This window comes from Anomaloglossus baeobatrachus, chromosome 1 (assembly GCF_048569485.1).
Source record: "Anomaloglossus baeobatrachus isolate aAnoBae1 chromosome 1, aAnoBae1.hap1, whole genome shotgun sequence".
In the NCBI taxonomy this organism is placed as follows: Eukaryota; Metazoa; Chordata; class Amphibia; order Anura; family Aromobatidae; genus Anomaloglossus; species Anomaloglossus baeobatrachus.
In genome coordinates this window covers 127,099,528-127,387,885 of record NC_134353.1, presented here as the reverse complement: position 1 = coordinate 127,387,885, position 288,358 = coordinate 127,099,528, and the positions used below count along the sequence as shown (strand labels likewise).

Sequence of the window (288,358 nt, the reverse complement as noted above, 5' to 3'; positions counted from 1 at the left end):
AAAAGAAACATAAAAAAGCGAGATTAATGTTTGCAAATACACACCGGAGCAAAGACCTTAACTTTTGGAGACATGTCCTGTGGTCTGACAAAACTAATATTGAAATGTTTGGCCATAATGACCATCATTACATTTGGAGGAAAAGGGAGACGCTTTGAAGCCTAAGAACAGCATCCTAACTGTGAAACACAAAGATGGCAGTATCACATTGTGCAGTTGTTTTGCTGCAGGAGGGACTGGTGCACTTCACAAAATAAATGGCATCATGAGGAAAGAAGATTATGTGGCAATACTGAAGTAACATTTCAAGACATCAGCCAGGAACTTAAAGCTTGGGTGAAAATGGGTCTTCCAAATTGACAATGACCAAAAGCATACTGTCATTACACTGATTACAAAGTGGCTTAAGGATAACAAAGTCAATGTTTTGGAGTGGCCATCTGTCAGGAGGAATGGGCCAAAATTCCTACCAACTATTGTGAGAAGTTTGTGGAAGGAGATCCAAAACGTTTGACCCAAGTCATACAGTGTAAGAGCAATGGTACCAAATACTAATGAATGTATGTAAATTTTTGACTTTGCAGAAAGTAATAAAAATGCTTTAAAACATTCTCTTTCGTTATTCTGGTATTTGGCAAATATAAATAATTTTGGTTCCTAATTGACCTAAAACGCGAAAGGATTATTCTGATTTCATGTCAGATAGTGAGAAAAACATACATATGTATGTTTTTAGATAGTGTATGTAAATGTCTTATTTCAACTGTAAGTGCCCAGGCCAATCTGTATAACATGGAAAATAGCTTTTATTATACTCACCTGAGGACAGGTCCAATCTGATGGATGTCACTGGTCTTGGTCAGGTGCCTCCCATTGCCGACCTCCTTCCCAGCTCCGTGTGGATGACTTGTCTTACGTCATCCACACAGAGGTCTCCATTACACTTCTTGGCACGCACATTTCTCCCTATACTGTTTCGAGTAGATCAAAGTACTGTAATGTGCAGGCACGGTAAAAGGTCAAAGAATGCCCTCGCATGTGCACTACAATACTTTGATCTGCCCTCAGCAGGGCAGAGAGAAGTGCGAATGCGCAGGAGCTTAATGGAGGACTCTGTGTGGATGACAAAAACACACCATCCACATGGAGCAGGAAAAGAGGACGGTCATCGTAAGAAGATAAGAGGCGATGTACTGAGACTAGCAACATCCAACTGCACCGCAGGTGAGTATAATAAAAGTTATTATTTATATTACACAGATCGTTTGGGCACATATATACAGAATGATGTATATAACAGCGTCCTGGTGGTGGCTGCAGCTTATAGGAGATAAATTTGGTGACCGGTTCCCTTTAAAGGCTTTGTCCACTACGCGTTCAACACGTGTTCAATCACTATTTTTCCCCCAAGTAAAATAATAATAGCTATACTCATGTCCAGCTGTGTCATCACTGGCTCTCCCTGGCCTCGCGGGACTTTGTTATAACCCATAAGCCCTCCAGCCAATTAGCATCAACTTCAAGCTTCAAACATATCTAACATTCAGAGGTAGTGAGAGTTGCGGCTGATCTCCGACTTCCTCTGGATGTCAGATTTGTCAGGATAATGTGATGCTTTATCCCTGAGATTCAGTGACACTGCTATAATGGCAATAGAGGCAAGAATAGGTGTTATTATTTTACTGGGAGGAAACATAGTGCTTGAGAAGGGATTGTCTAAGTAGTGGACACCACCTTTAATTTTCTTATATACATCAGGTGAAATAAATATTGAACATGTCCCCAACTTTCTAAGTAAATATATTTCTAAAGGTGATATTGACATGAACTTCTTATCTGTTGTCGGTAAAGGCCGCTTTACATGCTACGACATCGCTAGCAATTGCTAGCGATGTCGAGCGCGATAGCACCGGCCCCCGTCGTTGTAACGATATGTGGTGATCGATGCCGTAGCGAACATTATCGCTACGGCAGCATCACATGCACATACCTGTGCAGCGACGTCGCTGTGACCAGCGAACCGCCTCCTTTCTAAGGGGGCGGTTCGTTCAGCGTCACAGCGACATCACAACAGCGTCACTGAACCGCCGCCCAAAAGAAAAGGAGGGGAGGAGATGAGCGGCCGGAACATGCCGCCCACCTCCTTCCTTCCTCCTTTTCCGGTGGACGCAGGTAAGGAGATGTTTGTCGTTCCAGCAGCGTCACACATAGCGATGTGTGCTGCCGCAGGAACGACAAACAACATCATTACTGCAGCAGCAACGATAATTGGGAAGAGGGGGGCATGTCACCGATGAGCGATTTTGAGTGTGTTTGCGACGATTCAAAATCGATCATAGGTGTCCCACGCAACGACATCGCTAAAGCGGCCGGATGTGCGTTACAAAATCCGTGACCCCAACGAGATCTCTTTAGCGATCTCGTATCATGTAAAGCCACCTTAAAAGCCCATCCAATCCACATAGGCAAAGAAATAAAATTATAGATGACCATGAATTAAGTTATGCGTAATAATGAGAAATGAGACAGGGAAAAAGTATTGAACACAGTTACTGAAATGTATTTAACACAAAAACCTTTGTTGGTGATGACAGCTTCAAGACGCTTCCTGTATGGAGAAAGTTTAATCCTTTGCTGAGGTGTGATTTTGGCCCATTCTTACACACAATCATTCTTCATATCCTGAAGGTTCTGTGGGCTCCTCTGAATTTAGAGCTTTAGTTCCTTCCATAAATTTTTATTGGATTCAGTTCAAGTGATAGGCTGGTCCATTCTAGCACCTTTATTTTCTTTCTCTGAGAACCAATTGAGAGTAAGTATAAAGTGAGATGTATAATATCCTATGATCTTCATTCTATATATGCTATGTATGTACAAACCCTGCCTTTAGACGACCACTCTAAGCAATATCTGTGAACGGCATTCTGGAATCTACTATGGTATGTATTGTGATACATACACTGGAGATCAAAATTAGAAAACAATACACAATTTCCTAAATGTTAAGGTCATTGTGCAGTCCTATATGATTATATCCTAATATGAGTAAGCTAGCATTATTTTATACTTATTTCATAATTTTTATTTTTTGAAAAACATATAATAAAAATGTAAATGAGATAAATGTAAAAGAGCACTGATCAAAATTAGAGAATACTTTCAGATACCTGCAGCTTATTGGTGTTAATCTGGCACCTTGTGCTAATTGCCTTAATTATCTGACAAACCCTATTTAACTGTCAGTGTAACTTTCCAGTTTGCACTCACCATACAAAAATGCCGTTCCAAAGTGACTGAAACTCTCCGCAACAGGTTGTCCAGAGTAAGGCCAAAGGAGTGACCAAATCATCCATAGCAAGAGAAGTTTGTCTTACCAAGTCTGTGATTTTGAGAATATTGCTTCTTTACATCAGAAACTCTTTCAAGTCCCCCAAGAAGGCTGGTCACCCTTGAAAGACAAATCCAAGAGGGAACAGGATAATGCGGATAGTCTCAATGGATAATCGTTCAAAGCCCCCTCTGCAATGACCAAACCTCTCATTAGCAGAAAATAATCAAAAGGAGCATGTTGTGTGATCAGAGGAGAAGTGGTCCACAGTTCATTTTAGTGATTAAAGCAAGTTTAATTTATTTGGGTCTGATGGGAAACAATATGTTCGTCACAAACTGGGGAAAGACTGAACCCAAAGTGTGTTAAGAAGTCAGTGAGATTTGGTGGAGGAACTGTCATGGTTTGGGGAATGTTTTCTGCTGCAGGAGTTGGACCTCTGATACAGCTACATGGCAGAGTGAATGCAAGTGTGTACCAGAACCTTCTTCAACAACACATTGTTCCTTACTTGCGTTCATTACTTAATCAGCCAGCAATTTTCATGCAGGAGAATGCTCTCTGTCACACAGCAAAACGGGTAAAGCAGTTCCTTGAAACAGAAAACATTGAAACAATGAAATGGCCAGCCCAGATTCCTGATCTAAACCCAATAGAAAACCTTTGGAAAATCCTTGGTGACAAAGTTATGGCCAAGAAACCCACAACAGTCAAAGAACTGTGGAAGAGACTGGAAGAAGAGTGGACCAAAATCACACCAGAGAAGTGTGAGAGACTAGTAATATCCTCTGGCCGCAGATGTGCTGACGTCATTGAAAGCAAAGGCCTGTACACTTCCTACTGATTGGTGACTGTTGTTACCTTCAGAAAATGTAGTTGTAATCTTTCTCTGTGCTACAGTTTTATGTTGATAAACTTTGGCTCTTTTGTAAAATACTGTTCTAGTGGCATGGTGTACCCCTTAGAAATCCTTCAAATGTTTATCAATGTAGATTACATTATTTCTGGAGAAAAAAAAACAAGTGATCATACATTGTTAAGGAAACTAGAGTATGATCTCCAGCACTTCAAAGAAGGTTAAAAATATTTATTGAGGTTCTATTAAAAAAAAAACATCGATCATGAAAACAGTGAGGGTGGACACATTAAGAGAAATCCAACATGTTTCAGCTAGTAGAGCCTTATTCAAGGCAATCCTTGAATAAGGCTCTACTAGCTGAAACATGTTGGATTTCTCTTAATGTGTCCCCCCTCACTGTTTTCATGATTGATGGATCTTTTTTAATAGAACCTCAATAAATATTTTTAACCTTCTTTGAAGTGCTGGAGATCATACTCTAGTTTCCTTGTCTGTGTTCTGCCTGAGGCCAGGGCAGCTCCGTGCACCAACACCGATCCTGACCTGGACTTTAGGAAGGGTGAGCTGAACTACTTTTTCTATTTTCTATCATACATTGTTCTCCAATTTTGATCTCCAGTGTACTGTAGAAGCTGCAGAAGCTAAATAAAAACAAAATTGTATCAAATATAGCAAAATATGCATTTTAGGCAAAAATACAGTTGGATAATGCAGTTAGGAAACAATAATGACCCCAAGCAGGTCTATATTTATAAAGTTATGGCAATCTTTGCCTAATTCATAATGTAGAATACAAGGATTATTGCTCAAAGGGGGAAGTAGATTTTGTTAAAGTAATAAAACACTGAAAATTAGTAGAATAATCTCTTTTGAGTTTGTGGAAGCAAAAAACATTTGATCAAATTTACTTCTATGTTTGTGTTTTGCAGGATATGAGAAAACATTTTGGTGGACACCACAAGGTATTATCTCAGGGGAACCCTCGATAACAAATCAATACATTGACAAAAGGAATAACTTCATGATAACAGAGCCTGACCGGTCTTGTGAAGGGCTTTATATCTGCACTGCTGGCATGGAAAGAATTGTTTACCAAGTACATTTCCAGACAGAAGCAGAAACACCTGTAATAAGGCGGCCACGGGATGTGCAACAACTGAATACCAGAATACGAACAGAACAAGATTTCACATTGGCAGTTGTCCTCTCTGTAGTCATCACATTTCTATGTGCTTTTCTACTGGGTGTGTTCCTGAGACCTTACTTGGAAAGGTTATGGAGGAAACTTTGTAAATCCAAAGACTCAAAAAAGAAAACCTCAGATGAAGCATATGACAATGAAGGTTTTTCAGAGGAAAATTTATCAACCAGGCACTCTTCAAATGGTCCAGGTAGTAGGTTGCCCATGTATGTGTCCAAAGAAAAGTCTTCTGGAAGTGATTCAGATTTTGAAGAACCGGATGGAAAATATGAAGATGTCACATATAACGAAAGAGAAATCTACTATAAAGATGAACCATGTGTTCTTGACACTCATATACCCACACGTAGTGAAGTTCAGGAGAGGAGACATGATGGACCTGAAGTTGTGGAGGTGAAACATAAAAATGTCCATACTACTAGTAATTCGCATTCAAAGAGAGTAACATGGGCAAGTGATGAAGAGAGTAGCCCTAAAATCAACCTTAAAAATCTTATGTTATTGCTAAAGCCTATTAATATCATAGTGCCAACAGACGAAATTGAGACTACAGATAACCATTATCAAAACATCATCCCCTCTGGAAGAAAACCTGAACATGTTTATTCAGATATTATCATTGCCCAGAAAGCTAAAGGCAGTTTTTCAGACAGCATTTCTTCCAATGGTTCAGAGTTTTGGGATGCAGAAGATCAGCTTCCAAATGAAGATGTTATAGTAAAGTATGTTTCCCCACAGCAAGTAGGATCCGCAAGTAAAGGGCATGTTATCCCTACAGTAAACCTCCGACACGTCATGTCTTTATTGAAACCTATCAACTTTATTGTTCCAGAATCCACAAAACCTGAAATAGCTAAAAACCATTATGAAGATTTATCCAATAGTTCTAGTCAGTTCAAAGATGAAGATTTGTATGACATTAGTTTGTCTGATGATGGATCCCATAGTTCTATTGAAGATCACAGCTCCAAAAGGGAATCTATAGACATTCCGAAAGCAAACAAAGGAAATGAGAGCCCTAAAGCCAATCTAAAACAAGTAATGTCTTTGCTAAAGCCTATTAATATAATAGTACCAGAATTTACAGCATACAACATAATAAAAAGTCCAACACAGAAGCAAATTTTTCCTGTTGTTCCACCAAGATATCGCAAATACAGTAAGGACAATTATTCTACTCAAGCTCCTGAAAGTCAACCTACAAAGGATACTAGAGGTAAAAAGGCATTGTGTGACAACAGTTTGTCAGATGATGGGTCGATTGATTACGACGACAGTTCAGATGAGACGGTTACATTGAAGCCTGTTTTGCTCCCAACAATGCAAACATCACGGGAAACCAAAATTGATACTAGCCCTACAGTAAACCTTAAACAAGTAATTTCTCTAATAAAACCTATTAACTTCATAGTTCCATCTACAGTAAGTGAGATAGGAAGAAATCCTTCCCTGGATATGTTTTACCCATCTGGTACATCAAGACTGCCAAATTATAGAGTGGATGAAAGTAGTTCATCAGATGAGGGGTCAGCTTTTGATTATGATGACAGTTCAGATGAGGAGGTAAAATTGAATTCTGGCTTGCCTCCAACACAGCAAGTATCATGGACAAACACTATTGATCCTAGACCTACAGTGAAACTTCAGCAAGTAATTTCTCTTCTAAAACCAATTAGCATCATAGCTCCAGAGATTGAAAACAAAATGGATGAAAGAGAGATTTTTCTTAAACAATATCAAGAACCTGGAAATCAGTCACAGATTCCAAAATATGAAAGCAGTTTTCCATCTTCCACTAGACCACCAATATATTTAGAGGACAGTCAAACATCTTCAGACAGCAGTTCTTCAGAAGATGAATCAAAGGAGGTCCACAGATCAGATGAAAGAAGTTTATCTCCTTCTGTTTTGCTTACAACAGAAGAAACATGGCAAAAAATGGAAAACACTACTCCTAAAGTGAACCTTAAACATGTAATATCTCTTTTAAAACCTATTAATATCATAATTCCTGATTCCACTGCTATTGATCCAATGAAAAGACCATCACAAATACCATTCTCCCCAACCAGCCTATCTAGATATCCAGACCACAGAATGGAAGATATCAAAGTAGAGCCAGAAATAAAACCAAATGATAAAACTCCACCTCTTTTCTTATATGATAGAGAGGAAAAGAAGTTTACTGACAGTAGTTCATCAGATGATGGGTCTGATTTTGACTACGATGACCGTTCTAATGTAGGGGTTAAATTGACTCCTGTTTTTCCTTCATCAATGGAAGATTCTTGGACTCACAACATTAATACTACTGTGAACCTCCAACAAATCATGTCTCTTCTTAAGCCTATTAGCATCATATCTCCAGAGTTTGAAAAGAAAATGGAAGATAAAGAATCTCAAAAACCAGAGTATCAGTTACCCAATCTAAAATATGAAAACAATTTTACATCTACAAGACCAATCAATGACTTCAAAGATAAGGAAACATCTTCAGACAGCAGTTCATCAGACGATGAATCAAAAGAGGATCACAATGTAGAAGATGAATTTATAATTCCTTCTGTTTCACTTCCAAAAGAAGAAACTTGGGCAAAGCAACAAAATGTTAGCCCAACTGTGAATCTTGCATATTTAATGTCTCTTTTAAAACCTATTAATATCACAATTCCAGAATCTCCAAAATTTGATCTAGTAAGCAGACCTTCACAAATGCAGTTTTTCCCAGGGAGCATTTCTAAATATCCAGAACACACAAGCGAAGATCTAGAAAATGAAACCAGTTTTGTATCACACACAAAACCACCAAATCGCTTGGAAAATAAGGAAACATCTTCTGAAAGCAGTTCGTCAGATGAGGAATCAAATGAGGATCATAGTTTAGATGATAAATTTATAATTCCTTCTGTTTCACTTACAAATCAAGAAACTTGGGCAAAGCAACAAAATGTTAGCCCAACAGTGAACCTCAAGTATGTAATGTCTCTTTTAAAACCTATTAATGTCACAATTCCAGAAACTCCAAAATTTGATCTAGTAAGCAGACCTTCACAAATACAGTTTTTCCCAGAAAGCATTTCTAAATATCCAGAACACAAAAGCGAACATTTAGAAGATGATAACCATTTTAAGTCACTGACAAGGCCAACAAGCTACATGGAAAGTAAGGAAACAAGTTCTGACAGCAGTTCGTCAGATGAGGAATCAAAAGAGCATCACAATATAGATGATGGATTTGTAATTCCATCTGTTTCTCTTGCAAAAGAAGAGATTTGGGCAAAACAACAAGATGTTAACTCAACAGTGAACCTCAAGCATGTAATGTCTCTTTTAAAACCTATTAATGTTATATTCCCAGAATCTCCGAAAAGTGATCAAGTTAAAGTTCATGGAGAAGCAGAAAATATGCCGTACAATGAAAAACAGACTTACAATAAAAATCCTATTGGTCCCATAATTGATGGGGATGGAATAAAGACATTTTATGATAGCAGTTCATCAGATGATGGGTCAGATTTTGATTATGATGATAGCTCAGATGAGGAGGTTAAACTGAATTCTAATTTACCTTTAACAAAACAAGCATCATGGACAAACACTATTGATACTAGACCTACAGTGAATCTTCAACAAGTCATTTCTCTTCTAAAACCAATTAGCATCATAGCTCCTGAGTTTGAAAAAAAAATGGACAGTTATCTTGAAGAGTATCCAGATCCTGGAAATCAGTCACCAAGTCCAACATATGAAAACAGTTTTGTATCTTCTAGAAGTCCTAATATATATTCGGAAGGTAAGCAATCATCTTCTGATAGCAGTTCTTCAGAAGATGAATCAAAGGAGGATCACAGTTCAGATGATGGAAGTATAATTCCTTCTATTTCATTAACGACACAACCAACTTCGACAAGACAACAAGTTAACCCAACAGTAAACCTTAAGCATGTAATGTCTCTTGTAAAACCTATTTATATCACAATTCCAGAATCTCCAAAATCTGGTCTAGCAAACAAACCTTTACAGACACACTTTTCCCCTGGAAGTATTTCTAGATATCCAGAGCACAGAAGGGAAGATCTGGAACATGAAAACAGTTTAGTACCATCCACAAGGCCAACCAACCATATGGAAGATAAGCAAATATCTTCTGACAGCAGTTCATCAGATGATGAATCAAAACAGGATCAAACTACAGATTATGTAGGTATAATTCCTCCTGTTTCTGTAATAAAACAAACTTGGGAAAAACAACAAAAGTTTGACCCCACAGTGAACCTTAAACATGTAATGTCTCTTTTAAAACCAATTAATATCACAATTCCAGACTCTTCAAAGAGTCCTTCACAAACAGAGTTTTTCCCAGGCATTATATCTAGATATCCAGACCATAGAATGGAAGATAAAGAAAATCTGTATTATCAAGAGACATTATCTAGAGAACCAGAAAATGAGCCATACAATCAAAAACAGACCTACGATAAAAGTCCTACTCTCTCAGTTAGTGATGCAGAAGGAAAGAAGACATTTTATGACAGCAGTTCATCGGACGATGACTCAAAGGAGAATCATGGTTCACATGATGTTATTAAAATTCCTCCTGTTTCTCTTACAAAACAAGAATCTTGGTCAAAACAGCAAAATGTTTGCCCTATTGTAAACCTTAAGCATGTAATGTCTCTTTTAAAACCAATTAATCTCATCATTTCAGAATCGCAAAAGACTGATCCTTTACAAACTCAGCTTTACCCAGGAAGTATTTCTAGATATCCAGAACATGGAAGGGAAGATATAGAAAATGAAAAACGTTTTGTACCATCCACAAGGCCAACCAACTATATGGAAGATAAGCAAATGTCTTCTGAAAGCAGTTCATCAGATGATGAATCAAAGGAGGATCACAGTTCAGATGATGAAAGTAGAATTCCTCCTGTTTCTGTGATAAAACAAGCAACTTGGGGAAAACAGCAAAATGTTAGCCCCACAGTGAACCTTAAGCATCTAATGTCTCTTTTAAAACCTATTAATATCACAATTCCAGAATCTCCAAAGAGCGATCTAGTTAGGAATCCTTTACAAACACAGGTTTTTCCAGGCAATATATCTAGATATCCAGAGCACAGAATGGAAGACCTCTACTCTGATGATTCAGAAAATAAGTCACACAATATAAAACAAGACAACAATAGTTCTACTCTCCCCAAGAGTAATGAAGTAGGAAAGACGACATTTTATGACAGTAGCTCATCAGATGATTCTAAAGAGGACAATTCGGATGAGGAAGTTACAGTGAATCCTAGTTTGCTTATAACAAAACAACCATCATGGACAAAAAAAGATGAAAACCCCAAGGTGAACCTTAAACAAGTCATTTCTCTTCTAAAACCTATTAGTATCATAGTTCCACACTCCGTTATTGAACCAGTTGGAAATCCTTCACAGAAACAATTCTTCTCAACTAATAGTACAAACCATGAAGACAAACACTCTCTATCGCCCACAATTATCATAAATGATAGTAAATGTGAGAAGACATTTTATGACACCAGCTCATCAGAAGAATCAACGGATGATGAGGCTAACGGTTCTGATGAGGAAAAGATCAAGAATTCTGATTTATTTATAACAAAGCAAGAACCTTGGACACCAAAAGTAAATGTAAGTCCAACTGTGAACCTCAAACATGCAATGTCTCTAGTGAGACCTATTAGTATTATTGCTCCAAACTATGTAGCTAGTGAGAATTTACAAAGTCCTTCACAAAAGCAGGTTTTACCAAGTAGTATACCAAGAAAACCAAAAGATAAAATTGAAGATATCCAAGTATCCAGAGGATCAGAACAGCAATCACACAGTGAAAACATCTCACCCACAAGACATAAAGAAAGTAGATATGACAGCAGTTCATCAGATGATGAATCAAAGAAAGATCACAGATCAGATGATGGGGGTCTAATATCTTACTTGCCTACTGGAAAATCGACAACATGGACACATAAAGAAGTCATTAGTCCTTCATTTAACCTTAAACAGGTAATGTCTTTACTAAAACCTATTAATATTCTATCTGCAGAGTCAATGACAGATCTTAAGATATACTATCCGAATGATCATGAGTATATAAAAAATTATGGAGAAGCTGAAATTCAACCTCAAGATCCAAACTATGAAAAACATTATTCAGAAACTTCCAGACAACCTACAAAAGAAGGATATAAAGAAATATTTTATGACAGCACCTCATCTGAAGACGATTCAGATAAGGGAGAAAATAACCATTCAGATGGAGGTGTTGGAATGAATTCTGAATTACTTCTAACAATTACTGACACATGGGAAAACACAGGAAATGTTAGCCCAAATGTGAACCTCAAATATGTAATGTCTCTGGTGAAACCCATTAACATTAAAGTTCCAGACAGCACTGTGACTGAAGCACTAAGACGTTTTCAGGAAAAGTATAATGTCGAAGTACGTAGGTATAAAACAGTAAACCAGTTGCAGAATGAAACACATAACAATCCTCCTACAGCTGAACTCAACAGTCCTAACTCAACGAGATATGATCAATCAAAGCATATTGCTTACGAGATGGACCGGGATTTTGATAGCAGTAAAATTAATCCCAAGCTGTTAAGATGGGAAACTAATGAGAAACCAAATGATAAAGTAAACCTAAAACATGTAATGTCTCTTCTAAAACCCATTAATATTATAGCTCCAGATTTTATCCCTACTGTGGCTGTAATTAGCCCTGAACAGAAATATTTTTCTAACAACTATCAATCAAGAGATGGAATGGAAAATGCCTACACATACCATCATCACTACCATGATCAAGACAATGGATTTGATGGAGACAGTTCTAGAAAACATCTAAACAATACAAGTTATAAGGGCCTCGATAGTCCTAATTCAGAAGCAGTCTTAAATGTGTTCAACAGATCCAATGTGGATGAGTCAAGTCAGATTTCATACACGGGAGAACTAAAAAATTCAGCCCCTTTTACACCAAAGTGGACAACTCCAACCAAGAGGGACAACAGAAGCTACAAACTAAACCTCAAACAAGTAATGTCTTTGTTAAAACCAATTAGCATTGCAGTTCCAGACTCTTTATCAACTGATGAAGTGATGAGTCCAACAAAAGTACCAGTATCAGAACGACTATCGCATAATACTATTTCTGAATATTACACAGACAACATGAATGATAGTTCATCAGATGATGGTTCCTTCTTCAGCTTTAGTCAATCCAACTCAATATCAAATGAACCTGAGAAGCTAGATATCGAGGCAGTCAAACGCAATAGCAAAAAAGAAAGTGGGAAACACGGTGCAACATACCCCAAAGCCAATGTGTCCTACAGGGACAAAGAGCTTAAATACTTTGCTGGTGGTGAATATGAACCAAATAAAGCTAAGGATGTTCTTCATTGGTTAAATACTAATACAAATGACAATCCAAATGCTGCTATCAGTAAAACCTCTACCGAGCAAACACCGGAGCAAGAACTTGTGCTTGATCTGGACAACCAAGAATGGACAACAAGGACTATTGTTAGAAAAGAGAACCAATCCATGCCAACGTATTTCTTACCAGATGTGGGTGAAACAAGCACTGATGGAAATTTGATTGATTTTTCCAGCTAAGACTCATTACAACAGTTGGATAAAACAGTACAAAAGGAGGTTTCACCCACAATGGACAATTCCATGTCAACGCATCTAGGAAAGTACTTTTCAAATAGGAGAAAGGTTTTTTTTATTCACTTTCGGAATCCTTGATTGATGAACAAATCTAACATGAACTAGATTCCAACCCCTTAATATTGGACACTATTTTATATGTACATATATTGTAAAATATATCATAAATTTATATATTAATCTATTCGACATTAAAATATTAATCTTTGGTACTTATGCTCATCCATCAAATACTGAAATGCTAAGTTTATAAAGACCCAAAAACCTTAAGTAGCATTAGTGTTCCATGTGAGATGTTATCCTTTCACCTCAGATGGATAGGAATAACAGCAATATATCAAAAAACACCCCTGTTAATGATGTATAAAGCCAGTGATAAAATATATATACTCTGTGCTTACCCTCCTAGAGTCATAACAAATGGTGTAGACTCAAATAGACCAATAATTTCAGTCTGGGAGCTTATGTTTACCCCTGTACTACAAATATGTAGGCTGTCTTACACCATAAATGTATATAGAAAGAAAGAGATAATGGTCCCAAGTAGTCACAAATAATGATGCCAAAAGATAGGGTATAATGTACAACTGTTAGATAATAATAAGCAGTGTAGGAACAATATACCCCCAGCGCTGACAATATGCCCAGAGTCAAGGTAAAACCAAATATAATAGCAAAATGTATTAATGCATAAGTATTCCATAGAGCAGTACACCTTGCACACTCAATCTGGGAACTGTGAGCAAATTGCGTTTACCCCTTGCTGAAGGCAGGACATGAAGCTCATAGCCTGAGTGGACAGCAAGGAAAATCAGCGTGGACTAAAGATTCGTGTCCACGTGTTGGAGGCACAGGCGTTCATAGCTTCCACGATGCTGCGACTCGGATGTCTTGGCCGTTGGCATTCCCAGCTAGGCTGGCAAAGTGAGGAGTTGGTGCTGGGGCGACGCCACCACTGAGAACCGTGGCCGTAGAGGGCTTAACAAAATCCTATATGTTTCAAAGCAACGCAGGCTTCTTCATCAGGAATTTTTTCAGTTAAGACTCATCACAACAGTTCGATATAATGGTATACAAGGAGGTTTCACACACAATGGACTATTCCATACCAACGCATCAAAAACAGTGTGTTTTAAATAGGAGAAAGATTTTTGATCCACTTTCTGAATCCTTGAAAGATGAACAAATCTCACATGAAGTAGATTCAAACCCCATGATATTGGACACTATTTTATATGTACATATATTGTAAAATATATCATAAACCTGTATATTAATCTATTCGACACCGAAATATTAATCTTTGGTACTTATGCTCACCCATCAAATACCGAAATGCTAAGTTTATAAAGATCTACTAATACTCACATTGCGTGCCAATATTTCTGGAGATTCTCGGGACTGAAATTATGTAGAAAAAAGTAGTTCAAAAAGAAGGAGCCAGCACGATTTCTATACTGTATTTGTTAATAAATTAGATTTTTGGCAAAACATTACAATATTTTGAGCCACCCCGCCAACGTCACGGCAAATCCCATGGGGCAGTCCTACACTAAATATTATATTTTGTTTGGGGTGCCATATGGCCTCACACATCAAATGCAGAACTGCTTGAGGCAGCACTTACCTGGTGCTTTTCATTCCCGTACCTGTGACTGAGTCACAGCTGTGGGCGGGACAGGCCCAGGCACCCCAAACAAAATATAATATTTAGTGTAGGACTGCCCCATGGGATTTGCCGTGACGTTGGTGGGGTGGCTCAAAATATTGCAATGTTTTGCCAAAAATCTCTAATTTATCAACAAATACGGTATAGAAATCGTGCTGGCTCCTTCTCTTAGAAAAAAGTAGATTTAAAAAAAAAAGGTGGTTAGTCGTGTACTTTACATTTTATGCCATACATTGCATTGGTGACTACCAACAGGGCCGGCTTTATTTGGGGCAGTTTATTACAGGGCACAGTGGTCCTGGACCAGAGAGCACAGTGACATGATCACTCCTGGTGCAAGTGTCGCGGGCGGAGGAGGGGACGCTGCGCTCTCCCACTGCTCGGGTCCGGCCGCTGCTGCGGCTGCCGCTGCTCGGTGGTGGCTCGAGCGGTGGGCCGGATCCCGGGGACTCAAGCGGCGCTCCTCACCCGTGAGTGAAAAGGGTGGGGATTTGATTGTGGGGGATTTGAGTATTGACCGTGACGCCATCCACGGTTGTGGTGATATTGGTGACACCACCGCTGCTCTGGACGGGGATCCCGGGAGCGGTGACAGGGAGCAGCTTTGTTGTTAGTTCTCCCCTCCGTGGGTAGGGGGTTGGTTGTCCCGGGGCCCGGTGATGGGGTAGGAGTAGATGGCAGGCGGGTTACGGGGCCTGGTGAGGTGCAGGGTCGCGGGGGCAGCGCTGTGCCGCACGACACGGTGGTACTCACTCAGCCAATGATGAGGACACAGTTCTCGGTAAAACACACGGCTGGATGGACGGGTCCCACAGACAGCTGCGGTGTTGTTTCTCCCGGCAGGTTGATGGTGACTGCCTTTCCCTGCACCTATGTACGGTAAACGGTTCCAATGGGTTCCCACCGGTAACCCGCTCCCCAGCTTGGATGTGGGCTGGAGGAGCCCCTTTTGCCCGCAGGCTCTGGCCCTGGGAACGGTAGCCTTGGCGGTGGCTGTGTTTCCCTCTCACGGTTGGACTGTCGCCTTCTGTCGGGACTTGGCTGCTGGAAAACCCAGGAGGTTCCCTTCGCTGACGGATTTGGCAAATTCACGGCGACTCCTAGCCTTGCCGGGGTCCGTAAGCCCCTGCCAGATGGTGCTGACTTCTCTTTGTGTACCGGTCCGGTACCGCCGGGCCACGGTCCTTACGGTAGACTCCGATAGGCCACTCCTGCAGATGGTCACCACCGTCTGCCAACCTTACTGTACCGCCCGGGCCACACACCCGGACGCTGTCAGTTAGTTGCTCCACTACCACTTTCCTTCCTTCCACTTTCACCTCCAAAACTAATCTGCCTGCTTTTCCCGCCTCCAGGACTGTGAACTCCTCGGTGGGCGGGGCCAACCGACTGGCCCACCCCCCTGGTGTGAACATCAGCCCCTGGAGGAAGGCAACAAGGGTTTGTGTCTGACTTCGGTGTGCCTGACCGGGAGTATGGGGTGTGTGGGTGTTGTGCTCTGTGGCCCCTGGCTTGTCCAGGGCGCCACACCAGCTCACACCACATAGGGGCCTGTGCATGATCTTGGTGGATGACAGTATGTATACAAATTGCTATTTTTAGTGAATCTCAGCCGCCGTTCAATATTACATTTAGCCCAGACAGCACTGTTAAAAGGGTATTCTAAAATTGAAAAGATATTCCTTATCCAAGCGATAGCTTTTTGATCACTGGGGATTAGTGATGAGCGAGTACTAAAAAGCTCGGGTGCTCGAAGCTCGGGCCGAGCCTCCCAAGATACTCGTGTACTCGGGCCGAGCAACGAGCCCAATGTTATCCTATGGGAGACCCGAGTATTTTTGTGAAATGACCCCCCGGCAGCATGGAGAAACCCTAAAAATGTCACAAAAGTCTCAGAAGAGTGCTCAAATGACATGGCAACAGCATGGGGAAGACCCCTTGAAGCATTTATCACTGAAAAGTCACAGCTGTGAACAATTTTGTCCGCGTTTTACGCCATTTTTACGGACTCACCAGAAAACCTTCCAAAATGACCCCAAAATGATTTTTCATGGCGGAAATGTTAAGGGCACATACCCAATAGTGAGATAGAGCTGGTGTATGTTACTTTTTGAGATTAATACATGAAAGATTTTACATGAAAACATTGTGTGGCACTCCGATGTCCCTGAGAAGAGACGTACATGAAGGCCTCTTGAGTCTAATGTGCCCATTTTGAGGAAGTGAGTCTTTGTAGTATTTTCCTTTGCCAGGGCAGTCCAAAATTGTGAGGTTCACCAATGCCCCTGCATACAGACGTGCATGAGGGCCTGTAAACCTGAAGTGCCCATTGTAAGGAAGTGGGTCTATTGTAGTATAGCCCTTAGGCAGGGCAGCCAAAAATTGGGAGGCTCCACGTTGTCCCTGGGTAGAGACGTGCATGAGGGCCTCAAAACATTAAGTGTCCATTGTCAGGAAGTGGGTGTATTATAGTATAGCCCTTAGGCAGGGCAGCCAAAAATTGGGAGGCTCCACATTGTCCCTGGATAGAGACGTGCATGATGGCCTGTAAACCTGAAGTGCCCATTGTAAGGAAGTGGGTCTATTGTAGTATAGCCCTTAGGCAGGGCAGCCAAAAATTGGGAGGCTCCACATTGTCCCTGGATAGAGACGTGCATGATGGCCTGTAAACCTGAAGTGCCCATTGTAAGGAAGTGGGTCTATTGTAGTATAGCCCTTAGGCAGGGCAGCCAAAAATTGGGAGGCTCCACATTGTCCCTGGATAGAGACGTGCATGATGGCCCGTAAACCTGAAGTGCCCATTGTAAGGAAGTGGGTCTATTTTAGTATAGCCCTTTGCCAGGGTAGCCAAAAATTGGGAGGCTCCACATTGTCCCTGGATAGAGACGTGCATGATGGCCTGTAAACCTGAAGTGCCCATTGTAAGGAAGTGGGTCTATTGTAGTATAGCCCTTAGGCAGGGCAGCCAAAAATTGGGAGGCTCCACATTGTCCCTGGATAGAGACGTGCATGATGGCCTGTAAACCTGAAGTGCCCATTGTAAGGAAGTGGGTCTATTGTAGTATAGCCCTTAGGCAGGGCAGCCAAAAATTGGGAGGCTCCACATTGTCCCTGGATAGAGACGTGCATGATGGCCTGTAAACCTGAAGTGCCCATTGTCAGGAAGTGGGTGTATTATAGTATAGCCCTTAGGCAGGGCAGCCAAAAATTGGGAGGCTCCACATTGTCCCTGGATAGAGACGTGCATGATGGCCTGTAAACCTGAAGTGCCCATTGTAAGGAAGTGGGTCTATTGTAGTATAGCCCTTAGGCAGGGCAGCCAAAAATTGGGAGGCTCCACATTGTCCCTGGATAGAGACGTGCATGATGGCCTGTAAACCTGAAGTGCCCATTGTAAGGAAGTGGGTCTATTGTAGTATAGCCCTTAGGCAGGGCAGCCAAAAATTGGGAGGCTCCACATTGTCCCTGGATAGAGACGTGCATGATGGCCTGTAAACCTGAAGTGCCCATTGTAAGGAAGTGGGTCTATTGTAGTATAGCCCTTAGGCAGGGCAGCCAAAAATTGTGAGGCTCCACATTGTCCCTGGATAGAGACGTGCATGATGGCCTGTAAACCTGAAGTGCCCATTGTAAGGAAGTGGGTCTATTTTAGTATAGCCCTTTGCCAGGGCAGCCAAAAATTGGGAGGCTCCACGTTGTCCCTGGATAGAGACGTGCATGATGGCCTGTAAACCTGAAGTGCCCATTGTAAGGAAGTGGGTCTATTGTAGTATAGCCCTTAGGCAGGGCAGCCAAAAATTGGGAGGCTCCACGTTGTCCCTGGGTAGAGGCGTGCATGAGGGCCTCAAAACATTAAGTGTCCATTGTCAGGAAGTGGGTGTATTATAGTATAGCCCTTAGGCAGGGCAGCCAAAAATTGGGAGGCTCCACATTGTCCCTGGATAGAGACGTGCATGATGGCCTGTAAACCTGAAGTGCCCATTGTAAGGAAGTGGGTCTATTGTAGTATAGCCCTTAGGCAGGGCAGCCAAAAATTGGGAGGCTCCACGTTGTCCCTGGGTAGAGACGTGCATGAGGGCCTCAAAACATTAAGTGTCCATTGTCAGGAAGTGGGTGTATTATAGTATAGCCCTTAGGCAGGGCAGCCAAAAATTGGGAGGCTCCACGTTGTCCCTGGGTAGAGACGTGCATGAGGGCCTCAAAACATTGTTCCCATTGCAAAGGAGCGGGTCTCCTGTCGTTGTAATGTCCATTCTGCAAAGAATGGGCGAAAAAATTTACCACTGGGGGTATACCTCAAACAAAGGCCTAAGTATTGCAATTTGTAACGGTCATCATCATGATGGCGCATGAGGAGAAGGAGGAGCAGTCCAGCGATTATCCAAAGTCCAGAAGTGTGTACCCATGGGTGAGTGGAGGTACATGGCAAACTTTAAATTCCGCTCTCATTTGCTGGTGGTGTGGTGAAGTCTGGCCCAATCCAACCCTTGTTCATCTTGATCAGAGTCAGCCTGTCAGCATTTTCAGTTGACAGGCGGGTGCGTTTATCTGTAATGATTCCACCTGCGGCACTAAAAACACGCTCTGACAAAACGCTAGCAGCAGGGCAGGCCAGGACTTCCAAGGCGTAGAGAGCCAATTCATGCCACGTGTCCAGCTTGGATACCCAATAATTGTAAGGCACAGAGGAATGTCGGAGTACAGTTGTTCGATCTGCAAGGTACTCCTTCAGCATCTGGGCAAACTTAGGATTTCTTGTGGCACTACCCCGCACCTCAGGGGCTGTGGTACGTGAGGGGCTGAGAAAACTGTCCCACATCTTAAAGACTGTTCCCCTACCTCTGGCGGATTGGACTTGTGCCTCTCTCGGCTGTACGCCTCGGTTGTCCACTGATTCCTGACCTATGCCGCTAGCGTTTTGTGAGGGGAATGCTTTGCCTACTTCCGTGACTATGGCCTTCCGGAACTGCTGCATTTTGGTTGACCTCTCCTCCACGGGAATAAGAGACAAAAAGTTCTCCTTGTAGCGTGGGTCTAACAGTGTTACCAACCAGTAATGATTGTCGGCCAAGATGTTCTTAACGCGAGGGTCACGAGACAGGCAGCTTACCATAAAGTCAGCCATGTGCGCCAGACTCTTAACAGCCAGGACTTCAGTAGCCTGACCAACAAGATGACTGAACATGCTGTCCTCCTCCTCCTCCTCCTCATCTACCCTGTCCTCTGGCCAGCCACGCTGAACCGAGGATATGACTGGTGTGCATGTCATATCCTCAATTTGGCCGGAGAGTTGCTCCATGTCTTCATCCTCCTCCTCGTCATAGTCCTCCACTGCACGTTGTGATGAGACGAGGCTGGGCTGTGTGTTATCACCCACACCCACTACTGTTTCTTGCTGCAACTCATCGCGCTCCGCCTGCAATGCATCATGTTTGTTTTTCAGCAGAGACCGTTTTAGAAGGCAGAGTAGCGGTATGGTGACGCTAATAATGGCGTCATCACCACTCACCATCTTGGTGGAGTCCTCAAAGTTTTGGAGGATGGTACATAGGTCTGACATCCATCTCCACTCCTCAGGTGTTATGTGTGGAGTTTGACCCATTTCCCGACGGCTTAGGTGATGCAGGTACTCAACAACTGCCCTCTTCTGCTCACATATCCTGACCAACATGTGCAGAGTTGAATTCCAACGCGTGGGGACATCACACACCAGTCTGTGAGCCGGAAGATGCAAACTGCGCTGAAAGCCGGCAAGGCCGGCTGAAGCAGTAGGTGACTTTCGAAAATGTGCAGACAGGCGGCGAACTTTTACCAGCAGATCAGACAGCTCTGGGTATGACTTTAGAAACCGCTGAACCACGAGGTTGAGCACATGGGCCACGCATGGAACATGTGTCAGCTGGCCTCGCCTCAAAGCCGCCACCAGGTTCCGGCCATTGTCACACACGACCTTTCCTGGCTTTAGGTTCAGAGGTGTGGGCCAGTGATCTGCCTGCTGTTTCAGAGCTGTCCACAGCTCTTCTGCATTGTGGGGTTTGTCACCTATGCAGATTAGCTTCAGCACAGCCTGTTGCCGCTTCGCCGAGGCAGTGCTGCAGTGCTTCCAGCTTGTGACTGGTGTGGAGGGTACAGTGGATGAGGATGCGCAGGAGGAGGAGGAGGCTGAAGAGCATGACATTCCGGAGCTGTAGAGTGTGGGTGAAACACTGACTGAGGTAGGGCCTGCAAACCTTGGTGTGGGAAGGACGTGTTCCGTCCCTCGCTCAGACTGGGTCTCAGCTTCCACAATATTAACCCAGTGTGCCGTCAACGAGATGTAGCGGCCTTGCCCACAAGCACTTGTCCACCTGTCTGTGGTTAGGTGGACCTTGGGTGAAACAGCGTTGTTCAGGGCACGTGTGATGTTTTGTGACACGTGGTTATGCAACGCGGGGACGGCACACCGGGAGAAATAGTGGCGGCTGGGGACCGAGTAACGTGGGACAGCTGCCGCCATCAGGTCACGGAATGCTTCTGTCTCCACCAGCCTAAAAGGCAACATTTCCAGCGCAAGCAGTCGCGAAATGTTAGCATTTAGAACTGTGGCATGTGGGGTGTTGGCAGTGTATTTGCGCCTGCGTTCAAAGGTTTGCTGAATGGATAACTGAACGCTGCGCTGGGACAAGGACGTGCTTGATGATGGTGTTCTTTCTGCGTAGGCAACTGCAGGTGCAGGAGTGGAGGAGGCTTGTTCGCAGGCAGCATGGACAGGGGATTGGCTCGCATGCACAACCAGCGAAGACGTAGCAGTGACATCAGCAAGCACTGCTCCTCGACTCTGTTGTACTTCCCACAAAGTCGGGTGCTTGGCTGACATGTGCCTGATCATGCTGGTGGTGGTCAGGCTGCTAGTTTTGGTACCCCTGCTGATGCTGGCACGGCAGGTGTTGCAAATGGCCTTTTTTAATCATCTGGATCCAACTTAAAAAACTGCCAGACTCGGGAAGACCTAACATTTGTACAGGCACCTTGTGTCGTCGTGTTGTTCCGGGGAACGGTTGCCTGACTTCTGCCTGGGGCCACCACCCTGCTTCTTACTGCCTGTTGTGATGCTACGCCTCCCTCCCCCTGTGCACTGCTGTCCTCGCTCTGCATATCCTCCTGCCAGGTTGGGTCAGTTACTGGATCATCCACCACGTCGTCTTCCTCTTCCGCACCCTGCTCCTCCTCCTGACTTCCTGACAATTGTGTCTCATCATCGTCCACCACTTGTTGAGACACGTTGCCAACTTCGTGAGAACGTGGCTGCTCAAATATTTGGCCATCTGTACAGACGATCTCCTCATGACCCACTTCAATATGAGCTGGCGAGAGGCCAGAATGTGTGAATGGAAACGTGAACAGCTCTTCCGAGTGTCCAAGTGTGGGATCATTAATGTCCGAGGAGGACGTGTACTTAGCCTGGTGGTAGGAAGGAGGATCAGGTTCAGAAATGTGCGGTGCAGTATCACGGCTACTGACACTTGACCGTGTGGAAGACAGAGTGTTTGTGGTGGTGCCAATCTGACTGGAAGCATTATCTGCTATCCAACTAACAACCTGTTGACACTGGTCTTGGTTCAAGAGCGGTGTACTGCTGCGGTCCCCAAGAATTTGGGACAGGACGTGCGAGCGACTAGATGTGGCCCTTTGTTGTGGCGAAATTAGAGCTTGCCCACGACCTCGGCCTCTGCCTGCACCACCATCACGTCCACTTCCTTGTTCCTTGCCAATGCCCTTGCGCATTTTGCAATGCTGTGCACTGCTGACGTGTATATTCACTACTTGTGCGTTATATCAAAGTTTGTGGAAATTGCACACAAGTGCACCTGTACGCTGCCACCAACAGGCACACACGTGCGGTTTTAAAAACCAAGCACGGACGCAATAAGAACCTAACAGGTTTTTTTGGGGAGCGACAATTACAGACAAGTCAGACACTATCTGGACTGTTTTACACTGTGTACACCAGCCCCAGATATGATGAAGGCTGGTATACGGTCACCACTACCCTGCCTGCCTGCCTGCCTGTATACTGGTACAATAGTCCTGACAAGGACTCTTCTGGTCACTAGCCTGTATTCAGACCTGGCTATACCCTGCCTGTATATAGCAACAATAGTACTGAGAAGGACTCTGCTACTGTACTCCGACCTGGCTATACCCTGCCTGCCTGTATACAACTAGAATAGTCCTGAGAAGGACTTTTGGTCACACTGTTTGCAGCCCTGCAACTGAAAAAGCTATAAAGGGCCGCAAAGCTTTCCCTGAATCAGCGACACTCTCCCTGCACTGACTGTCTGGATAGCTGTGAGCAGAGCACAGCGCGCCGGCCGGTATAAAGGCTCGGTCACGCTGTGCAGGCCGGCCAATCACTGCAATTCCACAACTAACAGGGCTGTGGCATTGCAGTGGTCTGCCAGCCAATCCCTGCATGAGGGCTGGCTCTCAAAAGAGCGCCAACATGCAGAAATGAAGACCACGAGTACAGCACGAGTATCGCGAGATTACTCGGTCCCCGCCGAGCAGCCCGAGTACAGCGATACTCGTGCGAGTACCAAGTAGTTACAAGCATGCTCGCTCATCACTACTGGGGATCTGACCCCGGCTCACATTTGGAGTCCTGCTAAAAGGATTGAACTCATATACATTGCAATGTGAAAAGGACTTGCTGATCATATATACAATCTTTTGAGCATTTTTTTTTGAGCGCTTCAGGTTTCCTAAGACTTGCAGCAGCTAAAATTGACTGATCCATTAACTATGCGGATTCTGCTTGGATACTGCTTACTAAAAAAAAATAAATATAAATTGGTAGAGATGTTGTAAAAGACAACCAAAAAGAAGCAAAAAAAAAAAGTTGATTCAGGACAAAATAATGACTGTGTTCTGAAGTGTCTCCCATCTGAATAACTCAGGGGGTTCACAAGATGTTGTGTGCACATGACCTGAGAGTGTCTATAGCCATCAGGTAGTAGTTAGGAGCTCCATACACATTAACATAAAGTTGTCTAATTCCGACAATATCGACAGGTTCTGCTGACAGTCCAATGTGTATGGGGGCTCTAAAAGAGAATTTTTGGGGGAGATAATGATCCAGTATTTCCGATTACAGAGTGTAGATCCTTTTATCCTCTAAGTCAGGGGTGGGGAACCTTTTTTCAGCCGGGGGCCATTTGGAAATTTCTACCAACCTTCGGGGGCCGCACAAAATTATCAATGTGAAAATTACCCGGCTATATTTGGTCAAACAATTAACTCACCCCTACTGTGGCGGCCGGAGCGGCTTCTCTTTGGTGCGGCTGTGATGTTGGATGATACTAATCATGTTTCTTCTCACAACTGCTTTTCTGTCTCGGTCTGAAGCACAGTCAACTCTTTGTGATAATAATATTTGCTAAATCATATACATCACATAGGAGACGCTGGAGGCACACACAACACATAGGAGACGCTGGAGGCACACACAACACATAGGAGACGCTGGAGGCACACACAACACATAGGAGACGCTGGAGGCACACACAACACATAGGAGACACTGGAGGCACACACAACACATAGGAGACACTGGAGGCACGCACAACACATAGGAGACACTGGAGGCACGCACAACACATAGGAGACACTGGAGGCACGCACAACACATAGGAGACACTGGAGGCACACACAACACATAGGAGACACTGGAGGCACACACAACACATAGGAGACACTGGAGGCACACACAGCAGATAGGAGACACTGGGACTGCTCTATATACATTACAGGAGTCACTGAAGGCACATACATCACTGGAGGGGCTGGGGGCATATACATCACATTGAAAACGCTGGGACTGACGTATACACAACAGAAAGGAAACGCTGGGACTGACGTATACACCACAGACAGGAAACGCTGGGACTGCTGTATATACACAACACAGGAGACACTGGAGGCACATACATCACAAGAGGAGCTATATATGCTCCCAGCCCCTCCTGTGATGTAAATGCCCACAGCCCCTCCTGTGTTGTGTATGTCCCCAGTGTCTCCTGTGATGTATACGCCCCCAGCATCTCCAATGTGATGTATAAGTCACAGGAGACGCTGAAGGCAAACAACACAAGAGGCGCTTGGGGGCATACACAACGCAAGAGGGGCTGGGGGGCATACACAACGCAAGAGGGGCTGGGGGGCATACACAATGCAAGAGATACTGGGGGGCATACACAACACAAGAGGGGCTGGGGGGCATACACAATGCAAGAGGTGCTGGGGGGCATACAGAACACAAGAGGGGCTGGGGGACATACACATCACAAGAGGAGCTGGGGCAAAGCCATCACTGAGGGGGGCACAGACATCACTGGGGGAACACAACACTGGGGGTGATGCACAGCATTGGGAGGGCACATAGCACTGCCCCCCAGTAATGTCAGGGCTCTGCACACAGCACCGGCAGAGCCCTGACATTACCGGGGAGCCACAAACCTGAGGTGATAGACAGCATGGGGTGAGGGATACAGCACTGATCGTTGCACACAACTCTGGAGGGAGGGTACACAAAGTACTGGACGGGGAGCAGAGTGCAGGCGCGCACACACAGCGCCGGAGACAGTGCAGGACGGAGGGCAGAGGGGCGGGCAGATCGCTCTGGAGTTGAAAGGTGCGGTCACACCACACGACAGGACATAGGGGCGGGCACATTGCGCCGAGGGCAGAGGGGGCAGATCGCTCCGAAGGGCAGAGGGGCGGGCACACCACACGAGGGGAAAGAGGGGCGGGCAGATCGTTCCGGAGGGCAGAGGGGCGGGCACACCGCACGAGGAGAAAGAGGGGCAGGCAGATCGCTCCGGAGGACAGAGGGGCGGGCACACACAGCACGAGGGGAAAGAGGGGCGGGCACATCGCTCCGGAGGGCAGAGGGGCGGGCACACACACAGCACGAGGGGACAGAGGGGCAGGCACACACCGCTGATTATGCTACTGGACAGCGGGAGAGCCCATTGGCTCTCCCAAACAGTGCATGTGGTCATTTAAAGGGCTGGCGGCCCCAGCACTACAGCCCCCGGGAATGTACCCGGGGGCCGCATAAAAGGTCATGGCGGGCCGCTTGCGGCCCACGGGCCGGAGGTTCCTCACCCCTGCTCTAAGTGATAAGCTGCTGGCAGAGATGTCTAGCAGCGGTTCTAACAGGGAACACAGGAACACTTGGCAGAATGAGTGCCCCTGTATGTGGGAGAGCTGAGCAAGATAGCTGCAGGACGAACGATCAGACAGCTGTCTATACTGTATGAGGACTTCAGTCAATTACTTATTTGGCTAACAGACATATAGATAGTTGTATTTTTAGCCCAGCAAACTGACCCTATATAGTGTTTTAGGATCAAGTCTGAACCACCATCAGTACAGTAATTAATCACCAGAACCACCATCAGTACAGTAATTCATCACCAGAACCACTGTCAGTACAGTAATTTATCACCAGAACCACAGTCTGTATATGAATACATTGCCAAGCTTAGTACAGCAATCAAGTGCAGAGTTAAGTTAGCCCTATATACAATTGTATTGCATTAACCTACAACTTCCAGTATGTCCTTAACAATGGTAAGGAGATGCTTGTATTTGTTACCATAGTATCAACGAAATCCGGCACTCAGACAGGGGAAGGGGATACGTGATAATAAGAGCTTTAATTCAACACAGTGTGTAAATAATTGGTGACGTTTCGGTCAAAGATTAGACCATCAGAATCACACAGCTGTTTGTGGTGTCAGTGGGTATGTAGTATTCAGCGCAATGTAGATGTGTGATCATGTCGCTAGAGGAGGGCGCTGTTACCAGCCATCATCAGACTGTAGACTATATAGGAACCACAATACGGATTAGTCATAGACAATAACTTTGTTAAACATATAATGAGTAAGTTGTCTTTTGGAAGATATCTTATATGTTTTAGGTCCATTAATTCTGAGGAGATTAGTAGGGGTGAAGGTTGGCTCAGTAAGGAGAAGAGGCATCATGGGGTGGGACCTGAGATCCCCACTGATTGCTGAAAAGACCATCCATTCTGTCTGCATGCTCTTCTGTCTCCTGAACTGTGGTCTTTGGAGCAGTCTACTCAAAAGAGGTCTAAAACATAAAACATATCCCAAAAGTTTAGATATTCTTTATACCAGATTTCTCAAACTTTAAAAGCTATCCTCCTATCTATGTGTTCGGGAATAACTTTCCAGAATAACTCTGGGGGTCCAACTGCTGTGGCCCCCACCAATCCAGCAAATCAGGGCTCTTCTGAATATAGTGGAGATCGATTATCCGCACCACTGGTCCATTCATGCTAAATGAAAATGCCAAAGCTCAGCACAGCGCTGAGCTCGGCATTCCCATTAAGAATGAATGAAGCACTAATGTGGATGATCAACCTTCTTTCTGGTTCTCGGAAAGGCTGGTGGCCACAGTGGTCGGACATCCGGCGATTGGAACGTTTTTCTCCATTCCGAGGATAAGGGATAACTTTCCAATATGAAAAAAACCCTTTAAGGCCTAAAACACACTTCCGCGGTCCGTTTTTCGTGTTCGTGTTCCGTTTTTTATGGGTGTTTCTCCGGTACGTTTGTCATCCATGTGATGGCGTATGCTATCCGTGTGTAATGTCTGTGTGTGTGATGTAAAATGTCGTTGATACATGTCGGCTGACAGCAGACAGAGTTGCGCGATGAGAATGAACTCGGGTGAACTTCACCCGACTTCATTGTCATACCGCGGCTCTGTCTGTGTCGCGTACTGATTAGCGGTCACCCGTGAAGGACTCACCGGTGACCGCTAATCCCCTGAGTGACTGAATTGAGCAGCGTGATTAGTGCTGCTATCACTCAGGTTACCCGCGGCTAGCTGGATCCTCCCCCCAAGACCGCAACTCACCTGTGACGTCATCGCTGTCACTCGGGCGACTTGCTGTCACAGTTGGAGGATCCAGCAGTGGCCGCGAGTAACCTGAGTGACAGCTCAGTTGATCGCGCTACTCACCTGAGTTGCTGCGTGGAGGTGACAGGAGCGGCGGTATTCTTCTGCAGCTCCTGTCACCTTCATGTAGCAGAGCTGGAAGCGACGCGGGACCTCCGTGGATTACGCCGGACATGGATGGGTATTTGGGGCATAATAAATTGGTGAACGAGGGTATTTGTTATTGTTTATTATTTCAAATAAAGGATTTTTTTACTGTGTGTGTTTATTAACTTTAACTTGCCGGTTAATCATTGGGGGTGTCTCATAGACGCCTGCAATGATTAATCTTGGACTTATTGGCAGCTATGGGCTGCCATTAACTCCTTATCCGATTGCCAACGCATATGGGCAAATCGGGAAGAGCCGGGTAGAGTCCCAGAACTGTCGCATCTATTGTAAGCGGCAATTCTGGGCGGCTGCTGGCTGATATTGTTAGGCTGGGGGGCTCCCCATAACGTGGGGCTCCCCATCCTGAGAATACCAGCCTTCAGCTGTATGGCTTTATCTTGGCTGGAATAAAAATTGGGGGGGACCGCACGCCGTTTTTTTTAATTATTTATTTATTTCACTGCACAGTATAGACCCGCCCACCGGCTGCTGTGATTGGTTGCAGTGAGACAGCTATCACTCAGCGTGTGGGCGTGTCTCACTGCAACCAATCAAAGGTGCCGGTGGGCGGGGGAAGCAGAGAATAGTAGATTGATTAATGAGCGGCCGACATTTTCAAATGAATTGAAGCCGCGTATTTTCGGCACAGCTGTTCCTCGCCGCGCTGGTGATCGGGGATTGAGAAGTATGAGCCGGGGGAAGCAAAAGACCGTGCGCCAATGTAAGTATGACTGAGAACAGCAGAAAAAAGGTAAGTAGACTGACTTTATTAAAAAAGAAAAAAAAAATAGATAGCTGGTTTAAAAACGCACACGGACGAAACGTGCTGAACACGGACATACTCCATGTGCGGTCCGTGCAGGCACGGACCCATAGACTATAGCGGGTCCGTGCCTGCGTGCTGCCGGCCAAAAACGGATATGTCGTCCGAATAGAAAACCGCACACACGTACTTACGACACAGACACACGTTCCGTGTGATTTTACGTGTGTGCGCCATCACCCATTGAATAACATGGGTCTCCGTGTCTCCGGTACGTGCAAAAACGTACCAAACACGTACCGGAGGCACGGATGTGTGTTGCAGGCCTAAAAGAGAATTATCACTAAAGCCAAAAATGGGAAACTGATTTCTTTAAACAGTCTGTCAATCACAACTTTCATTTGTTGCGCGAGATGATTTTTTTAAGTTGACTGGAAGGGAATCTGTCACCCCAAAATGACAATTAGACTGCAGAAATATTTATATAGGGGACATGGTCCGTGCAGAAATAATACCAGGCATATAGAGTTCCGCGTATTTATCTTAAAGAGAAAAAAAACCCAACTTTTTAGGCCCTGTGCGTACTGGGAAGTAACTTTTTCTTAAGAAAAATCTGCACCCTCTGGCAGAATACCGCACCCGCGGCAAAAACAGTGGTAATAGCGCATCCGCGATTTAGCTGCAGTTTTGCCGTGATTTTTCCGCGGGTTGGTACCTGCAGTTTTTTACCATTTCTATGGCAAAAACCACAGTTACCTGCAGAAAAGAAGTGACATGCTCATTGTTTTTGCTGCAGAAATTGTGCAGCAAAACCTAGAGGTAAAAAACAACGTAGTGTGCGCACAGTATTTTTTTTCCCATAGGTTTTGCTGGGGAAGGACTGCAGCAAAGTTAGGAACAAAAACCGCACCTTTTTTGCAGCAAAAACCGTGGCAAATACACACAAAAACCACAGTGTGCGCACAGGGCCTTATGCTGATATAAATGCATTACAGAACTTTTCTTTCAATCATAGCGACGGCACATTTCTTCAATTCAGTCATGCTCCTCTTCATGTTTTGCACGCCCGGCATTGGGATTGTTGTGATGTCAGACCACTCTCAGCAATCAATCTCCTATTAAATCCTTTGCTTGCGCAATGCCCCTCGGCTTCCCGGGCATGCACTCTGCGCTTCTCTTTTTCTTCTCTTACTGACACCACTGCAGCAGAGTGGCGGGTACACAGCAGTGTGAGCAGAGTGGCGGGTACACAGCAGTGTGAGCAGAGTGGCGGGTACACAGCAGTGTGAGCAGAGCGGCGGGTGCACAGCAGTGTGAGCAGAGCGGCGGGTACACAGCAGTGTGAGCAGGGTAGCGGGCACACAGCAGTGTGAACAGAGCGGCGGGTACACAGCAGTGTGAGCAGAGTGGCGGGTACACAGCAGTGTGAGCAGGGTAGCGGGTACACAGCAGTGTGAGCAGAGCGGCGGGTACACAGCAGTGTGAGCAGAGCGGCGGGTGCACAGCAGTGTGAGCAGAGTGGCGGGTACACAGCAGTGTGAGCAGAGCGGCGGGTGCACAGCAGTGTGAGCAGAGTGGCGGGTACACAGCAGTGTGAGCAGAGCGGCGGGTACACAGCAGTGTGAGCAGAGTGGCGGGTACACAGCAGTGTGAGCAGAGCGGCGGGTGCACAGCAGTGTGAGCAGAGTGGCGGGTACACAGCAGTGTGAGCAGAGCGGCGAGTGCACAGCAGTGTGAGCAGAGCGGCGGGTACACAGCAGTGTGAGCAGGGTAGCGGGTACACAGCAGTGTGAGCAGAGTAGCGCAAGAAAATGAATACACTTTATCACGCTCCCAAGGAGATGTGATAAAGCCTGGAGCATGCGCAAATATCAAATGGATGTGGGTTCGTACATCCAGATTCAGTGCACATGCCCGGGCAACTGCTGAACACTGCACAGGATTTAATAGACTGGGGCAGTCACGGCAATCGATCACATGCAGGAGCGTCCATAACTGGAAGAGGACTGTGACTGAAATGAAGAAATATGTCATCTGTATAACTGAAAGAAGAGATCTATAATGCATTCGCCTGACCATAAAAAATGTTTCTTTAGGTTTTTTTAAGACAAATACGGGGAACTTTTGTTTGACAAAATCATTTTAGTGATGCACATTGTCTCATTAATAAGAGATTGGGGCTGTTTAATGTTGAAAAGGATGTAACCGATTCCCTTTAATATTTACTGAAAAAAAAGATATTTAACATAAAAATGAGGACACTTCTGTGCATCCTCGGCGTGGCCTAAGCTTCGGAGCACCGTTACCACCTAACATTTCAAAATTAAATCCAGTCTTTTGTCTTGATTGATAGTGATCCGTTAGTAAGAGTGAGCACTGTAACATCAGATCACCTGTCTGCACTTGTATACCCAACACTGGAGGAGCACAGCCACACACACCAAGTGTCATTGCAGGTGTGCACACAATCTAGCTGCGTGCTGATGCATGGATCCTGTGTCTGTAGCTGCCACTTGATGCACCTAGAAGTATAGCAAGCCAGCGGCTTCCCCCTTCAGAGGAGGGGGACAAGACATTGTGATCTGCCGTCTGCTCACTTCAATACCCTTCCTTCTCCTTGAATCTGCAGTCAAATACATGCAGCAACCACGCATCAGAAGGTGCCTGCAGTCACATTGTGTGTGCCAACACACCTAACCAGTCAGACAGATAGCTAGCTAGTAAGCCAGTCAGACAGCTAGCTAGTCAGTCAGCCAGACAGACAGCCAGCTACCCAACTTACATAGCTACTGCCAGGAAGCCAGATTTATAGGCAGAGACCACATTATGAGGTCAGGGGGCATTATGACACAACAGCGTCCCTAACAAGGTGTGGCCACATTGATGACACGCTAGTGTTCCGTAATACCAGTTGGATCCGCATTGTGACATGCCAGTGTTATGTGCAAGGCATGGCTGCATTGGTGACATGCTAGTGTTCCGTGATATTGTAACGGGGTGCCAGGGGCGCCTCTGGGCTTGTAGTCGTGGCCCCTTCTGTCAGGCTTACCCCTGGCTCCGCCGTCACTATCGGGACGGGAGATGTCTTGGTGGGGCAGAGTGTGGTGGTGCAGATGTCGTCCGACGTATAAACACTCTCCAGGCATGGTTCGATGCAAATAAAAGACATTCTTTATTTCACAACTCTTTCAAAAAAACCGGCAGTTACAGATGACTTCACGTTCTTTTCTTAGCTGGGGAAAGCCTGCCCTGACGTCTCCTCCAGTGGGGATGTGCCCGGCTACTCTACTTCACCTGGCTCCCACTTATGGCTACCCACAGCCCGGACCCACACCGGGACTGCTTCGCACTATGAGGTTCCGCCCGCTCCTTTTCTCTCCGGCTTCCCTGTTCTTCCAGCTCCCTTCTTTCTTTCTTTCTGCCCACTCAGCTCCACACTCTGCCCCTGGCTGTTTCTTCTCTCTCGTCCCGGACACAACTGACTTCAACACACACACACTTCTCTCTCTAAGCTGCCGGCTCCTCCTCTCTCCTGCCCTGTTTCTATGGGGACAGCCGTCCCACCCGGGCTCTAGGGGAAAACCCACTGCACAGTAAAAACATGTTTATTAATAACATCAACAGTAACTACCCCAGAGTGAGGTATCTTCAGGGGGAAACTGCACCTCCTTGTAAGGGGTCTGCCCACCCCTTACATTCCTCCCCTCTTTAAGCCTAAGCCTCCCGGCAAGGCATAAATCTAAAACCACATGTAAAAACAAACAAAGTCATTTTAATAAAACTTCAAACATGTTCACCTTAGGGCACCCGCAAGGGGCACACCTGTCCAGCGCCCGGAGTCCCTCCTGGGAGCTCCCGGTCTTTGTAGACAATGTGCCCGGAGGCCGTCAGCAGGCACTCCCGGTCTTTGCTGATCTTCTGCCCGGAGACTATAACAAGCGCTCCCGGTCTTTGAAGGCAGGCACACGGACACTAAAGTCTTCCTTAACAACACGGAGGGAGCCCCTGGCTCAGTCCAGCATCAGGCTCCTTCCGGGCTCCGTAGCTTGAACAAAGGTTGCAACTGTGAAACTTTGCCGGCTCCGTAACAATGCCGGTATTCAACACAAACATGTCCATAACCTCCGGTTTTGTATCTTCAACCCCCGACGGGGTGATGGGGACTTCCGCTGAGTCAGGGGTGACGGTTTCACTGGGTCCCAGAAGAATCCCCACTCGTCTTCTTCTAGCTCCCGGGTAGGTTGCTCTTCCGGGGCCGGAACTGCTGTGTGAGTTGGAGGTCCCACCTCGACTGGCGGGGACACCTCCGGACACTGATATGTAGTTCCCAGGACTTTGCTTCCCGGCCGCAGCTGTGCCCTATAGGTGGCGCGGACTTCAGTCGAGGTCTCGCCGGTCGCGGCATCCCAGGTAGTGACCCAGGTTACTTTGGTGGGCCGCTCCGGTCCTTCTGGCACAGCCGGTAAAATAAGGGTAAGTCCTTCTGCGGCCGCAGTCTGCTTCGGCCGTCCTCTCCCCCGGCTGATTTCTACCAGCGCGCCCACTGCAGCATGCTGTTTTCTCGGGGTCTCCATCTTGCTCGGAGTTAGCGTTTTTGGTAAAGGCGTCGGGGTCAGTGGAGATGCTGGAGAAAGTGGAGGCGGGCCTACTTTTCCCGCTCTTGGGTATACTCCACCCCCAGTCTCACACATCAGGTCGACCCCTACGCGGCGGTTCTTCTTTTTCTCTGGAACACCGCCCACTTCACATATCTTCCTTCGTGCCCTGGGACCGGCACCTCCCCTCTTTGGGCGGAGTACTCCGAACTTCTTTTTCGGCACCGGCCAGCCCCAGGCTCTTCTTTTGGCGCCAATTCTTCGCGCGCTTTCTGTGTTCTCAAAGACGACGGCCATCTTGCCGCCATCTTGTGCCCGGTCCAACGCCTTAGGCACTGTTTCTTCTTCCCACCATGGGATCGGAACTCTTTTCCAATAATCCGGATCCAGGGCCCTAGGCACCACTTGGTCTCCTTTTTCTTGGAACGGGTCCCCTTGCATATGATCCGTATCCTGCCGACTACGCCACATGTAACGGGGTGCCATGGGCGCCTCTGGGCTTGTAGTCGTGGCCCCTTCTGTCAGGCTTACCCCTGGCTCCGCCGTCACTATCGGGACGGGAGATGTCTTGGTGGGGCAGAGTGTGGTGGTGCAGATGTCGTCCGACGTATAAACACTCTCCAGGCATGGTTCGATGCAAATAAAAGACATTCTTTATTTCACAACTCTTTCCAAAAAACCGGCAGTTACAGATGACTTCACGTTCTTTTCTTAGCTGGGGAAAGCCTGCCCTGACGTCTCCTCCAGTGGGGATGTGCCCGGCTACTCTACTTCACCTGGCTCCCACTTATGGCTACCCACAGCCCGGACCCACACCGGGACTGCTTCGCACTATGAGGTTCCGCCCGCTCCTTTTCTCTCCGGCTTCCCTGTTCTTCCAGCTCCCTTCTTTCTTTCTTTCTGCCCACTCAGCTCCACACTCTGCCCCTGGCTGTTTCTTCTCTCCCGTCCCGGACACAACTGACTTCAACACACACACACTTCTCTCTCTAAGCTGCCGGCTCCTCCTCTCTCCTGCCCTGTTTCTATGGGGACAGCCGTCCCACCCGGGCTCTAGGGGAAAACCCACTGCACAGTAAAAACATGTTTATTAATAACATCAACAGTAACTACCCCAGAGTGAGGTATCTTCAGGGGGAAACTGCACCTCCTTGTAAGGGGTCTGCCCACCCCTTACAATATGCCAGGTGGATCTGCATTGTGACACACCAGTGTTTTGTGCAAGGCATGGCCCTACTGGTGACACGCTAGTGTTCCGTGCTGCCAGGTGGATTCACACTGTGACGTGGCAGTGTTCCTTCTACAGACACTAACGCACAATGAAAAATAAAATTATCAAAAAAATGTTTTGTTGGGTTTTTTTTAAGATTTTTTTTTTCACCTGCATCTGGAAAGTCGAGGAGAGAGCATTCCACCAGGGGGAGACAACAGGTCACAAAAGACATGATCCAAAGAAAAGACAAAAGAAAATCGTAACACTGAGTGACTCACTTTAATTGGACTGGAAGCTGACAAGAGAACTAGCTGGCTGATGAATGTGCCAGCCAGCTAACCTGCCAACCACTAAGCTAGATAGCCATCCAGTCAGCTAGCTACACAACCACTTAGCCAGCCATCTAACCATCCAGCCGTCAGGCTAGCCAGCTAAATAGGTAACCAGCAAGCCAACCAGTTAGCCAGACATACAGTCAGCCATCCAGCTACAGTAGCTAGCTAGCCAGCCATCCAGCTAACTAGCCATCTATCCAAGCTAGATCACATTAGACTATAATTTGACGAGAACTTGTCAGATTGATCAGAAGGACCAATACAGCTATAATGCCAGCCATCCATCCAGGCAGCCAATCAGCAAACAAGCGAGCCAGACAGACAAGATAGCCAGCTAGTTAGCCAGCCAACCAGCTAGCAAGGTAACAAACCATCCAGCTAGCCAGCCAGACAGCTAGTCAGCCAGCTCACTTTAACTGGACTATAATCTGACAAGAGAATTTGTCAGATTGATGAGGACAAATACATTGTGCTACATTTGAATCTTATCACACTCAGCCAACTAGCAAGCAAGCAGGCATCCATCCAGCCAGTTAGCTAGTCAGCCATCTAGTCAGCTAGCTACACAGCCACTTAGCCAGCCATCTATCAAGTCTGCCAGCCAGCGAGCTAGCTAGCTAGACAGCTCGCCACTCAGCCAGAAAGACAGCTAGCTGACCAGCCAATTAGCCAAATATCTAGCGAGCCAGGAGGCTCGCCAGTCAGCTAACTAGCCAGCCATCCAGCGAGTCAGCTAGTCAGCCAACTCTCTAGTCAGCCAGCTAGATAGACAGCTAGCCTGGCATACTACTGCCAGGCAGCCAGATTTATAGACAGAGGTCACATTGTAAAGTTAGGGGTATTGTGACACAACAGTGTCCCTAGCAAGGTGTGGTCGCATTGATGACATGCTAGTGTTCAGTGATACCAGATAGATCCATATTATGACACAACAATGTTCCATGCAAGGCATGTTCGCATTGGTGACACGCTAGTGTTCCATGATGCCAAGAGGATCCACACTGACACAGCAGTGTTCTGTATACAGGCACTGACTGCCAATGAAAAACAAAATAATAATTTAATCCAGCCAGCTAGCCAGTCAGTCAACTAGCAAGACACCCAGCTAGCCATCAAGCTAGACAGCCAGCCAGCTAGACATCCAGACCACCAGCCAGCTAGCCACTCAGCCAGCCAGTTAGCAAGCCATCAAACTAGGCAGCCAGCCAGCTAGTCAGACATCAAATTAGCCAGCCAACAAGCTATCCAAATACCTATTAAAGGAGCCAGTTAGGGAGCAAGCAAATCAGTCAGCCAGCTAGCTAGCCAGCACGCTAGTCAGCCTGTCAGACAGCTAGCTGACCAGACAGACCGCTAGCCAACTGTCATAGCTACGGCCAGGCAGCCAGATTTATGGGCACAGGCCATATTGTGAGGTACAGGGGCATTGTTACACAACAGTGCCCCTAGCAAGGTGTGGCTGCACTGATGATACACTAGTGTTCCATGATGCCAGGTGGATCCACATTATGACATACTAGTTTACTGTGCAAAGCATGGCTGCATTGGTGATACGCTAATGGCAAATGTGGCCCTACTGCCATACATCCAGCCTGCCACTTAGCTCGCCACTCAGCCAGCTAGCTAGCAAGTCAGACAGCTAGCTAACCAGCCAATTAGCCAGACATAGCCAGCAAGTTAGCCAGCCAACAAACTAAGCAGTTACCTAGCCAGCCAACTAGCCAGCCATCCATCCATCCAGCCAGTCAGACAGCCAGTCAAACAGTTAAGGCCCCGTTACACGCAACGACATTGCTAACAAGATGTCGTTGGGGTCACGGAAATTGTGACGCACATCCGGCCTCGTTAGTGACGTCGTTGCTTGTGACACGTACGAGCGACCGCTAACTATGCAAAATACTTACCAAATCGTTGATTGTTGACACATCGTCCATTTCCAAAATATCGTTGCTGCTTTTGGATGCAGGTTGTTCATCGTTCCTGAGGCAGCACACATCGCTACGTGTGACACCCCAGGAACGACGAACAACACCGTACCTGCGTCCTCCAGCAACGAGGTGGGCGGCTGCTCTCCGTCCCCTCCACTTCTATTGGACGCCTGCCGTGTGACGTCGCTGTGACGGTTAAAAAAGAGGCTGTTCACCGGCCACAGTGACGCCTAGGAAGGTACGTATATGTGACGGGTACTAGCGATATTGTGCGCCACGGGCAGCGATTTGCCCATGACGCACAAACGACGGGGGCGGGTGCTTTCACGAGCAACATTGCTAGCGATGTCGCTGCGTGTAAAGCAGCCTTAAGCCAACTGGCCAAGCTACTGACAGGTAGCAAGATTTATAGGCAGAGGCCACATTATGAGATCAGGGGGCATTGTGACACAACAGTGTCCCTAGCAAGGTGTGGCTGCATTGATGACAGGTTAGTGCTCTGTGATGCCAGGTGGATGCGCATTGTGACATACCAGTGTTCTTTGCAAGGTGTGGCTGCACTTTTGACATGATAGTATTCCATCTACAGACACTGACGGGCAATGAAAAATAAAACGTAGCAAAGGACAAATACAATGTGCTACATCTGCATGTTATCACACTCAGCCAGCTAGATAGCCAGTCAGCTAGCCAGACAGCCACAATCCAGTGAGCAAGCCAACAAGCTAGCCAGCGAGCCAGTCATCTAGCCAGTCAGTCAGATAGCTAGCCACCCACCAAGCCAACCAGCTAGTCAGCCACTTAGCCAAAGTAGCCAGCCAGCTAGACAGCCAGAAAGACAAGTCAGCTAGCCAGTTAGCCACTCAGACAGGTAGCTAACCAGACAGTTTGCAAGCCACCAAACTAGCTAACCAGCCATTCAGCTAGATAGCCAGATAGACAGCCAGCTAGCAAACCATCCACCTAACTAGCCAGCCATCTAGCCACTCAGTCAGATAGCTAGCAAGCCACCAAACCAACCAGCTAGCCATCCAGTTAAGTAGCCAGCAAGCCAACCGGCAAGTCAGCCACTTAGCCAGCTAGCTAGCCAGTCAGTTTGCAAGCCACCACAAATATTTTAAAAAAAACTGACCTGCACATCCTACAAGTGTCTATAGGTGCCAGCTGAAAAAACATAACAATTACAAGATACATACAGCTGCACACAAAATGCCATCAATGTATAAGGGAACTCAGGTACTGCATTACTGCTATATGAAAAAATGAGATTTTTATTTTATGAATTGGCCAATGCATGTAAGCCCGGAAACCAACGGCAAGGTAAATCTCAATATTCCGGGTACCTAACTAATATGCCACTATCTGCATTTTGTGTGCAGCTGTATATATCTTGTAATTGTTATGTTTTTTCACAGCTGGCACCTATACACACTTGTAGGATATGCGGGTCAGTTTTTTTGAAATATTTGTAGTGAGTCTTTTTCTGACTGAGCACTCCACCCTATAAACCAGGCTGTGTTCATAATCCTTGTATCAGGAGTCCTAGCTGCCCAGACATGGAGGTTAGTCCAGATAGTGGCAATTCAAGTTAGATTTTTTTTTTAGTCTAGCTGCCCAGACACGGATGTTTTTAACCTAGATAGTGGCATTTTAGTTAGGGACCCGGAATATTGAGATTTACCTTGCCGTTGGTTTCCGGGCTTACATACATTGGCCAATTCATAAACTAAAAATCTCATTTTTTCATATAGCAGTAATGCAGTACCTGAGTTCCCTTATACATTGATGACATTTTGTGTGCAGCTGTGGGTATCTTGTAGTTTGCAAGCCACCAACTAGCCAGTTAGCCAGCTATTCAGCTAACTAGCCAAATAGACAGCTAGCAAGCAAGCCATCAAGTAGCCAGAAAACAAGCTAGCCAGTTAGCTAGCCAGTCAGGCAGCTAGCCAGTTAGTCAACAGTTAGCCAGCCATCCAGTTAGTGAGCCAGCTAGCTTAACCAGCCAGCGAGAAAGCCAGCCTGTCAGCTAGCTATCCAACTGGCATGCCTACTGCCCGGCAGCCAGACTTATATGCAGAGTCCACATTGTGAGGTACGGGGGCATTGTGACACAACAGTCTCCCTAGCAAGGTGTGGCTGCATTGATAATATGCTAGTTCTCTGTGCTGCCAGGTGGATCTGCATTGTGACATACCAGTGTTCTGTGCAAGGTATGGTGCCCTGGTGATACATTAGTGGCAAATATGGCTCTGTTGCCACACATCCAGCCAGCCAGCCAGTAAGCTTGCCATTCACCCATGTAACTAGAAAGACAGACAGCCTGCTAGATGGCCAGCCAATTAGCCAGACATCTAGCCAGCCATCCAGCAAGTTACCAAGCCAACTAGCCAGCCAGTCAGACAGACAGCTAACCAACTGGCACAGCTGCTTCCAGACAGCAAGATTTATAGGGAGATTCCAAATTGTGAGGTCAGGGAGCATTGTGACACAACAGTATTCCTAGCAAGGTGTGGCCCCATTGCTGACACGCTAGTGTCGCGGGCGGAGGAGGGGACGCCGCGCTCTCCCACTGCTCGGGTCCAGCTGCCGCTCCAGACCCGAGCAGACGGGTCACCACCCGTCCGCGGTCCTTCCAGCAACCTCCGAGCAGTCCCCCTGCAGACTTTCACCGCCGTCTGCTGACCTTGCTGTCACTGTCCGGGGCACACACCCGGACCAACTTCAGGCTTTACTACTGTCACTTTTCTGTCACTTCAGCTTTTCTCTTTAGCTCCACTGCTACTTCCTTCTACTTCACTCCCCTAACCTCTTCTGCCTGGTTCCTCCCGCCTCCAGGGCTGTGAACTCCTCGGTGGGCGGAGCCAACTGCCTGGCCCAACCCCTGGTGTGAACATCAGCCCCTGGAGGAAGGCAACAAGGATTTTGGTAGCCTTGGTGTTCCTACCTGGGGTGTAGGGTGTGGTGGTGTTATGACCTGTGACCCCTGGCTTGCCCAGGGCGTCACATTCCCCCTCAGCAAAATGCAGACCGTCCGCGGGCTGCCCGTCCAACACCGGTTTTATTTTCTGAAAAATATATAAAAAGGTAAAACGGTAACATAACAATTCATGACATCATCCCACATCGGGAGGCACATTTCTTAAACGTTGCAAACGGTTTACGGTTACGGTCTCCGCTCTCTCCCACCCAAGCAACCTGGCCCTGATGCTGCCCCTAAAACCCAGGCAGCACCCCTTGACCCAAGTCCAGCACAAGTTACCCGAGCGGGATCTGTCCTTCCCCTCCAGAGGGTAGCCACCGGTTCCTGTGGTGGCTGGGCCCCAGCCTGCTCTGCTCAGGGCCCTCCCTCCAACCTGCCTCTCCGGAGGCGGCAATGCGGAAACTATAATGGTAAAACAACTTATTTACAAGCCACTAATGTTTGTGGTTGCCCTGCAAGTTCACGGGCTTGTCCATGGAAAGTCCTCCATGCAAAACTTTTTAAACGGTCCCCACGGGGACAACGGTGCCGGCAACGGCCGGTTTTCTCAATCACGGTTAATCAGATGAAGCTTCGGTTCCATTTTTGCTTATCATTTTCATTTTCAACTTTCAAACACAACTCAGACAAACACAGTGGTGGTCCCAACGGGGACTGGACAACGGTGCTCCGCTGCCCTACTCCAAGTCGTCAGCTTCATCTGAGGGAGGAGGCGCGGCGCTCACTCGGGACTCCTGGCTGCCCCTTAGCTTAGCGTCCAGCGCAAACCACCCCCTCTCCCCACAGTGCCGGGTGTATTGCACAATGTCGCCCGGCATTAGGTTACGGCCGGGATGCTCCTCAGGCAGGTGGGCATTCACATCCCGCCGGGCTACAAACACTTCGGCCTCCAGGCCCGGTTCATATATAAACCCATAGCCCCGGCGGACATCAAACCGCCTCACCTGCCCTTCGTACAGCGGGCCCCGGACACGGAACGTTGCTTGACGGAGGCTCTCTTTCTCTCTAATTGCTCGGGCCACCAGCTCCGCCTTCTTCCTCTCTCTCTCACCGATCTCCAGGCCCAGCGGTACCGGCTCCCTGTCCCAATACGGCGCTGCTGTGAGCTCCGGCGCACGGGTCAGGCCCCGCGGGACATTCTGGATGTTGCCCACTGTCAGGGATCTGGGCGGCAAGTCCCGCGGTGTCTTGGCCTTAGGCGCCACCTTGCAGCGACAACCTGGCGCTACCTCAGCCGAGGTGTGGGGGATGGGCACAGGGGCTCTCCGCAGCTGGGCCTCCGGCTCGGAACGGTTCATCAGCTCCGGATCGGGGACTTTCTCTGGAGACGCCTCCGGTGCGGTTTTCGGAGCCTTCCAGGGCAACACCTCCGGTCGACTACGGGCTCCGGCTACAGGTCGGCATGCTGGGTATTGCGGTTCCGGTTGCGGTGGTAGCGGGCCTAGTGGCGGGGTCACGGCTTCCGAGACGAGTGGCGAGGGAGGTAGCGGGGGGAAGAGGGCTTGGACCGGGTCCCGCAGCCGCGATGACCGGCCCTTCAAGGGCATCGGGGCGTGGGTCACTCACCCTCCCTTCCTCTGCCTCCTCCTCGCGTCTCCACACGGCTGCTATAACGTCCGCCATGTCGGTCTCCCACTCCTCCATGAGGAGCTGCATCCTGACCTACAGCCGCTGGTAGAGCTGCGCGGTCCGGATCTCCACCCACGCCGCGGTTCCAGGCGCGGGGGCTACGGTGTCGCGGGACGGCATCCACATGCTGCTGGCGGCTTTTCCCAGGAACAAGATGTCTGCAGAGTCCTGGCGTCCCTGCTTTTATAGCTGCGCTCACATGCAGCCAGCCGCCATCGCGTCCCCCTTAGCTTCTTTCCGGCCCCTCCTCTATTGGGGCGGGGTTTTGGCCTTCGCGCCTCTGCTACTCGAGAAGACGCTCGAGCGGGAACTTTTCGCGCCAAAGATGGCGACTTCCGAAATTTTTCAGCCGGATACCTCCGGCGGTCACAAGGCGCACCTCTACCCAACGGCAGAGCGGTAAGATCCTGTTCGTGACGCCAAGTTGTCGCGGGCGGAGGAGGGGACGCCGCGCTCTCCCACTGCTCGGGTCCGGCTGCCGCTGCGGCTGCTGCGGCCTGCTGCTGCTGCTCGGTGGCTCGAGCGATGGGCCGGATCCCGGGGACTCGAGCGGCGCTCCTCGCCCGTGAGTGAAAGGGGGTTTTGGGTGTGGGGATTGTTTATTGTCCGTGACGCCACCCACGGTTGTGGTGATTTGTTGACACCACCGCTGCTCTGTATGGGGATCCCGGGAGGGATGGTATGGAGCAGCCAGTTGTTGTGTTGCCCCTCCATGGTAGGGGTTGGTGATCCCGGGGCCCAGTGATGAAGTGGGAGATGCAGGGCTTGGTGGGCGCAGGAACGCGGGGGCAGCGCTGTGCCTTGCGGCACTGTGGTACTCACTCAGCCTGAGACGATGACACAGTTCTTGGTAAAACACACGGCTGAAAAGACGGTTCCCACGGACGGCTGCACTTGCTTTCCCCAGTAGGTGACGGTGACGGTCCCTTTTTCCTGCACCTAAGTTGATGATGGTTGCGATGGGTTCCCACCGGTAACCCGCTCCCCGGCTTGGATATGGGCCGGAGGAGCCCTACTTTGCCCGCAGCCGCTGGCCCTGAGAAACTGGTGCCCTGGCAGTGGCGGTGTCTCTCTGTTATGGTTGGACTGTTGCCTTCAATCGGGACTTGGTTGTTAGGAGACAGACGTCCCCTTCACTGACGGATTTGGCAAATTATGGCGACTCCTAGCCTTGCCGGGATCCAAAAGGCCCCTGCCCTGGTGCTGACTGTTCTTCGTATACTGCTCCAGACCGCTGGGTCACCACCCGTCCGCGGTCCTTCCAGCAACCTCCGAGCAGTCCCCCTGCAGACTTTCACCGCCGTCTGCTGACCTTGCTGTCACTGTCCGGGGCACACACCCGGACCAACTTCAGGCTTTACTACTGTCACTTTTCTGTCACTTCAGCTTTTCTCTTTAGCTCCACTGCTACTTCCTTCTACTTCACTCCCCTAACCTCTTCTGCCTGGTTCCTCCCGCCTCCAGGGCTGTGAACTCCTCGGTGGGCGGAGCCAACCGCCTGGCCCACCCCCTGGTGTGAACATCAGCCCCTGGAGGAAGGCAACAAGGATTTTGGTAGCCTTGGTGTTCCTACCTGGGGTGTAGGGTGTGGTGGTGTTATGACCTGTGACCCCTGGCTTGCCCAGGGCGTCACACTAGTGTTCTGTGATGCCAGTTGGATTCGCATTGTGACACAGCAGTGATCCATGCAAGGCATGGCAACATTGGTGAAAAACGTTTCTTCAGGACAAAATGACAACTGTATCTTGAAGCATCTACCTGCTGAATAACTCTGGGGGTTCACAATCATCTACAAAATGTTGTGTGCACATACCCTGAGAGTGCCCATAGCCTTCAGATAGTAGTTAGGATCTCCATACACATTAACCTAAAGTTGTCTGAACTCACCAATATCGACAGGTTCTGCTGACAAACCAATGTGTATGGGGGCTCTAACTGGGAATTGTTGGGAGAGATAAGGATCCAGCATTTCCGATTACGGACTGTAGATCCTATATTCCTAAGTGATAAGCTGCTGCCAGAGATGTCTAGCATTGGTTCTAATAGAGAACACAGGAACACTTGGCAGAATGAGTGTGCCTGTATATGGGAGAGCCCAGACAACACTGTTAAAGGGGTGTTCTCAAGTGTAATAGATATCCTTTATCCAAGCGATAGCTTTCCGATCACTGCGGGTCTGACCATTCTGGCCCCCACCGATCCTAAAAATCAGGACACTGGAGAGCCCTCACTGAATGGACTGGAGGTTGATCATGAGGACTACCTCTGTATTCATTCTTAATGGGAGTGGCAGAGATTGCTGCGCACAGTGCTCGACTGATCTTGAGCACATCTATTAGAATGAATGGAGTGCGCACAATCGACCTCCACTCCAATCAGCCGGGGCTTTTCAGTGTCCTGACTTTCGGGATCTTTGGTGGTCAGTCCTTCAGCGACTGGAAAGTTATTGCTTGGATAAAGGATATCTTTTAAATCACCACATTAATGGCTATCATCCATAAAGTGGCCATATTTTGGTGGTTTTCTTATGTCCACAATTCTTATGATCCAAACTTAAAGCATCATGTATGCTTGTAATGCTGTATGTTCAGATCCACAGTCAGGTCTGAGGAATTGAAGCTGTAAATCATCTGAACTAGGCTAGAGACCTCCAGTCAGGATGAGAATTGCTATGTGAATCTAGCTTTAGACCATTTTCTGCCAAATCATTTCTGGACAGGTCCAATGACTTTTCTGTCAGTGACCTCCTTTAAATAAAACTGCAGACAACAACGGAAACTAATGGTCTGCCTACGTTGACTGACCAGCATCACTTAACGATTACTGATAAATGTTTATTTATCAATTGCCCGTCATTTAAAAGGGAACCTGTCATTTTAAAAACAAACAAAACAAAAAAACACTATAACCAGGTATAGCATTAATCTGCAGGTTAATAGCATTCTGAACCAGCCTAGCATCTGTACTGAGAGCCCTGCTGCCAGGAGAAAATTAACTTTATTCCTCCCGACAGCATTCAGCTTCTAGTTTAAGGGAGGCTGGTATGGCTTAAGCCACTGCTCCATTTATAGTGAGCGGTGTCTGTAACTGCGCCCCCGGGCAGTAACGAACAACTGACTAATGCTGAGCTCTAATGTAGAGCCGGTTGTTAGGCTGTGTCCGCACTTTGCGTTGTCGTAGTTGCAGTTCTAAACACATCCTCTGGCTTTTGCCAAAGTTGCTTTTGAGCACAGAAACGTGATAAATACACGTGCGTATTTACCGCGTTTTTAGCCGCGTTTTTAGCGCTTTTTACATGCTTTTCCATTGCGTTTAGACAGATGCATTATGAACATAAAGACACTGCTAAATAAAGTTTAAACAGTCAAACACTATGAAAAAAGGGGAAAAAAGGAACACAATTATTTAAATCATAATGAAAATAGTTATATTTAATTATAGTGGTTTTATACTATTTATCGCTAAAATAACAATAAATTAATATTTTTCATTAATTTAATTGTCAGATTATGTGTGTGTGTAAAGGGACATATCAATTCATTATTTTGATGTCAGAAACGCATGCGTTTTGTTAGTCCAAAACGCATTCTTTCTGCAGCAAATAAGCATGTAAAACACTGGAATTTTGATGTTGCTTGCTTTTTACAACTTCTCATTGACTTCAATGTTAGCAAAACGCAGCCCAAATGGCAAAAACAATTGACATGCTGCTTCTTTGAATGCAGAGTTTTTGCCCAAAATTATGGAAATTAAACGCAGCGTTTTGAACTGCAAAGTGCGCACAAGAAATCTCCATTTCCCCTAGACTTTGCTTGGAAATCAAATCGCAAGCCTTTTGGCATGAAAACGCTGTAGTTCAAAATGCTGCGGAAAGCAGCTGAAACGCAGGTGAAAACGCAAAGTGCGGACACAGCCTTAGTGCCGAGGTGTGGTATAGTGCCAGTCACTATACATTGAGCAGTGAATGAATCCATGCCAGCGCTACCCCTGTGACTAGAGCCAAATGCTGCCAGGAGGAATAAAGTTCATTTCCTCCCAGCAGCAGAGCTTCCATTGCAGGCACCGGGCAGGTCCAGAACGCTATTAACCTGCAGATTAATCCCATATCTGCAGGTTAATAGCATTTTTTTTTACATGACAGATTCCTTTTATATCACTGTCAATTGGTAAATATGTACTGATCAGCAGTCGTTTAGTGACTGCTGATCAGTACAAACACATAAATGCACCAAATTAACTGTACTGCTGTGTATGTAGGTTAGCAAATTGAAAAAGGTAATGAATGGACTGGATGGATTAGGTTTAATTTAGTATTGTTATAATTGTTTATTGGTTTTAAAATGACAAACAACAGAAGGAACAGTTTTTAATAGAAAAGTCTAATGTTTAATGATGTCCATGGCTTGTAATGAAAGAAGGCCATGAACAGTGTAAAGTTAAGTAAAAATATGCTGATGCTGTGATGTGACCCAATGCTAGTATGTGCCCCCATCGTGGTGCAGCCACCATCCTGACATGTGCCCCCCTCCTGCGGGTTAAGGGCGCTTTCACACTTGCATTCAGCGCAATCCGCCACTATGGAGAATAGCGCAGTCAGTTAACGCACTGCGCTATTCTCCATAGACTTGTATTGACGACGCACTGTAACGCAAGTGTCCTGCGCTGCATCTGCTGGACGACACTGAGTCGTTATTTTGACGCAGCGTCGGACGGAGGGAACGCTACATATACCTTTTTTTTGGGTCATAAAAATAACGCACCTTGACAGATTTGAATCCGCCAAGGTGTCTAATGATTGTCTATGGTGGCGGATTCCGCCGCTATGCGCTAAGCGGCGGAATCCACTGACAAATTCCATGACGTTCTACTAAGCATGCTCAGCATGTCCAGAAGAACGATCTAAATCATTTAAAATCACTCCTGGTCTCTCTCCCCCCTCCCCCCCCCCCCCCCCCCTCATACTCACCAATCGCGGGCGCAGCGCTGCACAGCTATCACAAAGCTCCGGCGGCTTTTCCTCAAAGCTCCGGCCGCTCATTATTCAATCTCGTATTCCCTGCTTCCCATGCCCACCGGCACCTATGATTGGTTGCAGTCAGACCCGTCCCCACGCTGAGTGACAGCTGTCTCACTGCAACCAATCACAGCCGCCGGTGGGTGGGTCTATATCGTGCATTAAAATATTGTGCGGTCCCCCCCAATTTTGATACCAGCCAAGAAAAAAGCCACACGGCTGTAGGCTGGTATTCTCAGGATGGGGGGGCCCACAGCCTAACCATATCAGCCAGCAGCCGCCCGGAATTGCCGCATCCATTAGATGCGACAGTCCCGGGACTCTACCCGGCTCATCCCGAATTGCCCTGGTGCAGTGGCAATCGAGGTAATAAGGAGTTAATTGCAGCAGCCCATAGCTGCCACTCAGTCCTAGGTTAATCATGGCAGGCGTCTCCCCGAGATACCTTCCATAATTAACCTGTAAGTTAAGTAAAATAAACATATACACCTGAAAAAATCCTTTATTTGGAATAAAATACAAACCCCCCCCCCTTCATTTACCACTTTATTAAACCCCCAAATACCCCTCCAGGTCTGGCGTAATCCACAGAGGTCCCACGACGCTTACAGCTCTGCTACATGAAGCTGAGAGAAGCGGCAGTAGAACACGACCGCTCTCTGTCTGCTCCACGCAACTGAAGTGAGCTCTCTGGTGGAGGACTGCAGCTGTGGCCGCGAGTCGCCTGAGTGATGGCACAGCTGTTTGCGTGGCTCGTTCTTTTACAGGAATCCGTTACTTGATTAACACACTTTTTGCAACATATCCGTCACATGCATCATACAGTGCACTGTGGTGGATGCCTCACAACGCAAGTGTGAAAGCAGCCTAATGTGTGCGGGGGACATAGTGCGGGGTGGGTGGAGCCAAGCAGGGCCATGGCGCTCAGGACTTCAGTGCCGGGGACTGCATGGCTGGGGACAGGTGACTATCCAGGTAGGGGTGTGTGTTAATTCAGTGTATACAGGCGGAGGCCGCAGGGGGTGGAGCAGAGTGCGGTAATGTGTGTGTAGGGCAGAGAGGGTGAAGCAGAGTGCGGTAATGTGTGTGTAGGGTGGAGCCAAGTGCGGTAATGTGCGTGTTGGGCGGAGCAGAGTGCGATAATGTGTGTGTAGGGCGGAGGGGGTGGAGCCGAGTGCGGTAATGTGCGTGTTGTGCGGAACAGAGTGCGATAATGTGTGTAGGGCGGAGGGGGTGGAGCAGAGTGCGGTAATGTGTGTGTAGGGCAGAGGGGGTGAAGCAGAGTGCGGTAATGTCTGTGTAGGGCCGAGGGGGTGGAGCCGAGTGCAGCAATGTGTGTGTAGGGCGGAGGGGGTAGAGCAGAGTGCGGTGATGTGTGTGTAGGACGGAGGGCGGAGCCGAGTGCGGTAATGTGTGTATAGGGCGGAGGCAAGCGGTGAGTATGTGTCGGCTGGGTTCCCGGTATGGGCTCCCGGGAGTGCAGTACTCACCGGAAAATCGGGCCTCCGTGTGGGTGCGGGGGAAAAAAGTGTCGGCCGTATTGTGTGCGGGAGGCGGAGGCGAGCGGTGGGTATGTGTCGGCTAGGTTCCCAGTGTGGGCTCCCGGGGGTGCAGCACTCACTGGGAAGTTGGGGCTCCGTGTGGGTGCGGGGGAAAGTGTCGGTCGTCATCCTGTCCGACTGTAGTTCAGCCTGTTCAGTTAGCCGAGCCGTTGGTCGCAGGCTCTTTAGCGCACGCAGTGTGGCGACAGTTGTCACTGTAATGACGTCATTTTGGAGCAAGACAGAATAAGGCAATTATATATTTAGATTATACATAGGGAGAAATCTGTCAGTGAATAAGCAGCTAGAGGGCAGGTGAAGCTGCGTATCATGAATACATTGAACACCTGAGTGGTAGTGTCATCAGAGCGCTGCAAGGCATAAGATGTAATTCCTCCTAAACTAGAAAAAAGAGGTTATCCTTAAAAAAGGTTATCCACTACTTTTACATTGATGACCTATCCTTAGGATAGGCCATCAATGTCTGACACACCGCACCCCTGCCAATCAGCTGTTCTCGACATCGGTAGCAGTCGGTTAGAAATGCTTAGTTCTGAAGCTGCCCTGTCCTCTGATAGCAGTCGCAGCCGGGAACTGCACATCCGCCTCCTATCGATTTGAATTTGTAGCGGATCTGCAGTACCTAGCTGTGGGTTCTATCAATCAGTTGAAGAGCATCTCCGGATCTGAGCATTTCTGGCTGCCTGTTGCCACAATGGACAGCTGAACAGCGGGGGTGAGGTGTGTCTGACCCCACCGAATCAGACATTGATAGCCTATCCTGAGGATAGGCTATCAATGTAACAAAGTAGTGGACAACCCCCTTTAACACTAAAAATCCCAGAGAGGGGTCATTTAACATCTCTACCTTTGGAACCCAGAGACGGGTCAAATGACCTGAAGGATTTTAGCTAACATCCTATAAATCACCGTCTTTTGTTCTGTAATTAAGGCCATTACTGTCGCACCACAGGAGGTTGTTGTTTTCCATTGAGTTTAGCCATTTAGTTTCTAGTTCTATTCAGTTTATTGTATGTCATTTGACCCTCTTTCGGGACTTCAGGGGGGAGCTCGAAATTTCTGGGACTTCTAGTGTTAAGTGACAGAATGTCGACATCAGTGTCCATCCCTACCTAATGCTACTCAAATAAGAAAGCCGCGGAGACACCATCACATGTTTCTCAACGCTGGCAGGAAACTAGCCAGGTCTTTCACCGGGAAGGAACAACCACGGGAAGGGCATTCTCCAGTCAAGGAGACCACCTATACCAAACATGGTATCCATCCACAGACAGCCGTTTCGGGGTATTTGCCCCTCATCAGTGTGGAGTAGGAATCTGGCTAGTGGGGGCAATGCCTAGTAAAAGACTACTTAAGCAAGCATTGTTGACCTTAGGGAGATCAACATATCCACTGCGGAGACACCATGATGGTGTCTCCGCAGTGGATATGTTGATCTCCCTAAGGTCAACAATGCTTGCTTAAGTACCTAATGCTACTGTCAGAAAGGTTCCATTTAAAATAAAATGATCTTGGTTTTTTTCTGACAAGATGAGTGCACAGTGTACATTGAGAAAAAAAAAAGATATTTTGAATTTACCATATGGCTGCAATGAAACAAAGTTAAAAATTTAAAGGGGTCTGGATACTTTCCGTACCCACTGTAAATATCTGCATGAGCTTGCGTATAACAAAGTAGGGATTCTGAAAAAAAATGTGATGTATCTGTATTCAATACCTATCATGTTCAGTACTTACAATATAGATTTAGATGAGAATAACTGGATGCCATTCAGATGCTCTAAATGAGCAAAGATCAAAACTAAGGGCTCATGCAGACATACATGCACAGGTTGCAAGTCTTCCAACTGGAAAATGACAGCACCAGGTATTTATGAAGAGGCTGTCATGCTCGGGAGACCCATGGCCAGTCAGTACATTGCGGTCCAATTTGCATGGACGACTGCATGAGCCCTAATATCAGTTCACACAACTGATATTCACAGTGCAGCTATGGACTGCAGTGGCCGGGCCCAGACTAGATGTTGGTCTCCTGAACTCAACTGTCTAATAAGCATATACGAGGCTGTTGAGATCTTACTTGGACCTTGAATGTTGGATGTGCGAAACGCAATTTAAAGAGGTTGTTTTGGACATCCGATTTTGTTAGCATGGATGAGCTGCAAATGACGCACCCTACCACTTAGACCCTCAGTGATTAGCTGTAATCTGTGGTTGAATCAAGTATCCAATCTCTCTATAGCGCCACTACAGGTAACATTAAGCATTACACAAAGTGCAGTGTGTGTAATACTTGAATGAGTTCTGTCTTTTGAAGCTTTATAGCTGATCTCCTCTCCAGGTAATAGATGATGGTTCTAAATTAGCGACTCCTAAGTAACATTAACTACAAATGTTATAATAAGGCACTTAAAAGTGTATTTTACAAATCAGACAACCTGTGTAAAGTGCTATATTTGGCTAGGACTAGAATGTGTTTCAACAGCCATGATGAAAGTATAAACTCCAGCAGGTATATGAGCTCAGGACAACGCAAATACAAACTACACGAAAACAGAATTCACAAATATAGTTTATTTGTGGGTACAATGAACAGTTTTGGAAATAGAACAAAAGCTGCCAAGATCATGATGAGGAACAGTTTTCGAGTCGCATGACGTTGGCCAACAATGTGTACTCAATACGGAAGCATGGAACTGCTTTCCACAGCAACAATGTAGCAGCTTTGGAAGAAATAGTTAGAGAATTGTAAAAATCCAGCAACATTTTGGTTCAATTTTAGACAGTTTTGCAGGTAGAAAAAAATCCTGTATTTACACCGGAAACACATTCTGTCATAAGGCTAAAGTACTTCTAAGGCGTGTGGGGGGAATAGTAGCAGCTATTATAATAACAGGAGAACAAGAACAGGGAATAGAGACTCCACAGGGGGTTACAACATCATCTTCAAATTTCTAAAGTGTTTCTTTCATACAATTACAGGGTCCGCAAAAAGCATGCAAGCGAATGGCTGTATTCAACAACTGATACATCTTATATAAAGACCTGAAAGTGAATGTAACGATCTATGATATTCACTGTCTGGAAATCTGGGTGACAATCACTGGCCATTATTATGGCTTACATTTGTAGGCTGTCACGCAATTTACCTTTTATAGAGCATAATAAGTCATAAACCGATAAGATGAAAAAACAAACATGCCGCTATACCTCTCAAGAGTTGTATGGAGAGTGCAAATGCTGAAACTGCTAAATTCAACTCATCGCCACAAGGTGACTGGGGTCCCCTGACCTCACGACTGTCTGGGGTGCCAGTAATCTAACGTTAACCACCCATTGAGTAGGAACAACCTTGTGAGATTGTAATTGTGACACAAGAAAAGCCCACTTAAAACATAGATGAAACTTTGGTCCCTTATACATGAACTGATGGTAATTTTGGAAAGAAATTGATTAAAGTGTACAACCAATATCTATATCATGTTACACATTTGGACAGTAGGTGTTGAGGTAGCTAGACCAGCACCAGTAATCAAGCTCAGATATCAAGAGAGCCATAGGATCATGTATATGTCAAGTGTACAAGCTATCAGCTATTTGCTACACGCATGAAGCAAAAGTCCTACAGCTATAGTTTAACCGAATGTTCCCCAACTCCAGCCCTCAAGAGCCACAAACAGACCAGGTTTTCAGGATTTCCTGAGTAATGCACAAATGAAGGAATTATTATTACCGTGTAATACTAAGGAAATTCTCAAAATATGATCTGCTGGTGGCTCTTAAGGACATGAGTTGGGCAACACTGGTCTAATCTATGGTATGTTTATGGCCTTGTAGTTTGAATCTATGGACCTTGCCTGGAACTGGTGACAGGAGCCCCCAAAAGTTCCACTATGTGATAGGTTCTCTTTACTATATAGATTAAATGATGACATATTTTGTGTTAGTGATTAAGTTTAGACCAGAGTAATGGCAACGCCACAGGTAATGATGCATGTTACACAGAAGTAGGTCATAATCATTTTGGAGATGTAGCAATACACATTTTAGTCCAATCTTTTACAGTCGAAGGACTCTGGTGCAAAATTTCAATGATAAGTGAAGAAGAGTTTTCTAGCAACGTTCTTTTAAAAAAAAAAAAAAAAAGGACACATGGGGGCCAATTCATTGAAGTGTTTATAACCGTTTAAGTTACAATATTTTTGTGCTACTCTGAAGTAGTGCAAAACGTTTGCGACAGTTTGCTTTATACAACACTCCAAGGTTGGCAGAACATGGATGGGATAGGGCATGGGTACGCCCGCCCATCAAATTCCTGAAAAGTTATAACACTGAGGTATAACGTACTTTAGAAATGTACTCAAGCCCCTGACTAGCATAACATTTTTGCCAGAGGCACATAGCACTTATTGGATGTGCCTAATTCTTTTTAAGGGGGGGGGGGGAGTCTTCATAAATTAGGTGCATTTTACTCCAGTGGCCACATTCAGTGTGACTGATGTGCTCAATGCTGGTCTTAAAGGGGTTTTCCCCACTAACAAAGTTCATTTTATTCAATAGATGTTGGAATAATAATAGGCTCCACAATTAGATGTGTTTAAAAAAAAAAAAATGTTCCTGTGATGAGATAATCTTATAAAGTATTTGTATCCCTGCTGTGTACTGTGTAATGGTCGTGTCTGACCGTACATAGACATGGTCTGATCATACCACATCTCCTGGGCACAGCAGCATGGGATCATAGCTGATTCTTCTTGGGAGCTAAAACATTTTTGTCTACCTGTTTTTAAAAAAATGTTTTACCTCAAAGAAAGAGTGATTTGTGATCCTCTGCTGTAATGTGTATACTCCTTTGCGTCCTACCAGGCACAGGAGATGTGAAATGATCAGACCATGACCCTGTACGGTCAGACACTGCCATTACATATCAGATTATCACAGCAAAGGGACATTTTTTTAAACACATCTAATTGTAGAACTTACTATTACGGTATTTTAAGATTTAATAATTAAAATCAACTTTGTTAATGGGGAAATCCCTTTAATGAATCGAGGCCAAGATAAAATCAGTCAAAAAAAATACTTAACTGACTTCTTTACAGACAATGATGGCTAAAATGATGAAAAAATCCAACAAAATGATCCAGCACATCTAAAACAGGAATAGTTTCCAAATTTAAAAAAAAAAAAGAAAGGAAAGTTCAGTTTATGCATAAAAAGTTGACGCATTTCGAGACAAATGCCTCTTACCTCAAACTCAGGTGTTGCCTCGAAAGCGTCAACTTTTTATGTATTAAGTAACTGAATTTTCCTCCCCACCATCATTGGTGGATTATGATCCCTGAACTCAACAAGACAGGTGAGCTGAACATCATTTTTTTTTTTTTACAGCTAAAATGATGTGATGTTTAATACAACCAACATTCTTTATAGTCGAAATCATCCATTTTAACTTTAATGCAGTAGGAAATGTTAATTTTCAGATGTGCATGGGAGCAGCTTGTTTGGTCACTGATGGAGCACAAAATAAAATCACATGTAGAATTTTATTATGTCCAATCATTTTCAACTAGAGAAGCAGGTTTGGCCAACAATTAGCTTCGGTGTATGGCCAGGATTAGTAGGCATGTGTTCGGAAAAGATGCAGTCAATGGGGGCACAAAATATCTGTTCAAACCAAAGACCGGCAATCGTTACATTCTTGACGTGGCTAAATAGTTCTACCTACTTTTTTTTTTTTTTTCCTTTCTTTTTAGGTCTCTTGTAAAGCCAGTCAATCAAGGGAGAGTCAAGTGGATACAGACGGAAAATAAGTAGATGGGAAGGTGCACTTAAGGGTACGTGCCCATGATCAGGAATAGCAGTCTTGGATGTGTGTTTTTGCTGTGATTAGAATGCTGCATTGTACAGTATAAGTACAGACAATGCGATTTGCCCACTGTGCATCTTTTTTCCGCAGCATAAACTGAGGTGCAGCGTTGTTTCCAGAGTCACAGCTTGTCAGTTTATGCTTGGAAGAAAACAGCTAAAGTCAACAGCGGCCAGAACCCAGATTGTGGACGCTGCGTTCCCTTGTGGACAACACTTGCATCTCCGCGGGAGAAGATATGCTGTGTCCAGAACGCAGCATGTCCAGATCGTGGGCACATAACCCAACGGTCTGGCAATGATAACTGTGCACAAGTGCCTTTGCTTCGTTTGAACAAAGTCATTTTGTGTTGACAGACTACCTTTAACCCTTGCATGGTGCTAGAGTACAGAGAATCAATCCTAAATTTTTAAGTAACCTTCTAGGTCTTGCCTAGATAATAATATCTACCTTATTATTGCCAACATAAGGACACGAGATTACAAACTATTTGCTCACAGAACTCAGATGACCGGTGCCTGCTGAGACAATACAATACAGCAGAGAGGCATGAAAGGCTAAAAAATTAAGTACATTCAACACCAGAATTCAGCAATTACTATTAATTTTTTATCTGAAAATTATCTCTAGACAGAGACCAGTATTTTTTTTTCCCGTTAAAAGTTACCGGTAGGTAAGTAATTTAACCATATTCCAAAAACTAGCTTTATCTATCATTTCTATACACTCTAGAAAATATAACAAACATCGCACAAGAAAATTATGAGGAGCAAATACCCCTTGTATTAAGAATGCAAAGAAATAACAGACATAAAAATAAAGTTCACTTCTGTCCTCTGAGATGGACATGTAGGCCGTCTACATGTCAACATTTTCAGATTCATAAAGTCCACATGGACAGGTGACTGGTGGGCATCAATAATATGTTGCTAACAACTATCTCAAGAATAAAAGAAGGGATCTGGGACTTACTACTACTAGACATTTTTAATAAAAACCTTAAATATGAATAGGACCACATCCAAAAATGAGCTCAAACATTTGACACTGAAACAGCACAGAGCTGCACTAATATAGCAATTACTGAAAAATGGTAGATATGATTACATACGAGTTGCACCTTTTTAATTGCTTTGCCGGGAGAGTAAGAATAATCCAAAATAGACACCATTCTTCCAAAATACATCTATTAGAATAAAGCTTCCAATCCTATCAAATATAGATTTTTCTGACCAAGATTACAGAGCCTTTACTTGGTTGATCAGGAACCACTGAAATCCCTTATTTCCGCAAAGAACTCCATTTTGTTCTGTTTTATATGAAAAAACACATTCCTCCATACAAAAATATACTGATTAAAAGAAGGAATCCAAAAAGTATCACCCCACTAATTAAAGTGTACTGGAGCATTATTACTACTGCATACCCCCATGTGAAATGAATGGCAGTGATCGCGTGATCCATTGCCATGAACACCACTGACGTTGTACACTTCTGTCTTAACGGTGTACGTAACTAGACAGGGTTTCAGTAGTAAAACAATTAAGGACTACTTTCTGCTATAGCTTGTCTAAAGGATTAGCTAGCGGTCGCCTAAATGATCATGCAGCCGACAGCCATCAACCCCATATACAGGGACACTCGTCTCAGCCAAAGGCTCCTGTATAATGTATGAGAAAGCTGTTGCCAAGCTCATCTGGTGGCAGCGCATTTCCAAAGAGAAGGAAATGATGGACTATTGGAATTCCAAAGTGTGGATCCTTTGTATCTGTAAACATGTCGGACATGGGGGAAGAGTTGAGAAGCCTGAGGAGAGTTTGGATGACTTTAGACTAATGAGGAAAGTATGCTTTAACCACTTTGTTTAATACAATCATCAATGTAAAAAGGGCTAAGGGAAAGCTACATATAACATCAAACAGCTTATTAAATACCTTACTTATGAAAACTATTTTTTTTCCTAAAAAACACCTTTCCTGATTATTGCAGTTCCAACTTCTTACAGCCAGGATCAGCTGTTATTGCCAGGGGAAGTGGGAATGTAACACTGCATGTCAGTCATTGAGAATAATGTCTGCCCAGATAATACATGGATATAATGGGTCCGCCACATCACTCCTATCATAGGAGAGTGGAGTAATAACACTGAAAAAATCTGATCTTGCTGAAAAATAAAATATTGGGCATGTTGAACTCTTAATATTTCCATTCCTTCTTTGCTAAAACATCTGACATAAGCAAAAGGTCAGAAGACCCAAAGAGTTTAGATAGCCAATCATGCCAAAATAGTTTCGTTTGAGCGTTATTTATCTGCAAGGCCTCAGATTCTCCAACCTTTGAAAACTATGCATATACTAAAGAGCTCATTAGAAGAGATTTTGATAAAAATGGGCAACAGCAATACTGTACATACTATAAGTAATCCTCTAAATAGACAAAGCACCACTGCCTTTGTAGCGTCAACTCCAGTTTTAGCAAACTGTAAATGTTTACACAAACTAAATTATGGGACTAAATGACCACCGATCAGTAACTACCGTAATTACAGATCGGCAGTCGTTTAACAGCCTTTTTACACAGGCAGACTGCGGTAAATGATGAGCACTGAGTGATCTGCAATAAATCGTTCAGTATGCATAGGCTGCCATTGTTCTCGGCAGCACAAGACCTGTTTGGCTGGCGACAACGATGATCTTTTGGGCAGCACCTGATGAACGTTTTGCTTGCTCATCGGGTGACAAGTACACAGTTTACACTGAAAGATTTTTGTAAAAACACTCGCTCATGATAATCTTTCAGTACAAATTAACCTTAAAAGGGAATACGTCAGGTGATTTTCTAGTACACTGCTAATGGTATCCTGAAATACGGCTTGAGTAGCCCGTTCAAAACATGCAACTTTTATTACTGTAGCTTCTCCATTTGTCTTGCTGTAAGTTCTGGATAATTTGGTGTCAAGTGCCTGCAAGTCAAACATGTGTAAATCCAAACTGAATATGCGCTGCTCCCCATGCCTATAATTCCACTGACCTCTCGGTGCCGGCGTCCAAGATAGTAAAAATATTCACTGTCATTTAATATCACTGCAGAGCTTACAGAAAGACAACCGGAGAAGCTACAGCAATAAAAAAAAAAAAAAAAAAGTTCCATATCCTCAAAGTGTTGTTCATGCTCTTTTTCAGGATACATTTAGTATTGTACTAGAAAGGCACCTGACAGATAACCTTTAAGAACAGATACCAATTGGAGAACAATCTAGGTTTGCCTAGAGATAAAGCCAGAAGAACTTACAGTATCTTTACATTATACAGTACATAGCAGGGGCACATTTTTAAAATCTCAGCACAGAATTTTTATTTTTTTATTTAACACATCCAGTTGTGGATCTTATTATCACAAGCTCTATTGATTAAAATGTACTTGTCTTAATGGTCTTTAAATGTCGCCAGAGTATATAGACAGGACAGCATGGGTTCACAGCTGACTCATTCCTTGAGGTTTTTAAACAGGTTTTACCTCCCAGAAAAAATAAGCTGCGATCTCATATTTTCTAGTCAGGATAGTGGTTAAATACACTCAAAAGCACAACCAGTGATAATATGAAGGAGATTTACAAGCTGGTACTTGAAGATTACATTTATTACATGGATAAAAAAATATATATATAAACAAGGGGACAGCCATTCATACGATACACCAACCACAAAGTGCACCAATCATCTACAAAACACTGGAGGTAGTCATCAAAGTAGCAATGTAGAAACAGTCTCAAGAATCCAGGGCTAAACAAACCATAGCTGGGCAGTTAGGCCCTGTGCACATGCTGAGTTTTTTTACGTTTTTTTTTTTTTTTAAATCTGCATCAATTTTCTCTCTCCCTGAAACCGCATCAAAACTGCATTTGAGTCCCCTCGGGAAGGGGGCATTCCAAAAATTCCGTTATGCTCCTTTGTTGGGCCACTGCCTTGTTTATCATTGACATGTGAATAAATTGATTTCCTGTTGATTTAATTTACAAAATTCATTCATATTGCAAAATTCTGCTTTGACGTTTTTTCCCAACTATAATAGGATTTCAATGGGCAGAACAGGAAATTTTATTGGATAGGAAAAGGTTAAAGGGTATTTACACTGCGAGATGATAATGAACAAGCATTTTGAAAACCGCTATTTCTGCGTGCGTAAACAGGCAGTTAAACAAGTGCTGATTGGTAAAGGTGTATCGCTCGGCAGTTTTATCATGCTGCCGCTTGGTTCATGTAAACGGACCCCAAGGTACGAAGCTTTCACAAGACCATAATATGAGTACAAAACCAGGATCTCTTACAATTTACTTTAGAGGTTTAAAATGTTTCGCCCATGAGGAAAACAAACATCAAGTCCCAAGATCCAAATAAAATAGATAGCTTTATTGGCGAAGTCACAAAAAATATGAACAAGACACAGAGGGTAGATATGCTACACATTTCAGGTCAATTATGATGCCATGAAGGATCAATAATGGATCTGAAACGTGTGACATAACTACACGGTCTTGTTCATATTTTTTGTGTATTATTCAATACAGCTATCTATACATATTGTGATAGGATCTTGGAGGTGGGAATAACTCTAAGTGCCTTTTGGCGGCAAATGTGCATTGGCAACGGGGACAGTACTTTTCTGGGTATTTAAATTATATATCCAAGACACGATACATTTTATATTTATGATCCTCTGATGTACAAATAAAGAATGAGAAAAAAATTCATGTGAAAAAAACTCTACAGACGCTTTAAAGAAAATTTTGCTCTGCGGTTTCTAAAGTTCCAGTAAATCACATGTGGAAGACAGATTCACCCTAGGAAACTAGCCACCTGGTACGCTATGGAAGGGAGCGGAAACCTCTTAGGCTAGGTGTACATTGCATCTATTTGCTTAGCCTGCACAGTGTATGAGAGCTATTTTTGGTGTATAATGCAAGTAGCGTTAGATCCTCATTTACCAACAAGAGGCCAAAAGTTTGTTTTCTCGACATTTGTCTGGCCTATTCAGTACATTCTTTAAGTGTATAGGGAACTGCAGCAGAATGAGCTTTCCTTTACAGAAAACCACTGTAAAGAAACGTATACCTTGGGGGTACTTAAGTGGACGGAAGCCTTGGCATCCAGCTTGATAGCTGCCACCATCAGGTGTAAACCTCCTTGGTATATGCAACCAACAATGACCACAGACTGTGTTTACCCAACTTTGTCTGGTCAGAATATATTGAGGATCTAGTTGCTTGGTACAGGACACAAATAGAATACCAATACACCTAAGATTGGGGAGGGAAGGGGGGGGGGGGTCTAGTCAGCTGACAGCTCCTTTCAATGTGTTTACATACAGCCAGTGCTGGTAACAGCTGATCACTGGCGGTGCCCGATGTCGGACCTCCACTGATCGGATATTGATTACCTCTTCCAAGGTTATGTCACAATATATTCTGACGCCACAATCCTTTTAACAACACACCCCCAATTCTTCAGAACCCAAATAGAAGGCAATTTTTGCAGACCTGTTAAATTTCGCTGAACTTTTTTTTTTTTATGCAAATACATTTTAAATACTGCATTATTCAGAACCAGTTTGGCAGTTATTCAGTATTGGGACATACACTTAATTATCGCAATGACATACGAAAAAAAAAAAAAAAAAAATCTTAAAAACGCAATGTATTTCTCTATCACCATTGAGCTTCAGCCCTAAAAGGGAGCCAGTTCATACTGCCCAAAGCTCGAAAAGCATGAAGCCCCGGTAGAGACGCTTGTTACAAAGATCCAGGTTTTACCCAGCAATGTTGCAGTGTATCTTAAAACAGAGTTTAAAAATGAGCCGGACACAAAGATGTGTCCAGTACCCGGGTCAACTAGATCGATCGGGCAACTCCTGATATTCAAAGAGATCTGTCAAAAAGGCCAGGTTGAGTGTAGGTATGCGAGAGGGGAACCACCCAATAGCCACTCCACCACAGCTGGTTTTTAAACCTGTGCTTTACAAACAGAGGAATGTATAAGGAAAATTGGAAGGGCTAAGTTACCAAAGCAATTTTTATTCCCCCCCCCTCGACTATAAATTTAAGCTAGAAAGCCAAAATGCGTCACATTTATCCCAGCGGCTCCAGTATAAGTTTACACCACTAATTATTTAGCTTAATTTGTACCAAAGATTTGCAACAATGTTTTGTCCAATGGTGGCACATCTCAACCCGCACCCCTTCTGTTGAAGTCGCGCCCTATTATCAGTGTCCAAACCACATAATAAGTGTGACCATTCTTAGCTGCAATAAACTTAGCAAGTCTCCACTATAGTTGTTTGTAATGAGGGAACCGGGCATATCATCATGCAGCCGGAGGTTGCATCAGCAAAAACTACTGACAGCTAACGTCCTTTGTTGGAGACCAGGGAAATTTCCCAGGTATCAAAGGGTTAGTGTTACTACTCAGATGGTCACAGTGGTTTCATCATAGACAATGCTGGTCGTCACAACCATTAATGAAGAATAAAAACAACTCTAATAAAAATAATAAAAGGAAAAATTGGGAGAAACCGGAACTATGGGATCCTTTGGATGACACTTTAAAGGAATTTTACTGCTGCATCCAAAGGCTGAATACAATGAGAACAAGTGAAGTGTGCCAGCCCCACCAGGAATAGGTGATCCTTCACTTGATCAGGGTGGACAACCATTTTCTGCTGATCTGGCAGTTCACCAGGTCAATTCTTAAGATTTCTAAAGGTTATTTCTAAATGAGGTTACATTTTTTGGGGTAGATCACAACATAGATGTCTCTAGTTGCTCAACCTAAAAAATATAAAAGCTTAGCCATGCACCATTTTCCTAGCCAATCCTCAATATACTTCCATCAGTAGTCTCTATTCACCAGCTAAGTGAACGCAATAGAAATCCACTTTCTTATGTCTTTGCTTGGCTATAGACATTTCATATGAACCCAAAAGCTGAATAAACGGTCCACTCATGGAATGGCTACCTTAAAACGCATGGTCCAGGACTAACCAACTGATGACGTATTCACATGACAGCTTACATCTGGAGGTTGCCGGGGAATAAGTACAGAGCAGATTACCGCAGCTCCATGTATTCTTTATTGGCTATTGCCAAGCACTGTTTATATCCAATTCAAGGGATAACTACATTGGGAGCGGCTGGATGTAAGCAATCGGCTAATCAGTGGGACTGTTGGACCCCCACACTGGTTTTATATAGAGGACTTATACAATAGACTTAGGTCCACCATACACATTATAGACCAATGTTGGTCAAGCCGATATTGACAGTTTCGGTCAATGGTCTAATGGTGTATGGAGGTCGATGGCCAACTGATTGTCAGGGGGAGAGGTCTATCGCAAACATCAGATTTCAGAGTGCAGATCACATTGCTCTACTGGAAATAAGCTGCAGACAAAGAGGTTTGCCAAAGGCTTCTTCATAGAAGACATAAGAGCACTCGGACGAACGAGAGCTCCTGTGTATCGGAGAATCGGCTGAGATGGCTGTCGGCTAAACGATCGGTCAAAGGATTGTTCGGCCAACAGCAAACTAATGTATGGCCAGTCTCGGTCTCAGAAAACTTCTTTAATTGTACGTAAAGAACAAAATGACTTTTTACAAGTCATTAGAAAAGACAAGTCACTAATCGTACAGAACAAAAACTACAGGATTTCGGATATCCAAAGGTCTACAGATTCAGTGTCATATTGTGCCACAGTGCAATAATTCATTACGTTGGGAACACAAACTTTACTGACTTAATAGATCATTTACGGTAAAAAAACAAAACATAAGTACATATAAATCCTGAATTTATTCTCAACTCAAGCCGTAAAAGATGTCTTGAATGGGGTGGTTTCACAAAACAGAAATTAGGGCACAAGAGTATTAGAACAAGGTCCTTCTCACTGAGCATGTGAAACCAGAGCTGTTGCCCTTCAATTTATTACATGGTTTATCATGTGAATGGCTGCCATATCGGACTACGTCTTCTGCAGTGGCCATTACAGGGGACATGCAAGACCAGTTGCCTCTTCAGCCTTGTTCACACTTAGTATCTCTTATGCATGTGCTGCCCATTTTAATAACAGATAGCACACAGATCCAAACAATTCATTGAAGTTAATCAGACCGTTTTTTTGTGTGTTTTTTTAACCTCATATTACAGATCAGAATTGTAGTTAATAGGGCTCTGTTCAAACAAACATTTCTGTTTTTGTAACAAAATCTTTATGGACATTTCGGCAAATCTGTCTAACAATTAGTATGGCCTCTATAAAAGGGCAAGGCCACTTGAAGCAGTCCCAGGCCACACAGATATACAGTGCCTTGCAAAAAAGTATTCGTCCCCCTTGAATTTTTCATCCTTTTCCCACATTTCAGGCTTCAAACATAAAGATACAAATTTTAATGTTATGGTGAAGAATCAACAAGCAGGCTCAAGCAGGCTGTAGCAGCGCCTGCCGTGACCACGTGAGCCCGCTCATTTCATATGCACGCCCATCTTCACGCCCATCATCTCTCAGCGCTGAAGCCGGCTCTGACAGGAGGGCGGGATGATGGGCAGGGGGTGCGCGCATAGTAAAGAGCCGGCCCGTGTGATCACCCCTGGCAACTACAGCCTGGAGTGATCATGTGCAGCTATATTCACTGCTCCCCGCACATCATCATCAGCGCGGGGGGGGCAGTGATTAAGTACGGTATACTCACCGGTCACAGTTCTCTTCAGCATTGCGATGTCCTCCTGTCTGCCGGCCGCTGATCTGTGTAGAGACGGTGAGCACAGGCATCACATCATCCCTGTGTGCCCCGCTCTCCACACACCTCAACAGCGGCAGGACATCGTGATGCTGCAGGGGATCGGCTCCACACAGGTCAGCGACGCTGCTGCTGACACAGAGAGGAAGATTATCGATGCAAGGAGTGAGGAAAGGTGAGTATAAACATTTGTTTTTTTCTGTGCCATAGGATACAGGCCATATAGCAGGATGGGGGCACATACCAGGATGGGGGTATATAGCAGGATGGGGGTATATATCAGGATGGGGGCTATACCAGGATGAGGGACATATATACAAGGCAGGAGGATCATTACCAGGATGGGGTATCTTAGTAGAGAATTTGGGGACATTACCCCCATAACAGTGTCAGCAGCATATCCTCGCTCCATAACAGTGTGTCATGACCAATTTTTTTTGCTTAAAATTTTAATTTCCGCCTCTAAAACCAGGGTGCGTCTTATGGTCCGGTGCGTCTTATAGTCCAAAAAATACGGTATTTATTTTTTAAAAAAGTTTAAAATAAGCAATAAATTTCGTTCAACTTCACAATTTTGTCCCACTTGTTGTTGATTCTTCACCATAAAATTTAAATTTTTTATCTTTATGTTTGAAGTCTGAAATGTGGGAAAAGAATGAAAAATTCAAGGGGGCCGATTACTGTATATGGCACTGTATTTGTTTTTTTCCGGGGAACAGCAATTTTACCCACACCACACATTGAATATTGATGGCCTCTCCTTAGGATAGGTCATCAATACCAGATGGGTGGGGATGTGACACAGAGCACCCCACAACCATTAGCTGTTCCCAGTGCCAGCCAGATGTGATCAGTTTCTGAGCTGCACAGCTCAGGGCCATCAAATGCATAGTGGCCGCAATGGACATTGCACATCCACCCCTATCTCTTCAAATACAGGCGGATTTGCAGTACCCAGTCACAACCACTATGCAGTTGACGGACCGATGCTGTGCAGCCCTGCAAGTGATCACATTTGGCAGAGGATTAGCTGGGATGCCCAGTGACACACCCCTACTGATCTGGTATTGATGACCTATCCTAAAGACAGGCCATAAATATGAAAGTACACAATCCCTTTAATCTTGAAATCCACCTCGATTTGAGATAAAACAATATGTCAGAGTGGTTTTCCTGCATTGCAGAAGCGTCTCAGCAGCCGCTACATGTGGCCTTAACTGTAATGTTCTTAACGTGTTTCCACAGTTTTTCCAGAAAATGTACCCAGTTCAGGTGTGAGACTATCCCTACCCCAAGCATCTGCGCAACACCCACCTAATTAATCCTATTCAGCCATTTTCCTTCAGCTATATATGTTCAGTATATGTATATTTGTAAATTGAAGACAATTTAAGGACTTTTGAGCATTAGTGGGAAGTGGTTTCTAACATATGGAAAGACTGATAACTGGTATTCTAACAACTAAATTAAGATTTCTTTTTTTTTTCCTTAACGAAAAAGGAAAGAAAATAAAAAAGGTTACAAATATGGCAGAACGCTATTTGTACAACGCGTGTGAGCAACCAAAAGTGTTTAAGATAAGCATTTATGTACAAGCATATACAAAAAAAAATGAACAGCAATATACACAGTATCACAGTGAGGACATTGGCATATTCACCAATCTGTAGTGTAAATACAAAATGCAAAGCAGCCTGTAAAGAGAACAGTGCTACACGTAAAGCCAGGCTTGTCGAACAGCTAACACACCTGGGTGGGGGGGACCCAGCGGGAGGGATATACTGTGCAAATAAGCAACATGCATTTGATACAAACAGCAATTTATGGCTAATGGTTGACACAAGTGTGTTAACAATGGACTCTTCAGCTGCAATGCATAGTGGATCGGTTATGCAATCTGCTTTTCTTTGTACCATTCCACAAATTCATCCAACAATACTGGCCCTGTGGAGAAAAACAAAACATTAAAATGCATTGTAAAATAATAAAACATTTAACTCTCTGCATATTTTTTTTTGTATCATTTCATAGAAAAAAATATTTCTAATTTGTTTTAGCTTAAATCCTGTAGCATGAAGTACGATACACTGCAAGCTGCTCAGTACTGTTCAGTCCAATCCCAACAGGGCCAGAGCTACATAAGCTGCAATGATAGGGGTTGCTAAAGGGTCTGGGACCTTGTGAGAAAAGCACACAAATCCAGTATGGCCAATAGATTAAGTGCTTAACTGTCTAGAGCAACCAGTTGAATGAACTTTTTTCACTTAATATATCATAAAATGTTGATTAGTAAAATAAACTTAGACCATGCATGCTGGACATGTGAAAACAGCATGGGTATACACCACAATAAATTGGCCTCTACGAGGCTGTCTAGTTTGGTCAGACCTGTGGCAAGTCTAGGTATTGTAGTCTATACTCAGATCATTAATGTCGGGCATGTGAAATTGTCTATAGGGAGATTCTGACAGAAAATTATATTTTGCATATTGCACCCAATTACCGTATTTTGGGGACTATAATATGCACCCAGGTTTGGACAACAAAAGGTAGGAATTAAAAATATTATTAAAACTATCCAGGTGATGTAATGAGGTGGAGGGGGTAATGTCACCAACGTTGGAGGTCTACAATTGTGTTCCTTCCTTGGTACTCTAGGGTAGAAGAGGTGGTAATGATTTATTCTAAAAGTGGTAGAAGTAGATTAGCAGGGTTGTATCCAAAAAATAAAAGGGCATTAGATACTATCCCCAACAGGGACATAAGGTCCTAATACATTTTACTTTGGTTATCTTGCACCAATGTTCAAATGAAGATATCATCACATACAGGTGCATCTCAAATTAGAATCTCATAAAAAAAAAAAGTTAAATGTCAGTAATTCAATACAAAAAGGGAACACATTATATAGGAGTCATTACAAAGAGTGATCTATTTGAAGTGTTTCTTTCTGTTAATGTTGATGATTATGGCTTACAGCCAGTGAAAACCCAAAAGTCATCTCAGAAAAAAATAATTAAAACAATACACCTGCAACGGCTTCTTAAGCGTTTCAAATGGTTCCTTAGTCTGGTTCAGTAGGCTACACAAACATGGGGAACACTGCGGACTTGACAGATGTCCAGAAGGCAATCATTGACACACTCCACAGGGAGGGTAAATCACAAAAGCTCATTGCCAAAGAAGCTGGGTGTTCAGAGTGCTGTATCCAAGCACATTAATGGAAAGTTGAGTGGAAGGAAAAAGTGTGGTAGAAAGAGGTGCACAAGCAACCGGGATAAACACAGCCTTGACAGGATTGTTAAGAAAAGGCCATTCAAAATTCAGAAGGCGTGGACTGCTGCTGAAGTCAGTGCTTCAAGAACCACCACACACAGACGTATCCAGGGCATGGGCTAAAACTGGCGCATTCCTTGTGTCAAACCACTCATGACCAATAGCCAATGCCAGAAGCGTCTTACCTGGGCCAAGGGGAAAAAGAACTGGACTGTTGCTCAGTGGTCCAAGGTGTTGTTTTCATATGAAATAAATTTTGCATTTCGTTTGGAAATCAAGGTCCCAGAGTCTGGAGGAAGAGTGGAGAGGCCACAATCCAACCTGCTTGAGGACTAGTGTGAAGTTTCCACAATCAGTGATGGTTTGGGGAGCCATGTCATCTGCTGGTGTAGGTCAACTGTGTTTTATCAAGACTTAAGTCAGAGAAGACGTCTGCCAGGAAATTTTATAGCACTTCATGCTTCCCTCTGCTGACAAGGTTTTTGGAGATGGACATTTAATTTGCCAGCAGGACTTGGCACCTGTCCACACTGCCAAAAGTACCAATACCTGCTTTGATAATCACCGCATCACTGTGCTTGATTGGCCAGCAAACTTGTCTGACCTAAACCCCATAGAGAATCTATGGGGTATTGTCGAGAGACACCAGAGCCAACAATGCAGATTACCTGAAAGCTGCTATAAAAGCAACCTGGGCTTCCATAACACCTCAGCAGTGCCACAGGCTTATCGCCTCCATGCCACGCCGCATTGATGCAGTAATTCATGCAAAAGGAGCCCCAACCAAATATTGAGTGCATTTACTGTACAGAATTTTCAGTAGGCGCCAACATTTGAGTTTAAAATCATTTTTTCAGTTAGTCTTATAAAATGAAAGAAAAACGTCCAGCGCAGTCCTCAGGTTGTAAAATAAAATGCAGAAGTTTATTTAGAATAATTCCTTTCAAATATAGCGGTCAGCAGTGTGGTAAAGTTGGTCAAATACCCCAATGGCTGGGGTATTTGCCCAAATTTACCACACTGCTGACCGCTATATTTTAATGGAATTATTCTAAATAAACTTCTGTATTTTATTTTACAACCTGAGGACTGCGCTGGACCGTTTTCTTTCATTTTTTTGAATACATAGCAGCCAAGCCTTCCGTGCGCTGGGTCCGAACAGGGAGCTGAATTTTCCTTTCTTAGTCTTATATAATATTATAATTTTCTGAGAATGACTTTTGGGTTTTCATTGGCTGTAAGCCATAATTATCAACATTAACAGGAATAAACACTTGAAATAGATCACTGTGTGTAATGACTATATAATATATGCGTTTCCCATTTTGCATTCAATTACTAAAAATAAATTAACTTTCTGATGATCTAATTTATTGAGATGCACTTAAATGTATCCTGATTGGTGCAGACAGAGCAACATGTGGAAATGCAGGAGATCAGCTATTATCTGGAGAACAGACTCTTCTCCCAAGTGTAAATTAACTTCTCTACATGTGACGAAGGGAATTTTGTTACTTACCGTAAATTCCTTTTCTTCTAGCTCTTATTGGGAGACCCAGACGATTGGGTGTATAGCACTGCCTCCGGAGGCCACACAAAGCAATTACACTAAAAAGTGTAAGGCCCCTCCCCTTCTGGCTATACACCCCCAGTGGGATCACTGGCTCACCAGTTTTAGTGCAAAAGCAAGAAGGAGGAAAGCCAATAACTGGTTTAAACAAATTCTCTCCGAGTAACATCGGAGAACTGAAAACCGTTCAACATGAACAACATGTGTACCCGCAAACAAACCAATAATCCCGAAGGACAACAGGGCGGGTGCTGGGTCTCCCAATAAGAGCTAGAAGAAAAGGAATTTACGGTAAGTAACAAAATTCCCTTCTTCTTCAGCGCTCTATTGGGAGACCCAGACGATTGGGACGTCCAAAAGCTGTCCCTGGGTGGGTAAAGAAATACCTCATGTTAGAGCTGCAAGACAGCCCTCCCCTACGGGGAGGCAACTGCCGCCTGCAGGACTCTTCTACCTAGGCTGGCGTCCGCCGAAGCATAGGTATGCACCTGATAATGTTTGGTGAAAGTGTGCAGACTCGACCAGGTAGCTGCCTGGCACACCTGTTGAGCCGTAGCCTGGTGTCGTAATGCCCAGGATGCACCCACGGCTCTGGTAGAATGGGCCTTCAGCCCTGATGGAACCGGAAGCCCAGCAGAACGGTAGGCTTCAAGAATTGGTTCTTTGATCCATCGAGCCAGGGTGGCCTTAGAAGCCTGCGACCCTTTGCGCTTACCAGCGACAAGGACAAAGAGTGCATCCGAACGGCGCAAGGGCGCCGTGCGGGAAATGTAGATTCTGAGTGCTCTCACCAGATCTAACAAATGTAAATCTTTCTCATACCGATGAACTGCATGAGGACAAAACGAAGGCAAAGAGATATCCTGATTAAGATGAAAAGAGGATACCACCTTCGGGAGAAACTCCTGAATGGGGCGCAGCACAACCTTGTCCTGGTGGAAGACCAGGAAGGGAGCCTTGGATGATAGTGCTGCCAGCTCAGACACTCTCCGAAGAGATGTGATCGCTACCAGAAAAGCCACTTTCTGTGATAGTCTAGAAAGTGAAACCTCCCTCAGAGGCTCGAAGGGCGGCTTCTGGAGGGCAACTAGTACCCTGTTCAGATCCCATGGATCTAACGGCCGCTTGTACGGGGGTACGATATGGCAAACCCCCTGTAGGAACGTGCGCACCTTAGGAAGGCGTGCCAAACGCCTCTGAAAAAAGACGGATAGCGCCGAGACCTGACCTTTAAGGGAGCCGAGCGACAAACCTTTTTCTAACCCAGATTGCAGGAAAGAAAGAAAGGTAGGCAATGCAAATGGCCAGGGAGACACTCCCTGAGCAGAAGACCAGGATAAGAATATCCTCCACGTTCTGTGGTAGATCTTAGCGGACGTGGGCTTCCTAGCCTGTCTCATGGTGGCAACGACCCCTTGGGACAATCCTGAAGACGCTAGGATCCAGGACTCAATGGCCACACAGTCAGGTTCAGGGCCGCAGAATTCCGATGGAAAAACGGCCCTTGGGACAGTAAGTCTGGTCGTGCCCACGGTTGGCCGACCGTGAGCTGCCACAGATCCGGATACCACGCCCTCCTCGGCCAGTCTGGGGCGACAAGTATGACGCGGCTGCAATCGGATCTGATCTTGCGTAGCACTCTGGGCAAGAGTGCCAGAGGTGGAAACACATAAGGGAGCCGGAACTGCGACCAATCTTGCACTAGGGCGTCTGCCGCCAGCGCTCTTTGATCGCGAGACCGTGCCATGAAGGTTGGGACCTTGTTGTTGTGCCGTGACGCCATTAGGTCGACGTCCGGCACCCCCCAGCGGCGACAGATTTCCTGAAACACGTCTGGGTGAAGGGACCATTCCCCTGCGTCCATGCCCTGGCGACTGAGGAAGTCTGCTTCCCAGTTTTCTACGCCGGGGATGTGAACTGCGGATATGGTGGAGGCTGTGGCTTCCACCCACATCAGAATCCGCCGGACTTCCTGGAAGGCTTGCCGACTGCGTGTCCCCCCTTGGTGGTTGATGTATGCCACCGCTGTGGAGTTGTCCGACTGAATTCGGATCTGCCTTCCTTCCAGCCACTGCTGGAAGGCTAGTAGGGCAAGATACACTGCTCTGATTTCCAGAACATTGATCTGAAGGGTGGACTCCTGCCGAGTCCACGTACCCTGAGCCCTGTGGTGGAGAAAGACTGCTCCCCACCCTGACAGACTCGCGTCTGTCGTGACCACCGCCCAAGACGGTGGTAGGAAGGATCTTCCCTGTGATAATGAGGTGGGAAGAAGCCACCACTGAGTCCTTGGCCGTCTGGGAAAGGGAGACTTTCCTGTCCAGGGATGTTGACTTCCCGTCCCATTGGCGGAGAATGTCCCATTGAAGTGGACGCAGATGAAACTGCGCAAACGGAACCGCCTCTATTGCCGCCACCATCTTCCCGAGGAAGTGCATGAGGCGTCTTAAGGAGTGCGACTGACTTTGAAGGAGAGCCTGCACCCCAGTCTGTAGAGACCGCTGCTTGTCCAGCGGAAGCTTCACTATCGCTGAGAGAGTATGAAACTCCATGCCAAGATACGTTAGTGATTGGGTCGGTGACAGATTTGACTTTGGGAAGTTGATGATCCACCCGAACGCCTGGAGAGTCTCCAGTGCAACATTCAGGCTGAGTTGGCATGCCTCTTGAGAGGGTGCCTTGACCAGTAGATCGTCCAAGTAAGGGATCACAGAGTGTCCGTGAGAGTGCAAGACTGCTACCACTGCCGCCATGATCTTGGTGAACACCCGAGGGGCTGTCGCCAGACCAAATGGCAGAGCTACGAACTGAAGATGGTCGTCTCCTCTCACGAAGCGTAGAAAGCGTTGGTGCTCTGTAGCAATCGGCACGTGGAGATAAGCATCTTTGATGTCTATTGATGCTAGGAAATCTCCTTGAGACATTGAGGCAATGACTGAGCGGAGGGATTCCATCCGGAACCGCCTGGCGTTCACATGCTTGTTGAGCAGTTTTAGGTCCAGAACAGGACGGAAGGAGCCGTCCTTTTTTGGAACCACAAAGAGATTGGAGTAAAATCCTCGCCCCCGTTCCTGAGGGGGGACAGGGATCACGACTCCTTCTGCTCTTAGAGAGTCCACCGCCTGCCGCATGGCATCTGCTCGGTTGGGGTGTGGGGAGGTTCTGAAGAACCGAAGTGGAGGCCGAGAACTGAACTCGATTCTGTACCCGCGAGACAAAATGTCTGTTACCCACCGGTCTTTGACCTGTGACAGCCAAATGTCGGAAAAGCGGGAGAGCCTGCCACCGACCGAGGATGCGGAGGGAGGAGGCCGAAAGTCATGAGGTAGCCGCTTTGGAAGCGGTTCCTCCATTTGCTTTCCTGGGGCGTGAGTGAGCCCGCCAGGAATCTGAGCTCCCTTGTTCTTTCTGAGTCCTTTTGGACGAGGAGAATTGGGCCTTGCCCGAGCCTCGAAAGGACCGAAACCTCGACTGCCACTTTTTCTGTTGAGGTTTACTTGCTCTGGGCTGTGGTAAGGAAGAGTCCTTACCCTTGGACTGTTTTATGATTTCAGCCAATGGCTCACCAAACAGTCTGTCTCTAGATAATGGCAAGCTGGTTAAGCATTTTTTGGAACCAGCATCTGCTTTCCAGTCCTTTAACCACAAGGCTCTGCGCAAAACCACAGAATTGGCGGACGCCATAGCGGTACGGCTCGTAGATTCTAGGACAGCATTGATAGCATAGGTCGCAAACGCAGACATTTGCGAAGTTAGGGACGCCACTTGCGGCACTGCTGGATGTATGATAGCATCCACCTGTGCTAAACCAGCTGAAATAGCTTGGAGTGCCCACACGGCCGCGAATGCTGGAGCAAACGACGCGCCGATAGCTTCATAGACAGATTTCAACCAAAGGTCCATCTGTCTGTCGGTGGCATCTTTAAGTGAAGCGCCATCCTCTACTGCGACTATCGATCTAGCCGCAAGCTTGGAAATTGGGGGATCCACCTTTGGACACTGGGTCCAGCGTTTGGCCACCTCAGAGGGAAAAGGATAACGGGTATCCTTAGAACGTTTAGAGAAACGCTTGTCTGGATGAGCGTCGTGTTTCTGGATCGATTCTCTGAAGTCAGAGTGGTCCAAAAAAGCACTTAATTTACGCTTGGGATACAGGAAATGGAACTTCTCCTGCTGTGCAGCTGCCTCCTCTGCAGAAGGGGCTGGGGGAGAAATATCCAACAGTCTATTAATTGCCGATATAAGGTCATTAACCATGGCGTCACCATCAGGGGCATCCAGATTGAGAGGGGCCTCAGGATTAGAATCCCGATCACCGTCCTCAGTCTCATCACAGAGAGACTCTTCTCGCTGAGACCCTGAGCAGTGTGATGACGTGGAGGGTCTTTCCCAGCGAGCTCGCTTAGGCTGCCTGGGACTGTCATCTGAGTCAGAGACTTCAGCCTGTGATGCTTGAGACCCCCTTGAAGTACGGATTAGTTCCAACTGAGGGGGACCGGAGAGCATAGACACAGCAGTGTCCATGGTCTGAGTAACTGGCCTGGACTGCAAGGTCTCCAGGATTTTTGACATAGTCACAGACATTTTATCAGCAAAAACTGCAAAGTCTGTCCCCGTCACCGGGGCAGGGTTCACAGGCGTCTCTGCCTGGGCCACTACCACCATAGGCTCTGGCTGACGGAGTGCCACTGGGACTGAACATTGCATACAATGTGAGTCTTTGGAGCCTGCCGGTAGATCAGCCCCACATGCAGTACAAACAGTGTACACAGCCTGTGCCTTGGCACCCTTGCGTTTTGCGGATGACATGTTGCTGCCTCCTCAGAGCAGTACAGGGTGTCCAGCCAAGAAGCGACCTTACAGTGCAACTATATATATATATATGGTACTAAGAAAAAAGTACACTAATATAACACTGAGGCACTAGTGGGGCCAGCACTAAAGTGCAGCTTACCGCCCGCTTAGGAGCGGGTGTGTGGTCGCCGAAATCCCTTTAGTCTGGGTCTCCCAGAGCCTGCTGCCCTTCCCCAGCCAGACCGCATGTGTAATGGCTGCCGGCGTCCTTGTGGAGAGGGGGGGCGGGCCCTGGGCGTATACAGACGAAGAGCGGGAAGCCTGCTTCCCACTGTGCCTAGTGAGAGGGCTGGAGCATGTAAATAGAGCTCCAGCCCTCGGCGCTGCCAATTGAGCAGCGTCTCTCCCCTACCCTGATTGACAGGGTGGGGGCGGGAACGAAGCGGCGCTAGGCCGCAGAAGCCGGGGGCTAAAGTTAGAAGCGCCGCCGCCGTAAAAGCGCGGTCGGCGCAAAGTCCCCGGCGCACCACAAGTCGCAGCTGCGCCGCCGCTCCAGTAGCGGTCGGCGCAGTAGTTCCCAACATGTAACGTCACTCAGCAAAGCTGCAGTGACCTAACCCCAGCGCACAGCGCTACTGTCCCCGGCGCACTATAACGCTCAGCAAGCCTTGAGAGTGTCCGTGCCTGCCGGGGACACAGAGTACCTGAAAGTTGCAGGGCCTTGTCCCTGAACGGCACTCCCGCTCCAAATCCAGCAGGTTCTCTGGGTCTGTGGATGGAGCCCGGCCTCAGGGCTTGGGGGCCGGCAAGATTCCACTTCCACAGAGCCCACCAGGGGATGTGGAAGGAAAACAGCATGTGGGCTCCAGCCTCTGTACCAGCAATAGGTACCTCAACCTTACAAGCACCACCGCGGGTGAGAAGGGAGCATGCTGGGGGCCCCATATGGGCCCTCTTTTCTTCCATCCGATATAGCCAGCAGCTACTGCTGACTACAAACAGTGGAGCTATGCGTGGATGTCTGACCTCCTTCGCACAAAGCAGAAAACTGGTGAGCCAGTGATCCCACTGGGGGTGTATAGCCAGAAGGGGAGGGGCCTTACACTTTTTAGTGTAATTGCTTTGTGTGGCCTCCGGAGGCAGTGCTATACACCCAATCGTCTGGGTCTCCCAATAGAGCGCTGAAGAAAGTTTTATTTTTCCTCATTCTGTGCATATGAGACTCCTATTAACCCTCATGCGCACACAAGCTTTTCCCTAACCTGATAGCAATCTCAGCTCAGTCTCTCCCATGCAGCATTAATTACACAGATGGAGAGAGAACTGTGCAACCGCTTAGTCATCTCAGGGATAGGAGCACAGACCTAATGAATGCTCTACCTATGATTTAAGGTGCAGTCCAGGAGGTCTCACACTGGTACATAGTATCTTACTAAAAAGTGCGTCTTATAGTTAGAGAATTATTATTGAATGTTCTCAGTGAGAGGAACAAAATTATAATGTTGTGATACCTTTTAATGGCCAACTAAAATAAAATAAAGTGATGTTACAAAGCAAGCTTTCGAGACATCTCAGGTCCCTTCATCAGGCATGGTATGACAAAATATCTGAAGAAACACAAATATATGCACAAACAGAGCAGAGGGATGGCATAATAAAAGACATTTAAATAAACAAACACTGAGCTTAGAAAGTGAATCCTTAATTAGCTTTAATTAGTGGTGTGAGAGTTTTATTGTCCCAATATCCATGTAGGATCAGAGGTCTGGTGAGTCTCTGGAATAGACTCCTCAGATTTTGTAATGGGCCATAAATCCCCCTGACAGGTTGAGTACTGTGTCCACAAAGTTAAACATTTTAATGAATTTGTATTCCCAGATCCTGCGATGGCTCGGTGATCTCAAGTTGCCTTTTAATATGACAACTTTCATATGGTTTATGTTGTGTCCTGAAGCACAGAAATGTTTGGCCACAGGTAAATGGATTTTTTTGTCTGTAATTGTGTGGCGGTGAGATCTCATCCTCGCTCTCAGTTTCTGTCCTGTTTCTCCAACATAGAGACCCCCAATAGGACATATAGTGCACAGGATTAAGTACACCACGTTGAAAGAGGAACATGTGAATGTCCCAGGAATTTTATAGTCCTTCTGTGTGTTAGGGATCTGTACCCGGTCTTTGGTCTCTACATGAGTACAGGTTTAGGAGCTCTTTACATTGTAAGAATAAGTTCCTCTTGGTGTGTCTGAGGGCATAGAACGTCGGATCATGATGCCCCTTAAATTAGGAGGTTGCCTGTAGCACAGCAATGGAGGATCTTTGAATATTGTTTTTAACCGGTTATCCTTGTGTAGAATGTGGTGAAGTTTCTTGGCCGTTCTTCTCAGTACCTCAAGCTGTGGATTGTATGTCACCACCAGAGATACGCGACTATTTTCCTCTTTTTGTTTGTATTGAAGCAGTTCACTTCTAGGGGTCCTTGTTGCTCTGATGATCTGATCATCTATGAAGGTGGGGTGATAACCCATCTTAAAAAGACATTTTTAAACCAAGGCTAAGTGTTCATCCCTGTCTGCAGGGCTGGAACAGATACGATTATATCTGAGGGCCTGGCTGTAGACAATGGACTTTTTAATGTGTTTGGGGTGAAAGCTGTCCCATCTGAGGTATGTGGGACGGTCAATTAGTTTCCGATACACCGATGTGTGGATTGAACCATTTTGAATTTTTATGGTTGTATCCAGGAAGTTGATTTCTGTTTTTGAGTGTTCCAATGTCAAGTTTATGGTAGGATGACATGCATTGAATTTTTCATGAAATTTTAGAAGCTCTTGTTCAGATTCGGTCCAGATTATTAAGATTTCATCGATGAAATGGAAATAGGCCAATGGTTTGAGGTTGCAGGATGCTAAAAAGTCATTTTCCAGTTTAGCCATGAAAAGGTTGGCATACTGTGGTGCCATTTTGCTTCCCATAGCAGTTCCTGTTCGTTGTAAGTATAGCTCCTTGCCAAAAGAGAAAAAGTTGTGTGTGAGGATGAATTTGGTGAGTCTTAATACAGACTCAGGGGGGGATCCCATTAGCTACAAGAAACATTTGGCAGGTGGGTAGTCCATCTTCCTGTGGGATGTTAGAGTAGAGTATTCCACATCCATGGTGGCTAAGATGGTACTCTTTGTTAGGGGACCTACTGTAGATAGCTTTTTAAAAAAAAAAAAAAAAGTCAGTGGTGTCCTGTATATAGCAGGCTGTGTTTCTCACCAGTGGCTTAAGTTAAAAGAAATATGGTAAATTCCTTTTTCCGCTTAATGACAACAAAAAAAAGTCCTCTGCAGATATAGCCACTATTATATCAATAATATTCTAAAGAGGAGAAAATTATTTCACTATTCTGAGAAGAATATTCCATGTCTAATTCAAAACTTATCTCGTAAAACAGTGACAGGTAATCGCTTAATTCAGGATCTTCCACTACAGCTACGATCACGAATAAGAACGTCATCTACTTACAAGCTCCATCCTCATCGTAGTTGCTCAGGTCCAGGTTAATTGTGCGGCTGAACTCTAGAACATTGCACCATTGGTCCTTGTTAATAACTTTGTATTTTGATTGCTGAAAACAAACATAAATCACTTAGGTCAATGACAATGTAAGGTACTAAGAAATACAAGCAGAAAAATAAACAAGACAGGCGAGTGCTGATAACATGTACAATATTAGATCTGGTTATTTTAAAACAAGTATTTTCCTCTATTACACGAGCAATTTCTGATCACCTGTTTCTAGTGATGGGCGGACTCGCAAATACCTGGGATCAGAGGGTCCAACAGGTTTTATTTAAAATAAATAAATAAAATAAAACCTGGTTTGGGATGGAATTGATCCTGGATATCTAGCTGGACGCCCGGTCCCCAGAAAAGTCTAAGGGGACCAGAATCCAACACTTTAACATGGTGGTGGAAATAATAGGGGGATTAGAGCAGGCGCGGTATACTTACTAAGTCTTCCACGCGACTAACACTACTGACGGGGCTGCTCATTAACCTCATACATATACACTGCGTACCCCGCCCACCACCAGTCCAAAATTGGCGTAGGGTACTCCCCATATTACAATACCCAATACCGCTGCGGCTCAGTCTCTCCCTGAAGCTCACAGCGGGCGATGTCATATTCTGTGCTTGCACACTGTGCCTTCAGTTATGCAGCAGAACTGGAATAGTCATGGGACCGCGTGTAGATTACGTCGGACCAGGGTGTTTTGAGGGTTAATATAAGGATGAAAGAGGGGTTTTTTGTATTTTGTTTCAAATAAAAGGATTTTATTTGGTGTTTATATTTATTTCTTTTCACTTACAGATAAGTAATAGAGGGGTCTCATAGACCCTCCCCATTACTAATCTAGGGCTTAGAGGTAGCTGTGAGCTGTTGTTAACCCCTCATTACCCCCAATTGCCCCGCACTAGGGCAATCGGATAAGCTGGGTAAAGTTCTAGGATTGGCACATCTAATGGATGAGACAATCCTGGGCAGCTGCAGCCTGCTATTTTTAGGCTAGGGGGACCCAATAGGCATGGGTCTTCCCAGCCTGAAAATACCAGCTCCCAGCTGTGTGCTTTATCATGGCTGGGTATCAAAATTGGGTGGGGGGAGGACACCACAGACAGTTTTTTAAAATTATTTATTTCAATAATTATAAGAAAAGAAAAAAAAAAGTAGCATGCGGTCCCTCTTATTTTAATACACAGCCACGATAAGCACACGGCTGGGGGCTGCAGCTTTTAGTCATATGCTTTATCTGTGCTGGGTATCACAATATAGGTGGACCCTACTATAAATTTATCTTTACACCAATAGAGACACGCACACAGCACCTGTGATTGAAAGCAGTCATACACGCTGACACACAGGGTGGGAGCGTGTCTGACTGCAACCAGAGATGCCAATAGTGCCAGTGGGCGGGGAAAGCGGTGCATATGTATGAGGTTAATAAGGGGCCACAGAATTAGTGTGAGTGGCCCGGAAGCAGTATACAGCTGCACGAGAGACTCGGTAAGTATAACAAGCCTACTTTCCTCTTTTTTTTTTTTTTTTTAATTACTTGAGTTGCCAGACTCGGATCGTTACCCGGAGTTCCCTGAGAACTCCAGGCCCAAGGTCGGTGCTCGGGTACTTTTGACCCACTGTGGATCCATACTTTTACAGTCCGGGTGTGCCCATCACTACCTGTTTCCCATCTTATGTTATACTAGCTGTAGTACCCGGGCGTTGCCCGGGATAGTAACGGTCTCTCTCTTAGTCTCTGTCTGTGTGTCGCTGTGTCTCACTGTCTGTCTCTTTTCTTGTCTGTCTGTTTCTTTCTTTCTTTCTTTCTTTCTATCTCTCTCTGTATTTGCATCAGTCTGTCTCAATCTCTGTATCGGTCTGTGTGTCTCTCGCTCTCTCTTTGTCCGGGCTGTCTCTGTCTCTCTTTATCCGTCTCACAACTGACATCTTTTTACCTCACACATAAGCTTGTTATACTAACAGTTTATTGTGTTCCTATAACAACCACTGACAGTTGCTATTCATAGCCTATAGCTCCCAGCTCCATTCACTTTAATGGCTGCAGGATTTTTGTAGAGTAACTGGAAAGCACGGGGTTAAATTTTCCCACCCAAACATAGTCTATGACGTTCCCTGAGTCACATGGGGCATCTGTGGAAAAGTTCGTGATTGTAAATGCGATGGTGCAAATTCCTTTAGCGGACATACATACATACACACACGCATACATACACACATACACTGAGTTTTATATATTAGATAATCATTTTATGGTGCGGTCTTGTAAGCATTTATATAGTGACAATCAGTATAGCTCGTTCTGTGCTCAAGAACACTGGCTTAAAAAGAAGGGAATTTTGTTTACTTACCGTAAATTCCTTTTCTTCTAGCTCCAATTGGGAGACCCAGACAATTGGGTGTATAGCTTCTGCCTCCGGAGGCCACACAAAGTATTACACTTAAAAGTGTAAAGCCCCTCCCCTTCTGCCTATACACCCCCCGTGCATCACGGGCTCCTCAGTTTTGGTGCAAAAGTAAGAAGGAGGAAAAGTTATAAATTGGTTTAAAGTAAATTCAATCCGAAGGAATTTTCGGAGAACTGAAACCATTCAACATGAACAACATGTGTACACAAAGAACAACAGCCCGAAGGGAACAGGGGCGGGTGCTGGGTCTCCCAATTGGAGCTAGAAGAAAAGGAATTTACGGTAAGTAAACAAAATTCCCTTCTTCTTTGTCGCTCCATTGGGAGACCCAGACAATTGGGACGTCCAAAAGCAGTCCTTGGGTGGGTAAAATAATAACTCGTAATAGAGCCGTAAAACGGCCCTTTCCTACAGGTGGGCAACTGCCGCCTGAAGGACTTGCCTACCTAGGCTGGCATCCGCCGAAGCATAGGTATGCACCTGATAGTGTTTCGTGAAAGTGTGCAGGCTCGACCAGGTAGCCACCTGACACCTGCTGAGCCGTAGCCTGGTGCCGCAAAGCCCAGGACGCACCCACGGCTCTGGTAGAGTGGGCTTTCAGCCCTGAGGGAACCGGAAGCCCAGAAGATCGGTAAGCTTCGAGAATAGGTTCCTTGATCCACCGAGCCAGGGTTGATTTGGAAGCCTGTGACCCTTTACGCTGGCCAGCGACAAGGACAAAGAGTGCATCCGAGCGGCGCAGGGGCGCCGTACGAGAAATGTAGAGTCTGAGTGCTCTCACCAGATCTAACGAGTGCAAATCCTTTTCACACTGATGAACTGGATGAGGACAAAAAGAGGGTAAGGAGATATCCTGATTGAGATGAAAGGGGGATACCACCTTAGGGAGAAATTCCGGTACCGGACGCAGAACCACCTTGTCCTGGTGAAACACCAGGAAAGGGGCTTTGCATGACAGCGCTGCTAGCTCAGACACTCTCCGAAGTGATGTGACTGCCACTAGGAAGGCCACTTTCTGCGAAAGGCGTGAGAGAGAAATATCCCTCATTGGCTCGAAAGGTGGCTTCTGAAGAGCCATCAGCACCCTGTTCAGATCCCAGGGTTCTAACGGCCGCTTGTAAGGAGGGACTATGTGACAAACCCCCTGCAGGAACGTGCGTACCTGTGGAAGTCTGGCTAGGCGCTTCTGAAAAAACACAGAGAGCGCTGAGACTTGTCCCTTAAGAGAGCCGAGCGACAACCCTTTTTCCAATCCGGATTGAAGGAAGGAAAGAAAAGTGGGCAAGGCAAATGGCCAGGGAGAAACACCCTGATCAGAGCACCAAGATAGGAATATCCTCCACGTCCTGTGGTAGATCTTGGCTGACGTTGGTTTCCTAGCCTGTCTCATAGTGGCAATGACCTCTTGAGATAACCCTGAAGACGCTAGGATCCAGGACTCAATGGCCACACAGTCAGGTTGAGGGCCGCAGAATTTAGATGGAAAAACGGCCCTTGAGACAGCAAGTCTGGTCGGTCTGGTAGTGCCCACGGTTGGCCCACCGTGAGATGCCACAGATCCGGGTACCACGACCTCCTCGGCCAGTCTGGCGCGACGAGGATGGCGCGGCGGCAGTCGGACCTGATCTTGCGTAACACTCTGGGCAACAGTGCCAGAGGAGGAAACACATAAGGAAGTTGAAACTGCGACCAATCCTGAACTAAGGCGTCTGCCGCCAGAGCTCTGTGATCTAGAGACCGTGCCATGAATGTTGGGACCTTGTTGTTGTGCCGGGACGCCATTAGGTCGACGTCCGGCATCCCCCAGCGGCAACAGATCTCCTGAAACACGTCCGGGTGAAGGGACCATTCCCCTGCGTCCATGCCCTGGCGACTGAGAAAGTCTGCTTCCCAGTTTTCTACGCCCGGGATGTGAACTGCGGATATGGTGGAGGCCGTGGCTTCCACCCACATCAGAATCCGCCGGACTTCCTGGAAGGCTTGCCGACTGCGTGTTCCCCCTTGGTGGTTGATGTATGCCACCGCTGTGGAGTTGTCCGACTGAATTCGGATCTGCTTGCCTTCCAGCCACGGCTGGAACGCCTTTAGGGCAAGATACACTGCCCTTATCTCCAGAACATTGATCTGAAGAGAGGACTCTGTCGGAGTCCAGGTTCCCTGAGCCCTGTGGTGGAGAAAGACCGCTCCCCACCCTGACAGGCTCGCGTCAGTCGTGACCACCGCCCAGGATGGGGGAAGGAAGGATTTCCCCTTCGACAGAGAAGTGGGGAGAAGCCACCACTGAAGGGAAGCCTTGGCTGCCCGTGAAAGGGAGACGTTCCTGTCGAGGGACGTCGACCTCCTGTCCCATTTGCGGAGAATGTCCCATTGAAGTGGACGCAGATGAAACTGCGCAAAAGGAACTGCCTCCATTGCTGCTACCATCTTCCCTAGGAAGTGCATGAGGCGCCTCAGGGGGTGTGACTGGCCTTGAAGGAGAGATTGCACCCCTGTTTGTAGTGAACGCTGCTTGTCCAGCGGAAGCTTCACTATCGCTGAGAGAGTATGAAACTCCATTCCAAGATATGTCAGAGATTGTGCCGGTGTCAGATTTGACTTTGGAAAATTGATGATCCACCCGAAACTCTGGAGAGTCTCCAGAGCGACGTCCAGGCTGCGTTGGCATGCCACTTGAGAGGGTGCCTTGACCAGCAGATCGTCTAAGTAAGGGATCACCGAGTGTCCCTGAGAGTGAAGGACTGCTACCACTGCTGCCATGACCTTGGTGAAGACCCGTGGTGCTGTCGCCAGGCCGAAAGGCAGTGCCACGAACTGAAGGTGTTCGTCCCCTATGGCGAAACGCAGGAAGCGCTGATGCTCTGGTGCAATCGGTACGTGGAGATAAGCATCTTTGATGTCGGTTGATGCCAGGAAGTCTCCTTGGGACATTGAGGCGACGACGGAGCGGAGCGATTCCATCCGGAACCGCCTGGTTTTTACGTGTTTGTTGAGCAGTTTTAGGTCCAGAACAGGCCGGAAGGATCCGTCCTTTTTCGGTACCACAAACAAGTTGGAGTAAAAACCGTGACCCTGTTGCTGAAGAGGAACAGGGATCACCACTCCTTCCGCCTTCAGAGTGCACACCGCCTGAAGAAGAGCATCGGCTCTCTCGGGGGGCGGAGATGTTCTGAAAAATCGAGTCGGAGGACGAGAGCTGAACTCTATCCTGTAACCGTGGGATAGAATGTCTCTCACCCATCGGTCTTTGACCTGTGGCAGCCAGGTGTCGCAAAAGCGGGAAAGCCTGCCACCGACCGAGGATGCGGTGTGAGGAGGCCGAAAGTCATGAGGAGGCCGCCTTGGGAGCGGTTCCTCCGGCGGTCTTTTTAGGACGTGACTTAGACCGCCATGAATCGGAGTTCCTCTGATCCTTTTGAGGCCTTTTGGACGAGGAGAACTGAGACCTTCCCGCGGGCCGAAAGGACCGAAACCTCGATTGTGCCTTCCGTGGTTGAGGTCTGTTTGGTTTGGACTGGGGTAAGGATGAGTCCTTTCCCTTGGATTGTTTAATGATTTCGTCCAATCGTTCACCAAACAGGCGGTCGCCAGAAAATGGCAAACCGGTTAAGAACTTTTTGGAAGCGGAGTCTGCCTTCCATTCACGTAACCACATGGCCCTGCGGACTGCCACCGAATTGGCGGATGCTACCGCCGTACGGCTCGTAGAGTCCAGGACAGCATTAATGGCGTAGGACGCAAACGCCGACGCCTGAGAGGTTAAGGACACCACTTGCGGAGCAGATGTACGTGTGACTGCATTAATCTGCGCATGACAAGCTGAGATAGCTTGGAGTGCCCATACGGCTGCGAATGCTGGAGCAAAAGACGCGCCGATAGCTTCATAGATGGATTTCAACCATAGTTCCATCTGTCTGTCAGTGGCATCTTTGAGTGAAGCCCCATCTTCCACTGCAACTATGGATCTAGCCGCCAGTCTGGAGACAGGAGGATCCACCTTAGGACACTGAGCCCAGCCCTTGACAACGTCAGGGGGGAAGGGATAACGTGTATCCTTAAGGCGCTTGGAAAAACGCTTATCTGGACAAGCTCGGTGTTTCTGGACTGCCTCTCTGAAGTCGGAGTGATCCAGAAACATACTCAATGGACGCTTGGGAGATCTGAAACGGAATTTCTCCTGCTGAGAAGCTGACTCCTCAATTGTAGGAGCTGGTGGAGAAATATCCAACACCTGATTGATGGTTGCTATAAGGTCATTCACTATGGCGTCACCATCAGGTGTATCCAGGTTGAGCGCGGTCTCAGGGTCAGATTCCTGATCTGCTACCTCCGCATCATCATCCAGAGAGTCCTCCTGCTGAGACCCTGAACAATGTGATGAAGTCGAGGGAATTTCCCAGCGACCCCGCTTAGGCGGCCTGGGACTGCGGTCCATGTCAGAGACCTCACCCTGGGACCCATGGTTCACCCCAGGAGCACTTTGCAGGTCCAAATGAGGGAGGCCTGGGGTCAATGATTGAACAGTGCCCTGGGCCTGAGTTACCGGTCTGGACTGTAAGGCTTCTAGTATCCTAGCAGACCATTTATCCATAGTCTCAGACAGTTTGTCAGCAAATACTGCAAACTCCGTCCCTGTCACCTGGACAGTGGTAGCAGGTGGTTCCACCTGGGCCACCCGTAGCAGAGGCTCCGGCTGAGTAAGTGCCACAGGGGCCGAGCATTGCACACAATGAGGGTCAGTGGAACCTGCCGGTAGTATAGCCGCACATGAGGTACAGGTTGCAAAGTAAGCCTGTGCTTTGGCACCCTTGCTATTTGCGAACGACATGCTGTTGTCTCCTCTGAGTACAATCCAGGAGGGTATATAGCCAAAAATCAACAGTGCGACCGTACAGTGTAGATGTATAGCATATAAGCATATATATATATGTACACTCCGGCACTCAGTGGGGCCAGCACCTCAGGTGCTGCTTACCGACCGCTCAAAGCGGTTGTGTGATCACCAGCTTCCCTGCCTGGGCCTCCCAGAGCTTTCTCTCCTCTCCAGCGTCAGAAGAGCTGACAGGAATGGCTGCCGGCGTTCTGTGGGGAGGAGGGGGCCGAGGGCGTGCCCTAGAAAGTGCGGGAATCTGGAGCCCCACTGAGCTGAATGAGGGGGGAGGAGGATACAGAGTATGCTCCAGCCCTCAGCGCTGACGTTCTGTGCAGCGTCCCGCCCTTCCCCTGACTGACAGGCCTGGGGGCGGGAATATGCGCTACTAGGCCGCAAAAGCCGGGGACTAAAGTTATAAGCGCGGCCGGCATATAAGCGCGGCCGGCGCGGTAGTCCCCGGCGCACTAACACACCCAGCCGTGCTGAAGTGTATATGGTACCAGCGCTCCATGCGCGGTCCCCACGGGGACACAGAGTACCTCACAGCGCGGCCTTGCGCGGTAGTCCCCGTCGCACTAACACACCCAGCAGTGCTGCAGTGTATATGGCACCAGCGCTCCATGCGCGGTCCCCACGGGGACACAGAGTACCTCACAGTAGCAGGGCCTTGTCCCTGACGATACTCGGCTCCTGTCCAGCAGATTCCCAGGGGCTGCGGAGGGAGCACGGCCTCAGTGCCTGGAGACCGAATAGGATCCCACTTCACCCAGAGCCCATTAAGGGATGGGGAAGGAAAACAGCATGTGGCTCCTGCCTATGTACCCGCAATGGGTACCTCAACCTTAACAGCACCGCCGACCAGAGTGGGGTGAGAAGGGAGCATGCTGGGGGCCCTATATGGGCCCTCTTTTCTTCCATTCGACATAGTCAGCAGCTGCTGCTGACTAAGATGTGGAGCTATGCGTGCATGTCAGCCTCCTTCGCACAAAGCATAAAAACTGAGGAGCCCGTGATGCACGGGGGGTGTATAGGCAGAAGGGGAGGGGCTTTACACTTTTAATTGTCTGGGTCTCCCAATGGAGCGACAAAGAAAATGTACATTCATTGGTTATTATCTACAGACGAACAACTATCTTCTTTTCTATGAACTCTCAGACGTGCAGGGACAGAGTACTTGGGCCTGAAGTCTACGCTGAATGGACATCACAATGTAGGAAAGAATTGCGGCTGACATGTCACTGGGAACAAAGTGGCCATTGATGGGCATGTTTTCGTGACATTTCAGCTCGGGATGAGCCTTTCTCAAGAGCCTTTTTCGATACAGTTAAAAACAGTCACAGCATTTATAGTTACATAGATGTCTGCCGCTCATGTTTCCGGTTGTTGATCAAGATAACTGCAGTTACTTCGACATTTTTTTGGGTTATCTCAATACATCACTCAACCGAGGAAGTGATATTTTGTGAGGTGTTTTTTTTGTTTGTTTTTGCAGCGTTCAAACATTTTGCAAATAATTTTATTAGGGAGTTTGTCAATCCCCCTAAAATAATAAAAATAAAATTGTAGGCAGCATCCTAACCCCTGCTTTTCCCCAGTCTATATTAATTTGGAGTACAGATGATGGCAGTGATGGGTCAGCACTAGTCTCCTCCTCTGAGTGTTGTGCTAAGGGTTCGGTTCCACTTGTGATATTCACAGACGAGTACAATCCGATAAAACATCAGACTGCACTTGCACCAGTGCAAAACTATGGGGCAGTGTCCATCTGTGATTGATTTCTCATGCCATAGCGGCATGAATCGCAGCATGCTGCGTTTTGCAGCGAGTCTCGTCTCACGCACCCCCATACAAGTCTTTGGGAGAGTGTGAAGCATCGCACTGCACTCATATGTAATCCGACTGCAGTGCGAAGCACGCAGAGACAAATAGCAGAGGAGATGGGGAGAAAGTGCTCCCTCCCTTTTCTCCGTACCTGTGATACAATCGCAGGATCGTATCACAGTCGCATGACCCTCTACTCACACCTGCAGCAGAGGGTCATTAGCATATCGCATCAGAAGCTATACGCTAGTGGAACCATACAATCTCCTACAGCTGAATATCCCAGAGTACAGGAACTGAGCCCTTCACTGCCATCATATGTACTCCAAATGAGTACATTCTGATATAAATGAAGGAAGGCATGAACATACACTGGGGATAAGCAATGGTTTGTAAGCTACTTAGATGCAATTTTTTTTCTGCAGGAATGAAGAAAACTATTTTAATAAGGTTTTTTCATATACTGTGCATATCAATCATGATTTATTGTAGCATGCAGTGTATCTTGCATGTCAAAGAAGACAGAATCCAATGTGATCAGTTAGCCATACACAACAATTTACACTGATTTGGGGATCATTGGACAGGACTTTAGCAGATCTGTACATATTTTTCTCCCAACTGGATTAAATTGGGTCTAAAAAATACATCACAGCCAACACGTTCGCTAACAGCAGTATCTCCCTAGCTTATGTTCTCCACATAGACAATATTGCTGAAGAGCGGCTTTGTTCCTGCATGCAGCAGGTTTACAAGTGCCCTGGGAGAGGACGTACAGGTCATGGCTGGAAACCAGAATAATAAAGAAGCACATTCAGGTTTGTCTCATCTATAACTAGAGCTGAAAGTCCACAACTGATTAGATATTGATGCACCTAACAAAACATTAATGCTGTCAGGATACACGATCATTACAGAATAACAAAGCCAAAACAAACACCCTGATTCCCTTTTCTAGGATTTATGGTCGGCACTAGACGATCAATGCAGGATATGAGTTTTATAGCTTCGTTCATATTCAATGGGAAAGGTAGTGACGCGGGCATATACATGTTGGCATTTATATTTTGCCAGATATCCCCTATGTATTTTGACAATATAACGGTATGTCTTTCAGATGGGACCGCTCAAGAGCCCACCAGAAAAAGAGCCAAGAAACAATCAAGAGAATAAACAAAACATAAAAACAACTTGCTGTGCATACAGTCTAGACACCCCTGTTAAAACGCCAGGTATTTATGTAGAATAAAAATCATAGAAAGAATAAATTTCAGACCTTTTCCACCTTTAACGTAACCTATAATCTGATCAAATACCTTGCAAACCAATCTGAAATCATTCTGGGCAGGGTGGGGGGATAAAACTAACACAATCTATGTGGTTGGATAAGTGTGAACACCCACATATAATTGGAGACGCAGTGGTGTTCAGAATTAGTCAATTACATTCAAGAACCTGACAGCTGATACATACTGGGCATCTTGTATCAGACACTGGCTTATCAATATCAGCCTTATAGATTTAACGAAAAATGCTGCAGTGCTTCAAAGAAAAACATGGTTTAATAGCCCTCGGGGACCAAGCCGCACAGGAGACTACTCGGACAGGTGCGACCCTGGCGGCTTCTTCCACCCTGCTGCTCTGGAGTGGTAGGACTGTCCCTGCGTGCATCTATAAGGAGAGACTTGTCACTCCAAAGGAGTTGATGGGGAGAAGCCATTGGAGACCGAGCCGGACAAGAGATTAGCTGGGGGCGGGTCCCCAATGGCTTCTCCCCACCCGCTCCTTTGGAGTGACAAGTCTCTCCCTATATATGCATGCAGGGACAGTCCTACCACTCCAGAGCAGCAGGGTGGAAGAAGCAGCAATTAAATAGGATTTTCTCGGAAAAGTTGCCGCGTTTCAGATATATAGTGTAAATTGTACAACCAGAGACTGACAACACATGCTGCTCGTGGATGGGCAGTATCAGGCTCCCCTTAAACTCATAGTAGTCCGTACACAGCTCCCATCATTTACACTGATTCTGTATAACTCCATATGAAGTTTCGCTGATCTAGTAACATTTTCCTGACATTTCTTAGTTACATTTTATAACAAAAGGCATTGTCTGCAAATTGCTTACAACACAGCAAAGTTGTTAGTCAAGAGAAGGGTGATGCTCTCCCCCCCCTCACCCCGACATCAGTTATACCAAGTAACACTGAAGAAAGTCATCAAGAAGTAGCTTAAAATATGGCACAACAGGGAGATTGCCCAGGGGATTAGAGCAACATAAAGGAGCTGCAAGAATTTCTAGGAAGTACAAGGTGTGTACTGCATGTGACAACAACCTGTTGAATTATTTATAGTTCTGGCCTGGGAGTAAGGGTATCAAGATGGAGGCCTTTCCTAAAAAAGAAAAAACAGCCAAGCCTGGCTATGTCTTGCCAAAACTTACAAGTCTGCCAAAAGCATATGGAAAAAGGTGTTATTGTCGGATGAAATAAAGGCTGAACTTTCTATCAATGATTTCCAAAAGGTATGTTTGGTGCAAAGCGAACACTGAGCATCAATAATAGTATATCATACCCACAGTAAGGCACTGTGGAGGCAGGATTAAGCTCTGAGGCTGTTTTTCCAGCTGCTGGAACTAAGGCACATGTTATATACAACTGGCCATGACTGTGTGAGATCTTATCTCATGGGTGTGTGTGGTGTTTTCATGAGCTGAACTCAAAATATCTTTGTCTATGTACACAAAAGGCCTTTTTCTCTCAAATATTGTTCACAAATTTGTCTGAGCCTGTGTTAGTCAGCACTTCTCCTTTGCAGAGATAATCCATCCACCTCACAGGTGTGGCATATCAAGATCCTGATTAGATAGCATGATTATTGCACAGGTGCGCCTTAGGCTGGCCATAATAAAAGGCCACTCTAAAATGTGCAGTTTTATCACACAGCATAATATGCCACAGATGTCGCAAGTTTTGAGGGTGCATGCAATTGGCATGCTGACTGTAGGAATGTCCACTAGAGCCATTACCCGACAATATAATGTTGATTTCTCTGTCATAAGCAGTTTCCAAAATGAGTTTCAGATAATTTGGCAGTACATCCAACCGGCCTCACAACCGCAGACCATGTGTAACACCACTAGCCCAGGACCCCAACATCCAGCAACTTCACCTCCAAAATCATCCGAGACCGGCCACCCGGACAGCGGCTGCAACAATCGGTTTGCATAAACAAATAATTTCTGCACAAACTGTCAGAAACCGTCTCAGGGAACCTCTTCTGCTGCTCATCGTCCTCATCGGAGTCTCCACCTGACTGCACTTTGTCATCATAACAGGCTTGAGTGGGCAAAGGCTCACATTCAATGGGGTCTGGCACATTGGAGAGGTGTTCTTTCCACGGAGGGATCCTGTTTTTCACTGTACAGGGGAGAAGGCAGATTGCGTGTATGGATCGTGTGAGTGAGCGATTTGCTGATTTAAACTGTTTGATTCGAGTGGCCCATGGTAGCGATCGGGTTATGGTATGAGCAGGTGTATTTTATAGACCATAAACACAGGTGCATTTTATTGATGCCATTTTGAATGCACAGATAAATCTATCTATATATATAATTGCCTTATTCTGTCTGTCTGTCTTGCTCCAAAATTGTGTCCTTACGGTGACACAAAGCTGATTGGCCGCTGGGCTCGGCATGGCCCCGCCCCCCCCCGCACGGATTGGCCGCTCGCCCAGGCAACTCGTCCACGCCCCGCCCCCTCACACAATGCACGCTCGCTCTGGCCCCGCCCCCCGCACGCATTCCCCGAACCGACCGACACGGAGCCACGACTCCCAGGTGAGTACTGTACCCCCGGGAGCCCACAGCAGCGTACGCCGCCAACCCAGCCGACACATACCCTCGCATTGCTGGGGTTGCCGCCGTATGCTGGTGTGGGCTCCCTTGCGAGCGGGGGACGGGATACGCTGGTAACCATGGTAGCATAGTTACCAGTGCATCAAGGTCCTGCAGAGGCGGAACATACACACACGCACGCACACACACACACACACATCAGATCACACTCACTCTCACATCACATCGCATCCACACACTCACAACATCCTGGGATATCGCTTGCTTCTCGGCGGCGATACTGTGCAGTGAACTTCCAGGACCTGCCGGAGGATCACATGGCCAGAAGCATGTGGTATCTCCGGAAGTTGTGAGTGTGAGCGCGTATGTGCAATATCGTCAATGTGTGTGTGCGTGAGTGTATGCGATCGGGTGTGTGTGAGTGTATGCGATCGGGGGTGTGTGTGTGTGTGTGTGTGTGCGCGTGCGAGCGAGCGATCGGATCTGTGTCGGCAGAGGAGCACGGCGTGCTGGAGGAGGCTGGGAGGGGGAGGCTGCGGGCAGAGAGGCTGATGCTGCGGGCAGAGAGGCTGATGCTGGGAGGAGAGAGGCTGATGCTGGGAGGAGAGAGGCTGATGCTGGGAGGAGAGAGGCTGATGCTGGGAGGAGAGAGGCTGATGCTGGGAGGAGAGAGGCTGATGCTGGGAGGAGAGAGGCTGATGCTGGGAGGAGAGAGGCTGATGCTGGGGGAGGCTGAGGCTGGGGTAGGCTGGGAGAGAGGCTGATGCTGGGAAGAGAGAGGCTGATGCTGGGAGGAGAGAGGCTGATGCTGGGAGGAGAGAGGCTGATGCTGGGAGGAGAGAGGCTGATGCTGGGAGGAGAGAGGCTGATGCTGGGAGGAGAGAGGCTGATGCTGGGAGGAGAGAGGCTGATGCTGGGAGGAGAGAGGCTGATGCTGGGAGGAGAGAGGCTGATGCTGGGAGGAGAGAGGCTGATGCTGGGAGGAGAGAGGCTGATGCTGGGAGGAGAGAGGCTGATGCTGGGAGGAGAGAGGCTGATGCTGGGAGGAGAGAGGCTGATGCTGGGAGGAGAGAGGCTGATGCTGGGAGGAGAGAGGCTGATGCTGGGAGGAGAGAGGCTGATGCTGGGAGGAGAGAGGCTGATGCTGGGAGGAGAGAGGCTGATGCTGGGAGGAGAGAGGCTGATGCTGGGAGGAGAGAGGCTGATGCTGGGAGGAGAGAGGCTGATGCTGGGAGGAGAGAGGCTGATGCTGGGAGGAGAGAGGCTGATGCTGGGAGGAGAGAGGCTGATGCTGGGAGGAGAGAGGCTGATGCTGGGAGGAGAGAGGCTGATGCTGGGATGAGAGGCGCTGATGCTGGGATGAGAGGCGCTGATGCTGGGATGAGAGAGGCTGATGCTGGGATGAGAGAGGCTGATGCTGGGATGAGAGAGGCTGATGCTGGGATGAGAGAGGCTGATGCTGGGATGAGAGAGGCTGATGCTGGGATGAGAGAGGCTGATGCTGGGATGAGAGAGGCTGATGCTGGGATGAGAGAGGCTGATGCTGGGATGAGAGAGGCTGATGCTGGGATGAGAGAGGCTGATGCTGGGATGAGAGAGGCTGATGCTGGGATGAGAGAGGCTGATGCTGGGATGAGAGAGTCTGATGCTGGGATGAGAGAGGCTGATGCTGGGATGAGAGAGGCTGATGCTGGGATGAGAGAGGCTGATGCTGGGATGAGAGAGGCTGATGCTGTGGGTAGAGAGGCTGATGCTGCGGGTAGAGAGGCTGATGCTGCGGGTAGAGAGGCTGATGCTGCGGGTAGAGAGGCTGATGCTGCGGGTAGAGAGGCTGATGCTGCGGGTAGAGAGGCTGATGCTGCGGGTAGAGAGGCTGATGCTGGGAGGAGAGAGGCTGATGCTGGGAGGAGAGAGGCTGATGCTGGGAGGAGAGAGGCTGATGCTGGGAGGAGAGAGGCTGATGCTGGGAGGAGAGAGGCTGATGCTGGGAGGAGAGAGGCTGATGCTGGGAGGAGAGAGGCTGATGCTGGGAGGAGAGAGGCTGATGCTGGGAGGAGAGAGGCTGATGCTGGGAGGAGAGAGGCTGATGCTGGGAGGAGAGAGGCTGATGCTGGGAGGAGAGAGGCTGATGCTGGGAGGAGAGAGGCTGATGCTGGGAGGAGAGAGGCTGATGCTGGGAGGAGAGAGGCTGATGCTGGGAGGAGAGAGGCTGATGCTGGGAGGAGAGAGGCTGATTGCTGGGAGGAGAGAGGCTGATGCTGGGAGGAGAGAGGCTGATGCTGGGAGGAGAGAGGCTGATGCTGGGAGGAGAGAGGCTGATGCTGGGAGGAGAGAGGCTGATGCTGGGAGGAGAGAGGCTGATGCTGGGAGGAGAGAGGCTGATGCTGCGGGCAGAGAGGCTGATGCTGCGGGCAGAGAGGCTGATGCTGCGGGCAGAGAGGCTGATGCTGCGGGCAGAGAGGCTGATGCTGCGGGTAGAGAGGCTGATGCTGCGGGTAGAGAGGCTGATGCTGGTGCAGCATGGCGGATGGAGCACGTTTGGGAGTGCACAGCATGGCGGATGGAGCACGTTTGGGAGTGCGCAGCATGGCGGATGGAGCACGTTTGGGAGTGCGCAGCATGGCGGATGGACCACGTTTGGGAGTGCGCAGCATGGCGGATGGACCACGTTTGGGAGTGCGCAGCATGGCGGATGGAGCACGTTTGGGAGCGCGCAGCATGGCGGATGGAGCACGTTTGGGAGCGCGCAGCATGGCGGATGGAGCACGTTTGGGAGTGCGCAGCATGGCGGATGGAGCACGTTTGGGAGTGCGCAGCATGGCGGATGGACCACGTTTGGGAGTGCGCAGCATGGCGGATGGAGCACGTTTGGGAGTGCGCAGCATGGCGGATGGACCACGTTTGGGAGTGCGCAGCATGGCCGATGGAGCACGTTGGGGAGTGCGCAGCATGGGGGATGCAGCATGATGGGGAGTGCGGAGTATGGCGGATGGAGCACGTTTGGGAGTGCGCAGCATAGCGGATGGAGCACGTTTGGGAGTGCGCAGCATGGTGGATGGAGCACGTTTGGGAGTGCGCTGCATGGGGGATGGAGCACGATGGGAAGTGCACACCTCCCCCCAACACACACACACACGCGCGCGCGTGCACTGCACAACACACCACACTGGGAACCACAAACAACTGCCCTACACAGACACCCACACACACAGACAACGCTGCACACACACAATACCCAACACACAAACAAAAATCATACATGAATACACAATATGTAAATTCTAGAATACCTGATGCGTAGAATCGGGCCACCTTCTAGTCTATATATATAATTGCCTTATTCTGTCTGTCTGTCTGTCATGCTTCAAAATTGTGTCCTTCCGGTGACATTGTGTCCTTACGGTGACACAAAGCTGATTGGCCGCTGGGCTCGCCATGGCCCCGCCCCCCCACACCGATTGGCCGCTCGCCCAGGCTGCGCCCCCACACGGATTGGCCAGCCGCTCGCCCAGCATCCGCCCCCCCCCCCACAGATTGGCCTCTCGCCCCGGCACCCTGCAGGCATTGGCAATTCGGCCACGCCACGCCCCGCCCCCTCACGCAACGCACGTTAGCTCTGGCCCCGCCCACCTCCCCCCGCGCATTCCCCGAACTGACAGGGCTGTCACGGAGGTGAGTACTGTACTCCCCCCCCCCCCCCCCCTCTCCCCCCCGCGCATTCCCCGAACTGACACGGCTGTTAAGGGGGGTGAGTACTGTACTCCCCCCCCATCCCCCGCTCGCACGGGAGTGCTGTGGGCTCCCGTGCGAGCGGGGGACGGGATACGTTGGCATGGTTACAAGCGCATCGAGGTCCTGTAGCGGCGGAAGATCCACACGCACACACACACACATCAGCTCACACTCACTCTCACACACACCTCACACACACCTCACATCGCATCCACACACTCACAGCATCCGGCGATATCGCTTGCTTCTCGGCCTCGATACTGTGCTGTTGTGACCTTCCAGGACCTGACGGAGGATCACATGGCCAGAAGCATGTGGTATCTCCGGATGTTGTGACTGTGAGCGCGTATGTGCGATATCGTCAGTGTCTGTGTGTGTGAGTGTATGCGATCGGGTGTGTGTGAGTGTCGGGATCGGGTGTGTGTGAGTGTATGCGATCGTGTGTGTGAGTGTCGCCAGAGGAGCACGGCGTGCTGGAGGAGGCTGGGAGCAGAGAGGCTGATCTTGGGGAAGGCTGGGAGGGGGAGGCTGATGCTGGGGGAGACTGGGAGGGGAAGGCTGATGCTGAAGGAGGCTGGAAGGAGAGAGGCTGAGGCTGGAAGGAGAGAGGCTGAGGCTGGGAGGAGAGAGGCTGATGCTGAGGGAGGCTGGGAGGGGAAAGCTGATGCTGGGGAAGGCTGGGAGGAGAGAGGCTGATGCTGGGGGAGGCTGGGAGGAGAGAGGCTGATGCTGGGGACAGAGAGGCTGATGCTGGGGACAGAGAGGCTGATGCTGGGGACAGAGAGGCTGATGCTGGGGACAGAGAGGCTGATGCTGGGGACAGAGAGGCTGATGCTGGGGACAGAGAGGCTGATGCTGGGGACAGAGAGGCTGATGCTGGGGACAGAGAGGCTGATGCTGGGGACAGAGAGGCTGATGCTGGGGACAGAGAGGCTGATGCTGGGGACAGAGAGGCTGATGCTGGGGACAGAGAGGCTGATGCTGGGGACAGAGAGGCTGATGCTGGGGACAGAGAGGCTGATGCTGGGGACAGAGAGGCTGATGCTGGGGACAGAGAGGCTGATGCTGGGGACAGAGAGGCTGATGCTGGGGACAGAGAGGCTGATGCTGGGGACAGAGAGGCTGATGCTGGGGACAGAGAGGCTGATGCTGCGGGCAGAGAGGCTGATGCTGCGGGCAGAGAGGCTGATGCTGGCGCAGCATGGCAGATGGAGCACGTTTGGGAGTGCGCAGCATGGCGGATGGAGCACGTTTGGAAGTGCGCAGCATGGCGGATGGAGCACGTTTGGGAGTGCGCAGCATGGCGGATGGAGCACGTTTGGGAGTGCGCAGCATGGCGGCTGGGAGGAGGAGGCTGGGAGGAAGGAGGCTGGGAGGAGAGAGGCTGATCCAGGGGAAGGCTGGGAAGGGGAGGCTGATGCTGAGGGAGGCTGGAAGGAGAGAGGCTGATGCTGGGGGAGGCTGGAAGGAGAGAGGCTGAGGCTGGGAGGAGAGAGGCTGATGCTGAGGGAGGCTGGGAGGGGAAAGCTGATGCTGGGGAAGGCTGGGAGGATGGAGGCTGGGAGGAGAGAGGCTGATCCTGGGGAAGGCTGGGAGAGGGAGGCTGATGCTGGGGGAGGCTGGAAGGAGAGAGGCTGATGCTGGGGGAGGCTGGAAGAAGAGAGGCTGATGCTGGGGGAGGCTGGGAGGAGAGAGGCTGATGCTGGGGACAGAGAGGCTGATGCTGGGGACAGAGAGGCTGATGCTGGGGACAGAGAGGCTGATGCTGGGGACAGAGAGGCTGATGCTGGGGACAGAGAGGCTGATGCTGGGGACAGAGAGGCTGATACTGGGGACAGAGAGGCTGATGCTGGGGACAGAGAGGCTGATGCTGGGGACAGAGAGGCTGATGCTGCGGGCAGAGAGGCTGATGCTGGCGCAGCATGGCAGATGGAGCACGTTTGGGAGTGCGCAGCATGGCGGATGGAGCACGTTTGGGAGTGCGCAGCATGGCGGATGGAGCACGTTTGGGAGTGCGCAGCATGGCGGATGGAGCACGTTTGGGAGTGCGCAGCATGGGGGATTCAGCACGATGGGGAGTGCGGAGTATGGCGGATGGAGCACGTTTGGGAGTGCGCAGCATGGCGGATGGACCACGTTTGGGAGTGCGCAGGATGGGAGATGGAGCATGATAGGGAGTGCGCTGCATGGGGGATGGAGCACGATGGGGAGTGCGCTGCATGGGGGATGGAGCACGATGGGAAGTGCACACCTCCCCCCAACACACACACACACACGCGCGCGCGCACTGCACAACACACCACACACACACACTGGGAACCACAAACAACTGCCCTACACAGACACTCACACACAGACAACGCTGCACACACAAATATACGCACATACCGCACAACACACACATTGCACAAAACATACCTCCCCCCAAAACACACCACACACACACAAACCGCGCAACACACACACACAACGCTACAGACACACAGCGCTCCACAAACAACGCAACACACAAACAACACTGCTCTCACCCCCCATCACACCCAGACAACACCCAGAACATGTACAGCCCCTACACAAACACTTGGTAACTACACACAACAACATCTATATATATATATATATATATATATATATATATATATATATTATATATATATATATATATATAACAAAAATCATACATGAACTACACAATACGTAAATTCTAGAATACCCGATGCGTAGAATCGGGCCACCTTCTAGTATATATATATATATATATAGGCTGGGAGGGGGAGGCTGATGCTGGGGGAGGCTGGGAGGAGAGAGGCTGATCCTGAGGAAGGCTGGGAACGGGAGGCTGATGCTGAGGGAGGCTGGAAGGAGAGAGGCTGATGCTGGGGGAGGCTGGAAGGAGAGAGGCTGATGCTGGTGGAGGCTGATGCTTGGGGAGGCTGATGCTGGGGGAGACTGGGAGCGGAAGGTTGATGCTGAGGGAGGCTGGGAGGGGGAGGCTGGGAGGAAGGAGGCTGGGAGGAGAGAGGCTGGGAGGAGAGAGGCTGATCCTGGGGAAGGCTGGGAAGGGGAGGCTGATGCTGAGGGAGGCTGGAAGGAGAGAGGCTGATGCTGGGGGAGGCTGGAAGGAGAGAGGCTGAGGCTGGGAGGAGAGAGGCTGATGCTGGGGAAGGCTGATGCTGGGGAAGGCTGGGAGGACGGAGGCTGGGAGGAGAGAGGCTGATCCTGGGGAAGGCTGGGAGAGGGAGGCTGATGCTGGAGGAGGCTGGAAGGAGAGAGGCTGATGCTGGCGGAGGCTGATGCTGGGGGAGGCTGGAAGGAGAGAGGCTGATGCTGGTGGAGGCTGATGCTTGGGGAGGCTGGGAGAGGGAGGCTGATGCTGAGGGAGGCTGGGAGGAGGGAGGCTGGGAGAGGTAGGCTGAGAGAAGAGAGGCTGATGCACACACACCCACACACACACACACACACGCGCGCACTGCACAACACACCACACACCACACACACACACACACACACACTGGGAACCACAAACAACTGCCCTACACAGACACCCACACACACAGACAACGCTGCACACACACAACACCCAACACACAAACACCGCGGCACACACAAATATACGCACATACCGCACAACACACACATTGCACAAAACATACCTCCCCCCAAAACACACCACACACACAAACCGCGCAACACACACACAACGCTACAGACACACAGCGCTCCACAAACAACGCAACACACGCAACACACATACAACACCGCTCTCACCCCCCCGTCACACCCAGACAACACCCAGAACATGTACAGCGCCTACACAAACACTTGGTAACTACACACAACAACATCTATATATATATATATATATATATATATATATATATAACAAAAATCATACATGAACTACACAATACGTAAATTCTAGAATACCCGATGCGTAGAATCGGGCCACCTTCTAGTATATATATATAATTGCATTATTCTGTCTGTCTGTCTTGCTCCAAAATTGTGTCACCGTGACAGTGTCGTTAGAGTGACAACTTTCGGATTGGCCGCTGGCCCCGCCCCCCACGGATTGGCCGCTCGCCTCGGCCTGGCCCCGCCCCCGCATGGATTAGCCGCTCGCCCCGGCCCTCCGCACGCATCGCCCGCTCCAGCGTACACCGGCTCCCGGTACACATGTGCAGGGAGCCGGCATACGCTGACGCCTCGCCCGCTCAGCCCCACCCCCGGCACACGTTGCCACGCTCGGACCCGCCCCCGGCGGCCCCAGCATGGGGGATGGAGCACGATGGGGGTGTGTGCAGCATGGAGGATGGAGCACGATGGGGGGGGTTTGCAGCATGGAGGATGGAGCACGATGGGGGGTGCGCAGCATGGTAGATGGCGCACGATGGGGGGTGCGCAGCATGGGGAATGCAGCACGATGGGGGGTGCGCAGCATGGGGAATGGAGCACGATGGGGGGTGCGCAGCATGGGGAATGGAGCACGATGGGGGGTGCGCAGCATGGGGAATGGCGCACGATGGGAGGTGCGCAGCATGGGGGGATGGAGCACTATGAGGGGTGCACAGCATGGGGGATGGAGCACGATGAGGGGTGCGCAGCATGGGGGATGGAGCACGATGGGGGGTGCGCACCTCCCCCAAAACACACACACACCGCCACACGCGCACCGCACAACACACCACACACACACTGGGAACCACAAACACCGCCCTACACAGACACCCACAGACAACGCCGCACACACACAACACTCAACACACAAACACCGCGGCATACATAAATATACGCACATACCGCGCAACACACACACTGCACAAAACATACCTCCCCCAAAACACACACACGCACTCTACACCCACACAAACCGCGCAACACACACAGCACCACACACACAGAACGCTGCAGACACACAGCGCTCCACAAACAACGCAACACACACAACGCAACACACATACAACACCGCTCTCACACACCCCCACACCCAGACAACACCCAGAACATGTACAGCCCCTACACAAACACTTGGTAACTACACACAACAACATCTATATATACATATATATATATATATATATATATATATATATATATATATATATATATATATATATATATATATATATATATATATATATATATATATATATATATATATATATATATATATATATAACAAAAATCATACATTAACTACACAATACGTAAATTCTAGAATACCCGATGCGTTAGAATAGGGCCACCTTCTAGTATTATATATAATTATAAGATACTGAGGCTCATTGTTGTGCCATTCATCCATGAACATCACCTCATGTTGTAGCATGATAATGCACGGCCTTGTACACTATTCCTGGAAGCTAAAAACATCCCAGTTTTTGCATAGCAGCATACACACCGGACATGTCACCCATTGAGCAAGATTGGGATGATCTGGATTGACATATGCAACAGCGTGTTCAAGCTCCTGCCAATATCCAGCAACTTCGCACAGTCATTGAGGAGGAGTGGACCAACAATCCACAGGCCATAATCACCAACCTGATGAACTCTATGGGAAGATGTGTTGCACTTGATCAAAGAAAAAGTAATCAATGTATACAAAAAGGGGTCATGCAGACAGAAATTGGAAAGATAGCATAAATAGAAAACAAAGTGTTCAGATGAAATATTTGCCTCGCCCTACTAAAAAAAAAAAAAAAAAAAAGGTGCTGCAAGATTTATAATCCAATCAATGTAACAAAACAAAGTATTTTTCACATCCAAAATCCTTTGAATGGACAAAACTCAAGGTGATGTTCCAGAATTCTTGTACAATTGGCAGAAAAACAAATTTTTCTGTTCTTGCATCAAATTCATTTTGTATTTTAGATATTTTCTGTGCCTGATTTAACAAAAGAACATGGAAAAAGGTGAAGTCGAACTATACCATGCACCCAAAAAATTGGCATCATTTTGAAGCACATTTTGGTTGCAAAGTAAGCAAAAAAATAGTTGGATCTACACGCAGTTTACAAAGGATATTTCATTAGTTTTAGTATATTAAACTGGCCACATCATGGATCTGTGGATGCAGAGTTGATAAAATGTAGATTAGGTTTTATTTTTTCATCTCCATTACAGAGATATTATCTTGTAAGTTTTAAGTTATAATTTATGTGAAGATCAACTGGGCACTACCAGAATTGTGTATTTTGGGGAGTGTATTTCTCCTACATGAGTTTGACCAAAACAGAAGACCGCAACACAGAAGGGAAAAAAAGAAAAAAGAAAGAAAGATACGCCTTCATCTCCTCACTGATATCTGCAGCTACTGTGTAGAGCAGGGGTGGGGAACCTCCGGCCCGCGGGCCACATGCGGCCCGCCATGACCTTTTATGTGGCCCCCAGGCAGATTCCCGGGGGAGGCAGTGCTGGTGCTGTCACCGCGGTTTTGCTGCCGCCGGCCCTTTAAATCCACACATTGCTGTTTGTGCTGCAATGTGTTCTCCCGTCGGCCAGTGCTTACTTTGTGGGCGGGTCCACAGCAGCCTCACAGCTTCCAGCCTTGTGTGTCCGCCCCCTGCCCTCCGGAGATCAGTGCCTGCCTTCTCCTTCTGATGCAGTGTGTCCGGCTCCTGCATTCCGGTGATGTGAATGCAATGCTGCTGTGAGTCCAGCGCCGACCCTCTGCTGCTATGTGCCCTGCCCAATGCTTTGTGCCTCCCCACACCAGTTCTGTAAACCTTCTCCCCCAGAGTTGCATGAAACTCTCAGCGCAGTGCGCCCCCCCAATGTCCTGTGTGCACCCCCCAGCCCCGCGTGTGGTGTCTGTGCCCCCAGCCCCGCGTGTGGTGTCTGTGCCCTCAGCCCCGCGTGTGGTGTCTGTGCCCCCAGCCCCGCGTGTGGTGTCTGTGCCCCCAGCCCCGCGTGTGGTGTCTGTGCCCCCAGCCCCGCGTGTGGTGTCTGTGCCCCCAGCCCCGCGTGTGGTGTCTGTGCCCCCAGCCCCGCGTGTGGTGTCTGTGCCCCCAGCCCCGCGTGTGGTGTCTGTGCCCCCAGTCCCATGCCCCCAGTTAATTAATTGCTTCACCCAATCTAGCAGGGTCATTTAAACATTGATAATTTTGTGCGGCCCCCGAAGGTTGGTAGAAATTTCCAAATGGCCCCCGACAGAAAAAAGGTTCCCCACCTCTGGTGTAGAGATACAGCTGAGCTGAGTTATGCATCATTACTAACCCTTCCAGATCTCATCTCATGGCAGTCAGTGTGGTGGAGGGGCAAGACCTGACAGTATTGTGAAATGAGATCTGGAAGTATTTGTAATGGTACACCACTCTGCAGCTACTGAGTAGAGATAAAGCGTAGCTGGGTTATGTATCAATACAAACACTTCCAGATATCCTCTCATAGCAGGGATTGTTGTGGGAGGGCGAGCACTCACAGCACAGTGAGATGACATCTATAACCTCTTCATGCCATGGCCATTTTCCATATTTGTGCTTTAGTTTTTAATTTTTTTTTTGTCAATATACTGTAGCTGTATAAGGTCTTGTTTTTTTGACTGGCGAGTTATACTTTTGAAAGATACCATTCATTCTACCATATAGTGTACTGGCAAATGTGGGGGAAAAAATCAAGTACGGTAAAATTGGAAAAAAAAAAAAAGTGAACAGTGCAATTCCACAAAAAAATGTTGGTAATACGATTCTCAAAGTCAGTACAAGTGCGTACGAACCAACCAGGTTTGTTGTTTTTTTTTTATTTAGTTGCTACAAAAAAAAATTCAGAAATTTGTAAAAAAAAAAAAAAAAAAAAAAAAAAAAAAAAAGTCCCCTTTATCACCATTTTGCAATACCCATAACATCTGGTGCTCAATGATTATTTTTTTTTTTTGGGGGGGGGGACCCCAAGCTGACATTTCCACTCATACTGTATTTTGGGGCATATACGATGTTTTCATCCCCTCTTATTGCATTTTATTGCAATGTTGCGGCAGTCAAAAAGGACTTACTCCAAAGTTTTTTAAAAGAAATTTGAAATAAAATTACATTTTATTGAACCTGGATGCCGGACTATTCTCTCCCTTTGTTTACTATGATAAACTTAACACATTTGATAAACTATCAAGTTTCAGAATTAGACAGTATTAATAAAAAATTCCCATTAAGGCTATGTTCAGACAGTGCATCTTTGCCAACCACAAAGATGCCGCGTTTTTGGCCCCCAAAAATACGCACCCATGGCAAAAACGCATGTGTTTTTGCCGCATTTTGCCCAATGTGTTTTTTAATTCAAATCTTTTGACTGGAAGGTCTCAAAAACACAGGAAAAACGCAAAAAGTGACATGCTGCATCTTCAAAAACACAGCCAAGATGCAAACAAAAATAGATGCTCAGTGTGGACAGCAAAATAGAAATCTCAAAGACTTTGCTGGGGAAAGGAAATGCATGGATTTAGGTGCATCTTTGTGACCTCAAAAACGCACCAAAAGATGCTGTGTGAACATAGCCTAACTTTGCTGCCATTTTATTTCTTCCTCTTTATAAATCGTGGTAAAATTGCATCATTCATCTTTATGAAATCAAGGCAATAAAAATGCAGTTTTCCTTTAATTGCTACGGCTTTGCCATGCATTTCATGCAGAGTAATTTTTACAAGTTACCCCGCCACCTCCACTCTCCCCCCCCCCCCCAAAAAAAAAAGCGCTACTTGTAAAGTTGCGTTCACTCATCTTTACACCATGCTAGCAAGATTGACACAGCCATTTCACCTGCAAAACCACACGGCCATTACGATGGGCTATGTGGTTTTAAACAGCTGTTTCCTTCATTGACCGTGCAGGGTACAGTGGTAGGACAACAGCGGCATATGAGGGTTCTGTATTCAACCGTGGCTTAACATCTATGTGTGAACACAGCCAAAAAGCCACTCTGCAGATACCTGCAGCACACACACATAGCAATTGGTAAAGATTTATTTATTTATTTAATCGTATGAACGTATATCTTACCATCATATAAAAATAAACACCAGACAATAGACAGTGATTGAAAAATATCAAAAGGATAAAAATCAAATTTGAATATCAAGATTTTCTATATATGCAATAGCGTTATCATTTACAATATAGAAATCCTTCTTGTCACCATGGTAGGATCTCAGGGGGCACTCCTCAACAATGTGCTGGATAGTTTGACGATCTGCTCCACAGTCACAGGTCGGAGAGTCATATTTTCCCCACTTATACATAAAATCTGCACAGACAGCAAAGTTTGTTTTGATATGATTTAGAGTAACCCATGTTTTCCTTGGGTAAAGATGTTTTTGCCCACACAGCATTACCACAATATGTGAACCCAGTCTTTCAATACTTGGAGAGCACAAGCAGAATCATACCTCTAGAAATTGATGAAACACTGGAAACAGAGGCCATGTTTTTCCTAATAAGAGTCCTAACATACATTTTGCTGTATTCATATCTAGACTCCGCTGGTCTTTTTCCTAGAAAAGAACATAACAAAAAAAAGAAAATGTAAGAAACAAGAAAAACAAAGACAACTTATAAGTATAAGTATGAGATCAGCTGCAGCTCCAGACTATGTTCTCACATATTCCACATACGGGCAACACAGTGGCTCAGTGGTTAGCACTGCAGCCTTGCAACGCTGTGGTCCTGGGTTCAAATCCCACCAAGGACACCATCTGCAAGGAGTTTGTATGTTCTCCCTGTGTTTGCGTGGGTTTCCTCCGGGTTCTCCAGTTTCCTCCCACACTCCAAAGACATACAGATAGGGACTCTAGATTGTGAGCCCCAATGGGGACAGTGTTGCCAATGTATGTAAAGCACTATGGAATTAATAGTGCTATATAAATGAATAAAATTATTATTATTATTTTTATTATTATTGTTATAAGTAATAAACTAAGACCTCTTGATCTGTACACAGAGTATCCCATAGTAAGTGATGTACAGTATTACAATTAGTGACTCTTGCAGCAGAACTAAGAAGTATCACTAATGACCACTTAAGCGGGCTTTACACGCTGTGATCTCGCTAGCGAGATCGCAAGCAATCGTACACGCCCCCGTCGGTTGTGCGACACGGGCAAATCGCTGCCCGTTGCGACAACCTCGCTTACCCCCGTCACACGCACTTACCTGTCTTGCGACATCGCTCTGGCCGGCGAACCACCTCCTTTCTAAGGGGGTGGGTCGTGCGGCGTCACAGCGACATCACACGGCAGCCGTCCAATAGAAGTGGAGGGGCGGAGATGAGCCGGACGTAAACATCCCGCCCACCTCCTTCCTTCCGCATTGGCGGTAGAGGCAGGTAAGGAGATGTTCCTCGCTCCTGCAGTGTCACACATAGCGACGTGTACTGCCGCAGGAACGAGGAACAACATCAGGAACGAGGAACAACATCGCTAATTAGAAGAAAACGATTTTTTTTTCAGGATGACCTCTCCGCGGCAAACGATTTTTGCCACTTTTGCGATAGTTTTAGGTCGCACATAAGTATCACACACTGCGATATCGTTAATGACGCCGGATGTGCGTCACAAACAACGTGACCCCGACAATAATTCATTAACGATATCGTAGCGTGTAAAGCCCGCTTTACTGTTACATGAAAATAATAGAAAAAAAAATAATCTGTGCATGGTGATAAAGAAACCTGAATCTATTTGCTACAACATAAAAATGAGCATTGCGAGCAAAAATTGGCAATGTGCTAGCCCCTGGACACATTTGGAATCTTTTGACATATGTCTACTAAAAAAAACCCCCCCACAGCATAATTGTATGCATTTTCAAGAGAAAATATCAGCTTTTTCTACCATATATAAAATACATCCATGTTAGGCCACTGTATACAAATGCAGGGCCAAGTCCTCTTTCCACCTTTCAGTTGATGCGGTCTGAAACGCCCTAAACAACGGGTCTCGTCTGATTGACTTACCGGCATCATAAGAAATCTTGCGCACGTTCTGCCCAACTCTGAGAAGACGACCAGCGTACGCAAGATTTCAGATGAAGGGGCAGGTCACAAAGACAAGCCTGACCATCAACTTTAGACAACGGCAGGCGGAGTAAGGTAAAAAGAGGACGAACAACTAAGTACAAGACCCTGCACTGGCGCCCTATGTACATACATAATGGATAAGGGACAACTTTGGAGTGGAAGCAAAGATTACTAACAAGAAGGTATACATTTATTCTGAATGACAGTGATCTAACATTGATGTGCTGTATTTGGTTTATAGTATAAAAACACTGACAGGTTCCCTTTAACTGCTTAATTGTTTTTGCACTTTTGTTTTTCCTCCCACTCTATTTCTCAATCAACATAGGACTCGTTTCGGGAAGGACAAGAGCTCGTTTTGAATGACATCATTCACTTTACCATATAATTTACTGTTCAACTCCCATAAAAATTGGGAAATGGTGGGAAAAACACTACACTCCATTGTTTTTATATGCAGTAAATTGGAGCTGAAATGACTCTCCAAGTATGATCTTGGCGATACAAAAATCAAGAACTTTGTAATACAGAAAGTATAATAGTTACACGTACCCCAGCTTTGCAGAAGTGGTGCCCGTGTTTCGATTATACCCTTCCTCTGATTGTCCCACTCCTGATTTTGGCTTATAAATACAAGCGGTAAAAAAACCCTCAAGTACTCAAGGTGTGACCGTGGCTCTAACTTTCTCCTCGTTTTTTTTGTTTTACGTGCCGAGCCGCTGTTATTATTGATACAATTTTTAGGTAATTACATCAATTTGATAGAGAAGTGTGGTGCTTGAGAAACAGTTTAGATTTTTTTTTCCATATTTAATATGTAGCTTTAAATAATTTGAATTTTTTTTTATAGATTGGACTTTTGTAAACACAACAAACACCAGACATTATTTCTTGATTTTCGATCTGAGAAAAAGGGATCGATAACCATAGTTTTCAGATAAGACACTTTTTAACAAGAAAAACTCCTATTAGAGTGAGTGTGTGTGTGTGTGTGTGTGTGTGTGTGTGTGTGTGTGTGTGTGTGTCTCTTATAGATGGAGGCAGCTTCCTCTGATGGAGGGAAAACACCGACAGTCTCATCCCCGAACACAGACGGCCGCCCTCTCTCCTCCTGCTGCACACTGATCTATGTGATCGGTGCAGAGCAGGAGAGGAAGATACCGGGACCCGAATGGAGGCTGTAGGAGCAGAGCAGCTGAAGGGCCTTTCACATGAGTAATTCCAAGACCTTTCAGGTTATTTCATTGATCACATGATCTGATAGTTCCTGCAGTTAATCAAGACGACTGTCCTTCAGCTACTCAGTTCATGCAGCCTTTCTTTAAGCCCTGATTAAGAACTTACATGAAGTGGTCCTGTATAGTGTGTGTGCACAAAAGTGAATGTAGCAGAGCTGTATGTGTGTATGAGTAAATGAGCGTGTAGCAAGGGGTGTGTGTAAGTGTAATTATGCATGCAGCATGGCTCAGTTTGTGTGTTAGTGTAAATGTGCATGCAGCAGGCTGTGTGTGTGTAAGTTTAAATATGCATGTAGCAGGGCTCCGTGTGTGTGAGCATGCATGTGTGTTAGTGTATATGTGCATGCAGCAGGCTATGCGTGTGTAAGTGCATGTGTGTGTAAGTGTAAACATGCATGCAGCATGGGGGTGTGTGTGTGTGTGTGTGTGTAAGTGTGCATGCAGCAGAGCTGTGCGTATGTAAGGCTTTGTGAACACGTTGAGCATCTGCTGAGGTTTTTGACATCAGTATTTGTAAACCAAAACCAGGAGTGGGTACACAAAAAAAAAAAAAAAAAAAAAAAAAAAAAAGATTATGCCAGTGTTTGTATTATACTTTTCCTCTGACTGTTTCACTCCTGGTTTCGCTACAAATACGGAGGTAAAGAACTCACCAAATACTCAATATGTGCACGCGCAAGTGTAAATGTGCATGTAGCAGAGCTGTCTATGTATATAATTCAAACTGCAAAGAAACATAACAGTAGATTATTACTTCCCTATGTTCTTCCTATTTTCCGCTGTTAACTCCTAGGATGTATCTTATAGTAAGGAGCTTCTTTATAGTCTGAAAAAGTTATGTATACGTTTTTATTTTTTTTTTTTAAATCTTTTAAAAAAAAAAAAAATCTGTCAGAAGGATTTAGTAATATAAAAAGGAAAGCCATGGCCATAATGGCACTGATATACTGATTAAACTTATATCTTTGGTGAAGGAACTTGATCTGTGGTTCCTGTTTAATCAGCCTCTGAAGTTCTCGTCTAATGACCGCTCTATGCAGTGGAGCGGGACTGAGGGTAGGGTCTTCTTCAGGTCCACCGCCTAGCCACTTGCCTTCTGTGTGTCTATGACAGCTCACTGATTATTCAGTGACCTGCCTACTTTTCACATGTCACGCTGCTACCGCCGCCACCAGGGAGGGCGGTACATGCTCAATGCAATTCCAGGACCGGTCTTAATAAAATGGCTCTTTAAGCGGTGTATGCACAGATCAAGATTTCAACTTAATGAAGATCTCATTGAAACAAGATCTCAAATCTGCACATGGGCTGCTTCTGGCGCCATTTTATTAAAGACCAGCCCTGGAATTACACTCCGCACGTACCGCCCACAATGATAAGGCAGCGGCAGATAACTGAATAATCAGTGATTGTCAGACACGCAGAAGGCATGTGGCAAGGCGAAGAACCTGAAGAAGACCCTACCCCCAGTCCTGCCCCACTGGACGGAGCTGTCAGAAGAGAACTGCAAAGGCAGATTAAACAGCAACCACAGATCGGATTCCTTCACCATAGGTATCAGTCTAATCAGTATAACAGCACCATTATGGCAGTGCCTTTCTTTATTCATTAAATCCTGTTGACCTTTATTTTTCAGTTTTCCTAGGGGGCTTGAACCTATAAGGCTATGTGCGCACTAGACCGTTGTACCCGCGGATTTACCCGCGGATTTTCCGCGGAAATTTCTTGAGAAAGATTAGAAATCTTTCTGCAGACATTTCCCAGCAAAACCTATGTGGAAAAAAAATAGCTGTGCGCACGCTGCGGATTTTTCTCAAGAAAATTTGAGAAAATTTTCTCGAGAAACTTTGAGAAAATGAGCATGTTCATTATCACCTGCGGAATACCCCCGGAATTTCTATACTTGCATGTGTCAGGAACAACCTGCGGAAAATCCGCGGTAAAATCGCGGCAAATCCGCGGTAAAAACGCATGCGTTTTTACCGCGGATTTGGTGCGTTTTTTTCCCGCAGGTGCGGGAATCTTCAACTCCCAGAATGTCCCTCAAGAAAGTTTCTTGAGAAAAAGGACATTTCTAGTGCGCACATAGCCTAATGGTTCTATAGACAGCAATATTGCAGTATACAGCTATTTTATTGACTTCCTATGAAGCGGAGCTGCAGATACCCCAGCAGCTTAACAGCTCCACGTGATTTTGCTGTAGGAGAAACTGATGGGCGCCACGCAATCAACCATTTAAATAGTGTGGTCAAAGAGGGACAGTAGCACTAAAATGGTTAATCCCTTCATGATATCCGTCGTACATGTACAGTGCATGTCAGAAATGGATGCATAGAGTGGGCTCACGGGGGTAGATTGCCCCACTCTGAAGGTAATGGCTGTGCATTACAGCCAGCACCTGTAACTGACAATTTCAGGTGGAGCGGAGCGGTGCTCGCTTTTGTCAACCTGTTAAAGTCCACCATCAAACTCTGACAGCGGGATTTAGCAAGCATCAGCATTGGGGCACGCCATCTTAAAGGGAACCTGTCACCAGTTTTTTCAGTATTGACCCAAAAGTCTCACCTTCTGCAGCTCATGGGCTGCATTCTATGAAGGTGCACCTTGTTCCTGACTCCCCTTGCAAACCCCAGAGATAACTTTATAAAATCTGACCACCATGTATGGAAATGACCTGTTCTGGTCAGATGGGCGTACTCTTTTTCGTCTCCTGTCCCACCTCCTGCCGGTGTTTGCAGTCCTCCTTTGATGATTGACATGTCTGACGCCTCCGTCATTATCTACGTAGTTGTGCTGAATCTTACGCCTGCGCAATCATTCCGCGCAGACACTAGACTGGGCGAGCTCATGGGCTTGTGCACCTATATTTTCGGCTCTGCCCACAATGTGGGAGAGAGAAAGTGCACCTGTGTGAACTGGGAATGACAGCGCAGGCGCGAGATTCAGCACAGCTGCGTGGATGATGACGGAGGCGTCAGACACGTCAATCATCAAAGGAGAACGGCAAACAGCGGCAGGAAGGGAAGGGCAGGAGCCGAAAAAGAGCACGCCCATCCGAGCAGAACAAATTATTTGCATACTTGGCGGTCAGATTTTACAAAGTTATTTCTGGGGTCTGCAAGGGGAGTCAGGAACAAAGTGCACCTTCATAGAATGCAGTCGAGGAGCTGCAGAAGGTGATACTTTTGGGTCAATACAGAAAAAACTGGTGACAGGTTCCCTTAAAGCACCTATCGGCGCACCCGTGACATGATTAAAGGGCGCTGATGGGTTGCTATAATAGTTGGGGTTCTACTGAAGACCTCCATGCTTGTCATAGCAGGGCTCCTTTGAAACCCAATCAGTTTCACAGTGCACTATATGGTAAAATGAATGATGTCAATCAAAAGTACAAGCCTTCGTATGTCTATTGTGGACAGAAAAATTAAAAACAAAGTTATGCCTCTGGGAAGAAGGGGAGGAAAACATGAAAATGCAAAAGTGAACGAGTTGTGAAGGGGTTAGACAACAGCGATCGGAGCTGGTACAATCAGAACTATGTGGCATATACAGCATCACATGAGGCTGATAATTAGCCATCTCCGCTCCGTCTTCTGCTCCCAGCCTTGTGAAATTCTACACTAGATTGCAGTTCTGCATGTGTAATGTCTGATGTGACCTTTCTAATAAAATGTTACTTACCCGTGCAAAATCAAAAGCATATCTATAAATAAGTTTAAAATTAGCTGGCTCATTTAACAAAGATCTCAAGTAATCCAAAGTATTCCTAAGTTTCTCAGTGGCGTCACATCTGAAAGAGAAGGCACAGTCTGAGTTTTGTCTGATGAGATGTGAGACAGTCTTATACGAGCAGTTACAGTTTAAGGATCTGGTGGTAGTAATGTGGTTGGAGATCCACCATAACTGCACCACAGAAAATACCCCAAACTGCACATGTACGAAGAGACCCACACAGAGAAGGGAGCCAAGCGGCTACTCCAGCGAGCACAGATAAGCAGTGCAAGTTGTTCCTCGTTGGTAAAAGCGATGATCCACACAACTAACAGTTCTTTGCATTAAGAAATTACACCAGTCTATAGGTTAACACATGGAACATCATGCCATTACTTAAAAATATACAGTGGAACCTCGGTTTACGAGTAACCCAGTTTGCGAGTATTTCGCTATCCAAGCAAAGCTTGCTGTAAATTTGTAACTCAATTTACGAGCAATCTTTGCTGTACGAGGAAATACCGCACACACTTCCAGTTCCGTAATTTAACTGCGCTCTGACCCGCTCTTGCAGTCCACACAAAACACACACATATTATGCTCACCTTACCTTCTGTTCCATCGCCGGCCTCATGGTTCTTGTAGTTCACCGGTACAGGATGTGTACCGGGTAACCATTGCGACGATGGAGGAACTTCCGCTGTCAGCCACTACTCAAAGGCAGCGTGCTAACCAATTAGAGGAAAGCGGCTCCTGCCTTTGACGTCAGCGCTCTGGCAGTGGAAGCTCCGGCATCGGTCGCGTTGGTTACCCTATACACATCCTGTACCGGCGAACTACAAGAACCAGGAGGCTGGCGATGGAACGGAAGGTAAGCATAGTGTGTGTGTGTGTGTGTGTGTGTGTGTGTGTGTGTGTGTGTGTGTGTGTGTGTGTGTGTGTGTGTGTGTGTGTGTGTGTGTGTGTGTGTGTGTGTGTGTGTGTGTGTGTGTGTGTGTGTGTAAGTAATGGCACAATAGGGGATCAAGATGGGACATTGAACAAGTTGTGGAACGAATTAACTGAGATTGCATTATTTCCTACGGGAAATTTTGCTTTGCTGGACGAGTAACTTGGTTTACAAGCACAGTCCCAGAACGGATTGTTCTCGTTATCCAAGGTTCCACTGTAGTCTTAAAGTCTATTAGGATAATACAGGAAATTAGGTATATTTAACATGCAATCATACAGCGTATTTTACATATGAGAAACATCACCAACATCTTACAGCACCAGCAAAGTGGATGAGTTTTGTCTTCATCTCATACACATGCAACCGTTTTTTGTTGTCAAATCGCCAAGCAAAACTTTTTTTGCATTTTTTTTTTTTTTAAACTGAAGCAGCTCAATTTTTAGACACTTACTGATATTTTAATGAGAAAATTTTATTGATATACTTATGTGTGGGCTACATGCTGTGTTTAAACGCAGATTTTCCATATCTAATGCAATTCTACAGGGAAAATCTGCACATAAAACTCAGCGCACCCGCAAAAGAGATTGACATGTTGTGGATTTGAAATATGAACCACAAAAAAAACAACAAAAACAAAAACAAACAAAAAAAAAAAAAAACAAACAATGGGCAGGAGATTTCAATAAATCCCATCCAATTTGCTGTAACTGTAAGATGCTGTTTTTTTCCACACAGTATAAATATGCAGCATCAAAAACTCATCCTGGGAACGTAGCCTTAGAGAAGTGGATGAGAAGAAAGTTGGTACATGACTATGCAGATCGCACATACCGTGTTTCCCCGAAAGTAAGACAGTGTCTTACATTCTTTTTACCCCCAAAAGTGCCACTATGTCTTACTTTCAGGGTATGTCTTATATTGGAAAAAATCCCACAGCAATCGCAGCAAGTCTCCATGCAATGTACCGTATGGGGACTTGCCGCGATTGCGCCCTAAGTGTACCGCAAGTTAAGTAAACTTAACCACCAGCGGCTGCACAAGAGGGCACTGAGGCTGCGTGATTTTGTATGTTGTCCATGGTCCTGATGGACCACGGACAACATTACTGCAACATTTCAACATTTCTCGGTAGCCGAGCGTTCAGCTGAGCGCCAGACCGCCGGCATGTGTCAGCTCTCAGCTGAGCGCTCAGCCGCCGGCATGTCAGGGCGCTCAGCTGAGCGCCAGACCGCCGGCATGTGTCAGCTCTCAGCTGAGCGCTAAGCCGCCGGCATGTCAGGGCGCTCAGCTGAGCGCCAGACCGCCGGCATGTGTCAGCTCTCAGCTGAGCGCTCAGCCGCCGGCATGTCAGGGTGCTCAGCTGAGCGCCCGACCGCCGGCATGTGTCAGCTCTCAGCTGAGCGCTAAGCCGCCGGCATGTCAGGGCGCTCAGCTGAGCGCCCGACCGCCGGCATGTGTCGGCTCTCAGCTGAGCGCTCAGCCGCCGGCATTTCAGGGCGTTCAGCTGAGCGCTCGGCCGCCGACATGTGACAGCTCTCAGCTGAGCGCTCTGCCGCCGGCATGTCAGGGCGCTCAGCTGAGCGCTCGGCCGCCGGCATGTCAGGGCGCTCAGCTGAGCGCTCGGCCGCTGTAACTGTACTGTAAAGAAGAAAAAAAAATAAATTTTTACTACGTCTTACTTTCGGGGTAGGTCTTACATTAGCCGACCCCCCCAAAACCCCCTCTACGTCTTACTATCGGGGGTGTCTTACTATCGGGGAAACACGGTATATACCCCCCCCCCGTATATTCGGCTTATAAGACGCACCCCCTACTTTCCCCCAAAATTTGGGGGAACAAAAGTGCGTCTTATAAAGCGAAAAATACGGTAATCCCTTCACCCCCAGGAAATTTGACATTTTTTAGCTTTTTCTCTTTCCCTTCTACCAATAGCAATGCCTTTTATTTTTCTGTCAATATAACCACATGAGGGCTTGTTTTTGCAGGATGAATTGTACTTTTGAATGACACCATTCATTCTGCCACATTGTGTACTGGAAAACAGGAACAAAAAAAATCCAAGTGCAGTAATAAAAATGCAATTCCACAATTTTGTAATTGTTTGTCTTCATTTACCATGTTCAATATATGAACTATAAATTAGTAAAACTAACCTGACAATATAATTCCCCATGCCAGTACGAATAAGCACATACCAAACATGTATTTTTTTTTGTTTGCTTTAGTACAAAAAAAAAAAAAAAAAAAAAGCTTTCCTCATCATTTTTTGAGACCCGGAACATTCTCGTTTTTCAGGATCTGGGGCTTCGTATGAGCATATGTTTGCGACCTGAGCTGATGTTTTTAGTGATAGTTTTTGTGTAGATACAATGTTTTGATCGACATTAACATTGCAATGTTGTGGCAACGCAAAAAAAAAATCATAAATTACTTACCGGTAATAATTTTTTCCAAAAGCCATGACAGCGCCACCAGAGAGATAGGTCCGCCCATCTTAGGACAGGAAACCACTGAAATAAAAGGGCGGCTCCTCTCTCTCGCCTCAGTTTAGTTACAGAGCACAGAGAGGAACACCAGAAAACAGGTAAACAGAAAAACAATAACAACACATCTGAATAAAAAGGAACGTCGTGCCACGGAAACCAAGAGACCAAGAGGTGCAGAAAATGAAAAGTGGAGGGAAGCAGTGGCACTGTCATGGCTTCTGGAAAAAATCATTACCGGTAAGTAATTTAAGATTTTTCCCTTCACCACGACAGCGCCACCAGAGATTCGGAAGACAACAACATTAGGGAGGGACCACAGCCTCAAGCACCCGTTTACCAAAAGGTCAAATCCATCGTGGCCGACAAATCCAAACGATAGTGACGAAAAAAGGTCGTAGGAGAGGACCAAGTTGCAGCCTTACATATAAGATCCAGAGGCACGTCTGCTCGCTCATCCCGGGTGGAATGAGCCGTAACACCCTGCGGGACAGGTCTATCCTGAGCTACATAAGCTGTCTTAATAGCCTCCTTAACCCACCTGGCAATTGTGCCCTTGGACGCTGCAAATCCCTTCCTAGGCCATTGGAAGCAGAGAAACAAGTTTTGGGACCGCCTCCAAGACTTGGTGACCCCAATGTAGTGAGAACATCCAAGGTGTGGAACCTTTCTTCCTTGGGGTTAGCAGTAGAGTTGAGCGCGGTTCGCGGTTCTCCAGTTCGCGGCTCGAGTGATTTTGGGGGCTGTTCTAGATCGAACTAGAACTCGAGCTTTTTTGCTAAAGCTCGATAGTTCCAGTTACGTTCGAGAACGGTTCTAGCAGCAAAAAAACCCGCTAATTCCTAGCTGGCTTTCCGCTGTAATAGTGTAAGTCACTCTGTGACTCACACTATTATGACATTTCAGTGTATAGTGTGCGGGAACAGCGCATTCAGATCACTGCTGTATGTATAATGGCGATCGCCATTTTTTTTTTTTTTTCCTTGTCTTCCTTCCCTAAGCGCGCGCGTGTAATGGGGCGGGCCAGCATGTCAGCCAATCCCAGACACACACACAGCTAAAGTGGACTTTTAGCCAGAGAAGCAACGGCATGTGTGATAGGATGTCCATGTCACATGTCCCTGCATTATAAAACCGGACATTTTCCTCCAGCACGCCATTATCTACCTTCTGCGTCCGTGTCAGTCAGCGCTGGCGCAGCGCCTAGCTCCGATACTGCTGTGTACGCTCTATACACAGCGCTGTACAGCATAGGGATAGCACTTTCTATCAGTCCTTTTAAAGGGCTAATACCGGCAGGGTCAGAGCCATAGGTGACAGAGTTTAAAACAGAGTTTAACAGCTACACAAGATGACAGCATCTGTGTAGCTAAGGTCAGGGATTTCCTCGCTGCATTTCCCTATTAGGAGGGATAGAAAGGCAGGCTTCCTTTCCTCTACCCAGAGACCCACAACCCTGCCACTGTACCCTCCTGTCCTTTGCACACTCTAACTCATTGTAGCTAAGCCATTATACTAGCAAACACTGAGTGAACCTAGTGGCATCCTAAACGTGGCTATTGGAATTCTGTATAGTCCCACTAGTGCAAAGATATTTGCAGCACGTCTACCTGCATTGCACACTCCAACTCATTGTAGCTAAGCCATTATACTAGCAAACACTGAGTGTACCTAGTGGCATCCTAAACGTGGCTGTTGTACTCCATTAGTGCCCCACTGGTGCCAAGCTATTTCTAGCACCTGTGCAGGACACCCTCCTGCTCTGTTTTTAATAAGCTATAATGATAGCAAAGAAGGGAATTTTGTTACTTACCGTAAATTCCTTTTCTTCTAGCTCTTATTGGGAGACCCAGACGATTGGGGTATAGCTACTGCCCTCCGGAGGCCACACAAAGCACTACACTAAAAAGTGCAAGGCCCCTCCCCTTCTGGCTATACCCCCCCGTGGTATCACGGGTTCTCCAGTTTTAGTGCCAAAGCAAGAAGGAGGAAGCCAATAACTGGTTTAAACAAATTAACTCCGAATAACGTCGGAGAACTGAAAAACCGTTCAACATGAACAACATGTGTACCCGCAAACAACAAAAAAATCCCGAAGGACAACAGGGCGGGTGCTGGGTCTCCCAATAAGAGCTAGAAGAAAAGGAATTTACGGTAAGTAACAAAATTCCCTTCTTCTTCAGCGCTCTATTGGGAGACCCAGACGATTGGGACGTCCAAAAGCTGTCCCTGGGTGGGTAAAGAGATACCTCATGTTAGAGCTGCAAAACAGCCCTCCCCTACGGGGATGTCACTGCCGCCTGCAGGACTCTTCTACCTAAGCTGGCATCCGCCGAAGCATAGGTATGCACCTGATAATGTTTGGTGAAAGTGTGCAGACTCGACCAGGTAGCTGCCTGGCACACCTGTTGAGCCGAAGCCTGGTGTCGCAAAGTCCAGGACGCACCCACAGCTCTGGTTGAGTGGGCTTTCAACCCTGAAGGAACCGGAAGCCCAGCAGAACGGTAGGCTTCCAGAATTGGTTCTTTGATCCATCGAGCCAGGGTGGCTTTAGAAGCCTGCGACCCCTTGCGCTGGCCAGCGACAAGGACAAAAAGTGCATCTGAACGGCGGATAGGCGCCGTGCGAGAAATATAGATTCTGAGTGCTCTCACCAGATCTAGCAAACGTAAGTCTTTCTCATACCGGTGAACCGGCTGAGGACAAAAGGAAGGCAAGGATATATCCTGATTAAGATGAAACGAGGATACGACCTTAGGGAGAAACTCCGGAATGGGGCGCAGCACTACCTTGTCCTGGTGGAACACCAGGAAGGGAGCCTTGGATGACAGAGCTGCCAGCTCAGACACTCGCCGAAGCGATGTGATCGCAACAAGAAACGCCACTTTCTGTGACAGGCGAGAAAAGGAAACGTCCTTTAGAGGCTCGAAGGGCGGCTTTTGCAGAGCAACTAGTACTCTGTTCAGATCCCATGGATCTAACGGCCGCTTGTACGGGGGCACAATATGACAGACCCCCTGTAGGAACGTGCGCACCTTAGGAAGACGTGCTAGACGCTTCTGAAAAAACACAGATAGTGCCGAGACTTGCCCTTTAAGGGAGCTGAGCGACAAGCCCTTTTCCAACCCCGATTGCAGGAAGGAAAGAAAGGTGGGCAATGCAAATGGCCAAGGGGATACTCTCTGTGCAGAGCACCAGGATAAGAAAATCTTCCACGTTCTGTGGTAGATCTTAGCAGACGTTGACTTCCTAGCTTGTCTCATTGTGGCTACGACTCCTTGAGATAATCCTGCGGACGCAAGGATCCAGGACTCAATGGCCACACAGTCAGGTTCAGGGCCGCAGAATTCTGATGGAAAAACGGCCCTTGGGACAGTAAGTCTGGTCGGTCTGGCAGTGACCACGGTCGACCGACCGTGAGATGCCACAGATCCGGATACCACGATCTCCTCGGCCAGTCTGGGGCGACGAGTATGACGCGGCTGCAATCGGATCTGATCTTGCGTAACACTCTGGGCAAGAGTGCCAGAGGTGGGAAGACGTATGGGAGCCGGAACTGCGACCAATCTTGAACCAATGCGTCTGCCGCCAGAGCTCTTTGATCGCGCGACCTCGCCATGAATGCCGGGACCTTGTTGTTGTGCCGGGACGCCATTAGGTCGACGTCCGGCACTCCCCATCGGCGACAGATTTCCTGAAACACGTCCGGGTGAAGGGACCATTCCCCTGCGTCCATGCCCTGGCGACTGAGGAAGTCTGCTTCCCAATTTTCTACGCCTGGGATGTGAACCGCGGATATGGTGGATGCTGTGTCCTCCACCCACATTAGAATGCGCCGGACTTCTTGGAATGCTTGCCGACTGCGCGTCCCTCCTTGGTGGTTGATGTATGCCACCGCTGTGGAGTTGTCCGACTGGATTCGGATCTGCTTTCCTTCCAGCCACTGTTGGAAGGCCAGTAGGGCAAGATACACTGCCCTGATTTCCAGAACATTGATCTGACGGGTGGACTCCTGCGGAGTCCACGTCCCCTGGGCCCTGTGGTGGAGAAACACTGCTCCCCACCCTGACAGACTCGCATCTGTCGTGACCACTGCCCAGGATGGGGGCAGGAAGGATCTTCCCTGAGACAATGAAGTGGGAAGGAGCCACCATTGTAGAGAGTCCTTGGCCGTCTGGGAAAGAGAGACTTTCCTGTCCAGGGACGTTGACTTCCCGTCCCATTGGCGGAGAATGTCCCATTGAAGTGGGCGCAGATGAAACTGCGCAAAGGGAACTGCTTCCATGGCTGCCACCATCTTCCCGAGGAAGTGCATGAGGCGCCGTAAGGGGTGCGACTGGCCTTGAAGGAGGGATTGCACCCCTGTCTGTAGGGACCGCTGCTTGTTCAGCGGAAGCTTCACTCTCGCTGCTCGAGTATGGAACTCCATGCCAAGATACGTTAGTGACTGTGACGGTGACAGATTCGACTTTGGAAAGTTGATGATCCATCCGAACGTCTGTAGAGTCTCCAGCGTAGCATGTAGACTGAGTTGGCATGCCTCTTGAGAGGGTGCCTTGACAAGTAGATCGTCTAGGTAAGGGATCACCGAGTGTCCCTGAGAGTGCAAGACTGCTACCACCGCCGCCATGACCTTGGTGAAGACCCGGGGGGCTGTCGCCAGACCGAATGGCAGAGCTACGAACTGAAGATGGTCGTTTCCTATCACAAAACGTAGAAAACGTTGATGTTCTGTAGCAATTGGCACGTGGAGATAAGCATCTTTGATGTCTATTGAGGCAAGGAAGTCTCCTTGAGACATTGAGGCAACGACAGAGCGGAGGGTTTCCATCCGGAACCGTCTGGCGTGCACATGTTTGTTGAGCAGCTTTAGATCCAGAACAGGACGGAACGAGCCGTCCTTTTTTGGAACCACAAAGAGATTGGAGTAAAACCCTCGCCCTTGTTCCTGAGGCGGTACAGGAACCACTACTCCTTCCGCTCTTAGGGAGTCCACCGCCTGCAGCAGGGCATCTGCTCGGTCTGGATGTGGGGAGGTTCTGAAGAACCGAGCTGGAGGACGAGAACTGAACTCGATTCTGTACCCGCGAGACAAAATGTTTGTCACCCACCGGTCTTTGACCTGTGACATCCAAATGTCGGAAAAGCGGGAGAGCCTGCCCCCGACCGGAGATGCGGAGGGGGGGGGCTGGAAGTCATGAGGTAGCCGCTTTGGAAGCGGTTCCTCCATTTGCTTTCTTGGGGCGTGCGTGAGCCCGCCAGGAATCTGAGACTCTTTGCGTCCTCGGAGTCCCTTTGGACGAGGAGAATTGTGTCTTGCCCGAACCTCGAAAGGACTGAAACTTCTGCTGCCATTTCTTCTGCTGAGGTTTGCTTGATCTGGGCTGGGGTAAGGAAGAGTCTTTACCCTTGGACTGTTTAATGATGTCAGCCAATGGCTCGCCAAACAGTCTATCTCTAGATAAAGGCAAGCTGGTTAAACATTTTTTGGAACCAGCATCTGCTTTCCAGTCCTTTAACCACAAGGCTCTGCGCAAAACTACCGAATTGGCGGACGCCATTGAGGTGCGGCTGGTAGATTCTAGGACCGCATTGATAGCGTAAGACGCAAACGCAGACATCTGCGAGGTAAGGGACGCCACTTGCGGCACCGCTGGATGTATGATAGCATCCACTTTTGCTAAACCAGCTGAAATAGCTTGGAGTGCCCATACGGCTGCGAATGCTGGAGCAAACGACGCGCCGATAGCTTCATAGACAGATTTTAACCAAAGGTCCATCTGTCTGTCATTGGCATCCTTAAGTGAAGCGCCATCCTCCACTGCAACTATGGATCTAGCTGCAAGTTTGGAAATCGGGGGGTCTACTTTTGGACACTGGGTCCAGCGCTTGACCACATCAGGGGGGAAAGGAAAACGTGTATCCTTAGAACGTTTAGAGAAACGCCTTTCTGGATGAGCGTCGTGTTTCTGGATTGACTCTTGATGACGTTGAGGGTCTTTCCCAGCGAGCTCGCTTAGGGTGGCTGGGGCTATCATCTGAGTCATAATACTCAGCCTGGGAAGCCGGGGACCCCCTTGCAGTCTGGATTAATTCCAACTGAGGGGGGTTAGAGGACAGAGACCTCGCCGTGTCCATAGACTGAGCCCCAGTCATGGATTGCAAAGTTTCAAGGATTTTTGCCATAGTCACAGACATTCTATCAGCAAAAACTGCAAAGTCCGTCCCTGACACCGGGGCAGGACTTACAAGCGTCTCAGCCTGGGTCACTACCTCTCCGGACTCCGGCTGGCGAAGCAGCACCGGATCTGAGCATTGCACACAATGGGGGTCATTGGAGCCTGCTGGTAGAGCAGCCCCACATGCAGCACACGCAGTGTACACAGCCCTAGCCTTGGCAGCCTTGCGTTTTGTGGATGACATGTTGCTGCCTCCTCAGAGCGATCTGGGGTATCCAGCCAGGAAGCGACCTCACAGTGCAAGAAATAAATAAATATATATATCTGGTGACACAGTACACCAATACACACTGAGGCACTAGAGGGGCCAGCTGAAATGCCGCTTACCGCCCGCTTAAGAGCGGGTGTGTGGTCTCCAAAAGCCCCCTAGTCCAGGTCTCCCAGAGCCTTGCGTCCTTCCTCTAGCCAGACTGCATGTAATGGCTGCCGGCGTCCTGGGAGAGGAGGGGGGGCGGGCCCTGGGCGTTCCTGACTAAGAGCGGGAAGCCTGCTTCCCTCTGTGCCTAGTGAGAGGGCTGGAGCATGTAAATCAGGCTCCAGCCCTCGTCGCTGCTGTGAAACAGCGTCTCTCCCCTACCCTGATTGACAGGGTGGGGGCGGGAACGAAGCGGAGCTAGGCCGCAAGAGACCGGGGACTAAATTTATAAACGCCGCCGCCGTAAAAGCGCGGTCGGCGTGTCCCCGGCGCACTACAAGTCACAGCAGCGCCGCCGGTCCAGTGGGGGTCGGCGCTGCGTTCCCACAACACAAAAGTCCCCCAGTAAACTGCAGGAACACCAACTCAATCGTTACGGTCCCCGGCGCACTACAACACCCAGCCAGCCCGGAGTGTGTCTGTGCCTGCCGGGGACACAGAGTACCTGTATGATGCAGGGCCTTGTCCCTGATTGTACTCCTGCTCCGTATCCATCAGGTTCAATGGGTCTGTGGATGGAGCCCGGCGTCAGAGCTTAGAGGCCGGCAGGATCCCACTTCCACAGAGCCCTACAAGGGGATGTGGAAGGAAAACAGCATGTGGGGCTCCAGCCCCTGTACCAGCAATAGGTACCTCAACCTTACAACACCATCCACGGGTGAGAAGGGAGCATGCTGGGGGCCCTATATGGGCCCTCTTTTCTTCCATCCGAAATAGTCAGCAGCTACTGCTGACTAAAATCTGTGGAGCTATGCGTGGATGTCTGACCTCCTTCGCACAAAGCTTGAAAACTGGAGAACCCGTGATACCACGGGGGGGTATAGCCAGAAGGGGAGGGGCCTTGCACTTTTTAGTGTAGTGCTTTGTGTGGCCTCCGGAGGGCAGTAGCTATACCCCAATCGTCTGGGTCTCCCAATAGAGCGCTGAAGAAAAATACTGCCATTTAGTGGCATCATAGAACTGGCTGTTGTATTTCATTATTGTCCCACTGGTGCCAAGCTATTTCTAGCACCTCTGCATGACACCCTCATGCACATTTTGCTACGCTAATGTTATAGCAAACTCAGGGAATTCATTGCTGCATTTGATAATTCGGAGGGATAGAAAGTGAGGCTTCCTTTAGCTTTTCCTTCTGTTCATAGACAGCATCTACAAGTCCACACCCGAAGAGCAATTTCTCCTCCACGTGTAAGTGTGGAGAGGCAGCTAGTGCGCATGCGTGTGCCGATTTACCCCAGCTGCAGCCTAACTACAGTGTTTCGCCTAGTGAGTATGCTCAGCCTGACTGTGCCATTCCTGAGGCTAAGTCTTCATTTCGGGATACAGCGCATGCTCCCACACTTAGTGCGAAAAGCCTCTTTGCACAGGTGCTTGCATTCCGTGCCGGGTCTAAGTCCTGTTTTGTGCCTAGACACCATGCTAAAGCTGATAGTCTTTTTTCAGAGACTCAATTTCATGCAACTGACCATGCTCAGGCACTTACTGCATCAGAGACTAGGTCCGGTAATGAACTCTTTGGCCCTGCCCCTGATGTGGGGGGCCCATATAGACCACATGGCATCAGGTGTCCTGACGATGTGGGCAGGCCACTCCCAAATTACTTGCAGAGGCCCGCCCCTATGACTTGTCACCTCATTATTGATGGTCAGACGATGACTGGTGAGGTGTTTGTGTCGTGGCAGCCATGAGGTCATTATTGAAGTTGCGGTTCCAAATAGGACGCTAGTTATGCCACTCATGACGTGTCACTCTGCTTTTGTCTCCAGGAGGTGCATTGTGGTCCACCCTGGTTTGGGGCGGACCCAGGTTATAAAACGGGCTGGAGCCAACAAGGAGGTGCGCAGTCTTCTATTATGCTCCGAAAGAGCACACCTCCATGTGTTGAACCCATTGCGGCTTTAGGCCAGAGGTAGGCAGGGATAGGGCGTCGATGCAGGCCGCCACCACAGTTGGTAACGCAGAACAGTTAAGATCAGCTCCTGTCCTACAAGTCCTGCTTGTGCAGCCCAGTGGCATTAACAGGCCTGCTGCTGCTGATGCGCCTGCTGTCCACAGGTGTGGCCCCAATGCACACGGTCAGCGTACTGAATGGCCCCTGTGATGTTAACAGGGAGTTCCTGGGCTGGGTGGGCGTGTGGACCCTGTGACGCTAACAGGGCTCCCACTCTCAAGATCCGAGTGGCGTCTAACTCGGTTCAGGCAACTATTAGTTTCATAGCCACACAGATCTGTATCCTCCACCTAACCTTCCAGTTGCCAACCTCTCCTTTTCCATCTGGGAGCACGGTGGACATTGACTGCTGATGGGGATATATACCTTTCTCTTTCTTTTTTTATTAATTTTCGTTATATAGCGGTAACATAGTATATACCACCTTATCCAAATCTGCCAGTCCCACTGTAACAGATGGTGTTTCTTCATCAAATGTTACTTTTGCTTAACCAACAAACCCACGGACAAAAACTTGTTTCCCCTTTCCAACACACCTGTTCCCCTTTCCACCAGCATCTGTCCTTTTTCAACTCATTTGGTATATGACCAAAAGTGCAACTCTGCAGGGACACCGTACTCAATGCCGTCTCAGCACAGCTGCCAGCCCTCGGTCCCTCAGATGTGGACAAGTAAAAGAGCATTTCATCCTATCCATGACAAAGCGTTGAGATTCACTCTGTGCAGCACTGGTGTTTACTGATAAAAGCAGATCTAAGAATCCGTACCACCTTCTGCAGATACTCCTGTATACGTGCGTCCCTTTCTATGGCAGGAATTATTTAGCCAAATTTGGTCTTGTACCGAGGATCTAACAGTGTGGCAACCCAGTAGTTAGCATTACTTCGAATTCGTACAATCCGAGGGTCATGTTGTAGGTAGTGCAGCAAGAAGGCGCTCATGTGTCTTGTGCATCCAGGAGGACCAAGTCCTTGGTTTGTTGGTGGCAGAGAGGTGAGAATCGTGCCTCCTTCCTCTGCCCTCTCCCCCCAACCTCGCACAACCTAAATGTGAGCAAGCTCTCACTCATCTGCTGAGTCTTCCATGCCCATCGCAAGTTCGTCCTCCATTTCTTCATGGGCTCCTGCACCTTCCTCAACAATTTTTGCTGATACTATGCGCCCTTGTTAATCCCTATCCCCCACCATGACTGCCGCCTAGGTGCCGCTCACCGTATGGACCTTGTACATCTTATTATCCCTTCTGCATATGACTCCTCCTGTACTTCCTCCCCTTCCTCTTGGACCAACACCTGACTCCGAATAATGCTTACAGTGTGCTCCATCTTGTAGATGACCAGAATTGTCATGCTGAGAATGGCATCGCCAGTGCTAAACATCTTCGTCGACATTTGTAAACTGTGTAGAAGGGTGCATAGGTCCTTGATCTGACACCACTCCAGCAGCGTGATCTGCACCACCTCTGGATCAAGTTAGCCCAGGGTATACGTCATACCGTATTTCAGCAGGGCTCTGCGGTGCTGCCACAGACGCTGCAACATGTGCAGATTCCAATTCCTGCGTGTCAGAACATCGCATTTCCGGCGTTTAACCGCCAGACCCTAAGACTTCAGGAGCGATGAAAGTTGTTGAGATGCTGGGTGCGAAGGATGAAAGTGAGCACATAGCAGCGTGCCCGCTGCACAAGGCCATGTAGGCCGGGATGGTATTTTAAAAAATTGCTGGAGAATCAGATTCAACACGTGAGCCATACAAGGCACGTGTGTCACATTGCCCTGACGAAGGGCCACAGACAGGTTTGCATCATTGCCGCACACGGCGGTTAAGTCACCAACGTAGTCCACTCAATCAATTTGTACTCCGGTCTCCAGGTGACAACGTGTTCCTTTCATGCATAGTGCTGATGATGGGAAAGGAGTCGATGCCTGCGGCGCAGGTGGACGCAGGTTATGGTCACCCACTGGGTTGCGTTACCTTGACAGATACAGAACCACAGGCTGAATGTAGGTGGTGGGTATCTCACAGATGAAGTACCATCATTCAGCTACAACCAATGGGAAGACACCACACCCTTTTTTAGGCCCCTCCTGTCTGCAGACCACTGCCAGACAAAGCTATGAACCTCTTGTTACTGTTACCCCCAGTTCAGTTTTATGAGTTTGTGTGCTTGTTACCTGACTACTTTTCCAGCTTGCTGTTTATGTACCTCGTTGGCCGATCCGCATTTCACCTCTGCTTGTTTTCTGATTAAGTCCTGGCCATCCCATTCTGTTCCTCTTCCTCAATTAATGTTTTTGACCCTGCATGACTACTATTCTCTGGAACTGCAGCCTTCCACAGGTATTGATCAACTTGGGCCCTGTGTAATTCCAAATCACTGTATAGGGGTTAAAGGGTTTCAGGGTTCTGGGTGTCCAGCTTGGTGAGTGGCTTGCCTCTAGCCTATCCTTTACAGCCCATCTGAGTGTGTCGATCCAGGCAGGCGTTACACCGTGCCCTCTGCAGAAGGCCATGTAGGCCGGGATAGTGTTTTAAAAATTGCTGGACAACCAGGTTCAACACGTGAGCCATACAAGGCACGTGTGCCACATTGCCCTGAAGAAGGGTCGCAGACTGGTTTGCATCATTGTCGCACCCGACCTTCCCTGGCTGCTGGTTGAGTGGAGACAACCATTGATGAAACTCGGTCTCACTCTCCAGAGCTAACCGTCCACAATTCCTCAGCGGTGTCTCACATTTCCCCTACATTTCAAAGTAAACATTTGACCGCCTGATGGCCTTGAGCTCTGCTGCCAGCATAGTAAGGAGGTGTGTGGGATTCCTTGGGCGCAGTTACAACGCGGGTGGCCTGACCACACAGGGTTTGGGCCGAGGTGGAGGACCCACACGAGGTTGAGGAGGCAGAAGCAGTGGAGGAACTTGTACATACAGATGAAGGATTGACACACAAGTCGTGTGGACGGCAAGACTTGTACAGCAAACCCTTTTCCATCTCTCACCATAGTTACCCAGTGCCCAGTCAGCAACATGTAACTCTCCTGTCCATGCTTACTGGTCCAAGTATCTGTGGTGAAATGCACCCTGTCACACACAGAGTTTCTCAAGGAATCGGTGAGGTTGTGTGCGACCTGCTGTGGTAGCGCGGGCACGCCTTTTTTGGAGAAGGAGTGACGACTGGCCATCGGCTCTTGGGGCACTGCAATGGGCATAAGGTCTCGAAAATCCTCGGTCTCAAAAGGGTGTAAAGGCAGCCTTTCTGTTGCCAACAAGTTGCAGATGATGAAACTCAACCTCTTAGGCATGTCATACCCTTCGAAAATCATGTAAAACACAGCGAGGGAACTCCAAACACAGTCTCCCTCGTTTCCACTAATTGGGCCACACACACCCCACTTGACTGGCATCAGTTGACCCCCCTTTTGAAAAAGAAAAAGATACTTTGCATGAAGCACTCTCAAAAATACGCGTGCCTTTCGCCTCCCCTGGCTGACCCAGGGGAAGAAAAGTCCTCTGAGAGCCATGACTTGTTCATCTTGGTTCTTTTAGAAACACAGCGAGGGGACTCCAACCACAGCCTCCCTCGTTTCCACTAATTGGGCCACACACACCCCACTTGACTGGCATCACTTGATCCCCCTTTTCAAAATGAAAAAGATGCTTTGCATGAAGCACTCTCAAAAATACGCGTGCCTTTCACGTCCCCTGGATGACCCAGGGGAAGAAAAGTCCTCTGAGAGCCATGTCCACATTGTCAGTGGACAGACACGTGTGCTTATCTGCCAGCAGACCCCCAGCAGCACTGAAGACAGGTTCCGAGAGAATGCTGGCTGCAGGACACGACAAGATCCCCAAGGCGTACGTGGCAAGCTCAGGCAATTTATCCAGATTGGAAGCCTAAAATGAGCAGGGCTCAAGTTGCACAGTAATGGCATCGATAATTCCTTGCATATACTCATATCTGTGTCTCCTCCTCTTTTTCCTTGTCCAGCTCTTTTGTTTTCGCATGAGTATATGTCCTTGTCACTTTCCCATGTGTTTGTGTTGTGTTGTGAGTTGTTTGTCACCTTTTGGACACCTTTGAGGGTGTTTTCTAGGTGTTTTTATGTGTTTGTGATTGCCTGCCATAGTTTCCTATGCAGTTCGAGTTCGGTTCGTCGAACGTTCGACGAACCGAACTCGAACGGGACCTCCGTTCGGCGAACCGACCTCGAGCCGAACTGCGACCGGTTCGCTCATCTCTAGTTAGCAGGTGTGGGGCAGAAGGAAGGAAGGACAATTTCCTGGGAACGATGAAAAGATCTAGCTACCTTGGGTAAATAGGCGGGGTCTGTACGAAGGAGGACCCTATCCTCAAAAAACTGCGTAGAAGGGGGTGGGGGGGGGGGGGGAGACACCGAAAGGGCCTGGAGATCACTAACCCGTCTAGCTGACGTAAGGGCCACTAGTAACGCAACTTTTAGAGTCCGGGTCCGTACAGTACATTGGGACAGGGGTTCAAAGGGGGGGTCCCGTCTATGAATCTAGAACCAAATTGAGATCCCAGGGAGGGAAACCAAGACGGGGGACCGGCCTGTCCCTCTGACAGGAGGAGATGAACCTACGAACCCATCTATTGCCTGCGAGGTCAGAACCATAAAGTGTGGCCAGCGCCGAGACCTGGACCTTCAGGGTACTAACAGATAACCCCAAGTCAACCCCCTTCTGGAGAAAATCCAGAACAACCCCCACCGGGGGCTCCCCCACTGGGCTGACACCGGAGGAGAGAAACTTGTTCCAGACCCTTGCGTACATCCTGGTAGTAGCCGGCTTGCGACTACGCAAGAGGGTGGAAATCACGCCAGAAGAGAACCCGTGACCTGCTAGCAATCGCCTCTCAAATTCCAGGCCGTCAAGTGAAGGCCCGAAACCTGAGAGTGAAGCAGAGGGCCCTGGGAGAGGAGATCCGGCCTCTCCGGGAGGACCCAAGGGTCCGAGACAGACATCCTCTGGAGCCAGAAAAACCACGCCCTCCGGGGCCAAAAGGGAGCTATGAGGATCAATCTGGCCTTGTCCTCCCTTGCCTTTTTTAGAACTGCGGGGAGCAATATCAGGGGTGGGAAGGCATACAGCAGACCCCCTCCCCACGGAACCTGAAAAGCGTTCACCCCCCAGGGTCTGTCAAGAGGGTTGAGGGAACAGAACCGAGGGACCTGGCGGTTGGACCTGGTGGCAAAGAGGTCGGCTATCGGGCACCCCCACAGATGCACAAGCATGCGAAAGACCTCCTTGTGCAGACACCACTCCCCCTGGTGTACTGGATGCCTGCTCAGGAAGTCGGCCGTGACATTGTCCGTCCCCCGAATATGTAGTGCTGTAAGGGACGAAAGGTGGCTTTGTGCAAGCGAAAATATGGTGTCCGCTATCCCCATCAGGAAAGACGACCGAGTGCCCCCCTGGCGGTTGATATAGGAGACAGCGACTTTGTTGTCCGAGAAGATCCGGACGTGTGTACCCTCTAGGTGAGGAAGAAGGGTTTGTAAAGCCCGCCCGATGGCGCGCAATTCCCTGGCGTTCGAGGAGCCCCGACTTTCCAGAGGACTCCAGGTACCCTGCACCGCCCGGCCACGGAGATGGGCCCCCCAACCCCGTGCGCTGGCGTCGGTAGTGATGACATCCGAAAACGGAAGTGACCAAGGAACCCCAGCCGACAGATTCCGAACTTGCATCCACCACCGGAGGGACCGAAGAGTGTGGGAAGAAAGGGTGAGACGTGTGTCCAAACACCCTCCTAATAACCGCTGCACTCTCAACACTTCCTGCTGCAGAACCCGGGTGTGCCACTGTGCCCAGGGAACCGCCGGGATACATGCAACCAGGGAGCCCAGCAAGGACATGGTTGTCCTGAGGGTGAGAACAGGGTGTGAGAGCACAGAGGAGACCCGAGAGCGGAGCGACAACACTTTCTCCTGAGGAAGGAGGCAGAGTTGAGAGCGAGAGTCCAAGGTGAGGCCCAGAAATTGCTGACTCATGGAAGGGTCCAGTCTGGACTTTCCTAGATTCACAATCCACCCAAAGGTCCGCAGGATGGAAAGTACAGTCTGAATCCTGGACCTGCAATCTGATTCGGAGGTCCCGACTATTAAAAAAATTGTCCAGGTACGGGATGATGAGGATCCCTTCTTCGTGCATGCGGGCCATCACCTCTGCCACCACCTTCGTAAAGACCCTCGGGGCCATTGCCAACCCGAAGGGAAGTGCCCGAAACTGGAAGTGTCGCAGTACCCCTCTGAGCTGAAGGGCCACCCGGAGGAACCGCTGATGAGAAGCATATATCGGAATATGGTAATAAGCGTCCTGGAGATCCAGAACCGCCATGAAACACCCTGGAAACAGCCGTTTTATGGCCGACTTCACCGACTCCATCTTGAAGTGAGGATACACCAAATGTCTGTTGAGACGACGGAGGTTGATAATCGTCCGAAAAGACCCATCCGGCTTTCCTACCAGGAACAGTGGAGAATAAAACCCGGAGCCTTCTTCTCCAGCCGGAACGTCGACCAGGACAGATTTTCTGAGGAGGGATTCCACCTCCTGCTGTAATGCGAGCTGCTTTTCGGATGACCTGCTGAGCGATGTAATTTAATTTAATGACCCCTGAGGGGTCGACTGGAATTGTAGATGTAAACCCTGAGTAATAATTCCAAGAATCCAAGAACTGCATGAGATGTTGCGCCATGCAGTGTAGAAGAGGGAGAGCCTACCCCCTACCGGAAGAGAGGAATTACCGGGCGGGCTTCTTACCGTCCGTAGGGGGCTGGAACATGAAGCCAGATCTCTTCGTCTTGTTGTCTCTCCACCCCTCCTTGGATGCAGGCTGTTTACCCTTACCGAATCCCTTCCTCCGGAAGGTGCAGTGCCAAAAAGATAGGTAACCTCGCAAGGTAGAGCGCACAGTTTCGACTTCGACTGTGAGTCCCCCGGCCACCCCTTCAACCAGAGTGACAGTCTAGCAGAGTTGGATAATGCCACCAATTTGGCCGACAACCGCAGGGTATCAGCGGAAGCGTCGGCCAAAAAAGCAGCAGCACCCTTGGCACGAGGGAGGTTGGCGAGGATCTGGTCCCGTGGGGCCTCCTCCGAAATCTGGTCTTCAAGCTGCTGCAACCAGACCATCAGAGAGCGGGCAACACAGGTACTGGCTACAGCAGGACGAAGTGCCCCCGCAGCTGTCTTCCAGGCAGAGCGAAGAAACGTATCAGCCTTCCTGTCCAAAGGGTCCTTCACGCACCCTGGGAAAAACGCCGTCCTTCCCTGTGGCAGCGCCACAGCCTTTCAGGGTCTCCCATCCTGGGACAGGAAACCAAAACTGAGGCGAGAGAGAGAGGAGCCGCCCTTTTATTTCAGTGGTTTCCTGTCCTAAGATGGGCGGACCTATCTCACTGGTGGCGCTGTCGTGGTGAAGGGAAAAAAAAAAACAATTCTGGTTTTGATTTTTTTCTCTCATGACATTTACCGATCAGATTAATATATTTTAATTTTTTGAAAGATCGAACATTTCTGAACAAGGTGATACTAAATATCTGTCTATTATTTTTAATGAAGCAAAAAAGAGGGATGATTTGAACTTGTGTTTTTTTTGTTTGTTTTTTTAAGCATTTCTTTTTGGTTTCTGAATGCAATAGACCCCTATGAGGACTTGAATCTGATTGGCTGATTGCCTGTGCTATACAGAGCAGTGCATTAGCACTGCTCGTTATAACAGAAATCACAATCTCCTTTGAATGCCGGCCACAGGCAGACATTCACAGGAGGAATGTGACAGTCAATTGATCCCCAGCTTCCATGACAAACCATCAACACCCTGTGATCATGTGATAGGCGTGCTGATGGGTGGGATCAATGACACATGTCCAGTTAGCGTATTAAATGCCGCTGTCAGTGACTGACCGTAGCATTTAACTAGTTAAAGTGAACTTGTCAGGTGCAATATGCACCCAGAACCACGAGCAGTTCTGGGTGCATATTCCTAATCCCTCCCTAACCATCCCTGTATCTAGTAGCATAGATAAAGAGATCTGCCCTGTGGGCGTGCTAACATGGTAATGAAAGTGCAGGGACGCCACACATACCTCACTCTGGATGGCAACTGGCGGAGGATGGATGTGCACTGCATATGACGCGGAGTCCCTGGAACGTCCGATTATGCACACTAAACTGATGCTGGATGTAAGCTTCCCAGCTTCAGTGAGGTATAGTGCGCATGACCAGAAATGCTGCGGACTCCGGATCATTCGCAGTACTTATCCATCCTCCATCAACCGCTATCAAGAGTGAGGTATTTGCAGCGTCGCTGCGCATTCATTAGCATGTTCGTATGCCCACAAAGGCATGTATGCTAACAGGATATGTGGGCCGACTAGCCAAGGGAAGTAACACCCCAGCGATTAGTCCCTGGCCTCATAGCATATGAGAAACAATCTTTAGAAATACTTTTTCTAAAGATCTCTTTATCTATGCTAGTGTATAAAGGGACTGCTAAACAGGGATTAGGAATATTCATCCAGAACTGCTCGTGGATCTGGGTGCATATTGTACCTGACAGGTTCCCTTTAACAGCCAAGAGTAGATCCAAGATCTACCGGTGGCTGTTAGAGGCACTTGATGGCTGATTAAATCAGTCATCAAGTGTAGGAAAACATGTGGGCTCAGTGTGTGAGCCCACATTAAAGGCAGGGACATGGCTGATGATTTTCCACATAGGTCATTAAAAGGACTCAAATCGACAAATTAATATAGTCAACCAATTCACAAAAGGAGGATCAGAGGAGATACATTGTAAAATCAATAATCTTTATTTTAAATACATAAAAAGAGGAAAAATGGGGTGCAGTAACAGAGAAAGTACACAAGGTGGCATACCTAAACAGCAGATATACAGTGTGTAACTGCCAAACACTAGTTATAAAGCCAACAGTACAGGTCCAATCACTGGGTTTATAGTACACAAAATTATATATATCATATAAATGAATAATATAAAAGGCACTTACACACTGCTGTAATGGCGCCAAATGCCATCCAACGCGCGTTTCAGCAACAGCCTTCGTCAGGTTAATATAGTGTTCTAAAGCTGTGCGGTCACCCCATTACAAAGCCTCGCAACTGATCGGAAATTAACTTTATTCTTCCAAGCGGCCTACAGCAGTTGCAGCTTCAGTCACGGCTCAATACACAGTGCCAGGATGTTGGTAGAGCCGATGATCACGGACTCACAGCCAGCCTTGAACTACAGCTTTAGAACGCTATTAACCCCATATTTGCTTGTTATTAGCGTTTATTTAACATGACGGGCTCTCTTTAACGGAAAGTGTGTAGCTGGCTTAGAAGCTGAGCCTGGTTTATAAAAAGCTGGTGCTGTAACTAGCTCTCATGACTAACTTCGGCATCTGCTTTTTAACCATTTAAACGCTAAAGGTCACTCTCTGACACAAGCATTTAAAGATAACCGGTGTGAGTGCCCACACCAGCTCCCATAGGCCCCCTGCAGCACTGTCCTGGAGCATTAACTCAGCCTGCTGACAGCCGCTGTAATCTTGGTCCATCTGTGAAGCCCAGTGACAAGCTGAGCTTCATATTATAAGTTGGATTCGCTATCACAGGATTACAGTATATAATATAAATGATTGAATGATTGCAGGTTTAAGTTTAGGGCAGTGTAGCCAAACTCCAGTCCTCAACACCATCAACAGATCATATTTTCAACATTTCTAGTACTGCACAAGTAATGAGATTATCACATGTGCAATACTAAGGAAATTTTGAACACATGATCTGTAGGTGGAGCTTGAAAAATATTGAAAGAGCAAAAATTTCTGACAAAAGAGATGCTAATTGGCGTTGTGGAGTCGTGATTTACAGAACAATTTTGTTTTATTATCTACAGGATTAGAATTATTCTTTGATAGACTCCGCAAATGAATAAAACTAAAAAGGCAATTATGTTGAATAATAAAGTATTACTTGCTTTTTTCTAGACTAGGCCCCCATGTATAGATAGAAGCTCATATCACCCCCCCCTTTCTCCCCCCAAAAATATAAATATATTTGGTATTGTCGGGTCTAAAAAAAAGTCTAATCAAACTATGAAATTACTCAAATCGTACATTGAATGTCAAAAAGAAAAACAAAATAAAAAAATCAGAATACTAGAATTTTTGGTCATCGGAACGTAAAAATACAACAAAAAGTAATCAAAACGTTGTATGTCAGCTCATGGTGCAGAAAACAAGCCCTCACACAGCTCCACTAATGGGAAAAAGGGAAAAAAAAAAAAAGTATAAAAAAATGGCCTTTTTTTTTACAAAATAGAACTGTTCAAGATTAATATCACCGCCATCATACCAGCCTGGCGAATTATGTCACCAGGTTATTTTATTACCATATTATAAACCTTATAAACCCTGTAAAACCTGGATAAAACAATGTTAAAACTAGTGGCCAACCTCCTTTATAATAAAAAAATTAAAAAAAAAAAAAAAAAATATTTCACATCAGAAAGTTTCTCATTTAATAAGTATTTAAATAATTATAAGTAAAAACTACAAGACTCGCACTCCTTACAGTTATTACCACCACTCGGACACTGAGCTGAGTGCGGAGTAGTGGGCAATATCTGGGCAGGGCATGAATAGACACGCACTTACTGTAGGGAAGTCATTCCTTTCAACCATTCTTGTAATGTAAAGTAGCCCATATTCTGTGCATCTAATTTCCAGGCTAGAACAAGCATCACTACCTGGGGGAGATTAAAAGACTACAGTGAATGGCTGTCCGTAGAATAGAGACCTCATAACCACACAAGGCAGCCTCTAACACGCATGCCCACCCTCCACATGCCTCTAACATAGTGTTTCTCAACTCCAGGCCTCAAGACCCACCAACAGATCATGTTTTCAGGATTTCCTTAATGTTGCACAGGTGATTGAATTATTCCCTGTCGAATATTGAGGAAAACCTGAAAACATGATCTGTTGGTGGGTCTTGAGAACTGGAGTTGAGAAACACTGCTCTAACATATGTAAAGCACAAACATGGGAAAACTAAACCAATTGCCATGGCCAACGCGGTTCCATATATACCTCATCTATTTCTATCCATCATACCCAAAAGTGACAGGAGTGGGGGGGGGGGGGGGGCACATTTTGAAAATGTACAGCAGGTGCCTACTCTCAATTTTCAATAGCACCTAGAATCACAGTTGTCTGCCTTTACCTACACTACTTTCTGTATATAATCTCCATTAGTAAGTAATGGTATGTACAGTAAAAAGCCTTACATTTTCAGGTTCTACACAGATATCTTCACAGAACTTCTCCATGCCTTCTGGACCTACTATCTCATCAGTTCCTGAAATGGAAAGCATGATATTAGAAAGGTTTAGTGCTGCAAATGTTCAAAGGGCGTCAGTCACCCCCAAAAAAATGCAAATTCAGCCACTTAAAGGGAACCTGTCACCAGGTTTTTCCCTAAAGAGCTGCAGCCACTATCAGTGAGCTCTTATATACAACATTCCAGAATACTGTGTATAAGAGCCCAGGCCGCCCTGTAGAACGTAAAAAACACTTATTATACTCACCTGGAGGGGCAGTCTGGTGCCTCCTCCCTGCATCGATCTCCATCCTCCTTCTGAGGCCTATATCATCATACATCATCCACACAGGCCGGCATTGAGGCACAGGCGCACTTTGATCTGCCTTGCTGAGGGTAGATCAAAGTATTGTAGTGCGCATGCACAGGTGATCTTTAACCTTCTTCGTGCCTGTGCATTACAGTACTTTGATCTGCATTCAGCATGGCAGATGAAAGTTCACCTGCGCAGGACCGCAGTGTCGGCCTGGGCTGGCTACAAGGAGGACTGAGATCGCAGCAGAGAGGAGGCGCCGGACCAGGTAGAGCAGTGACACCAATTGGACAAGACCACCCTCCAGAGTATTATAAGGGTGTTTTTTACGTTCTACACAGCAGACTGGGCTCTTATATACAGTATTCTAGAATGGAGTATACAAGAGCTCACTGGTGGTGGCCGCAGCTTATAGGGGCCAAATCTGGTGACAGGTTCCCTTTAAAAGTTTTTTCAGCAATTTGAGGAGGTTAAACTGACCCCATAACTGAATAGTGTCTGCATAGCTAAATAACAGGAGTTTTTATTTTTTTAATTCTTCTTTCCAGTATGGAGATGTTAGCTTGTAAAGCTTACAGGCTAATTTATGCTAAGGGGGCATTAAGGGCGGCACGGTGGCTCAGTAGTTAGCACTGCAGTCTTGCAGCGCTGTGGTCCTGGGTTCAAATCCCACCAAGGACACCATCTGCAAGGAGTTTGTATGTTCTCCCTGTGTTTGCGTGGGTTTCCTCCGGGTACTCCGGTTTCCTCCCACACTCCAAAGACATACAGATTGGGGCTCACAATCTAGAGTCCCTATGGGGACAGTGTTGCCAATGTATGTAAAGCGCTGTGGAATTAATTGCGCTATATAAATGAACAACATTATTATTATATTATTATTAATTATCATTACCAGAGATTAGTCTCTGGGGGCATGTATTTTTTCCCTTGTATGAAATTGACCAATCATATGCATGGGTCAACTTATTGTGAAAAGGAAAAAAAAAAAAAAAAAACAAGGACACAAGAAAATGCCCCAAAGAAGGAAAGAGCAGGCTTTCTACTGTGAGACAAAATATTATATATATATACATATATATACATACATATACATACATACATACACATACATACATACATACATACATACATACATACATACATACATACATACATACATATATATATATATATATATATATATATATATATATATATATATATATATATATACTAGAAGGTGGCCCGATTCTACGCATCGGGTATTCTAGAATTTACGTATTGTGTAGTTCATGTATGATTTTTGTTATATATATATATATATATATATATATATATATATATATATATATATATATATATATATATATATAGATGTTGTTGTGTGTAGTTACCAAGTGTTTGTGTAGGCGCTGTACATGTTCTGGGTGTTGTCTGGGTGTGACGGGGGGTGAGAGCGGTGTTGTATGTGTGTTGCGTGTGTTGCGTTGTTTGTGGAGCGCTGTGTGTCTGTAGCGTTGTGTGTGTGGTGTGTTTTGGGGGGAGGTATGTTTTGTGCAATGTGTGTGTTGTGCGGTATGTGCGTATATTTGTGTGTGCCGCGGTGTTTGTGTGTTGGGTGTTGTGTGTGTGCAGCGTTGTCTGTGTGTGTGGGTGTCTGTGTAGGGCAGTTGTTTGTGGTTCCCAGTGTGTGTGTGTGTGGTGTGTGGTGTGTTGTGTTGTGCAGTGCGCGCGCGCGTGTGTGTGTGTGTGTGTGTGTGTGTGTGTGTGTGTGTGTGTGTGTGTGTGTGTGTGTGTGTGTGTGTGTGCATCAGCCTCTCTTCTCTCAGCCTACCTCTCCCAGCCTCCCTCCTCCCAGCCTCCCTCAGCATCAGCCTCCCTCTCCCAGCCTCCCCAAGCATCAGCCTCCACCAGCATCAGCCTCTCTCCTTCCAGCCTCCCCCAGCATCAGCCTCCGCCAGCATCAGCCTCTCTCCTTCCAGCCTCCTCCAGCATCAGCCTCCCTCTCCCAGCCTTCCCCAGGATCAGCCTCTCTCCTCCCAGCCTCCGTCCTCCCAGCCTTCCCCAGCATCAGCCTTCCCCAGCATCAGCCTCTCTCCTCCCAGCCTCAGCCTCTCTCCTTCCAGCCTCCCCCAGCATCAGCCTCTCTCCTTCCAGCCTCCCTCAGCATCAGCCTCCCGTTCCCAGGATTCCTCAGGATCAGCCTCTCTCCTCCCAGCCTCCCCCAGCATCAGCCTCCCCCTCCCAGCCTCAGCCTCTCTCCTCCCAGCATCAGCCTCTCTCATCCCAGCATCAGCCTCTCTCCTCCCAGCATCAGCCTCTCTCCTCCCAGCATCAGCCTCTCCTCTCTGTCCCCAGCATCAGCCTCTCTCCTCCCAGCCTTCCCCAGCATCAGCCTCTCTCTTCCCAGCCTCCCCCAGCATCAGCCTCCCCCAGCATCAGCCTCTCTTCTTCCAGCCTCCCCCAGCATCAGCCTCTCTCCTTCCAGCCTCCCCCAGCATCAGCCTCTCTCCTTCCAGCCTTCCCCAGGATCAGCCTCTCTCCTCCCAGCCTCCGTCCTCCCAGCCTTCCCCAGCATCAGCTTTCCCCTCCCAGCCTCCCTCAGCATAAGCCTTCCCCAGCATCAGCCTCTCTCCTCCCAGCCTCAGCCTCTCTCCTTCCAGCCTCCCCCAGCATCAGCCTCTCTCCTTCCAGCCTCCCTCAGCATCAGCCTCCCCTTCCCAGCCTTCCCCAGGATCAGCCTCCTTCCTCCCAGCCTCCTTCCTCCCAGCCTCCCCCTCCCAGCATCAGCCTCCCCCTCCCAGCCTTCCCCATGATCAGCCTCTCTGCTCCCAGCCTCCTCCAGCACGCCGTCCTCCTCTGCCGACACTCACACACCCGATCGCATCCACTCACACACACCCGATCGCATCCACTCACACACCCCCGATCGCATCCACTCACACACCCCCGATCGCATCCACTCACACACCCCCGATCGCATCCACTCACACACACCCGATCGCATCCACTCACACACCCCCGATCGCATCCACTCACACACCCCCGATCGCATCCACTCACACACCCCCGATCGCATCCACTCACACACCCCCGATCGCATCCACTCACACACACCCGATCGCATCCACTCACACACACAGACACTGTCGATATCGCACATACGCGCTCACACTCACAACATCCGGAGATACCACATGCCTCTGGCCATGTGATCCTCCGTCAGGTCCTGGAAGGTCACAACAGCACAGTATCGAGGCCGAGAAGCAAGCGATATCGCCGGATGCTGTAAGTATGTGAATGCGATGTGAGGTGTGTGTGAGGTGTGTGTGAGGTGTGTGTGAGTGTGATCTGATGTGTGTGTATGTTTTCTTCCGCCGCAGCAGCAGGACCTTGATGCGCTTGTAACCATGCGAGCATGGTTACCAACGTATCCACACCACTCCCGTGCGAGCGGAGGCCGGGGGGGGGGGGGGAGGGAGTACAGTACTCACCTCGGTGACAGCCGTGTCAGTTCGGGGAATGCGCGGGGGGAGGGAGGGGGCGGGGCCAGAGCTAGCGTGCATTGCGTGAGGGGGGCGGGGCGTGGCGTGGCCGAATTGCCAATGCCTGCAGGGTGCCGGGGCGAGAGGCCAATCTGTGGGGGGGCGGAGCCTGGGCGAGCGGCTGGCCAATCCGTGTGGGGGCGCAGCCTGGGCGAGCGGCCAATCGGTGTGGGGGGGGCGGGACCATGGTGAGCCCAGCGGCCAATCAGCTTTGTGTCACCGTAAGGACACAATTTTGGAGCAAGACAGACAGACAGACAGACAGACAGACAGACAGACAGACAGACAGACAGACAGACAGACAGACAGACAGACAGACAGACAGACAGACAGACAGACAGAATAAGGCAATTATATATATAGATATATATATGTGTGTATGTGTATATATAATATATATATCAAACCAGTAGGTCATGAATTAGATCACATTTTATATGACGTAGGATAAAGCATTACATGATGTAAAAAAAAAAAAAATACATTGCAGAGTCTACCGGAGATGGGGGTCCATAGAGCAGATTTCTATGAGACCTCAGAAAACAATATCCCCCTTCACATGTCAGACTGCATTAAATAGTGGGACCGTACCTGCATATTCATAAAACCATTCTAGGCATCTCTTGCTTGAAAACACTTCATCCTCTGCTCTTATTCTGGAAGGGTCGTATTTTTTATACATTCTTAAAAGTAAAAAAAAAGAGATTATATTCAATAACACCTTGTACCATAGCAGGGAGGTTGGCCACGGTTGCCTTTGTTGTCCAACTGACCACTTAGGGATTGTTCACACACAGTGTTTTTCGTGCAGGGCAAAATAACAGTGTTTTACAGTAGAAACAAAATAAATGATTTCTAAAATTTCATTTACACGATGCTTTTTTTATTTTTGGCTTACCTTTTTACACTTTTACCTATATTTTTTTGGTAAATGCAGCATGGCAGTTCTTTTAGGGTTTTGCTTTCCATGTGGAAAAACGACCGTATTTTTCGTTATATAAGACACACCCCAAATAGAGATAAAAAAGGTTTAAAAAAAAGAGAATTTTGTTTACTTACCGTAAATTCTTTTTCTTATAGTTCCGACATGGGAGACCCAAACCATGGGTGTATAGCTTCTGCCTCCGGAGGACACACAAAGTACTACACTCAAACGTGTAGCTCCTCCCTCCGGGCTATATACACCCCCTGGATGACAATCTACCCAGTTCAGTGCAAAAGCTGAAGGAGGACATCCACCCATAAGTAGAGAAAGAGTAAAACTCGGAATAACCGGAACTCTGACTACTAACAACAGCCGGTGAAACACACGGAACAAAAAACTGCCAACAGGCAACAGGGAGGGTGCTGGGTCTCCCATGTCGGAACTATAAGAAAAAGAATTTACGGTAAGTAAACAAAATTCTCTTTTTCTTTATCGTTCCTATGGGAGACCCAAACCATGGGACGTTCCAAAGCAGTCCATGGGTGGGAATAAACCAAACTGAGAAGTAGGCAAAACCTAACTTCACAAATGGGCGACAGCCGCCTGAAGAATGCGTCTGCCCAAGCTCGCATCTGCCGAAGCATGAGCATGCACTTGGTAGTGCTTCGAAAAAGTGTGCAGACTGGACCACGTGGCAGCCTGACAAACCTGCTGAGCCGTAGCCTGGTGCCTGAAAGCCCAGGAGGCACCGACAGCTCTGGTCGAGTGCGCCTTAATCCCTGGCGGGGGAGGCACCTGAGAACACTGGTAGGCATCGGTGATAGCCGACCTGATCCAACGAGCTAGGGTCGGTTTAGAAGCAGCGAGACCCTTGCGCTGACCAGTGGTTAGCACAAAAGAAGGGAATTTTGTTACTTACCGTAAATTCCTTTTCTTCTAGCTCTTATTGGGAGACCCAGACGATTGGGTGTATAGCTACTGCCTCCGGAGGCCACACAAAGCATTACACTAAAAAGTGTAAGGCCCCTCCCCTTCTGGCTATACACCCCCAGTGGGATCACTGGCTCACCAGTTTTAGTGCAAAAGCAAGAAGGAGGAAAGCCAATAACTGGTTTAAACAAATTCACTCCGAGTAACATCGGAGAACTGAAAACCGTTCAACATGAACAACATGTGTACCCGCAAACAAACCAAAAATCCCGAAGGACAACAGGGCGGGTGCTGGGTCTCCCAATAAGAGCTAGAAGAAAAGGAATTTACGGTAAGTAACAAAATTCCCTTCTTCTTCGGCGCTCTATTGGGAGACCCAGACGATTGGGACGTCCAAAAGCTGTCCCTGGGTGGGTAAAGAAATACCTCATGTTAGAGCTGCAAGACAGCCCTCCCCTACGGGGAGGCAACTGCCGCCTGCAGGACTCTTCTACCTAGGCTGGCGTCCGCCGAAGCATAGGTATGCACCTGATAATGTTTGGTGAAAGTGTGCAGACTCGACCAGGTAGCTGCCTGGCACACCTGTTGAGCCGTAGCCTGGTGTCGTAATGCCCAGGAAGCACCCACGGCTCTGGTTGAATGGGCCTTCAGCCCTGATGGAACCGGAAGCCCAGCAGAACGGTAGGCTTCAAGAATTGGTTCCTTGATCCCTCTAGTCAGGGCGGCCTTAGAAGCCTGCGACCCTTTGCGCTGACCAGCGACAAGGACAAAAAGAGTGCATCCGAACTGCGCAAGGGCGCCGTGCGGGAAATGTAGATTCTGAGTGCTCTCACCAGATCTAACAAATGTAAATCCTTCTCATGAACTGCATGAGGACCAAACGAAGGCAAGGAGATATCCTGATTAAGATGAAAAGAGGATACCACCTGTGAGGCAAATCCTGGGATATGAAGAGGAATTATGACTGGGAGTCATAATCGCTCTCATCACTCCCTGGCAGTGCCCCCCCCCCCCTTCTTGTCCTCAGATGTCCAGCATCTGTGAAGGCCCCAGGGCCATGTCCTGTGATATGGAAATTAGGTGATGTGAGAACAATGGACACAGGATGACTCCCTGCCGTGACCCTGTAGTGGGGGCTGCTAGCTAGTTAGCAAGGCTATGGAAGTAGCCAGACAGAACGACTCCAGTAAAAAATGGTTCATATCTCGCAAGCCATATTTCCGATAAATATGGCAACCATAAAAATGGTGTCTCCGCATGCAGACGATGCTAGCACACCCTTTTTATGGGAGCAGGACATTGGGAAATGCCCCAGGCGTGATATCAGCCAATGGGGAACTGGCAGACAGGTCATGAGTCCCCTCGTTCTGTAGCTAAATTCATAACTGTCACAATGAGAGCGTTGACGTCCGTCTACGACGCTCCCAGGCAAAGTTATGGCCAAAATCCCCTTTTCTGGATAATTCTGATCCATGCAGGGGGAGTGGCAGTGCTTCCCCGTGAGGTCACTAAGGTAGGAGGGGACCTGGATTTGCCCAGGTTGATAACCCTACTTCGGCCATTTTCCAGGGTTCTTTTCGCTGGGGGCACGTGTAGGAAACATCTGTGGGAAGGATCCTAGAAACCTGGGTACAGCGCCCCCTGTGGCCAGACACAACAAGGTAACTGCTGGAACTGTGTATGCCGGTTTGTAACCCATGCTTTGATTGTAACTGTACTCTGACATAACTGTATATTCTGTAGATTCCCTATTGTATATATTGTAGTTTCTAGTGTGCTTTAGGCGATTAAATTATATAATTAATCTTGGGCTGTTCTGTTATCTCGATCTTGAATCCCACGTCTGTGTGTTCGGCTAATAGTTACCGTGAAGCGGTTGGTGGCAGCGAGTTGTGCCAAGGATTATTGTGGGGAGGCCAGTGAGATTCGGGAAGATATTATATATTCCGCCCGCGGAGGTCGGGGGAATATATACCCTACTCTCACCGGGGACCCTTCAATAATCGGCATAAGTAGTATAGCGGCCTCCTTGCTTATTGTCGGGCAATTCCATAATTGGCCTGACTATAAGAGGGGCGCTAGAGAGCGCGTCACGTGCTCTGTCTGTCGGTCGGGAGGTATAAAGTAGGGGTGACCCCCACTTGTTACCCCCCGATTGTGACGTACTGGTAGCCAGCGCGGGGGATTTCTGAGTGACCCCTCCGGTGGTTTGTGACATATTGGTGGCAAGCGGTGGGATCGAGATAATAGTGTGTGTGAGTGTGAGACCCATACTCCCAGACACTAAAGACTGCCTGCAGCAGCTGTGGCTGCTGGGGTCTTCAGACCAGCTCAACACTAGAGTGTCAGAGTGCAGATACTGTAAGGTGTGTGGAGGCATCAGGTGTCAGTTCTGTGTCAGTGACCAAAGTCTGCAACAATGGCTGATAGCACCAGGAGCAAAGCCAAAGGAATGGCCGATGCTCAGGCCAGAGACGATGAGGAGGTTGTCCACGAGCCCTCCAGGAGCTCGACGCCAGAAAACCGTTCTGCAGAGGACAGTGCACAAGCTGGCAATTATGGACAAGATGAGGAGCAGCTCACCCAAGGGTCCTCAACGAGCCAGATGCCAGCCCTCCGCTCTGCAATGGACAGTGAACCACCAGGCTCCGCAGCGGGCCGCAGAGCACCACGTGCCATTCCACCGAGCCTGGGAGGCTCGGATAGCCTTCTTCAAATGGCTATGGCCCTACTCCAGGCTGGAGACCGGGAGGGCTACCAGGCACTCCTGGCAGAGCGCAGGGCAGCGTGTGAGGCTGAGGCTGCGGAGCGGCAGGCAGAGCGGCAAGCAGCGCGTGAGGCTGAGGCTGCGGAGCGGCAGGCAGCGCGTGAAGAGCGCCAGGCAGAGCGTGACTACCAGCTGCAGCTAGCTCAGCTCCGGCCCTCATCAGCCACACGTGACCTTCGAGACACCAAACTTCCAAAGGTCCGTGTTGAGGACTTCCCAGTGCTGGAGAAGGATGGAGACTTGGACTCTTTCTTGACTGCTTTTGAACGGACTTGCTTGCAGCACCATCTGGACAAGGACCAGTGGGCCAAATACCTGACCCCCCGTTTAAGGGGTAAGGCCCTGGATATCCTTGGGGACTTGCCTGCTGAGGCAGATCAGGGCTACGACACCATCAAGCGGGCCCTGATCCAACAGTACAACCTCACTCCAGAGTCCTACCGCAAGAAGTTCCGGAGCCTACAGAAGGGACCAAAGGACTCCTGGGCTGACCACCGGCGGGCACTTGCCCGAGCTGCCGACCACTGGACCCAAGGCCTGCAGCTTTCCACCGGACCGGAGATCCTGGACTTGTTCATCACGGAGCAACTCTTGTGGAACTGCCCTGAGGATCTCCGCCAGTTCATCCGAGACCAGAAGCCAAAGGGGTCCACGGCTACAGCTGCCCTTGCCGATGACTACACCAACAACCGGGCCCCTGAAGCCAGGAGAGCAGCCACCAGCAGCACCTGGAGAGGGGGTAAGATGAACTCTGCGACTGCCCCACCTGCCCCTAGACTGCAGGGGGTGTCCCCCTCAACTCCCCTCTCCAGGCCCGTGGCAGAACCAAGACGGTGCCACCAGTGCAACCTACCTGGACACTTCAAGGCCATGTGCCCTCAGCGTCCCAAGGCCCCGGCTCCGTCCCCGTCCCAAGGGCCGCCCAAAGTGTATTGTGTGGGTGGGGGTGGTGGTAGGTCCCTGGACAGCTTCCAACCTGTCACCGTCGGCCGGTCTGTGACCATAGGACTGCGAGACAGCGCCTCGGAGGTGACTCTGGTGCGGCCTGAGATGGTGCCCCCCCAAGACTTGATCCCTGGAAAAACCCTCGCTGTCTCCGGGATTGGAGGCATTGACCCGGCGCTGCCTGTTGCTGACGTTTATGTGGACTGGGGCGCAGGGCGAGGGGTGAGGGAGGTGGGGGTAACTGATCGGATCCCTGCAAACGTGCTACTTGGGACAGATTTGGGGCAGATAACCTCCCAGTTTGGGCCCCCACCAAGGGCTGAACCTTCAGCCAGTACGGACATGACTCCTGACAATGTTAATGTGTTATCTATGAATGATGTAAGGGAGGAGGGAGTGAACTCTGATATTTCTGCTTGCACAGACACCATAGACACACACACAGCTGCAGCTGTGACAGGGGGGGAGGGGGTCAGAGAAAGGTGTGACAATGCCTCTACAAGTAACCAGCCTGTGAGCTGGGATCTGCTGCCCTCTGCAGGGATAAGCAGAGAGCAGGGTGCTGCAGGGGGAGGACCAGTATGTGGGGTGGGGGCTACCACAGCAAATGTGGGGTCCCCAGAGATTTCACAGCGGGGTTCTGTTGCTGCAGGAGGGGAACAGGCAGGTGAGATTGGGGCCGGTCCAGGAGCGGAAGTGCTCCCAGGTAAGATCTCGGTGCATGGTTCCCCCACAACCGGGGTGTCAGGAAGCCAGGTAGGTCTGCCTGAACCGGCGACTTGGTCAGGAACGGAGGAGGAGCAGGCACGACCCACGGTCGCAGCGGCTGTGGCCGCTGTCACCCGCAGTGGGAGTGCTGGAAGCCAAGGGGCCTCCCGGAGGTCCGATAGCTCTTCCCCTTCTGACCAAGTGGCAGCCGAGTCAGGTGGAGGCCAGGACACAGGTCCCGGGGTACTGACTGAAGATGTGACAGTCTCGTCGATTCTGGCCACATCTAGTCAGGGGTTTCAGGCAGCGTTAGAAGCTGACGACAGCCTGAAAGCTCTTAAGGAGCAGGCGGCACAGCCTCCCTCGGACTCGGGCCCGGAGCGAGTGGTCTGGGACCAAGGACGGCTGTACCGGGCCACGGTCCAGCAGGGTTCACCGGAGGCGTGGCCCAGGGACCGACAGTTGGTGGTACCCTATCCGTTCCGGACGGAGTTGTTGCGGATCGCACATGAGATTCCGATGGCCGGACACCTAGGGATCGCTAAGACCAAGGCCAGGTTAAACCAGCATTTCTACTGGCCAAAAATGGGGGCCGATGTGGCTGCCTACTGCCGTTCGTGTGAAACCTGTCAGAGAGTGGGGAAGGCGGGGCCACGCCCCAAAGCCCCACTGGTATCTCTGCCCATCATCGATGAGCCTTTCAGGAGGGTGGCTGTGGATCTGGTCGGCCCGCTGGCCATCCCCAGCAGCTCCGGGAAACGCTTCATACTGACGGTAGTGGACTATGCCACCCGGTACCCAGAAGCAGTGGCCTTGTCGTCCATTCGGGCTGACAAGGTGGCCACCGCATTGCTGGAGATTTTCTCCCGAGTGGGTTTTCCCCAGGAAATGCTCACTGACCGGGGGACCCAATTCATGTCCCAGCTGATGGAGGCCCTCTGTAAGCAAGTCCAGGTGCGACATCTGGTGGCCAGCCCGTACCATCCACAGACTAATGGCCTGTGCGAGCGGTTCAATGGCACCTTAAAGCAGATGCTTAGGATGTTGGTCGACTCCCATGGGCGTGACTGGGAGCGGTATCTCCCACACCTGTTATTTGCTTACCGGGAGGTTCCACAGGCCTCAACAGGATTCTCACCGTTTGAGCTCCTGTACGGGCGACGTGTGCGGGGCCCCCTGGCTCTGGTGAAAGAGGCTTGGGAAGGGGATTTGGCCACCCCTGGAGTGTCGGTTATCGAGTATGTCATGCGCTTCCGGGACAAAATGCAGGCCTTGACGCAACTGGTACACGACAATATGGCTCAAGCCCAGGCCGATCAGAAGCGTTGGTACGACCAGAACGCTTGTGAGAGGACCTACCAAGTGGGTCAAGAGGTGTGGGTACTGGTCCCCGTACCACAGGACAAGCTTCAGGCAGCCTGGGAAGGCCCATACCTCGTGTACCAGCAGCTCAACCCTGTGACGTACCTGGTCACCCTGGACCCTGCCCGTGGAAGGCGGAAGCCCTTCCATGTGAACATGATGAAGGCACATCATGAGCGGGAGGCATGTGCACTCCCTGTGTGCAACCTGCCCGAGGAGGGAGAAGCGGAAACCCTCTTGGATATGCTAGCCCAGGTTAGGGCAGGCGGATCCATTGAGGATGTGGAGGTTGGCCACCAGCTCTTGGAGGACCAACGGTCCCAGCTGTGGGCCACCCTACACCCCTTCCGGGGGTTGTTTACCAACCAGCCCGGAAGGACTGACTTGGCTGTCCATCACGTGGACACTGGGGATCATCCCCCGATCCGGCGTTCAGCATATCGGGTCTCCCTGGAGGTGCAGCAACACATGCGCCAGGAGATTGACGAGATGCTGAACCTGGGGGTGATCCAGGCATCCAACAGCGCTTGGGCCTCGCCTGTAGTCCTCGTCCCTAAGAAGGACCGAACCACTCGGTTCTGCGTGGACTACAGGGGGGCTCAATGCGGTCACGGTCGCCGATGCGTACCCAATGCCACGCATCGATGACCTGCTCGATCAGTTGGCCGGGGCTCAGTACCTGACCATCATGGATCTGAGCCGGGGATATTGGCAGATCCCCCTGACTCGCAAGGCCAGGGAACGCTCTGCCTTTATTACCCCATTTGGACTGTACGAGTCCACGGTGATGCCATTCGGGATGAGGAATGCCCCTGCCACTTTCCAGCGGATGGTCAACACCCTGCTCAAGGGACTTGAAGGGTACGCGGCCGCGTACCTGGATGACATTGCCGTCTTCAGTCCCACCTGGGAGGACCACCTAGAGCATCTAGCACAGGTGCTCAGGCGGATCCACCGGGCAGGTTTGACCATCAAGCCGGGAAAGTGTCAGCTGGCCATGAGCGAGGTCCAGTACCTCGGTCACCGGGTAGGCGGGAGAACACTGAAGCCCGAGCCTGAGAAGGTGGAAGCCATCGCATCCTGGCCCACCCCCAGGACCAAGAAGCAGGTGATGTCCTTCTTGGGGACCGCTGGGTACTATAGGAGGTTTGTTCCACGCTATAGTAGCCTGGCCAAGCCCTTGACGGACCTCACCAAGAAGAAGCTGCCCTCTGCAGTCGATTGGACAATGGACTGCGAGACAGCCTTCCAGGCCCTAAAGGACGCCCTGTCCAGCCCGCCCGTGCTACAGGCAGCCGACTTCACGCGGCCGTTTGTAGTACAGACCGACGCCAGTGACTTCGGCCTCGGTGCGGTGCTCAGCCAGGTGGACTCTGCGAGCCAAGAGCACCCAGTCTTGTACCTGAGCAGGAAGCTGTTACCAAGGGAAGTTGCCTATTCCACGATGGAGAAGGAGTGCCTGGCCATAGTGTGGGCCCTGCAGCGTCTGCAACCCTATCTATACGGGCGCCACTTCATCGTGGAGACGGACCACAATCCCCTCAGCTGGTTGCACACCGTCTCTGGGACGAATGGGCGATTGTTGCGATGGAGCCTTGCGCTCCAGCAATACAACTTCACCATGCGCCACAAAAGGGGCCGTGACCACGGTAACGCAGACGGGCTGTCCCGACAAGGAGAGGTCGTGGACGGGCGCACGGGGGAACACCGGAGTGTGCTGCCCCCTAGCGCCCTCAAAAGGGGGGAGGTGTGAGGCAAATCCTGGGATATGAAGAGGAATTATGACTGGGAGTCATAATCGCTCTCATCACTCCCTGGCAGTGCCCCCCCCCCCCTTCTTGTCCTCAGATGTCCAGCATCTGTGAAGGCCCCAGGGCCATGTCCTGTGATATGGAAATTAGGTGATGTGAGAACAATGGACACAGGATGACTCCCTGCCGTGACCCTGTAGTGGGGGCTGCTAGCTAGTTAGCAAGGCTATGGAAGTAGCCAGACAGAACGACTCCAGTAAAAAATGGTTCATATCTCGCAAGCCATATTTCCGATAAATATGGCAACCATAAAAATGGTGTCTCCGCATGCAGACGATGCTAGCACACCCTTTTTATGGGAGCAGGACATTGGGAAATGCCCCAGGCGTGATATCAGCCAATGGGGAACTGGCAGACAGGTCATGAGTCCCCTCGTTCTGTAGCTAAATTCATAACTGTCACAATGAGAGCGTTGACGTCCGTCTACGACGCTCCCAGGCAAAGTTATGGCCAAAATCCCCTTTTCTGGATAATTCTGATCCATGCAGGGGGAGTGGCAGTGCTTCCCCGTGAGGTCACTAAGGTAGGAGGGGACCTGGATTTGCCCAGGTTGATAACCCTACTTCGGCCATTTTCCAGGGTTCTTTTCGCTGGGGGCACGTGTAGGAAACATCTGTGGGAAGGATCCTAGAAACCTGGGTACAGCGCCCCCTGTGGCCAGACACAACAAGGTAACTGCTGGAACTGTGTATGCCTGTTTGTAACCCATGCTTTGATTGTAACTGTACTCTGACATAACTGTATATTCTGTAGATTCCCTATTGTATATATTGTAGTTTCTAGTGTGCTTTAGGCGATTAAATTATATAATTAATCTTGGGCTGTTCTGTTATCTCGATCTTGAATCCCACGTCTGTGTGTTCGGCTAATAGTTACCGTGAAGCGGTTGGTGGCAGCGAGTTGTGCCAAGGATTATTGTGGGGAGGCCAGTGAGATTCGGGAAGATATTATATATTCCGCCCGCGGAGGTCGGGGGAATATATACCCTACTCTCACCGGGGACCCTTCAATAATCGGCATAAGTAGTATAGCGGCCTCCTTGCTTATTGTCGGGCAATTCCATAATTGGCCTGACTATAAGAGGGGCGCTAGAGAGCGCGTCACGTGCTCTGTCTGTCGGTCGGGAGGTATAAAGTAGGGGTGACCCCCACTTGTTACCCCCCGATTGTGACGTACTGGTAGCCAGCGCGGGGGATTTCTGAGTGACCCCTCCGGTGGTTTGTGACACCACCTTCGGGAGAAACTCCTGAATGGGGCGCAGCACTACCTTGTCCTGGTGGAAGACCAGGAAGGGAGTCTTGGATGACAGCGCTGCCAGCTCAGACACTCTCCGAAGAGATGTGATCGCTACCAGAAAAGCCACGTTCTGGGATAGTCTAGAAAGTGAAACCTCCCTCAGAGGCTCGAAGGGCGGCTTCTGGAGGGCAACTAGTACCCTGTTCAGATCCCATGGATCTAACGGCCGCTTGTACGGGGGAACGATATGGCAAACCCCCTGTAGGAACGTGCGCACCATAGGAAGGCGTGCCAAACGCCTCTGAAAAAAGACGGATAGCGCCGATACCTGACCTTTAAGGGAGCCGAGCGCCAAACCTTTTTCTAACCCAGATAGCAGGAAAGAAAGAAAGGTAGGCAATGCAAATGGCCAGGGAGACACTCCCTGAGCAGAGCACCAGGATAAGAATATCCTCCACGTTCTGTGGTTCTTAGCGGACGTGGGCTTCCTAGCCTGTCTCATGGTGGCAACGACCCCGTGGAATAATCCTGAAGACGCTAGGATCCAGGACTCAATGGCCACACAGTCAGGTTCAGGGCCGCAGAATTCCGATGGAAAAACGGCCCTTGGGACAGTAAGTCTGGTCGGTCTGGTAGTGCCCACGGTTGGCCGACCGTGAGCTGCCACAGATCCGGATACCACGCCCTCCTCGGCCAGTCTGGGGCGACGAGTATGACGCGGCTGCAGTCGGATCTGATCTTGCGTAGCACTCTGGGCAAGAGTGCCAGAGGTGGAAACACATAAGGGAGCCGGAACTGCGACCAATCTTGCACTAGGGCGTCTGCCGCCAGCGCTCTTTGATCGCGAGACCGTGCCATGAAGGTTGGGACCTTGTTGTTGTGCCGGGACGCCATTAGGTCGACGTCCGGCCTGCCCCAGCGGCGACAGATTTCCTGAAACACGTCCGGGTGAAGGGACCATTCCCCTGCGTCCATGCCCTGGCGACTGAGGAAGTCTGCCTCCCAGTTTTCTACGCCGGGGAAGTGAACTGCGGATATGGTGGAGGCCGTGGCATCCACCCACATCAGAATCCGCCGGACTTCCTGGAAGGCTTGCCGACTGCGTGTCCCTCCTTGGTGATTGATGTATGCCACCGCTGTGGAGTTGTCCGACTGAATTCGGATCTGCTTTCTTTCCAGCCACTGCTGGAAGGCTAGTAGGGCAAGATACACTGCTCTGATTACCAGAACATTGATCTGAAGGGTGGACTCCTGCTGAGTCCACGGACCCTGAGCCCTGTGGTGGAGAAAAACCGCTCCCCACCCTGACAGACTCGCGTCTGTCGTGACCACCGCCCAAGACGGTGGTAGGAAGGATCTTCCCTGTGATAATGAGGTGGGAAGAAGCCACCATTGCAGAGAGTCCTTGCCGTCTGTGAAAGGGATACTTTCCTGTACAGGGATGTTGACTTCCCGTCTCATTGGCGGAGAATGTCCCATTGAAGTGGACGCAGATGAAACTGCGCAAACGGAACCGCCTCCATTGCCGCCACTATCTTCCCGAGGAAGTGCATGAGGCGTCTTAAGGAGTGCGACTGACCTTGAAGGAGAGTCTGCACCCCAGTCTGTAGTGACCGCTGCTTGTCCAGCGGAAGCTTCACTACCGCTGAGAGGGTATGAAACTCCATGCCAAGATACGTTAGTGATTGGGTCGTGACAGGTTTGACTTTGAGAAGTTGATGATCCACCCGAACGTCTGGAGAGTCTCCAGCGCAACATTCAGGCTGAGTTGGCATGCCTCTTGAGAGGGTGCCTTGACAAGTAGATCGTCCAAGTAAGGGATCACAGAGTGTCCCTGTGAGTGCAAGACTGCTACCACTGCCGTCATGACCTTGGCGAACACCCGTGGGGCTGTCGCCAGCCCGAATGGCAGAGTTACGAACTGAAGATGGTCGTTTCCTATCACGAAATGTAGAAAAACATTGGTGCTCTGTAGCAATCGGCACGTGGAGATAAGCATCTTTGATGTCTATTGATGCTAGGAAATGTCCTTGAGACATTGAGGCAATGAGGGAGCGGAGGGTATCATCCGGAACCGCCTGGCCTCCACGTGCTTGTTGAGCAGTGTTAGGTCCAGAACGGAACGGAAAGAGCCATCCTTGTTTGGCACCACAACCAGATTGGAGGAAAACCGTGTCTTGTTCCTGAAGAGGAACCGGGATTACCACTCCTTCTGCCTGCAGAAGAGCATCTGCTCGGTGGGGAGGTGGGGACGTTCTGAAGAATCGAGCCGGAGGACGAGAACAGAACTCTGTCCTGTGCACGTGGGCACACTGTCCCTCACCCACCGGTCTGTGACCTGTGGCAGCTAAATGTCGCCAAAGGCGAGCGAGTCTGCCATCAACCGCGGATGCGGAAAGATGAGAGAGCTGAGAGTCATGAGGAGACCGCCTTGGTAGCGGTTCCTCCGGCTGCCTTCCTTGGGCGTGATTGAGCCCGGCCGGCAGCTGAGCCCCTCTGAGGCTTTTCAGCCCTTTTGGACGAGGACAATTGGGACCTGCCCGAGCCTGGGAAGGACCGAAACCTCGACTGTCCTTCCAGGACAGCATTAATAGGGTAAGTCGCAATGCAGACATTGCGAGGTTACGGACGCCCCTGCGGCACAGATGTACCTGTGCTCAAGACCAGCTGCGCAAGAACAGCTGAAGAGCTTAGGGTGCCCATACGGCTGTGAATGCCGGAGCAAGCGACACGCCGATAGCCCCATAGACAGATTTCAACCAGAGTCCATCTGTCTGTCAATGGCATCTGTAAGTGAAGTCCCATCTCCACTGCAACTATGGCTCTAGCCGCAAGCCTGGAGATCGGAGAATCCACCTTTGGACCCTGGGTCCAACGCCTGACCACTTCAGGGGGAAAGTGATAACGTGTATCCTTAATACGTTTGGAGAAAACGCTTATCTGGGAAGCGTGGTGTTCCTGGACTGCTTCTCTGAAGTCAGCGTGGCCAGAACAATACTCAATATAAGTTTGAGCTACTGAAATGGGACTTCTCCTGCTGTGAAGCTGACTCCTCCGCTGGGGGAGCTGAGGGAGAAAAGATCCAACATTCCATTGATGGACGCTATAGGATCATTCCTTATGGCGTCACCATCCGGTGTATCCGGAGTGAGAGCGGTGTCAGGATCAAAGTCCTGATGAGCTACGTCTGCCTCATCATACAGAGAGCCTCCTGGGACCCCCCCGGAGCACCGATTTTATTCCAAGTGAGGGTGGCCAGGGAGCAATGATCCAGATTGCCCAAGGCCTGTCCGGACTGCAAGTCTCTATGTCATTGCAACTCCGTCCCTGTCCTTGGACAGGGTTGAGAGGTGGTTCTTTTGGCCACGTCAAGAAGAGACCCCGGCTGACCAAGTGCTACAGGGGAGCATTGCACACAATGGGGAGCAGTGCCGTGGAACAGTATCACATGCAGTAAAAACAGCATCGAAAGCCTGTGTTGCTTATATGCTGCTGCCGACTTATAGAGCCAAGAATGGCGACCGTACAGTGCAATGTATATCATACAAGCATAAAGTACAAATGAACACTGCAGCACATGCAATACAAGCAGCATAGAAAGCCTGCTTTTCTGCTGCTGTAGACTAGCCATCTAGGGGAATATAGCCCAGAATAGCGACCATACAGTGCAATGTATAGCATACAAGCATAAGTACAAATGAACACTGCAACACCTGCAATACAAGCAGCATAGAAAAAAACCTGTGCCTCAGCACCCTTGCTTTTCTGCTGCTGTAGTCTAGCCATTCTATGGCGAATATAGCCAAGACTAGCGACCGTACAGTGCAGTGTATAGCATACAAGCATAAATACACATGAACACCTCAGTACGTGCAATACAAGCAGCATAGAAAGCCTGTGCCTTAGCACCCATGCTTTCCTGCTGCTGATGTGTCGCCATCTAAGAGGGCATATAGCCCAAAATAGCGACCTATGCAGTGTAAGCTTAAAATACAAATAGACAAACTGCGGTATTTAGTGTCAGCACCCCAGGTGCCGCTTACCGCCCGCCTATAAGCGGGTGTGTGGTCGCCCTAGTCCTGTGCCTGGTTGCCCAGAGTCCGTTCTCCCAGCTCGGGCTGCAGGAATGGCTGCCGGCGTCCTTCTCCAGCTCGTGTGAGTAGGGGCGGGCCGTGGGCGTGCCCCAAGTCAGAGCGGGAAACCGGCGTCCCACAGTGTCTAGTGAGAGGGCTGGAGCATGTAAATAAGGCTCCAGCCCTCGGCGCTGCTGATTGTACAGCGTCTCTCCCCTACCCTGATTGACAGGGTGGGGGCGGGAACGAAGCGGAGCTAGGCCGCAAAAGCCGGGGACTGGATTTATAAGCGCCGCCGCCGTAAAAGCGCGGTCGGCGCTAAGTCCCCGGCGCACTACAAGTCCCAGCCGCGCCGCCGCTCCCGGAGCGTCCGGCGCGGTAGTTCCCAATAAATAAAGTCACTCAGCTAGGCTGCAGTGACTGTAACCCTTTACTGTCCCCGGCGCACTAGCACACCCAGCAAGTCTGGAGTGTGCTGTGCCTGTGTACGGGGACACAGAGTACCTGAATGGTGCAGGGCCATGTCCCTGAACGGCACTCCCGCTCCACATCCAGCAGGTTCAATGGGTCTGTGGATGGAGCCCGGCCTCAGGGCTTTGGGGCCGGTAAGATCCCACTTCCTCAGAGCCCCTCAGGGGGATGGGGAAGGAAAACAGCATGTGGGCTCCAGCCGCCGTACCAGCAATAGGTACCTCAACCTTACAAACCACCAGTGGGGTGAGAAGGGAGCATGCTGGGGGTCCCATATGGGCCCTCTTTTCTTCCATCCGATATAGTCAGCAGCTACTGCTGACTAAACAGTGGAGCTATGCGTGGATGTCTGACCTCCTTCGCACAAAGCCGCAAACTGGTGAGCCAGTGATCCCACTGGGGGTGTATAGCCAGAAGGGGAGGGGCCTTACACTTTTTAGTGTAATGCTTTGTGTGGCCTCCGGAGGCAGTAGCTATACACCCAATCGTCTGGGTCTCCCAATAGAGCGCCGAAGAAAGTGAGGTGCACCGCCTAAAAACGGCGGTGCGTGACACATAGATTCGGAGCGCCCGCACCAAATCCAAGGTATGCAACGCCTTTTCAAAGCGATGCACAGGGGCCGGACAAAGAGAAGGCAATGAAATGTCCTGGTTAAGGTGGAAAGGAGACACCACCTTAGGGAGAAAGTCTGGAGACGGACGAAGAACCACCTTGTCTTGGTGAAACACCAAAAAGGGGGATTCCGAAGAGAGCGCAGCCAAATCAGAAACTCTCCTGAGAGAAGTTATGGCTACTAGAAAAACAACTTTCTGTGAAAGTCTAAACAAGGGAACCTCCCTGAGAGGCTCAAAGGGGGGTTTCTGTAAGGCCGTGAGGACCAGATTAAGGTCCCAGGGATCCAAGGGCCGCCGGTAAGGAGGAATGATGTGAGATGCGCCCTGCATGAAGGTGCGCACCTGAGCCAGTCGGGCGATACGCCGCTGGAACAATACCGACAGAGCCGACACCTGTCCCTTGAGGGAATTGAGGGACAGTCCCAGCTGTAGACCGGACTGTAGAAAAGACAGGATGGTCGGCAAGGAGAACGGCCAAGGAGCATGGTCGGAAGAACGACACCAGGACAGGAAAATCCTCCAAGTCCTGTGGTAAATCTTGGCCGAGGAAGACTTCCGAGCCTGAGTCATGGTGGAGATGACCTCAGAGGGAATGCCTGAAGCCGTCAGGATCCAGGGCTCAAGAGCCACGCCGTCAATCTGAGAGCCGCAGAATTCTGGCGGAAGAACGGACCTTGAGAGAGAAGGTCTGGGCGGTCCGGGAGATGCCACGGCACCTCTACGGACAGACGGAGCAGGTCTGGGTACCAAGCTCGCCTGGGCCAGTCCGGAGCAATGAGTATGACTCGACGGCCCTCCATTCTGATCTTGCGCAGAACCCTGGGCAAGAGCGCTAGAGGGGGAAACACATAGGCCAGACGGAACTGAGACCAATCTTGAACCAGTGCGTCTGCTGCGAAGGCTTGAGGATCGTGGGAGCGAGCCACGTAAACCGGAACCTTGTTGTTGTGCCGGGATGCCATTAGATCCACTTCCGGAGTGCCCCACTTGCGGCAGATTGATCTGAACACTGACGGATGCAGGGCCCACTCGCCGCTGTCTACGGTTTGACGGCTGAGGTAATCGGCCTTCCAGTTTTCCACGCCTGGGATGTGGACTGCAGAAATGGTGGACTTGGAGTCCTCCGTCCACTGGAGGATTCGTTGAACCTCCAACATCGCCAGACGGCTGTGAGTCCCGCCCTGGTGATTGATGTAGGCAACCGCTGTCGCGTTGTCCGACTGAACTCGAATGTGCCTGCCCGCCAACAGGTGGTGAAAGGCTAGGAGAGCTAGAAACACAGCTCTGATCTCCAGCACATTGATCGAGAGGGCTGATTCGGACGGAGTCCAAGTGCCCTGTGCTCGGTGATGGAGAAATACTGCTCCCCAACCGGAGAGGCTGGCATCCGTGGTGAGGATCACCCAGGACGGAGTCAGGAAGGAGCGTCCCTGAGACAGAGAGAGGGGCCGAAGCCACCACTGAAGGGAGCTCCTGGTCTGTGACGACAGAGCCACCTGCCTGTGCAAGGAAGAGATCCGCTTGTCCCAACAGCGGAGAATGTCCAGCTGCAGGGGACGCAGATGGAACTGAGCAAAGGGGACCGCTTCCATGGACGCCACCATCTGACCCAGCACCTGCATGAGGTGTCTGATGGAATGACGGCGGTGCCTCAGCAGAGAGCGCACCGCCAGACGAAGGGACTGCTGTTTGACTAAGGGCAACTTGACAAGTGCCGGCAGAGTCTCGAATTGCATCCCTAGGTACAAAAGCACCTGGGTCGGAGTCAGAGTGGACTTGGGCAGGTTGACAAGCCACCCGAACTGAACTAGCGTGGCGAGAGTGAGAGAGACACTCCGCTGGCAGTCTGCACTGGATGAGGCCTTGACTAGAAGGTCGTCCAGGTAAGGAATCACTGCCAACCCCTGGAGGTGCAGGACCGCAACCACTGCTGCCATGACCTTGGTGAATACTCGAGGGGCCGTGGCTAAGCCGAAGGGGAGAGCCACGAATTGGAAATGTTCCTCTCCGAGCGCAAAGCGTAGCCAACGCTGGTGTGAAACCGCAATAGGCACATGCAGATAGGCATCTCTGATGTCGATGGATGCCAGGAAATCCCCTTGGGTCATTGATGCAATGACTGACCGCAGAGACTCCATGCGAAAATGCCGCACCTGAACATGCTTGTTGAGAAGCTTGAGATCCAGGATGGGCCGGAAGGAACCGTCCTTCTTGGGGACTAGAAAGAGGTTTGAGTAGAAACCTCTGAACCGTTCCCGGGCGGGAACCGGAATAATTACCCCGTTGGCCTGCAGGGATGCCACGGCCTGAGAGAAGGCGGCGGCTTTTGAGCAGGGGGGGGTGGACAGAAAAAATCTGTTTGGCGGGCTGGAAGAAAATTCTATCCTGTAGCCGTGGGAGATGATATCCCGCACCCACTGATCGGAGACGTGTTGCAACCACACGTCGCCAAAGTGGGAGAGCCTGCCACCGACCAAGGACGTTGCTGGCGCGGCCAGATAGTCACGAGGAGGCTGCCTTAGTGGCAGCGGCTCCTCCGGTCTTTTGAGGACGTGGCTTTGCGCGCCAGTTGGATTTACGATCCTTGGCTGCGGTAGTGGACGAGGCCGAGGGCTTAGAGGATGACCAGTTAGAGGAACGAAAGGAACGAAACCTCGATTGGTTCCTGCCCTGGACAGGTTTCTTGGCTTTAGTTTGTGGCAAGGAAGTACTCTTCCCGCCAGTAGCTTCCTTAATTATGTCATCCAGCTGTTCCCCGAACAGCCGGGACCCAGCAAAGGGGAGACTCGCAAGGTACTTCTTAGAGGAAGCGTCTGCTTTCCACTCTCGAAGCCACAAGATCCTGCGAATCGCGAGGGAGTTAGCGGAAGCCACCGCCGTGCGGTGAGAAGCCTCCAGGATGGCAGACATGGGGTAGGATGCAAAAGCCGAAGCTTGAGAAGTTAAGGCATCCGTCTCAGGAATAGAGTCCCTGGAGAGGGAATGAATCTCCGCCAGAGAGGCAGAGACTGCCTTAAGAGCCCACACTGCCGCAAAAGACGGGGAGAACGAGGCTCCTGCCGCCTCATATACAGACTTGGCCAGAAGGTCAACCTGGCGGTCAGTGGGATCCTTAAGAGAAGTGCCATCAGCCACAGCTACGACTGTGCGGGCTGAGATTCTGGACACCGGAGGGTCTACCTTTGGGGACTGGGCCCAGTCCTTAACCTCTGGTGGAAAAGGAAAACGGTCGTCTGAACTACGCTTCGGAAAACGTTTGTCAGGACAGGCCCTGGGCTTGTTGACAGTGGTGTGAAAGCTGGAGTGGTTAAAAAAAACATACTCCTAGGTTTCTTAGGAGAGGTAAACTGGTGTACCTCTACCAGAGAGGCTTGTTCCTCTGACTCTGGTGGATTGAGGTTCAGTACGGAATTAATGGACGCAATCAAGTCACTAACATCCGCATCACCCTCAGACAAGTCAATGGGGTACATAGAGGTAGCGTCTGAGCCCACAGTAAACGAATCCTCCTCGCCCTGCACCTCGGCTTGTGAATCAGAGCCGTGGGACGAGGAAGGAGAAGGTTTCCTGCGTCTCCGTTTAGGGGGACGGGGTCCTAGGACATGCTCTGAGTGCTCTGCAGAGCTCGGAGCCGCAGAGGCACCCTGAGAAGGGGGCTGATGCATGGACAGCAGTGTCCGGGACAGCTGCCCCATGGAGTCTGCAAAAGACTGGGAAATAGCTTGTGAAAAGGAAGCTACCCAAGCCGGGGGTTCAGCCACCGGGGCCGGAGCAGCCGGAGGGACCCCTGAGGAAGCTCCAGGCTGAGACACAAACATGTTAGCACAGGCATCACAATGTGGGTATGTGCTTGGCTCTGGCAGAATGAGCTTACATGCAGTGCATATAGCGTACATGTTAGCAGCCTTGCTTCGGGTGACAGACATGCTGCTGAGGTGGAAGCTCTGCAGCAAGAATACACTCCTGTAGAATGCCCTGAGAGTGTAATAAAAGTCCACAACCGAAGGTTGTGGCTTACCAGCCCGCTCTCTGTGTGCCCTCCGGATTCCACCGCTCAAAGACCCTGTGAAGCGTCAGCCTTCCTAACAGTATGCAGCTGCAGCATCCAGCGCCTTCCAGTGTAAGAACGCTGAGAAAATGGCGCTGGGAGAAGGAGGGGGGGGCGTGTATAAGCCCAAGAGCGGGAAAAACGGAGGGCAGAGAGATACAGGGAGAGATACAGGAGAGGGAACATCTCCCCAGAGAGGAGTGCCCTCCCCTCTGCTGGTCGGGCGGTGGGCGGCGCTGTATGCAAAACATGCAGAGAAGCCGAAACCGAAACTAGGCCCAAACTGAAGCCGGGGCCTAGATTTTAAAATGCGGCCGACGAGCAGGCACCTTCGGCGCGGTTCTCAGGGGAAACCCCCAGAACCGGCCGGAATTTACAGTAACGCTAAAGCACATACTGTCCCCCCCAATAAAAGTACCCGGGACCCCTGAAAAAACGTCTCAATACTTAGCTTTTGAGACGCAGGGCCATGTCCCTGAGTGGGGGTTAACGCTCCTTCCAGCAGGGACCAGACAGGGCTGCGGATGGAGACCGGCCTTCTGCAAGCAGAGAGGACCGTGGAGGCTCCCACTTCAAACAGAGCCTCGACAGAGGATGCGAAGGAGCGCGGCATGTGAAGGCTCCAGCCTTATAAAGTCAACCTTAACAGCACCCGACAGAGTGGGGTGTGAAGGGACATGCCGGGAGTCCAGACTGGACCCGCTTTTCTTCCAAATCTTTAAAATTAAAATAAAAAAATATCAGAGAATGCAAGTGTGTGATCCTCCTGAAACACAAAGCATTGAACTGGGTAGATTGTCATCCAGGGGGTGTATATAGCCCGGAGGGAGGAGCTACACGTTTGAGTGTAGCACTTTGTGTGTCCTCCGGAGGCAGAAGCTATACACCCATGGTTTGGGTCTCCCATAAGGAAAGATAAAGAAAAGAGAATTTTGTTTACTTACCGTAAATTCTTTTTCTTATAGTTCCGACATGGGAGACCCAAACCATGGGTGTATAGCTACTGCCTCCGGAGGACACACAAAGTACTACACTAAAAGTGTAGCTCCTCCCTCCGAGCATATACACTCCCCGGATGACAAATCCAACCAGTTTAGTGCCAAAGCTGAAGGAGGACATCCACCCATAAGTAGAGATAGAGTAAAACCCGGAATAACCGGAACTTCTGTCTACAACAACAGCCGGTGAAAACACACGGAACAAGAAAGCTGCCAACAGGCAACAGGGAGGGTGCTGGGTCTCCCATGTCGGAACTATAAGAAAAAGAATTTACGGTAAGTAAACAAAATTCTCTTTTTCTTTATCGTTCCTTATGGGAGACCCAAACCATGGGACGTCTCAAAGCAGTCCATGGGTGGGAAATAAACAGAAACTGAGAAGTAGGCAAAACCTAACTTCACAAATGGGCGACAGCCGTCCGAAGGATGCGTCTGCCCAAGCTCGCATCTGCCGAAGCATGAGCATGCACTTGGTAGTGCTTCGAAAGGGTGTGCAGACTAGACCAAGTGGCAGCCTGACAGACCTGCTGAGCCGTAGCCCAAGAGGCACCGACAGCTCTGGTCGAGTGCGCCTTAATCCCCGGCGGGGGAGGCATCTGAGAACATTGGTAGGCATCGGATATGGCCGACCTATCCAATGAGCTAGGGTCGGTTTAGAAGCCGAGAGACCCTTGCGCTGACGTGTGGTCAGCACACAAAGAGAGGTGCACCGCCTAAGAAACAGCGGTGCGTGACACATAGATCCGGAGCGTCCGCACCAAATCTAAAGCATGCAACGCTTTCTCAAAGCGATGCACAGGGGCCGAACAAAGGGAAGACAATGAAATGTCCTGGTTAAGGTGGAAAGGAGACACCACCTTAGGGAGATGGCCCGGAGTTGGACAGAGAACCACCTTGTCTTGGTGAAAAAAAACAAAAAGGGTGACTCCGAAGAGAGCACAGTCAAATAAGAGACTCTCCTGAAAGAAATTATGGCCACCAGAAAGACCACTTTCTGTGAAAGACTAAACAACGAAACCTCCCTAAGAGGCTCAAAGGGGGGTTTCTGTAAGGCCATGAGGACCAGAGTAAGGTCTCAGGGATCCAGAGACCGCCGGTAAGGCGGAATGATGTGAGATGCGCCCTGCATGAAGGTGCGCACCTGGGCCAGTCGGGCGATATGCCGCTGGAACAACGCTGACAGAGCCGAGACCTGTCCCTTGAGGGAATGAGGGACAGACCTAGCTGCAGGCCGGACTGTAGAAAGGACAGGATGGTCGGCAAGGAAAAAACGGCCAAGGAGCATGGCCGGAAGAACGACACCAGGACAGGAAAATTCTCCAAGTCCTGAGGTAAATCCTGGCCGAGGAAGACTTCCGAGCCTGAGTCATAGTGAAGATGACCTCGGAAGGAATGCCTGAAGCCGTAAGGATTCAGGGCTCAAGAGCCACGCCGTCAATCTGAGAGCCGCAGAATTGTTGTGGAAAACGGACCCTCTGAGAGAACGTCTGGCCGGTCCGGGAGATGCCACAGCACCTCTACGAACAGACGGAGAAGGTTTGGGAACCAAGCTCGCCTGGGCCTGGGGCGATGAGTACGACCCGACGGCCCTCCATTTTGATCTTGCGCAGGACTCTGGGCAAGAGAGCTAGAGGGGGAAACACGTAGACCAGACGGAACTGGGACCAATCTGGAACCAGCGCGTCCGCTGCCAAGGCCTGAGGATCGTGGGAGCGAGCCACGTAAACCGGGACCTTGTTGTTGTGCCGGGATGCCATTAGATCCACTTCCGGAGTGCCCCGCCTGCTAAATTGACCGGAACACTGCCGGATGCAGGGCTCACCCGCCGCTGTCCACGGTTTGACGGCTGAGATAATCTGCCTCCCAGTTTTCTGCGCCTGGGATGTGGACTGCGGATATGGTGGACTCGGAGTCCTCCGTCCACTGAAGGATATGTTGAACTTCCAACATTGCTAGGCGGCTGCGAGTCCAAGGACTACAGCCCTGATTTCCAGCACATTGATCGAGAGGGCTGATTCGGACGGAGTCCAAGTGCCCTGTGCTCGGTGGTGGAGAAACACTGCTCCCCAGCCGGATAGACCGGCATCCGTGGTGAGAATCACCCATGACGGGGCCAGAAAGGAGCGTCCCTGGTACAGAGAGAGGGGCCGAAGCCACCACTTAAAGAGAGCTCCTGGTCTGTGGCGACAGAGCCACCAGCCCGTGCAAGGAAGAAGTCCCTTGTCCCAACAGCGGAAAATGTCCAGCTGCAGGGGACGCAGATGGAACTGGCAAGGGAAACCGCTTCATTGACGCCACCATCTGACCCAGCACCTGATGACGGCGGAGCCTCAGCAGAGAGCGAACCGCCAGATGAAGAGACTGCTGTTTGACTAAGCGCAGCTTCACAAGTGCCAGCAGAGTCCCGAATTGCATCCCTAGGTACGTAAGTTCCTGGGCCGGGGTCAGAGTGGACTTGCAAGCGTGGCGAGTGTGAGCGAGACACTCCGCTGACAGTCTGCACTGGATGAAGCCCTGACTAGAAGGGCGTCCAGGTAAGGAATCACTACCAACCCCTGGAGGAGCAGAACCGCAACTGGTGAATACACGAGGGGCCGTGGCTAACCCAAGGGGAGAGCCACGATTGGAAATGTTCCTCTCCGATTACAAAACGTAGCCAACGCTGGTGTGAAACTGCGAATGGCACATGCAGAGAGACATCTCTGATGTCGATGGATGCTAAGAAATCTCCTTGGGTCATTGACTGATCGCAGAGATTTCATGCAAAATTGCCGCACCTGAACATGCTTGTTGAGAAGCTTGAGATCCAGGTCGGAAAGCACCGTCCTTTTCGGGGACTAGGAAGAGATTTGAGTAGAAATCTCAGAACCGTTCCCAGTCGGGAACTGGTACAATTACTCCATTGGCCTGCAAGAATGCCACGGCCTGTGAGAAGGCGGCGGCCTTGGAGCAGGGGGGAGTTGACAGAAAAAATCTGTTTGGCGGGCTGGATAGAATTCTATTCTGTAGCCGTGGGAGAGGGTAACCCACACCCACTGATCGAAGACGTGTTGCAACCACACGTCGCCCAAGAGGGAGAGCCTGCCACCGACCAAGGACGTTACTGGCACGGCCAGATAATCAAGAGGAGGCTGCCCTGGTGGCAGCAGCTCCTGCCGACTTAGGACGCGGCTTCATGCGCCAGTTGGTTTACGGACCTTGGCTGAGTTAGTGGACGAGGCCGAGGGCTTAGAGTACGACCAGTTAGAGGAAACGAAAGGAACGAAACCTCGACTGGTTCCTGCCCTGGAAGGTTTCCTGGGTTGTGGCATGGAAGTACTCTTCCTGCCAAAAGCTTCCTTAATAATTTCATCCAGTTGTTCACCGAATAGACTGGTCCCAGCAAAAGGGAGTCCAGCAAGGAACTTCTTAAGAAGCATCTGCCTTCCACTCTCGAAGCCACAGGAACCTGCGGATAGCGAGGGAAGTAGCCGAGGCCACCGCAGTGCGGTGACAGTCTCCAGCTATAGGATGAAAAGACTGAAGCCTGGAAGTTAAGGCAACCAATTCGGGCATAAAGGCCCTGGTGAGGGAATGCATCTCCTCCCGAGAAGCAGAGATGGCTTTGAGAGCCCGCACTGCTGCAAAAGATGGGGAGAACGAGGCCCCTGCCGCCTCATATATAGATTTGGCCAGAAGGACAACCTGGCGGACCGTGGGATCCTCAGAGAGGTGCCGTCAGCCACTGATACAACTGTCCGGGCTGAAAGTCTAGACCCCGGAGGGTCCACCCTTGGTGAGAGAGCCCACTCCTTGACCACCATTGGTGGAAGGGGGAAACAGTCATCAGAACCACGCTCTGGGAAGAGTCTGTCAGGACAGGCTCTGGGCTTGGTCACAGTGACCTGAATGCTGGAGTGGATAAGGAACACACTCCTTGTTCTCTTAGGCAAGGTATACTGATGCTTTTCTGCCAAAGAGGGGTGCTCCCCTGATACAGGCGGATTGAGGTCCAGTACAAATATAATGGACGCAATCAAATCATTAGCATCTGCGTCACTTTCGGACAGATCAATAGGGTACATGGAGAGTGTCCGAGCCCCCAGTAAGTCAGAAGTACGCTTAAGAAAGCGTTTGTCAGGACAGGCCCTGGGTTTAGTCACAGTGGCCTGAAAGCTGGAGTGGTTAAAAAAAAAAACGTACTCCTTGCTCTCTTAGGTGAGATAAACTGGTGTTTTTCTACCAAAGAGGCCTGTTCTTCTGACACTGGAGGGTTAAGGTCCAGAACGGAGTTAATGGACGCTATCAAATCGCTAACATCTGCATCACCATCGGTATCAATGGGGTACATAGACGAAGCGTCTGAGCCCACAGTAAGGGCATCCTCCTCGCCTTGTGACTCGGCCCGTGAGGCAGAGCCGTGGGACGAGGAAGGAGAGGAGTCCCTGCGTCTCCGTTTAGGAGGACGGGGTCTGGGATTAGATGAAACAGACTCTGTGAGCTCTGCAGAGCGAGCTGGAGCAGCAGAGGCACCCTGAGAAGGGGGCTGATGCATGCTTAGCAGCGTCCGAGACAACTGTCCAATGGAGTCTGCAAAGGACTGGGAAATAGCATTGGAAAAAGATGCTACCCAAGCCGGGGGTTCAGCCTGGGGAGACTCCAGGCTGAGGCACCACCACATTAGAACAGGCATTACAGTGTGGGTCTGTGCTCGGTTCAGGCAATATGAGCTTGCATGCAGTGCATATAGCGTACAGCCTTGGAGCCTTGCTCCTAGTGTGAGACATGCTGCTGAGGAGGAGGTTCTATAATAAAGAATTAACTCCTTCAGAATGCCCTGAGAGTGTATAAAAGTGCACAACCAGAGGTTGTGACTTACCATACCGCTATTATGTGTGCCCTCCGGATTCCAAGCCTGGACCCCCAGCCAGATATTCACTCCTTCTGCAGTGCAGCCAGCGCCGACCAGTGTACTAAGAACGCTGAGAAAATGGCGCCAGAGTGAGGGGGGGGGGGGGGCGGGGGTTAAGCCAGGAGCGGGAATCGGAGGGCTAAGGAGATGTACAGGGGAGGGAATCATCTCCTCAGAGAGGAGTGTCCTCCCCTGTGCAGAGCGGCCGGTGGGCGGCCCTGCAGTGTCCCCCTGCATGACTGACATGCAGGGGAACGAAACGAAACTAGGCCGCGGCTGAAGCCGGGGCCTAGAGTTATGCATGCGGCCGACAATCAGGCATCATCGGCACGGTTCTCAGTAAAAACCGTGGAACCGGCCGGAAACACAGTAAAAAGCAGCATTATTAAAGTAAATCACTGTCCCCCCCAATAAAAGTGCCCCACATTGCAGAAGGACCCTCTGAATAACGTCTCTATACTTAGCTTTGAGACGCAGGGCCCAGTCCCTGGGTGGGGTGGGGGTTCAGTGCTCCGTCCAGCAGGGTCCTGCAAAAGGGCTGCGGATGGAGGCCGGTCTCCTGCAAGGCAGTGAGAACCGTGTTGGCTCTAACTTCAAGCCAGAGCCCCTAAGGGATGGTGAAGGAGCGCGGCATGAAGGGCTCCTGCCCTGAAGTCAACCTTAACAGCACCGCCGCACAGGGGGGTGAGAAGGGACATGCCGGGAGTCCGGTGGACCCGCTTTTCTTCCAAATCTTTAGAAAAAAAAGAAAAATCAAAAGAGGATGCATGTGTGTGTGTGACCTCCTGAACACAAAGCATGAAACTGGTTGGATTTGTCATCCGGGGAGTGTATATGCTCGGAGGGAGGAGCTACACTTTTAGTGTAGTACTTTGTGTGTCCTCCGGAGGCAGTAGCTATACACCCATGGTTTGGGTCTCCCATAAGGAACGATAAAGAAAAACCCAAAAAATGGGGTCTGTCTTATACTCTGGTGGTGTCTTACAGTAGGGGGGCAACAGCAGTGGTGGAGCTGGGGTCACCGGAGGCAGGGGGGTGCTGGAGTAAGGCAATGTTGGCTACTGTGCAGCCGGCTGTGCTGCCTGCTGTGCGGTCGGCTGTGTGAAGCAGGGCGGTGAGGCTCTGTCGGCAGCGTGGCTCTGTCTGCGGTGCATTCTTCAAATAATGCCACCGTGAATCGGCGCCTGTGCGGATTGAGCTCTCAGCTCAATGGCAATACGAGTGCTCCATCTGCGCACGCGCAGACTCCAGGCGCAATCCCCAGTGAAGAAGCCCTCGCGAAACGTGTTGGGGTCTAACGGAGCTGCACCCTTTCCCTGCTGGCTTGGTAATAATGGGTATGTGTCTTTTATCTATGTAGCTTATCCTACTGTATGCTAGGGGTTGTGATTTTCTCTTATATATCCTATTGGATGGATTTTTTGCACCAAGTATTTTATACTGGCCAATTGCCCTGCATTATTACACCACTGCACTATGTTACACTTTACTTATCTTAGAGTGCAACCCCTAGTGTCACCTCTTAGATTTTTCACCTGTGACACAGCGTTACCCAGCCTTGTTTAGATGCGCTTCTTGCACATTTCCAGCATATGGGTGTTTGCTCCATCAGTTTGTATCTTTAACCAGCATCTCCTGTCTTGAATTTTTAACCCTCTTTTGTACATGTATTTTGATTAATTTTGATTAATAAAGACCTATTTATATCTGTTTGCATAAAGGTAGTATCAGTGACTCATTCTTAGGCCAGAATCACACTTGCTAGTGCCTCGCGCGAGTCTCTCATGGTAGAACCCGGCCTGGCCGCACACTCCCCTGACAGGAGCGGGTCGGTTGCATGTATCTCTATGCAGCTCAGACGCTCCTGTATGCATAGTGTGCGGCCATGCCGGGTTCTACCATGAGAGACTCGCGCGAGTTACACGCGAGGCACTAGCAAGTGTGATTCTGGCCTTATGGTTCTTATAAGCTTTTTGGAGTCTCTACCAGGGATTAATTATCCTATTGTCCTGTATTGGGGTTATGGTGATCAACTCTGACCACCAAAAATTTCCCCTCCTGATATTGTTCAGATGTTGTTCATATTTGCACATGTTATAGACAATCTGCACATGTTCTGGCAGGAAAAATGCTGCTATAAAATGTGCGTTTTTACGTGTTTTTTAATGCTTTTTTTCTCATTACTTTTAATGGTAAAAAACGTAGATACAATTGACATGCTGCAGAGTTTTGCTGCAACCAAATCTGCAAGAAAAGACTTTGCTGGCAAAACACGGCGTGTGCACACAGCCTAAGGGTCCTTGAAAATGACGGACAGCACATAGATGGCACCTTTGAGCTGTTTCTGATTTTCATGGACCTTCAGGCCACATGCACACATTGAGTACTGTACCTGAGTATTTATTATAATCCAAAATCAGGAATGAAGCAATCAGAGGAAAAAGTATAATAGAAACACGGGCATCACTTCTGGATTTTTTACCCATGCCTAGTTTTGGCTACAAATACTGTGGAAAAAAAAACCCTCATCAAATACTCAACGTGTGGATGTGGCCTTGGACTTATATTGGTGATTTTAATCCATGATTAGGATCAAAAAGACATGTACCCATCTTTATTTTTGGACGCGGTGTGCAAAAAAACATGGACATCTAAACAGCTCATTAGACTATAATGGATGAAAAGAAATGGGCTCAGAAGTGGAAAAAAAACAGATAGAACCCTTATGCGAAAAATGAACGTCTAAATAAGGACTTCAAGATCTTAAAAAATAAAATAAAAATAAAAAAAGAAAGGCGCTGATTGGCACTGCCCCATAGTATAACACTGGACTGGTATTAGAAGCTGAGTGCACATGCAGCCACAATCCAGGATCATTTGGGTGATGGTAATGACTGATGTTTATTATGTTCGCTTACAGAGAGTCACACTAGAAACAATCTCATAAATAATATGGCTGCTAATCTCCTACCCGTCGTGTCTACTTTTCTTAGCCAACAGGTCATCTCCAGCAGTAGGTCTTCTTTTTTTTCGTGGGGGCATCGTCTTAGTAAAACAGTCTGAGGTGCTGCAGGAACGCAGACTCCCTGAGAATAAGGGAAATAGAAGAAGTTCACTTTAGGTATCATCTGTAGTACAAACATTTAGAGCCGTACACATCCTGACATCAGATAAAACATGACAGCTTTTAAAGATTTGCTCCACAAAATCTTATGCATAATGAAAAGATTTTTAGGCACCTCCAGCAAGTGTTGAGTAAGGAGAGTGTTACATTTCATTTGCTGACAAAGAATCAACAAAATCCTACTACAGTGGAACCTCGCTTAGCGAATAACCCAGTTAGCGAGTATTTCGCCTAACGAGCAAAGCTTTCTGTAAATTCGTAACTCTGTTTACGAGAAAGCCTTGCTGTACGAGCAAAATACTCACCGCACACACTTCCGGTTCCGTATATCCACCGCGCTCTAACCCGCTCTTGCAGTCCACACAAACATACACAAGCACACACAAACACACAAGCACGCATGCACGCACACATATTACGCTCACCTTACCTTCCGTTCCTTCGCCGGCTTCCTGGAACTTGCATGTATCGGGTAACCAAGGCGACCGATGCCGGACCTTCAGCTCCCAGCGCGCTGACAAAAGGCAGGAGCCGCTTGCCTCTGATTGGCCAGTGCGCTAACTTTGAGTAGCGGCTGACAGGGGAAGGTCCTCCCTCCACAGGATGTGTATCCGGTAACCATCGCGATGAGAGAGGACCTTCCCCTGTCAGCCGCTACTTAAAGGCAGCGCACTGGCCAATCAGAGGCAAGCGGCTCCTGCCTTTGTCAGCGCAGACCCAAATAGTGCTGGTGTCCAAGGGAAAACATCCTGATCTCATTCTTATATTAATTTGTACTATTGTATACTAATCTGTATATGTTCACAATGTTTATATCCAGAAATGAAGGGGGTGGCTTGGGTGGATTCTCTTGTATTGTTCTGACTTGGATTGTTAAAATCTTAATAAAAAAGGTTATCGGATTTATACAAAATAACAAAAACAAAGGCAGTTAGTTGACGTTCAAGTAACAGCTGGGTGTCCAGGAGCTTTAACTTTCTCCTTCGAGAACGGTGGGATTCTCAGAGGTAAAACCCTGTCAAATCATTAATTGATAGTATTAGAAATAGGTTATCACTTAATAAGATAAGAATACCCCATTGATATCATAAACCATTACATGAGTGTGAACACTCAAGTCACAAGTCTGGCATTATTATGCACAACAGGCAACAGGGAGGGTGCTGGGTCTCCCATGTCGGAACTATAAGAAAAAGAATTTACGGTAAGTAAACAAAATTCTCTTTTTCTTCATCGTTCCTTATGGGAGACCCAGACCATGGGACGTCTCAAAGCAGTCCATGGGTGGGAAATAAACAGAAACTGAGAAGTAGGCAAAACCTAACTTCACAAATGGGCGACAGCCGTCCGAAGGATGCGTCTGCCCAAGCTCGCATCTGCCGAAGCATGAGCATGCACTTGGTAGTGCTTCGAAAAGGTATGCAGACTAGACCAAGTGGCAGCCTGACAGACCTGCTGAGCCGTAGCTCAAGAGGCACCGACAGCTCTGGTCGAGTGCGCCTTAATCCCCGGCGGGGGAAGGCACCTGAAACATTGGTAGGCATCGGATATGGCCGACCTAATCCAACGAGCTAGGGTCGGTTTAGAAGCCGAGAGACCCTTGCGCTGACCTGTGGTCAGCACAAAAAAAGAGGTGCACCGCCTAAGAACAGCGGTGCGTGACACATAGATCCGGAGCGTCCGCACCAAATCTAAAGCATGCAACGCTTTCTCAAAGCGATGCACAGGGGCCGAACAAAGGGAAGACAATGAAATGTCCTGGTTAAGGTGGAAAGGAGACACCACCTTAGGGAGAAGGCCCGGAGTCGGACGGAGAACCACCTTGTCTTGGTGAAAGACCAAAAAGGGTGACTCCGAAGAGAGCACAGTCAAATCAGAGACTCTCCTGAGAGAAATTATGGCCACCAGAAAGACCATTTTCTGTGAAAGACGAAACAACGAAACCTCCCTAAGAGGCTCAAAGGGGGGTTTCTGTAAGGCCGTGAGGACCAGATTAAGGTCTCAGGGATCCAGAGGCCGCCGGTAAGGCGGAATGATGTGAGATGCGCCCTGTATAAAGGTGCGCATCTGGGCCAGCCGGGCGAAACGCCGCTGGAACAACGCTGACAGAGCCGAGACCTGTCCCTTGAGGGAATTGAGGGACAGTCCTAGCTGCAGACCGGACTGTAGAAAGGACAGGATGGTCGGCAAGGAAAACGGCCAAGGAGCACGGCCGGAAGAACGACACCAGGACAGGAAAATTCTCCAAGTCCTGTGGTAAATCCAGGCCGAGGAAGACTTCCGAGCCTGAGTCATAGTGAAGATGACCTCGGAAGGAATGCCTGAAGCTGTAAGGATCCAGGGCTCAAGAGCCACGCCGTCAATCTGAGAGCCGCAGAATTCTGGCGGAAAACGGACCCTGTGAGGGTCTGGGCGGTCCGGGAGATGCCACGGCACCTCTACGGACAGACAGAGCAGGTCTGGGAACCAAGCTCGCCTGGGCCAGTCTGGAGCAATGATTATGACCCGACGGCCCTCCATTCTGATCTTGCGCAGGACTCTGGGCAAGAGAGCTAGAGGGGGAAACACGTAGGTCAGACGGAACTGGGACCAATCTTGAACCAGCGCGTCCGCTGCCAAGGCCTGAGGATCGAGGGAGCGAGCCACGTAAACCGGGACCTTGTTGTTGTGCCGGGATGCCATTAGATCCACTTCCGGAGTGCCCCACTTGCGGCAGATTGACCGGAACACTGCCGGATGCAGGGCCCACTCGCCGCTGTGCACGGTTTGACGGCTGAGATAATCTGCCTCCCAGTTTTCTACGCCTGGGATGTGGACTGCGGATATGGTGGACTTGGAGTCCTCCGTCCACTGAAGGATACGTTGAACTTCCGACATTGCTAGGCGGCTGCGAGTCCCGCCTTGGTGATTGAGGTAGGCAACTGCTGTCGCGTTGTCTGACTGGACACGAATGTGCCTGCCCGCCAACAGGTGGTGAAAAACTATGAGAGCTAGGAGTACAGCCCTGATTTCCAGCACCTTGATCGAGAGGGCTGATTCGGACGGAGTCCAAATGCCCTGTGCTCGGTGGTGGAGAAACACTGCTCCCCAGCCGGATAGACTGGCATCCGTGGTGAGAATCACCCAGGACGGGGCCAGAAAGGAGCGTCCCTGGGACAGAGAGAGGGGCCGAAGCCACCACTAAAGAGAGCTCCTGGTCTGTGGCGACAAAGCCACCAGCCTGTGCAAGGAAGAGGTCCGCTTGTCCCAACAGCGGAGAATGTCCAGCTGCAGGGGACGCAGATGGAACTGGTAAAGGGAACTGCTTCCATTGACGCCACCATCTGACCCAGCACCTGCATGAGGTGCCTGATGGAATGACGGCGGAGCCTCAGCAGAGAGCGAACCGCCAGATGAAGGGGCTGTTTGACTAAGGGCAGCTTCACAAGTGCCAGCAGAGTCTCGAATTGCATCCCTAGGTACGTAAGGTCCTAGGTCGGGGTCAGAGTGGACTTGAAGCGTGGCGAGAGTGAGCGAGACACGCCACTGAGAGTGAGCGAGACACTCCGCTGACAGTCTGCACTGGATGACGCCTTGGCTAGAAGGTCGTCCAGGTAAGGAATCACTACCAACCCCTGGAGGTGCATAACCGCAACCACTGCTGCCATGACCTTGTGAGTACACGAGGGGCCGTGGCTAACCCGAAGGGGAGAGCCACGAATTGGAAATGTTCCTCTCCGATTACAAAACGTAGGCAACGCTGGTGTGAAACTGCGATTGGCACAAGCGAAGGGAATTTTGTTTACTTACCGTAAATTCCTTTTCTTCTAGCTCCAATTGGGAGACCCAGACAATTGGGTGTATAGCTACTGCCTCCGGAGGCCGCACAAAGTACTACACTTAAAAGTGTAAGGCCCCTCCCCTTCTGGCTATACACCCCCCCGTGGGAGCACGGGTCCTTCAGTTTTAGTGCAAAAGCAAGAAGGAGGAAAGCCAATAACTGTTTCAAAAACAAATTCAATCCGATAAACATATCGGAGAACGTAAGTTATTAACATGAACAACATGTGCACCCGAAAAACAAATACCCTCAGAAAAACAGGGCGGGTGCTGGGTCTCCCAATTGGAGCTAGAAGAAAAGGAATTTACGGTAAGTAAACAAAATTCCCTTCTTTTTCGCTCCTAATTGGGAGACCCAGACAATTGGGACGTCCAAAAGCAGTCCCTGGGTGGGTAAAATAATACCTCGCGATCGGGCTGTCAGGCAGCCCTTCCTTACAGGTGGGCCACCACCGCCTGCAGGACTTGTCTACCTAGGCTGGCATCCGCCGAAGCGTAGGTATGCACCTGATAATGCTTGGTGAAAGTGTGCAGACTCGACCAGGTAGCCGCCTGGCACACCTGCTGAGCCGTAGCCTGATGCCGTAATGCCCAGGACGCACCCACGGCTCTGGTAGAATGGGCCTTCAGTCCAGAAGGAGTCGGAAGCCCAGCAGAACGGTAGGCGTGAAGAATTGGTTCCTTGATCCACCGCGCAAGGGTGGATTTGGAAGCTTGCGACCCTTTATGCTGACCAGCGACCAGGATAAAGAGTGCATCCGAACGGCGCAGAGACGCCGTGCGGGAAATGTAGATCCTGAGTGCTCTCACCAGGTCCAACAGATGTAAACCCTTTTCAAATTGGTGAACTGGATGCGGACACAAAGATGGTAAAGTGATATCCTGATTGAGATGAAAGGAAGATACCACCTTGGGAAGGAACTCTGGAATTGGACGCAGTACTACCTTGTCTTGGTGAAACACCAGGAAGGGAGATTTGCAAGATAACGCCGCCAGCTCTGACACTCTCCGAAGAGACGTGACCGCCACCAGAAAAGCCACTTTCTGTGAAAGCCGAGAAAAGGAAATCTCCTTCATAGGCCCGAAAGGTGGCTTCTGGAGAGCAATCAGAACCCTGTTCAGATCCCAGGGTTCCAATGGCCGCTTGTAAGGGGGAATGATATGACAAACCCCTTGCAGGAACGTGCGTACCTTAGGAAGTCGCGCCAGGCGCTTCTGAAAGAATACGGATAGCGCAGAAACTTGTCCTTTAAGGGAGCTAAGCGACAAACCTTTTTCCAACCCAGACTGCAGGAAGGAAAGAAAAATAGGCAATGCAAATGGCCAGGGAGAAACTCCCTGAGCAGAGCACCAAGATAAGAATATCTTCCACGTTCTGTGGTAGATCTTGGCGGAGGATGGTTTCCTAGCCTGTCTCATGGTGGCCACAACATCATGAGATAAACCTGAGGTCCCTAGGACCCAGGACTCAATGGCCACACAGTCAGGTTCAGGGCCGCAGAATTCAGATGGAAAAACGGCCCTTGAGACAGCAAGTCTGGACGGCCTGGTAGCGCCCACGGTTGTCCTACCGTGAGATGCCACAGATCCGGGTACCACGACCTCCTTGGCCAGTCTGGAGCGACGAGAATGGCGCAACGGCAGTCGGACCTGATTTTGCGGATCACTCTGGGCAATAATGCCAGAGGTGGGAACACATAAGGTAGTCGGAACTGCGACCAATCCTGAACTAAGGCGTCTGCCGCCAGAGCTCGGTGATCGTGAGACCGTGCCATGAAAACCGGGACCTTGTTGTTGTGCCGTGACGCCATCAGGTCGACGTCCGGCATCCCCCAGCGGCGACAGATCTCCTGAAACACGTCTGGGTGAAGGGACCATTCCCCTGCGTCCATGCCCTGGCGACTGAGAAAGTCTGCTTCCCAGTTTTCCACGCCTGGGATGTGAACTGCGGATATGGTGGATGCTGTGTTTTCCACCCACGTCAGAATCCGCCGGACTTCTTGAAAGGCTTGTCGACTGCGTGTTCCCCCTTGGTGGTTGATGTACGCCACCGCTGTGGAATTGTCCGACTGAATCCGGATCTGCTTGCCCTCCAGCCACTGTTGGAAGGCTCGCAGAGCAAGATAGACTGCTCTGATTTCCAGAACATTGATCTGAAGGGTGGACTCTCTCTGAGTCCACGTACCCTGAGCCCTGTGGTGAAGAAACACTGCTCCCCACCCTGATAGGCTCGCATCTGTCGTGACCACCGCCCAGGATGGGGGTAGGAACGACTTTCCTTTTGACAATGAGGTGGGAAGAAGCCACCATCGGAGAGAGTCCTTGGTTGCCTGAGAGAGGGAGACATCCCTGTCGAGGGACGTCGACTTCCCGTCCCATTGGCGGAGAATGTCCCATTGTAGAGGGCGCAGATGAAGCTGCGCGAAAGGGACTGCTTCCATTGCTGCCACCATCTTCCCTAGGAAATGCATGAGGCACCTCAAGGAGTGGGACTGGTTCTGCAGGAGAGATTGCACCCCTGTCTGCAGAGAGCACTGCTTGTCCAGTGGAAGCTTCACTATCGCTGAGAGAGTATGAAACTCCATGCCAAGATAGGTTAGTGATTGGGTCGGGGTTAGATTTGACTTTGAAAAGTTGATAATCCACCCGAAACTCTGGAGAGTCTTCAGTGCCACGTTCAGACTGTGTTGGCATGCCTCTTGAGAGGGTGCCTTTATAAGTAGATCGTCCAAATACGGGATCACGGAGTGACCCTGCGAGTGCAGGACAGCTACTACTGCTGCCATGACCTTGGTGAAGACCCGAGGGGCTGTTGCCAGCCCGAAAGGTAACGCTACGAACTGCAGGTGTTCGCTTTCTAGAACGAAGCGTAGAAAACGCTGATGCTCTGGCGCAATCGGCACGTGAAGATAAGCATCCTTGATGTCTATTGATGCTAAGAAATCTCCTTGAGACATTGAGGCTATGACGGAGCGGAGAGATTCCATCCGGAACCTCCTGGTTTTTACGTGTTTGTTGAGCAACTTTAGATCCAGGACGGGCCGAAAGGACCCGTCCTTCTTTGGCACCACAAGCAGATTGGAGTAAAAACCGTGACCTTGTTCCTGAAGAGGAACGGAAGTCACCACTCCTTCCGCCTTTAGAGCGGCCACCGCCTGCAGCAGAGCATCGGCTCGGTCTGGCGGTGGGGAAGTTCTGAAGAAACGAGTTGGAGGACGAGAGCTGAACTCTATCCTGTACCCGTGAGACAGAATGTCCCTCACCCAACGGTCTTTGACCTGTGACAGCCAAATGCCGCCAAAGCGGGAGAGCCTGCCACCGACCGAGGATGTGGAGAGAGGAGGCTGAGAGTCATGAGGAAGCCGTCTTGGTAACAGTTCTTCCTGCTGTCTTTTTTGGGCGTGACTGCGTCCGCCAAGAATCTGAACCTCTCTGATCCTTTTGAGTCCTTTTGGACGAGGAGAATTGGGACCTGCCTGAGCCTCGAAAGGACCGAAAACCAGACTGACCCCTCCTTTGTTGGGGCTTGTTTTGTCTGTGTTGAGGTAAGGATGAGTCCTTACCCTTGGAGTGTTTAATGATTTCATCCAAACGCTCCCCAAACAATCGGTCACGAGAAAAGGGCAAACTGGTTAAGCACTTCTTGGAAGCAGAATCTGCTTTCCATTCTCTCAACCACAGGGCCCTGCGCAAAACCACGGAGTTGGCTGACGCCACCGCCGTACGGCTCGTAGAGTCCAGGACAGCATTAATCGCGTAAGACGCGAATGCAGACATTTGAGAGGTCAATGGTGCCACCTGCGGGGCAGATGTACGTGTGACCGAGTCGACTTGTATAAGCCCAGCTGAAATAGCTTGGAGCGCCCATACGGCTGCGAAAGCTGGCGCCAACGACGCTCCAATAGCTTCATAGATGGATTTCAGCCAGAGCTCCATCTGCCTGTCAGTGGCATCTTTAAGTGCCGCTCCATCTTCTACTGCAACTAAGGATCTAGCTGCAAGCCTGGAGATTGGAGGGTCCACCTTGGGACACTGGGTCCAACCCTTGACCACGTCAGGGGGAAAAGGATAGCGTGTATCTTTAAGCCGTTTAGAGAACCGCCTCTCAGGATAAGCGTGGTGTTTCTGGATTGCATCTCTAAAGTCAGCGTGGTCCAGAAAAGTGCTTAATTTACGCTTGGGGTATCTGAAATGGAATTTCTCCTGCTGTGAAGCTGCCTCCTCCTCAGAAGGAGCTGGCGGAGAAATATCTAACATCCTATTGATGGACGCTATAAGATCATTCACTATGGCGTCACCATCCGGTGTATCCAGATTGAGAGCGGACCCAGGATCAGAATCTTGATCAGTTACATCCGCCTCATCACCCATAGATTCGTCCCGCTGGGATCCTGACCAGTGAGACGAAGTTGAGGGCCCCTCATAACGAGCCCGCTTAGGTTGTCTGGGACAGTTGTCCGAGTCAGAATCGTCACCCTGGGGTGCATGTGACACCCCCGGAGCTTGGAAGTGTTCCAGCTGAGGGGGACCAGGGAGCAATGATGCCACAGTGTCCATGGTCTGAGTTACTGGTCTAGACTGCAATGTTTCAAGAATCTTTGACATGGTCATAGACAATCTGTCAGCAAAAGCTGCAAACTCCGTTCCTGTCACCTGGACAGCATTCACAGGTGGTACACCCTGGGTCACGTCCAGCAGAGGCCCCGGCTGTGCAAGTTGCACAGGGGCCGAGCACTGCACACAATGGGGGTCAGTGGAACCTGCCGGTAGAGCAGCCGCACATGCGGTACAGGCAGCATATAATGTCTGTGCCTTGGCACCCTTGCGTTTAGCGGACGACATGCTGTTGCCTCCTTGTAATCTAGGAGGGTATATAGCCGAGAATCACCAGCGACCGTACAGTAAAAGTATTTGCAAACACAAAATACTTAGTATACAAACGGCACAAGTGGGGGTGAGCCCTTGAGGGCTGCTTACCGCCCGCTGAACAGCGGGTATGAGGCCGTAGAATCCCGTGTCTGGGTCTCCCCGTCTCCCCTCTGCAGCTCAGCGTGCAGGCAGGAATGGCTGCCGGCGTTCTGTGAAGAGGGGCGGACCGTGGGCGTGCCACAAACAAAGAGCGGGAAACTGCGTCCTACTGTGCCTGGTGTGAGGGCTGGAGTATGTAAAAAAGACTCCAGCCCTCAGCGCTGATGCTCTGTACAGCGTCCCGCCCTCCTCCTGACTGGCAGGTGCGGAGGCGGGAACGAACGAACTAGGCCGCAAAAGCCGGGGACTGTAGTAATAAGCGCGGCCGTGATATATGCACGGCCAGCGCGGAAGTCCCCGGCGCACCACAAGTCCCAGCCGCGTCGCAGTCCCAGCGGCCGGCGCGACCGTTCTCCCCGAGTCTACCCACTCAGCTAAGCTGAAGTGAGGAAATGGCACAAGCGCAGCAGCGCTGTTGTCCCCGGCGCACTAACACACCCAGCAATGCTGCGGTGTGCGCGCGTATGCACGGGGACACAGAGTACCTTGACGGAGCAGGGCCATGTCCCTGACGATACTCAGCTCCAAATCCAGCGGCTTCTCCAGGCTGCGGATGGAGCACGGTCTCTGTGCCTGGAGACCGGTAAAATCCCACTTCACCCAGAGCCCTAATGGGGATGGGGAAGGAATCAGCATGTGGGCTCCAGCCTCCGTACCCGCAATGGGTACCTCAACCTTAACAAGCACCACCGACAGAAAGTGGGGTGAGAAGGGAGCATGCTGGGGGCCCTTGTATGGGTCCTCTTTTCTTCCATCCGACATAGTCAGCAGCTGCTGCTGACTAAACAGTGGAGCTATGTGTGCGTGTCTGACCTCCTTCGCACAAAGCAAAAAACTGAAGGACCCGTGCTCCCACGGGGGGGTGTATAGCCAGAAGGGGAGGGGCCTTACACTTTTAAGTGTAGTACTTTGTGCGGCCTCCGGAGGCAGTAGCTATACACCCAATTGTCTGGGTCTCCCAATTAGGAGCGAAAAAGAAAGAAAGACATCTCTGATGTCGATGGATGCTAAGAAATCTCCTTGGGTCATTGACTGATCGCAGAGATTCCATGCAAAAATGCCACACCTGACATGCTTGTTGAGAAGCTTGAGATCCAGGTCGGAAAGCACCGTCCTTTTCGGGGACTAGAAAGAGATTTTAGTAGAAATCTCAGAACCGTTCCCAGTCGGGAACTGGTACAATTACTCCATTGGCCTGCTGCCACGGCCTGTGAGAAGGCGGCGGCCTTGGAGCAGGGGGGAGTTGACAGAAAAAATCTGTTTGGCGGGCTGGATAGAATTCTATTCTGTAGCCGTGGGAGATGGTAACCCACACCCACTGATCGAAGACGTGTTGAAACCACACGTCGCCCAAGAGGGAGAGCCTGCCACCGACCAAGGACGTTACTGGCGCGGCCAGATAATCAAGAGGAGGCTGCCTTGGGGGCCGCAGCTCCTGCCGACTTCTGAGGACGCGGCTTCATGCGCCAGTTGGTTTACGGACCTTGGCTGAGTTAGTGGACGAGGCCGAGGGCTTAGAGGACGACCAGTTAGAGGGACGAAAGGAACGACACCTCGACTGGTTCCTGCCCTGGACAGGTTTCCTGGGTTTGTGGCATGGAAGTACTCTTCCTGCCAAAAACTTCCTTAATAATTTCATCCAGATGTTCACCGAATAGACTGGTCCCAGCAAAAGGGAGCCCAGCAAGGAACTTCTTAAGAAGCATCTGCCTTCCACTCTCGAAGCCACAGGAGCCTGCGGATAGCGAGGGAAGTAGCCGAGGCCACCGCAGTGCGGTGACAGACTCCAGCATGGCAGACATGGCATAGGATGAAAAGACTGAAGCCTGGAAGTTAAGGCAACCATTTCGGGCATAAAGTCCCTGGTGAGGGAATGCATCTCCTCCAGAGAAGCAGAGATGGCTTTGAGAGCCCGCACTGCTGCAAAAGATGGGGAGAACGAGGCCCCCGCCGCCTCATATAGGCCAGAAGGACAACCTGGCGGACAGTGGGATCCTTAGAGAGGTGCCGTCAGCCACTGATACAACTGTCCGGGCTGAAAAACTAGACACCGGAGGGTCCACCCTTGGTGAATGAGCCCACTCCTTGACCACCACTGGTGGAAGGGGGAAACAGTCATCAGAACCACGCTTTGGGAAGCGTCTGTCAGGACAGGCTCTGGGCTTGGTCACAGTGGCCTGAAAACTGGAGTGGTTAAGGAACACACTCCTTGTTGTCTTAAGGTATACTGATGCCTTTCTGCCAGAGGGGAATGCACCCCTGATACAGGCGGATTGAGGTCCAGTACAAATATAATGGACGCAATCAATCATTAGCATCTGCGTCACCTTCGGACAGATCCGTCCGAGCCCCTAGTAAAGGCATCCTCCTCGTCCTGCGAGTCGGCTCGTGAATCAGAGCTGCGGGACGAGGAAGGAAAGGGGACCCTGCGACTCCATTTTAGGAGGACGGGGACTGAGACCAGATGAAGAATCCTCTGTGAGCTTTGCTGAGCGAGCCGTAGCAGCAGAAGCGCCCTGAGAAGGGGGCTGATGCATGCTCAGCAGTGTCCGGGACAGCTGTCCCCTGGAGAGAGGGATTCTGCCCAAACCGGGGGTTCAGCCACCGGAGCCGGAGCAGCTGGAGGGACCACTGATGAGCCTCCAGGCTGAGGGACCACTATGTTAGAGCAGGCATCACAATGTGGTTATGTGCTCGGTACAGACAGATCTACATGCAGTGCATAATAAGAACAGCCTTGCAGCCTTGCTATGATGTGAGACATGCTGCAGAAGTGGGGGCTCCTGTCCAGAATGACCCCCAGCAGAGTATATAAACAGAGTATATAAGCAGCTGCACAACCGGAGGTTGTGGCTTGCCAGACCGTTTAACATAGGGACATCTCTGTGCCCTCCAGATCCCCCAGCCCAAGGCCCCCATGTGTTATGCAGACATTGAGAACGCTGAGAAAATGGCGCCGGAGCGAGGAGAGGGGGCGGGGCCTACTCTGAGAGCAGGATCTGATGGGCAAATGAGGTATACAGGGGAGGGAATCTTTCCTCAGTGAGGAGTGTCCGTTCCCTGTGCTGAACAGCCGCTGGGCGGAGCCACACTGTCCCTCTGCATGACAGACATGCAGGGGGAGTGAAACCGAAAGTAGGCCTCAGGCAAAGCCGGGGCCTAGATTTAAACATGCGGCCAGCGTGCAGGCACCAGTGAAAACTGGAGAACCGGCCGGAAATGATAACACAATCATAAAACACACTCTCCCCAAAATATAAAGTACAAGGGACCCCTGGAAAGACTACTGTCTGTGGTAATAACGTCTCCGTACTTAGCTTGTGAGACGCAGGTGCCAGGTCCCTGGGAGGTGAGCGCTCCGTCCGACAGGATCCTGAACAGGGCTGCGGATGGAGACCGGTCTCCTGCAAAGCAGTGAGAACCGTGATGGCTCCCACTTCAAGCCAGAGCCCGAGGGATGGTGAAGGAGCGCGGCATGTGAAGGCTCCAGCCCTGAAATCAACCTTAACAGCAACGCCGACACAGTGGGGTGAGAAGGGACATGCCGGGAGTCCAGATTGGACCCGCTTTTCTTCCAAATCTTTGAAATCAAAAATCAGAGGATGCATGTGTGTGTGTGACCTCCTGAACACAAAGCATTGAACTGGTTGAATTTGTCATCCGGGGAGTGTATATGCTCGGAGGGAGGAGCTACACTTTTAGTGTAGTACTTTGTGTGTCCTCCGGAGGCAGAAGCTATACACCCATGGTCTGGGTCTCCCATAAGGAACGATGAAGAAAGTGACGCACATCCGGCGTCGGTAACGACGTCGCAACGTCTAAAGCCTAGATGCGCCAATAAACGATCGCAAAAGCGTCGTAAATCGGTGATCTGTGTAGTGTCGGACATTTTCATAATGTTGCACCAATAGGAGATACGATGTTGTTCCTCGTTCCTGCGGCAGCATAGATCGCTGTGTGTGAAGCTGCAGGAGCGAGGAACATCTCCTTACCTGCCTCCACCGCCAATGTGAAAGGAAGGAGGTGGGCGGGATGTTTACGTCCCGCTCATCTCCGCCTCTCCGCTTCTTTTGACACCGCACGACCCGCCCCCTTAGGAAGGAAGCGGGTCGCCGGTCAGAGCAACGTCGCAGGGCAGGTAAGTGCGTGTGAAGCTGCCGTAGCGATAATGTTCGCTACGGCAGCTATCAAAAGATATCGCATGTGCGACGGGGGAGGTACTATCGCGCTCGGCATCGCTATCATCGGCTAGCGATGTCGCAGCGTGCAAAGTACCCCTAAGTCTGAGCCTCGTTCTGATGCTCCATAGCCTGACATGGTAAAAGACACTTTCTGGTCTGAGCTCAGTGTGACCCGCAGCATCTGAAGAGCGATAACGCATTGAGAAGAGGAGCAGAAGAGAGCAGGACCTGGGAGAAGACCGTGGTAGTTGAGAATATCACGCGCACGCACGCACGCACGCACGCACGCACGCACGCACGCACGCACGCACACACACGCACGCACGCACGCACACACACACACACACACACACACACACACACACACACACACACACACACACTTAGGCAAGAAAGAAAAAAAAAAAAAGTTCAAAGGATTACTTGGAAAAAAAAAACTAAAAAATCAAGTCTACCTGTCTGGTGATCGTCTTGACCCACGTCTTCTGTCAAATTCTGGAAATAGTAGATAAAGCAGTCAGCCGTGACATAATATACAGACCTAGTTATCATTGACCATCTACATCACTTCTATGCGGTCATGTGACCTAGTCGAGAATGCTATGAAGGATCAGCATTGGTGAGGGCATATTAGGGGCCTGCACTACAAGATTCAATATAGTTTTATTTATCAAAAGATCAAATAGATAAGGCACATGTAAGATGAAGTCTACAAATGTAACAGGTCCGTTGGGACATAAAAAATTGTAACAACTGGATAGCCATGTGTTTCACCTATTCAGTGGATGCACACGACAGATAGATTGCGTTATGAACATGGTTGCAGAGGGTACGAGTGTTAACGGGCCCGAGGGGGAAGGGGCGCCTGCTGACCCAAGTGCTTAACTCAGCTGGATGCACATGTAAGGACACACATTCAGCTTAAGTGTACTGTGACACAGAGACTCGCCGGGTCTCTGTACTGCAATACAACCTACCAGCCAATCAGAGGCCAGTAGCCACTTCTGGAGTGTCAGGCACTGGCGTCGCATAGCAGTGACATCATGCGTCATCATAGCAGGCACAGCAAAGTTAGCTGCCAGGCTCTGCGCAGGATACAGAGGAGGATGCAGCATGACGAGGGAGAGGAGAAAGGTGAGAGGGATGTTTTTTTGTGCATCAGAGAACAACAGAGGAATGGATGAAATATAAACCAGGAAGAGGCTCAGGATGGGGGACATTATACATAATGAAGGGTGATGGAGGGGACAACAGATCTATATCTTTATAACATTTAGAATACTACATCTGACCAACATGCGATGGGAGGGCCAAGTCCAAATTTTGCATCTGGACCTATAGGACTCCAGTTACACCACTGGACTGCTGGATGGATTTTCATAGTCTGCTCAGACAACAAACTGCATGCAACTATTCCAAAATCACTTTCTGCCAATGTCTTGTCATTACCAGCCGGTTCAGTGTGTGGTATATCTTGTGAATATTTGCCAGTGTTGATAGATGAGAGTTCAGTTGAAAATCTGTGTAAAGAAAGGAGAAAAACAATTTTACAATGTCAATCTTACACTACAGATATTAGATACAGTCCATGTACCCACCATACAGACAGACATACCGTGCATATGGGGTCCGAGAATCTTTAGAAATGGAATTGTGCAATTTACGGGAAGTGTAGCATCGTAAACATGCCATGAGCTCCCCCTAGTGGCAGATGCAAAAGGGCAGAATTTGTCCCTTTAGGGAGGGGAATCATCACTGGTGCTAAAGTATGCGGAGGGAGAGGCAGCCTACTGGAAATAAGGTATATGGGAAGCAACAATATTGCCAAGGTATATGGAGGGTTGGGCCGTCTGCAGACACCCTCATTTGTGGAGAACACACTGCTATCACTAATGTTCAGGGGGACACACACTGCTCGCACATTTGTTACTGGTGATCTTGGGGCTGAAGGGAAACACTACTGCTACTGTATTGGCTGGTATATAGTACAAACATTGCCAAGTGGCAGTATGGCTTTATTAACCCCTTCATTACCCATCAATTTTCCCATATTTTTCTCTTCTTCCAAGAGCCATAATTTTTTTTTTATTTTTCAGTCAATATATCCAGATGAGGCCTTGTTTTTTGCTGAACAAGTCACACTTTGAATAACACCATTCATTCTGCCACATATTTTATTGGAAAACAGGAAAAAAGAATTCCAAGTGCTGTGAAATGGAAAAAAAAAGTGCAATTACACAATTGTGGTTTTTTTTTATTTACCATGTTCACTGTCTTTTAAAAAGACCTGGTATTAGGATTCCCCAGGACAATATGAGTTCAAAGACAAAAGTGTGGTGAAGAGAAAAAAAAAAAGAAGAATTACGCCTTTATCGCCTTTTTCCAAGATCCGTAGGGTTCTAATTTGGGGGGGGGGGGGGGATCTGTGGAACAGAGACTACTCATAATTTGCGTCTTGATGGAATGTTATTAATTATATCATGGATAGATGTGATGTTTTGATCACCTGTTATTGCAACGTTGCAGCGACCCCACAGAAACAAAAAAAACAAAAACGTAATTCTGGTGTTTTGATCCCCCCCCCCCCCTCACTACCCTCTTTACCAATCAGAGTAATTGATTTTGTGTTTTGATAGATTTGGTATTGTCACATTCAGAAATGCCCAATGTGTGTGTGTATTTTTTAATTTTTTTTATTTTCAATGGGTCAAAAAGGTGCGTGATTAGTTTATATTTTTAAAAACTTTGTTTTTTCTTTTTATTGTTGATTTTAGTAGGGAACCTGCACAATTTATGTCACATCATGATTAAGTGCTGTGGCCCTGATATGGTCCCGGCCCATGTACAATATGTATGTCACATTATTAGATAATACTGTTGCTTTTGTTAGGGCGTACAGTGCTGGCCAAAAGTAGTGGCACCCCTGCAATTCTGTCAGATAATACTCAGTATCTTCTTGAAAATAATTGCAGTCACAAATTCTTTGGTATTATTATCTTCATTTAATTTGTCTTCAATGAAAAAAAAAATATATAAAAATTTGTCATAAAGCCAAATTGGATATATTTCCACACCAAACATAAAAAAGGGGGTGGACAAAAGTATTGGCACTGTTTGAAAAATCATGTGATGCTTCTCTAATTTGTGTAATTAACAGCACCTGTAACTTACCTGTGGCACCTAACAGGTGTTGGCAATAACTAAATCACACTTGCAGCCAGTTGACATAACCTCTGTCCTGTGTCCTTGTGTGTACCACATTGAGCATGGAGAAAAGAAAGAAGACCAAAGAACTGTCTGAGGACTTGAGAATCCAAATTGTGAGGAAGCATGAGCAATCTCAAGGCTACAAGTCCATCTCCAAAGACCTGAAAGTTCCTGTGTCTACGGTGCGCAGTGTCATCAAGAAGTTTAAAGCCCATGGCACTGTGGCTAACCTCCCTAGATGTGGAAGGCAAAGAAAAATTTGAAGAGAGATTTCAACGCAAGATTGTGCGGCTGGTGGATAAAGAACCTCGACTAACATCCAAACAAGTTCAAGCTGCCCTGCAGTCCAAGGGTACAACAGTGTCAACCCGTACTATCAGTCGGCGTCTGAATAAAAAGGGACTGTATGGTAGGATACCCAGAAAACCCCACTTCTTTCCCCTATATAAAAAAGCCAGGTTGGAGTTTGCCAAAACTTACCTGAGAAAGCCTAAAATGTTTTGGAACAATGTTGTCTGGTCAGATGAGACAAAAGTAGATCTTTTTGGGAAAAGCCATCAACATAGTTTACAGGAAAAAAAAAAAGAGGCATTCAAAGAAAAAAAACACTGTCCCTACAGTCAAACATGGCGGAGGTTCCCTGATGTTTTGGGGTTCCTTTGCTGCCTCTGGCAATGGACTGCTTGACCGTGTGAATGGCATTATGAAGTCTGAAGACTACCAACAAATTTTGCAGCATAATGTAGGGCCCAGTGTGAGAAAGCTGGGTCTTCCTCAGAGGTCATGGGTCTTCCAGCAGGACAATGACCCAAAACACACTTCAAAAAGCACTAGAAAATGGTTTGAGAGAAAGCACTGGAGACTACTAAAGTGGCCAGCAATGAGTCCAGACCTGAACCCCATAGAAGACCTGTGGAGAGATCTCAAAATGGCAGTTTGGAGAAGGCACCCTTCAAATCTCAGGGACCTGGAGCAGTTTGCCAAAGAAGAATGGTCTAAAATTCCAGCAGAGCATTGTAAGAAACTCATTGATGGTTACCGGAAGCGGTTGTTCGCAGTTATTTTGGCTAAAGGTTGTGCAACCAAGTATTAGGCTAAGAGTGCCAATACTTTTGTCTGGACCATTTTTGGAGTTTTGTGTGAAATGATCAATGATTTGATTTTTGTTTCATTCTCTTTTGTGTTTTTTTCATTACAAGCAAAATAAATGAAGATAACAATACCAAACAATTTGTGATTGCAATCATTTTCAAGAAGAAACTGAGTATTCTCTGACAGAATTGCAGGGGTGCCAATACTTTTGGCCAGCACTGTATGTGCTATTATACTGTTTGATTACAGTGGATGTGTGGGCTCAGATGATGGTGGATGCATGTGCGCCTGTGTCGACTCCTGTGTAAGATACATCTCTGCAATAGTATTAGGCTGGGTTCACAAGTCCTGTAGTCATCTGTTGAGCTGCATTTGCGAAAAGGTTGCACACACAACTTTTGTTTTTAGTTATATAATGGATGTCGGCCGGATCAATTTTTAACATGTGGAATCTATGGACAATGGATCCATTACAAATGCATTCCAGTAATGAATCTGTTATTCAATGACTCCCAAATTAGAAAAAAAAACGGATCTGGGAGAAATCAGTTTCCGAACGGATCCGTTCTAATGGATGACTACAGGACATGTTAAAATAGCGTGACACAGGGATAGGATATGATGCAGCTTCCTGAACTCCATGTCCCTCAAGTGTGTGTGTGTGTGTGTGTGTGTGTGTACACACACACACACACACATATACATATTATATATACACATATATATATATATATATATATATATATATATATATATATATATATATATATATATATATATATATATATATATATATATATATATATATATATATATATATATATATATATATACACATATACACACACACATATACATACTGTTACGGGGGCTGTCGGATAATAAGGGAATGGAAGGCTATCCGACAGTCAGGGCAGAGTATGGCAGAGGATAGGGGAAACTTGTACCACCAAAGCGGTACTGACACGGTTGCGTCACAGTGTCACCAAGACCAATAGCGGCGTATACTGTTTAAGTCACAGCGACTACCTTATTAGAATAACGTAGGAGTGGAAATGCAAAAGAGTGAGGAATACAACATAAAAGTGCATAGAAGTCTCACAGTCTGTGAGCGTGGAAGCACCTGTCTCAGTTAACAGTCACAGAGACTAGGTGTAGTGTGTGCAATATGGCACCTACCTATGTCCGCTCCACTTGTGGTGCAAGGATACGGACAGCAGCAAGGCTGCTAGCTTGAAACTCCTGCCTATGACCGCTCACCTAGTGTGCGAGGATACGGACTGCTGCAGGAGGCAGCGTAGTGGAGCGTTACCCTAGAAGGCAACGACCACCTAACCTACCTATGTCCACTCCACTAAGGTGCGAGGATACAGACCACAGCATAAGCTGCAAGGTACAAGAGCGTTACCCTACCGATAATGCTCACCTAGATAGAATAGGTGCCGCAAGGGACATGCACAGAGCGTCTACTCCTATGCAGGAACCAAGAGGACTGAGCGCCATGCGGCGTGCGTCAGGGTCTTACATAGACTCTGTGCCTCATCCAAGATGGAGGACACCAGAGCCAATCCACTGCCAGAATGACAGCAATGACGTCACGCTGGCCTATAGTGACACTTCGCAACAGCCCGTTATGACATCCCACTTGGACTCCCCTGATGATCTGTTTGTGAAACGTTGGGAGTGGGAAGATCCATCCATATGCCTGATACGGGTTTCCTGGCATGTATGGGATTTGATGTGCTGATTGACAGCCCCCCTCAGGAGCAGTTACCCTGTCTGTATGCCTGATATTAATCTTTGGACCTGGTAAGACCGTTCCCATATGACGTGGGATTTATGGTTTCATATAGGTACCAGTATAACTGCCTGTGACACACTGGTGAATACCCCCCCCCCTCAAATGGGGCTTTGACTGTAATAATTATTTTTGTGTGCACTTTTTTCTATCTCAGCTGACTGCTTTGTAGAGGGTTTGAGTGTTCTAACTCACTTTACCTGGAGTAAGCTGAGACAGACCGTACTTCTGGGCCTATTAACTGTGCCCTTAGCCCGATATGGTCCGAATGGTCGGACTATTGGCACCTGTGGTTTTAATTCTCACTAGTGAATTTTTGTTCACTTTTATTCCTTGTATGAATTAAAAGTTATGTTTTATGTATATGAATTTTTCTAAGCTCCTTAACTGGTCCAGCTAATTTGTTGTGATTACTGTGGACTACCTCTGGTATTTTGCTATATTACCATTGTTATAAGCCTGTCAAAATGTTCTTGGCTTGCTGTAGCACAAAGAATATTTTTTTTTAAAGGTGATCCCGTTCAATGTGCATGTTTTTTCTTCCTTATTTGTCGCGCCTTGGATACTGGTCTAATAGGTTGGGTGGGCACCAATCACATCCAGTAGTTATGACTGGTATTGCACCTGGAGGCTGGCTTCCTTATGTAGCCATGTGACTAGGTGGCCCACCAACATATGGTTCCAAAATACATCTCACCTAATAGGCTTTAGGACACATTAGGTGTCATGAATTTTAGAATTTTAATTAGTGACAGAAAGGGGGGCTTGTATAAGTAAAAGAATAATTTCGTCTCTAAAAATAGCCATAATTTTCTCAATCAAGTAAAGGGAATCTGTCACCAGGTTTTTATCACCTAATCAGATAGCAGCATGATGTAGGGAGAGAGACCCTGATTCCAGCGATGTGTCATTTACTGGGCTGCTTAGTATAGTTTTGATAAAATCACTGTTTAATCAGCAGTACATTATCATTATACGACTACTTTGTGTGCTGCGAGGTAGTCCACATATTCATGAGCTCTGTATAACTGCTAGATTTGCAGCTGAGAAATCAGTGATCTTATCAAAATGACAGTAAACTGCTCAGTAAGGGTACTTTCACACTTGCGTTCAGCGCAGTCCGTCACTATGGAGAATAGCGCAGTCCGTTAACGCATTGCGCTATTCTCCATAGACTTGTATGGACGACGCACTAACGCAAGTGTCAGCGTTGCATCCGCTGGACGACGCAGCGTCGTTATTTTGACGCTGCGCCGGGTGGATGGAACGCTGCATGTAACGTTTTTTTGAGCAGCGGAAACCTTTATTTTTCAGCTGATCGTTCACAATAGTCAGCTGCCGGTACTGTAAACAAGAAAAAAAAATAAATAAATAACGCTTTCCGTTATTTTGTACGATCCGTAGCATTGCGTTGTGCTACTATATTCAACGCATCCGCTGCATCCATCACACAACGCAATGCTACGGAAGCCGTCCAACGCAAGTGTGAAACTAGCCTAAGTGACATCGCTGGAATCAGGGTCTCTGTCTATCCATTATGCTACACTCAGATGGGGGGGGGGGGGGGGGGGGACAAAAACCTGGTAACAGATTCCCTTTAAATAATTGATATTTCAAAAGACTGACCTGCCATAGTGACATATCAGTAGAGCTAACCTGTGGGGATCCAGGTGCAGAGACCCCCAACTTGTTGAGGAAACATAAAAGTTTAGCACTTTGCCATGGGCAAACTTTAGCCGTGTTCTCTCGTTGGAGGAGCGAGTAAAGTCGTATATAGTTTAGTGAGGAGAAGAGGTTCTGCTATGCCATTGGGTTTCATTGATCAGATCTGGATCATGCTCCAATTACATTAACCTTATTGATGAGGTTTTTTGTTTTCTATTGTTCTTAGAAACTAAAATTACTAAAAGTGTGCACAACCCTAACAGAAAGTGCTTGCCCTAAGTGGACAACTCCTTGAAATGAAGCAATCTGGGTGATCAGCAGAATGCTACCTATTACCAGTCCTGCTATGGAAACCCTCAGTGATCAGATGACATCTCTTATCTATATGTGCCATCAGTTAATAATGTAGATGTGGTCTCGGGTGGAACACTAGTCCCCACTCCTGGGTGAGAACCATGCTGGGTCTGTAAAAATTAGGCGTCCACTTTATTTGGTTCTACATTCCTCAATCAACCCCATACTGGAGTGAAACTAGACATGTGCAGTATTAAAGAGTTTGTCCCTTTTCAAAATATATTCTGCTACCCTGTGTTTCCAAAAATAAGCCCTAGCTTGATTTTTAGAGTAGGCTTTAAATATAAGACCTACTCCAAAACTAAACCCTAGTTAACCTAGCGCTACAGGCGCTGACTATGTCATGTGACTCTAGGTTATGTCACTAACATCACAGAGACACAACCTAATGCTGGAAGCACTGGAATAGGCATAATGTAGCTCCTAAATCATCCTGCCGCTTCCTCCCACCATGGCAGGGTAACATCTGCCCACCCACTCCTGAGTGTGAAGACCTGGTTCCCTCCTCCTGGCCGCTACTGTTGCTTGGTAGCTGCTCCTGAGCCCCGCCTCCCGAGTACCGCTTTCTGGCCACTACTGCGCTATGGTGTGGGCTTGGCTGCTGCTCCAGGGTCCTACCTCCTGCCTCCCGAGTATCGCCTCATGGACCCTGCCTCTCAGCCAGCACTGCTGTATCCTGCAGAAGCAGCTACTTGTGACGTCACAACCACCATCCCCAAGTCCCGCTCCAGACTGCCGCCGTCTGCCCCTCCCAGTCGCATAGAGAAGAAGAGTGCCATTTGCCACACAAAGTGTGTTGAGAGTGCCAGTATGGCTATGTGCACACGCTACAAATTTGGTGCAGAAATTTTCTGCACGCTGTGGCAAAAAAAAAACCAAAACGTCGAAACCGGATGCGGTTTTGGTGCCATTTTTATGCGTTTTTTGGGCCATCAAGAAAGTCAATTGAAGTCAATAGGTGAAAACACACTGCTAAACCTGACCAATAATTGACGTGCTGCAGACTTTTTCTGCATCAAAACCGCACGGAGAAAGAAAACAGCACCTTGTGCACAGCAAATCTACGATCCCATAGACCAGGGGTTCCCAAACTACGGCCCGCATCCGTCCCCCGGAGGCCATTTACCCGGCCTGTGTCACAATTTCCTTGTGTTATTTCAATTGTAAGCGCACAGGCGCTTACAATTGACATAGCCCGCCGAGCGCTACACGGGAAGTCTCGTTCCTGTTTGTGGACGCTCGTCGTCCGGACCTAGAATTATCTCGTCATGGACGCACGACGTGCTCAACTAGGCCTTACAGCCGAAGACAGAGGAGCCGGGACCACAGCGCGGGAGCGGCTGCAGTACTAAGTAATGTCTATTTTCACTTTTTTTTTACTGGGCATGGAGGAGGATCAGAGAGCTGGATCTATATGGGGGATTGATTGGACCTATATGGGGGAGAGACCTGGCCCTATATGAGGGAGACTGCATGGGACCTATATGAGGGAGAGACCTGGCCCTATATGAGGGAGACTGCATGGGACCTATATGAGGGAGAGACCTGGCCCTATATGAGGGAGACTGCATGGGACCTATATGGGGGAAGAGCATGGGACCTATATGGGAGAGACTGCATGGGACCTATATGGGAGAGACTGCATGTGACCTATATGGGAGAGACTGCATGGGACCTATATGGGAGAGACTGCATGGGACCTATATGGGGGAGACTGCATGGGACCTATATGAGGGAGACTGCATGGGACCTATATGGGGGAAGAGCATGGGACCTATATGGGAGAGACTGCATGTGACCTATATGGGAGAGACTGCATGGGACCTATATGGGAGAGACTGCATGGGACCTATATGGGAGAGACTGCATGGGACCTATATGGGGGAGACTGCATGGGACCTATATGGGGGAAAGAGCTGGCCCTATATGGGGGAGACTGCATGGGACCTATATGGGGGAGACTGCATGGGACCTATATGGGGGGAGACTGCATGGGACCTATATGGGGGGAGACTGCATGGGACCTATATGGGGGGGGCGGGGGGGAGACTGCATGGGACCTATATGGGGGGGGGGGAGACTGCATGGGACCTATATGGGGGGGGGGGGAGACTGCATGGGACCTATATGGGGGGGGGGGGGGGAGACTGCATGGGACCTACATGGGGGGGGGGAGACTGCATGGGACCTATATGGGGGGAGACTGCATGGGACCTATATGGGGGAGACTGCATGGGACCTATATGGGGGGAGACTGCATGGGACCTATATGGGGGGAGACTGCATGGGACCTATATGGGGGGAGACTGCATGGGACCTATATGGGGGGAGACTGCATGGGACCTACAGTTAGGTCCAGAAATATTTGGACAGTGACACAATTTTCGCGAGTTGGGCTCAGCATGCCACCACATTGGATTTGAAATGAAACCTCTACAACAGAATTCAAGTGCAGATTGTAACGTTTAATTTGAAGGTTTGAACAAAAATATCTGATAGAAATTGTAGGAATTGTACACATTTCTTTACAAACACTCCACATTTTAGGAGGTCAAAAGTAATTGGACAAATAAACCAAACCCAAACAAAATATTTTTATTTTCAATATTTTGTTGCGAATCCTTTGGAGGCAATCACTGCCTTAAGTCTGGAACCCATGGACATCACCAAACGCTGGGTTTCCTCCTTCTTAATGCTTTGCCAGGCCTTTACAGCCGCAGCCTTCAGGTCTTGCTTGTTTGTGGGTCTTTCCGTCTTAAGTCTGGATTTGAGCAAGTGAAATGCATGCTCAATTGGGTTAAGATCTGGTGATTGACTTGGCCATTGCAGAATGTTCCACTTTTTTGCACTCATGAACTCCTGGGTAGCTTTGGCTGTATGCTTGGGGTCATTGTCCATCTGTACTATGAAGCGCCGTCCGATCAACTTTGCGGCATTTGGCTGAATCTGGGCTGAAAGTATATCCCCGTACATTTCAGAATTCATCCGGCTACTCTTGTCTGCTGTTATGTCATCAATAAACACAAGTGACCCAGTGCCATTGAAAGCCATGCATGCCCATGCCATCACGTTGCCTCCACCATGTTTTACATAGGATGTGGTGTGCCTTGGATCATATGCCGTTCCCTTTCTTCTCCAAACTGTTTTCTTCCCATCATTCTGGTACAGGTTGATCTTTGTCTCATCTGTCCATAGAATACTTTTCCAGAACTGAGCTGGCTTCATGGTGTTTTTCAGCAAATTTAACTCTGGCCTGTCTATTTTTGGAATTGATGAATGGTTTGCATCTAGATGTGAACCCTTTGTATTTACTTTCATGGAGTCTTCTCTTTACTGTTGACTTAGAGACAGATAAACCTACTTCACTGAGAGTGTTCTGGACTTCAGTTGATGTTGTGAACGGGTTCTTCTTCACCAAAGAAAGTATGCGGCGATCATCCACCACTGTTGTCATCCGTGGACGCCCAGGCCTTTTTGAGTTCCCAAGCTCCCCAGTCAATTCCTTTTTTCTCAGAATGTACCCGACTGTTGATTTTGCTACTCCAAGCATGTCTGCCATCTCTCTGATGGATTTTTTCTTTTTTTTTCAGCCTCAGGATGTTCTGCTTCACCTCAATTGAGAGTTCCTTAGACCGCATGTTGTCTGGTCACAGCAACAGCTTCCAAATGCAAAACCACACACCTGTAATCAACCCCAGACCTTTTAACTACTTCATTGATTACAGGTTAACGAGGGAGACGCCTTCAGAGTTAATTGCAGCCCTTATAGTCCCTTGTCCAATTACTTTTGGTCCCTTTAAAAAGAGGAGGCTATGCATTACAGAGCTATGATTCCTAAACCCTTTCTCCGATTTGGATGTGAAAACTCTCATATTGCAGCTGGGAGTGTGCACTTTCAGCCCATATTATATATATAATTGTATTTCTGAACATGTTTTTGTAAACAGCTAAAAGAACAAAACTTGTGTCACTGTCCAAATATTTCTGGACCTAACTGTATATGGGGGGAAACTGCATGGGACCTATATGGGGGGAAACTGCATGGGACCTATATGGGGGGAAACTGCATGGGACCTATATGGGGGGAGACTGCATGGGACCTATATGGGGGGAGACTGCATGGGACCTATATGGGGGGGGAGAGAGCATGGGACCTATATGAGGGAAAGAGCTGGACCTATATGGGGGAAGAGAGAAGCACATTTCAGAGGTGCACTGTGCTGTATTTGGGGATTACAGTGTAAGTGTTATAATCTGAGGTACAGTGTGTGTACAATATTATTGTTGGCATATATTGTTTTTGTAGGGCTGTGTATATATATATATATATATATATATATATCTATTGGTATTTTACTAATGGCAGTTTGGAATCCCTAGGAAATAATGACGTCAAAAAAGAGAAAAATTAAACTTTGAGTGTAGGATATTCAATTATTTTCGATTATTTTGAATGTTGTATTTGTTCCCTTTTTGTTTTACTTTAAAATGAGATACGTGTAGTGTGCATAGGGATTTTCATAGTTTTTCTTATAGTCCGGCCCTCCGACGGTCTGAGGGACAGTGAACTGGCTTCAGGAGAGGCATACAGATCTTGATGTAGATTTTAAAAAAACTGCATCCAAAACCACGTCAAAAACCGTAGTGTGTGCACAGGGCCTAAGTGTTACCATTAGAGACACTGACACTGCACCAGCAATTGTGAATGTAAGTTGGGATTAAGGTTACTACCCGTAAAGCTGGCCCTACACCTTCAAGGTAAATTGAGCATAAATGTGTGATTGTTATTCCTGGAAAAAAATAAGCCCTCCCCCAAAAATAAGCCCAAGACCTTTTTTTGGAAACAAATATAAGACCCGGTCTTATTTTTGGAAAAACATGGTATAAGCTGCAGCAGTTATAAAGTATTACTAAATAATTGAAGTATTACTTGCACGGTGGCTCAGTGGTTAGCACTGCAGCCTTGCAGCGCTGGGGTCCTGGGTTCAATTCCCACCAAGAACACCATCTGCAAGGAGTTTGTATGTTCTCCCCGTGTTTGCGTGGGTTTCCTCCGGGTGCTCCGGTTTCCTCCCACACTCTGAAGACATACAGATAGGGACTCTAGATTGTGAGCCCCAATGGTGACAGTGTTGCCATTGTATGTAAAGCGCTGTGGAATTAATAGCGCTATATAAATAAATAAAATGATTATTATTACTTCTCCTCCCCAGGTCCAGAGCGGTGTCTCCACAGCTGCACCGGCCTCTGCAGTGCTGTCGCCGATTTGGCAGCTCACGGTGGCCCATGAAGTCTACACAAGCAGAGCCGCTGAGCTCAGTGATTGACTGCAGCACTATTAATGTGATGTCAGGGCTGCAACTAAACAACAAAGAACAGTCAGCAGCAGAGATGCAGCTCTGAGCCCAGGGATGGTAAGTAATACTGCAGGGTTTTTTGGTTTTAGATTTGTAATAATGACTACAGGACGTTTTGTGAAAGTCCAAACCCTTCCTAACTCGCATGCTCTACATGTAAGGTGGCTCAGTGGTTAGCACTGCAGTCTGGCAGTTCTAGGATCCTGGGTTCAAATCCCACCAAGAACAACATTTACAAGGAGTTTGTATAGGGTTCTTCTGGGCTCTCCGATTTCCTCCCACACTCCAAAAGACATACAAATAGGGAATTTAGATTGTGAGCCCCAATGGGGACAGTGTTGCTGATATATGTAAAGCGCTATGGAATTAACGGTGCTATATAAGTGAATAAATATTATCCGAGTTACTGGAGGCAGGTGCAACAGATTATCCCCATCTCTATAAACATGGGTGGGGGTAGGTTAGAAGCAAATTAATCTATGCCTTTATTAAACAAAAACCCTGCTCTGTTGCAGAAGAATCCACTTTATCTGTGTTATGCAGATATGTCTTGAAGTGCTCTTGAGGACTCCTCCAGTGCCTGGGCTCCATTCTCAGCCTAGCTCTGCCCTCCACAAGGTACTTGACACTGACATGCTGTAGCAGTGCTGTAAATAGCCAAGCCTTCCAAGTGCTATTTTCATAGGTAGCACTCGTACCTTGTTGGGGCCATTCAAATGGCTGTGATTTTTGCAGACCATGCCGTACGCTGAAAACTACGTAGAAGTCAGATTTTGGTCATATGTCTATGGGTCCGCACTCGGATGACGTCTAATGCGGTCAATTTTCACACTGTCAGAATGGAGAATTTTTTTTTTTAAATTACGCCAGATAAATAGAGTAGAGAAAAACATTACTTTCAGACAACACATATAAATATTCAGTCCATGTTTGTCATACGTGGAAAATCGGACATGTGAATGAGGTCTTAGGTTTAGAAAAGATCCGGGAAACAAATAAGTCTGGAAGTGCTCTGGAGCTCTCCCACTGATCTTTGTAAGGCTTTTTGCCGGTTTGACGGATGCGGCGCACGCCAGTACAGTATGATACACTACAGTGGCAGCGCCGCAACTTCCGAGTCATATGCGCCAGTCACATGACAGCATGTGACTGGCGCTTGTTGCGCTGCCAGTGTACTGTATACACTGTACTGGCGTGCGCCGCATCCGGATAGGTGTACCCAGCCTTAGACTTCTATGGTGGACTCCTCTACCACAGGGCAGGGTTTTTGCTTCACCACTTCACAACCAATGACATAGATACATTATTGGTCGTGTCCCTCCCTATAATGTGGGCTCACGTGCTGAGCCCGCATTATTCCCTGCACATGTCGGCTGATCTGATCAGCCGACACTTGCAGCTAACAGGAGCGGGTGGATCGGAGATCCACCAACTCCTCTTAACCAGTTAGATCACACTGTCAAACTCTGAAAGCACGATGTAACACGCCATCGGTGGCCCCATGATTTGATCATGGGGTATCGAAGGGTTATCATTACAGCCAGAGGTTGTGCGATTTAAAATGCCAAAAATATGTTTGTTTGGTTTTTTTTTGGGGTCGCTGCAACATTGCAATAAAATGCTATAACAGGCAATCAAAACATAACATCTACACCAAAACAGTATAATGAAAAAGTCAGCTCAAGACGCAAAAATAATGAGCCGTCACCAGCCACTGATACGGGTCTTGGAAAATAGCAACAAAAGCGCTATTTTTTTCTTTTCACAAGTTTCTGATTTATTTTTTTCCCCACCTTATATAGAAAAGTAAAACAATACATGTTTGGTATCTATGAATTCCCAGTGACCTAGGAAAGCCATACTGTCAAGTTACTATATTGTGAACGAGGTAAATAAAAAAAAACCCTAAAAATTAATAATTTAAACCTGCACTATTGGAAGTTATAGTTTTTTTTTTTTACCAAGAAAGACACACACACACACACACACACACACACACACACAGTACAGACCAAAAGTTTGGACACACCTAATTCAAAAAGTTTTCTTTATTTTCAGGACTCTGAAAATTGTAGATTCACATTGAAGGCATCAAAACTATGAATTAACGCATGTGGAGTGAAATACTTGAAACAACTGAAAATATGTCTTATATTCTAGGTTCTTCAAAGTAGCCACCTTTTGCTTTGATTACTGCTTAGCACACTCTAGGTATTCTCTTGATGAGCTTCAAGAGGTAGTCACCAGTAATGGTCTTCCAACAGTCTTGAAGGAGTTCCCAGAGATGCTTAGCATTTGTTGGCCCTTTTTCCTTCACTCTGCGGTCCAGCTCACCCCAAACCATCTCGATTGGGTTCAAGTCTGGTGACTGTGGATGCCAGGTCATCTGGCGTAGCACCAGGGCTGTGGAGTCGGTAAGCCAAACCTTCGACTCCGACTCCTCAAATTCTCTTGCACCGACTCCGGCTCCTACATATATTGCTTATAGTTAGGTGAAAAATTTATTGTAGTACATGAATATGTGTATGTGAACATCAGACATTTAATAATTTTTATGATACAATAATCAAGATATTTGGATAGAACATAAAATATTTATTGGAATACAACTTTAGAACACAAAAAACTAATAAATTGTAAATATGTAATATATATATATATATAACATATTTACAATTTATTAGTTTTTTGTGTTCTAAAGTTGTATTCCAATAAATATTTTATGTTCTATCCAAATATCTTGATTATTGTATCATAAAAACAATTAAATGTCTGATGTTCACATTGTACTACAATAAATTTTTCACTTAAATATAAGCATTATACTAAATATTATTTAGTAAAATATTCAGCACATTCTGCATTGCACTCCTGTCCCCAATTTATTATATATTTTAGGAGTCAGAGTCGGTGCATTTTATACCGACTCCGACTCCACCAAAATGAGCTCCGACTCAGACTCCACGACTCCGACTCCACAGCCCTGCGTAGCACCCCATCACTCTCCTTCTTAGTCAAAGAGCCCATACACAGCCTGGAAGTGTTTGGGGTCATTGTCCTGTTGAAAAATAAATGATGGTCCAACTAAAACGCAAACCGGATGGAATAGCATGCCGCTGCAAGATGCTGTGGTAGCCATGTTGGTTCTGTATGCCTTCAATTTTGAATAAATCCCCAACAGTGTCACCAGCAAAGCACCCCCACACCATCACACCTCCTCCTCCATGCTTCACGGTGGGAACCAGCCATGTACAGTCCATCCGTTCACCTTTTCTACAAAGACACGGTGGTTGGAGCCAAAGATTTCAAATTTGGACTCATCAGACCAAAGCACAGATTTCCACTGGTCTAATGTCCATTCCTTGTGTTCTTTAGCCCAAACAAGTCTCTTCTGCTTGTTGCCTGTCCTTAGCAGTGGTTTCCTAGCAGCTATATATATATATATATATATATATACCGTGTTTTTCCAAAAATAAGACCTCCCCCAAAAATAAGCCCTAGCAGGGATTTTCAGCATTTTCGGAGAAAGGCTTAAATATAAGCCCTCCCCCGAAAATAAGCCCTAGTCGCGGATCAATAATGAAGTGTCCGTGCAGCTAAAAAAGTTAGATACTGCAGAACACTTCATTATACACAGCGGCACCCGGAAATTACACTCCCCCGATGCTGAGCAGCAGGACCTGCAGTGATCGCACACACACACACAATCAGATATCACACACACAATCAGATCTCACAAACAAACATCGGCTCGCACGCAAACATCGGCTCGCACGCAAACATCGGCTCGCACGCAAACATCGGCTCGCACGCAAACATCGGCTCGCACACACACTCACCTCATCTAGCGATACCGATCTCTTCTCGCCGGGAGAATCCTGAGATGCAGTGCAGTGGACCGTAACGAACAGGACCTGCGGCCGGACACGTGACTTGCTTCATTCCCTGCTGCCGTAAGTGATGTGTGTGTGTGTGTGTGTGTGTGTGCGACCGGCTGAGTGCGACCTGCTGTGTGCGACCTGCTGTGTGCGACCTGCTGTGTGCGACCTGCGCGTGTGTGTGTCAGTCAGCCAGCAGCAGGGTACGACAGCGTGCAGCACCGACCGGAGCTCACAGGAGGACCTTGGAACCACGCAGACGTCCTGGTCTGGTGAGTATGAGTCTCCTGGGAAGTGGGGGGGGGGGGGGGGTCTGCTTTTTTGGAGGGTAAACTTACCCCCAACCGTGTTTCTCCAAGAATAAGACCTCCTCCAAAAATAAGCCCTAGTGCTTTTTTGGGGGGCAAAAAAAATATAAGACAGTGTCTTATTTTTGGAAAAACACGGTATATACACACAAACATATACACACATGATCTGATGTATGCGAGCATCGGACAAAAGTGCTGGAGGACTGTGTGGTACATACTTGCCGGAAGCACCCACCGAAGACCGCAGGAGGACCTGGGAGCGGCGCAGACATCCGGAGACTGGAAAATATTATTCTCCTGGGATGGGGGTTTCTACATAATTGAGGGGGTAAACCTTCCCCCCCAACTGTGTTTCCACCAGACTAAGCCCCTGTCCTTTTTTTTCTGGGGGAAGGGGGTGGGGTGGGTGGAAGAGTTATAATACGGGGTCTTTTTTTCGGGGACACACTGTAGTACTCTACGAAATGCAGCATACAAGACCCGGGTTTGAGCATAATAAGCTTTTGCACAAGGAAGACCTGGAGACCTTTGTTGGGAGCCCCCTGGCTGATCACGCACCTATATTACAGATTGACCTTAGCTGTAGAGTCTGTACTTACTATATGAACATGTTCAGCACTTAAAAGGTAACCAGTGTCTTGATTCATGCTGGCCAAATCAATCATCTGGAGTGGGGTGGTGGGCAGCATAAGACAGACACACAGAGAGACACACAGAGAGACACACAGAGAGACACACAGAGAGACACACAGAGAGACACACAGAGAGACACACAGAGAGACACACAGAGAGACACACAGAGTCTGGTTCCTCCTTGAGTGCAATTTCCAGATGCCTGAAGGTGCCTTGTTCATCTGTACAAACAATTATATGCAAGTACAACCAAGATGGGAATGTCCAGTCATCATACCGCTCAGGTAGGAGACTGATTCTGTGTACCAGAGACGAACGTGCGTTGATCAGACATGTGCATATCAACCCAAGAACAAAAAGACCTTGTGAGGATGCTGGCGGAAGCTGGTAAGATTGTGTCATTATCCACAGTGAAACAAGTATTTTATCAACATGGGCTGAAAGGCCACTGTGCCAGGAAGAAGTCATTACTCCAAAGGAAACAAAGCCATTTTAACGTTTGCAAATGCACACAGACCTTCATTTTTGCAAATACACACCGAAGCAAAGACCTTAACTTTTGGAGACATGTTCTGTGGTCTGACAAAACCAATATTGAAATGTTTGGCCATAATGACAATCGTTACATTAGGCGGAAAAAGGAAGAAGCTTTGAAGCCTAAGAACACCATCCCAACTGTGAAACACGGGGGTGGCAGCATCATGTTGTGGGGTTGTTTTGCTGCAGAAGGGACTGGTGCACTTCACAAAATAGATGGCATCATGAGGAAAGAAGATTATGTGGCAATACTGAAGAAACATGTCAAGACATCAACCAGGAACTTAAAGCTTCAGCGGAAATGGGTCTCCTAAATTGACAATGATCCGAAGCATACTGCCCAACTGGTTACAATGTGGTTTAGGGATAACAAAGTTAATATTTGGGAGTGGCCATCAGAAAACCCTGATCTAAATTCTATTGAAAATTTATGGGCAAAGCTAAAAAGGCCGATGTGACCAAGGTGACTTACAAACATGGCTCAGTTACATCAGTTCTGTCAGGAGGAATGGGCCCAAATTCCTACCAACTATTGTGAGAAGCTTGTGGAAGGAGATCCAAAACATTTGACCCAAGTCATACAGTGTAAGGGCAATAGTACCAAATACTAATGAAATGTATGGAAACTTAACTTTGCAGAGAGTAATAAAAATACCTTTAAGTGAACATGTCAGGTCCCCTATGCACCCAGAGCCACGAGCAGTTGCTAATCCATGCCTAAAGGTACCGTCACACTAAGCGACGCTCCAGCGATCCCACCAGCAACCTGACCTGGCAGGGATCGCTGGAGCGTCGCTACACGGGTTGCTGGTGAGCTGTCACACAGGCAGATCTCACCAGCAACCAGTGACCAGCCCCCAGCGACGCGTGGAAGATGCTGCGCTTGGTAACGAAGGTAATTATCAGGTAACAAACCCGATATTTAGCTTGGTTACCAGCGCACACCGCTTAGCGCTGGCTCCCTGCACACCTAGCCAGAGTACACATAGGGTTAATTACCCGATGTGTAGTCTGGCTATGTGTGCAGGGAGCCGGGACTGACAGCGTGAGAGCGGCGGACGCTGGTAACGAAGGTAAATATCGGGTAACCAAGGAAAGGGTACTTTACACGCTGCGATATCGGTACAGATATCGCTAGCGAGCATACCCGCCCCCGTCGGTTGTGTGTCACGGGCAAACCGCTGCCCGTGGAGCACAACATCACTAACACTCGTCACACGGACTTACCTTCCCTGCGACGTCACTCTGCCCGGCGATCCGCCTCCTTTCTATGGTGGCGGTTCGTGCGGCGTCACACAGCAGCCGTCCAATAGCAGAGGAGGGGTGGAGATGAGCGGCCGAAACACACCGCCCACCTCCTTCCTTCCTCCCTCCCTCATTGCCGGTGGACGCAGGTAAGATGTTCGTCGTTCCTGCGGTGTCACACACAGCAATGTGTGCTGCCGCAGGAACGACGAACAACATCGTACCTGCAGCAGCAACGATATTTGGGAAAGGAGCGATGTGTCAACGAGCAACGATTTTTCACTTTTTGCGCTCGTTGATCGTCGCTCCTTGGTGTCACACGCTGCGATGTCACTAATGACGCCGGATGTGCGTCACTAACGACGTGACCCTGACGATATATCGTTAGCGATGTCGCAGCGTGTAAAGCACCCTTAAGGCTTAAATATAAGCCCTACCCCGAAAATAAGCCCTAGTTGCTCATTGAAGTGTTCATGCAGCTAAAAAGTTTAAAGGGAACCTGTCACCACTTTTTTGCCCTATACGTTGCAGCCACCACCACCGGGCTCTTATATACAGCAGTCTAACTTGCAGTATATAAGAGCCCAGGCCAGGGGTATAACATAAAAAACACTTTATAATACTTAACTAAAGGTCGCTCGGTGGGCCAAACAGGCGTCTTCGTTCTCTGGTGCCGCCTCTTTCGGTCATATTCGTCCTTCTTCTGAAGCCTGTGTGCATGACGCGACTAAGTCATACACACTCGCTGCTCAGGACCTGAATGCCGGCGAGTGTGTATGACGTTGGACCCGTCATGCACCGCGGCTAGAGAAGAAGGAGCACAAAGATGGCCGAAAGAGGCGGCGCCAGACAACGGAGACGCCCATTAGGCCCACAGCGCGACCATTAGGTAAGTATTATAAAGTGTTTTTTTATGTTATACCCCCGGCCTGGGCTCTTATATATAGCATGTTAGAATGCTGTATATAAGAGCACGGTCATGGCCGCAGCTTATACGCCAAAAAAGTGGTGACCGGTTCCCTTTAAAGAATACTGCAGGAAACTTCAGTAAACAAAGCAGACACCCCCAAAAGAGAGAAGACAGAATGGATGCTGTGGAACACGAGGACCTGTGGTGGAACGCATCAAGGACCTACGGTGGAACGCACACACACATATTCAGTAATACCATACTGCACTGGGGACCTGGGACGCAGTGGAACGCATCGATGAGTTCCACCACAGATTCTCGATGCGTTCTACTGCAGGTGCTCCCATTTCACAGCGTCTCAGGTCTCCCTGCCGCCTGGAAACAGTACAGTATGACCGGATGTGTGTGTCAGCCGGAAGGAGGGGAGGACCGCTGTGGAGCGCACAAGAACCTGCCGGGAGCGCCCTCTGTAGATTGTAGGAGGCCCAGGGAGACACAGGTATCCGGGGTCTGGTATGATTCCCCTGGGGGGGCGTATGCCTCTAAACTTACCCCAAACTCATGTTTCACCAAAAATAAGCCCTAACACATTTTTCAGGGCAAAAAAAATTATAAGACAGTGTCTTATACATGGTAGTACCGTGCTCCCCAAAAATAAGACACTGTCTTATATTATATTTGGCCCCAAAAAAAAATGCGCTAGGGCTTATTTTCAGGGTAGGGCTTATTCTTGGGTGTGGAGGGGGGGGGGAACATGGATTGGGGGCAAGTTTATCACACAAAAAAGCAGAACAGGGCCCCCCTCCCTCCCAGGATAATCATACCTATAAACCACGGACATCTGTCACTCTCAGGTCCTCCAGCGGTCGTCGGCGGGCGCTTCCAGCACAGCAGGTATGGTTCACGCAGTCCTCCCCCGCTTCCGGCCAGCTCTCACACAATATCCAGTGATACCTATTGTTTCCGGCCAGCCGGGAAATCTGGAACGCAGTGCAGCTCAGCGCGAGGACCTGTGGTGGAACGCATGGCAGACCTTGGTCTCCGCAGCATCAGAGGAGCGCAGGGCACAGACACAGGTCAGAGCTGAATGAGTGCGGCACGCGTACAAGCTCTACAGAAAACAGCTTGTAAGCACTGAACTCCTTTGATATATAAGCAGCTGTAGGATTGGAGAGGTGGCCTGTAACCTAGGCAACGAGCAGTAAACAAAAATCAAAACAAAACTTCAAAACAGTATTTTTAATAAGTAAATTGCAAAATTACTTATTTTTACAAGCAATTTACATTTTTTCACCATAGAAAATCATGGGAATGGCGCTGTAATGAATTGTAAATCCCCTCGGCATGTGGTGACGAGTAGAGCCCACCAAAAAGGGGTATAACCCGCACTTCTCTACGAGCCGTAACGTTACTGACACATGACACTTAGTGACAGCCACCAAGGAAAGGGCTAGAGAGGAATTAATGGCAATTTTATCAGTCCAATGGGCATGTGCCCCCCTACAGGCAGTGACATGGCTGGTAACACTGGGCACGTGCCCCCTACAGGCAGTGACATGGCTGGTAACACTGGGCACGTGCCCCCTACAGGCAGTGACATGGCTGGTAACACTGGGAATGTGCCCCCTACAGGCAGTGACATGGCTGGTAACACTGGGCATGTGCCCCCTACAGGCAGTGACATGGCTGGTAACACTGGGCATGTGCCCCCTACAGGCAGTGACATGGCTGGTAACACTGGGCATGTGCCCCCTACAGGCAGTGACATGGCTGGTAACACTGGGCATGTGCCCCCTACAGGCAGTGACATGGCTGGTAACACTGGGCATGTGCCCCCTACAGGCAGTGACATGGCTGGTAACACTGGGCATGTGCCCCCTACAGGCAGTGACATGGCTGGTAACACTGGGCATGTGCCCCCTACAGGCAGTGACATGGCTGGTAACACTGGGCATGTGCCCCCTACAGGCAGTGACATGGCTGGTAACACTGGGCATGTGCCCCCTACAGGCAGTGACATGGCTGGTAACACTGGGCATGTGCCCCCTACAGGCAGTGACATGGCTAGTAACACTGGGCATGTGCCCCCTACAGGCAGTGACATGGCTGGTAACACTGGGCATGTGCCCCCTACAGGCAGTGACATGGCTGGTAACACTGGGCATGTGCCCCCTACAGGCAGTGACATGGCTGGTAACACTGGGCATGTGCCCCCTACAGGCAGTGACATGGCTGGTAACACTGGGCATGTGCCCCCTACAGGCAGTGACATGGCTGGTAACACTGGGCATGCGACCCCCTACAGGCAGTGACATGGCTGGTAACACTGGGCATGCGACCCCCTACAGGCAGTGACATGGCTGGTAACACTGGGCATGTGCCCCCTACAGGCAGTGACATGGCTAGTAACACTGGGCATGTGCCCCCTACAGGCAGTGACATGGCTGGTAACACTGGGCATGTGCCCCCTACAGGCAGTGACATGGCTAGTAACACTGGGCATGTGCCCCCTACAGGCAGTGACATGGCTGGTAACACTGGGCATGTGCCCTCTACAGGCAGTGACATGGCTGGTAACACTGGGCATGTGCCCCCTACAGGCAGTGACATGGCTGGTAACACTGGGCACGTGCCCCCTACAGGCAGTGACATGGCTGGTAACACTGGGCATGTGCCCCCTACAGGCAGTGACATGGCTGGTAACACTGGGCATGTGCCCTCTACAGGCAGTGACATGGCTGGTAACACTGGGCATGTGCCCCCTACAGGCAGTGACATGGCTGGTAACACTGGGCATGTGCCCCCTACAGGCAGTGACATGGCTGGTAACACTGGGCATGTGCCCCCTACAGGCAGTGACATGGCTGGTAACACTGGGCACGTGCCCCCCTATAGGCAGTGACATGGCTGGTAACACTGGGCACGTGCCCCCTACAGGCTGCCATCACACAGGACCACTTTCTGCACACAGGAGATGTGACCTGTGCCCTGAACACATAACGTTTGTACAACCTGCGCACAAAGGAACGTCTCCGGCAGGGAGCGCGGCTCTGCCCGGCCACCAGAGGGCAGCACCGAGCACAGCACCTCCGCCTTCCCTGCAGGACCGCACAACCCGGGCTGTCCGGAGCGGCGGCCGAGCGCTACAGCCCGCAGGAGGGGGGAGAGGGAGGTCTGTCTGCCAGAGGGGGAGGGAGAGCCAGACGGTGATGGCGGCCGCTATTATTACGCAGCAGCTATTCTTGTACAATGCCCCCATTCCCCGTTTCACAGCTAGGGGGCGCCACCGCCTCCATAACATGACGCACATACAGCCGGAGCGGCCTTCTCCGAGCACACACTACGGCGCCGCGGCCTCTACTTACTGACAGCATCCGAGTGCATTTTCGTGTGACGCAGACAGACAGGCGCTAGCAGCCCGGTCCCCGCTTCAGCTACTCGACCCGCACTCACTTCTCAGGGCACACGCACTCTGCTCAGCCCCGCCCACGGCTGCACTGATTGGAAGTAAACCTCAAAGCTTCCTGCCCCTCTATCACAGTGATTGGCTCAGTAGAGCAATGGGCGGAGCCTGAAGGTTGCGGGAGCTCGGGGCGTGTTCTATAGGTTTAGGGAGGTGGGTAGTAGATGACGTCATAGGTAGCGGATCTCCAAGACCACGCCCATAAACACAGGTTTATGTACTGTGACGTCATCAGCAGCTGGAGAGAATGTGTGACGTAAGATGTGAGGACGGGCTCACTGCAGGCCCAATACTTCTTACTGCTCTGACTACTTATTGTTTGTGCAGATATGTAACTTCACTTGTCGTTACTGTTCGCATGTTGCCAATGTTTACACCTTAAATAAAAAAATATTTATTGTTTAATCGATATAAAAAGCAAATAAATGTAAATTCCCAGAGCGTCCCTTTTTTTCTTTTTGAGGCGATCTTGCAGATTTTATCGTTACTATTTTTCGGATCCTCATGACTTTCTGTTCTCTTTATTCCATTTTTTTCTGGTAAAGTGACCAAATAACAGCGATTCTGACATTTGCTGTTTCAGAATTCACCGCGTGCGACAATTATTGTGATATTTTATTACATCACAGAATTACCCAAGCAGCAAGTAAGAAAAATGCTCCAAATTCCCTCTAGTGCCCAAAGACAGCACGCAGGGGAAGGAAACACGTACGCAGCAACACCAAACACAGGATTATTACTTATTATTAGATTTTCTATACGTCCTGGGGTGTCATGTGAACATTTATATATAGTGGGTGAAATAAGTATTAAACACGTCACCAATATTCTAAGTAAGTATATTTAGAATGGTGTTATTGACATGAATTTTTCACCAGATGTCAGTAACAATCCATCCAATCCACACAGGCAAAGAAATCAAATCGTAGATGTCCATAAATTAAGTGATGTGTAATAATCAGAAATTACACAGGGAAAAAAATACTGAATACATGAAGAAATGTGGCGCCCCTGAGGCTTCCGTCGCCACAGAGATATTGTACCTCAGCCAGAGGTGTGGTGTCCCATCCTGGGTAAGAATGAGGTCATATGCCGGTCCACAGACTAAACTTGCACACACCAATTGGTAGGCATACACTGCGTCAGGGATAGTGGCAGCAACCCCCATAGATATATTCATGGGGCCATAAGTCCCATTTCTGGTCCCAATAGTGTGGGTGGGGCCTAGTCAGTTGGTATGTGGGAGGAGTCAGAAAGTGAGAGAATAGACAAGGGAACCAGGAAGTTCAAGTTCAGTTAAGTCTAGAGTAGTGATGGGCAGTCCGGCTCTTTTTGGTGATCTGGTTCCCATGGCTCCGTTCACCAAAAAGAGCCGGCTCTTTCGGCTCGTTTTCGGCTCCTTATTAAATATGTGTTCATACCAGGTGAACACATATTTAAGATTATAGTGACGCCGCCAAAGCCCCGCCCACCCGCGGCTAAGCCCCACCCACTTACAAGCGGCCAATTAGATTGCTGAGTAGGCGGAGTTTAGCCGCGGGTGGGCGGGGTTTGACGGCGAAAAGAGCCGTTTAGATATTTTTAGTGGCTCACACTGATGATCCGGCTCCTGTCGTTCACAGCAGGGAGCTGGATCTTTGTGTCGGATCGTTCGCGACCGACACATCACTAGTCTAGAGTGTGAGAGGGAGGAGGAGAGGGAGGTAGTTACCTCAGGAGAGTAAAGAAAAAAAGTCTGAAGAGAAAGTGACAGAAGGAAGTTCCTGGTGGAGATCCTGGGGTCTGGTTAGGCCCAGGTGACACCGAGCAAGAAAGGATTCCAGGGCCACGGAAGGGCATATTGGCTCGTGGCCTGTTCCACTGAAAGATCGGGTGGAGGAATCTGGCTGCATTCAGGGACGGTTCCTAGACTGAGGGAAGAAAGACAATTCCTCAAAAGTAACACCAAGAGGCCTGGGGTGGTTGCAAGCGCCCAGGGCCACATCCTGCCACAGACCCTCTGTGAAGGGGGCAAGATACAACTGCAGTTAGCTCCCTTTGTACAGGCCCTGTGGTGGAGGCCAAGACCAGCACAGCTATAACGGTCAAGGCTAGGAAGTCAGTCATTAAAGAGACACAGGAGGGGTGTACCGGTATTGACCTCTGAACTACCCGGGATCGTCGGAGGCACCCGACAGTGGATCCCAGCATACTGTGGGCAACCGGTTTGCTGCAGCACCAAGACCAAAACAGTGAGTAAAGATCTTAACTGCAAGCCCTGTGTCGTCTACTTTATCCTGCACTGCATCTACAACACCATAGACTTTACCAAACACCCAAATGTTGCCCCGGGGTATCCGCTCTACCTGTGGAGAGCAAGAAACACCTCAGCTGCCATAACATCAGCCCCGGAGGTCCCATCCAGCAGCTGCGGCGCCATAGCTGCAAATTACCACAGGTGGCGTCACGAATCTTTCATAAACTTTATTATAATCATCATCTCCTAATATCACCACATTAATTGACTCCACCAGGGTCACGGAATCGGGCCCCGCCACCGCTGACTACCCCGGACTAGTCCGGCCCAATACAGAGTCACCGAAGGCCCTGGGGTGGGCGAGTCAGAAAGAGGGGGCAAAAAGCCATGGAAAGTCATGACCATGACACCAGCTGAAATCTATCAGTGATTAGAAAGAAATCCTGCCCAGAGGCGTAACTAGTGGGCGGAGGCTGGCGCAGCTGTCAGCCTACTGCAGCGCTCTTTAAGTCTCCCCAGCGGCTCCGTTTTCCGCCTGAGTTGCCGGACTCAGAGTGCAGCGGGAAGCTCCCTGTGATCAATTGTACTTGTGTCTTTCAGACGCAAGTACAATTGAACCCTCTGGCCGCTGGCAATTCCGAGTCAGAGTGACATCAGCATTGTGATAAGATCAGCTGATCTCTCTGCTGACATCACTCATTGGCGCCGCAGCGGCGGCAAACAGCACTGGTAGTAAGTCCTCCAGTGTGAGCTGAAGACACCGAAGCAAAATAGTATGGGGGTGAAGGGGGCAGTATATACAGACACTGTATGGGAGCAGGGGAAAAATATATATGCGGTCACGGTATCGGGGAGGGTGAAGGAAGAATTGTATCTGCTCCACGGGCACAGCACGGGGGAGGGATGGTGGGCAGTATATACAGACACTGTATGGGAGCAGGGGAAGAATATATATGCGGTCACAGCATGGGGGAGGGTGGGCAGTATATACAGACACTGGATGGGAGCAGGGGAAGAATATATATGCGGTCACAGTATGGGGGAGGGTGGGCAGTATATACAGACACTGGATGGGAGCAGGGGAAGAATATATATGCGGTCACAGTATGGGGGACGGTGAAGGAAGAATTGTATCTGCTCCGCGGGCACAGCATGGGGGAGGGTGGGCAGTATATACAAACAGTATGGGGGCAGGGGAAGAATGTATATGCAGCCACCAGGGCTGTGGAGTCGGAGTCATGGAGTCGGAGTCAGTGTCCATTTTGGTGGAGTCGGAGTTGGAGTCGGTATAAAATTGTCCGACTCCTAAAGTATATAATAAATTGGGTACAACGGTTCAATGCAGAATGTGATGAATATTTTTTCAGAAGAATTTGGGAAAGTTATGAAATGTCCTATAAATGTCTGCTCTATTCCTGATCAAAGAATCTCTGCTTTTAGCTTAGATGAATCTGTGCTGCACTTCAGCTACATGATATAAGCAGTGATGTCACCATTTTACTAAAATAAATTTATCACAAACATGAGTTATATACAGTTGAAACCAGAATTTACATACACTATCTAAAAAGACACATCTGCACGTTTTTCTCATATGAAATCAGACGAAAACCTTTCCTGTTTTAGGTCAATTAGGAACCAAAATTATTTATATTTGCCAAATGCCCGAATAATGAGAGAGAGAGAGAATGTTTTAAAGCCTTTTTATTAATTCATAACGTGTAAGATTATAGTACACATGGCTATATTGAAGAGTTTATCCACTACTTTAACACTGATGACCTATCCTTAGGATAGGTCATGAATGGCTGATTGGACGGCGTCCAGCCCCCCTGCTCAATTCCAGATCTGCTCTGTCTTCTGATAGTTTTGATAGCTTGTTTTGAATATTTCCCAGGGGGCCTTGCTCTAGAATCACTGCGTTGAGAAACACGTGATGGTGTCTCCGCGGTGTTGGATGTTGATCTCCCTGAGGTCAACCATCCTTGCTTATGTAGTCTTCTACTAGGCATTGCTCCCACTAGCCAGTTTCCTACTCCACACTGATGAGGGGCAAGTACCCTGAAACAGCTGTCTATGGATGGATACCATCTTTGGCATAGGTGGTCTCCTTGACTGGAGACTGCCCTTCCCGTGGTTGTTCCTTCCCGGTGAAAGACCTGGCTTGTTTCCTGCCAGCGTTGAGAAACATGTGATGGTGTCTTCGCCGGCTTTCTTGTTTTGAATATTTCCCAGGGGGCATTGCTCTAGAATCACTGCGTTGAGAAACACGTGATGTGTCTCCGCAGTGTTGGATGTTGATCTCCCTAAGGTCAACCATCCTTACTTATGCTGTCTTCTGATAGTGTCCGCAGCTGGCTACTGCACATCCACTCCTGTTCAAATCAATGAGGCGTATGTGCAGTACCCGGAATACTTGTGCTCACAATTAATTAACAGAGGGGCATTGCAGCTATAAGTCCCCTTACCACTGACAGCCAGACTGGTTTGTCAGGTCTCCATAAGGAGAATAGTCTTCCCCCGTGGTCCCCACATAGCTTCTCATACAGCCAGATCAGATACCCACACTTTGCACTGACGAGGGGCAATCACCCCGAAACACTGTGTCTGCAAATTGGGATTCTGATCTTGCATATATCCTAGGCCAGTCATGGCGAACCTTTTACAGGCTGAGTGCCCAAACTGTAGCCCTAAACCCATTTTTTTTTTCCGAAGTGCCAACCAATCCTATAATGTAAATAATTGATTTTAATCTTACCTTTGCAGTCTTCTCTTCAGCAGGGGGCATCACGCTCATGCATGCTTACCACACATTGAAGCTGAGCCCTTTCCAGACACAGCAGTTGATCTTTCTAGAAAAAATTGCAGCATATTAGACAGAGATTTTAGCCTGGAATGCAATCAGATGTCACCCTGTAATCCACCACTACATTTCAAAGTCTGAACATCTTGAAATCCCATAAAGACGTAGGAGTTGCTCCCCTCCCCTTTCATTGTGTAGTTCTGTCCCCCTTCCTGGCCACTTCCTGGTAAACATGTCCCCCATCCTGATATATATTTCCTACATTCTGGTATATTTGGCCCCATCCTGGTAAATATACCTCATCCTGGTAAATGTACCTCATCCTGGTAAATGTACCCTATTCTGGCATATTCTCCCATGTTGGTAAATGTACCCCATCCTGACATATTGCCCATCCTTGTAAATGTTCCCCCATCCCGGCATGTACCCCATTCCTGGTAAATGTCCTCCATCCTCGTAAATGTTCCCAATCCTGGTTAATTTACCCCCATCCAGGTAAATGTATCCCCAGCCAGGTAAACGTCCCCCTTCCTGGCATGTTCCCCTTCCTGGTAAATGTACCCTATCGTGGCATGTTTCCTCCATCCTGGCATGTATGTTTCCTCCATCCTGGCATGCATGTTTCCTCCATGCTGGCATGTATGTTTCCTCCATCCTGGCATGCATATTTCCTCCATCTTGGCATGTATGTTTTGCCCATCCTGGCATGCATGTTTCCCCATTATGGCATGCATGTTTTCCCCATCCTGGCATGCATGTTTCCTCCATCCTGGCATGCATGTTTTCCCCATCCTGGCATGCATGTTTTCCCCATCCTGGCATGCATGTTTCCCCATTCTGGCATGCATGTTTTCCCCATCCTGCCATGCATGTTTCCTCCATCCTGGCATGCATGTTTCCTCCATCCTGGCATGCATGTTTCCTCCATCCTGGCATGCATGTTTCCTCCATCCTGCCATGCATGTTTTCCCCATCCTGCCATTCCTCCATCCTGCCATGCATGTTTTCCCCCATCCTGCCATGCATGTTTTCCCCATCCTGCCATGCATGTTTCCTCCATCCTGCCATGCATGTTTTCCCCATCCTGCCATTCCTCCATCCTGCCATGCATGTTTCCCCCATCCTGCCATGCATGTTTTCCCCATCCTGCCATGCATGTTTCCTCCATCCTGCCATGCATGTTTTCCCCATCCTGCCATTCCTCCATCCTGCCATGCATGTTTTCCCCCATCCTGCCATGCATGTTTCCTCCATCCTGCCATGCATGTTTTCCCCATCCTGCCATGCATGTTTCCTCCATCTTGGCATGCATGTTTCCCCATCCTGGCATGCATGTTTCCTCCATTTTGGCATGTATGTTTTCCCCATCCTGGCATGTATATTTTCCCCATCCTGCCATGCATTGTTCCCCATCCTGGCATGCATTGTTCCCCCTCCTGGCATGTATATTTTTCCCCCCATGCTGGCATGTATGCCCCCCCATGCTGGCATGCATGTTTCCCCCCCATGCTGGCATGCATTCCCCCCCCATGCTGGCATGTGTGTTCCCCCCCCACCCCATCCTGCCATGCATGTTTCCTCCATCCTGGCAAGCATGTTTTCCCCATCCTGCCATGCATGTTTTCCCCATCCCGGCATGCATTGTTCCCCATCCTGGCATGCATTGTTCCCCATCCTGGCATGTATATTTCTCCCCCATGCTGGCATGCATGCCCCCCCCATGCTGGCATGCATGCACCCCCCCCCCCATGCTGGCATGCATGTTTCCCCCCCATGCTGGCATGTGTCCCCCACCCATGCTGGCATGTGTGCCCCCCCCCCATGCTTGCATGTGTGTTCCCCCCCCCATGCTGGCATGTGTGTTCTCTCCCATGTTGGCATGTGTGCTCTCCCCCCCATGCTGGCATGTGTGTTCTCCCCCCCCCATGCTGGCATGCATGTTTCCCCCCCATGCTGGCATGTGTGTCCCCCCCATGCTGGCATGTGTGTTCTCCCCCCCCATGCTGGCATGCATGCCCCCCCCATGCTGGCATGCATGTGTGGTGCCCTGGCCTAGCCAGGTCGTCACAAATAACACACAAAAACCCTTGTTGCCTCACTCCAGAGTCTGATGTCCACACCAGGTGGGGCGGAGCCAAGCGGTTGGCCCCACCCACCGAGGAGTTCACAGGCCTGGAGGCGGGAAAAGTGCAGATAGAGTTTGGAGTTTGAGGAGTGAGAAGTAAACACTTGGGTGCCTGGGTTTGTGGCCCAGGCACTGACAGCAAAGTTGGCAGACGGTGGTGGCCGTCTGCAGGAGTGGTGGAGCAACGCGGAACCGTAGGACCGGGGTCGGGCGACGGCCCGCCGGTACCGACCGGGGAGCGAAGTGAAGCCAGCACACACAGGCAGGGCCATCGGACCCCGAAAAGGCTTGGAGCCGCCGACAATAGTCAGATACGAATGTGACTGGAACCCCAGGGGTTCCATAACAGCAAAAGTCCCGATTGAAGGCAACCGCCCACACCGTGAGGGTATACAGCTACCGCCTCAGGCTAGAGACCCAAGGGCCAGCTCCTGCGGGCAAACGGGCTCCTCCGGTACCCATACGCCGGGGAGCGGACTACCGTTGGGGATCCACAGTAGTCAAAGGAGAACATCAAGGTGCAGGGAAAGACAGCCGCCATCACCTGTCCGGGGAGAAACACTGCAGCCGGCTGCGGGACCCGTCCATCCAGCCGTTTGGTTTACCGAGGACTTTATACCTTTCTTGCTAAGTGAGTACACTTGTGCCATCCGGCACCGCGCCGCGCTGTCCCTGCGACCCTGCACCTCATTAACCCTACCTCCCCGTCACATCACCGGGCCCCGGGACCACCGACCCCTACCCACGGAGGGGGGAAACAACATCCCAGCTGCTCCCTACCATCACTCCTGGGATCCCCGTCATCAGCAGCGGTGGTGCCCATCTTCACCACGACCCGTGGGTGGCGTCACACACTAAATCCCCCAAACCAACCACCCCTTTCACTCACGGGCGAGGAGCGCCGCTCGAGTCCCCGGATCCGGCCCACCGCTGGAGCCACCGAGCAGCAGCCGCAGCAGCGCCGGTCACGAGCGTTAGCGAGAGCGCAGCAACAACGGCGTCCTCCCCGCCCGCGACACATGTTTCCCCCCATGCTGGCATGTGTGCCCCCCCCATGCCCCTTGCTGGCATGTGTGTGTGCCCCCCCCCATGCTGGCATGTGTGTTCTCCCCCCCATGCTGGCATGCATGTTTCCCCCCCATGCTGGTATGTGTGTTCCCCCCATGCTGGCATGAGTGTTCCCCCCCCCCATGCTGGCATGCATGTTTCCACCCCCCCATGCTGGCATGTGTGTCCCCCCCCCCCATGCTGGCATGTGTGCCCCCCCCCCCATGCTGGCATGTGTGTTTCTCCCCCACCCCATGCTGGCATGTCTGTTTCTCCCCCACCCCATGCTGGCATGTCTGTTTCTCCCCCACCCCATGCTGGCATGTGTGTTCTCCCCCAGCCCATGCTGGCATGTGTGTCCCCCCCCCCTCTATGCTGGCATGCATGTTTCCCTGCCATGCTGGTATGTGTGTTTCTCCCCCACCCCATGCTGGTATGTGTGATTCTCCCCCACCCCATGCTGGCATGTGTGTCCCTCCCCCCCCATCATGCTGGCATGCATGTTTCCCCCCCATGCTGGCATGTGTGTTTCTCCCCCACCCCATGCTGGCATGTGTGTTTCTACCCCACCCCATGCTGGCATGTGTGTTCTCCCCCACCCCATGCTGGCATGTGTGTTCTCCCCCCCCATGCTGGCATGCATGTTTCCCCCCTGTGCTGGCATGTGTGCCCCCCCATGCTGGCATGTGTGTTTCTCCCCCACCCGATGCTAGCATGTGTGTGTCCCCCACCCCATGCTGGCATGTGTGTTCTCCCCCACCCCATGCTGGCACTGGCACTGGCCCCCCCATCCTCACCTTGGCACAGCCGCACACGAGTTATAAAAAAAAACAAAACATACAACTCACCTTCCTGGACACGCTCCACCGCTGTGCGCCGCTGGGTCCTCAGTTCCCACGCGGCCAGAAGACCTCATTACGCCGGCGCCGCTCACTGACGCTCCTTCGTCTCCTAGGCAACACACCTGCAGCCTGGGGGAGGAGGAGTGTCAGAGCGAGGAGAAATGTCTCCTCCGCTCCAACACAGCTTTGATCTGCCGGCGCGACTGCACCAGCATATCAAAGCGGCAGGATCAGGCGACAGCACGCGTGCCAGCAGAATGGGCTCTGCGTGCCCCTGGTGGCACGCATGCCATAGGTTCGCCATCACTGTCCTAGGTCATATGAAAAGGCTTGTTAAAAGGCCAATTTTGACTTTTAGGATTGCTGCTTCCAATAGGTGGCGCTAGAGTTTGTCTCCTTTCCTGGAGAGACAATGTGCTCATATGACCATCCACTCTTGCCACTGGCATGGGAGAATCTTAAAAGTGTGCAGAGCATGCGTTGTGAGAATTCAGAAGCCTGCACTCAAGTAGAGTGACTGCAGACTTTCATCATAAATCTAGACAACCCCTTTAATTATAAAATTAAGCCCTGTAGCATTCCAATTCTAACAGCGTGTAATATACTCACTGTCAGTATTCAGCTCTGCTCGTTGATTCTAGCAGTCATCACATGGCCATCACATACAATTGTCATTTTTAGTCATGTGACAATTCGCTTCTCCTTCTCTGTTTTTCATTGAACATCGAAAGAGTCAGGAAGAGTAGCCTGTCTGCACGTGAATAAGTGTGCAAATCATATATGAATGAGCGGTCACATGATGACTACCCAAACCGTGGGGGGGGCGCCAAAAAGAATTCTTGCCCTGGGTGCCAGAAAGCCTAGATACACCTCTGTCCTGCCACTAAGTGAAAAATGATATCAGCTGGTTCAACTAATGGTCTACAAAAATGTGTCTCATTACCAAGCTGCCACACAAGAAACATCTCATGATGGGTAAAAGCGGTCAGCTGACTCAAAACTGTTCTGTATGATTAAGGACACCCACAGAGCCAGAAACTCGTAAGAGTGTTTTTTCTATTACCAGCATGTAGATTTTAATTGTTTGATAGTTATGGAATACAATTTGAAGATTGTATCTATTTTTTTGGATGTGCCATTCAACTTTATTTTTATTAGAAACCTTTGCAACCTTGTTAAAACCTATTGATGGCATTGGTTACAGAATAATTTCTAAACTATTGAAGCTTCCCGTGAGCACTGTTGGGGCCATAATCTGGAAGTGGAAAGAATATCATTTCACCATAAACCAACCATGACCAGATGCTCCTGCACAATTTCAGACAGAAGAGTGAAAAGTGTGACGCCCCTGAACTAGTCAGGGTGTCACAGGGTACTGCACTCTTTCATCTTTTGGTGCAGGACTCAAACCCCCATGGTTCTGGGATCCTAACTTTTGGTGTTGCTCCATCAGCATTCAAATCCTAGTCACCTTACACCACACCCTGTCAGGCACACCAGTGGGTGGTCTAGCTGGAATAGGGCCCCCCCCTAGGGGTCAGGCAGACTGGTGGGAAGGACTTAGGTCAGTTCAGTGTCAGCTTTCAGTGTGAAAGGAGCTGAAGTGGCAGCTCCTGGGGAGCTTGGAGAGAGTTGAGTGGTAGCCCTCAGAGAGTGAGGAGCTAGGGGAGTTGGAGATCCCTGGGAGAGACGTTCTCTAGGTCGCAGATGGTGGTATGGTACCGGAGGAGTCGGAGACCCGGTCGCAGGGTCTTAGAGAAAGAGCCAGACTTAGTTTTGGAGAATGATTGGCACCGGAGTACCTAGTAACCGAACCGGTACCGAGCACGGCGGGGTACTGTGTCGCGGGCGGGGAGGGGACGCTGCGCTCACCACGCTCGGGTCCGGCGCTGCTGTTACTGCTGCTCGGTGGCTCGAGCGGTGGGCCGGATCCGGGGACTCGAGCGGCGCTCCTCGCCCGTGAGTGAAAAGGGGATGGTTTGGTTTGGGGATGTAGTCCATGACGCCACCCACGGTTTGTGGTGATAATGGGACACCACCGCTGCTCTGGACAGGGATCCCGGGAGCGATGACAGGGAGCAGCTGAGATGTTTCTCTCCCCTCCGTGGGTAGGGGGGTTTGGTTGTCCCAGGGCCCGGTGATAGCGACTGGACAGGTGGATGGCGGGGTTTGGTGAGGTGCAGGGTCGCGGGGGCAGCGCAGTGCCAGACGGCACGGTGGTACTCACTCAGCCAGTAACATACACGGAGTCTCTGGTGAAACAAACGGCTGGATGGACGGGTCCCACAGGCGGCTGCGGTGGTTTTCCCCTGACCCCAGTTTGGTAGTGTAAGTCCTTTCCTGCACCTTCTTGTACGCTCCTCCTGTGCTCCGGTTTCCAGCTGGCTCCCCGATTCGGTACCGGTGGGCCACCGCCCAACCCCGGCTACCTACGGTTCCACCAAGACTGTCTTCCCGGCTCCCGCAGACGGCCACTACCGTCTACCTATGGGGAGATAAGGTATGCACACCAGTGACTATGGAAGGGGAATACATGGAATAGCAGAAACTGCTGTGTGAATACTGACATGAAAAATTCAATAGCTATTTGTAAGTATGAAATGTGAAAAATGGAACCTGCATTACTGCCATTCTCTTTATTCATATATTCATGGCAGTAATGCAGGTTCCATTTTTCACATTTCATACTTACAAATAGCTATTGAATTTTTCATGTCAGTATTCACACAGCAGTTTCTGCTATTCCATGTATTCCCCTTCCATAGTCACTGGTGTGCATACCTTATCTCCCCATAGTGATGTTTTTTAGGTTTTTTGCACCCAGTTCAGACATAGAATGGAGTTCCAAACGTTATTCCTTAATGTTAGTAGTTTTTCGTTTGTGAACCCTCCCCATACACACCTATTGCCAATCCACATTATACGCATATATAGCCTGGGTCTCAGCGTCCCATACACGGTAAGTTTTTTAACTGCATGAGAGGACACACACAAGCTAGGGACCCCAACGTAGAGAAATACTTTGGCGTAGTGTTGGGGCTCTTCTGCATTGATCAATTCAGTAGCTAAATTTCTCTTTATTCATATATTCATGGCAGTAATGCAGGTTCCATTTTTCACATTTCATACTTACAAATAGCTATTGAATTTTTCATGTCAGTATTCACACAGCAGTTTCTGCTATTCCATGTATTCCCCTTCCATAGTCACTGGTGTGCATACCTTATCTCCCCATAGTGATGTTTTTTAGGTTTTTTGCACCCAGTTCAGACATAGAATGGAGTTCCAAACGTTATTCCTTAATGTTAGTAGTTTTTCGTTTGTGAACCCTCCCCATACACACCTATTGCCAATCCACATTATACGCATATATAGCCTGGGTCTCAGCGTCCCATACACGGTAAGTTTTTTAACTGCATGAGAGGACACACACAAGCTAGGGACCCCAACGTAGAGAAATACTTTGGCGTAGTGTTGGGGCTCTTCTGCATTGATCAATTCAGTAGCTAAATTTCTCTTTATTCATATATTCATGGCAGTAATGCAGGTTCCATTTTTCACATTTCATACTTACAAATAGCTATTGAATTTTTCATGTCAGTATTCACACAGCAGTTTCTGCTATTCCATGTATTCCCCTTCCATAGTCACTGGTGTGCATACCTTATCTCCCCATAGTGATGTTTTTTAGGTTTTTTGCACCCAGTTCAGACATAGAATGGAGTTCCAAACGTTATTCCTTAATGTTAGTAGTTTTTCGTTTGTGAACCCTCCCCATACACACCTATTGCCAATCCACATTATACGCATATATAGCCTGGGTCTCAGCGTCCCATACACGGTAAGTTTTTTAACTGCATGAGAGGACACACACAAGCTAGGGACCCCAACGTAGAGAAATACTTTGGCGTAGTGTTGGGGCTCTTCTGCATTGATCAATTCAGTAGCTAAATTTCTCTTTATTCATATATTCATGGCAGTAATGCAGGTTCCATTTTTCACATTTCATACTTACAAATAGCTATTGAATTTTTCATGTCAGTATTCACACAGCAGTTTCTGCTATTCCATGTATTCCCCTTCCATAGTCACTGGTGTGCATACCTTATCTCCCCATAGTGATGTTTTTTAGGTTTTTTGCACCCAGTTCAGACATAGAATGGAGTTCCAAACGTTATTCCTTAATGTTAGTAGTTTTTCGTTTGTGAACCCTCCCCATACACACCTATTGCCAATCCACATTATACGCATATATAGCCTGGGTCTCAGCGTCCCATACACGGTAAGTTTTTTAACTGCATGAGAGGACACACACAAGCTAGGGACCCCAACGTAGAGAAATACTTTGGCGTAGTGTTGGGGCTCTTCTGCATTGATCAATTCAGTAGCTAAATTTCTCTTTATTCATATATTCATGGCAGTAATGCAGGTTCCATTTTTCACATTTCATACTTACAAATAGCTATTGAATTTTTCATGTCAGTATTCACACAGCAGTTTCTGCTATTCCATGTATTCCCCTTCCATAGTCACTGGTGTGCATACCTTATCTCCCCATAGTGATGTTTTTTAGGTTTTTTGCACCCAGTTCAGACATAGAATGGAGTTCCAAACGTTATTCCTTAATGTTAGTAGTTTTTCGTTTGTGAACCCTCCCCATACACACCTATTGCCAATCCACATTATACGCATATATAGCCTGGGTCTCAGCGTCCCATACACGGTAAGTTTTTTAACTGCATGAGAGGACACACACAAGCTAGGGACCCCAACGTAGAGAAATACTTTGGCGTAGTGTTGGGGCTCTTCTGCATTGATCAATTCAGTAGCTAAATTTCTCTTTATTCATATATTCATGGCAGTAATGCAGGTTCCATTTTTCACATTTCATACTTACAAATAGCTATTGAATTTTTCATGTCAGTATTCACACAGCAGTTTCTGCTATTCCATGTATTCCCCTTCCATAGTCACTGGTGTGCATACCTTATCTCCCCATAGTGATGTTTTTTAGGTTTTTTGCACCCAGTTCAGACATAGAATGGAGTTCCAAACGTTATTCCTTAAAACTACCGTCTACCTGACTGGCTACACGAGGGCCCTAGGCTCCAACCTAGGCCCCAGTCTGCGTCTGCCTCTCTGCAAACCTCCTCTCTCTTCCTCTGCCTGGACTTGTCTCTCTTGTTTCCTGCCTCAGACCAGCTAGACTCCTCGGTGGGCATGTCCATCTGCCTAACTCCGCCCACCTGGTGTGTCTGTCTGAACCCGAGGGAGGAAATCAGGTCTCACTGGAGATGACTGCTGTGACCTGCTGGGGGTGGGTGTGTGTGTGTGTTGTTACCTGTGGCCCCTGGCTAGTCCAGGGCGCCACATTCCCCCTTGGTTAAATGCAGACCGTCCGCGGGCTGCCCGTCCATCACCGGTTTTATTTTCACAACTGAAAAAGAAAATAAACAAGCATGTCAGAAATCTTCCCTTACGGGAGGCATATCACTTCAACCGTTGCAACAACAAGAAAACACTTTTAATAATAACAAAGGAACGGGTTCTTCAGTCACCCACCCTAACAACCTGGCCCTGATGCTGCCCCTAAGAAGTGGGCAGCACCCCTTGACCCCAGTCCAGGAACGGGCCCAGATTTGTTAACGGGACGGGTACTTCGCTGCCGTTGCGGCCGGGCGGACTGCCGGAGCCGTCGTCATCTCCGTTGCGGCCGGGACGGACTGCCGGGGCCGTCGTCATCAGCGGTGCGGCTGGGATGGAAGCTGGGGCCGGACGGACGGGACATCTCGTGCAGCGGTGCTCCAGGAACCAAGTATTGGCGCAGAGTCCTGGCGTCCCTGCTTCCACAGCCGCGGTTCACATGTGGCCCGACGCCATCCATCCCCCCTTGGTTTCTTTCCGGCACCTCCTCTTCAGGGGCGGAGCTTTGGCTTTCGCGCCTCCACTGCTCGGGAAGACGCTCGAGCGGGGAACTTTTCGCGCCCAAGATGGCGGCTTCTGAAAATTTTCGGCCGGACACCTCCAGCGGGACACAAGGCGTACTTCTACCAGGCGGTAGAACGGTAAGATCCTGTTCGTGACGCCAAGTTGTCGCGGGCGGGGAGGGGACGCTGCGCTCACCACGCTCGAGTCCGGCGCTGCTGTTACTGCTGTTCGGTGGCTCGAGCGGTGGGCCGGATCCGGGGATCCGAGCGGCGCTCCTCGCCCGTGAGTGAAAAGGGGATGGTTTGGTTTGGGGATGTAGTTCGTGACGCCACCCACGGTTTGTGGTGATAATGGGACACCACCGCTGCTCTGGACGGGGATCCCGGGAGCGATGACAGGGAGCAGCTGAGATGTTTCTCTCCCCTCCGTGGGTAGGGGGGTTTGGTGGTCCCGGGGGCCCGGTGATAGCGACTGGACAGGTGGATGGCGGGGTTTGGTGAGGTGCAGGGTCGCGGGGGCAGCGCAAGTGCCAGACGGTACGGTGGTACTCACTCAGCCAGTAACGTACACGGAGTCTCTGGTGAAACAAACGGCTGGATGGACGGGTCCCACAGGCGGCTGCGGTGGTTTTCCCCTGACCCCAGTTTGGTAGTGTAAGTCCTTTCCTGCACCTTCTTGTACGCTCCTCCTGTGCTCCGGTTTCCAGCTGGCTCCCCGGTTCGGTACCGGTGGGCCACCGCCCCAACCCCGGCTACCTACGGTTCCACCAAGACTGTCTTCCCGGCTCCCGCAGACGGCCACTACCGTCTACCTGACTGGCTACACGAGGGCCCTAGGCTCCAACCTAGGCCCCAGTCTGCGTCTGCCTCTCTGCAGACCTCCTCTCTTTTCCTCTGCCTGGACTTGTCTATCTTGTTTCCTGCCTCAGACCAGCTAGACTCCTCGGTGGGCGTGTCCATCTGCCTAACTCCGTCCACCTGGTGTGTCTGTCTGAACCCGAGTGAGGAAATCAGGTCTCACTGGAGATGACTGCTGTGACCTGCTGGGGGTGGGTGTGTGTGTGTGTTGTTACCTGTGGCCCTTGGCTTGTCCAGGGCGCCACAACTGGACCCTAGATCACGGAGTAGCCGGACCCGGGGCTCGAGCAGCGCTCCTCGCCATCGAGTGAAAGGGGGAATTGGGTTTCTTTCGGGATGTGGAGAGTTTGTGACGCCACCCACGGGTTGTGGTGATGGTGGGCACCACCGCTGCTGGTGACGGGGTTCCCGGGAGCGATGGCGGGGAGCAGCTAGGTGTTGACCTCTCCGTGGGTAGGTGCTGGTGGTCCCGGGGCCCAATAGGAGGGAGGAGGATGGGTTTTGGCCGGGTGGAGGGTTGCGGTGCAGCGCAGCGCGGTGCCGGATGGCACTGTTGTACTCACGATTAAACCACACACAGTCACTGGTAAACTAGGAACTGCCGGTTTCCGCAGCCTTCGGTACGGAGGGTGCTTTTGTGATCCCACACACGGTACAGCAGACCCCTGTTCTTGCCCGGCAGCCAGATGCCTCTTTCTCCTGTCTTGTTCTCCACTCTCTCCTCAGTCGGGAACGGGAAGCCCACTCCCCCTGCAGTGATCCGGGTCTTCCCTTGATGCCGTCGGGCCGCTACCCTGCCCCGGTCACCTTAGGCCCCTTCCTCCCACTTCCCTTCCTTACAGCAGCCAGGAGCTATCCTCCCCTGGTCTCACTCTGCTTCAGCCCCTCCCCCGCTGCTCTGTTTAGCTCTTACACTGGGGGGGGTTCTGTCCTGCTGCACTGGTGTGGGATCAGGTTACCAAGGATACCAAGGAGGAGAATGGCCTGCACTTTGCTGGATTTCTGCAGGCTCTGTGACACCCTGGTTTTGCCAGGGCGTCACACATCCCGATGAACACCCTTCTGGACACTGGGCCCCAGGTGACGACCATATCATATGTCCTTTACATATGGTACTGGGTTGATTCTGATATGACCTGTGGCCCAGATACAGACTTGTCCATAATTGCCAGTAATGGCCAGCCTTTGCCACAGGTGGATTACAAGGAGGTGACCATCGATGTGGGGCGGGTAGAACTGAAGTCACAAGGGAAAATAATTGTGGATGTAAATCATCGGACACGTAGTCCAATGGTGACTATTGGCACTAATGTGATAGAGAATTGCTTTTCCGAGGTAATTGCTTTATTGTAGCAGGTGGCCGAAACTGCCAGCGTCGGGTGACAGAGGGCGCGGCAGAAAGAGATCAGGGTCTTGATGCAGAGGCAACAGATCGAGCAAACTGGGGAAGAAATTGGTAGCGTCCGGGTGAGCAACTCCTTCCCCATTGTGGTCCCCCCAAGAAGTGAAATGATGATCTGGTGTCAGGCGGCAATAGTGTCACGCTGTTCTCTGTCTAGAGAGAGTAGTTCATATTAAACGGACAGTTTTTCCTTATAGCACCTGCGGGGTTAATGCTTCTCTAGCAGGTCTGCTTGGCTGCATTCCCTCAGGTGCTTTAAATTACTAATTTGTCAGGGCCTTTAATAAGTCCCAGAATCCTCCACACAGGGCTGGTTATTAAGATTCACTGGAGACCGCTTGTGTGGAAATGTGACGCCCTGGCAAAACCAGGTAGTCACACATTAAGCCCCCGCACAACACCATCCCTCACCTAGGTCACATACAGCCGACCTGAAACCCTAGTCACCCCCCTCAGGGCAAGACAGGCAAACCAGTGGGCGGGACCAGGTGGTTAGGAAACGCCCACCTAGGGGTCTAGACAGCCCGGGATGGGAAAACAAACAGATTGAGTTGTAGTTCAAGTTGAGAGGAGTGTGGGTGTAGCTCCAGCAAAGGAGAAGCCCAAGTTGAACATTGCCAGGGTTGGAGCCCTAGTACCTTTGCTAGGTGGCAGACGGTGGTCTCCGTCAGCAGCAGATGGGAAGACGGCTCGGCAGATCCGAGGAGGACCGGAGCAGGGTTGGAGCCCGCCGGTACCAACACCGGAGACCCGACCGGAAGCCGTGCACAGAGGGAGTACTCGGACCCTGAAGCCAGGACCGGAACCAACGACCTAGCTAATCATCCGATTGAGGGCAGGATTACAGGTCCTGTCCCAACCAAAGTCCCGAAAGCAGACAACCACCCACAGATAGGGATAGGGGAACCGCCAGGACCCATAGATCCCACGGGTCAGTGTCAGTGGGCACGGCTCCTCAGGCACACAGCAAGCCGGGAGCGGACTCCCATGTTCCATACCGGGAAGTCCAAACACACAACCACAATCAGTGCAGAGGAAGAGACGACGACCACCAGCCCGGGTGGAGGACCAGAGTACAACCAGCCACGGCAGCCGGCCACCAGCACCTTGGTTTACCAAAATACTCGTGTGATTTATTTGCTTGTGAGTAACCAAACATCCCCTGCTACGTCCGGGCGCGCAGGCCCCTGCCATCGCCATACCCTGCACAGAGACACTGGGGCCCGGGGCAACCATCCCTACCCATGGAGGGGTTAACATCCGGCTGCCATTACATCTCCCCCGGGTATCCCACAACAGCAGCGGTGGTGTCCCACTTCACCGCACACCGTGGGTGGCGTCATGAACCAAATACGGTCAAGTCCGTACAGCTACGTCCCCCTTTGCATTCGGCGTGTCCGCGTGACCCCCGGGTCCGGAGGATCCCTCAAGCCACGCAGCGGGTCCGGATCCAAGCAGCGCCGGCTGCTGGCACGGGGGCGGCACAGAAGGACGTGGTGCTTTACTTTCCCTCTGCTATTCTCTTGCTGATAAGGAGTCGTGTCTGCACGGGTGTTGTTGCCCATAGCAACTCCTTTTATTATTTTTCCTTTGTTGTCATTTTGTTTGTGCTGTCTCTTGGAGGCGTCCCGCGTACCAGGTAGGGGGTCTTTAGATCAAGGTCCTTGTAGGAGACAGGATCATGTCGGAGGGTCACGTCTCGCTACCATTAAGCGTACCCGTGGCTTGAGGGCAACGCAGGGATAATAGCCTGTAGGGCGAGTCAAGACCCTTATCCCTGGGTAGCGCCCCTCATGCGGTGTCACGCTGTGACAAATAGGCCTTCGGGGTCAGGGGAATTATCAAATAGTGAGGAGTTACAGACGATTCTGCATAGGTCGCAGCGGAGCAATCTAGGTCAAAAACCGGCCTGGTATCGAGAAACGGACTTATAAGTTAGGAATGTACGACCAACAAATGTCAATGTCTTGTATATGTAAACTGTTTTTACTCAGTTTTCTTTAAAATGTTTTCTCAGTCCCGGAGTACTGAATTTAACCAAGGGGGAATGTTGCACCCCAGTGGTCATGGGAGCCACAGTGGCGTTGTTCTCCTCACCGGGGGACAATGCTATACCTGGAAGCAGCAGGGAAATCTACCTGTCAGGTACAGTTACACACAACACTTCCTAACTCAGGCCAGAAGGGGGAGCTCAAGTCCTGGTTCGGACAAGCTTCCCTGTGCATTCTGGGCTGGGGAGGGGTTATACAGGGGAACAGGAAGAGAAACCTTTAGAACACGATTGGCGAGGAAGTAGAATGGTCGCTGTAAGAGAGCTGCCTGGAAGCTTTCCAGGACCAAGCGCAGGAATCAGGACACTGGGGTCCTCGACTGTCGGGTGTTAACGGCTCAGCAGTAAAACCCGGAGATCAGGAGATTCCAAATCCCCTGGTCCACCAGAGACTCCCACGACGAAGTAGAATCATAGAGCCCGGGGCCGCCGCGATACAAGCGGGCCCCACATCCAGCTCGCATTTCCCACCAAAGGAAGAATGCAAACGACATATAGGAAGAGGGACGCTGTGCTGCTTTAGGCCACAGCAACCCACACACAGAGCGCATTAAGGAAGGCCTGCAGCCACCCACCCTAGAGGACAGCGACCGCAGCGGCAGCTAATCCTTGGCCGCATACCGCAGTTGGCGTCACGAGACAACGACTACTCCCCACATCATCCTTCATCCCAATCATCCCATCCTCCTACCTTTTATTGTACACCTCGGGGCCACGAAGCCGGGCAGGGCCACCCGTGACATCCCAGACCCAACATCACCGACCCGGCGACGAGTACATTTAACCCCTGCCCGTGGGTGCTACATATGTGCACATGGGGATTTAAAGGCCAGCAGCTGGAAAAACGTGGCTTCTGGCCTGAGCACTGCGGTCCCCGAGAATCTGCCCCGGAAGCCGCAGAAAAGGCTACCCATCCCTGTTCAACGATTATGTGGCAAAAAGCTGATGGCAGATTCCCTTTAAACTCCACGAACATAGCGGACCGAGACAAAGGGGCTAGGCAAATGGTTCGTTGGAAGCAAGATGCAAGGCCGGGTAAACAATAGATCAGACTCAGCACAGAAACTGTGACGCCCTGGACTAGCCAGGTAGTCACAGGTAGGCCCTTACACAAACACCTCCCCCTTAATAAGGTGACAGCAGCCAACCTACAAAACCCGTGTCATCTCCCTCAGGGTTTGATGTTCACACCAGGGGGCGGAGCCAGGCGGTTGGCCATGCCCACCGAGGAGTACACAGGCCCTGAGGCGGGAAAAACAGTCAGTTCCCCGTGGGGAGCAGAGCGTGAACACAGAGTTAGATGAGTCTTGAGAGTGAAGTGGAGTGGAGTTCAAGTGCAGACCTATGTCCAGGTCTGCCACAGTCTAAACACAAGGTGTCTGGGTCGGAGCCCAGTCACCTCTGGCAAGGAGGCAGACGGTGGTGGCCGCCTGCAGGAGTTGGGATTACAGCCGGTGGAACCGTAAGGGATCGGAACCGGGTAGTGGCCCACTGGTACCAAACCGGGGAACCGATTGGAAACCGGAGCACTAGGAGGGGTACTCAGACCCAGTTCGAGGCCCAGAAACAACTGGACCGAGTCAAATCAACTGATTGAGGACTGGACTTTAGGCCCTTTCCTACCTAAGACCCGACTGAAGACAACAGCCCATCGATAGGCGTAGAAAGCCACCGCCCAGGCATCTAGACCCCACGGGCCAGCGTCTGCGGGCACACAGGCTCCACTGGCATACATCAGGCTGGGGAGAAGACTACCGTTGCTCAGGCATAGGAGTCATCATTTCTACAAAAGTGAGGTGCAGGAGAAAGGCGGAAACCACCAACCTGAAAAGGGGAACAGCGCAGCGCTGCGGGCACCGTCCACCATCTTGTTTGGTTTACCAGAGACTCCAGCGTGTTTGTAATAGTGAGTACAACAGTGTCTTCGGGCCGCGCACCGCGCCGCACCGTACCGACACGCCAGCGCGCATCCATTCCCCCGCCTCAGCACCTCCCTAGGGCCCCCGGGACCATCATCCCCCCCTACCCACGGAGGGGTCAACACCAAGCTGCGCAACACCGTCCCCGGGAGCCTAGTCAACGGCAGCGGTGGTGTCCATCCATTCACCACAACCCGTGGGTGGCGTCACGAACTTAAATCCTCAAAAACAACTGCGGCTCCGGCCGTGGACCTCCCCACCGAAGTCCCTACACGTAGCACCAGCTACTCCCTTTCAGAGCGACGTGACCTCCGGGTCTGTGAGGAGCTCGAGCCACCCACCGACGAGCACGGATCCGAGCGGCTCGGCAGTCGGCCGAGCCCCGGGGCGGTACACATCCGCTCTTCTGGCGTCACGAACAGGATTGAACCCATCCACTTACCTGTGGAAGCGCGCCTTGAAGTTATCGTCAGCGGAGTCCCGTTGAAAAATTCCAGAATCCACCATCTTGTCACTATCCTGTGGCGCGAAGTTTCCCGCCCAAGCCGTCTTCCCCACGAAAAGAGCGCGAGAGTGAAGTCCCGCCCCTGAGAACAGAGCGGTGCAGAAAGAAAGCAGAGTGCCCCGAAAAGACCAGGGGGGGCGAGTGAAGACCCTGTCCCATGTGTCCAAAGGGATAAAGGGCAGGGACTCCAGGACTCTGCCACCCGTCTGGTTCCTGGACCCCGACAGTGCATCTTGTCCAGCCCCGTCAGGCAAGCCAGAATTCCCGGAGCCCGCGCCTGGAACAGTGGCGTGGGTGGAAGCCCGGACAACCCTGATGTGCTGCCGTCTCCAAGCACAGGTGCGCTTCCTCATGGAGCAATGGGCGGCCGAAATGGAGGGCATAGCCGCCGCCGTGCGGGCACGTGAGATGGCGACAGTTTTGGAGGAAAGGGTCTGTGACCCACGACCCTGTGTCCTGGAAGGACCGGCCGCTGCGGCTGAGGTACCCGGTCTGCTCCTGCCCTCCATACTGCCTCCCCCACCGCCCCTAGTGATTGCCGCTGCCTCTCCGCCCGGTTCCCCACCCTCGTCACTGGTGGCGGAGCTCGTCCCTGACGCCCGTGAGGATCCGCCTGTGGAGGCAGCACGCGGACTGCCGTACGCTCGGCCTGCACCACTCTCGCTCCCGTGGAAGGACCCTTCCCGGAGGATGCCAGCGCCCGATGTGGTCCCGCCGGTCCCGGAAGTGACCGTGCTGCAGAAGGCCCAGGCCCCAGCAGTCCGCCCAGCCAAGAAGGAGGCGGGCGCTACCCAGAAGAAGGCCCAGCAGGTGAGGCTGGTCGTTCCCGGGTCTCAGGCCTCGGCTGAGGTCACGCGGGGTTGCTGCTGCCAAGCAGCAGAGCCGACCGCGACACAGCGGGGTTACCCAACGCTGAAGGTGTCGGTCGTGACCGACACCGGGAAGCTCCGGCTGGGCCAGACCCCCGCACCGAGAGACCCTGAGCAAGCAGACGCCCCATACTGAGAGCGGCCGCTAAACCAGCTGGGCCGGGAGATCGAGGCCCGGGTGAAGCGGAGAGCAGAGATTTTAGCCCGTACCATCCGGGAGAAATAAAACTTAAGGAGCGCCACCTACCGGGTGCGGGGCCCGAGGTACGAGGGCTAAGTCCGGCGATTTGACCCTGATCGTGGATGGGGATTTATCTATGAGCCCAGCCTGGAGGCTGAAGTCTTCGTTTCCCGTCGGGATGTGTACCCGCACCTGCCCATGGGTCACCCGGACCGTGACCTGGCACCCGGTGAACTGGTCACTTACACTCGCCATTGCGGGGAAAGGGGCTGGTTTGCCCTTAGCGTCATGAGGAGGGCACACCAAGAAGGCCCGAGGCGCTTCCAGTCCCCTCCCCCACCGTACAGCTCTGAAGTTACAGTGGAGGAGGAATATGAAGAGGATGAGTAAAGGTAGTGGGTCCCGGCTACCAAGTTGAAAATTCCACGTTGGGACCACACTGCCCGTTCCCGTTGGGACTTTGTTTTGCCCCGTTTTGAAAAAAGAGACATGGCTGAGAACTTGCAGGCCACCCAAAAACTTTTGGGCATGTAAATAATCCCTGAACCGCCCTACCCCATTTTGCAACCTCTGGAGAGGCAGACTGGAGGATGGGCCTGCGGGAAAGTGATGGCCGAGGCACCGTCACCAATGCAACCGGTGGCGATCCTCCGGGTCCGGGGGTCCCCTGGACGTGGGGCCCCTGAGAGACAACTGGGTGTGGAACCCTGTACCCGTCCCGTAAGGCAACACCTGGGCCCGTTCCTGGACTGGGGAAGAGGTGTGCTGCCCGTTTCTTAGGGGCAGCATCAAGGCTAGGTTTTTTTGGGTGGGTGACAGAAGGACCCGGTCCATTTCCCGTTGTTAATAAAAATGTTTTAAGTTTGCAACGTTTAAGAATATGCCTCCCGTAAGGGAAGATTTCAAAATATGCTTAAAATTGTACAAAGTTTATTATGCTAGTAAATATGTTTTACTCTTTTCCAGTTAACAAAAACAACAAAATAAACCGGTGGTGGACGGGCAGCCCGCAGACGGTCTGCATTAAACCAAGGGGGAATGTGACGCCCTGGACTAGCCAGGTAGTCACAGGTAGGCCCTTACACAAACACCTCCCCCCTTAATAAGGTGACAGCAGATAATCTACAAAACCCTTGTCACCTCCCTCAGGGTTTGATGTTCACACCAGGGGGCGGAGCTAGGCGGTTGGCCACGCCCATCGAGGAGTACACAGGCCCTGAGGCAGGAAAAACAGTCGGTTCCCCGTGGGGAGCAAAGAGTGAACACAGAGTTAGTTGAGTCTTGAGAGTGAAGTGGAGTGGAGTTCAAGTGCAGACCTATGTCCAGGTCTGCCACAGTCTAACACAAGGTGTCTGGGTCGGAGCCCAGTCACCTCTGGCAAGGAGGCAGATGGTAGTGGCCGCCCGCAGGAGCTGGGATTACAGCCGGTGGAACCGTAAGGGACCGGGACCGGGTAGTGGCCCGCTGGTACTGAACCGGGGAACCGATTGGAAACCAGAGCACCAGGAGGGGTACTCAGACCCAGTTCGAGGCCCAGAAACAACTGGACTGAGTCAAATCAACTGATTGAGGACTGGACTTTAGGCCCTTTCCCACCTAAGACCCGACTGAAGACAACAGCCCAACGATAGGGGTAGAAAGCCACCGCCCAGGCATCGAGACCCCACGGGCAGCGTCTGCGGGCACATGGGCTCCACTGGCATACATCAGGCTGGGGAGCAGACTACCGTTGCTCAGGCATAGGAGTCATCATTTCTACAAAAGTGAGGTGCAGGAGAAAGGCGGAAACCACCAACCTGAAAAGGGGAACAGCGCAGCGCTGCGGGCACAGTCCACCATCTTGTTTGGTTTACCAGAGACTCCAGCGTGTTTGTAATAGTGAGTACAACAGTGCCTTCGGGCCGTGCACCGTGCCGCACCGTACCGACACGCCAGCGCACATCCATTCCCCCGCCTCAGCACCTCCCTAGGGCCCCGGGACCATCATCCCCCCCTACCCACGGAGGAGTCAACAACAAGCTGCGCAACACCGTCCCCGGGAGCCTAGTCAACGGCAGCGGTGGTGTCCATCCATTCACCACAACCCATGGGTGGCGTCACGAACTTAAATCCTCAAAAACAACCGCGGCTCCGGCCGTGGACCTCCCCACCGAAGTCCCTACACGTAGCGCCAGCTACTCCCTTTCAGAGCGACGTGACCCCCGGGTCCGTGAGGAGCTCGAGCCACCCAACGACGAGCACGGATCCGAGTGGCTCGGCAGTCGGCTGAGCCCCAGGGCAGTACAAACAACAGGCACTCAGACACCACTGAGCTAAAGCTATGACTGGCAATAATTGAGGGCATAGAAGCAGCTAAATAGCAATTTAATCACTCCAAATAAAAGATACATGGAGGTAACCTTGCACATCCCAGCCCTGATTCAATGGCTGAGCTGTCTATAACCATACTGACAGCTCAGCATGCCCCTGCCCATGGGCGTACCCAGGATCAAAACTAGGGGGGGCAAGCCATGGTCGTTCAGGTTGTAAAATATTAGAATGGTAAAGGTGAAGGTGCCCACCAGAGAGAGCCTAACGTTCAATCTGCTCTCACTGAGGTGCCAGCTCACTTTGTGTAGTGAAGAGAGCAGTCAAATTGTGTCAGATCCATATTGATTGACACGACACTCACGAGCACCAGCGATACTGGGCGAATAACGAATAATGCAAATAGTAATGATTACACTCGCTCATCAGTGATCACTATTATAGACCTATTGAAAAACATGGAATTTATGGTTAAATGTCTCTAGCCTGGGTTGGTTCCTCTCAATTTCATTTCCTACAGAAATTACTTAACTTACCTTTTTGGAACCAGTTTCTTATATCCATTTAGGCAGCCTCGATGTGTTCTAAATGTAAATAAGAAGGCAAACTAATAAATTATAATTGGAATAAATTCGAACGATTAGTTGTTCTACAGAAAAAGGTGCGTACACATGCTGCGTATTTCTGCATTTATGCAGCGCAGGACCTGGAGCAGGACCTTAAACAGCACCATGTGATCGGGCAATGTCACCGGTCACATGGTGCTTCCGGGTCCTAGAGCCCCCCCACAAACACATATGTGGCGCCCTGGACAAGCATGGTCGTCACAGAACTACACCAACACACCCCACACCCCGGTTAGGCACACCAAAGCCAAACACAAAATCCTTGTTGCCTTCCTCCAGGGGCTGATGTCCACACCAGGGGGTGGGCCAGGCGGTTGGTCCCGCCCACCGAGGAGTTCACAGTCCTGGAGGCGGGAAAAGGAAGCAGTAGAGATCAGATAGAGTTTGAAGTGGAAGTGAGAGGAAGTAAAGTGGTAGAGGAGCAGTCTGAAAGCGGTCCGGGTGTGTGGCCCGGACGGTACAGCAAGGTTGTATCCATTTTGTATTTGCTAGGTTTTTTCAGCTGGCTCCTATACAAACTTGTAGGATGTGCAGGTCAGTCTTTTGAAATATTTGCGGTACAGCAAGGTTGGCAGACGGTGGTGACCGTCTGCAGGAGAGGCTTATTGGAGCAAACCGTAAGGACCGTGGACGGGCGGTGGCCCGGCGGTACCGGATTGGAGAGTAAAGAGAAGCCAGCACCATCCGACAGGGCTTACGGACCCCGACAAGGCTAGGAGTCGCCGTTGAAGTTGTCAAACCCGTTAGCGAAGGGAACCTCCGGGGTTTCCAGCAGTCAAGACCCAATTTAAGGCAACCGCTCAAACCGTAGAGGGAAACACAGTCACCGCCAAGGCTACAGTTCCCAGGGCCAGAGCCTGTGGGCAAAAGGGGCTCCCTCAGCATCCATCCAAGCAGGGGAGCGGGTTACCGGTGGGAAGCCATTGGAACCGTAAGACAACACAGATGCAGGGAAAGGCAGTCACCATCAACCTGCCGGGAGGAGAAACACCGCAGCCGTCTGTGGGACCCGTCCATCCAGCCGTTTGTTTTACCGGAGACTTTGCATTCGTCATTAGCTGAGTGAGTACCACCGTGCCGTGCGGCACAGAGCTGCCCCCATGACCCTGCACCTCACCAGGCCCCGTAACCCGCCTGCCATACACCCCTACCTCCCTCACCGGGCCCCGGGACAATCAACCCCCTACCCACGGAGGGGAGAACCAACATCCAAGCTGCTCCCTGTCATCGCTCCCGGGATCCCCGTCCAGAGCAGCGGTGGCGTCACCAATCTCACCACAACCGTGGGTGGCATCACGAACAATATCCCTAAACCCAAACCACCCCTTTTCACTCATGGGTGAGGAACGCTGCTCGAGTCCCCGGAATCCGGCCCACCGCTCGAGCCACCACTGAGCAGCAGCAGCAGCCGGACCCGAGCAGTGGGTGAGCGCAGCGTCCCCTCCTCCGCCCGCGACAACTTGGCGTCACGAACAGGATCTTACCGCTCTGCCGTCTGGTAGAGGTGCACCTTGTGACCGCCGGAGGTGTCCGGCCGAAAATTTGGAGAAGCCGCCATTTTGGGCGCGAAAAGTCCCCACTCGAGCATCTCCTCGAGCAGTGGAGGAGCGAAAGCCAAAACCCCGCCCCGATAGAGTAGGAGCCGGAAAAAGACTAAGGGGGACGGATGGCGTCTGGCCGCATGTAGCCCGCGGCTATAAAAGCAGGGACGCCAGGACCCTGCGGCCATCTTTTTGTTGGTTCCTGGAAGAGGCCTCTGCAGAAATGTACCAGCCGTCCCGCAGCACCGTAGCCCCCGCGCCTGGAACCGCGGCGTGGGTGGAGGTCCGGACCGCCCAGCTACAACAAAGGCTGCAGATCCGCATGCAGCTCCTCCTGGAGGAGTGGGAGGCCGACATGGCGGAGGTGGTAGCGGCTATAAGGAGACGCGAGGAGGAGGATTTGGAGGAGCGGGTAAGAGACCCACGTCCCTGTATTCCGGAAGGATCGGCCATTGCGGCTGAAGGGCCCGGCCCGCGCCTGCTCACCCTGCCGCCTCCCTCGCTATCCGCGTTAGTCGTTACTGCCCCGCCACTAGGCCCGCTACCCACCCAACCGGTAGCGGTACCCCACCTGTCCGCCCAAGCTGACCGATCTGCAGCCGAGGCCTGTGACCGTGCAGCACCGCTCCCTTGGAAGACGCCGAAGGCCGAGCCCATTGTTGAAGCTGTACCAGAGGCACCGTTGATCGTGCCTGACCCCGCATCGGCCCCGGCAGCCCGTCTCGTGCAGAAGGAGGCGGAGGTTCGGCGGGAGAGGAGCCCTGTGCCCATTCCCCACACCTCGGCTGAGGTGGCGCTAGGTCGCCGTTGCAAGGCAGCACCCCAGGCCAAGTCACCGCGGGACCTTCCACCCAGATTTCCAGTGCTGGGCAGTGTCCAGGAGGTCTCGCGGGGCCCGACCCGTGCGCAGGGGCCCGCAGCGGCCCCGTATTGGGACAGGGAGCCGACACCGCTGGGCCTGGAGATTGCCGAGAGGGAGAGGAGGAAGGCAGAGTTGGTGGCCCGCACTATTGAAGAGAAAGAGCGCCTCCGAAGAGCCACCTTCCGGGTGCGGGGCCCAAGATATGAAGGACAGGTCCGGAGATTTGATACCCGAAGGGGGTATGGCTTCATTTACGAACCGGGCCTGGAGGCCGAAGTTTTCGTGGCCCGGAGAGATGTGAATGATCACTTACCGGAAGACCATCCCAGCCGCAATCTGCTCCCCGGTGACCTCGTCAACTACACCCGATATTGTGGGGAGAGGGGATGGTACGCCCTGGGTGTACGGCTGAGAGTAGGCCAGGGGCTTCAAGCGCCCGCTCAGCCCTCTACCCCGGTCAGTGAGGTGGATCTGAAGTGAAGCCAGCGGTCCTCCGCCAGAATGTTGTCCCCGTTGGGACCGTCAGCACCGTTGTTGTAGAAGGTTTGAATGATAAGTGAAAATGATTAACCGAAAGTTTACCTGATTGACAACCGTGATTGAACCGGTCGTTGCCGGCAACTGTTGTCCCCGTGGGGACTATCTGTATCCTTGCGTAAGGAGCTGCTTACGGACAAGCCCGAGAACTAGCAGGGCAACCACGAACTTGTGGTATGTAAATAAAAATGTTGGCTTGATACCGTGACCGCCTCCGAAGAGGCTGATTTGGAGGATGGGCCTGCAGGAAAGTGATGGCCCAGGCCCGCCAGTACCGTAACCGGTGGCGATCCTCCGGGGGTTCAGGGGTCCCCATGGATGTGGGTCCCCTGAAAGGGACAGAACCCGCTCGGGCAACTTGGTGCTGGACTGGGGTCAAGGGGTGCTGCCCATTTGCTTAGGGGCAGCATCAGGGCCAGGTTGCTTGGGTGGGAGAAGAGCGGAAGCCGTACCGTTAATAAAGACAACCGTTTAGTAACGTTTAAGAAATGTGCCTCCCGATGTGGGAAGAATGAAAAATGCTTGTGTTTTAAATGTTTTTACCGTTTTATCTTTTACAGTTAAAATAAAACCGGTGATGGACGGGCAGCCCGCGGACGGTCTGCATTTTACTAAGGGGGAATGTGGCGCCCTGGAGAAGTCAGGTCGTCACAGAACTACACCAACACACCCCACACCCCGGTTAGGCACACCAAAGCCAAACACAAAATTATTGTTGCCTTCCTCCAGGGGCTGATGTCCACACCAGGGGGTGGGCAAGGCGGTTGGTCCCGCCCACCGAGGAGTTCACAGTCCTGGAGGCGGGAAAAGGAAGCAGTAGAGATCAGATAGAGTTTGAAGTGGAAGTGAGAGGAAGTAAAGTGGTAGAGGAGCAGTTTGAAGGCGGTCCGGGTGTGTGGCCCGGACGGTACAGCAAGGTTGGCAGACGGTGGTGACCGTCTGCAGGAGAGGCTTATTGGAGCAAACTGTAAGGACCGTGGACGGGCGGTGGCCCGGCGGTACCGGATCGGAGAGTAAAGAGAAGCCAGCACCATCCGGCAGGGCTTACGGACCCCGACAAGGCTAGGAGTCGCCGTTGAATTTGTCAAATCCGTTAGCGAAGGGAACCTCCGGGGTTTCCCAGCAGTCAAGACCCGATTGAAGGCAACCGCTCAAACCGTAGAGGGAAACACAGTCACCGCCAAGGCTACAGTTCCCAGGGCCAGAGCCTGTGGGCAAAAGGGGCTCCCTCAGCATCCATCCAAGCTGGGGAGCGGGTTACCGGTGGGAAGCCATTGGAACTGTAACACAACACAGGTGCAGGGAAAGGCAGTCATCATCAACCTGCCGGGAGGAGAAACACCGCAGCCGTCTGTGGGACCTGTCCATCCAGCCGTTTGTTTTACCGGAGACTTTGCATTCGTCATTGGCTGAGTGAGTACCACCGTGCCGTGCGGCACAGCGCTGCCCCCGCGACCCTGCACCTCACCAGGCCCCGTAACCCGCCTGCCATACACCCCTACCTCCCTCACCGGGCCCCGGGACAATCAACCCCCTACCCACGGAGGGGAGAACCAATATCCAAGCTGCTCCCTGTCATCGCTCCCGGGATCCCCGTCCAGAGCAGCGGTGGTGTCACCAATCTCACCACAACCGTGGGTGGCATCACGGACAATATCCCTAAACCCAAACCACCCCTTTTCACTCACGGGCGAGGAATGCCGCTCGAGTCCCCAGGATCCGGCCCACCGCTCGAGCCACCACCGAGCAGCAGCAGCCGGACCCGAGCAGTGGGTGAGCGCAGCGTCCCCTCCTCCGCCCGCGACACATATTGTACAGCCCCCCCATAGGGCTCCCATCTCATATACAGTCCCCCCTTAGGGCTCCCATATTCAGCCCCCCCATCATATACAACAGCTCCCCAGACTGTCTGATTTAATATTTACATTTTTTTTTTACTTGTGGCAGCAGCTCAGCCTCCCAGCAGTCTCCCCAGCTTCTGACTGTGGCGGCAGCTCTGCATTGCAGGACTCGACACAACAGGGCGCAGAGTGATGATATCAATGTCATCACTCCAGTCCAGTCCCCGCTGTGGTGATTTGCGGTGCAGAGCAGCCGGCAGGCACTGAGGACGGGATTTTATAGCTCCTACTAGGAGCGGCTGCAGGAGCAGCGTTCAGCCTGCCCTGCGGTACTAGTGGGTGGCAGGTGCCGATGCACCATGCCGCCCTGTCCTCTCCTCACCGCCCGCGCTGCCTGACACACCCGCTACCTGACAGAGACAGGTCATAATAGGTGCGTGCCCCTGCTTCTAGGCAGCTGCCCCCCCGCCCTTCGCTGGGTACGCCCATGTACCTCTCAAAGACTGCATGATGAACTGTCACTTACTGCATCCAGACACACCGGTAGGAGGAATTGTGGCACTGGCCAAAAATGTACAATGATGAGTCTGTCTTTCTGCTGGCTTCCAGCACAGCTCTGCTGTACCTCCACCACTGCCACAGATTTTATTGTATATTTAAAATACACTTTATTCTTCTGTGCACTATATTGACCTGTACATAACCCTGACTGAAGGATTTTATTTTCTGCCAACTATATCAACATAGCTGCATGTGTGTCTTTTCATCATTGATGTGTAAGCTGGCATCCAGCAGAACTCAGTTGTACTGCCTTCCACTCTGCTCTGCCTGCGGAAGAGAGCACTGAAGAGCTGACAAAGAAGGGCTGAGCTGTAATTGATATCTGTGCTGACAGATGTACAATTGCAAATGCCATTCTTCTGTTTCATATTCCCTAAAATAATATAGAGCAGATGCAGATGAAAAAGACGGAATGGTACAAGAAAAAAGGTTTGCGTTGGGCTTACTGTATATTAACAATAAGTGTGTATTAACTGTGCTTTGTGACAAATAATGCTATTCTGGAATAACCCTTTAAAGGAAACTTGTCAAGTGTAAAAATGCTATTAACCAGCAGATATGAGGTTAATCTGCAGTTTAATAACATTTGAAAACTTCCCCACACCAGCACATGGAACCCTGCGGTAGGGAGGACATTTACTTCAATCCTCCCAGAAGCATTTGGCCTCTAGTCACAGGGGTAGCACTGGTAACCGCTGTAAATCGAGAGTGGTGGCATGGAGGCTGTAACCATGCCCCCTGCACTGACTGTCAGTCTCCCTTAATTACGAGCGGCTGTCAGTCAGTGCAGGGGTATGGCTATAGCCGCCGCTCTCCATACACAGAACGGTGACTGAGCCACTAGTGCTGCCCCTGTGACTGATGCACAAACACTACTGGGATGATTAAAGTTGATTTCCTCCGTGCAGCGGAGCTCAATATGCAGGCGCCGGACAGGTCTTTGTATTAACCTGCAAATTAACCCCATATCTGTTAATAGAGTTTTTACTTGTGATATGTTCCTTTTAAAGAGGACCTGCCACTAAGTCAAATGTGAACAGTTTTGATTCTTACTTTATAGCCGCTACTTCCCTAAGTAACCCAGTTTTTCTTTGTTTTAAAATCTGCGGGAGATATGGGACTTTTTTTTTGCTCATTTTTTGGAGATTTACTAAAGGGGCATGGCTCACAGGATTATCTGAGGTCATGTGATTAGGCTGGTCTGCATTTTTACCTGTGAGCAACACCCCTTAGTAAAGAACACAAAATTGACATTAATTAAAAAAAGGTCCATATCTCTAGAACCGCATAGCAGATTGGGAAAAGTGAAAAAAAAGCGTACTCATGGAGGCAATGTGAAAAAATAGGAGCAAATACTGGAGACAGGTCCATTTTAAGTCCTGTTTTTGTAGAAAAAACTTGTCTAAGTTCCATCAATGTGATTGTCACGATGTGACTGTAGGAAAGTGAGGGGTTGGGACTTCTATGCTGTCCCTCACGCTAGAGGCCCCTAGGCTATCCAAAATCGTAGGGTTACCCCTAAGATTGGAGATGCCAGAATCCCATGCCTGGCTAAGTTCCTGACAAGAACTGATCTGATTCCCCCCTTCAAACAGGAAAGGAAGGGGCAGGAGAGATTGAAACACAGATAAAGACAGACAGGGAAATACAAAACTCTGACACTCTGCACACACACAGGAGTAGACAATGAGAGACTCAGGAGAAAAGCGAGAGCAGGAAGGTAGCAACAAAAACACAACAAGGATAATCTTCACAACCACGCACAAAAAAAAGTACTACAAGTCTGGATCACAACATCTCACCAGACCAGCTAAGATAAAGGGCTCAGCCTTGCAGCATGGGTGTTGTGAGACATCAGGTCACCTGCCTTGCTGGTGCACTATTTCTGCGGCGGTGGTCGGCACGTGGCGCCACACTTTTAGTTTTTTAAATAAGTTAAGGACCCGCTCAAAGGTTCATCATGACGTCGTAGTGGGCTTCATACAGTCTGATTAGAATGTTAAACCAAGAACCTCATGTTCAGGTATATAAATTTTTGCCAAGCGGAATTAGATCAAAGTGTGAAATTTGGATGTGCGGTTTCATGTCTATCTCTACAGTTATTGCATAAGATAAACTATAGCTGGCACTAATGGAAGTGTCCAGCCAGAATATATAGGAGGGGAGTAAGTGTGATTGGCCGCTCTCCCACAACATGTGATCAAAGATGACACACAAGCAGACAAGCATAAGTTAAACCTTTGCTAGCCTGCCTATGAACAACCAGTCTGTCAGTTTACTACTGAGTCAACCTGTGCTGATTACTCAGAGAAGTTATGAGGCGGAGTGTCAGAATCAGTTGTCTGAACAGATCGTGACACCACCATGACAGTCGGCAAGGTTTATAAAAATCTCTGTGTAAGGTCTCTTTCACACGTCAGTGAAAAAAACAGACATTTTCCACTGACGTGATAAAAATGCATATGTCCCGTAATTCATGCCACACGTGGGTTGTCCATGTGCAACCCGTGATATGTGTTGCCCAGGGAAGGGCGTACTCGGTCCCGGGTGGTTGCAGTCAGGAATGTCACTTCAAGTGGCCGTTGCCCGGTCCTGTGCCCTTGGGGGGTATTTACAGGGGATAATAGAGTTAATGTTCGTGACGCCACCTGCGGGTTGCGGTTTAGAATGGAGAACCGCCGCTGCTCAGGGATGGTGATAGTGGCAGCTATGGTGGTAGGCCCTCCGCAGGTAGGGCTGAGCCTGGGAGATGTATGGTGTATAATGATGGAGACCACACCAGGTTAACTTTAACAGTCTCTACTCACATGAACCCTCGGCTTGCTGGTTCCGGTCCCAGGAGTATCAGTGCCGATGTAGTGACCCAGGTTGCTCTATCCCCGGCACTCTCTGTAGATTGAGTCCCCATAGCGTGGAGCGTTTGGGAACCCCGACTGTCACTTTTGGGGTACAGTCTCCTTCTCCGTACGGCGGGCAGTGCGGACCCTGCGGGGAGGTAAGTGTCCGAACCCCGATCCTAGTTTACTGCTGCTGCCCCCGGATTATTTGGTTTGATAAAGTCTGTGAAGGTGTCCTCACTGTGCAGGTATTTATCAAACCATTTGAAACTTGACATTTGACCTAGAGTCCTGTGCCCCGTGCGTGCTCCGTTCCCAGCAGTATCCCGGTAACCGTCCTGGCGACCTCTCTCCTGTGCCCCTGGGGTCACTGTTACACGGACCCAGCTCAGACACATCCACACACCTCTCCTGTGTGCTCCCAACTCTAGACTGCTCTCTGACTGACTGACTCCTCCAACCAGGCTGGCTATACCCAGAGACTTGTTCCCATGGCGACCATCCCCTTACATGGTTAACTCTCTATGCCCAGTGTGGAGAGGAGAACTAGGATTTTAGATGTGTGTTGGTGGAATCGGCACTGGTACTCCAGGTCCCAGGGGGTACGTCCTTCATCCCCAAGAGGATGCAGTCCCTTGTAGTGCCCTGAGGTTCTCAGGGGCACTACAGATACGTGCTCCGTTATCCATGATTGCACATGGATGTATACTCACTTCTCCCTGCTCCTGCTGTCCGTGGTGCTGAACTCTTTGGCTCTACTGTGTTTCCGCCCCCGCTGCAGCTACTTCCGGGTTGGCTGTGCCTGTGTGAAGCCCCACAGGTGTTATATCGGTGCATACCTTCAGGGACTCCACGTAGCTGGTGCTGGTCACAGGTAGGGAATCTTCGGTTTTGATCGTGACGCCACTCTCAGTATTGCGGTCAGTGGGGACCGCCACTGCAGGTTAGGGGACGCCTGGGGCTGATGGTGGGTGCAGTCGGGTGTAGTAGCCTCCTGAGAGTGAGGCAAGCCCCAGGGCCCTTTGTAAAGCTGTAGTACCACAAGTCGCAGAATGACCACACACAGGCAGAGTGTCTTTCAGGGTTTTTACTCACTTCAGGTGGCAGGGTGAGTAACCCGGGCGTAACTGGGATGAACCAGGTGGGAACCAGGTATCCTTCCGGCTGACTGTATGAGGGTGACTACAAACTCGCCTTCCTTAGCCCTTGGTGGTTTGGGGTGACCCCGACTTTGAGTCCCTATGGGGGTCACCCAGGGAAGATGCTCCAAGCCTCTCTCCCCTTCTTGTGTTGCCGTGTGCTTGTTCCCCGGACCAGGCCACTCCAGCCTCTTGCCTCCTATGACCTATGGGCCCAATCTTGTGGTTACGTGGCTGCGGCTTTTGTAGTGTTGTGGTGTGGGCTTTAAGAGCCCCACACCGGCAGGTTTAGCAGGGAAAGGTGAATCTATCCTCGCTTCGGGATCTGCCGCCCGGTTGGGCCTGGTGCTCTCTAGGAGTCTCCTTACTTCCCACTCCGTGCACTCTCTAGCTGAAGCTGGCTTTCAGGCAGCACTCCTAGTTGACCGTTCTCCTCCGTCTGTAGTCACTGCGCGGGCGCTGTTAGACAGCATCAGCCCCACAGGTCTGCTCTTCACCGAGCCCTCTGGAGTTCTCCCTCTAACTGACTCACTGCCCCTCCTCTCCTGTTCTTGCCTACGCCACCTAGCAACCAGATTCTCTTACCACACCCCTTGAGAGGAGATGGAGGCTCTACCCCCTCCACTATTCCAGTGAAGGTGAAGGCTTGCCCCCTCCTGGGATCCCCAGGGGTCCTCTCATGGGTACATGTGTGAGACCTGATCACTATGCGCCTGTGTTCCACACCCCTGTCAGCCATCTGGATTACCTGTATTGTACTGTCCCCAGCATGGGTGCAGTACTCAGTGGTGCCTGACCAGGTCAGGGGCGCCACATTCCCCCTTAGTTATCACCAGCACGTCCTCGGGCTGCAAGACAACATTTTAAAATGCATAAAACATTAAAACATGTAAAACATTTAAAATCACCAGTTATCAGACATCACCACCCTCCACCCACAAGTCCGTTAACCCACCCAAAACCCTCTCAGGAGGCAGGTCACCGGTCCTGTTGGTAACCAGGTCTGGGCCATCCGTTTTCCCAGACCTTTCCTCCAATCTGCCTCTCCCGTTGGCCGCGCCTTCAGCCACTTCTGGCAGGATGTAGAGGCGGCTTTCATGGGCTGGTGGTTTCAGGGTATACCTGGCCTGGTGGATCCGCGCCTTCAGCCTCTTCTGGCAGGATGTAGAGGCGGCCTCCACAGTTGGTGCTGACCAGGTACCCTCTTTGTGGTGGTGAGCCAAGGCCCCATAAACAGGCGTGCTCTCTGGTCGCAGGTGAGCCAAGGCCCTTTTCTACGGACGGGCCCCCCTGGTTGCAGACGAGCCAAGCCCCTAAACAGGCTGGCCCTGGTGGTGGTGCCACTGGTGTAACTATTTACACTGCGAGAGTTTGTGGCTATAGCAAGTTCATAGCCTTAAGGTTTATGGTTTTCTCACAATAGTTTTTGTGGGCACATACTTGAACTTGAGAACGTTGCAAACAAACTGGTCAAAACTTTAACTGGTAACTTCTTTCTTTACTTTTCTCTACTTTACTCCTCCTTTTCACTAGGGCGAGGGCACGTTGGGCACTGGCACCTGTGACTTTCTTGCTCTTTGTCTCTTTCTTCATCTGTGGTTGCCTCATCTGTAGGTTCTGTGTCTTTCCTTTCTTGGTCTGCATCTGATTCCTTTTCTGTATCTGTTTCTTTATCTCCGTCTTGTCTTTCTTGTCTTTCTTGTCTTTCTTGTCTTTCTTGTCTTTCTTGTCTTTCTTGTCTTTCCTGTCTTTCTTGTCTTTCTTGTAGCATGGGATGGCTGTAAGGTTTGTTGGGACATAGCGCTACATCCAGGGCATACAATCCCCTTTCACCTTGGTGCATGGTAAACTGTACCGAATCTCCCATTTTCAGATTTCTGCCAGGGTGTCCTCTAGGCAGGTGTGCGCTGACATCTCTCCTGTTAACAAATATTCCCTTTTTGATGCCAGGTGCTACAATAAATCCATAGCCGCTTTTCAGATTAAAGTCTTCCACTACGCCATAACACAGGGGTCCTCTAGCCTGGCTTTTGGCCCTTCTCAGGGACCGTTTCTCCTGTAGGTCTCTAGCGGTGACTTCCTTCTGCTCTGGAGACTGTGGGGCTGGAGCACACTGTGTTCGGTGTCGCCGTGTCTTGCGGGCTGGGTCCATGCCTGTGGGCTCCCAGGTGAAGCTCTTAGGCAGCTCTTCTTCTGCAGAGGGGGTCAGGTCCTCCTCGTCCCAGCGGGAATAGGGCAGCATCTCCGGGTCCGAGTATATATCTACTGCTGGTGGCACTGGAGTCGGAGTCAACCCTTCTGCTTCCTGGCCTCCTCTCCCCCTTAGTTCTTCCTGGCACTCCAGCTGTGGCAGTGCCGGGGATGGATGCTCTTCAGCCGGCCCAGGTGAGGGACTCCTTGGTGTAGCTGCTGCAGGAGTTAGCAGGAGACTCTTTGGGGTATGCGGAGGGGGTATGTACTGGCTCACCAACCATTGTGGAAATTTTTCCTCCAGGTCAGCCCTCATCTGCCAATATGCAGGGTCTTCACCCACCGTGGGCTGCCTATCAGGAACCTCTGTGGACCGGGGAGCGGTGTCTGCTCTGGCCTTACAGGCCGGGGTAAATGCTGAGGTAGCCTTTTCTTGGCGGGCCGCGCCTGGCATGGCGGCGGCCTGGTTTTGGCGGGCCGCGCCCTGTATGGCGGCGGCCTGGTCTTGGCGGGCCGCGCCCTGTATGGCGGCGGCCTGGTCTTGGCGGGCCGCGCCCGGGATGGCGGCGGCCTGGATCAGTGTCGCTGTTGCAGGAGGCTCTGTGCAGGCTGGGCTGGACGTCGCTGCAGCAGTCTGGGCTTGGCGGGCTGCGCCTGGCGTGGCGGCGGCCTGGTTCAGCACCTCACTTGCGGCGCGGACGAGCGTCGCTGCTGCGGTGGGGTCTTGGCGGGCCGGGCAGGGCATCGCTGCAGGGACTGGGTCTTGGTGGGCCGAGCAGGGCATCGCTGCAGCCGCTGGGGCTTGGAGGGCCGCACCTGGCGTGGCTGCGGCCTGCTTCAGCGTCGCCGCACCGGACGCCTCTTCAGGGACCGCGGACGTGGCAGCAGGGGTCGGGGCACTTGCGCTGGCCGGGGCATCATTCGACTCACCCATTGTTGGTAGCACTGGGGTCTGCGTCGTCGCCGTCCCGCCTGACACTCGGCGCGCAGCTCTCCCTTCATAGGCCCGAACCGCCGCGGTCATCTCCTGCAGTTCCATCCGTTCCTCCCGAATCTGCTCCACGACCCGGGTCTCCAGCCGGTTGCAAAACTGGGCCAGCTCTCGGTACCACCAGGCAGCGGAGCCTGGTTCTGGGTTCCTGCGGTCAGACGCCATTTCTTCTGCGCCGTCTTCTGCACGGTCTCCCAGCAGTGGACTCTTCGCTGCCTCCTGTAACAAGCTGTCCAGTTTCTGCTCTGCCTCTTTCAGCAGCTCCTCTCCCAGCAGCAGGCTTGTGGCTCCCTTTCTGTTCCGCCGTTTCTCGACGCTTCCACTCTCATAGCTGGCAAGGTCAGAACTCTCTAGGGGATCTCTGGGTAGCCACACCTCTTCGTGGGCGGTAACTTCTTCCAGCGCGGGCTGCTGTTGTTTTTCAGCGCGCTTTTCATGGTGGCAATATGGCGGCGCTTCCAATTTTTCAAGCGGACCGCCCAGGCACATGGTCACCTGTCTGAACAGGTCTAGTCCTTATCCTGTTCGTGACGCCAGATGTGAAGCCCCACAGGTGTTATATCGGTGCATACCTTCAGGGACTCCACGTAGCTGGTGCTGGTCACAGGTAGGGAATCTTCGGTTTTGATCGTGACGCCACTCTCAGTATTGCGGTCAGTGGGGACCGCCACTGCAGGTTAGGGGACGCCTGGGGCTGATGGTGGGTGCAGTCGGGTGTAGTAGCCTCCTGAGAGTGAGGCAAGCCCCAGGGCCCTTTGTAAAGCTGTAGTACCACAAGTCGCAGAATGACCACACACAGGCAGAGTGTCTTTCAGGGTTTTTACTCACTTCAGGTGGCAGGGTGAGTAACCCGGGCGTAACTGGGATGAACCAGGTGGGAACCAGGTATCCTTCCGGCTGACTGTATGAGGGTGACTACAAACTCGCCTTCCTTAGCCCTTGGTGGTTTGGGGTGACCCCGACTTTGAGTCCCTATGGGGGTCACCCAGGGAAGATGCTCCAAGCCTCTCTCCCCTTCTTGTGTTGCCGTGTGCTTGTTCCCCGGACCAGGCCACTCCAGCCTCTTGCCTCCTATGACCTATGGGCCCAATCTTGTGGTTACGTGGCTGCGGCTTTTGTAGTGTTGTGGTGTGGGCTTTAAGAGCCCCACACCGGCAGGTTTAGCAGGGAAAGGTGAATCTATCCTCGCTTCGGGATCTGCCGCCCGGTTGGGCCTGGTGCTCTCTAGGAGTCTCCTTACTTCCCACTCCGTGCACTCTCTAGCTGAAGCTGGCTTTCAGGCAGCACTCCTAGTTGACCGTTCTCCTCCGTCTGTAGTCACTGCGCGGGCGCTGTTAGACAGCATCAGCCCCACAGGTCTGCTCTTCACCGAGCCCTCTGGAGTTCTCCCTCTAACTGACTCACTGCCCCTCCTCTCCTGTTCTTGCCTACGCCACCTAGCAACCAGATTCTCTTACCACACCCCTTGAGAGGAGATGGAGGCTCTACCCCCTCCACTATTCCAGTGAAGGTGAAGGCTTGCCCCCTCCTGGGATCCCCAGGGGTCCTCTCATGGGTACATGTGTGAGACCTGATCACTATGCGCCTGTGTTCCACACCCCTGTCAGCCATCTGGATTACCTGTATTGTACTGTCCCCAGCATGGGTGCAGTACTCAGTGGTGCCTGACCAGGTCAGGGGCGCCACACCTGCATACATGAATATGCATGAGAATAAGCAGCTGGCTCTGAAGCAGCAGCCAGCAGAGGCCGGAGAGAAGCAGCGCTGGAGAAGGTGAGTTAAAAATGCTTTTTACTTTCAATGTCTGTGTTTTTCTGGTACAAGTTTCACGGATTACACCATAGTGTGGTCCGTGGAACATTAGTGATGCCAGAAAAAAACGGACATGTCTCCGTACGGAGCACACGAACACGCGTGTACGCCGCAGGGGACACGGCCAGTGAGAAATTACTGATATGTGTACAGACCCATTGATTTTAATGGATCTGCATATGTCAGTGCTTCTGGTACGTATAAAAACTGTCACATATGTACCAGAATAACTGATGTGTGAAAGAGGCCTAACAGTGGTGAAGCACTTTCATCAGTGTGTTAGTTTCTAACATCAGTGCTTCACCAGTTTTTCTCATATGCAAAACTGCTGAAGGTTTCTCCCAAGAAAGTCAGTGCAAAAATGGACAGCACTAGGATGCACTTCAGATGCTATCAGTATGCTGCCCGAGTTTTAATCAACCTATTGACTTATATTGACTCTCCTGCAGGGCCATGCTATGACTCACCGCCACGACCTGGGCCTTCCACATTGCCCAGCTTCCTTGCCTCTCCTCCACGTGGGCTTCTCCTCCTCCTGCCTCGTGGAGTCGGTGCACGAGTCACAGGACCACCGGGAGTGCTCCCGAGGAGTGTGCGCACCGCTGCCCCTCTCATAAAGGGCCAGCGTGCCACTCCTAGGAAGTGCCTTTGAGCCCATCACTGAGAGGCACTGGGTATTTAAGCCACGCTCCCACTAGGGGAGTTGTCTGTTCAACACCATCAGTTTAGTTAGTTAAATTCTATCTAGTAAATTGTCTGGTCACCCTGTCTGTCCTGTTCCTGACTGTACCTTGAAACGTCCTGTCCCTGTGAGAGGCCCTGGCCTATCAGGTCGTCACAGGGTATTGTGCAATCTGCCCTTATGCACAGTATCTGCATCCTCCTTGGTTACGGATCCCTGTTCTTTAGTGTTGCTAAGATCAGAGCCAGTCAAAACCCTAGGAACACTTTGCACCACACCCACCAGACACACCATTGGGGGGCCTGAAGGGAATAGGGCCGCCCATTTGGGGGGTTGGTAGGGGAAAGTGAAAAAGTGAGAGGAGAAGAGAAAAAAGAGTGCAAGGAGTAGGAGGTGGAGTGGTGACTCTCGGAGGGAGAGGTCACCGGTTTGGAGCAGGGTTCCTGAAGACGTTCCCGTGAGAGGTTCCCGTGTTCTGATCCGACAGGGATGTGGCTGTTGCCTGAAGATTGTTCAGATGGGTGTCCACTGACGACATAAAGGCCAGCATGCGAGTTTGGGTCTCGCGTTGTCGCACCAGTTCTTGTTGTAATCCGGCCAGCTGGGATGCTTGAGCTCCGGCAGGATCCATGGCCTGTTCAAGCTGTAACGTCCTGGAGGTGGATCCAAGGGACCAAACACCGGACTCCCCCAGAGAGGCAACCAGGAGCGAACCCCTATACAGGGACTGTCCGGTCACCCCCCCCAAAGGGCCTAGATGCTCAGTAGCCGGAACACAAGGAAGTTCGGATTACGTGTCCTTCAGAAGTCTGTACGGGATATGGCTATAAGTCCAACGGGAACTGTATGCAGGACGGGTGACTGGAACTGGGTACAAGTGCCGAGTGGTAACAGCAGACGGGGTCCAGGTCCAGCGAGACGAGCAGGCTGAAGTAACCAGGTGGAATCCAGGATCGGTGACAGGTACAGGCTGACGGAAGATGGTGGGATCCACAGCTTATAGTCACCGGGGCAATTCTCTTGGGACACCGGCAAGCTGGACACACTCAGGACGGCAGACAGGCACTGCGGAAGAGACAGGGTTAACCTGGGTACGAAGCACAGAGGGACTTGCACACCTAGCTAAAAGAACACGTTGAACAGGCACCGCCCACATGGAAAAGGAAGTCTTATATACCCTATACCTGTAATCAGCCATATCCTGTCCCAGTGACGCTGGCCCTTTAAGAAGAGGTGAGTGAGCGTGTGTCGCGGGCGGCGGGGCGCTGCGCTCGCTAACGCTCGGGTCCGGCGCTGCTGCTGCTGCTCGGTGGCTCGAGTGGTGGGCCGGATCCGGGGACTCGAGCGGCGCTCCTCGCCCGTGAGTGAAAAGGGGGTTGGTTTGTTTGGGGGATTTAGTCCGTGACGCCACCCACGGGTTGTGGTGAAGATGGGCACCACCGCTGCTGGTGACGGGGATCCCGGGAACGATGGTAGGGAGCAGCTGGGATGTTGTTTTCCACCTCCGTGGGTAGGGGTTGGTGGTCCCGGGGCCTAGTGGTGTGACGGGGAGGCAGGGTCGGTAAGGTGCAGGGTTGCAGGGACAGCCCGGCTCGGTGCTGGATGGCACTGGTGTACTCACTCAGCAATAGATGCACAAAGTCTCCGGTAAACCAAATGGCTGGATGGACGGGTCCCGCAGCTGGCTGCAGTGTCTCTCTCCCCGGACAGGTGATGGTGGCTGTCTCTCCCTGCACCTTTGTGTACTGTGTTGACTCCAATGGCTTCCCAACGGTAGTCCCCGTGTATAGCTACCGGAGGAGCCCGTTTTGCCCGCAGGCACTGGCCCTTGGATTTCTAGCCTTGGCGGTGGCTGTTAATCCTCACGGTGTGAGCGGTTGCCTTCAATCGGGACTTGGTTGTTAGGGAACCCCGGGGGTTCCTGTCACATTCTGATTTGACTATTAACGGTGGCTCCAAGCCTGGTCGGGGTCCGATGGCCCTGCCTGGTTGTGCTTAGCTTCACTCCGTTCCCTGGTCCGGTACCGGTGGGCCACCGCCCAGCCCCGGTCCTTACGGCTCTGCGGAGTTCCACTAACTCCTGCAGACGGCCACCACCGTCTGCCAACCTTGCTGTCAGTGCCTGGGCTCCGACCCAGACACCTCAAGTACGTGACCTCTCTCTTTCACCTCCAAGACTAATCTGTCACTTTTCCCGCCTCCAGGCCTGTGAACTCTTTGGTGGGTGGGGCCAACCGCCTGGCTCCGCCCCACCTGGTGTGAATATCAGACCCTGGAGGGAGGCAATAAGGGTTTTGTGTCTGACTAATGTAACTGTCCGGGGGTGGGGGTGTGTGAGTGTTTTGTCTGTGGCTACCTGGCTAGTCCAGGGCGCCACACATGCCCGCGCCCTAATGCGCATGCACGAAGCCCGAGTGCCGGAGACCAGTGCAGAAAGCAGAGAGGGAGGTGGAGGAGATGCAGGGGAGTCAGGCACAGAGTTCCAGGTTGCAGCAGAACGCCTGGACCGGCGGACGGCAGGCTTGGAGGACGCATAGGAGGGAGAGCGAGAAGAGCAGCCGCAGACAGGAGGACTGGGGACCGGAGCAGTGAGTTACAGGCGGCGCCGGGTTCCCAGTAGCGTGACAGATGTACATACTATACTAATACTTTTTTTTGTTCAGTCAATTGTATTATTATGACATAACAAGTAATGACCAACCCAGAGTGGCAACATATACAGTAGCTGTGCTAATGAATTGCTGAAGACCAACATAGTTGCTGCTGCCAGATAATTGTTAGAATGTTCATTCATGATAATCGGCTAATTTGAATCCATCATATAGTAACATTTGTTTCCCAATGATCAAGCAGTTTAAACCTGGTTCTAATCACTCGATAAATAAACAAAACACTATTTCGTCATGTGAAATGATTTATATTTTTTAAACCGTGATTAAAAATTATCCTTTACTTCCGGATCCGGTCCTGGCTGAGGTGGAGGCATAAAGAAGAAGCTCCTGCCACTCCCCGTGGAATCAGTCAGAATAAAGCTCCCCCGTTCACGTGGCCGCATCGCAAGTAACACAGCAGGGACCAGGAGGTTGGCAGGCATGGAACGGTACCTGCTACAGAGTGCCAGCAGCGGAGAGGGATCCTGGAGGAGCAGCAACGCTGAATGTCTGCAGGGCATGGAGGAGATAAGCATGGTGCCGGCAAGTCTGCTGGGGGAGGAGCCAGAAAACAAGGCAAGAGAAACAGCAGCGCTGGGCCTGAGTGGGAGAGAAATGGAGGATGTAAATGAGGAGGCAGAGATCACTGATGCTGCAGAGAAGTGGATGCAGGGGTCAGAAAAGGGAGGATCACAATGGGAGGATGAAGGAGACATAAAGAGAAAAAGAGGAAGAAGAAGGTGGAGCTGAAGGGGTGCATGGAGGATTAGGAGGGCAGGAGGAAAATGCAGGCCAGCAGTGTAGTGGGAACAGATCTGGCCAAGCTTCCCAAAAGTTAAATAAAATCATTAATACCCCTTTTAAATTAAACAAAAAACGTGCAAGCACAAAGCTATTACAATCTGGAAAATTACTGGGAGGAGACAGAGGATCAGCACAGACAAGAAAATCTAAGGCAACAGCCAGGGCTGTATTTTGCCTTCATGCTGCCCTAGGCACATTAAGTGGTCGCGCCCCTTAGTGACAATGTAAAACTGAGTTTTTGCACACGACATCTGTTTAAGGCAGATCTACTCTGTAAAACACTTTAAAAAGTATCAATGAGAAACGAAGGGCACTAACCCCCCCCCCCATGGGGATCACCACAGGCACATCAAAACATAGCATGAGTATAACATATTCCCACCACACTGTCCCCACTTATATACTGTGACTGTGACACTGCCCCTAATAAGCTAAAACACCACACTGCCCTCCCTTATAAACTACTATACACCCACCACACCTTCCTCGATTATGAAATATGATCTGTACATTGTAAGGAGGGAGCGGCATGATGTGAGGACAATGTCCCATGCATGCTGCCCCCTCCTCACAGTGTCCCATGCATGCTGCCCCCTCCTCACAGTGTCCCATGCATGCTGCCCCCTCCTCACAGTGTCCCATGCATACTGCCCCCTCCTCACAGTGTCCCATGCATGCTGCCCCCTCCTCACAGTGTCCCATGCATGCTGCCCCCTCCTCACAGTGTCCCATGCATGCTGCCCCCTCCTCACAGTGTCCCATGCATGCTGCCCCCTCCTCACAGTGTCCCATGCATGCTGCCCCCATCTCACAGTGTCCCATGCATGCTGCCCCCTCCTCACAGTGTCCCATGCATGCTGCCCCCTCCTCACAGTGTCCCATGCATGCTGCCCCCTCCTCACAGTGTCCCATGCATGCTGCCCCCTCCTCACAGTGTCCCATGCATGCTGCCCCCTCCTCACAGTGTCCCATGCATGCTGCCCCCTCCTCACAGTGTCCCATGCATGCTGCCCCCTCCTCACAGTGTCCCATGCATGCTGCCCCCTCCTCACAGTGTCCCATGCATGCTGCCCCCTCCTCACAGTGTCCCATGCATGCTGCCCCCTCCTCACAGTGTCCCATGCATGCTGCCCCCTCCTCACAGTGTCCCATGCATGCTGCCCCCTCCTCACAGTGTCCCATGCATGCTGCCCCCTCCTCACAGTGTCCCATGCATGCTGCCCCCTCCTCACAGTGTCCCATGCATGCTGCCCCCTCCTCACAGTGTCCCATGCATGCTGCCCCCTCCTCACAGTGTCCCATTCATGCTACCCCCCTCCTCACAGTGTCCCATGCATGCTGCCCCCTCCTCACAATGTCCCATGCATGCTGCCCCTCTCCATGAGCTCCTAATGCTGCCTTCCTCTTTTCCATAATGACACCTCCATTTTGCCCCACTCATGCTAAGACCACCACACTAGAGCTTATGCTGAGACACCCCCTACACCCACTACCCCACTCTTGATATTGACTCCCCTACATTGCTCCATTCCATACTGAGCCCACACATGCTGCCCCTTCTCCATAATGAGCTCCCAATGCTGCCCCCCTCTTATTCTGAGTCCTTACACTCCCCCCACTCAATCGATTTTGTCATTGCACTATCCCTCAACCCTTGTCCTCTGTCTCTAGCATTGGCCCCTCTCTCCCATTCCCCCAGCAGCAGCCTCTCTCCCCCCGCCTCCAGCAGCAGCCTCTCCCCCAGCATCAGCCTCTCTCCCACCAGCCTCCCCCAGCCTCAGCCTCTCTTCCCTCAGCATCAGCCTCTCTCCCCCAGCTTCAGCCTTCTCTCCCCCTAGCCTCCCCCAGCATCAGCCTCACTCCCCAGCCTCCGCAAGCATCAGCCTCATTCCCCAGTCTCCGCCAGCATCAACCTCACCCCCCATCCTCTGCCAGCATCAGCCTCTCTCCAGCCAGCCTCCCCCAGCACCAGCCTCTCTCCAGCCAGCCTCCCCCAGCATCAGCCTCTCTCCCCCCAGCCTCCGCCAGCATTAGCCTCTCTCCCCCGAGCCTCCGCCTCTCCCCCTCAGGCCTCCGCCAGCATCAGCCTCTGCCTCCCTCCAGCCTCCCCCCAGTCTCAGCCTCTGCCTCCCTCCAGCATTCCCCCAGTCTCAGCCTCTGCCTCCCCCCAGTCTCCCCCCAGTCTCAGCCTCCCCCCAGTCTCAGCCTCTGCCTCCCCCCAGGCTCAGCCTCTCCCCAGCCTCCCCCCAGTCTCAGCCTTTGCCTCCCCCCAGCCTCCTCCCAGTCTCAGCCTCTGCCTCCCCCCAGCCTCAGCCTCTCCCCAGACTCCCCCCAGTCTCAGCCTCTGCCTCCCCCCAGCCTCCCCCCCAGTCTCAGCCTCTGACTCCCCCCAGCCTCCCCCTCAGTCTCAGCCTCTGCCTCCCCCCAGCCTCCCCCCCAGTCTCAGCCTCTGCCTCCCTCAGTCTCAGCCTCTGCCTCCCTCCAGCCTCCCCCCAGTTTCAGCCTCTGCCTCCCTCCAGCCTCCCCCCAGTCTCAGCCTCTGCCTCCCTCCAGCCTCCCTCCAGTCTCAGCCTCTGCCTCCCTCCAGCCTCCCCCCAGTCTCAGCCTCTGCCTCCCCCCAGCCTCAGCCTCTCCCCAGCCTCCCCCCAGTCTCAGCCTCTGCCTCCCCCCAGCCTCCCCCCAGCCTCAGCCTCTCCCCAGACTCCCCCCCAGTCTCAGCCTCTGCCTCCCCCCAGCCTCCCCCCCAGTCTCAGCCTCTGGCTCCCCCCAGCCTCCCCCCCAGTCTCAGCCTCTGCCTCCCCCCAGCCTCCCCCCCAGTCTCAGCCTCTGCCTCCCCCCAGTCTCAGCCTCTGCCTCCCTCCAGCCTCCCCCCAGTCTCAGCCTCTGCCTCCCCCCAGTCTCAGCCTCTGCCTCCCCCCAGCCTCAGCCTCTCCCCAGCCTCCCCCCAGTCTCAGCCTCTGCCTCCCTCCAGCCTCCCCCCAGTCTCAGCCTCTGCCTCCCCCCAGCCTCCCCCCCAGTCTCAGCCTCTGCCTCCCCCCAGCCTCCCCCCCAGTTTTAGCCTCTGCCTCCCCCCAGTCTCAGCCTCTGCCTCCCTCCAGCCTCCCCCCAGTCTCAGCCTCTGCCTCCCTCCAGCCTCCCCCCAGTCTCAGCCTCTGCCTCCCTCCAGCCTCCCCCCAGTCTCAGCCTCTGCCTCCCTCCAGCCTCCCCCCAGTCTCAGCCTCTGCCTCCCTCCAGCCTCCCCCCAGTCTCAGCCTCTGCCTCCCCCCAGTCTCAGTCTCTGCCTCCCTCCAGTCTCCCCCCAGTCTCAGCCTCTGTCTGCCTCCCCCCAGTCTCAGCCTCTGCCTCCCCCCAGCCTCCCCCAGTCTCAGCCTCTGCCTCCCCCCAGCCTCAGCCTCTGCCTCTCCCCAGCCTCCCCCCAGTCTCAGCCTCTGCCTCCCCCCAGCCTCCCCCCAGTCTCAGCCTCTGCCTCCCCCCAGCCTCCCCCCCAGTCTCAGCCTCTGCCTCCCCAAGTCTCAGCCTCTGCCTCCCTCCAGCCTCCCCCCAGTCTCAGCCTCTGCCTCCCTCCAGCCTCCCCCCAGTCTCAGCCTTTGCCTCCCTCCAGCCTCCCCCCAGTCTCAGCCTCTGCCTCCCTCCAGCCTCCCCCCAGTCTCAGCCTCTGCCTCCCTCCAGCCTCCCCCCCAGTCTCAGCCTCTGCCTCCCTCCAGCCTCCCCCCCAGTCTCAGCCTCTGCCTCCCTCCAGCCTCAGCCTCTGCCTGCCCCTCGTCCACTATCCTCACATTGCAGCCTCTGCCTCTGCCGGTCCCTCGTCCACTATCCTCACATTGCAGCCTCTGCCTCTGCCTGTCCCTCGTCCACTATACTCACATTGTAGCCTGCCTGCCCCTCCCCCAGAATCCTCACTTCACAGCACTGGAACTCTGCCAGTGGTTACCTGCTCTTGTGCCTCCCGTCTCCTCTCGCTGCTGCCGCTCCTCCTCCGGTGTCCGTCATCCTCCTGCTGCTGCTGGCTCCGGTGAGTGTGCTGTCCTCCGCGGCATCTGCAGCATTGGATGCCACAGCACGGAGCGGATTGGCGCGCCTCTGACCCGGAAGTGCAGGCACTTCCAGGGTCAATCAGTTCTCTGTGCCCGGCGGCGCCCACATTTTATCTGTATTCGCGTCTTAAAGACCCAGATACAGATAAATGAAAGTGTGTCTCTCACCCCTGCCCCCCCCCCCGACCCCCTTCCCCTCCCCTTCCGAAAACACAGCGGATTTAATAGACTGTCCGGAGGGGGAGAAGAAGTAAAAAAAAAAAATTTTAATTTTTTTTTTTTGCAGCCAGAAAGTGCCGCCCCCCCGCAACGTGGCGCCCCAGGCACGGGACCACGGGTGCCTAATGGTAAATACGGCCCTGGCAACAGCACCACCTGCAACTGCAAGAGTTCACTGTGGATTATAAAAAAACTGGCAATAGAAGTGGCCTTTCACCTGTCTAAAGAAATAAAAGTGGCCATTGAGGCAGCTATAAAAAATTCACTTGCCAATATTCAAAAGCAGTTAAAAGGCCACGCTAATAGATTAACAGACACAGAACAGAGAATTTCTGATTCTGAGGATGTAATCCAGAGCATGCAGGAGCAAATTGCAAATTTAGTGAAATCCAATCAATATTTAAAAGACAAGGCAGAAGATCTAGAAAACAGATCAAGACGCAACAACCTGCATATTTGTAAGGACCCAGATGTTCCCTGCTATCCACCCCCACACAGTATCCACAGCTGATGGACAGTCCACAGACACGGTGTTGGGGATAACAGTTCCTTTAATACAGCAGGAACAAAGCAAATCAATACGGAATATATGTTACACAGTCTCTCGTGGATAGGCCACGGCAAATACAGCTTGGAGATGAATGCTGAAGTGCAATTAGGGTACTGGAGCTTTAAGTGCACGATTTGTTTCAGAATTAATACTGGTATGCTTTAGGTTCAGAGTCTCTTGAGTTTAGAGGGTAGATATGATAAGATTGTACAGACCTGGAGTCCTGGGGTTAATTTCACTGCTAGTTCAGACACATGCAGTACTTGTAAGCAAATGAAGACAGTTGCCCAGCGCGCTTACGGGGAGCGGATGGCTGGTGCATGCACAATGGCATGAACGCCACTAATATTGCAGTGGGGCGGGAGACCCTCAAATTTCCCCAATCTGCATGCAGTAGGGTCTGGTATATAGTCAGTATGCCCTACTGTCTGAAGAGATGCACAATGTCAGGATAGGAAGCCTTCAGCATATTGGCTGTAAAAATCACGAAATGATGAAATTCTAGGCCTCGGGCCTAATAGGAGTCTTGTAGTGAACAGATTCTCCACATAATGTCTTCCCTCAGAGGAGACTCAGCAAGAACCAGCTCATTCTAGTTCTTTCCAGACAGAGGCTGGAGAATAGCTCCACCTATTGAGCCATGTGACCAAGAACTAGCAAATAGGATAACACCCAATGAACACTTCAGATTCTTACAGTTTTCACCAGTAGATGGTGCTAGAACACAACAAATGAAAAATGCTTTACTTATAACATATAGCATAATATTACATATAAGTGAATGTACTTAAAGAAACAGACACAATCTGGACCGGGCCACTACATATTGTGGGGCTGCCAGAATCGGTATCTGTGGGACAGCTAGACAGCATATGTGAGCAGGAGCTACCACAGGCCCTAGGTATAAAAGCAAAGTTTAGAGTGGAGAGGGCCCACAGAGTGGGACCACTGAGGCAACAGGAGGTGAACAAAGGGGATGGACAAAATTCAAGTAATAAACCCGCACCAAGAGCCAGACAGGTGATAGTCAAATATCTCGACTACAAACACAAAGAGGAAATACTGAGGGCTTTCAGGGACCGAAAACGCCCATTACAATACCAAGGCAACAGACTGCTAATCTTTGGAGACTACTCTGCTGATGTTTCTAAGAGAAGGAAGGAATTCAGTAAAATATGCACTTTCTTGTACAACAAAAGAGTAAAATGCCAGCTGCTCTACCCAGCTATACTAAAAGTCAGAAACCCTAATGGCTCGTTCTCATACTATAAAGATCACAAGGAAGCGGAAAACACCCTCATGTCAGAGCAAGACAAGAACCGGACGGGAGGACAGGACAGAGGATCCAGCGGAGGAGGCACCAACGGGAGAGGATACTCCACAGGCTTGGGAAGAGAGAAGGAACAACACAGAGGGCAAGTACAAAGTGAGGTCGGAGGAGAGAGGAGACTAAGTCCAATCCAGCAGCACAGTCCTAGGTCGGGTCTCAGGGACCAGCGACCGGAGAAGAATCCGGACACATGATTTGTGAGTGGGTTCACCCTGTTTTTGTTTCTCTTTTTTGTTTTCTTCAACCAAGGAAAGACGCTGATATTATTGCATTAAGATGAGAGGGGAGAGATGCCACGAGGAGGAGGGAAGGAGGTCCCACTAAACTTTTTTTTTTTCTCTTCTTTGCTTCTACCCCCCCCCCCTCTCTTTTTTTTTTCTCTCTGGATTGCTTACTAGATCCATGCGTAGCAGATCAGGTCCATTCGGCTGGACAGTGCCCCAATTTCAAGACTGACCCGATTGTTAATATCTCACTAAGGTTTTTCCATATTTACCATATTGCATTAATACTGACATAGTATTTGCGGTCAATGCATGTTATGCAGGGGATAAAATACAGAATATGTTTGCTATGGGGGGGTGACTAGGGAGCTTCATATGTTGGCTAGGAAAAGGGGAAGTCACTAACATGGAGAAAAGTGCCGACACTCCCTCAAAAGGGACTACATGTTGCATAATTGTCCGTTATTGTTTTTTTCTTTGTTGTTCTGGTTTATATTTACAAGTTGGGGAAAGGAAGTGTCATTCTGGAGGAGCCATCTGTGAGCTTAGAGTTAGCCGTCTCGTCTCCACTGATGCTGGGGTCTTAAGGGATGGAAATGGTAAGAGTGGTCTACTTAGGCAAAAAATTATGCAATTAACAACGTGGAATGTTAAGGGCCTAAGATCACCCAACAAGCGAGCAATGATTCTAAGGCACCTGAAAAGATTAAAAACCGATATTGCTCTACTACAAGAAACCCATTTGGGGAGGGAGGATTTTTTTCGCATGAAGAAATTCTGGGTAGGTTCAGTTTACGGGGCACCGGGGTAAGGTAGGAAGGCGGGCACATTGATTTTGATAAACAAACAGCTCAGCCATGAATTAGTGGGTCATGAGGAGGATGATCAGGGAAGGTGGCAACATCTAACAATTACTAGTCCAGCGGGCACACTTAGTATTTACAATGCATATGGTCCAAACTTGCATCAGATCACGTTTCTTAATAATATGAAAGCTATCATACTATCAGATGAGGCACCCAACATCATAGTGGCGGGAGACTTCAAACACAGTACCAAACTCGGCTGAAGACAGAAGGAGAGGGGAGGGGGGAGGGGAGAAGGGTCCCGGGGACAAGAGAATGGTAAACAGGGATGTATCATTAGAAGATATAGGGCTAAAAGATATATGGAGGCTAACCCACCCACACGATAGGGAATATACACACACTTCTCCTACCCACATGACAGTTGGTCGCGCATATATCAGATTTGGATGTCTCAGGACCTTGTGAATGGAGCAAAAAACTGCGTGATTGAGAATATGGTGATCTCTGATCACAGTCCGGTGAGAGTGGACATCAGAGAGAATTTCAGGAGAGGTTCTGACATTATATGGAGATTCCCGTCGTTCCTCCTCAGACAGGATAATTTTCACAAGATACTGCGACAGTGATGGGAAGAGTTCACAGAGGACAACAAGGAACACAGGGAGACTCCAGTATTGTTCTGGGAAACGGCAAAAGTGGTTCTGAGAGGACGTTTGGTGGGATATGCGGCCATGATCAAACGGAGGACGAACGAGAAATATAATTCCCATAGTGAAGCAGTGCAGCTAGCATATACAAATTATCTGGTAGATAGGTCTAGTTTGGCAAGGGACAGATGGTTGGAGGCAAAGAGGGGCTTTGACGAGTGGGCCAAAAAAAGGAACAACTCTTTTGGTCTCACAAGTTAGCTGATCTTCATAGATTCGGCAATAAGGCAGGGAGAATGTTGGCAAATTTGGCAAGGGGTAGCAGAAAAACAACGGTAATCTCCAAAATGAAAACAAAGGGAGGGGGAGTAACCACAGATCCCAAAGATATCAACAAGGTGCTGGGGGAATATTATAGAAAGCTATATGGGTCAGGAAACAATGATTTCACTGACGAGGACGATTGGTTAAGACAAGCTCAAATGCCTAGCTTAACTGAGGAAGAGCTGGGAGCCCTAAATGCGGACATTTCAGTGGAGGAGGTAACAAGAACAATCAGAGAGCTTAACACCAATAAAGCGCCAGGACCTGACGGTTTTAATAGCGAATTTTATAAAGCACTTAGGGATCTGATTGCACCGGACTTAACCTCAGTTTTTAATGCAATCCTGGGAGGAACAGAAGTCCCTAGAAATGCCAACATAGCATGCATTAAATTACTCCCGAAGGGCAACAAAGACCTAGATCATCCCTCTAGTTACAGACCCATATCGCTCATTAATCAGGATTTAAAAATAAATGTCCAAAATCATGGCCGATAGACTAGCACTGATTTTGCCTAGGATAATCTCCGAACATGTGAGCCCTCGCGGGCAGGGTCCTCTCTCCTCCTATACCAGTCTGTCTTGTACTGTTAATGATTGTTGTACGTATACCCTCTTTCACTTGTAAAGCGCCATGGAATAAATGGCGCTATAATAATAAATAATAATAATAATAATAATAACATCAGATAGGGTTTATCAAAGGGAGAAATGCAGTTACCAACATCAGGAAGACGATCTTAGTGGTAGATGCGGTTAGATTGGGGCACACCGAAGGATGGGCAAAACCTGCTTTAGTTACACTCGACGCTGAGAAAGCGTTCGATAATGTTAATTGGAACTGGCTAAATAAGGTGATGGAGGCTATAGGAATTACCGGTAAAATGAGACTTTACATCAGAACTTTATATGCCAACTCGGGAGCAAGGATACATACCCCGGGCTTCCTGTCGGAAGTGTTCCCCCTGATGAAGGGGACGAGGCAGGGCTGCCCGCTATCCCCCCTACTATTTAACCTGGCAATTGAGCCATTATCTAGAGTTCTGCAGGGTCCTAACATCTTCAAAGGGATCAAAATAAGGGGGGCAGAAATGAAGATAGCGCTTTTCGCTGATGATGTGATACTGTATATGGGAAACCCAGGCATGGACTTACCCCAAACCCTTAACATGATTGAAAAATTTGGATCATTCTCAGGCTTTAAGTTAAACAAAAAGAAGTGCGAGATCTTGTTCTTGAGGGGAGGTCACGGGAGTGTTGGGAGAAATCTGAGAGATGGTTGTATATGTGGGATCCCTATAGCACAGAAATCAATCAAATACCTGGGAGTGCAGATAGGGAGAACGGTGGAAACAATTTATAAAATGAATTATGGCCCGCTGATCAGAAAAATCATAACACAACTAAGGGGATGGAAAGGCTTACCCTTACCATTGCTGGCAAGATGTCACTTGATAAAAATGATGAGCTTTCCTAGGCTGCTGTATCCCTTTCAGACAATTCCGCTACTATTAAAACTAGAAGATGTTAACAGACTCAACGCAGCATATGCGGATTTTGTGTGGAGGGGAAGAAGGAAATCCAGAATAAAATTACGCACATTGATGAAGTCAGTGGAGGAGGGAGGAATCAATTTCCTGGACGTTAGGGGGTATAACCTGGTGTGTATTATGAGACACGTGATTGACTGGTTGAGAGAACAAGTAGACACTCAGATCATGACATGGAGAACAAATACGCAACACCATGGGACCTGAAGTCCATTCTCCATGCCCCATTGTCTAGGACTGAGGGTCACATAAGAAACTCAATCATATTCTGAGATACCATGTTAACTTGGAGACTAGTTAGAAAGAAACTGGGACTTTCCTGGAAGGTGTCTAAGTATTTAAATCCCTGGGCATCCCCAAATTTCCCTCAGGGATGAGACAACAGGTTATTTCTGGGATGGAAAGAGAAGGGCATCAAGAGAATGCAAGATGTTATGAATGTGGAGGAGGGACGGTGGATGACAGGAAGGGAAGTGCTCGATAAATATGACCTCAATAACATTCACATTATCCAGTATGAGCAATTGAGGTTTGGAGTAATCAGAGATCTTGTCGAGATTGGAAGGGAACTGAACAAAAGTCCGATTGATGAGCTCCTGGAATGTGAGGTTACAAATGTAAATGTATCCCAAATTTACCGAACACTTAGGGAGGTATTAATATCTCGGGAGGATAGTCGTACCTTATTAGCATGGGAGAAACAACTGAAAGGTCAAGAAGTGGTGGGAAATATATTGAAAGGGTGGGTCCAAATGCGGAAACATATCACCAACGAGGGTTGGAGAGACACCCAGTTTAGGATTTTACATAGGGCTATTGTAGGTTTCAATATTCCGGGTAGAGATGCACGTTGTCCAAAATGTCAAGCAGAGAACAGATATGCTACATGGATTCTGGGAATGTAAGGAAGTGCAGAGGTTCTGGAATCGAGTAAGAATGTTGGCCCAAACAACATGGGGGATATATTGCAGACCAGAATTAATGGTGTGGATTTTCCATTTCTTTGAGGGTGGAGTCAAAGGGGGATCAAATACTCGGGATAAAAGGACATTTGCAATCATACATGACTTGGCCATGATAGCTAAAAGGTGTATCTTAAGACATTGGATACAGAGGGAGGGTCCATCTACAAAGGAGGTTATTGGGGAATTGCATGCTCTTCTGAAGTTGGAAAAATTAGAAGCGGAAAGGAATAAGGATCAAAAGACAGCCACGTTCTTTGGGAGATGGAAACATTTTATTGAACACCCCTTCACCCGGGTAGAAATAAATAACTTGGTGACACCTTTCATACACACGGAGTGGTATCTCCTGAATGAAATCCAGGATAGCTTGGGCAACCTGAGGCTCACTTAGTGGGGGCTCGAGAGGAAGGAGAAGGCGAGAAGTCAAGGAAGTAAGACACATCATTGATTTTGGAACTACTAGAGAATGACACAGTGGTTTAAGGGACTATATTACATGTGGTTTATTTTGACTTTCTAGTTTGGTTTCATTATATGTCATTTTTTATGGAAGAATAATCTGGACTAGCAAGAGGGGGTTGTACCCCTTTTTTTTTTCTTCTTCTATTCCATACTCTGTCAGTTGATTGTCCTTCCCTTTAATCATACTCATTTTGTTATGTTTTTTATAAAATTTGAAAAATCAATAAAAATGTTTGGAAAAAAATTATCCTTCTCGGCAGTCCATCATCCTGTGTAAACAGGAAAAGTGCTGCAGAGAACAATAGCAGCCCATGTTAGGGGGAACCCTTAGAAAGTTCCACAAGTTGCCTACTGCCTGATTCTAATTGGTGTGGATCGAGTCCATGCTTGACAAATGGGATCAGACACACTGTCGGATATTCATCGTTCCTCGACCAAAGCCGGCCCAGACTGCTTTATTTCAACTGAAGCATGCCCTAATATAACCTTGGAAAGGGGCATGTCCGGATGTGTTCATTGGTCAGTGGGTTGAACAATGTGTTAGTCCATGAGCTGATTGGTGGGCATCATCGTAGGCGGGTCTATGACGTCATTGGATGGATCCATGGTGATGCTGATGGGAGGGTCTGACGTCATCTGGTGGATCCATGCTGATTGTAGGGTCTGTGATGTCATCGGTCGCCATCTTAGTTATATCTGAAAACCTGGCTTATGTATAGAGAATCGATTTCATTGAACACACTTCTCACAATACTCTGCATACAGAGGTTAATTAAGTATTTGATCTAATGGCTCTCCTCAACAGCAGCCTATGTGCACATAACAATCTATCACTGATTATTCTGCACAAATGAGAGGTTTAAAGGGAACCTTTCAGGTGCAATATGCACCCAGAACCTTGAGCAGTTCTGAATACATATTGCTAATCCCTGCCTAACTGTCCCTGCATCTAGTAGCTTACATAAAGAGATCTTTAGAAAAAGTATTTTTAAAGATATTTTATGATATTATAATGAGCATGGGGACTAGTCACAAGGGCGTTAGTTCCTTTGCTCATTCCGCCCTCTTAGCATGTAAGTACGCCCATAGGGGTGTGCTAACATGTTATTCAATGCCCACTGCCCAGCGTCACCATCGGCAGTGACGTGTGTACCTGTGTCCGTTGCACCGCCTCAGAACGCTGAGCATAGGGTCAGTGCACATGATCAGAAGTCCCTGGCACTTCTGGTCATGTGTGCTACATCGGTTTGAAGCTGGGACGCATACATCAGGCTTCATAGTGCGCATAACTGGAAGTCCAGGGATCACATGCACTGAGCTGAAATCCAGCGTTGGGTGCGGTGTTAGCAGAGGTGAGAGCAACCATGCCACTGAGCATTCATTAGCATGTTAGCACGCCCACAGGGGTGTGCTTATGTAACACCCCAGCAGCGGTCGAACCGCTAGGATCCGAACGTCGCTACTCGTGGCTCGAGGGTCTCCGGACCCGGGGGCTAAAGGGTCACACCCAAATAAAGAAGGGGGGGTATTTACAGGGGAGATATAGTTGGTGACGCCAACCGTGGTGTGCGGTAATAGAGAGTAACGCCGCTGCCGTTGGGAGTACCCGGAGTGATGGAGTGGAGCAGCTAGATGACGTTACCCTCTATGGGTAGGGAAAGGCCCCGGGACTCTGAATGGTAGGGGACAGTGCAGGGGGAGTGCAGGCTCGCTGGTTGCAGGGGTTAATCAGGTACCCAACCAAGTCTCAGGGTGCCGCTGCCCTCTTGGGGGAGCTCGTCCGGGTCCCGTCCCCTGCAGCACTGCCTGGTGGTCTGTGGCCTGCCTCCTGGCACTATATTTTAGAGTGTTCAGTTGGCCCGTCAGGTTGGAACTTTCTGGGCCCTGCTCCCTGCTAAGAGTAGCAAAGGAGCTTGCTCTCAGGAGCTCACACTTGAGATTTCAGTGGGCTGCTTTGGTTGGAAAGCCATATCTCCCTCGTTGTGCTAGTGTCCCCGATCCCTGAGCTTCGTGGGAATAGTCCATATAGGCCCTGTCCTCCGCAGGTTAATTGGCAGGTTGCTTTTACCTTCTCCCCGACCTAGGGTCCATGTACCCTGACGTGCTTTCGGTCCCAGCCCGGCTATTGAACTGTGGCTGCTGGCTATCCTCCAAGACTAGCTAAGCACCCATTCCCAATCTCCCGCGAACAGGTCTCCGATTCCTCCGGGTCCAGACCACAGTCTGCGACCTAGTCTGTTTCTCCCCTGGGAGCTCCAACTCCCAGCTTCCGCCGAGCTCCTCACAGCTCGAGGGCTACCACTCAACTGACTTGTCACCTCCCGCCTCCCTGCCTGACCCCTCGGTGGGCGGTTTTATTCCAGCTTAGCAGCCCACTGGTGTGCCTGACGGTGTGGTGTGAGGTGTAACTAGGATTTGTGGATGCTGGTGGAGGTAGTACCGCAAGATGGGGACCCAGAACCATGGGGGGGTTGAGCCCTGCATAAGGAGAGAAAGATTGTGCAGAACCCTGTGACGACCTGACTAGTCTAGGGCGTTAAACTTACATGGTAAGAGGGCCGACTAGCCAAGGGAATTAACGCCCTTGTGACTAGTCGCTGGCCTCATTAGCATATAATGAAGTATCTTAAGAAATACTTTTTCTAAAGATTGCTTAGTCTATGCCACTAGATACAGGGACAGTTAGGCAGGGATTAGCGATATGCACCCAGAACTGCTTTTGGTTCTGGGTGCATATTGCACCTGACAGGTTTCACTTAAACAAATTATACGCAAACAAGTAGCTGATCAGCAGTCGATTAACGCTGCCAGTTGGATAGTGTAAATCCACCCTTATCCTTTTCAATTATTCTTGTCCTAGTCCCTAATGAAAGGATAAAAGAACAAAGATTAGTGTGTCTTTCTTTTTTTTTTTCTTTTTTTTTTTTTACTGAAGACAACATACTACTGGTCACCAAGGACCAGGGCACCCAATTACTCAGAACCTGGACTGGATCAAATGAATGGACAAATAACACTGAGGTCGGTAAATCTGTCTGGACAATAGTTAGCAGTTCTGTCTACTATCTACTACTAGCATTTTATTTGCTGATCATTTGTGACAAGCTGAGCTCTCAGACATCTAATGAGGGCAACACAATGTTATTTCAGCTGGGACCACAAATGTTAACAGTCTGTTGTTGTCCTGGAAACCCAAATGTCTATGTAAAATTATTCTGCAATTCTAAAAGAAGCAGATTGCAATGGAGTAACTTATCTCATATATTAGGCTTTAAAATTTACATACAAGTACATTTTCTTATCATTCGACAAAATTACAGTTGAATTTATCACAATAAATACAATCTTAACTAAGGTCATAGTACACGATCAAGCAATAGCCCATTTTCTTGGGTCTTTTTAGCAGTACGCAGATTAACAGAGTGGATGTTTGGTTCAGCAGGCCAGGTTCTACATATCAGTTCTTATTGAAAAATAGGTCATCAATATAAAAGTCGTCCACAACCCATACACATGAGATAACTGTTGACAAACAGCTAAAGAACTGTGCAAAAGTTTAGGTAGGTATGGAAATTTTTTTTACCTAGTACCTGATAAACCCCCAGAAGATGTTACAACACACAGGGGTCATGATACAACGGAGGTCCCTGCCGCTAGGGAGAGGGATGAGGGGACACCTTCTGAACTCACTTCAAGCTCACTTCTGTGCTCCCCACCGTACCTATACAGGTTCTTGCAACCTGCCCTCAACTCACCCTGGCTAGTGTGTAGACTGACAAGATCACAAAACTCACCACTACATTACAGAAACACAAGGGTAGGAGGAAAAATATATATGTAAGGAAAAGACAGTCCAGGTGGCTTCAGAGCACCAAACACCACTGCAGCACAAAACAGGACAAACTTCTTTCAGAGAAGTCTCCTTCCAAAGAGGACCACGTATAAATAAGGGATTCAGTTTCTATCACAGGCATCATTTGATTAGATCACATGACTTAAAATAGGGAAGGGGAGTGATCCCAAAGAGCCACACCTGAGATTGGTAGCTACAGCCTGCAGCCAGGCAGGAAAGGGTGGTTAACCCTTACAGCACCACAAGCAAAGAGACGTTCTTAAATAATAGTAGTGAACATGCCAATGGCAAGGCACTGTGACCTTATCACACCAGATTCAAATGGGGCCTCCCCCGAGCAAGATGCACTCATGGCAAAAATGTTGTAAAGTAAAAATTCTTTCAAAAGTAGAAATGTAATAGTTTATTGTCATCACTTAACAAAATTCAAAACGAATGCAGAAAAGAGAAATGTAAATCATAAATGTAAATTTAGCGTGCTCTCCATTTGCCTTTAAAAACAATATCATAGCATAAATTCTTCCAGGTACACTTGCACAATTTATAAAGGCACTAGGCAGGCGGGTTGTTCCAAATATCTTGGAAAAATAACCACAGATCTTCTGTAGATATAGGCTTGTGGAAATCCTTCTGTTTCTTCATCTGATGACAGCCTAGATGATGTTGAGATCACGCTTCTGTGAGGGCCATATCACAACTTCCAGTACTCCTTGTTCTTTATGTTAAATCATATTGACTTTAATGTTTGGGGACGTTGACCTGCTGCAGAATAAATTCGCAGCCAATCAAATGCCTCCTCGATGGATGGTATTTCATGATGATTAAGTATCTACCTGTATTTCTCAGTATTGAGGACACTAATAAATTGGCATCATTGTGTACAATGGGCACAGTGGTCAAACAGGGAAAGACACATTATGTTTATTGCTCTTTGAAAATGTAAGATGTCCAGCAATACCATCAGCTCAAAACTGCCGTCAACCAGTGGTGTGAAGGTAGCCTGGGCTGTTGTGAATGTCAGTTATACTTTTGCTGCTGTGAGGCTCCCTCTTGTGGCCAGGAATGGTTTGGACAGAGACCAGGTGTGTTTGAGCAATGGGCGTTTCCATTGCTAACTCTCTGCCTATTTAAACCTTGGTCTGCTAGCATTCTGAGCTGGATGTCATTTGTTGTTTAGTTTTCCAGCCATCTCATCCTGCTCCAGACCACATCTACCCCCAGATAAGTGCTTGGTTCTTTCTTATGCTGTTTTGTTCTTTTTGCTCTTATCTGAGTTTGTCATTTACTGTGGTTGTTTTCAGGCAAAAGGCCACACAATATAGGTAGGAAAGGGACAGCATGATACACCTTCCTACATGGCGCACTCTAGACATATAAGAACAAGGAGAACAAAACAGAGTGTATTGCAAAATTAACAATGTATTGAAACAGGACTGGCACAGGAGAGGATAAGCGGCAACATCAAAGGCATGTGTGTGACAAAAAAATTGTATGGATGATGTTACAACATACAGTGTAGTATCAATGGGCCACCATGGGATAATAAATATTAAATGGACATGAGTAACTGTTGGAATGGCAACATAAATTATATATATGTGACAAATACACACATACAATTACAGCCAGATGCAATAACAAACGGAGGAAAAAGTTGTCATAAGCACAAATTACGTGCCCCCCATTTAATCATGCATCGGAAATAATCAAGGCCATCGACATAATACCCATGATAAATTACCATATAGCATTTGCAATGGATAATTCTTGGGTTGTAGCTTCTGACATTCCTGCGGACAGGTTGGTTCGCGCCTTCCATCATGCTCATCCTGAGCGACCCGGTGGCATTGGTGAGGGTTCGGTGACCCCTCCTCAAGGGGGGGGGGGTACTGTTGTGAATGTCAGTTATGCTTTTGCTGCTGTGAGGGCTCACTCTTGTGGTCAGGAATGGTTTGGACAGAGACCAGGTGTGTTTGAGAAATGGGCGTTTCCATTGCTAACTCTCTGCCTATTTAAACCTTGGTCTGCTAGCATTCTGAGACGGATGTCATTTGTTATTTAGTTTTCCGGCCTTCTCATCCTGCTCCAGACCACATCTACCTCAGATAAGTGCTTGGTTCTTTCTTATGTTGTTGTGTTCTCTTTGCTCTTATCTAAGTTTGTCATTTACTGTGGTTGTTTTCAGTTTATTTGCAGGCAGGAATCTTCCCTCTCAGTGGCTTAGCTGGGAAGCTCCCTGCAGCTATGTTTGGGGTATTGCTCCTATAAGTCCATGTGTTTGTTACTTCTTGTGTTGATGGTTAGTAAGGGGATGGCGGCCAGATTAGTTGCCAATGCTCTTGTCACCTTTTTACCAATGATTTATGGTGATCTTCCATGGTTCCGGATCATAACACTGGGCTATAGGTTGTTTGTTCAAATGTAATAAGATTATCTGTGTATGTAAAAAATCAAAATATAGATGTTGTTGCATAATTATCTGTGTGTCTATATGACAATTGCACAGATGCTATAATATGATTCTAAGCTGTATGTTCAAGAAAGAGTTAACCAAGGGCGAGTGAACAGATGTATAGATAATGATCAGTGAAGCCCTCCTTAAGGCCACATCTCACTAAGCAACATCGCTAGCAACATCGCTGCTGAGTCACGGTTTTTGTGACGCAACAGCGTTTTTGCTTTGCTAGCGATGTTGCTGTGTGTGACATCCAGCAACAACCTGGCCCCTGCTGTGAGGTCGCCGGTTGTTGCTGAATGTCCTGGACCATTTTTTAGTTGTTTCTCTCCCGCTGTGAAGCACACATCGCTGCGTGTGTGACAGCGATAGAGCAACAACTGAATGTGCAGAAAGCAGGGAGCCGGCTTCTGCGGACGCTGGTAACCAAGGTAAATATCGGGTAACCAAGAAGCCCTTTGCTTGGTTACCCGATATTTACCTTAGTTACTAGCGTCCGCCGCTCTTAGGCTACCAGTGCCAGCTCCCTGCACACCTAGGCAGAGTACACATCGGGTAAATAAGCGAAGTGGTTTGCTTATTAACCCAATGTGTACTCTGGCTAGGAGTGCAGGGAGCCAGCGCTAAGCGGTGTGCGCTGGTAACCAAGGTAAATATCGGGTAACCAAGCGCTTGGTTACCCGATATTTACCTTAGTTACCAAGTGCAGAATCGCTTCCAAGCGTCGCTGCTGGCTGGGGGCTGGTAACTGGTTGCTGGTGAGATCTGCCTGTTTGACAGCTCACCAACAACCCATGTAGCGACGCTCCAGCGATCCCTGCCAGGTCAGGTCGCTGGTGGGATCGCTGGAGCGTCGCTTAGTGTGACGGTACCTTTAGTGAAAGTCTTATCAGTGATTTCACACAAAGAAAGAATGTTCTAACTAGATAATCAAGCCAGAATAAGTAATGGACAGAGAGGCATTTCATAATATGCTGAAAGAATTTTAAAATTATGATTTTCTCACAGCTGAAATAAGGGATGTTATATGTGGGATGATTACTCCCTGTTCTTGCTTCAAGGTCGAAGTCGAATGTTGTATGGTATAATTACAAGTCTTTTGAAATACACGAGTCAGTCACATGTACTAGCTCAAACAGTGAACACGTCTCGTTGTGATCATTGTCTGAGTTATTTAATATATCTGCGCAGATAGCTAATTTGGACCCGTCCTTTGGATTTGCCCCGATCAAAGACTCTATTGGCAGTCTTACCTAAATTTCTCCCTTGACAGTGGGACCCAGCTACATTGGTCTATAATGGCCAGAAGCAAAACTTTATGAAGGAATTCATACCCTTGATATGTAAACAAGGCCTAGTGCCTCAACTATGCATGAAACCATATAAACTGTGCAGTCAAAACATTTGGCTGTAACAACAGCAATTTGTTCATAAGACAACTCTAAATGGTACTAATGATGGGCAAACCCAAACTGTAAAGTTCGGGGTCCATACCGAACACAGTGTTCGTGCATACGATCCCAAACATGAGCTTTCTGGGAAGCTCGTGTTACAGTTCGGGTCCAGTTCAATTCCAGGGGCTGTAAAAACAAGCATATTATTAAAAAACATTATGATTATACTTACCTGTCCAGCGACGCATCTTGCAGACTCTGTCTCCCGGCCACTTCTGCTTTTGGGTCCGATCATTAACTTCCAGGGGTATTCACTGCACTGCTATCACTCAGCAGTCTTCAGCTGTTTTCATCCGTGTTCGCAGTGACGTTAGAGTTCACCTGATTCCATGGCTCATGGACTCGATTGAACTTTGACTGTCACTGTGCGAGTCACGCATTGGTATCACCCACCATGGTGCACACTCTCCTTAAAGAAGCAGGTCGGCTGCATGTGTTTCCATGCAGCTGAGGCACTCCTGTCAGGAGAGTGTGCGCCGTGCTGGGTGATGGAATGCGAGACTCGCACGAGTCATGCACAAGTGGAATGATACCCTCACTGTCAGCCTGCTTCTCGTTCTGTGGAGACACTTGTCTGTACAGAGTGATGAAGCAAAGCTGACATTGCTATGCCTGTGGACTACGTCGGACCCCATGAATTTCAGGTTTAGTACCAGCTGAGAATACAAAGCTGGTATTAACCCCTTTATTACCCAGCGAGACACCACTATCAGGACCGCTGGATGAGCCGGGTAAAGCACCTGGAAATGGCGCTAAGAAACAATGCGACATTTCTAGGGGCGGCTGCGATTTTTAGCGTGGGGGGCCCAGAATGCTTGGGCCTTACCACGCTGAGAATCCCAGCTCCCAGCTGCCTGGTTTTACCTGACTGGCAATCAAAATATGGCGGGAGCCCACGCATTTTTCTTTATATTATTTTTTTTAAATAATCAAAAAAAAAATAATGGTCTTCCTGTATTGTGATTGCAAGCCAAGGTAAAGCCAGGAAGATAGGGGTGGCAACCCATAGCCGTCCACTTTATCTGCGCAGAAAATCAAAAATACTGCGGAGCACTACGTTTTTTTTTATGTATTTATTTTTACACTATTATATGTTTGAGGGACCCAACAGCCAATCACAAACGCTGTCACGCAGAGTAGGCGTCTGTGGTTAGATGTTGGCGTCACCTTGAATCTGCCCATACATTCTAGATGCTAGAATGTGTGGGCTAGTTTCATGTTACTCCAGCATCCAATCACAGCCGCCCACTCTGTGACAGTGTCTGTGATTGTCTGTTATTTTAACAGTAAAATAAAACAACAATACAAAGAAAAAAATATTTTATTAGAAATAAAACAAGACATTTAGGACTCCATCTCTATTACCCAAAAAATAAACCCTGATGTAGTCCAAGGGCGGGCGAGCATCTTTAGTTCTGCTACATCTGTGCGAGGAGACAAACACAGGTCCCCTGGGTAACCACCACTGCCTACAGGACCTTCCATGACGTCATAGCCATGTGACCAGTCTGTAACCCACGAGGTAATACAACATCCACACCAGACTGGTCACATGGCTATGATGTCATGGAAGGTCCAGCAGTCAGTGGTGGTTACCCGGGGGCACAGCAATGATCAGACCCGGAAGCAGAAGTAGCCGGGAGACAGAGTCTGCAGGACACGTCACGGGACCTGTAAATATAATGACAATGTTTATTATTAACTATATTTTTTATTTTACAGCCCCCCCCCGCCGTATCACATAACTGTAAAGTCCAAGTTCGTGGTTCGGACGCAAGTTCGCGTTATCTCCGACCCCGAACACAAACTTTACAAAATGTTCGGGCGAGGCTCCCGATCCCGAACATCGGGGGGGTTCGCCCATCACTAGAAGATACTAATCCATCATGCAATACCATTAGGGAGGTGTATGACTCCAAATTGGTTCTGCAGAAAGAAAACGTCCCCAAACATATTGTCAATGTCATTAAGAACTATCTTCTCCATAAAGAAAAACAAGTAGTCTTGGAAATGATGATATAGCCTCCACAGGGCAATGATCCCATCATCAATGAGTCTGTCTGTAATTACATGAAGAGACAGGGTTGCACAAGCTCACATGTGTGACGCCCTGGACTAGCCAGGTAGTCACAGACATACCAACATACACACCCCCTACCCTAGACAGTAACAACAGTCAGACAAAAACCCTTGTTGCCTCCCTCCAGGGTCTGATGTCCACACCAGGTGGGGCGGAGCCAGGCGGTTGGCCCCACCCACCAAGGAGTTCACCGTCCTGGATGCGGGAATAGGAGACAGATGAGTTCAGGAGGTGAAAGTGAGAGGTCAGAAAACTGCAAGTGTCTGGGTCGGAGCCCAGGCACTGACAGCAAGGTTGGCAGACAGTGGTGGCCGTCTGCAGGAGTTGGTGGAACTCTGCAAAGCCGTAAGGACCGGGGCTGGGCGGTGGCCCACCGGTACCGAACCGGAGTGAAGCTAAGCACATGTGGCGCCTTAGACTAGCCAGGTAGCCACAGACAAAACACACACACACACCCACCCCCGGACAGTAACATTAGTCAGACACAAAACCCTTATTGCCTTCCTCCAGGGTCTGATGTCCACACCAGGTGGGGCGGAGCCAGGCGGTTGGCCCTACCCACCGAGGAGTTCACAGGCCTGGAGGCGGGAAAAGCAGTTGGAGTTAGAGTTTGGAGTAGTTCAGTTCAGGAGGTGAAAGTGAGAGGTCACAGAACTGTAAGTGTCTGGGTTGGAGCCCAGGCACTGAGAGCAAGGTTGGCAGACGGTGGTGGCTGTCTGCAGGAGTTGGTGGAACTCTGCAGAGCCGTAAGGACCAGGGCTGGGCGGTGGCCCACCGGTACCGGACCGGGGAACGGAGTGAAGCTAAGCACACACAGGCAGGGCCATCGGACCCCGACCAGGCTTGGAACCGCCGTCAATAGTCAAATCCGAATGTGACAGGAACCCCCGTGGTTCCCTAACAACCAAGTCCCGATTGAAGGCAACCGCTCACACTGTGAGGATATACAGCCACCAGCTAGAAATCAAAGGGCCAGCGCCTGCGGGCAAAACGGGCTCCTCCGTTATCTATACACCGGGGAGAGGACTACCGTTGGGAAGCCAATACAGTACACAGAGGTGCAGGGAAAGACAGCCACCATCACCTGTCCGGGGAGAGACACTGCAGCCGGCTGTGGGACCCGTCCATCCAGCCGTTTGGTTTACCAGAGACTTTGTGCATCTATTGCTGAGTGAGTACACCCGTGCCATCCGGCACCGCACCGCGCTGTCCCTGCAACCCTGCACCTCACCAACCCTGCCTCCCCGTCACGTCACCGGGCCCCGGGACCACCAACCCCTACCCACGGAGGGGGAAAACAACATCCCAGCTGCTCCCTACCATCGCTCCCGGGATCCCTGTCACCAGCAGCGGTGGTGCCCATCTTCACCACAACCCGTGGGTGGCGTCACGGACTAAATCCCCAAACAAACCACCCCCTTTTCACTCACGGGCGAGGAGCGCCGCTCGAGTCCCCGGATCCGGCCCACCGCTCGAGCCACTGAGCAGCAGCCGCAGCGCCGGACCCCAGCGTTAGCGAGCGCAGCACCCCGCCGCCCGCGACACACACACAGGCAGGGCCATTGGACCCCGACCAGGCTTGGAGCCGCCGACAATAGTCAAATCCGAGTGTGCAGGAACCCCAGGGGTTTCCCAACAACCAAGACACGACAGAAGGCAAAAGTCCACACCGTGAGGATATACAGCCACCGCCACAGGCTAGAGATCCAAGGGCCAGCGCCTGCGGGCAAAACGGGCTCCTACGGCAACTATACGCCGGGGAGCAGACTACCGGTGGGCAACCACAGAAGTCAGAACATTCTAAAAGGTGCAGGGAAAGACAGCCACCATCAGCCGTCCGGGGAGAGCACAACAACACTGCAGCCGGCTGCGGGACCCGTCCATCCGGCCGTTTTGGTTTACCAGAGACTCTGTCATTGATTGTCTGAGTGAGTACACCAGTGTCGTCCGGCACCGCGCCGCGCTGTCCCTGCAACCCTGCACCCCAGCCATCCAGCCTCCCCGTCACACCACCGGGCCCCGGGATCACCAACCCCCTACCAACGGAGGGGACAACATCCTAGCTGCTCCCTACCATCTCTCCCGGGATCCCCGTCAACAGCAGCGGTGGTGCCATTATCACCACATCCCGTGGGTGTCGTCATGAACCATCTCCCTAAACAAACCATCCCTTTTCACTCACGGGTAAGGAGCGCCGCTTGAGTCCCCGGGTCCGGCCCACCGCTCGATCCACCGAGCAGCAGCAGCAGAAGACCCGGACCCGAGCGTGGCGAGCGCGTCTGTGTCGCCCTGGGCAAGCCAGGGGACACAGGTCACACACCACCACACCCTACATCCCAGGTAGGCACATCTAAGCTGAACCAAAAATCCTTGTTGCCTTCCTCCAGAGGCTGATGATTCACACCAGGGGGTGGGCCAGGCGGTTGGCTCCGCCCACCAAGGAGATCACAGCTCTGGAGGCGGGAGAAACCAGGCAGTCTGAGTTGGAGTAGAGTCCAGTGAGGGACATGAGAGAGTAAACAGCAAGATTAGCCCAGGCAGGGCAAGAGTGAAGTCTAGCTAAGGGCTAGAAATGAGTAAACAACCAAGTGAAAGTGAAGGAAAGAGAAGGAGTAAAGGAGGAAAGCAAGAGTGGTGACAGAGAGAGAAAAGCCTGAAGAGTCCAGCTAAGTGCAGGACAGGTCAGCAAGGTCAGCAACGGCGGTGACTGTCTTGTGGGGGACCGTTTGGAAGTTCCTGGAAGGACCCCGTAGGCTGTGTGCCCGGTGGTCTGGAGCAGTGTTCCGAAGGACAGTCAGCACCAGGGCAGGGGCCTCTCGGACCCCGGCAAGGCTTGGAGTCGCCGTAAATTGCCGAATCCGTCAGTGAAGGGGACGTAGAACCCCCAACAACCAAGACCCGAGTGAAGGCAACAGCCCAACCTGTACAACAGAGACACCGCCACCGCCAGGGCACCAGTTTCTGAGGGCCAGCGCCTGCGGGCAAAGAGTAGAGCTCCTCCGGCCCAGCTTGAAGCCGGGGAGCGGGTTACCGGTGGGGACCCATCGCAACCAACTAGTACACAAGGTGCAAGGAAGAGGGACATCACCGTCACCTACCGGGAGAGCAAGTGCAGCCGTCCGTGGGACCGTCTTACCAGCCGTTTGGTTTACCGTACAAACTGTGTCAACGTCTCAGGCTGAGTGAGTACCACAGTGCCGCAAGGCACAGCGCTGCCCCCGCATCCCTGCGCCCACCAGGCCCTGCACCTCCCAAACCGTCACCGGGATCACCGACCCCTACCCACGGAGGGGCAACACAACACCTGGCTGCTCCGCATCACCATCCCCGGGACCCCCGTACTGAGCAGCGGTGGTGAAATCACCACAACCGTGGGTGGCGTCACGGACTATAAACAATCCCCACACCCAACCAATCCCTTTCACTCACGGGCGAGGAGTGCCGCTCGAGAAACCCCCGGGATCCGGCCTACAGCTCGAGCCACCACTGAGCAGCGGCCGCCGGACCCGAGCAGAAGGGGTGAGCGTAGTGTGCTGACACCCTCCCCTCCGCCCGCGACACATGCACAGTTCTGTGTTTAGTTTTCCAAGATGTTTGTAAAAACGTCGCTGCTGAGTTCCTTCAAAAATCGAGAAGTAATGCTGTTTAGAAGGCAAAAGGTTGTCACAAATAATATGATTTACAAGTCGAAAAATACATAAATATGGTAGAAGTCATGAAAGACAGTTTTTTGGCACAAATAACTCCATAATTCTGCTACTTGTACCCTGATATTTTGAGATGAGGACTTACTTCTCCTACTATTCTCTATTACAATTCATAGGTTTTTGACACAAAATACAGCTTGGGCTTTACACTGGCTCCTAATTCCTGACTGTCAGTCAGTACAAATTAACTTGTTAACAATGCACCAGAGTTGTGGAATGTTTCAGCTTGGCTGGAGCCTGAATGCTGCTGAATTAATTCCAATTAGTATCATTTAAAGTTCATACCAATTAATGAATTGCTTTGCTAGGACATAACTTGTTTATTAGTATAGTGTTCTATAGTTTATGCTTAATAATACTAAGAGAAGAACAAAAAGTGCAAAATTCAAAATCACTCAGATTCTCAGCCAGAAAAGTTGGTGAGTGTCATATGCATGTCATGCGAGTGTGCGTTTTTTTTCTCTCCAAGCCTCCATATGCAATGCATTTTTAAGATAATCTTTTTTATATACTATAATACTCTATGCATATTAAAGCTAGTTGTCATAAATAATAAAGCAATCTTATATAAAGATATAGGTAGATATCCTGCCAATATATACCTTATTTTTCAGATTACAAGATGCACTTTTTTCCACTGAGCAGAGAGAAATGGCACCCGTATCACGCCGCTGCGACACCCCTTCCCTCCCAGCCTCGGGCCTACAACAGATTATAAGATGGACTCGGATTTTAAACAACCCCCTTATTTTAATATTAAATTATTTTTTTCCTATGATCTTCCTCTAAATTTGGGGTGCATCTTATAATCCGCTGCTACCCACAATATTTGATAGTTTTCCAACCAGCATATTATACACTTGCACCCTTTAGTGCCTTTCATGTGGCACTAAAGAGTATTTACTGTAGGCTTGATAAGGGCTGCCACTAGGAATTTCAGGGCCCCATACGGACAAAATTTTGAGGCTCCTTTGAGACTCTGAAAAAAACCTTATATGAAAAAACCCTAAAAAGATATTTTATTGAGCTCATTTAAAATCAGATATCCAAAACACAACAAACACACAAATACAAAAAAGGTAAAGTGGTACAGTTTTAGGCCCAGTGCCCACGCTGTGTAGTTTTGACGCGTATTTTCAGAAATCTGCAGAAAAATCTGGATGTCCATTGTGAAGCCAGCAAAGTCTTTGAGAATTCAGAAGTGCTGTGCCCACGTTGCTTATTTTTCCCTTGCGTATTTCGTGCAGATTTGATACAGAAAAAAAGAAATCTGCACCAAATACGCAAGGGACAAATACTCAACATGGGAACAGCACTTCTGAATTCTCATAGACTTTGCTGGCTTCACAATAGACATCCAGATTTTGCTGCAGACTTCTGAAAATCTGTGTCAAAATTGGCATCAAAATACGCAGCGTGGGCACAGGGTCTTTAGAGGCGGGAATTGGCCGCATTGCCCTCTTCCTTTCCCTACATTACCTTTTGTATTTGTGTTCGTTGGTTTTTGGATACCTGATTTTAAATGAATTCAATAAAATATCTTTTTAGGGGGGTTTTTATACACGTTTTTTTCAGGTGATGGGCACCCCTTGGTTTTTATCAAATAATTTTTTTTTCTTTGAGACTCTACCCAGGCTCCACCCCAGCTCCGCCTCCATCCCTCAAACCTTCAACTGTTTCACCACCACTCTTTGAAAAACACACATACATATACCGGAAGTGCCGAGACTTCTGATCATTCGCACTGACCCTAAGCCCAACGTCTGATGTGGTGGCAAGGGACACAGGTACGCATGTCACTACTGATGATGATGGGAAATGGGCACTGAATAGCATGTTAGTGTAGCACCCAGGGGGCAGGGGGAATCAGGCACGGGGTCTCGTACCTGAGTTACTTGTCACCGGGCCGGTGTGGTGATCTGGGATGTCGCGGTGGCCTGCCCGGCTTCGTCTCCTGAGGTGTACACCAATAAGGAGGGAGTATGATGGGGGTTGTAGTAGGAAGATTATCGTGATGCCACCTGTGGTACGCGGCCAGGGATTAGCCGCCGCTGCTGCTGTCGCTGTCCTCCGGGGTGGATGGTAGTAGCAGCCAAGATGGTTTTGCTTCCAACAGATGTAGCGGGCCCCGGGGAGGATGATGAGGGGAGTAGTGATGGTGATGGCCTTTGGCGCCGAGACACAGGGCGCCGGCACCGGTAATAAGTGTCCGAGTCAGATGCTGCGGTTCCAGGTGTCTTTAATCACTCTTTGTGCTGCTCCCCCCGGTAGTACCAGTCACTCGCTGTTATGTGCCCCGTTGAACGTGGTTTCCTTCGGCGCTCAGTCTGGTGTGATGCTCGGTGGGCCCCTTCCTCCTAGTGCCTTGTGTGTTGGATCCCCATGGCTTAAAGCTACTTGGGGACCCCAGTCCGTCTCGAGTATTACTCTTGTCCCTATTTGCAGGTGCTGCGGCTCCGCAATGGGGCCTGGCTGTGTCCAAGGCCCCATATCCTATCTAGCACTGTGCTTTTGGGCTTTATGTAGCCAGGAAAGATTGCAACCTCCCCATCCCGGCAGATTCTGGAAAACCAACTTGGAGAATGATCTTCCCTAGGGTCCTGCACCCTGTGTGGCGCTGGTTCCGAGGGAGCAATGAAACTCTCCCCTTGGCAACTGCGTGAACTCCTGTGTCCCACCAGAGCACTGGTAAGACACTTCCACTCCTTTCCTCTCCTGCTGGAGAACTCCTAACTGTTGTGTTGGCTCCTAACTCTCTCATTATTGACGTTGCTCCCCTGGGTCACTGTCACTAGTGCGTGGTGCCCCCCATGTTTGAAGGCTACATTAAGACCCTACCCTAGTCCGGTCCCCATTGGGGAGTGCAACCTGGTGGTATATTTGAGTGTGTAAGTGGTGAAACCGGTACCGACCTCCTCCGGATCTGGGTTAAGCACTGCACCTTAAATCAGGTGCAGTACTCTGAGGCGACTGAAGCCTCTGGGGCGCCACATTAGCACGCCCCTGATGCTCTAGTGTTGCATTCCTTGATGCTTCTGATTACCATGGCTGCAGATGTGACGCCCTGGACCCCAGGGGTCACAGGTAATAACATCTACCACATACACACACACCCCCATCCCCTGTGAGGTCACATACATGTCATCCAAAAGGGAGACCTGATGCCTCCCTCAGGGCAAGTAGAGCACACCAGGTGGGCGGAGTCTGGCAGAAAGGCACGCCCACCGAGGAGACTACTGTTCTGGGGCAGGAAGTTCAGGAGAGTAGAGAGTGAAGCTTTGGAGTTGACAGTGGGTGGTAGAGGAGCAGCTGTCAGGGACCCGGGTAGGAGCCTGGGTCCCCCTTAGAGAACGTCAGGCAGGCAGATGGTGCTGGCCATCTGCAGGAGTACCGGTACAGCAACCGGCGGAACCGTACGGGCTGGGCCTGGGTTGGAGCCCGCCGGTCCCGAACCGGGGAGTCAACCGTGTACCGGAGCACCAACAGGAGGGTACTTAGACCCTGTCCTAGCTTAGAAGCCACTGAGTATAGGCAAATTGACTGATTGCTGACCGGACCTCATGGGTTCATCCACACCCAAAGTCCCGAAAGAAGGCAAAAGCCCACCGAATCCGGGTGAGCGCCACCGCCAAGGGCCAAACACCCGACGGGCCAGCGCCTGCGGGCAGCTGAGGGCTCCTCCGGTAGCTCCACGCCGGGGAGCGGGCCACCACTGCTTAGACGGGGGGGCCGAAACACAAACATCTAGAGATGCACGGGAAAAGGGGCCACCATCAACCCCACAGGGGACATCAGCAGCCGGCCGCGGGGACCGACCACTTCCGAACTTTGTTTTACCAGTGACTCTGAGTGTGAATCAATCGTCAGTACACCAGTGCCATCCGGGCACGACGCTACACCGCGGCACGGCGCCCTGCACCCCGACAACAACATTATCCCTCGCAGTCCCCCACCGGGGCCCCGGGGCCACACCGCCCCTACCCACGGAGGGGCTAACATCTCAGCTGTGGCCGCAACACCGATCCCGGACGAGCCCACCATCACTTCAGCTGCAGCGGTGGTGCATCCCCCGTCACCACGACCTGTGGGTGGCATTGAAATGATGGTCCAGGGGCGCCTCTGGCTGTGTAGTCGTGGCATCAGTAGATTCAAGGCACACCCCTGGCTCCATCACTCCTTCAATCTTGGGGACTGACTTGGTGGGGCAGAGTGTGGTCGTGTTGTCGTCGATGGTGGCACAAACAGTCTTCAGGCCAGTTGTGATGCAAATAAAAGACATTTATTAACACGCTTGACACACGCAGTCTTAATCCGGCGGTTGCAGACAAGTAAAACTTCCTGGGCTGGGGGACAACTTGCCCTGACAAATCCTCCCGTGGGGCTGTGCCCTGATTACTCCACTTCACCGGGCTCCCACTGTCGGTTACACACACCCCGGACCCACACCGGTTGCTTCACTCTCGAGGATTCGTCCACTCCCGTTCTCTCCGGCGTCCCCTTTTGCATTCAGCCCCCACACTCTGCCCCTTGGTCTTCACACTCTCACGTCCCGGATCCAACAACCTCTCCCTCGCACAAGCACACACTCTCCCCCTTAGCTTCTGCCGGCTCCTCCTCTCCCTGTGGTGACAGCCGTCCCACCCGGCCACTAGGGGGTGCCCTAACACTACAATATAATACAATACACTTTTATTAAAACAGCTTTAACAATTCCGGGTTAACTATGCTGGTACTGGTAGGGGGTAGGCTCACCCACTACATGCCTCCCCTCTTAAAACCCGAGCCTCCTGGCAAGGCTCTTAACTATAACCACACATTAAAACACCAAACATGGCATAAAAGAATACCCATCAGCTTCAGTCCACAACAAGCGGCCTAACCGCGCTCCCGGTCCTTTGGGGCGCCCGGAGGCTCAACAGCGCTCCCGGTCTTGTGAAGGCGCCCGGAGGCTCAACAGCGCTCCCGGTCTTGTGAAGGCGCCCGGAGGCTCAACAGCGCTCCCGGTCTTGTGAAGGCGCCCGGAGGCTCAACAGCGCTCCCGGTCTTGTGAAGGCGAGCAACAGGCATATCAACTGAAAACTCTTCATAAACTTTAAACTTTGCCGGTCGAACAACACTACCGGTCTTTTTAACAAGCCAGCACAGGCGACCTATTCCGGAGGCCAGGACCGCTTCCATTCGGCAGCTTGGGCCTGGATGTATGCGCCCAGGGACTGTCCAGGCTGGCGGCGGACTCTCCGGAACGAAACAGGAGCAAACGGTGGCTCAGACGGCGTGGCCTCTTCAGGTTCCGGTGGAGGCGATGGAGTCGCCACTCGGGGCGGTGGAGGTACAGGTTGGGGTACGTCCAGAACTATTACCGGTCTGTTGGTGAAGCTCTGGTTAACCGCCACGACCGGGGTACCCTTTTCCGGGTCAGGCTTCACCTCCGGTGGGACCGCCAGAGTACGCCGGGAATGGGAGGCATCTACCGGCGTCGGTTTCTGCTGGCTCCGGCGTCGTTCCTGGTGCTCCTCCCACTCCAGCTCCTGCTGCCACTGAGCCGCTTCCCGGGCGGTCGGCGTCCGGGTCACCCCAACGGCGAACAGGCCGCGACTTCCCGCGTCCGGTAGGAATTGGACCTTCTCGCCCGGGTAAAGAGTATGGAGCCTCTTGGGTAGGCCCTCCACATCCAGGTGAACCCTATTGTAAAAGTAGTCATCCCCGGTGCTGGCTTCGCGGATAAATCCGTAGCCCTCCTGCTGATTGAACTTCACCACTACGCCAATGGTGAATTGCAGGGCCAGCTCCTCACCGCCGGGACCGGACAACATTTCCCGGGCGGTGATCTCCGCAAGTAACCGCTCCTGGACGGGATCTGGCACCGGAGATGGAGCCCTTGGATAGGGAGTAGAGGACGGGACTACAGGGTCCCAAAAGAAGCCCCAGGGATCTTGCTCCAGTCGCTCGGCAAGCACCTCGGCCGGTTCACGCTCGGAGGCAGGTGGTGCTGCGGCTGCGGCTGCGGATGCTGTGATGACGTGCTGGGGTGTCTCCACAGGGGAATAGGTGATCCCCAGAGGGCGATTCCCCACCGGTAGCTGGGCGGCATACGTTGCCCGGACTTCAGTGGTCGTGCCCCCGGTGGTCGCGTCCCAGGTGGTCAGCCAAGTCACCTTCTCCGGGCGTGCGGGGTCTCCTGACCCGGTCGGGATCTCTGGTAAGAACACTCCTGATATGGCAGCTGGTTTAGGGCACTCCCGGCTTAGACTGGTCAGGGCCATGGCGGTGGCGAGATCCTGTGGTCGTCCGGAAGCTTCCATCTTTTTCTTCTGTTGTGCACAATGCAATGGCGGCGAGGTCAATGCTGAGGCTGGGAGAAGAAAAGGCGGGCCCAGGTTTCCCGCTCTTAAACAGACTCCACCCCCAGCCTCACACATCATCTTGACTCCTCCGCGGCGGTTCTTCTTTTTCTTCAGAATACCGCCCACTTCGTATTTCTTCATATCTCTTCGTGCCCTGGGACTGGCGCCTCCCCTCTTTGGGCGGAGTACTCTGTGCTTCCTCTTCAACACCGGCCAGCCCCAGGCTCTTCTTTTGGCGTCAACTTTTCGCGCGCTTTCGTTATCTTCACAGACGACGGCCATCTTGCCGCCATCTTGTGCCCGGTCCAACGCCTTAGGCACTTCTTCCTCCCACCATGGGACTGGAAATCTTCTCTCATAGCCCGGATACGGTGCACTCGGCACCACTTGGTCTCCGGCTTCTAGGGTTCCTGGCAGGGGAATCGCATCCTGCCGACTACGCCACATGAAATGATGGTCCAGGGGCGCCTCTGGCTGTGTAGTCGTGGCATCAGTAGATTCAAGGCACACCCCTGGCTCCATCACTCCTTCAATCTTGGGGACTGACTTGGTGGGGCAGAGTGTGGTCGTGTTGTCGTCGATGGGGGCACAAATAGTCTTCAGGCCAGTTGTGATGCAAATAAAAGACATTTATTAACACGCTGGACACACGCAGTCTTAATCCGGCGGTTGCAGACAAGTAAAACTTCCTGGGCTGGGGGACAACCTGCCCTGACAAATCCTCCCGTGGGGCTGTGCCCTGATTACTCCACTTCACCGGGCTCCCACTGTCGGTTACACACACCCCGGACCCACACCGGTTGCTTCACTCTCGAGGATTCGTCCACTCCCGTTCTCTCCGGCGTCCCCTTTTGCATTCAGCCCCCACACTCTTCCCCTTGGTCTTCACACTCTCACGTCCCGGATCCAACAACCTCTCCCTCGCACAAGCACACACTCTCCCCCTTAGCTTCTGCCGGCTCCTCCTCTCCCTGTGGTGACAGCCGTCCCACGCGGCCACTAGGGGGTGCCCTAACACTACAATATAATACAATACACTTTTATTAAAACAGCTTTAACAATTCCGGGTTAACTATGCTGGTACTGGTAGGGGGTAGGCTCACCCACTACAGCATCACGACCCGTTACACAACCACCACCCCCTACCGCCTTCCCTTAACAAGAGTGACGTGGCCCCCGGTCCGGAGGCGCTCGTGCCACCAACAACCCGAGCCCGGAACTCGAGCGGCTCAGCCCGAGCAAGCGGAGGAAGCAGCCGGGCCCCTCTCAGGGCAGTACACAGACATCACAGCCCAGGTGCCCCATGTGACCGCTGCAGACAATCACTGGCTTCAGACTCTTGAGCCATATACCAATGACAAGCTGCAAAACACACAGGATATCCAGGTTCTGACATCTTTAGGCAATGTAAATAGAAGCATTGAAGACAGCGCTGAAGCTACAGCAAAATAGAAGGATGCGTGACTATTTTGTGTTATAGTCAGTTGGTAAATATGGAACTTATTTACTGTTTAGATTTGCGAATTGTGTCCTAAACTAGTATTAAAGAGTACAGTCTATATGTTTACATCATTTTGTTGCAGTATGAAGGGGAGGCCCAGAAAGATTTCTTGCACTGGGGCCCCCTCCAGTCTGTGTCCACCCCTGCTCCATGGTGTTGTGGAGTTCAACAAACATTTTCCACTTGTTAAAGAATTAATGTCACAACATGATTGTAAGGTAGAGAGTGACAGGGGGCTTCATGCTAGGGGACCCTAGGCTATCCCTAACCTTCGGATTACCCCTTATGGTGGAGATTCCACAGTCCCGTGCCTAGCTATTCTCCCAACCAGAACTAAACTTCCCCCCAAGGGAAGGAATGAGCAAGAGAGTGATGGCAACACAGATAAAAAAAACAAATCTCGGAGACACTGACAATTCACAGGAACAAACAGTAAAACAAAGGCAAAAAGCAAGAGAAGTAAGTCAGCAACAAAAGGACAACAGAAGTTAACACCACAACTGCTCATAGCATTAAAGTACTACAACCAACAGTAGGTCACAACAGCTCACCAGACCAGCATAGAGAAGATTAACTCTTGCTAGCCTGCCTGAACTACAAGTCTGTGCATTGATCACAGATATCAGAGAAGTTAGCAGAAAGAGTGCCAGAATCTGTAGTCTCCACAGATCCTGTCGCCGCCATTAGAGTCAGCGATATTTGTAAAAACCTCCTTCTGACGATTAACTTGCAATTACTTGCATTTTATTCTTTATGTCTCTCTTTAGAGAGTCAGCTTATACCAAACAAGAGTTTCCTTTGTACCATGGTAGCTGCCATTTCTGGGGTCTTTAGCCCTAACCACTGATGGAAGAGAAACAAAAAATCTACCGCTAAGGTTATATGAACCCTTTTGGACAACCCATCCAATTCACATAGGAATAGATATCAAACCATATAGGTCCATAAATTAAGTTATGTATAATAATATGATAATATGAGAAATGACACAGGGAATAAGTATTCAACACGCTTACAGAAATGTGTTAAATAATTTGTACAAAAGCCTTTCTTCGTGATGACAACTCTAAGAAGCCTCCTGTATGGAGAAACTAGTGGCATTCATTGCTTGGGAATTATTTTGGCCCATTCTTCCAGACAAACACTCTTCAAATCCTGAAGATTCCAGGGGCTCCTTCTTAACCCCTTCACGACCATGGACGGATCTTTCCGACACGAATGTGTCCCGGTAAGCCCCGCCCCCTGCCGCGGGCAGGTGGCGTGGATCGGCACACATATCAGCAGTTTTCAACAGCTGACATGTGTGCCTACATGTTCCGAGTGGAATCGCATTCCACCCGGAACATTAACCCCTTAGATCTCGCTGCCAAAGTCTGGCAGCGAGATCTATATGCGCGCGGCCATGTTTTCTTCTTACCGCCGCCCCCATCGGAAGTCACGTGAGTGATCACGTGACGTTCGGTGGTTGCCATCGTAGCACAGGGTCATGTGATGACGCCTGCTGCTACGAAGTTTCACTTTCCTTTTTCCTCGGCACGGAGCAGAGGAAAAAAGAAAAAGTGACTATTTCTGCTGTTTACAGCGGTATAGCTGTGATCAGCAGATAGCGATCAGTGATCGGATTGCTGATCGCTATAGCCCCCTAGAGGGACTAGTAAAATAAAAGTAAAAATTTTTTAAAAAAATTAAAAAAAAAAAACAAAAAAACCTAAAAGTTCAAATCACCCCCCTTTCCCCCCATTGAAAATTAAAGGGTTAAAAAAAAATAAATATACACATATTTGGTATCGCCGCGTTCAGAAATGCCCAATCAAAATATAAAATCAATTAATCTGATTGGTAAACGGCGTAGTGGCAAAAAAATTCCAAACGCCAAAATTACGTTTTTTGGTCGCCGCAAGTTTTATGCAAAATGCAATAACAGGCGATCAAATCGTAGCATCTGCGCAAAAATGCTACCATTAAAAACATCAGCTCGAGACGCAAAAAATAAGCCATCACTGAGCCATAGATCCCAAAAAATGAGAACTCTACGGTTTTTGCAAAATGGCGCAAAACGTACGCCACTTTTATTGGACAAGCTTGTGAATTTTTTTTAACCCCTTAGATACAAGTAAACCTATACATGTTTGGTGTCTACAAACTCGCACCAACCTCAGGCATCATACCCATACATCAGTTTTACCATATAGTGAACACCGTGAATAAAAGATCCCAAAAACTATTGTGCCATCACACTTTTTTTGCAATTTTTCCACACTTGGAATTTTTTTGCTGCTTTCCAGTACACCATATGGTAAAACTTATGGTTTCATTTAAAAGTACAACTTGTCCCGCAAAAAACAAGCCCTCATATGGCAAGATTGACGGAAAAATAAAAAAGTTACGGCTCTCGGAAGAAGGGGAGCAAAAAACAAAAACGCAAAAACGGAAAGTGCCCCGGGGCTGAAGGGGTTAAAACTTTGAGCTTTAGTTCCTTCCATACATTTTCTATTGGATTCGGGTCAAGTGATTGGCTGGGCCATTCTAGCACCTATATTTTCTTTATCTGAAACCAGTTGAGTGTTTCCTTGGCTGTGTGTTTGGGATCATTGTCTTGCTGAAATTTCCACCAACGTTATCATCCTGGTAGACAGATCCCCCAAATCCATGTGTGAAAATCTTGTTGCATTATTCCCACGAAGACTCATGGCTGTACTAGCTAAAAAAAAGGTGCACAATACTGAGGAAAGGATCTGAATACTTATGACCATGTGATATTTCAGTTTTTCTTTTTTTTTAAATTTGCAAAACTTTCTACATTTCTTTTTTTTCTGTCAAGATGGGGTGCAGAGTGTACATTAATGAGAAAAAAAAAGAACTTTTTTTAATTTACCGAATGGCTGCAATGAAACAGTGAAAAATGTAAAGGGGTCTGAATATTTTCCATACCACTGTACAGGCCATGGAGGTTGAGTGCGTTACTTAGTTTTTATGTCAATAGTATCTTTAGAAATATATTTACTTTGAAATGTCTATTGAAAATAATACCAAATTTCTATCAGTATATTGAAGCTAATCAGATTTGAGTTGTAGCCTTTCTGGTTTCTTGCTTGCTGTTTTACGACAAAGTTGTCCTGTAAATAACTAATTCTTCCATCCACAATTATCATTCTCTCAGATTTAAAGTTTTAGTCCAGAATCACACTTGCTAGTGTCTCGCATGTAACTCGCGCGAGTCTCTCATTGAATCACCCGGCATGGCCGCACACTATGCATACAGGAGCGTCTGAGCTGCATAGAGATACATGCAACCGACCCGCTCCTGTCAGGGGAGTGTGCGGCCAAGCCGGGTTCTACCATGAGAGACTCGCGCGAGTTACACGCGAGGCACTAGCAAGTGTGATTCTGGCCTAAGGCTATGTTCGCACGTTGCGTTTTTTTCCGCGTTTCTGCAGCGTTTTTAGCAGCAGCGTTTTTGCGCTAAAACGCATGCGTTTTTGATTGCCAGCAAAGTCTATGGGAAAAGCAGAAATCCTGTCTGCACTTTGCTTTTTTTTCTGCAGCGTTTAATTTGCATATTGGTCAAAAACCATGCTGAAAAAGAAGCAGCATGTCAGTTGTTTTTGCCATTTCTGCAACGTTTCCTTAACATTGGAGTCAATGAGAAATGGCAAAACGCAACCAAAAATCACAATTCCTGCGTTTTTCATGCTTTTTACCTGCTTTTCCACTGCGTTTTTGGCTCCAAAAACGCATGCTTTTCTGGACAAAAATTAATGGGTTCTAATGTTCCTTTACACACACACAATAACCGAAAATTTAAATGTTAAAAAATTATAAACTTCACCTATTTTTATGATAAAATGTGCATAACCACTATTTTTTCATTAAAATTGATAATTTCCCATATAGTTTTATTAAAAGTTAATTTTAAACTTTTTTCTCTTTTTTCATTCTTTTTGACTAATTCAACTTTATTTCTCAGTGTCTTGATCTAAAAAACGCATCTGCAGAAACGCAGGTGAAAACGCAGGTAAAAAGCGCTAAAAACGCACTAAAAACGCGGTAAAAACGCATGCGTTTTTAGCGCTAAAAAATGGTCAAAAGCCATTTGGTCAAAAACCAAGGGAAGGAAAACGTGCAGAATAAACTGCAGGTACTCCGACGCAACGTGCGCACATAGCCTAAGAACTGGTGTGCTATGTCTTCTGATGTTGGATTATACGTGCCATTTTAGTGGTTGCAGTCCCCGGCTGTACATGACTAAGACAATCTTTGGATGTTTGGTATGGATGAAAAAGAAAAAACACCAAATAGTGAGTAAAAAGATACTTTTAGTTTCTCCCAAACTAGGATATATTCAGAATATCAGGCAGAAGCTCCCATCGTAAGCAGCTGATCACATATATAATGTTGCCTGCTTTTCAATATATTGTATAGTTATTCTATAGGTCTGAAGAACCGATCCATTATTTGTAGAATATACAGCAGCACCAACTGACTATACCACTAATATAATGCATGAAAAGACCTGTTTGTGCAGGTTGTACATTCACCACTAGATGGCAGCATGTTCCACAGTAAAAAGCAGTTGTCGGATATCTTCAGTTTCATATGGTTTCATCAGTTCTTTTTGGAGGAGCTTAAAACTGTTGCAGGTGAATTGCAACATTTACCAAACAGTTCAGATATACAGTATATTGCCCTACAGTGATCAGTAAGTTATCATTTATCCCGGAAATAGGTGATAAATTTCAGTGTTGGGTAGGGTTGCCAAAAGGGGAAACATCTCATATGTACACCAGGCAGAAAGGGCTCCACACTCCTTCGCCATAGAGAGCCAATGCTTGTAGACTGCTTTGGGCAGAGTGTGTGACACTTCCTGTAGTATTCGGAGGACCATCCATCACCCCGCAGCTGGCCGCCATCTTGGATGGTTTAGTTATACACAGGACACCGGAGGACTCTGGCCAAAACAACTGTAAATATTACTCATTCACATTCATGACAGACATGACCACACTTACCCGGTTCTGCTGCCGCTGTTTCACAGGGTGCTTCGTCTGGCCTATCGCGCTGCCTGGAATTTAGTCTTCATGTCACCCATCAGTTAATATCAGTTCACAGCTGTCGGATTTACTTTTGCTGGTTATCAAAAATAAGGGGACCCCACGTCATTTTTTGTTTTTTTTTTTCTTTTCATTTATTTATTAGGTTCCCCATCATAGGAAGCTGTACAATAAGCTCCAAATGCAATATAATAAGGGAGAGAGGGCACGACCGTATCTAGTGGGATCTTAACCAAAAACATGTTAAGAAACTGGTACAATGAAAAAAGAGAAAAGCTGATGTGTAAAGCATTTGGGATCACCAGATAAAAATTTAATTATTTTATTTCAAAAACATTTTAAGGCCTAAAACACACTTCCGCAAAAAAACGTCCGTATGATACGGTCCGTTTTTCGGGTCCGTGTTCCGTTTTTTAGGGGCGTTTCTCCGGTACGTATGGCATCCGTGTGATGGCGTATGCGAGCCGTGTGTGCGTGTGGAATGTCCGTATTGACATAAAATACGTATGTGTGCTGTCCGTGTGCTGTCCGTTTATAAAGGCCCACATTCTTACCCAATTAACGTTGTTAATCATTCATCATGAGATCCTGGTGTTGTTGTTGGCCATCAATTGACCTGATAGATTGGTAACAAGTGTTTCAGATTTCGTGATTAAAAACGGGCACGGACGATACGTGCTGAACACGGACATACTCCGTGTGCGGTCCGTGCAGGCATGGACCCATAGACTAAAGCGGGTCCGTGCCTGCGTGCTGCCGGCAAAAAACGGACATGTCGTCCGTGTAGAAAAGCGCACACACGTACTTACCACACGGACACACGTTCCGTGTGATTTTACGTGTGTGTGCCATCTACCATTGAATAACATGGGTCGCCGTGTCTCCGTGTCTCCGGTACGTGCAAATACGTACCGCACACGTACAAAAAAAACGGATGTGTGTTGCGGGTCTAAGACAAACAACATTGGCACATAGACTAAAAACATTTAAAAACAGAAAGGGAAAAAGTTCCATGAACAAATCCCTATAGGGAACATATGTCTCCCTCCACATCTACAAACAGGGATTATACTCACACTGACAGAGACATTAATAATTCATACATAAAATGAGCATTAGCAAACAGATGTGAGTAATTCAGGTAAAAACACTGGTATAAGGGATAGATTTTAAACATAGGTGTAATAACCAAGATTACTATAGAGAGTGACCTAACATTGTGAAAATCACAAGCCCATAAGCAAACATGGACCTAATAAGGTGTGACGCCCTGGCAAAACAAGGTATTCACAGATAGGCCCCCGCATAACACCTTCCCTCACTTAGGAAACACACAGCCGACCTAAAACCCTAGTCACCCCCTTAGGGAAAGATAGACATACCAGTGGGCGGGACCAGGCGGTTGGACACGCCACCTAGGGGTCTAGACAGCCCGGGGCGGGAAAACAGTAGTTAGTTCAGTTTGTAGCTCAAGTGGAGAGGAGTGTGAGCTAGAGATAGGTGTAGCTCCAGCAGAGGAAGTTCAAGTTGAACGGTGCCAGGGTCGGAGCCCTGGTGCCTTGGCTAGGAGGCAGACGGTGGTCTCCGTCAGCAGCAGACGGGAAGACAGCTCGGTAGAACCGAGGTGGACCAGGACAGGGTTGTAGCCCGCCGGTACCGACACGGAGAACTGACCCTGAAACCGTAGCACAGAGGGGTTACTCGGACCCTGAAGCCAGAACCGAAACCAGCGGCCTAGCTAATTAACCGATTGAGGTCAGGATTATAGGTCCTGTCCCACCCAAAGTCCCTAATAGAAGACAACAGCCCACCGATAGGGATAGACGGCCACCGCCAGGGCCCATAGATCCCACGGGCCAGCGTCTGCAGGCATGGCTCCTTAGGCCACATCCAGCTGGAAGCGGACTCCTGAGTTCCAGACCAGGCAGTCCATCATTCACAAAACTAGTGCAGAGGAAAAGAACAGAGACCGCCAGCCTGGGTGGGGGACCTGAATGCAACCGGCCGTGGCGGCCACCAGCACCTTGGTTTACCAAAAGACTCGTGTGATTCATTTACTATGAGTAACCAAACATCCCCCTGCTTGCTCAGGCGCGCCGGCCCTTGCCATCGCCATACCCTGCACAAAGACACTGGGTCCCGGGGCAACCATCCCTACCCACGGAGGGGTTAACATCCAGCTGCCACTACACCTCCCCCGGGTGCCCCATAACAGCAGCGGTGGTGTCCCACGTCCTCAGACACCATGGGTAGCGTCACAAACTTAATACAGCCTAGCCCGTACATCTACGTCCCCCCTTTTATTCGGCGTGTCCGCGAGACCCCCGGGTCCGGAGACCCTCGAGCCACCCCCTTAGAAGGTCCGGATCCGAGCACTGGCGGCTGCTGGCACGGGGGCGGCACAAAGGCACAAAAGCACAAAAGCATAACAATGCCATAAGTAACATGTTAACCCTGTAAATTAATCATAAAGAAGTGGAGGGGTAAAACCAAGTTCCCACACTACATGGCTTCCTTAGGGATGGAAGAACAATAACTAGCCAACATTAGATCCTCAAATAGTGAGAGAAGATAATAGAATTAATTGTATTTACTGGTGGCAGGCGCTGGTGTCCGGAAGTGAAATAAAATAATGAAAATGTTTATCTGGTGATCCCAAATGCTTTACACGTCCGCTTTTCTCTTTGTATAAGTTCCAAATGCAATACACCAAAGGGTACAATTTTATAAAATGTTGGGGGGTTGTTAAATTATATATTTGCTGGATATCTATTTTTCTATGTCAAGGTCTGTCTGTCTGTCTGTCTGTCTGTCTGTCTCTCTAGGCTCTATAACACTGATGGCGAACCTATGGCTTGCGTGCCAGACTGGGCACGCAGAGCCCTTTGTGTTGGCACGTGCGCTGTCACCACACTGAGCCACTTTGCACTGGTGTGGTCGCGCCAGCAGTTCAAAGTGGTGTTTAGCAGAGGAGACATTTCTCCTCCCTCTGACACTCCTCCTTTCCTGGGCTGCAGGCCTGTTGCCTAGGAGACGGGGGAGCGTCATTAGGCGGCGCTGGCGTCTTGTGGCCGTGCGGGAACTGAACTGACTGAGGACGCAGCGGTGGAGCGGGTGCTGCAAGGTGAGTTTTTTTTGTTTTTTTTTTAAACTGTGTGCGGCTGTGCCAAAGTGTGGGGGACAGTGCCAGCACGGGGCAAACAGAGCACGGGGCATACATGGAGAGCACAGGGCAAACATGGAGAGCACGGGGCATACATACAGAGCACGAGGCATACAGAGCACAGGGCAAACATGGCTGCAAGGATGGGGGAACGTGCAAAGATGGAGAGAAACGTGCAAAGATGGGGGAAACGTGCAAAGATGGAGAGAAACATGCAAAGATGGGGGAAACTTGGCTGCAAGGATGGGGGAAACATGGCTGCAAGGATGGGGGGAAACATGGCTGCAAGGATAGGGGGAAACATGGCTGCAAGGATGGGGGGAAACATGCCAGGATGGGGTACATTTAGCAGGAAGGGGAACATGCCAGTAAGGGATACATTTACCAGGATGGGGGGAAACATGAAAGGATGGTGGTACATGAACATGCCAGGATGAGGAAAAATACCAGGATGGGGAACATTTAGCAGGAAGGTTGACAGTTATCAGGATGTGGTACATTTACCAGGATGAGGTACGTTTACTAGGTAAGGGGACATTTACCAGGATAAGGGAACATGCCTGGATGAGGTACATTTACCAGGATGGGGTCATTTAACAGCATGGGGGAACATGCCAGGATGGGATACATTTACAATGATGGGGTACATTTACCAGGATGGGGTACATTTACCAGGAATTGGGTACATTTACCAGGATGGGGCCATGATGGGGACAAATATACAGAATGTAGGAAATATATATCAGGATGGGGGACATGTTTACCAGGAAGTGGCCAGGAAGGGGGACAGAACTACACAATGAAAGGGGAGGGGAACAACTCGTACGTCTTTATTGGATTTCAAGATGTTCAGATTTTGAAATGTAGATGTGGATTACAGGGGGACATCTGATTGCATTCCATGCTAAAATCTCTGTCTAATATTCTGCAATTTTTTCCAGAAAGATCAATCCAACTGCTGTGTCTGGAAAGGGCAGGGGCTCCGCTTCAATGTGTGGTAAGCATGAGCGTGATGCCCCCTGCTGAAGAGAAGACGGCAAAGGTAAGGATAAAATCAATTATTTACATAATAGGATTGGTTGGCACTTTGGAAAAAAAAAATGGGTTTAGGGCTACAGTTTGGGCACTCGGCCTGTAAAAGGTTCACCATGACTGCTCTATAAGCTTCCAATTACATTCAGTGCTGTCTAAAAACGCTAGAAAAATGCAGGTGAGAAAACGCATGTAAAATGTGTCAACAATGAACGTTTTGACAGCTGTGTTTTCCCTGCCAAGAAATGCTGCAAAAATGTCTGCATGCAAATACTCAATGTTTGCACATACCCTAATATTACTGACCTTCATATTTAGGCCAAAATTACTCTTCTCTTTTCTAGGCTCCAGAGCCTGGGTGCAACTGCAACCCCTGCACCTAATATAGTTACACCCTGGCATCTATGCCTGTGGCACACGTTTCTTAGAGTGTGGGCAACATTTAG

At 49.5% G+C, this 288,358-nt stretch overlaps 1 protein-coding gene across 1 annotated transcript; it reads right to left on the bottom strand.

Annotated features, from left to right (window-relative positions):
• Positions 1-62,180: 62,180 nt before the first annotated feature.
• On the bottom strand, positions 62,181-202,164 carry DCUN1D4 (defective in cullin neddylation 1 domain containing 4). Its single transcript, XM_075347033.1, has 11 exons — positions 201,917-202,164; positions 179,014-179,084; positions 178,020-178,059; positions 164,384-164,498; positions 136,224-136,315; positions 131,761-131,831; positions 131,129-131,220; positions 108,375-108,483; positions 101,828-101,932; positions 75,710-75,812; positions 62,181-64,506 (listed from the first exon to the last, which is right to left on the bottom strand). Exons 1-11 carry the CDS (start codon positions 201,933-201,935, stop codon positions 64,451-64,453), a joined length of 873 nt encoding a protein of 290 aa, XP_075203148.1. The 5' UTR covers positions 201,936-202,164; the 3' UTR covers positions 62,181-64,450.
• Positions 202,165-288,358: the final 86,194 nt, after the last annotated feature.

What these genes read in the sequence shown, in the direction of transcription:
- DCUN1D4 (XM_075347033.1), bottom strand. An exon ending in ATGGTTTTATGAATATGCAG is followed by an intron (nt 131,832 to 136,223) that starts GTACGGTCCCAC and finishes TTTCCATTTCAG; the next exon opens with GAACTGATGAGATAGTAGGT. An exon ending in ATGCTTTTGATTTTGCACGG is followed by an intron (nt 101,933 to 108,374) that starts GTAAGTAACATT and finishes GTTCTTTTCTAG; the next exon opens with GAAAAAGACCAGCGGAGTCT.